Source organism: Phaethon aethereus, assembly GCF_964289735.1.
Source record: "Phaethon aethereus genome assembly, chromosome: 1".
Lineage (NCBI taxonomy): Eukaryota > Metazoa > Chordata > Aves > Phaethontiformes > Phaethontidae > Phaethon > Phaethon aethereus.
The window spans coordinates 45,598,401-45,886,758 of record NC_138575.1 but is presented as its reverse complement, the minus strand read 5'-3'; the positions used below and the strand labels follow the sequence as shown (position 1 = coordinate 45,886,758).

General features: G+C 39.6%; 4 protein-coding genes across 4 annotated transcripts; 1 reads left to right on the top strand and 3 right to left on the bottom strand.

Moving 5' to 3' along the window:
- Positions 1–24,944: 24,944 nt before the first annotated feature.
- On the top strand, positions 24,945–72,933 carry LIN7A (lin-7 homolog A, crumbs cell polarity complex component; the record flags this gene model as incomplete). The annotated part of the gene is made up of 5 exons (XM_082011339.1): positions 24,945–25,621; positions 45,175–45,293; positions 63,530–63,601; positions 65,989–66,198; positions 72,721–72,933. Exons 1-5 carry the CDS (start codon positions 25,342–25,344, stop codon positions 72,931–72,933), a joined length of 894 nt encoding a protein of 297 aa, XP_081867465.1. The 5' UTR covers positions 24,945–25,341.
- Positions 72,934–101,716: 28,783 nt separating this feature from the next.
- On the bottom strand, positions 101,717–103,354 carry MYF5 (myogenic factor 5; the record flags this gene model as incomplete). The annotated part of the gene is made up of 3 exons (XM_082006820.1): positions 101,717–102,154; positions 102,306–102,381; positions 102,848–103,354. 3 exons carry the CDS (start codon positions 103,352–103,354, stop codon positions 101,961–101,963), a joined length of 777 nt encoding a protein of 258 aa, XP_081862946.1. The 3' UTR covers positions 101,717–101,960.
- Positions 103,355–109,168: 5,814 nt separating this feature from the next.
- Positions 109,169–111,747, bottom strand: MYF6 (myogenic factor 6). The gene is made up of 3 exons (XM_082014342.1): positions 110,550–111,747; positions 110,191–110,281; positions 109,169–109,944 (listed from the first exon to the last, which is right to left on the bottom strand). Exons 1-3 carry the CDS (start codon positions 111,066–111,068, stop codon positions 109,826–109,828), a joined length of 729 nt encoding a protein of 242 aa, XP_081870468.1. The 5' UTR covers positions 111,069–111,747; the 3' UTR covers positions 109,169–109,825.
- A 22,214-nt stretch (positions 111,748–133,961) lies between these two features.
- PTPRQ (protein tyrosine phosphatase receptor type Q) lies at positions 133,962–280,319 on the bottom strand (the record flags this gene model as incomplete). Its single annotated transcript, XM_082008794.1, has 63 exons — positions 133,962–133,999; positions 134,286–134,409; positions 138,079–138,214; positions 139,984–140,132; positions 142,375–142,500; positions 142,613–142,747; positions 145,202–145,278; positions 146,693–146,783; positions 151,912–151,993; positions 152,663–152,689; positions 164,136–164,180; positions 165,419–165,547; positions 166,353–166,452; positions 170,500–170,573; positions 170,982–171,204; positions 172,443–172,601; positions 173,191–173,257; positions 173,891–174,135; positions 176,365–176,551; positions 180,322–180,443; positions 186,976–187,308; positions 197,443–197,712; positions 199,940–200,081; positions 201,598–201,749; positions 202,555–202,830; positions 203,112–203,402; positions 203,880–204,045; positions 210,853–210,998; positions 212,578–212,738; positions 216,455–216,575; positions 218,990–219,091; positions 219,789–219,971; positions 222,283–222,564; positions 225,993–226,100; positions 226,887–227,066; positions 227,186–227,338; positions 229,051–229,261; positions 231,660–231,832; positions 233,506–233,652; positions 235,767–235,895; positions 239,674–239,923; positions 241,365–241,564; positions 243,656–243,725; positions 247,164–247,390; positions 248,228–248,339; positions 249,260–249,420; positions 252,116–252,376; positions 253,931–254,093; positions 257,935–258,032; positions 258,521–258,627; positions 259,165–259,315; positions 263,356–263,485; positions 263,666–263,796; positions 265,308–265,568; positions 266,732–267,001; positions 267,660–267,944; positions 269,593–269,877; positions 270,019–270,205; positions 273,547–273,764; positions 274,825–275,079; positions 276,196–276,331; positions 276,931–277,068; positions 280,272–280,319. 63 exons carry the CDS (start codon positions 280,317–280,319, stop codon positions 133,962–133,964), a joined length of 10,206 nt encoding a protein of 3,401 aa, XP_081864920.1.
- Between the last annotated feature and the right edge of the window lie 8,039 nt (positions 280,320–288,358).

The following is a 288,358-nucleotide window of genomic DNA, read 5'->3' as shown; positions in this document are numbered from 1 at the left end:
ATTCAAGACATACCAAAACCAAAATGGCTACTGCAGAATAGCAAGTGATGTATACACGTTCTTTACCTCAGAACTGACCTTCACTGAGATGAAATATTCATTTCACTTTCACACTTTCAAGGTGTTGAGTTCTAGTCGAGGTATGGCAAATGAAAGGAATGTTGCCCATTGCAAAGGGCCAACTTTTCCTACTTTGGGCCTCAAGGGTAGGGAGCACGATGGTGAGAAAGGCTGTAAGGAAACAGCATTTTCTATGGCTAGCCAAGGTAACACCATTTAGTGCAACGAGAGATCACATACTAAACTCTCTCTTACCTGTTCCATGTCAATACAAATGCAGTCAGACCTTGATGACTATTGCAGTGAAAAATAAATAGGTTTGAGACAATATAAAACAGAAGCATAAGTGATACTGTGATAAAGAAGAGACAAGAAAGACATTATAGATGCTGAATTTCAAGAATAAATAAAAAGTAAACAAAGTAATTTTATCTGGATGTTTTCCATGATGAGGATTTTTAAATAACCAGCTAGATTTTAAAATTTAATACTGTGATTTGGAAGTAGAAACCCATAAAAAGAGAGGCTGAATACAAGCAAGATGGGAAAAGACAGCAGAACCCCTTAGCATGTTACGGGAAACGCCTCTGCCTTTCTCCTGAAAGAACAGAAAGCAAGGCTGCTTTCCTACTCCCCTTTATTTAGTTCAGCAGCAGACCAGTGTGTCCAGTATGACCGGGATGGTCTAGGGTCTTATATTAGCATCTGTCCACCTAACATGACTACTAGAAGAAGGTCATTCTATCCTTCCAAACAGGAAGATTAAGCTGCTGTAAAGGGATGTCATTGCTTTTGCCTGTGTGTTTTATTTTTTGTTTTCCTTAGGCTGCTGATCAGGCAGTCACCCAACTTGAGTGCATGACATGGCAATTCACAGTGCTCACAATAGACCATATCCCTGTCTTCCTGACCACGCAGGTTAACAAAAACAATTTGCATGTATAATTACAGTGTCAAAAGCAGCGAGAGGCCTAACCTGTACATAACTCATCATCATATGATTTTTTTTTTCTAGTTTTTCCTTTAGAAACAAAACAAGACACCACAGATAGAAAACTTGACTATCCTGAATACAGAGAGGATGTGTGTCGAAGCAGCACTTTCTGGTGAAGTTTTGCTCCCTATCGTCCTCTTCTACAGTTCACACTTGAAATTTCCAGCTCGAGGTTCTCAGTTAAATTGTTTCAGCTGTTCATCTGAAGAGCCACCCACTCATAAGTAAAAATTCCTACTACAAAAATAAAATCCTGACAGGAAATTAATGAAATTCATAACTCCCAGCACAAAACTACTGCTTTATTTTCAGGAGTAGCTTTTTTTCATTTACTACTTTACTCTTTCTCCATTAAATAAATGGAGATGGTGTTTATCTATACAAGTGGTTCATTCTCTGTTACCTGGAATTTGCAAAGTTATCCCTGTATTTGCAATGAAGAGAAGTGCTTTTAAGCAGAATTGTATTTTTCCATATGACTTAACAGTTGTATAGAACGTAATGAAGCAGGCAGAAATCTGCATGTATTTAATTAATGCTACCAATCTGTCATTCCTACAGCATGCACCTTTAATTATGTTCATTATGTAGTTCAATTGTGTTTGATACTGTTAGGCTTCTAAACTTAGTATGTGCCATAAATAATGTTGCCAATGGCACAGGTCTCCTGTGCAGTATTCGGGTCTCCCTGCAGTACTCAGGTCAGCAGATTTGCAGTTGTCCTGTACCATAAATGAAAAAAGGCATTGAAAACTAACCTTTCTAGTGCATACAATTTTTCTAAATTTGGACATTTATTCAAAAAAGCTGAATGGATATAGCATGATAGTTGTGTCTCATAAGAAATCATCCACATCAAAAAAGTGATAACCTGTACAAAATGTCTTGCTATGTTAAATTCTTTTGGGGGTTAAAAAAACGCAACCAAAAAATGAAGGCACTATTTATTCCAAAGGCTGTTAATGATATTTGCAAAGAGCATTTATGAGTCAGAATGCAAAGTTTGCTCCATGGTGACTTAATCTGCCAGCCAAGAAGTGCTCTCAAGTTCTGCTAATCAAAAGATTGAAATGCAGCCTTTGGGATCAGGTTGACCCTATTATTCAGAAGCTGAAAGAATTTAGTTGAGTTGCCAGACCAACCTCAGAATCTTTCTTCCAAAATACAGTTAGTTTTTACACTTTGCCACTCCAGTAGAGTGAAATCTCAGCACAATGTCAGACAGATTAGACACGCAAATGACTATTAATAATAAAGACAGGTAGGTGTGTGTCTTTCGCAGTTCAGGAAAATTACCATGGTTTCTGAGGGCCTTATGGACTTCAGAAGCCTACTGTGAATATACCGTAGTCTAGTTATTTAAAGGTTAGATGACAAATCAGTGACACAGTTGTATGAAGAATATTTTTTTTTCAAATGGTTGTCTTCTAATGCAATGATTTTATTATCATCTTCTAATATAATGTCTTGTTTTGCCTTTAGAAAGTTAAAAAACATCAGACATCTCTCCTCTTACTTGTTCTCTCATGTAATCATATATAAATGTCCTTCAAAACACTGCTAGTGTATGTATTAAATTACACTGCATCCTCTTCATAAACCATGACTACCAGTTGCAAAGTCTTCCTTTGAAAGCTCTTTGTGTCTTCAACAATGCAAAACTAGTCAAATTGGCATTAGCACAACTATCAACATACTGTGCAGGGGAATACATGTACATTCACAAACAGATATGCACCTATAGCTATGCTTAACTGGTAGAATCACAGACTTGTTGAGGTTGGAAAGGACCTCTGGAGGGGATCTGGTCCAAGGCCCCTGCTCAAGCAGGGACACCTAGAACCAGTCGCCCAGGACCATGTCCAGGTGGCTTTTCAATAGCTCCAAGGATGGAGACTCCACAACCTGTCTGTGCAGTGCACAGCCACCCTCACAGTAAAAAACTTTTTCCTGATGTTCAGAGGGAGCCTCCTGTGTTTCAGTTTGCCTCTGGTCTTGTCACCAAGCACCGCTGAAAAGAGCCTGGCTCCATCTTCTTCACACCCTCCCACCGTGATGAGATCCCCCTGAGTCTCCTTTTCTCCAGTCTGAACAGCTGCAGCCTTTCCCTTACAGCTCCAGTCCCTTCATCATCTTAGTGGCCCTTCTCTGGACTTTCTCTAGTATGTCCATGTCTGTCTTGTACTGGGAAGCCCAGAACTGGGATCAGTACTCCAGGTGTGGCCTCACCAGTACTGAGTAGATAAGAAATGTGCCACTATACAGTATTTCACACTCCAAACATATACCAGCACTTTCTGCAGAGCAGAAGTGGCATAAATAAGAAGTTGGTTTGGTACTTCCAGGTCTCAGGACCAGTATTTCTAAATTTCTTTTTCAATTACTGTACCAGATACACTGACAGCAATTATTTTGATAAAACAGACTGTGTAGTATATTCACCTATTATGTGTAACTCTGTGCGTACGTACACATCTATATTTTTCATACAGGAAAGAGATATTCAGAAGACCCCAGTTATGCTGAATTTAGTATCATTTTGTGCAGTGTCTCAGCTTGCTCTATGTTACCACGGGGTTTAAGTCTTTGTTGAATAATTCAACACTATACTTTTCACTGTTGGAACTTCCATTTATGCTGCTATTAGGTTCTCATCTGACAGCTATAGTCCTTGTAACTCTCTTCTTACCTGGAGAAGTAATTTTATTTTCTTACCCACTGCTCATGCCAACCGCCCATAACATTTCCCTTGTCTCTCCTTCTGTAAAGACATTTTTCCTGACATTTGCCTCTTGGATTTTTTAATTTTAGAGAAGATTCATGCCAATGAGTACTTAAATTATCTTCAGGTATATACATTCTCCAGCAGCTGTTTCTGTTTAACCACGCTTCTTGAACTTCAAGGAATTGTCTAGGAGAGGCCTGTAAGATATTTTTTCTGCTGATCCAGAAAATCGTGTACTTACTTGACTTTGAATATCTTCTCTTTCACACTTGCATAGCCCAGCAGAGGTCTCAGTAATTCCTGGACACAATTTAAAGAGGGTTGCAAGATTGACATGTAAACAAACAAGCAAAATAATATAGGTCTTGCGTACAAAGAAAGCTTAACCCTTTCCACAAACAGCCACCAAAGGAAGCCCTGTGAGTGTTACGCAATTCTCAGGAAGTGATCTGAAAAACAAACAACACTGGGACTCTTTTCTTTGAGAACTGCTGTTAGGCATCTACGTCATTTGGTAAGTGCCCAGGCAAAAGGTCATGATATGCATTTGAATGTAACCATCCTCAAATGATGAATCAGGGTTTCAATATCCTCTTATCCTCCTCTTATCCACTTAAGCTGACAGATTCCTTCAGAACTCTCAATAATGCTTTGCTTATTCTTATCACATTTAGATCACGGAGATAAAACTTTATCAGCGATGCATCAGTAAATATAGCAATGTGTCAAACTGGAATTTTATATATTTCAGATTACATCTGTCAGTGTTTTATGTTTAAATACATACTGCATAAATCCATCTGTGGTGAACTGATGTTTTTTTATTACATCAGTTCTATATGAGATAAATGTTTGATGGAACACAAAATCTGAATATATTCAAGAGACAAGCTTACTAGCAATTTATTCAAATTTATTTCAAGGCCATGCAAACATACATAGGACTCATCCTCTTATCATAACATTCCCTGTTACAGAAGGTTTTCTTCAGATGTTTGCTACTTTGCTTAGATTATATTAATAAAATAACTTTTTTATCGAATAATTTTTAATATTATAATAAATTCTGCCAGGAAATTATCAGGCAGGATCTGAATGTTAAGCAGAGACAACATACAGAGGTTTTATATTACAAGTTCCTTTACTTTCAAAAATTAAATATTTTGGTAATGGAGTAGTTCAATGAAGCATTCATCTGAAATATCCAAGATTAAAAACACCACAATAATTAATACAACTGCTTGTTATGAGGAAATAATACAAATAGGACCAATATGGAGATGACATTTTGCTCCCTCATAACAAGAACTGAATTGCCCATCAGGACATAGAGGGACCTATACTCAATGAATAAAGAAAAGGTAAAGCTACCAAACTTCTATTTCCAGAACTGACAATAAAAGGAAAAGCAGTAACTTCGATCCTAAAAATAAGTCAAATTGAAAGCTGAGGAAAAGTCATCAGGCAGTAAAAATTAAATAGCTCAATATTAACAACATGTTATTAATTTCAATAAATATATATTAATGAAAAAATGACATTGAAAGAAAATTAGAACCCATTCCAGTCTTTTTTACTTTGCTTTACCTCTTCAGAAAGAACACATTAACCTGCACAACCACAACCAATGTACTACTGAACTTCTAGTTTAAACCTCATGCAAGATCCACCTTAAACTATGAAATAATACCCCAATACACTGTGCAAGAGATCCAGTTATTTTATGATCCAGGAATTTTCAAATAGCTATGATTTTTGTTATAAAATACTTCTACAATCAGGGGAAAAGTTTACAAATGGCAAATTAAATGGGACTTAAAACCATGCAGGAATCAGGTACACATATACAATCCTGTAGCATGCAGACAGAGCTATCCATTCAGTCCTCCCCACATCCTAAACTGGATGTTCTCACCTGTCTTTAGCTTGACACCCAATCTGGTAGATATTCTCAAAACTCACATGCAGAACTGGACCCAGGAAAGTGACAGGTCAACCCACACCTGATCTGAGATCCCCCTTGGGTCTCGGGCATGTTCTGAGCAGCTAGGCAGCACCAGCACACATATAGCCATGCTCAGGATAACTAGCAGAGGCTTGGGCACCTGAAAGATTCAACAGAGCTGGGACTTTAAGCATTTCGTGATGCCCAAATACCACTTTTAGCTTCCTGGAGTAACTTATGATTTCCTTGTGGCTCTATTCTCAACCTCTGGGAGCAGATCTGCAGCTTTGTAGCCCATGAAAAATGGGATTCCCCCTGTTGGTGGACCACAGTCATCATGCAAAGCTACCGACACAGACCTCAGGTCTTAGGAGGCCTTGGTCTTGTCCTGGACTGTCTGGAGCCATGTTTTAGTCTTTTTAGCTGTAACAGCAATTATTGAACAACTAGGTGACTACTATTCTTTTAGGTTTTGCTGAGATTTCATAGAATCATAGAATCATTTAGGTTGGAAAAGACCCTTAAGATCATCGAGTCCAACCGTTAACCTAACACTACCAACTCCACCACTAAACCATGTCACCAAGCACCATGTCTACATGTCTTTTAAATACTTCTGGGGACAGTGACTCAACCACTTCCCTGGGCAGCCTGTTCCAGTGCTTGACAACCCTTTCGGTGAAGAAATTTTTCCTAATATCCATTCTAAGCCACCCCTGGCACAACAATTGTACAATTGTGTGGTGAAATACTCTCATATATTTCTCATATATTTCTGTAACTAATAGATGATAATAACAAATAGTTCCTGTAGAGGGTGAACTACTTTTTATAGTCAAATAATGTAGTGTGGAGGAGTACAAGCATGAGATGACAGCAGGGACCTTGAAAGTGTGGGCATAGGATCATACTGGAGGCCGCAGGGCTATAAAAACTCACCAGCAGTCAGCTACTGGTTATTGAAGGAATGCAACCTTGGTGGCTGTGCAAAACCAGTGTTGGGCTTAACAAAACTTACGCATATCCAGCATATGTAAACCACAACGTATACTGCAAACCCAGATTTAATGACACATTGCAGATGAATGAACAAAAAGCAAGGTGTAGCATGGTTAGCAAACATGTGAAAATGAGCCCAGAAGTGAAGAGAAAGAAGCCCTTAACATCAGCATCGTACTCATCCTACGAAAAGGCCTGGGATGCTGACACCTTGGTGATTAGACTGTTAAGACTTCCATTAGATTAACAATAAGTTCTTCTTGGCTTTGCCTATGATGTCATCCCTTTTTCCCATAACACAATTTTGAGTGTAACAATTTCGTGGGACTTCAAGCACCTATTTCACCTAATTAGTCTTGGGGACAGACTTTTTAGCAGGGTCTGTTGTGACAGGACAAGGGGTAATGGTTTTAAACTAAAAGAGGGTAGATGCGGACTACATCTAAGGAAGATATTTTTCACCACAGGGGTGGTGAAACACTGATACAGGTTGCCCAGAGAGGTGGGAGATGCCCCATCCCTGGAAATATTCCAGGTCAGGTTGGACAGGGCTCTGAGCAACCTGATCTAGTTGAAGATGTCCCTGCTTATTGCAGGGGGGTTGGACTAGATGACCTTTAAAGGCCCGTTCCAACCCAAACCATTCTATGATTCTATGATTCAGATGCAACAGTTTGGGAACAGATTGAGACAGTTTGACATTACAAAGGGATGAATGGCTGGAAGAAAGATAAATTGCATCAAAGCATCATCACAGATTAAAACAAAGAAAAGTACAGCTGCCATTTTCAAACTTACAGATATAACTTTTATTACTCATATAAATATATTTTAAAGAAATTCTTATATATATATATATATCTTCCTATATTAAAAGGGAAGACATTGTTATACAGTGTGCCAAAGTAACAAGTACCCCTTCCTTCAAGATCTGGAGAAAAGAAAAACATCAGGCCTAGTAACAACATATAAAACTAAGATATAAATGATGAAGGGGTCTGTAAGAAAGGGAGAGGTGAGAATATAATCTGTGTCATTTTGCTGACGGTCAGCCTCACAGCCTGGTGTGCCAACCACCGAGAGTAGCAGCAGTCACCCAGTAAGGAGAACTGATTACAGGCAGTGAAAGGTAAGGACAAAGAGTTTGTTCCTTTGCTGGGATTCCTGGTTCCTCAAATGCTGAATAATTATGTTAACTTATCACTGCAGTTCACATACTTCAAATGCAATGCATAAATTATTCTGTGTGTTACTGAAAAATAAATGGCATTTTCTTTGTAGTTAGGTATTCTGGACACAATAAGGTAAATTATGGTTAAATAATTGATGTCTCTGTTGCTGTCTTTTCTAACACTGTGAGTGGTTAGTGAGCATGGTGCCTTAAATTTCTAATTACGATGAACCTCTCTTGCCTGTGGAAAACAGATCAGAGCATGAAAAGAAACACACCAATTCACATAGCTGCTATCACAAGCCACATGTAAGATGACATCATCCAGTGCTAAAAGGGTATAAACACAAAATATGTTTTAAAGGTGCGCGTACCCAATCAGTCTGCTATTCCCTGAGCTTATGAGCATATGTGTGTTACTAATAGACACTCCAAAGACAACTAGAGAAATCCCCACAAGCATTTCCTTGCAATTTTTGCTGTAACATGTCACAAGATACTTCTGTTGTTTTTTTTCTTTGAGAGACTTCAGAAATTACTCAGATCCTCTCAGAATGAATCCTGAGTGATCTTTTCACCTCCAAAGCTCTCATCCATGCAGTTTCCTAAGTCTTTGCTCAGCTTTTCCAGAACCAGTCCCACATTTTTGGAACCTTGTCAGACTGCTGACAGGATGAATACATAGCAGTTTGCATAGACGTCCCTTGCTTCTCATAAGCTATGTGAGGACAGCAGTATAATTCATGTTTCTTGATACCTCCCAAAGTCTGACAGTCTCAAATGTTACAGCAGTTGGCTAAAACTGAAGCTCTGCTGTGTTTGGAGAGAAATAAAAGAAAAGGAAATAGTTCTGAAGAATTTGCTTCCTTTGAAACAACCTCCACTATTGATGATCTCTCCTGTCATATTTTAAGTCTGTCTGCACCCAAAAAATCCTTTTGAATTCATTCAGTGTTTCTTGATCCCCAAGTATCAGCCAGGGAGAAAAAAAGAAAGTATGAGTAATCAGAAGGTTGTAATCAAGTGTGATCTATCAATGACACAGTGATACAGACAGTCAGGATAACTGAGCCTCAATCCAGGTAGAAACAAAGGCCCGAAGTAAGCAGATTTCATCTCGGTACAGCTGTCTTACTCCTTCGCTAGTGGTGTGCTGGAGCCCTCTGCAGCAAGGCTTTCCTGTAACTAGAGGGTCATGGCACACTGTGGGATTGCTGAATGACCAAGGATGGATCCTTACAGGAAGCCCTATGAGACTGAAGAGTCATGCTAGATCCAAATATTGCAGGAAAACTCTCAGCAGCTTGAATGTGACCGCTAGGCCTAACACTGACCAGTCCAAAGCAGAAAGCTGATGTTTATAATTTCTGAAATATCTGGCCATCTGTTCTCTAAAGCTTTACAAAATTTATATTCTGCACATGTCTAAGCAACAAGGCCAGCTTTGTAGCTGACTCATAATCCCACTCCCTGAAATGACTTCATTATATTAGGAAAGTAGTCTTAATAAAAATGGGAACCCTTTCCCTTTTAAATTGCTACATCTAACATCTGGAATGTGCCCTTCTTTGTTTATGCTGTTCTATATGACTGAAACCAAATCCCTAATGAATATCGTTTAATGCCTGCAGTGTCCTGACATAGCACTGGTAGAAATATTTAAATTCCCATTTTTGAGATAATTGAAACTTGGCTTAAACAGGCTCCACAACATTCATTTTGGTATGAACAAAACAATCATTTTTCTATTTTTTAAATTCTCATTGATGCAAAGCTAAAATGCCTTCCAGTGCCAGCTACATTTTGTTTTGGGGTTAGTGAAAAATGAAGTAATGCCTTTAAAAAGCCTAACAGAAGGATCATGGAAGTCTCATCCAGGAGATTTTCAACACCTGCAGTTCTGCTTTGCCCTAGAGTATTGACCATCTCTGTATTGAAATATTTACCAACCCCCTGATAAGCAAAGCACATCTTTGCCCCATCTCTTGCACTTCAGTTTGTCTTCTGTCCTTGCAATGCCAATAATCTAATCCATTACTAAGAATATCAACCCTATAAACTAATGAATCCAATTCATCAATTATGTCTCAAAGTGAACTTGCTGTGCTCAGCATAAAGGCTAACTGTTCTTCTTCACTTGTCCACAATGCTGTTTTGTTTAGCTAGCCTGTAAAATAATGACCGTTGTGTTTTCTTTAGCTGCACTCCATGTAATTTGTATTTGCATGGGGGAACAGGAGGAGTGGCTTTGAATAATGCAAGTTCAAAAGCCCAAGAGTTCTCCACAGAAGCATTCCCCTACTGAACTTTCCAGGGAATTAGCGCAGCTCAGTATCTTGCAGCGCTGGATGGTAAAATACCCTTCACACCTCACTGTAATTCATTTGGTGAGTATTCATGTATACAGAGACTCAGTTCCTGCATATATCACTGAAAGTGGTCTTAGACTTCATTTCTCAGGGGTTGAATGCCATAGAAACACAGTTAAAAAGCATTTTCTGCACTTACTATTAACAAAGTCCCTTAGCAGGCCAGCACAAAATCCACCTAAATACTCCGTTGAATACACTGTAGTGGATGTATGGATGTAAATAGTCGTTAGCTTTTATCGGAAATACCAACACAGGCATTAGTAACAGTAGCATTGGGACCTCTAGGTATATCAAACAGGGTTGTTCAAGTGAAGGAGGGGGAGCAAGGAACGATAGCATGACTGGAGGGGGACAGGGAATCAAACTTTCACAGTCTGTCACCAGAGAGACTGTCTTAACTGCAGCAAGTCACCATATCTGACAGAGCTAGCCAAGGGATATTTATTGTGACACAGGAACGGATTAAAAATTTTTATACAAAAGCGTTTGTTTTTAAGCTCTCTTGTTGTTGCACGAGCTTTTGAACCATAGCCACATTCCAGCCTGAAAAATGTTTCAAGGTTTAACACGTACCTGCTTTATCAAATGTTGTATCAGATGCCCAGACCAGCTGTAGACCATCCTGCTCCTCAGCCCAGAAATGTGGTTCAACAGAAAGAGAAGGAGATAGCTAATAGCCCTCTTCCTTCCTGGTGGGAATCCCTGTCAAAGGGGAAGGCCAGTCAACACATGAATTTTGAGCAGTATGGTCTCAGGAAGTGAAAAGGTGTCATCTCGTAGAGCAGAGAGGGTTTTACTGCTTCTTGGGTTCCTCAGCCAGGACCAGCTGGAGGAGCCTCTGTGATCTGTGACACAGAAGTTAAGCTTGCTTCACTACTCCTGTGGGCTCTCCCAATTTTTTTAGGGACATTCTCCTTTAATTTTAGGATGTTCCTAATGGGAAATAAAAGCAAGGGGTCCCACCACAGCTCAGCTCTGCCCCTTGTGCATACAGCCTTATGGTATGACCATGTGCTGGCTATCGTGTTAGCTACATCAAGACATTTCCTTCAATACAGAGCTTGCTCACAGATGAAAAAAAGTCAATTTTGGTGTCTCCTGCCCTCAGCGTTGCAACAGGATTCAGTTTTACAGCACTAGCAGAACAACAGCCACAAAAGTGGAGGGGTTCAGTGCAGGCCTGAGTGGCCAGGAAGGCTTCCAGGGGCTGTGGGTAGGTGATGAGGTCCCACACTTTATTCTTCTACTGAACAAAGGAAGGATCTACCCTGACAGCAAACAGCGTTTTGCCACATAACATAGAGAGGGGCTGTAAGAGCCCTGTCAGGACTGCTGTCTCTTGCTGCACGGCAGTGTTCCCCCGCAAGGAGGGAGCGCTCGCCTTTGGCGTGACCGCGGGGTTCAGGAAGGCAGCCATAGGGCAGCGATACGGCTGTGTGCTGCTCTCTTTATTGTGTTGCCCAAGTTGGTTACGCTTGAAGCCAGCTCTGCTTCTACATTATTGGCCTGGAACATGAGCAGTGTGTTGTGGGAAAAGCTTTTCCTTTAACAGCTACACAGAGTGAAAATGTAAAGCACACATAACTGATGGGGGATGGTATTGCAAGGTCTGGATATAGAGGGGAAAATCCTTCCAGCTTCACACCTTATGGTTCTAATCCCACACCAGCAAATGAATCTGAATCGAGATCCTGCAATCCACTGTTCTTCTGAAATTGTTATCTGTTTATAATAATATCCTTGTTCTCTTGGAAATACCCTGGAGTACAGCCAGGTTCAGCAATTTTACATAAAGACAGTTCTGAAATGCCTCACAAGCTAGGAAAACAGACACAGCCTTTATTTTGCAAGGATACTAAGAATCATAGAATCATAGAATACCAGGTTGGAAGGGACCTCAAGGATCATCTGGTCCAACCTTTTTTGGAAAAAGCACAATCTAGACAAGATGGCCCAGCACCCTGTGCCGCTGAATCTTAAGTGTCCAATGTTGGAGAATCCACCACTTCCCAGGGGAGATTATTCCAATGGCTGATTATTCTCATGGTGAAAAATTTTCCTTGTGTCCAGTCAGAATGCCCCCAGGAGTAAATTGTACCCATTACCCCTTGTCTTTTAAATGTGAGTCCTTGTAAAAAGGGAGTCTCCTTCTTCTTTATAGCTACCCTTTAAATATTGGAACATGGTGATAAGGTCTTCCCTAAGCCTTCTTTTCGCAAGGCTGAACAAACCCAGTTCTCTCAGTCTTTCCTCATATGGCAGGCTTGCCAGTCCTTTGGTCATCTTTGTGGCCTTCTCTGGACCCTCTCCAGCCTGTCCACATCTTTTTTGCATAGCGGGAACCGAAACTGAACACAGTATTCCAGGGGTGGCCTGACAGGTCCTGAGCAGACTGGGAAAATGACTTCTTTATCTCTGCTGGTGATGCCCTTGTTGATGCAGCCCAGTATCCTGTTGGCTTGCTGTGCCCCAGCAGCACACTGTTCACTCCTGTTGAGCTTGTTGTCCACCAGGTCCCCCAGGTCCCTTTCCACAGAGCTGCTCCCCAAGCCAGGTAGATTCCAGCCTGTGCTGCACTCCTGGATTGTGTTTTCCCAGGTGCAAGACCTTACGCTTGTCCTTGTTGAATTTCATAAGGTTCTTGTTAGCCCACTCTTCCAGCCTATCCAGGTCTTCCTGCAGGGTGGCTCTCCCTTCCGAAGTGTCCACTTCCGCACTCAGTTTGGTATCATTGGTGAACTTCATCAGGGTACACTTGATGCCATCATCCAGGTCACTTACGAAGATATTAAACAGTGTTGGGCCCAATATCAATCCCTGAGGGACCCTACTTGTGACAGGTTGCCAGTTTGAAAAGGAGCTATTTACCACCACGTTCTGGGTGCAACCTGTCAGCCAGTTGCCCACCCACCACACAGACCACTTGTCTAGGCTGTAATACATCAGTTTCTTGAGGAGGAGGCTGTGGAAAACCACACTGAAAGCCTTGGAGAAATCCAGGTAGACAATATCCACCTCTCGCCCCACATCAACCGAGCAGGTTACTTTGTCATAGAAGGCAATCAATCAGGTTTGTCAAGCACTATTTGCCCTTGGTGAATCCATGCTGGCTTTTCCCAGTCATGTGCTTCATTTGATAGTCTCTAGGAGGATTCGTTCCGTAACTTTCCCAGGGACTGAAGTAAGACTGAGAGACCTATAATTTCCTTGATCCTCCTTTAAGCCCTTCTTGAAGATGGGGGTGACATTAGCCTTCTTCCAGCCTTCTGGGACACCTCCCTATCTCCATGGCTTCTCAAAGATTATGGAGAGCCATCTCACGATGACATCAGCCAGCTCTCTTAACACCTTTGGGTACATAATGTCAGGGCCCATTGATCTGTAGGGGTCAAGCTCCTGTAACAGTTCACATATGAACTCTTCCTTCACTGATGGTGGGTCTGTGTTTGCATCAACCTGGCTTTTTGTTCCCAAGGCCTGAGGCCCAACAGTGTGGGTAAAGACAGGTATCTCTGGAGCAAAAAAGAAAACAGACTTTAAATCACTGGCCCATCTGTGAGATAAAGAGTTTCCCTTCTTGCTGCTAGAGAACTCAAGCTCAAAATAATCTGTTCAGTCTCACTTCAGGAGGAGAAAAAAATTAATAAACTGCAAAATTGAGACCTTTTACAGTCAGAGAGCAAAAGAAAAAAAATGACGTGTAGCAAATTCCCATCCCACAGCCTGCTGATAGCAGTGCCCTTCTCTTGCTATTGTCCTTGCTTAGTTTCTGGGCTGTCTGGTGTTCTGATAGCCAGTTCTCCCCTCTCTGGAGTCCACTGAGATTGCCTTAGTGATGCATAACCAAGTCAAACCCTGCCCGTGCAGGTAACTCGGACTGTAGGGAAGGTCAGGGGACATTCCCTAGCTGGCATGGCCGAACCAGATCTGGAGACAGGAGGTAGAGCTGCTGAACTCAAACTTACTCTGGTCACCCAGATTTCTCAAGTTCTTCCTTCTCTCCTAGCACCTGAGATATCATTAAGTGATAAGAAGAGCAGCTCACATTACAATAGGAGGAACTGCAGTAATAGGCTATAGCAACAGTATTAGGCTGGTCCAGGTGTCTTGTAGATGCATGTCATTGTATATGGGGCCTCGTCCTGCCATGTTTTCAGCAGTGCAGCTCCAGCACGTACTGTCAGACAGCAGATTAGGTCAATGGGTGTATCTAATGGAGACGATCCTGGACAGGGAAACAAATGTATTCCACTGATGAGATGACTGAAATGCAAGTGTAACTGCACGAAGGGTGCTGGACAAGAGCTAGATATGAAAGGCTTGCTCTTAGGGTATGAAATTTTCCAGCTAAAGAAAAGATGAAAATAAAGATCAGGACCACTTCTGCTTTTCCTCAGATTAATCCTTTTGAGGATTGTGAGGATTCGTTCCCCTACCATATAATCAGTGCTGTTCCTTTGCTGATTTTATTAGCTAATTTTATTAGCTTCGTGGCTGGACCAGCATAAGCAGACTCAGCTATCTTTGCATAATGTAATGTGTAATCAACCACTTAGGGCAGATCCTCAACATATCTGGGGCAATTCAGTACATAAAGTGCATATACTGATGTCATGGTTTAATCCCAGCCAGCAACTGAGCACCCTGTAGCCACTCACTCCCACCTTGGTAGGATTGGGGAGAAAATCAGAAGAGTAAAAGTGAGAAAAGTTGTAAGCTGAGATAAAGACAGTTTAATAAGTAAAGCAAAAGCTGCGCACGCAAGCAAAGCCAAACAAGGAATTAATTCACTACTTCCTATTGGCAGGCAGCTGTTCAGCCGTCTCCAGGAAAGCAGGGCTCCACCACACGTAATGTATCCAACACAACCTCATTAACCATCACCCCACTTCCCATCCTTTGATATAATACACAGATATCATTCCCTTAGTCTATCGACTACTCCTGTGAAATGTCTGTAAAATGTCTACAAATGTCCACTGAGTTCATTTAGTCCATGACTTTGAGCTCCATCTGTTATGATGGTCACTCAGGACAGGAAAAGTGGCGTGTTGGATGGAGTTACTGGGCATCATAGCCAGGTCAGGTTGGGTCACTGCTGCACTTGCACTGCTTCTTGTAAGGCTTGTCCTCCATTGGTTCAGGTGGTACCTGCTATAATAAGTCATATAACAGGCAAATCAAACCATGGGTTACAAGAATTTAAAAGTATTTCCATTACAATATCCACCCGTGGTCCCTTTGGGCCGGGTTAAAGGTTTTAACATTGAAATGAACTCCTCCTCTTTCTCCCAGCCTGGCTAGCAGCAAGGGGTTCTTACTATAGTAACTCCCATAACATGCAACTCAAATCCCAGGTTACAACAATTTAAAGCTATTTCCATTACAGTCTCCACCCCTGGCCCCTTTGGACCAGACCATAGGGTTTAACATTGCAATGAACTGCTCCCCTTGCCCCTGCTCCAGCTTGGACTTATCCACAGACTGCAAACCCTTAGGGGTGTACTTGCTCCAAGTGGACCCTTACCTATGAGCCATGGTCTCTCTAGGGGTATACCTGCTGCACCATAGACTTATCCACAGCCACAGTCACTTTGAGGTGCACCTGTTCCAGTGTGGCCTTCTCCATGGGACACAATGCCCTCAGAGATATACCTGCTCCAGCATGGCCTTACCCATGGCTGCAGTCCCTCCAGGGCTGTACCCGCTCTGTCATGGGCTTACCCATGGCCACATGCTTTGAGGTGCTCCAGCATGACCTCATGCACAGCCTCTCAGCTCACGTTTATACTGGAGTTCCAACCAGTACAGCAGCACAGAAACAGCAGCGATCCCCTGGCCACCTGCATCACCATCACTGTTACCAAAATGCTCCCAGGCACAGCAGAGCCAGATGCTAAGCAGTGCAGCAGCGCGGCAGCAGCAAAAGCAAAAAGCAGCCACTAACGAGCACTAGACTCTAAGATACAGTAAGGCAAGCCAGCCCCATGGCAAGCACAGGAGCCTGCCGATTAATAGCTAAACAGAGATAACAGCTATAAATTCAGTCTAGCACATTCCAGTCAAACCTACCATTATCTCGAACCCTTTGAGCCCCATGTTGGGACCAAAAAGGACTGTTGTGGTTTAACCTCAGCTGGCAACTAAGCACCACACAGCCGCTTGCTCACTTCCCCCACAGTGGGGTGGGGAGAAAATCGAAAGAGGGAAAGTGAGAAAACTCACGGGCTGAGATAAAGACAGTTTAATAGGTAAAGCAAAATCTGCACACACAAGCAAAGCAAAACAAGGAATTCATTCCCTACTTTCCATCAGCAGGCAGGTGTTCAGCCATCTCCAGGAAAGCAGGGCTCCATCATGCGTAACGGTTACTTGGGAAGACAAACATCATAACTCTGAACGTCCCCCCATTCCTTCTTCCCCCAGCTTTACATGCTGAGCATGACATCATATGGTATGGAATATCCCTTTGGTCAGTTGGGGTCAGCTGTCCCAGCTGTGTCCCCTCCCAGCTGCTTGTGCACCCCCAGCCTACTGGTGGGGTGGTGTGAGAAGCAGAAAAGCCTTTGACTCTGTGTAAGCACTGCTCAGCAGTAACTAAAACATCCCTGTTGTTATCAATAGTGTTTTCAGCACAAAACCAAAACACAGCCCCATACTAGCTACTGTGAAGAAAATTAACTCTACCCCTGCCAAAGCCAGCACAACTGGCCAGGGTAAATGTACAGGAGGGCATTGTACAAAAAAAAAGTATTACTTAAGTCAAAGAACAAAGTTGGATTCAGAAAAAATAAGCAGAGCAGAAAAAAGCCAGGACACAATTTCTCTCTGGTAATTTCTCACCCCCATCCTGCCATCTCACCCTCTGGCAAAGCATGCGGCCTTGGTTAAAGATACTCTTACGGTCTCCTTTCCTGTGCAACTGCAGGGAACTGACCACAGGGTAAAGCTAAGTTGGTCCCTATGCCGATGCTTGAGTCCAGTACAATTCCTCAGCTCACATAACGCTCACCAGCTTAGTTAGGAGTGACTACGTACTATATAGGTAGCGTCAGGAATCTAGATTTTCACTGTAGGTCACAGCAGAAGGGCATTACTGGAAAGATGCTAAAGAGGCCTGTGAATCATTGCCAGACTAAGTGTGTTCTTGGGGAAGACACAATGTGCAGCCTGGGGTGCCCTCACATGAATTATCATCAGGAACAAGCTGGCAGCTGTATGGTGGTCACTGTGCACAGAGCCATTGCCTCCAGGAGCTGTCTGTAGGGCACAATTAGCTATATGAGGGGAACTTGCTTGACTAGGTAAAGACATGCAAGAAAAGGTGGCTTCTTGTGCCAACGCAGGGAGATGGCACCATCAAACAGAGGCTCAGTATGAAGCACTTGCAGGCTCGTTGCAGCCACTGACTAGGTGAGATAGTTCTGACCATCACTGCACCAACTAAGATAGACCCGGAGAAAAACTGGAGGCTCCTCATTGTTTGATGATAGCTGTTGATGTGATTGGAGTGGTGCTTCAGTGGACCTTGTTCATCATCAGTGGTTGTGGAGAAAGCAGGTCAGAAGACCCTTGTGACCTGGTGTTAATCCCAGCAGTATTCATCTTATTTAAAGAAAAAGTTAGGTATAAACTGTTGACAGTGCTGCAGCCATTAGACTGGAAAAAAATAAGATTTTTTTCTCTGTCCTGGAATGGAACACAGGTCAACTTGAAGGCAAATTTGATGGCTTTGAATGTGAATCAAGAGCAAATTTACCAGAACGGTGTCATCTGAGGGCTCTGAGCAGATGGACAATAGCGTATGTTGGAGAGTAGTTAGTATAGTGCCAAGAGGAAATGTTCCTCTGTATATAAAAAATAAGTTATCCAAAAAATCAGCCAAGAACTTTAAATCTGTACATTTCAGGCTTTGAAGGCCTCCACAAGGAAAATATTTTATATATCATTTAATGAGATTCTGAACTGACTCGAGCACTTGTTCTCACATTAGTTGACTGCACTGAAGCAAGTCAGTTTGCCATGAGAGCAAAGACAGAGTATGGCCAGATGTTTACAGGATTAGCCTTGCAGACTCTCCAGCTCAGGAACTAAGACTTCAAACTGCCTCTAGACAAACAAGTTTAGTAAAATACTGGGACTACACACACATGTGCGTAGCAGCACCTGTATGCATCTAAAACCCACATGTGCCTTGAAGCTGGTTTTGCCACTGGGATGCACAAGGAAACAGAATAACTTGGCAAGTGAGCATGACTGCATTGCAGTGATCAGCTGTGATTTAATTGTTCACAATGTCACACAGATCAGCCCTGAAGCGATGTTGATTGCAGATGTGGAGATGGCCATTAAACTACTTCTTAGAGCAAGACAACTTAATCACATATCCCCTTGGCGCTCTCTCCTTCTGAAGACAAAGTATTATTCTCAACAACAATTATCAGTAGCCCTGACATCCTGGTCCCCAGTAGTACCTAAGCACTTGTGAGCATGTCACTAAAAAAGCAGAGGAAAGCTTCAGTACAATCATTATGTGTCTTCTGAAAATTAATATTTTCCCTCTTTTTTTAATAAAAAGCAGGACTGAAACAGAAATACTGCTGAGTTTCATTTAGTCATAACACCTTTTCTCCAAGTTGCCAGTTTTTTATTCTTCATTGGTTTGTTGGTGCTTTTTAACCCTCAGATTGACAGCCCTGGTTACCTGTGTAGCTTAATCAGGTAATCAATGATTTCAAATAACACTTAAGTTTAACTTAAACCTTATATGTCTATAAACGCATCAGCTTTGCAAGCAGATTGATCTTCTTCACTTCCCAATTAAAATCTGAAAATGCACTCTAGATCCCAAAAGGGCTTTTTAATCATATTTTGATTTTTATGGATCAAAAAAGTACTTACAAAGTATACTAAAATCAGAGTTAATTACAGTAAGTCCTTGCGATCAATGTCCCACCCATTTTCAGATGCATCTCATGTCATCACTGATCTCACACGAAAATTAACACAGGACTAACAGTTTCAGTAAATACAAGGTTGATAGCCAGTGTTATCTGTTGCACTGTTCACACTCCCAAATTAATTAGCTGTGGCAATTTTATGGAATTGTGGTTTCTCCTTGCACTTTCTTTTCCCTACACCTAGGTACTTGACTATGCACCTCTTTGTAACTATCACTATTAGTTCACCACTGATAATTCTAAAACTCTTTAAAATTATATGCTTTGCTATTTTAACTTCCTTTAAGTGTCTATTTCATGACCACATACTCTTCCTCTGTCATCATTCCTATCATAAAACATAGGATTGTTTTGATGGAAACAATGAGAAACCCAGTCAAGCACAATCAATAAACATATTCCCATGGACAATTCTACTTTTTTTTTTCCCCTCACTCAAAGGGTTCTTGTTAAGGAATCACATTGATCCAAAAATTCTATCCAAAATGTATATTAAGACACTAGGCAAGGAAGGTAAGTGGATAATTCATTGTACCAGTCTATGAGGACAGCAAATCAATGTTTTTGTTTGGTTGTTCAAATAACTAACACCATTGTGTCAATTCAGGCATTATGGGTACGTTAACACTACAGGTACAGTGCTTGCAGACGAAGCCTGAGCTGGCATTAAGCTAGCTAACTGAAGATGTCTGTGGCCTCACAGAGGGTAATCTACACTCTTCTCAAAGATCCTCAGTACTGACCAACTTTGATCTGTAAAACAGTCAAAATAAGTAAGTAATGGTAACAAAGGGAAATTGATTCAAAGTTTCACATTGAATTCAGGATATCCAAAGGTGATAATGGACTGAAGGTCTGATTTGTAACTTTTAACTGCTTTTAAACTGCCATCATGCCTAAAAGAAAGGGTGGACCCTGACCACCAAGGCACAGCCCAGTTCCCGAACCAGAAAATGTAAGCCTACCTGCAACAGGCTTGCTTTTCTTAGCTTTTGCAGTAGTTATTTTTAAAGGCTTATATGGACTATAAGTAGAAACTCAATGGACTGAGTAGACCCTCCCCTGAATTTCAACGTAGCCCAAGAAGAAATTCAGCAACGCTCAATAATGTTCTCCCTGTTGTCAGCTGAAGTTGAACCTTTAACAAAAACAGAAAAAATTTAAGTATTTTTAAAGGGCAAATTGGTTTCAGTGTTTGGGAAAACAATAATTGCACTATCTACAAAAAGCAATCCATTACATCATATTAGAAGGTAAAATGAGTCCCGTAGGAAAGTACGGTCCTGTGGTACAGGGTAGTACAGTGGAAAAGTACTGAACTACACACAGCTGTGCACCTAGGATCTTCCAGCTCACCTGAAATATTATTTGAGATGGCATGGCTCTCCTGGGACAAAATGAACTGTACATGTGAGTAATGCATATAATTCTCAGAAAGCACTAACTAACATTTCTTATGGGAAACTGATGCAGTTCTTTGCCCAATTAAACAAACTGCTGTTAAACCATTAGATGTCTCAAACAGCAAGTTCTGCCATGGAAACTGCCTGGAAATAACCAATGGATTTTAAAAAAGGAAGGATTCTTTCCCTTGTAGATGCAAAATGCCACTCAAAAAGCAAATGTGAATGATGACAAAAATCCTCAGTCTTTTGAGTGAGCCCGTATTACAACACTACTGCAGTTTCTGCTTTTAGTTGTGCTGAAGTGCAAGGCCCAAGTGAAGCCTAATGGTCAGCACAAAAAAGAGAAAAGGTTGAACGTGTGTTCTGGATCAGTCCTAAGCCTAAGGTGTGATCTAGGATCTTGAAAGCTCTCTGTATCTGGAATTTTCTCTGCAATAATTTAGAGTTTCATGCAATGTGCAAACATAATCAAACTGTGTTTGATGGGGGAATGACTGATACAGCTGATCATCCTGTAAATAGAGTGTGCAGCATTCCCCAGAGCCATCAAGTTCATACAAGAGCAGGGGAATAACACATTGCATTTAACAAAAAGGGGCATAAACAAGATATAACTATAGCATATAATATAAATTATCTATTTTGTAGCCCCAGGGTGAAATAAAGCAGCTGCCAAAAAAACTTCCCAATGTAAAGCTGGATGTGGAGAGTCTTGCAGCAAACAAATTTCATGGGAAAGATAGGTAGGAACCCAAATGTAAGTGCCCAAGGTGAAATTTAGCCCTGGTAAGACATTTGGTCCCATGACCAATATCCAGAACTCGGCTAAAAGGCATAAAACAGTGCTGTGTAACCCAAACACAGATTTAGCTGTACCAGTGCGGCATAGCCTCTTGCCACACACCTCTGTAGCCACCAGAAACAGGGCTTCCGCCTCTGTTAGAGGGGGCTCTGGTACTGAAGTGAATAGCTGCATTTTCCACAGTATTCCAGTCACACGGCAACATCTTAGTTAATTATCCCATGCAAAGCTTAGGACAAGGGGAGATTGTGCTCCTCTAGCAGCCAACGAGCGCGTTCTGAGCTGTGCTGGGTTTTTTCACATTGCATTGTGCTGTGCTGTGTAGAAATAATTCTCTGGCCCTTGTAGCACCAATTTTTGAGGGAAGCTAAAGGGTCATAAAAGTCATGAGAGTAATAGATCACAGTCATTATCTCATCTAACCTCCTGAATACCTCGGCCATTCTGTTTTTCTTTAGAAGTTAGATCAAAGCAAGCCTTTTAGAAAAACCTCTGATTTTTGTTAAGATTTCAAGCAACAGTGAGTAATTGGTCCCTATGTTACCCTATTGCTAGAACAGTACATCTTACTCAAGGTTGCATTTGTTAAACTTCCAGTCACAGATCACCTTATGTCATAAGACTATAAATTTAAAGACTATAAATCCCTCTACTATTATTGCCTCTTCCATATACATGGACCTACACACAGTGATTTTACCCTTTTCTTTGATAAGCTTTGACTGAGGTCCTTAAACCTCACGTCAAAGCTGATTTTCCATCCTGAAAGGCAAACACCAGATCTGGACACAGTACTCCAGTCAGTTGCTTTATGGATGCTACGCACACAAGAAAGATAATTTCCGTGTTTCTATTTGCCATTCCTCTTTCTACATATTTAAGGATCACATTAGCCCTTTTGGCAACATCACACTTGATGCTGAGACTGATACATAAGAACATCCCTCCCAAAACCAATCTCCAATCCTGGAAAGTAACCGTTGCATTTTTCATTGCTTCCTTGCAGCGGCATTAAAACACATTATTTTTTAGATGTAACAATGTAGTCCAGCTATTCAGAGAATTCTTACCAGTAATTTGAACAGTTTATTAGAGAACCACAGAATAATACAGGTTGAAAAGGACCTCAAGAATATCCAGTCCAGCCTCTTGTTCAAAGCAAAGCTAACTTACAGTAAGAGCAGGTTACCTGGGTCCTTTCCCAGTCAGATTTGAAAATCTTGAACGATGAAGATTTCACAGCCTCTCTGGACAACTTGTTTCAAGGTTTACCCACTTTCATGGTAACTTTTTTTTATAACCTGAGTTATCTAAGAGCATAGCCACTGAAGCCTCTATACTCACATTTTAGATATTTGAACAAAAATAAATTTTGTTCAAAAATTTAGCCAGAAAAATTTTTCAGGCATCCTATTAGTAATAGCCTTGTTGACTGGCACCTGACCACTGACTACATGTTGAGGATGTGCCAGTTAGCCAGTTTCCAGTCCATCCAATATAAAATCTATTACTTCAGTTTAATTTCATTAGTTCAATAAACATCATGCAATATTGAATTAAAAGCTCCAATACAGCCCAAAGAATCAACAAGAAGACTGGGAGTCAGAACAGTTGCTTCTGTTTGAAGCGTCTGGTCCTTCCTTCCAAGGACCACCTTCCAAGACAGCAGGCTGTCTGGCACTCATTCTCTCTGACTCCTAGCTTTTGCTGCAAGAGTCCACTATTTCTCCTGTGAATCGGGGCTGGAAAACAAGAGTTACTGCACAGCTCCCTGCTTCATTCTGCCCCCTTTCTCCAGTTGCTGAATTCAGCTGGACAACTCCTGAAATTTCCCCAGTTCAGCCACTTAAAAGTATTCCTCAGCTAAGCCTTTAACGTTCTTGAGCATTAACTATGCAGCTATGCTGATTATGAAATGTTTAATTTCAGCAAACGCTGCTTTTCATCCTCTTTGAGTGCTGCTAATACTCCCATTCAAGTCTCTCATCAAAGTGCCAATTAGCCCCTGTGGCAAAGCACACGAAATCTGACCAGCAGTAGATAAAAAAGGATAAATGGAGAATAAGCCCATTGCTTTCCACGGGCATCCTGCTCAACCCCAAACACTGATTTAAGTTATACATTTCTAAAAGTTATATATTTGGCATTAACACTGCATATTTATTGATAGAAAAGCTACTGTTGTAACTATTTTGCTTCAAAATGTTCACAAGATGGCAGTTTAAAACAGCAAGTCTGAGGGCTATTAAGTCCTATATGGAAAGCAACCTGTTTGGTTAATTAACTTGGCACCTTGCTTTTAATATTATTTAAACACACTTTTATATCTGTAATAGATTTTTTCCAAGTGTCGTAACAGTTTGAGAGTTGTCACATTAGGTTGTTATAGGTCCAAATGAGTACTTCTTCTCTGTTCAAGACTATGAATCCAATATACAGTAATGTGACTACTTAAGAGGAGCTGTTACACTTTATGTCAATCCAGCTGCTATGCAAGTACATAAAATCTGCATAATAAAAATTCTTATGTTAATTCTGATTTTAAAAACTGACTGCTTGCCAGGAACTGATTTCTCAACTTTAGTATTTCTGCCAATTGAAACATTTTCTTGTCAAGATACCCAAATGGGTTACTGTTTATTAACTAGAGAAATTTGTGCTGAATTCAGCTATCAGAAGCGGGTAGTTCATATATATTATTTAAACTTCTCTAATTTAAAAATGGCCAAATATATTTTTAATCTGTTCTGAAAAACTTTTAATGGCAAAATTTCCATAGCTTCCCTAATTATCTGTATTAGTGCTTAAACACCCTTGCAACTGAAAGCTTTCACTGATGTGCAACCTCAAACTGCTGCGTTTTCAAGTCCCTTGTGGTGTATCAGATCCCAGTGGGTGAGAAGAGCACCTTCCCCTTTGAAGTGACACTCCACCCTGTCCGAGCGCTCCTCCGGCAAACACAAGACCACAGGTACTACACAGGGCAACAGTCAAAGAGGACACCATTCTTTGCTCAGCCATTCCTGTACACTGTTGTCCTCAGTTAGGGAAGGCAGCAGAAACTCTGTGGGAGTCTCCCACACTGTCACACCTTTCTCGGATGGCAGCTGACCAGGTTCCTTTCACTTCACGTGAAGGACAAGGGTAGACAACCAGAGGGCTGCCGGCAACCCCCCAAGAGCTCCAGTGCTCCATCCACCTTCACAGATTCTCTTCTGCAAAGGCCTCTAAGCTCGCACAAGCTGCAGCTGATCTGCACGAGGCGGCCACCACGTGCCCCTGACCAACCTCTCGCTCTGCAAATGTGCGGATTCAACCCCACGCTGCGGAGATGTGCTGGGTGTGCTTTACGAGAGGACGCTGGGTTTCCTGAGGATGGCCAGGCCGCGTCCCGCAGTTAGGAAAGCGGTGACGGCCGAGCCAAAGGCGAGACCAACAGTCTGGTCTGTCCAAAAGGGCCGCTCTGGGAAACATGCCTTCGGCCGAGGCCCTGCACGGGGGCCTGGTACCTCCTCTCCCGACTTCGCACGCCGAATTTCATCCCCCGCGGCCAGGCCTCGGAGCAGCGCCTCACCCAGACACACCGTCCCCACTTGCCGCGTACTAGGCCCCCAGCCCCGGGACGGGGCGGCGCGGCCCGTCCCACCGCCCCCGGCCCAGGCGAGGCCGGGCCGCCGGATCCGGCCCCCCCCGCCCCCCGTCTTCCCCGCCCCGCGGCGCTGCGGAGCTCTCCGCCGCCGGCTGCTGCGACACCCCGAGGCGGCGGGACCGGCGGCGACCCGCCCCCCACACCCGCGCAGGGCCCGGGCCGCCCTGGCACCTCCGGGTTGCGAGCCCCGCGCCCTGCCCTGAGGCGAGCGCGGTAAGGCGGGGGGCCGCCGCCAGGCCCGGCTCCGGCGGCGCAGCGATGCCGGCAGCCCGCGCCGGGCCGCGCCGGGCCGCCCTGCGCCCGCAGCATCGCGGCGCCCCGTCTGTGGCGAGCCGCCCTCCCCTGGGCACCCTCTCCGCCCCGCTCGCCTCCTCCTCCCACGGAGCCACCCTCCTCCTCCGCCCCCTCTCCTTGCCAGCCTCCTCCCCGCCCTTCCCCGCACTCCACGCCGGTGCCGGAGCCGCGCGTCATTCGGGCTCTAGCCCAGCCGCAGACATGGCGACACTGACAGCGGTCCAGCCGCTCACGCTGGACAGAGGTAAGACGCTCCCGCCCCGCCGCCGCTGCCCGCCCGCGCCGCCTCGGCTACCCCACGGCTCCGCGCCCTGCCCGAGGTGTCCGCCGCGGCGGACAGCGGGGTCTTCCCCCGCAGCCCCAGCGCGGCGGGCGCTGCCGCCGCGGCTCTCCCGGCCCCGCGGTGCGTGGGGCCGGCGCCCCCGGCCGTGGCGGAGGGCGGTGGGGAGGCGCCTCCCCGCGGGGCTCAGGTGGGAGGCAGGAGGAGGGATGAAATGGAGGAAATAAAACTTTGTCCGGCCGGGGGTTAGGGCGAGCATCCCGCTGGCGGGGGATGCGGCTCCGCTCCGCCGGGGACGCTGCTCGGTGCCTCCCCGCCGCCTCCGCCCTGCGGGGCTCCCCCTTGGCCGCTCGGCGCCGAGGGCCCGCGCCGCCGGCCCCGCGGGGGGCTCGGCGGGGCTGCGCCGTGGTGGGGGCAGCGGCTCCGGCTGGCCGTTTCCGGCAGCGGACTGGGAGCTCGCACTTCGCGGGGAGAACGTCGTTTGTTGGCAAAATGCGGCCGTTTTGGGGGGCTGGCGGGGAGCGGGGTGTACGGGGAAGGGAGCAGTGTCCGTTCACTGGCGTTAGTGATGTTATCCTACAAAAGAGCGCTTGTTCCCGTAGACAACTACTTGGTCGGGGTAGGGAGAGCGGTTGGTGTTTTGCTAGCCTTGAGACTGTGTCAGTAACCTTACCGAGGTGATCTAAGAGGGCGCTGAAATCTTCAAGTTACGTTAAAATTCAGCTTTTGCCTCCAGGCTGTAAAAATTGGACCTCTCCCTCGCAGTGCATTTGTTCCTCTAATAAGGCTCAGCAGAAATGTTATTAGATTTCTGCGGGTTACAGAGGAGAGTCACCGTTCTGATTTGTTTTGCTCCTTTGTCTTCATCAATTAGAGAGCAGCTCCTGATACGGCATCCTGAATTGCTGGGGCATCCTTCTTCCTAACTTGCATCCAGAGGCTCCGAGAGGCTCCCAGCACGTATAAATCTTGTACTCTTGAAAGCATGATTGAGGCCAGTGCCTTCGTTTTTTAAATGTTTTTTTCCAGAGGATTAAGATGAGCTTTCGAAGCAAGACAGAGAACTTCTTGCTCTTAAGTCTTGTGCAAAAGAAACCTGATGAACTCAGTTTCAAAATGATAAAGGAGAGGTAGGCACCTTCACTGGAACCCAGCAGAAAGCAAAACAGCCCGCAGAGTACTCTAAATACAGTCTGCTGGATGGCTTAAATTCCAACATTAGTCGAAAAGGAGCACCCAAAGTTATTCTTACTGAAATAACAAAGTGTTAGCATGCACTTTAAATTAAACTGCTCAGAAATCCACTGCCTAATCTACAGTTTCACCCTAATACTGTTTTCAGTAAGCAGGACAAATCTATTTCCTGGCAAAGGGTTGAACAGATGGCAATCCATTAGCAAACCTGGCTTTTCAGAGGAAAGTATTACTATTTAAGAATTACACATTCCTCTTCATTACTAAAACTATGCTTTAAAAAAACACAAAAATGCAAATTAGTCTGTGTCCAGGATATGCCTAACCATTTGGCAGCAGTGCCAACATTACAGTCTCCCTGGTTGTTAGCCAGGGCTGATATTAGTGCGAGGGAGATAAAACATTACAGAATGATAGGATGTGACGTGCAAAAGGAAAATACAGAGAAGAAATACATTTAAATGCTGCACCTGGCCTGCAGATGGCCATTTTGTCAGAGGGATACACTTTGTCACCTATAACATGTTGCTGCTGTGTCGACTGAAGAGGGTGGGGTGAAGCAACCCCAGAAGCCACTAGACCAAGCCCAGTGCTTCCAGGTATTTCCTCTGTAGTCTTTCTTTCACAGCCATGGAAGAAGAAAAGTGCCACATGGTGAGATTTTCCAGATTTCTGTTGCTTTTATCAAAGCAGACACAGCTATGTTTACTGTCACTATGCTTTGCACAGCTCTGCTGTGATCTGGGTGCAGCCCTGAAAAGTTGTGCACTCATATCCACTTTGCCATGTCCCACGAAGAGCTCAGTGCAGCGAGAAAATAGCAAGCACTTCAGGAGAGGCAGCATTAGTAACCTTGCATTGCTGAGGGAATTGCTGCTTGATCTCTGGCCAGGAAGTGTTCCGCATTTCCCCCTGCTGAGGGTCACCAAAACAGTAAAACTTTGTATAGATACATAATCAGGACTCTGAATTATACTCTGCCGTGGTCTCCTCCTGGACGAAACACAGACACTGTATTCTAGTACAGAGGTGGGAGCTTTCTTAAAGCCTGATGTAAATGGAATTCAAAACCTGTATGGTAAAATGAATTACCATTTAAAGGTGAAGGGCATGTTATATGTGAATGATTGAAAGCCAATTACATTCTGGAAGATTACTTCAGTCCAAAGCACAGGAATTAATTTCCTTAATTCCTGTCATCATGTACCTTTCTACCTGCACAAATGTGTGCAAGTTCCATTAGGGCTCTTTAATATGTGAAACAAGTTCACAAAATAATGGAAATTTTAATCACTTACAATTTAATCTCAAAGGCTTTTGCCTGACCTTTGCATGGTGCTCTGCTGGGAGGAGAGGAAGGAATCAGCAACTGTTTCAGGGAGGAAATGTAAAGCAGTGGAGCTACATATGGGTACCACTTAGGGAACTTGGGGAGCGTGGCCCCCGTGTTGGGGAGCTTTGGGAGGACAGAGAGCCTGCCTGCCAGGCATCTTCCAACAGCCAAGTACGTCTTCTCTGTAAAAAAGTGCACCCTTCCTACCTTTATTGCAAATGTCTCATATCCTGAATTGATACCACCCCATCAGTAATCTCCAGTGTCCATCAGAGCTAACTGGGGGAATTTTTTAGGCCAATTCAAAGCTTAAACCCTGAAGGCGTAGGGAACTATACTTTGTTCCAGGTTGATACAAAGTTGCAGTGCTGTCTTTCAAGAAATGATAAAAAAAAGTGAGGTTGGGATTTTTTCTTTTATGTTCAAGGCTATGGATTTTTAAGTACTTTCCCAACTTAATTTACCTCCATTAAAAAAACAAAACGGTCAGTCCAAAACAAAACGAAAATGTTTAAAAACACCTATACAATTATTTTTTACTTCTTCCACAGGTATGTCTTTAGTAAGAACTTGGTTGACACTGATTTTGGTTACAGACCACTCTAGTTGCAGTTAGTTGCCATTTTCCAACAGTATTTCTTTGTATTGGCATACCACTTGTCCCATCTTGCATGTCGTCCTTCACTGTATGGGGATGGGTAGTGCTGCCTTTGCCTCTCCTCTCAATGTCCTTTGTCTTCCACAGAGGCATTGCCTCAGCCTACCCCATGACCAGCAGTTGCTGCCCGCCCCTTTATTATCCAGAGCCCCATGTCTCCCTTGCATGCCATCTTCTGTTGCCTTGCTCTTCCGAAAGCCTCAGTGCAGCAAACTCCATCACTCTGTGCATTGCCCATAACCCTTATCCATTTTCACTGTTCAGCAGCGCAATATCCTCCTCTAATCCTCTGTTCTTCCGCTGTTCCATGACCTTCGGCACCTCACCAGCTTGACGTCTCAAATGCTGCATGCTCATTCAGCAGCAATGTTCTGCTTTTCTCCAAGTGCGGTGTCATCTCCCCCAACCAGCTTAGCCTCCTCACGGTTCTCCGGGGACCTCCTGCGAGTTCCTGTGTGCCACAGGTACACATCGTGAACAGTTAGAAATTAAAGGAAGCTTGTTGTGGGTGGGAGTGCTTAAAGGATGTCTTAGCATGGTCTGATGGAAGCATTTTCTGCAAGCGCCGTTGCACTCCCAGAAATATGTTGGGAGGGAATAGATTTCTGTGCTTCCCTTGGCACTCATTTTAGGAGTGGTCATATGGAGGCCTGCAAATTGAAGCAGACGTCTTTCTAGCTATGCATAATAGATGTTCCACTCTTATCTGAACTTCTTTATTTTGCTAAATGTCTGGCAGATTTTTCATAAAGCTTATCTTACTTAGAATTTTACTTGTGTTCTTCCCTCCAAGATGAAAATCTGCTCTGAAAGAAAACTGACCGTGTATTTGCTCAGATTGCTGCAAAACCTCAGTCCCTGTTCCTCTCTGCATAGGATGATGAAAGTGGCAGCTTTAAAAGGACAATTTTCAAAAGTTCTTCTTGTTTTTGAAGATATTATACAATTAGCCTGTACAAAGACCATCTCATGATTAAGAGCAAGGGGATATCTTTTCATGTGAAGGGGGGCTTTCAACTATCTTTTATTAGTAATGCATGTCCTATTATGTTTCTCCTTATATAGTTACTATTCATGTCACTGATGGTTTCACTTCTTCATGTGAATGAGGATAAAAGAAAAAATTTGAATAGACTGAATATATAGTGCTGATATTTTCATCCCTGTGAAGTTTCATAACAAGGTCATAGCTATTGGCTATTGACAACCAAATTTCTCTTGCTTTCAAATATATCCTTGGAAACTGGAAAGACTTCTTGCTGTTGAGCTGTAACACGTAACTGAGCTCTGTTGTTTTTTTATGAATTCAAACAAATATTTTTCCAGTGGAGCGGCTGTCCCAAAACTTCCTGAAAATCCTTTATAAAGCACAGTGTTCAGTGACGATAATTAAGAATACGAATGGGCACGAATTGGTCAAGCGTTGGAACAGGCTGCCTAGGGAGGTGGTGGAGTCATCATCTCTGGAAGTATTCAAAAAACGTGTGGATGTGGCGCTTCAGGACATGGTTTAGAGGGCATGGTGGCATTGGGTTAACAGTTGGACTTGATGATCTTGAAGGTCCCTTCCAACCTTAATGATTCTGTGAATTGCCAGCAGCTGTTAGAGGTAGTAGACAAGCTTTATCGGATGTGGTACTGGATGGTGCCTGACCATTAATATAGATTTTTATTTGCTAGAGTACTCCTCCTTCTGTCCGCCTCCTCTTCTTGGCGTTTTTCTTCTCATTACATTCTCAGCCTACATAAATGGGGATTTTCCCCGTCTGTGCCCATATATATGTATATAACAGAAATTGTATTGAACATAAGTTGTGTTAGACTGTGTATATATTAGTATAATGTATATTATCTTGGGAAAAAATATATAGCGTACTCATCAGGAAGAGAAAATCAGATTCATAAAGTGTGAAATACAGTCCTTGACAGAGGTGCAGCATAAGGCCAGATCTCTCGCATGGGGTGAAGCCCTGTGGAACAGTGCTAAGTGATGTGCTGCTCCCCGCCTGGCTCCCTGTCTGTCACGGGCATGGCTTCTCTTGCTCTTCAGCCTAACGTGCTAAAATTGAAAAATACTTCTGCAAGTGCCATGCGCTTTAAGTCTAACATTTCTGTTTGGTATGCCAACTGAGGACATATAAATAACCGAATTCATTCTTCCAAGGACAAAAAAAGGCCTGTTGTTTGTAGGAACAGAAAAAAAGTGATAATTCTGGTCACGGACTGAAACGCTTGGGTTTTTTTTTACATCAGTGTGTCAACATTTATTTGATTTTTTTAATGTATTTTTATTAAGGGATGGATTAAGGTAAGCGGATTGAGCTGCTGATTTATGGGTGATGATGGGGGACATTTTGTGAGGAACCGTGCAGCTGAAATGTTTGTTAGTTAGGTGTCCGGTGCAGCCGTGCCTCCTGCAGTGCTGGAGCTGGAGTAGGAGCCGGTACCTACCTACCTGTCATCTTTGTTTTCATGAGCAGCGTAAAATTACATGGTGTGAAAAGCTAAATGCAGCTTAAATGTCTCTGTCAGTACGGGCCTGACCTGAAGAGGTGCTGGGGCACATGGTGGCATGGGAGCCTGGGCGCGCCTGAGAGGGGCCAGGCGCCTGCGGAAGCACACTCCTTCGGCCAGCCTTGCCCTCCCAGAGGGTCTTGTCTTCCAGCCTGGAGCAACTCACGGTGATGCGGAAATTGAGTTTTGTCAGGGCACAGCAGGTGGAAGTGAAGGGAAGCTCATCATATCGTCTTCAGTGTGCGGCAGGTGCTGCAGGACCCTGGTGCTGCCGGTCGTCAGAGCTGCATCTCTACACAGACACATGGAGACATCTTCTACAAAATTCGTGGCATCTTTTAGCATTAAGTCACCTTTGTGGAGTTTAGAGGGGGAGTATCTTAAATTCCCGGTCGTATTTCCCTCAGAAACACGTAACTGATAATAAGGTATATCTCTGCAGAAGCTGGGTGTTCGGTCAGGAAATGTTTGTGAGGCACCCTTGAGAGAGTAACCAGGCTCATGGCTGACCGATGGCTATGCAAGGACCTTGTGTTCCTCCTGCTCTGTCAGGCTGAAAATATTCTTTAGACATGGTGGGAGTGAAGTAATTGTTTAAGTCTCTGTGAATTTATCCTGTGTAGAGCAAAGTGGTAAGCTGAGCTCACCTGTGTGTGTGTCCTCCTTCTGGCCCTGCAGAGGATGTGGATGGAGGCTTTGACAAGCCCCTGCACAAGTACGGGACTCACCATTTGCCACTAGTTGCAAGAGTGTTAATTATTAGAAAACACAAGGGATGCTATTTTTGTATGTAGTAAATGTATACTGTCTATCTACAGATAATGTTGAAAAAGAAGGATTTGTTTTCTAAATAACATCCCTATGCTGCATCCTACAAACTTCAGTTTCACACTGATGTCTGAGAGACATTTGTGTAACTACAGAAAAAGAGGATTAACTTCTTAATGTAATTTTAAGTAAACAAATTGCTTAATTTCATCCTATTGCTCGAGTTGGACCCCTCTGATGATATTATCAGATAGAATCTTTTTTTTTTAAATGTGGGAAATTACTGAAGTCATCATCGTTGTGCAGAGGATAATTGTCCTTTGAGTTCGCTGTTTCAGGACACGTACATGCACATCTCTCCTTAACTCATATATGTGCAAAAAATATAATTGCAAGCTTTTGGCTGACCTGTGTTATTTAGATAAAAAATAATGTTGGTAACACAATAGAGTTTGAAATATGAATTACATAAAACTATTGATTTTAGTTACTCATTAGAAGCACAAATAATGAGAAGTTGAGGATTTAAGAGAAAACAAAGCAAAGGCAGATAGATAGCTTTCTGAGAAGCATGTAACTAATATTTTTAAGTCTGCCTTCCGTCATGCACAGTTAATTTGTTTCACATGATGCATTTTTGACATTTTAAAAGTAATACTTACTAATGTGCTGTAAACTGTACATGTATGTATAAATCCAGGCATTTTCAAAGTTAATCTCAGTCAGCCTAATCTTTTGAGACATTTGCTGGAGAGTCAGCCTCTGAATGAGAAACATTCAATTCTCAATTCTCTATTCAGATGAGAAGATTTGATTCAGAAATGCACATTTACATACTAACAATGTTTTCCTGAGTATGTAAACCACAACCTTAGATCTTAGATACGTTAAATACAGAGGGAGATGTATGTACATATTTGAGTACTTGTTTCACCACAGTACAAAACGGAGTGGTTAAATAAAACCCGAATTTCTCAAATGCAACTCAGCTAAGTTACCAGGAGAGGCATACAGCTTCTCATAATGTGTTGTTACCCTAGTGCTACTTTGCTAATAACTGTGAGAAAAAGAGAGAAAATCTTGATTAGAAAACTGTGTCTCAAGAAGACATCGGAGGAGGATTGTTCTTTGTTATTTAAAAGATGGAACAATGAAGTGTCCATGAATGCACAGAGCATCAAAGCATTGATTTTAATTGTTTCTATATAAACATGGATAATTGTGTAAGAAAGAGTGTTGCCCAAAATAGGCTCTTAGTTTATTTCTTCTGAACCAAAATTACATTTTTAGTGGTTCTTTTCAATAAAAGCTCATGTTTAATCCTTCACAACCACTAACTCTTTAATTTTCTTTTTCAACCATGTTTTCTGAAAAAGATTAAATCTCCTAGACCTTAAGGTATCAGTCCCTCTAGAATCAGTTAAGCATTGGGGAAGAATGTACTTGATGATTGTGGCCATCAGCAGCAGTCTTAGCCCTCAGAAATCTCTCTCTTCACTTTTCAATAGATTTGGCTGCAGGTTTTTGTCAAATGCTATTTACTGAATCAGCACAGGAACAAAAGGATAATATAGCTGTTCTTTGTTATATGGAGCCAGACCAGAGAAGCTTGAAGAGGGTATGATGGCTTTAAAATCTATGAAGCAGTCTTTCGAAAAAGAGGTGGGTATATGTTTGATCCCCTCTGTAGCCTGATAGTCTTGTAATCCAATAGTTACAGCTTTGGAGTTTCTACTAAATTTATACAGCACATTTTGTTTCCTAACAATGCAACCATGTCAAAGTATGCTAGGTATGCTCCCAGTATCTTAGGTAAATACCTTGTGAAATCAGGCTGCAACCCAAGATGAGTTCCAGTTCTCCTGCTCCTATTCTCAGCATTGTTCAACGCGTAGGACTCCAAGCAACAGCACTACAAAGGTGACAGTGAGCTCTCTATTTCTCACAGGGGTTTTCTGTTTCAAAGTTTTGTTTGTAACTTGCAGCAGCAATTCTACATAGTCACAGCTTTCTTCTAAGGTCATATTTGTTTCAAAGTTGGAAGTTGAGTGGTCAGTTGTTGACATTTACCAGCAGCATATCTATACCGCCTAGTTTTGCAGGGATTTATTAACAAAGGATTTTATTTATATTGCTTTCTTGCTTTTGCAGCTTTCACATACAAACTTTCAAAGAACAGGTTTTTTTCCTTTCCTGAGAAATGACTAGTATATAGCCAGCTACCAGAGGAATTCAATCTGCAAAACCCAATATCCTTAAATCCACTAAAATTGAAGAGAGAATCATAGAATAGTTTGGGTTGGAAGGGATCTTTAAAGGTCATCTAGTCCAATATTAACTCTCTTCTTGTTACCTGAGCCTACAGATAAAGTCTCGTTAGGTCTGTGTATGTAACGACTACGTCACAGCCATTGTATTGCACAAATGCCATCTTACCACTGTTGTCTCACCAGAGTCTCAAACCACCTAGAAAAACAGCAGATAAAATCATGATGCTAGACTTCAAGTGACAATTTGTATTGTCACTATGTACAATTGCCAGTAGCCCACAGCCATCTTTCTCATCTTTCTGGTAATAACAGAAAAAGATTTAAGAGTAAGATTAGCTGGAGAGATAAGAACTGAGGAGAGGCAGCAGGAGACTCTAGTAATGACATACAAGGAGAGAAGAAAGTGAGAGTTACAGCTTTGGCTCAAACACAGTGCCTGTTGTGAAGGAGAATTAGCATCCCTAAGTTAACCTTACCTCCCTTTGCGAGACACCTGTTGGGGCCTTTTTTCCCTCTTCCTGTCGTCTTCCCTGCCAACAAAAATCTCTCAGATGCAAACTGAAAACGCACGCTGAAAATACCAGTGTGGGAAAGGCACGAGGTTGCCCATATGGCCAATACTTCTGTTTTGACATGTGTACATAGGACGCATAAATACTTGCTTTTGCTTAGGCAAGGGAGCAAGAGAATGGATTTCAGCTAAGAGAAAAGTGTGTTGGTTTTCATCCTGTTTTTCTTTGTTCAGGCAAGCTCATTCGTTGTAATTATTTCTGGTTTCTGCTTCTCTAGATTAGTCAAATTTCTAATTCCTTCACTGAGTTTAATGTTTTTATCTGTATGCTTGTGGTTTAAAACACAAAAGCAAGCATTCTATTACGTAGGGTCCTTGGGGTATGTTAATGCACCAGCCTTTTTTTCTTTTAATCTGGGATCAGAACCTCTAAAGTGTTCATGTGTGCAGTTTCAGCAAGGTGTCCAGTATGCTTTTGTCTAGTGTTTAAAGCATCTCTGCTCCAACGTGGTGAGCGGTGTCTGCTGAGGTGGAACTGATCCTACAAGATCAAGTGATGTTGTGATCAGGAGACAGATGAGGCTGGTGGAGAGTTATCAAGGCATCTCTTTCCAAGTTATCTATGGCTACAGGAGGCAGTACACAGCTTCCTTGCTTTCACTTAGTTCAACTTGTAGGTACTTAATTCATTAAGGCCAGGTCTAGTTTCCATACTGAATTTCTCAGGGAGTTACAGCTTTCCTTCAAAGGATTTTCTTTTTGTCATTTCATAGTTTCAGGAGGTCAGACAGAATACCATTTTATATGTCCTGTGTAGGCGAATAACTGCTTTAAACACCTGAGATCTCTCTTTAAAAAAAAAAAAATACAGAAAGACTGAGAATTAAAATAAATAACACAAAGTCTGAAACTACAAAATATCCTGCTTCCTGCAGGAAACAAGGGTTATTTTTTTTTATTTAAGGAATGACTATATATATATAGTGTGTGTGTATATATATATATAATGTATATAATATGTATTTATTTGAATACAAACTAAACTTGAAAAAGCATGTTATCTTTTTGTATTATCTTTGTAGCTGACTGTCCCTAGTTAAAAAAATTACAAGAATCATGTCTTATCTGTTCTATTCAGCAGTGAGTGGCTAGCTATAAATCACAGTTGTAATCACAAAGAGCATATATGATTAAACAATATAAAGTCAAAGCTATATACAAAGGAAAAAAAGGGAATTTTACCTTCCCTTTTCTGTACAGCTAATGCGGGGGAAAAATCATGACGCTCTGTTTTAAGTACTGTGTTAGAAAATACCGTAGTTTTCAATGCTCTTCTGTTCTTTGCATTTTCAGCTTTATTTTTTAATCTTTCCTTTTAAAGGATAATTCGGTAACTTGTTTTCACACCGATGCTATGTTCAATGCCTTCTATACCAAAGCAGTGGGTGCTGTCAAATGTGAAGGGTTGGTGTATCTGTAATTTCTTCGTTTCTCACAGATGGCAAAATCTTCTGGTGAAAATTTTAAAACTTGTATTTATGCACCTCCTCATCCTGATTGCTTTGGAAATTCCAGTGAAACTAATGATTTGGAAGAATAAAACTTACATCAGTCCTTAAAAATTATTAGGCTTTAAGGTTAATTTTAAATGCCCATCTTTGGAAATTCTGAATTCTATTATTGCTCTTCAGGCCTCAAATTAAGCCAATGAAACTCATCATATTGAAACAATTCTGAATTACCCGTTAATTCAATCATCATTGTTTTGTGATTTATTTTTATTCTTTTAAAAACCAACAACGGAAATGTGACAGTACCAAGCCACTTTCTCTAAGTATCTGATAAACTCTTCATATTTTTTGAACTCTATAGATTGATCTCTCTCACACACACACACACGCAAGCGAACAAAATCTGAAAATTGCTGACAAAGATGATCCTGTGACTTACATCAGTTATGTGAAGGCTTCAAGGAAGACTGGCTCTGTCTATGTAGAGTAATGAATATTCTGAGAAGATTGACCAAAGTAAAGCAAATCCAGTTCTCCCAGTGGGCTTTCATGGTAGGTTACGGCTATGAAAATGCCTGGCTGAGGAGAACAGATATCATAAGTTAAAACAGGAGACTGGGAATGGGGGGAGATTACTCAAGACATTGTAGGTGTTGTGAGGTTCAGAGGACATAGAAGAGCATATTTTTTCATTTAAGGGAACCTTTTGAATGTTGCATTTGAACAAACCAAGGAGAGTGTTCAGGAGCAATATGCCTGAAACGGCAGTATTTCAGGCAGAATGTCTGAAACCGCAAAAGTGACTGGAATTGCTGAAGAGAGCCCGAAAGGGCGTTTGTGGTGTTGAGGATGCTGAATGGAGGAATCTCCACGCGGTTCACTGTATTTGGATCACAGGTGGAACTGCTTTCCCTGCAAATCATTTGTCCTTTCTAGAAGTAACTTTGCAAAACGTCTCAGACCTTTGCTGTCATATTCAGATGTTCCTGCCAAACCTGGTGGTAAAACTCATGGTATTAACACTGCCTTGGGGTGTGCAACAGCTGGTCGCAGGCTCTGTGTCTGAGAAATGGAGTGAAGCAGAGAACTTGGATGCCTGTGGTGTGCCTGAGAAGCTACAGCCAAACAGAACCTGGGTGCAGCTCAAACATACCGAAACAGAGAGACCAAAACACAGTTCAGTGAGTAGCCAGAGAAAATGAACCTGCCCCAGGCAGTGGGGGAATGTATGTAGAAACCTGTGGGGATATGCCACTAATGTAATTGGGAACAGTCATCTCACATCAGGCAAAATGAGAGAGAGATATACTCAATCATATTTAATGGCTGTTTTTTCTCATACATTAAGAAGAAAAAAATCCATAAAATCACTGGTTAAGGCATTTTTAAAATCTTTAACTAAAAAATGCATTGGCCTGCCTGCTAACAACTGTTGTGAAGTACAGTGTCTCCTGGACCACATGGAGGTAAATTTGCATGGGTCATTCACTATATATCTGGATAGTAAGAGTGGGTTTCATCATACTGATGTAGATGTCTGATACGTAGGATGCGGGCATTTACATCTGAGCTAATCACCTAGTCTCCCTTTATAGTTAACAAAGGGAACAGGCACTCCCAGAGTATGATTCATCTCATCTAAAATACGTCAGATGAATTGCAGCCTCAAAGTGTCTGTTCTCCCATCGTCTGTAACGGCAGTCTAGGGTGAGTCGCTGAGCTGTCAAATGTCTACATCAGACGTGTGGCGAGTTGAAACCCTCACCACAAGATGAATCATGAGAGCTCTGTATGGTTGTGCTTTGTTATATTTATTTGTGCATTCATAGTAATGCTTAACCACAGGAGTGTAAAGTGCCGCTGCAGTAAATCTGTAACTACTACCCATATCATCCAAACTAGAGTATGAAAGCACTGGTATTATTATTCTGGTTGTAATTAATTTGAATAGGTCTCAGAGATACACACTACAAAGCGTTGAATAATACTGCTGTATTCTAACAGCTTAGCTCATTGCTCCCTGCACATCGAGTCTGATCAGCCATGGTGAAGTATACCTTTATGCTTGCTGATTAGCATGGAATTTCGGGCAAGACAAACATACCGACTTAAGTGGGCAAAAAAGGCTGCTCTTCGCCTCAGTTTTTCTGAAGTCTCCAGATTAGATTAAATAAAGATATTAAATTAATGGAAGAGCTGTTGTATTTCAGGAGAGCGCTGTGCTGGTAATAAGCAACCGAAGAGGTGAATGGAAGCATAGTGGGCAGTCAGGTATTTGACACCAGAGTAGGAATCTCCATGTTGTACAACACAGCAACTGACAGCAGAACTCTGCTAATACAGAAAATTTTCAAAAGATACATGCTGAAAATTTTCCAAAGCTGGTGCATTAACCATGAAGTCACATAAATAGTTTGATACAATGTACTAGGGCTACTGGCTATGAATTATGAATGAACTTTGCTAATCACTGTGGAATTCAGATTGCCCAACCATTGATTACCTGCTGTTATTTGATAGTGTTTGAAGAAGATTGCTTAATATAATAAAGGATCACGTGCAGGCTTTGGGTACTACGATAAAAAGTTGACAGAATAACATTAAGAATTCTGGAATGCATTCTCCTGAGCTTAAAGGAATAACAAAACCTGAACAAAAGTATTGGAGGAATGAAAGACTGCTGCAATTATCAGGACCTGTTATGTCATGCAAATTCTTCACCTTCAGCCTGATTAAAGGTCTTCAAGCATGACAGAACAGAGCTTGAAAATTGCCAGGATTATTATTCTGTAATGCCGTGCTGAAGCTAGTGAATATTTCAGAGACTTACTGAGTATCCTTGCTGTCAATTTGTAGTGATGTTCCACCTCTTTAAGGTACCAAAGGGTGATGTTTATGCAGCACATTTATCTTTGCTAGTAACCAACATTCTAATGCAGTGAAGGTCTCCAGAATTAGCATGAATGAGACAGTAGAAAGACCTCAAGTAGATGAGAAACCTGTTCTCTAATGTGTTTGTAATAAACAAGTGATCGCCATATTTTGGCTTTGGGAGCAAACCAACAACATGATTCCAGAATAGTTATCAGAGTACAGAAGTACTGTTTCTGAGTAATTACTGTTTGAACCCAAACTAGTATTACACAACATTATAGCTGCTACTTAATTGCCTAATAGTCTCGTAAGTCAGAGGACAATACATTTATTTTAAGGACTACAGACCAATATTTAACTCGCTCACAGACTAGCACTGGTAGATATATCACAGTTCTCACATTTTGCAGTATAAAGCATGCAAGTACATTCTTCAAGAGTCACTCTAGTACTAAATGGGAAGCATTTAGCATGCTAAAATAATTTGCTACATTTTTCCTGATTATTTTTAACCTGACTAAATTGAAGCAAACATAAACGCTGCACAAAGTCTACCAGAGAGAAACCGCAGACTGGACAACTTTCACAGAATGCTGGAGCCTGGTCTACCCAATTTTAACAGTTATGTGAAAGAGCACCAAGTTCAGACTTCAGGATTCTTTCTGTGGATTCATAATTAGCTTTTGAGTTGTAAAAGCTGAATTGCAAAGTATTGAAAATAGCGTTTACTTTTCAAAACATCCAGCAAATTAAACAGGTCACTCTATGTTGTGCGTTGGTAGCCGTTTGAACAAAAATCAGCAAGCGAAAACAGTATGTAACAGAACAAAGTGATAACTAAGCATGATGACCTTTTTCTTTCAACTGCATTACACTGTATGCCCATGTATACATGTCTCAACTTCATGAAGTATTTCATGGGAATGTTCCACTTGCATCTCAGTATGGTATCTTGCTAGTTCTACGTTCTAGTGATTCCTCTCTTTCTTAGGGTTTGTGTAGTAACCTCCTGCTTGTGTCCTACTAGCAATGCAGATGAAACTTCATTCAAATGAAAATACAGAAATAACACGAGAAATGAGATTTTTTTCTGAGAGTCATGCTTTTCTTTTGATGAGTGCACTTGATAAAATGTGTTCCACCCACCCACAGCCCCCCGCCTTCTCTGTGTTTCACTGATAACATGACCGACCACACTGAAACAGCATTATTTCCTGAAAGGCCGTAGGCAAGCATGATGATGAGAAGACAAAAAGGGAAGTGAATGTTAAACAGAATGGGAGAGAAAGGAATGGTGCATATGTATGAGGATATCAGAAAAAAATGGTAAAAAAATGTGGTTAGAGTTGGATATAATAAGGGGGAAATAAGTGCATATTCTTTTTAAAGTGTGTGCATCACAGAATGCAGAGGAATAATTCTACCTGCATAGTTACAAAAAATTCCCACCAATTTCTGTGGGATATGAATGTGGGAAATGAGGATAGATTTCAATGACATTAGCATGAGTTTAATGTTAGTATAATGAAGTTCATATTTTGGAAAATGTTCGAGAGTAAGCAAAACAATCCTTTTCAGAAGTTGTGTTTAAAAAATATCTTTCCTTAAAGGAAGGAAAAATCAGAACTAAAAAGCAAGGATATTTTATTTACACAGAACTTAACTGTTTTTAACATAACTCTAGGATTTTTTTTTTTACATATATCTATATAAATACACACACACACACTAATTTCATGAATTTGTACTTTCCGCAAATATGTAAGAAAATGGTATTTAAGAACAATTCCTGATCGATAACATTTAAAAGCAAAGCTAGTTACATTTGCAATCAAAGGAGGATTGGGGACAAGAAAAGTATCCCAGCAGAGGAATACCAGTCCTTCTCCAACGTATAACAATACTCTAATTGACTTCAGCAGAGGTGGATTCCCTGCTATATGCTTTTTTTCCCAACATAACTTCGAAATCTTCCTCATTGCCAGTCATAGCACTTCTTTGAGCAAGCACTTACTATAGTTTTAGCTGGAACTCACCTTGAGTGAACCATCAGCAAAAAGTCTATGTATCACCTCAGTATTCATGAACTGATAAATTTCACTTTTTAACCTGTCCTAAAGCAATTTTTCATTCAGGTCTCTCATTCAAAGTTATTAATGGAAGGAAATACAGTCTAATTCATTTTATACACTCATGTTTATACATTTTTAGTCTGCTCAAAATCTTCTGGTTTGTACCAACTGTTACATTTTGCTTCTGACAAGGCATCAGCTGGTAACAAACAGTTTTGTCCCTGAACACTTGCCTCATTTTCATTGTGTAATTTTATCCCATAAAGCTCTTTACTATTCTATATTCTCTGTACCGTGAGCAGTATCCCACAAGTCATTGCCAAATTGAGCAAACTATGGGCCTAATTGTGACAAGAGAAAGAAGGCTGATTACTGTTACAGTAGGTGAGTAATAAATCAAAGCAAGAACTTGGGCAACAGCATTTATGCATTTTAGCATGTTGGATAAATTTGGAAGCATGGAAAATCAGAATGCTCTTGAGATGTTCTGCTTTTTCTTTATCCCAAACCACTGCTTTATCACAAAGTCAGGTAATCTAGCATTGGCAAGCAACAACTTAGTGCCCAGTTTCGCCTGTGAGACAACATACTAAACACCCATGCCGGACTTTTTAACCAGAATATGTCATTTGTATTGTAACACTCATCACTTTAGAAGTGATTAATTATCATCTAGAGTCTGGTCCATGCCCTAGGGAAATGTTTAGACCTGTACTTAACTCTTTTAGGTTGATTGGTGTAACTAAATCCATTTATGTTTCCTTCTGGATCAGAACAGATTTCTCAATCAGTACAGATTTTTCATTGAATATTGTTTAGTTCAGGACCATAGCAAACGTAGGGTGATACACAGAATTTTCAGGTGTGGTGATGAAACTTCTAAGCAACTGCAAAATAGTAACCATTCTGTCATCTGTGGCACTGACCTTCCACAAGTATAGCTGGTGAGAGGGAAAGACAGTTTGAAACTCACCTGAACTGACACTGGAAAAAAAACCCAGTCTGATTTAGAATATCTGAATAGCTATCACGTATCACATGAAATTCAGCAGCCTGATCTGATCTATTATGGTAGGCTGTTGGAAGTGTCTTCAGAATAAATCATCTGACTGCTTTGTGCTGTCTGACAAACCAGTTTGCACCAACTGGTACTAAGAACTGGGGAGCGTGAGTTTAGTATTTAGCTAACTGCAAGTCTTGGGTGGCAGATACTCACTTTAAAAGAAAAATTTCAAGGTAAATGATTCGATAGTTTTGTTAGAAAATCATTGTGGCATTATTATTACTGCGAACAGTAAAAATCATGTTTGTATGTTGCATCATATTTTATTTAATGCATTGCAATTCAAAAGAATGCAAAAGCACTCCATTGAAATGGTTCTTGCTAAAGAGTATACTTACGCCTTCTTAAATCTCAAAACCATCCTCTTTGATATATTAGCTGCCATCAGTCATATTCTTCTTTCTAGAATCTCATTTTTTCGTGGTTTCTATGGCCTTATTATTTCCCAGATCTCCTCTTAGCTTTCTGATTATCACTTCAGTTAGTGCTTTAGAGGGATCTTTCTTGGTACACCTCCACATCGTCTCTTCTCTTTTTATTTGCAAATACAGCTTCAACTGCTGTCTCTACATGCAACTCCCAAGCCTGCTTCGTTAATCCAAACCTTCTCTTTCCCATCACACCAAGGTCTCTGTCTCTCAGATCATCTCTTCTGAATGACATTGGCTATGTCTTTACCAGAAGATAGTGTGGAGTGGAGAAACAGGGGCAGATCAGAAAAACAAAAGAGGTGGTGCTGAGGACCTCACCCCAAATTGTGTGCATTGTGCAGAGAGGTTATTTCAGACTAGCTGTCATCTAGTAATATGGACTGGATGCCTGCTAGAGATTGAAGCACTGCCTGGAGCAAAAACAGAGGTGCAGTCTTTGAACATGGGGTTACGGTTAGTTTAATCTGAAAGTTCATGAGCTCCAAGACTGCTCTGTGATGCAAACTACAGCCCAATAACTGGAAACATCCTTCTGAAAGAAACAGTGCATGCTTTCTGACATGCTTCCTTTCATACTTAGAGCTGTCTTTTGGCAAATGCCTATAAAAAAGCTTGAGAATTATTTGGATGTTAATCTACTGTGGCACAACCTACCATGCTGACCAGTTGCCTGCCTCTTTTAATTAAATTGTCAATTTTTTGAGGTGTCGTCTTCACTTTTCCTAACACTGGTGCAGCTGGATAATAACTATTTTCTTATAAATGCAAATATATGAATATGATTTTATTCCTATTGCAGCTCATCTGCTGTCATGTCTTCTCTATTTCCAGAAAACTTCGCATGGCTTTGTTGTATAAGAGATCCGGTCAGTATAGCTCAGCTGCAAGCCAAGGATTGTAAGAACTGTTTCAATTAGCATAATCTCCCAGTCACAAACAGGACAATCTTTGTCATTGGAAAGGAGAATTATATAAGCTTGCTTCTAGCCATTGTAGTCATTTTGGAGTTGTGTGATTGGGGGGAGGGTGTTTATTTCTTTTTTGTGCAGTTAAAGTGCAGAATTAAAATGCCTTAAATATTGTTTCATCATTTAGTACTACGCATTCATCTCATCACTAGGATACAGACCTATTTTTAGTAGAGTGGTGTAACTTGCCGGTAGTGGCTCTGGTAGCTATGCAAAAGATGCTAGAAGATGTGAGAATGACCACACAGTGAAGACAACACCATTGCCAGTTTCAACTATACCAGCAAATTTACAGGAAAAGCTGCAAGACAGAATTAAATGGCACAGCAGGAGAAAACCCTCTATTTAAGCGCTATCATCCTGAAGACTGACTGGGATATGTATCACTCAGTTCAATCCTGCGTGTAGGTCAGTGTGTCCCTTGCTTGACTAGGCTAGCCTCCATGAGACTGGTCACTATTCCTTGTGTCCCTGTGTCCCCAGCCATAAAGGATTGTTGGGCATCTCATGGGTTGAGTGGGGTTTTTTTGTATGTATCTTAGTAATGAACTAGTATTAAAGAGGCAAAATATTATGAGAGTGAGGGTATGGGCACTGTTCAGCTGGACCAGATTCCTGCTCACCACTCAGTATGGCTACTTACTTAAGCCCTCCAGGCTGCTCTTTAGAGACACTGCGACCTTTCCCTTTGCAATACACAGGTGCTTAAAGGAGAATTCAGGCCACCAAAATATTACTCCATGTATTTCTGTGTGTCGTAGGGGTTTTGTGTGACAGATCAGGTCTTTGGAGACATAGACAAGCCTTACACATTTACGCTTCTCTAGCAGACTTTCTATTCTTACTTGTCTTTAGAAGGCTTTCTTTATCAGTAGTTGATATTTCGATTTAGATTCATGAGAAGAAAAGATCAAATATTTTTCTTAGGTGGTGTCATCCTGGGGATGCGTTCATAAGAACTCAGCTTCATTCTTCCAGACTTTCTGAAAGTAGGCCCCATACTGTTCCTGTGCTACTTTCTTTTATGACGAAAGGAAGAAATACTTTAGGTCTGCTGATATGGTTTAGCTGCTTTGAACTGGTAGCTTTGTTCCAAAGAATGTTTGCAACTAAGACTGTACCTCATTGTGTTTCTGTTGTACGTGTACATGCGTGGTTTGTCCATACTTTGGGATTTGGATGTCTGAACAGCAGTGTTGTTGCCTATCTGAGGCAGGTATAGTATAAGATTAATACAGTATGTGTTGCTAAAGCTGATTTTAAATTTAAAATTACCATCAGTGTGCCCCTATTAGTCACTTAGTAGTCACTGTTTATACTGATTTAGATTCCCTTTTTTTCCCTGCTCAGATGTTGCAAGAGCAATTGAGTTACTGGAGAAACTGCAAGAATCTGGAGAAGTACCAGTACACAAGCTACAGTCCCTAAAGAAGGTGCTGCAGAGTGAGTTTTGTACAGCTATCAGAGAGGTATGAAATTGAGATTTTTAGTTATTTCTAATAACATCCTTCTCCTGAAAAGAAAAGTATATTTGCCTTTCAGTGCTGGAGAAGCAGGAGTACCTTGTATAAAGGATGATGGATGTGAGATATTTTGTAGCTGCCTGCTACCATGCAGAATGCTGAAGTTACTGAAAAGCAGACACAGAACAATTGTGTCAGCAAGGCATCAAGCCTGAGGCAATTAGCCTTGCTAAGGAGAAAGGATGATTAATTAGTACTTTAGTATTCTGCTCATGCTGTTTCAGGGTCTGTGCTAACCTGTACAGTACTGTGCTGGGATATGGGGACATGCTAGGCTGGGTCAGTGCAAGCTTAAATGCCTCTCCTTTGAGCTCGGGTGTGTGATAGGGATGTGCTGATGAAATCAAATTGCAGTGAGAGACAAATGGTGCAAACACTGAAGTTAACTGAAGCCAACAGGAATCTTGCCGTTGAAGTCAATGGTCACGTCCCAGTGGGTCTTGCTCCAAGTGTCAGAAATCCTTGTCAAATTGTTAAGAACTGTGATTATTACCCTGCCAGCTGTGGTCAGGGCCTTCCTAAGCTCTGCCCAACAGTAGATAAATGATGATTGTTTTCTTCTAGTCAAGCTAGAGAAGAAGCACCCCCCTTCCTACATGTGTACAAGCAGTATCTTTAAAGCAGTTAAATTACAAATACTTCTGTTAGAAGCTTCTTAGACAGAAACCATGAATTAATACAACATTGTGTCAGACTTCTTACCTATTAAACTGAGTGCTGTTAGCCTGCCAGTCAGAAGAAGCTCTAAATCACAGAATCATAGAATGGTTTGGGTTGGAAGGGAGTTTAAAGATCATCTACTTCCAACCCCCCTGCCATGGGCAGGGACATCTTCCCCTGATGAGGTTGCTCAAAGCACCATCTAACCTGGCCTTGAATACTTCCAGGGATGAGGCATCCACAACTTCTCTGGAAAACCTGTTCCAGTGCCTCACCATCCTCATAGTGAAGAATTTCTTCCTTATATCTAGTCTAAATTTACCCTCTTTCACTTTAAAGCCATTACCCCTTGTCCTGTCACTACATGCCCTTGTAAAAAGTCTCTCTCCATCTTTCTTATAAGCCCGCTTTATATATTGAAAGGCTGCAGTAAGGTCTCCCTGGAGCTTTCTCTTCTCCAGGCTGAACAATCCCCAACTCTCTTAGTCTGTCTTCATAGGAGAGGTCCTCCAGCCCTCTGATCATCTTTGTGGCCCTCCTCTGAACTTGCTCCAACAAGTCCATATCCTTCTTATGTTGGGGATCCCAGAGCTGGACGCAGGGAGTCCAGGTGGGGTCTCACAAGAGCGGAGGAGAGGTGGAGAATCACCTCCCTCGACCTGCTGGTCCTGCTTCTTTTGATGCAGCCCAGGATGTGGTTGGCTTTCTGGGCTGCAAGCACACATTGCCGGTTCGTGTTGAGCCTCTCATCAACCAACACCCCCAAGTCCTTCTCCTCAGGGCTACTCTCAGTCCATTCTCCACCCAGCCTGTATTTGTGCTTGGGATTTCCCTGACCCATGTGCAGGACCTTGCATTTGGCCTTGTTGAACTTCATGAGGTTTGCACGGGCCCACTTCTCAAGCCTGTCCAGGTCCCGCTGGATGGCATCCCTTCCCTCCAGCACGTTGACTGCACCACACAGCTTGGTATGTCAGCAACTTGCTGAGGGTGCACTCAGTCCCACTGTCCATGTTGCCAACAAAGATGTTAAGCAGTGCTGGTTCCAATACCGACCACTGAGGAACGCCACTTGTCGCTGGTCTCCACTTGGACATTGAGCCATTGACCGCAACTTTTTGAGTGTGATCATCCAGCCAATTCCCTAATGAAGGCAACATCTTTTCAGCAGAAAATCTGTAAGAACTTCTGTTTCAGTTTATCTATCTACTGCCTGGAACTTATCCTGCCTCGCTGAAATCAATGGGGAATCTAATGTTCCCTTGATGGTAGCAGGATTGAACTCCTGATAACTAGGCAACAGCAGCACATTGATTGAGTGGCCTGCTGGGTGGCTGGAAGGAAGGAAGGGAGGAACAGGCATTAGTTTAATAAGAAAAATGTAACACACTCTTTGTTTTATGGAATATATTCTTCAATGTGAGAAACAGAGAGAGGCTTCCACTTAATTCCACTTAACCTTTTCAAGGCTTTTTAAAGGGAATACTGTTCCATGACAATAAATAATGGCACTATGTACCCTGAAAAGCTGATATTCTGACTAGTCCTTTCATTTAACCAAATAAATGTTTCTTTAATTGACCACAGAGCATTGAAAAGTTGTTGGGTGGTTGGTTTTTTTGCAGATAGCAGAGCCTGGTACTCCAGTTGTTAAAGGTAACTTTCAATCTTTGCAGCAGCATCAGTGAAATCTTACCAAATTTATATTAATCTCTGGAAAATAGTCTTAGCAGAAGCAAACACAAAGCTTGTTGAAACAGGTACAGAGCCTAGGAAGTGGGAAAATAGCTTAGACAAATGCACTCTCAGCTCAGTGAACTGAAAGCAGATTTTGACAAAATCATCTCAGTGGCACAAAAGGTCTTTATATAGTGTTGTGTAAAGACAACCTGCACATGACAGACTATCTAATTACTGTTAGAGTCTTACAACCAAATGAAAGTCACTTTAAGAAGGCTGGAGCTAGTTATTACACAAGAATTGAGGGATGATGAATGAGCAGTTAGATCCATTCTACCACCTTTATAAACAAAGATATTTATTTCTTTTTACATAATTAATATATAATAGATATAATATAATCTATCTAATATAGCACTATCAGAGAACAAAATTTCTACACACAAAAAAATTATTAATGCCATTCATCACTGTGTATGTACATTTTTCTTAGAAGAAATCTTCAAATATAAAAGGCCCAGTAACAAATCTTTTCATTTATGGAGAATGGGAGAATTGACCTACATACATTGCTAGTATTACTATGTTGTTCAACATGTGGCTTCTCTTTTCAGTTACTTACGTTAAGCCCTTGGCAAATATTTAGACTGTAACTCTCTTTTTTTCCACCAGTTGAATAATTGTTGGAAAACTGCAGAAAATAATTTCTTCCATTTTAAAAAAAACTAGTAAGAAAAGCATGGAATATTTTTAGACATGTTACATTGTTAGACATCTCCAAGCACTGCAGCAAGGTCTTGGAGGATATCTGAGCTGGGTCTTGCCATTAATCAGGGATGCCCTTCTTGCATGTCCTTCATGTACACTGGAGCTTATGAAAGACTGAGACCTATGTTATTGAACAGCACAGTCTTTTCTGAGCATATTTGAGCTTGAGATAGCTGAGGCTAGACAGAAATCTCCCTGCAAATGCTTCCTCCCATTGTTTATCCTCTCTTATCCTGAGTGCAAGACATGAGAGTGTGGCAACTAGCTTTTAATTCCCTCTGTTACCACCTACATACACTAGAGGAGAAAAGCTGTTGACCTTAAAAGAGAAGGCACGACAGTTAGTTGGAAGTAAGGAGAAAAGTTGGGAGTTGTTTGGAACATAGGAGCCTTCCTGGGGAATGCAGTGAAGCAGACCGGTTATGAGCAGTAGGTAGGAGTAATCGAAATGAGATGAGGAGCAGTGGCAGGCTTTGTATTAGTATGCAGATTCTGGAAGACTCTGCTTATTATATGTATGCAGAAATTCAGATCTGCAGTGTGGTGTGTTCATTGTGTAATGCAAGATCTGAGCCTAACTTTCTTTCATCAGAAAATCCAGTAAAAGGAGTTAAAGCTGACTCCTACAAACTCCATCATGGAGGAGCTTTGGAAAATAAACATTTTCTTTTCTAGTCTAAGAAATCATGGACACTTAACTATCCAGTGAGTTTGATTGTTAAAATATGTCCCAGAGAACCTCAGTACTGGGCTGAGTGCAGGTGAAAGGTTCAAAGATAAAATACAATCCACGCAATACTGATTGAATGTGACTTGCCCCTTCTACAGGTAGGAATTCTTTAACTACAGAAGCAGGAGGTCACTTTTATGATCAATTAGCCTTTAAAAGTATGAGATATTTTATTAGATGACATACATTCCAATCTAATGTGTAGAAATCTATTAAATGGCTGTAATGAATTGTATTTATGGGAACCTACTTAGTAAATCAACACACCAGTTCAAATCTCTGCGCTAATATCCCATAGAAATAAAATCTTTTTAAAGTGACGGGGTGAATGAAATTTAAATAGAAGTACTTTGGCATTTTTCTAGGATGCTATGTCAGGAAATGGTGATTAATGGTTCTCACTTAGCTAAATATAAGTACCACCAACTGAAATACTCTGTCTGGCACTAGGCAAGAATATGTATTAGCTCTGAAAATAATGGAAATAATTGAAGTATGTAATGGCCTCAGTGTTTCCTTTTCACCTGAAGATCCCTAGACCAGAAAACAAGTTAACCAAAGTCTGGTCACATTAAAATTGAGTTTTGAAAAAAAATTTAATTGTATTTCAAAGTTACCTATTTCAAAAGCTCCCTAGCTACACAAAGATTACTTAGCCTTCTATAGTCTTGTCGCTTGGCAAAAGATGCATGAATCTTGTCCATTATACCATTAACTCCTTTACCCTTCCATGTGTTTTTGCTGTGTATTCAAAGGTGTTGCTATGTTACAGTTTTCTGATTCCCAGAGGGTTACGGGAATAGATGACGGGCAAGGCTGCAAAAGTGAATGCATAATTGAACTACTGAAAAGGTATATTCACGTGCAACATAAAACTAGGCAACCTGAATTGATAAAGTGACTTTAATTGTTGTAAGTCAGTAAAAAGGAAGTTATGAGATAACTTATAAGATAAGGTGAACTTCTGGTCTGGCAAGAAACCTTAAAGAGCTGTAGGCACAGAAAATAGAATAAACAGTTGAGCAAAACACAGTGAATCATCAGCAACAAAATGTGGCATACCTTAGCAGATTATGGGAATTTCATTTACTGTAAACATCTGGTAATGGGTACTGAAACGACAGGAGAGTAGCGGTAGAGTTTGATAAACCCATGCATCTCCTGATGAGCGGAAGTTTTCTTCCAGGTTGATTCTCAAGTTTCTATTTCTGTATGTTAAAATTTAGGTGTATCTCGCTTTCCTTCCAGCCTTCCTTCAGTACTCCATTTTCCATTTCAAGATGAAATCTGATGTTTTTCTGTGTGGATACTATTTAAAAGAAAATCTGACTGGTAAATACCTATGGTGAAACATTTATCAATACTTAAAGTAACCAGAACAGAAAGTCTTTATAAAAATGTGGTATGGCAACCAGGACACACAAAAATAACCATTATTTCATTCTGCTATCTTATGACTTACACCAAAATATCAGGTCATCGCAGAAGAGCACTTTTGCAGGACTGGGTTACTGACATTGGTTTCTTAAAAGGAGGAGCAGTCAACACAAAATGCTCTACTGTTTTGTGTGAATTAGTCAGTGGAACAGCATGTTGTCTTTGAAAATAGTTCAGTTTCTACTTCAGTAGTTTAAAACTTTTAAACTTCCTATGAAATTTTCTTGCAGACAGAGCATCATGGACATTTAAAGACCACTGGTGACTTACAGGCAAAAAAATGGCAGTGGCAGAACACTGACCCATTTCTGATGAGGTCTGGATGCCCCCTGATTACTTTAGAGATATATTTTGATTATGTTCTGTAATATAAAAAACACAGCTTCACGATATGCTAGGTAGGATAATTCAATAAGCCTAGTCAGTATATTGGAAAGATTTCTTTTAAGTAATAATTTTCATGTTTGTGTCTTAGCAATCTGAACACCTGGAATCCCAATGCTGCTGATATTGCAATATGTTATTATCTGGTCATTTCCTCAAGCTGCCTACCTGTGCTTTTTGTTTTTAACTCTGATATATGTCTTTGCAAATATTAGGGAACCACAAGAAGGCTGCTGGGTGGTGGAAGCTGAGTCTGATGATACTGTGCTCATTACTTTACTGTGATGCAGTGTGTGCCAGCAGGAGGCTGGCTGGAACCATTAGCTGTTCACTTCAGATATCCCAGTACGGTGTTGTAGTCCATTTTAAAGGGCTGTACTAAACATAACGATCTGGGCATTAGCTGGACTCAGGCAAAATTTCTCATTAATTCTTTTATTAAAATTCCTCATTTAGGATTTTAATGTAGGAGTCATTTAAAGTCCTCGTTTCATTCTGTTTCAAGAATCTCAAGATTTGTTTGTTCAGTTTGCAATATAATGCCCTTCCTCCAGCTCCCAGACCTAGCCACTGAAAGCAGAGTTCCATTGTTTTCTGCCTGATGAATCCCATTCCCTGTAAAATAGAGGTCCACCAAGCCAAACTCTCTTGGTTGGCACTGAGGCAGCCCCAGACTTCAAATCCTGCCCTGAGTTACTTCTTTTCACTGGGAGCTGAATATTTGTTACAGGAGGAGAAATACAACTCCAGTCAGTCTCTCACCTCCACAGGGTGAGCCCATCTTTTGAAGTTTATAAATTAAGATTCAGCTTCGGGGGAAAAAAAAAAAGTGTATCAGGAAGACTTACCGCTATAATTCACAGCCCAGATCTGTGATTAAGGCTCAGTAGGAAGCCTGACATCAAAAGTCCCCTCCTGTCACATTTACCCATGCAAATGGAGGTGATGGTCAGGATTAAGCAAAAGTGGTATGTTGGACTTACTAATAAGGCAATTAGTAAACAAAAGGGCAGTAGGACAACTCATATGAGTAAAACGAGTGAAATTTATCAGCTGAGATTTGTAACTCGGGTCATAAAAGCAGTATGGTTATATTAGCAGGATACCCCATTAGACTGCCTGGGAAGCAAAGTTCTTCTGAGGCTAATCTGATACTTCGCTATACCTTGTTCTGGTATTCCAGATAGTTTACTCAGGATTATTGCACTATTAATTTAACAGCAGCACACATGCAGTAGCAAATACAGAATTGTGCAAATTGACCAGATTCATTCAGATTTTCACATGCTTATGTATGGATTGATTTGTACCTTTTCATTAAAATTTGCATTCCTGGATTCTAATTGTAAAGTTGCAGCATTTTGTCTTTTTTTGGATATTGGGGTAGATTATAATGTCAACTGAAGCAGTCCAGTTTACCTGAATTCTGGGGCTGTGTAGCATTTGCAAGAATCTTTGCTGTACCTTTCCATCCCTTTTCCATTACCATTGTCCCAGCAATGAAAAGCCACATAAAATAATGATAAAAATTTCCACTAAATGAGTACCTCCATCACTGTTTGGAAAGGGCATTACTTAGCTTCATTCAAAGATGATGGTACGACTTACAGAGTTTTGCTTTCCCTCTCCTGGTTACAAGTACTGTACCTATAATGATGAGTTGAGAGAAGCATGTGTAATGTGTGTAAACTAGGGCAGAAAAAAAACAAATTTCAAAAGATGGGCTGTCTGCTTTTGTCTTGCCACCATGCTGTATTAGGCATTTAGAAAGTTCAACAGAAAAGTTTAAGTTAGCAGTAAACACAGAATTATGGGGTTTTTTTATACAATTACCCTACTGTGTTGAAATACGTGCTATTTTTTAGGGTGAATGTAACCAGAAATTATGCAAATTTTGAAAAACAATGATGTTTCCTTTACCGCTTTACCATAAGTGATTGAAGCATTACTTTGTTGTTTTCAAGCCCTGGATGGTATGAATGAGAACTTTTGGAATGATTACCTTGTCACTCAGCAGATGGCCTTCATTAATGGCAATTATATGAATTTACCAAGCTGCCCAAGCATTATCTGAGAGAAGGCATTATCAAGTCTCTGTGCAATTACTAAGTCCCTACGACTTCCATGACTTCACTGCAGGAGATTTAGAACAGCTGCTGTTGTCACTTTTTTTTTTTTAGCTGCCTAGAGCTAAATACATTGATTTCACAGATGTAGTACCCCAGAATCTGGGGCCAGACTGTATCACTGGTCTTTAATCAGTGCTTTCTCCCATTGGTTTTGATTAAAGATCAATTTTCAGAGGCGGCTAATGGCTATATATCTACTCCGATTTGTGCTCTGGTTGCGTAGTTGTGCCTTTCACAAAAGATAAATATTTTAGTGCTGCAAGAGTCCTACAACGTATAGAATCAAAGCAATGGCATATCTTGTTCATATCACAGTTTTTCTGGATTACTGTACCATGTTTACTAAAACTCTGTGGTGAGTGTGGCTCAGGTGATATTCCTAGTTCTGTACACGGCTGCAGCTGCGTGTGCTACACAAGGTGACTCCAGTGGAACATGGGTGATGCACCTCAGCATTTTTTTTTTGTTTTTCTCACATTATCATTCTAGTTTCTTGTTGCAATTATTTGATTACATAAAACCTTTAAGGATAAACAGAATAGCTTCTTGCTGCAGTTCATGGCAAGCCTGCTTCTTCCTCTTGTGAGAAATCAGCAGGCAGGTGAACTACCAAGGAATATTTACGCTGACCAGTTGTTGGAAGCCACTGCGCCAGTGTTTCTGCCTTGATGGAGCCTCAGAATGCGTCTGATTCTGCTTAACTGAAGTCATTGATGAGACTACTGAGAAATGCTCCTCAATCTCCATTTTTTAATTGTGCCTTCAGAAAAGGAAAGAAATTGTAGAACTGTTTAAAAACTCCATGTTAGCTACATTTTTGTTGGTATTTAAAACAAGAAGCACCAGTAGTTTCCCTCCTTCTCCCTGCCTTCTCAGCTCGATAGGAACACTTGAGATGAACTTGCATGAAAGGCTCAGGTTATGTCATGTTTCATTCAGGTGCTGATTTTGGCAAGGTTTTCCCAAATCTGTTAATGTTTGGAATCTGGCTCTTGCATACAGCAGCCCCAACAGCATATATACAGACTTTACTGATAAAGTGGAGGAAATTAGTGTTTCTTAATGCTTGGCATATTTTTGAACTCAAAAGTAACTGGCAGTGAGGTCTAAGAGGGAGCTTTAAATTATGAGCTATGAATTCAAGTGGTCTTATGGGAATTAACTAATCACACATGTTGCTATTTCTTTTGATCCCACTATATTGCTGTAGAAGCAGCAAAAGAAACTTTCAGAACAGTATTTTGCTGAAGTTCAGTGACTGCAAAGCATACAATTTCTGAGATACCTATAGCATTGTCTTCAAAGATGCCAGATCATGGTTGCCATTGACTTAGAGCAGAGTATAGAACAGTGTTTAAGGGACATGAAATAAACTAAATGAGCCAATCGTATTTTTATTGTTCCTCATGTAAGTAATTTTTATTTGCTAATAAAAGTCTATTTTTCAGTATTCATGAGAGGGTGCCCAGCAACTTCCTCTTGACTTTACAGTGTCAGAGTGATGTTTCCAGACTGAATCGACATTGGAGGGAAGAAGTGGGGGTCTTGTGTGTCCTAACAGAAACACCAGGAGTGTTTCAACTGACTCATCCAATATGTGCAGAGGATGTGACAGCATGCATTTCCTGGTACATCTGCTGTGTTCTTCTGCTCGCGCAGAAGGGAGGAAAGAAATTCTGGCCCCAGCCTGTAACCCCTGTTGTGTTGTTTCTTGGACAAGCGCAGCTTCATATGGCAAGAACCAAGGGACCAAAACTTGGTTCAGCTTTCAGACAGCAACACAGATACTGTCAGAGCAGAGTAAGCACCACCCTTTTCCACACAAAAAATGATGGAGCGAGTAATATTTTGGCATTTTAACTGGAGCCTCTATAAAGTATTCCACCCTAAATTGAAATATTACACCCTTATGGTGATTGTACTTAATGTATTTTTAACAGTGTTTCAGGCCTGTGCTGTTTTTTTCCTACTGCCTAAGGACGGCTTAATAATGCATCAAGATTCAGATCATTTTTTTCACTTTGGTAAAACTAACCTAGTTTCCTCCATAACCCCCACCCCCCAAAGAAGGAAACTTTTAAATAAAATATCCTAGATGAAAATGCAAAAGCCAACATTCATAATATTTCTTCCACATGTTCTGAAATTAAAGCTGTCTCATCTCCTCAGGTTCTTAAACGAGACTGAATTTCATTTACAGGTTTGAGCATTTTAACGGGTTAGCATGCCTACTGCATGTGGCAACGTCCATGCAGTGTTACTTCATGGAAAGGGATTGTTATGACAGTTGTGAAAATTACACAGGTGTTTGGTTTTGAAAATATACACCAACAGTTTTCCCAGTACAAACATGTAACTGCTCACAGGATAATGAAAGCTTATCATGTAAAAATATTCAGAATGCCAGCAACCTTGAATGACCATGTTCTGTCAGATATAAATAGCTCATTAATACAGACTAGTTGTCACAAAGCAGCTTTTTCTATGAGTTATCCAAATTCAGTAGCTGCAGGAAATAACTTATGTAATACAGACTTTTTGGTACTTCCAGTAAGCCCTATATCACATGGCTTCCTCTCAAAGGTACTTTTCAACCATTTCAACCTCACTGTACTCACAGGCATCCATCAACTTGTCCTTTTGACATTGACAAAATAAGACCTTTTGTCAGCTTGCTCTCAGGGACAGAATGAAGACGATGTACAGTACACACTGTGAACACGGATGTGAGATTGCCTAACTCCGCTTCTGTCGGGATTAATCAAACACATGGCACAGGCCTGTAACAAAATGGGCCTTTGTGATTCTTTTGCTCAAACAATCTTGATTAAGAAGAATCTAAGCTTATTGCAACCTTGAAATTGTGGTGTGTATACATGGTATCCATGGTGTTCTTCCACAGCCAGTGGTTTTCTGAGGCTGTCAATGTCCTTCGCAAGGACTGCAATTTAGAAAGACAGTCTTCTCAAATTCTCTTTCTCTTCAGTCATCCAGAATAGTCCCTTCCCCATCTTTTTTAATTAACTACCAAAGGTAAAAGTAGCTATTAACACAATGAAAAAGCAATGTTAACTCTTTTTTTTTTTTTTTGAGTCAACTTGATAGAAAAGAAAAAGAGCCTGCTTTCATCTTCTCTGTGGAACTACTGTCTTCTGGACTATGGCATATGACTGTGTTTAGTACAGTATCATAGCTAGAGGTTGTAGGTCTGGGGGAGAAAACATGCTTTTATGATGTAGCCGTGCTTTCCTGAGTATGCTTATCACATGAGATAATTTTAAAAAGGATAACCCAGGCACAAAACCAGAAGCTCCACCTGATATTCAAGCCATACAAAACTAAACACACCATCACTAGAGATTTTCTATTTTCATTGAACTACCATGGGGATTATGTCTGAGTGGAAGCACTCCGCTACCTTGGTTTTGAGCTTGAGTAAGGATACAGAGGTAAAAAGTAATTATAAAAGAGGAAGGGTGGTCTGGTAAGCTGCAATACCTCCACACTGCTTACATACGCTTTTGGTTCTGTTTGACTTGTTTTCCTTCTTTTCTGTCCTCAACTGCTTACACATCCTCTTAAATGGACGATTAGATCATTTTGTGGGTTATTTTGCAGAAGGTATCCAAAATGAGACAAAGACCTACAAATACTTCTGGTGAAGAAGGGAAAATGGCTTATAAGAAAGGTGGGAACAGGCTTTTTAGCAGGGCCTGTTGCAATAGGACAAAGGGGTAATAGTTTTAAACTAAAAGAAGGCAGATTTAGACTAGATGTAAGGAGGAAATTTTTCACAATGAGGGTGGTGAAACACTGGAAGAGGTTGCCCAGAGAGGTGGCAGATGCCCCAACCGTGGAAACATTCCAGGTCAGGTTGGAGGGGGCTCTGAGCAACCTGATCTAGTGGAAGATGTCTCTGCTTATTGCAGGGAGGTTGGATTAGATGACCTTTAAAGGTCCCTTCCTACCAAAACTATTCTATGATTACCGAAAGAGATGAAAAAGACCAAATTGCATCCAACAGTTATAACCTGAAATGGACAAATTTAGCATAGAAATAATCTATTTTTAATGGAAATGCTGTTAACCAGTTGACCAATTTCCTAAACAAGCTGGAGGCTTGAAATTCACAGACCTTTCTAAAGACTCTGTAGTTCAAGCAAAATTTATGATTGGTGCAGAAATTACCAGATGAGATATCATGGTTTATGGTGTACAAGAGGTTAAAGGTGACCAGAGTCCTTCCTGATCTTTGTAGCATTTAAAATGTCCTTGCCCACTGATGTGGTAGAAGAATGATCTGAATTGAGTGCTGAAGTACAGCTCTGGGGGAGCCTGTCCAGGCATACCAACCAATGCACTCCGCTCCACAGACAGAAAGGTATTGGATTAAGAATGGAAAATACAGGCAAGAGGTTGTGGGGAAGGAAAAAAATGCCAAACAGAATGTGAAGACATAAAAATGATGAAAACAAAGTAGAGGGGGGAAAAAAGACACAACTCGTTTGTGCTGCAGGTGGAAGTTTGCCCTCAGAAACAAGGCATTCACAGGCACCACAGCGGAGGTCAGCAGCTCTCCAGTGCACCTTTGCACTGTAACTTCTGCCCATCACAAGAGCAGGTGTCCTCCTGCCCCAAGGACTGGTCCACGCACGCCAAATGAGATGATATGTGGGTCTCATCTCTTAGGTCCAAAGGAGGCTGAGAGTCTGAGAATCAGCTGCAGATTTTGGGAAGAGGGGAGGAGAGAGGCCGGCGCTATGCTGAATAAAGCACATGCATGACATACATGACATACAGACGTGAGCTCTTCTCACCATGGTAAAAGACTGATTGAGATGTTCCTTTCCACTTGACATCTTAGAAGGGAGAAATATTTACTTCATCCTTTCCAACACAACATAGGAAGGTAATAAGGAAGGCAGGGATCAAGCATAGTTGATGGCAGAAGCATCATACTGAGGTGTAAGTAAATAACAATTTCTCTTTTATAGTTTAGCCTCAGTTCTGCAAGGATGCACACATGTATACTGTTCCATTGACATGACTACATAAATGCAATGAAACCAATTATGTCTTCCTTGCACTGGTTATTCTCACGCTAACTTCCTCCTCTGTACTGTCTGTCGGGCTCCTGTCTTCCCTTCCTTGAAAGAGTTCTTCCAAAAATAGATACACAATTCTCTTCTACATTGAAGCAATAAAAAATATGGCAGATGAACTAAAGAAACTAAACCCATATGATGACAATATATGTGATAACCATCATTTATCAATCTCTCTGCAGGTTGCTGCTTCATTCCACCCTTTAACCTGCTTACCTATGGCACTTACTTAGGTTGTGACTTCTTAAAGGAAGAGTTTTATGTCTTTTTATATATTATCATACTGCAGGCACTGTGGAAACACAGCTGATTAATACTTCTTACATATGTTATCTCATGTGCTAAGAAACCCCCAACATTTTCAAAAAGGTTTACTTCCTCACTTACAAATCTCGGAGAAGTTTATCTGTGCCTGCTACTTCACAGATCTGAATTGCAATGTACTCTGTCTTGGGTTTTGTTTGTGGGGTTTTTTTTAACTTGTTCATTGCCATAAAATTATTTCTGCCTCATGCCTGTTCCCATCTGATGTTCAGACCAAGTTGTCCTAAAGTTGGTTGGGCATCATTGTTGTAGATTACCTAATATTTCATCAGGGGATGAAGCACTGAATATCTCTTACAGAAGTTAATGGAACAAAATCTGTTTAATTAAATTGTAACTTCGAGAATTCAGCAGAACAAATGCTGCTTCTAGCCACCTTTATAAAACAGGCTGCTAAGTGCACTGTTTTTCCTGGACCTCCTTCTAAAGCTTCTCATTGACTTAAATAGGCCAGCCCAGTATGTGCTGCTTTTTTATGAGTCCATATGGAGTAGTTTTTGTTAAGAAACTAGCTCCTAAAGTACCTGTAAAGCAGTCCCCCTTCCCGTGCTTCAGTAATGCTAAACCAGCTGCTCTGCCTCCTAGCTGAATGTGTGGGGACAAGGACCATCGTCATAACAATGCTACCTGCTGAATCTGACTCACTGCAGCTCCTGCTGGGAGAAGTAATAAAATGTACATTCCTGTGCCAGCAAGATCTGCCACAATACAGGGAGGATTCACTTCCAAGTTCAGATTTTCTAGTTGTAATTTTCCTCCCTCACTCTTTCTGTATTTTTTGAGTACTGTGGGAGAACTTTAGATTATGGTGTCTGAGGAGACTACCTGCGGAAGCTGAAAAAGTCTGAGATCTATATTCGTGCTTTCAGGAGTATTTCTTGATGGGAGTGTTGTATTCTCTGCACCACAGGAAAGAGAAAACAAGGCCAAGTACATATAGCTCTACAGCACAATTGAGAGCGGTGTGAACAAACCCCTGTCTGCAGCACGCTTTTACCTGATGAACGTTCAGGATACAGACACTGACAGTCTTGGTAGAAATCGCTGTAGGGGAAAATTACCTGAAACATTACCATTTACCTGACAGCTGCAACTTTGCGTCTTGAAACATTGACATTCCATCTGTAATTTAATCTCTGTTATTAATGAATTGTGGAAACAGGGCACTTTCCCTAGACCTTCAGACTGTGTATGGAGTCTGTCAGTGAATAACATCACTAAATACCCATGTAGTCTTTTAGACACTCTAAAAAGAAATAGCTGTACATACAAAAATAGATATGCAGCTCTTTTTCAAATTTGTAACATATAGTAACCGTCTAGATACTATGCTGGGCAACCAGAACTAGGTGGTCCTGCTTGAGCAAGGAGGTTGGACAAGATGACATCCAGAGATCCTTTCCAACCTCAACCAGTTTGTGATTCTGTGGTATGTTAATTGTCTTTCTTTAACTCATTCGTATTACACAATGTCTTTCGAAATCATTCATCTGTCATGGTCAACAAAGGTCACTGTTTTAAAAGACTTCTTTAGTAAATATCCTAAAGGAGCTTTTCAAATAATTATAATTAAATTCTGCACCTTTGTCTTCTTCTGTACTGAGTGATATTTTGTCCAACCCAAACTTTTCTATGATTCTATAAACCTACAGAAGATCTTATAAGGACTTAAGGATGACAGTGTTAGATTCAGGAGAATCGCTGTATATTAAAAATGTAATCAGATGTACAGATAATAGTAGGCACTGAAAGGAAAGATTTTATAAAACTATTTCAATTTCATGTCATGTACAGTGGATTGAACAAAAAGCTCTGTTCCACTCTGTGAGGATTTAAATGCCACCTTATTTAGTTTGAGAATAAAGAGATTTGTTATCTGTTCTGTGTACACAGAAGATGCAGCAGAATGGATTTGCTGCGCACAAATCATGGCTAAGGTGGTGCTGAGAACAGTGTAGATACAGGGGTTAGTATGGCTACAGGCAAACAGTGATTATTTATGGACTTGAGCGTGCTTTTTGTGCATTGCTAGAATGAACAATGATTAGATCTGAACCCTACAAAGAGTTTTAGGGGCTTGGTGGAACAGGTACAGTTAATCTGTGTTTGGTTGCTAAACTGAATTAATAGTAAGAAAGTCATGTAGGTGTGTGTTTTACCCTTCTTTAACTCAAATTACATTAAACATTATGTAACAGTCAAATAGTAGAATTAGATTTACGAATACCTCAAGCAGATATTCAAGACTGGTCGCATCTGTTGCTTATGGAGAGTGAGACATGACATGCAAGACTTCTTTTCCTAAGAACTGTGCTATAGATATTCTGATCACAGATAACTCTTTGCAGAACACGATTTCAAATCTGCTATCTTTGAGAATTTACAAATGAACACGAGGATTATATGACATTATTGATTGTATTTTTCAGAAGTTTTTGAGTCAGTTGATTTTTTCTTAACATATTAATTTAATCACACACTAGTGAATTTGTTCTTTTACCAGTATGCAAATTAATTACCATGATATTGGATATTATGAAGCCTACTAGCTACATACTGGTAGGATGCAGACAGTATGTAGTTACATGACATCAAGCCTAGCCAATAATCACATGAATGTATCATTATCAGCTCACCTTGTGAGATTCCACCTTAGTAATGAATATCTTAAAGAACTTCTAGTAATTTTTCTTATATCTGAAATCTTGTGACCTGTTTTCAAAGCAATTTAATGTCATAATAGTTCAACAATGAAATACATGCTTTTAGACATTATAGCCAGCCACAGCATTTATAGCTGTGCAAGCAAAAACAATATGTACAATCAGCTCTTACACTTTAAAATAAAGGGGAACCTGCAGATACCAAGAAAATACAGCATTATCAGTGGTTCAGTACAGTATGGGGTTTGAAGTAACAAGTATTTAATGATTCATTACTGCAATTACACAGTATTATTCTTAATGTAATGTAGTAGTTGTTATAATTATGTAAGAATATGTCCTATGACATAACACAATAAATGTTGAACTGATCTGTGCAGGATGATGCTGAGTATGTAGACTCAATCCATTTTTATGGTGGTGTCATCCAGTATAAAGACAGAACAAGCCAGAGATCCTTCAGAGGCTATAAAAGTGCTCTTTTTTCCCATATTTTTAAAATTAAGGGCAAAATCCTGGCCTCCACTGAGGTCAACGTCAATTTTACCAAGGGAAGCAAGATTTAATTTCAAATGTAGAAAGCAGGAAACTTTTCAGCGTGCTCCCCTTTGTCTCAGTTTTCTTCACTGGCACAAGTTTTTCTGAATTAAGTCCTAGAATGACTTATGTGCTGACAAATAGTCGAGACAAATAATCTTTTTGCTGTACTTTGAAAGTGTTTAGCTTATTTTAGATCTCTAAAATGGATTGCATTTGTTATCTCCTCTCCTTTTTTGCCTTTCCCCTGTGTATGATATCCATCAAAAAAGTTTGGGGATCAGTCATCCCAAACGTTTACTACTCAAGAGTATTTGATTACCACTACGTCTGCCCACTGAGATCAGAAATGAGCCACACATCTTAATGCCCTTTAGGTGTTTGTAGCAATATGTTCATCAGTCTGTAGGTTTTATAGTAACAAGCTCACTGGGGAGAGATGCATCTTTATGATACTGCATAACAAGTCGTCAGGACAGGGGGATGAGTAACTTTTACCTGTCAGTGGGACAAGCCGTGGTTTATAGATCAGTTAAGTGCAGGATCTGACACCTCTGCCAAAGTAACGTTTACATTACCAAAGAGGGAAGTTTTAGCACTCTTGCTAAAGTATAATCAAATCAGTGAAAGGTAAATATATTTAGGAAAGTGTGATTGAATCTGCACTCCTCAAGGACCCCGAGAAATAGATTGCTATAAAAGCTAACATACTTTACCAGCAAAGGTTCTCTCTGAGGAATGCAACCTGAGACATAAAGCACATGAAAAGACAAAATTCCTGATGAAGTAGGTCAAGCAAATGCCCTGAGTAAACCAGTGGCATATAGGAACATTTTTTTAGGTTTGGTGGTTTTATAAGAAAATTAAGTGAAAGATTTTGGGTTTTTGCACTCACCTTTCTATTTTTAAAAATGTCCATATGTTACATGTAAATATTTTTAATTTTTAAGGTTGATTTTAAAATACCTGGCTCTATAAAGGCTTTTTTTATATTTTTCATCCAAGAGTGTGACAAATCTAGAGAACAAAGGCAATGTGAGAAAGCGTTTTGCTTTCTTCGTACTGAAAATATTTAAAAGGGAGTCAGCCAAGAATGCATACCAGAAAAAACAACAGACAGAAAGTTGTACATATTGGCAATGTTGATTTTATGCCATTTATGTAAATACACAATTCCTTCAAAAAGGATAATCTTACCCATTGTACGTGTCTGACCTACCAGACTGCCAGCCCTTTTCCCCATTCCTAGCTGTGGTTAATGGAAACTAGTACTGTGACCTTTCTCCAAACTTAATTTTCATTTCCATTCTTCAGCATCTGTATGCTGAGCAACTTACTATTTTTTTTAACATCAGCCTCCTAAATCTTTAGTTCATAGGAGAGTTCAAAGAAGCCATCAGTGGAGGCTAAGATACCATTCAAACCAGTTCAGATCATCTGCATTCAAATCAGTTGCAGGGAGACACCAATTTTTTATAACATAGAACCTAACTGTCCTTTGGGAAGTGATGTGCTAGAGGTGGGAAGGGAGTCATTTTGGAAGATGCACAATTAAATTTGCAAAGTGTCATGAGAAACACAGATTAATGTTTTCTGTAAACCTAAGCATGCACAAGTTTAGCAGGCGCCCAACTATGTGCTTGCAAGAATACAGCATTAATGAAATGTAGTCCCATGAGGGAAAGGGACTGTCCTGTCTAGGTTAATATGAAATCTTTGTTTTGCTTCTGTAATTAATTTCATTTTATTTTCATGAACATTTTAGGTGTATCAATACATGCATGAAACCATAACTGTTAATGGCTGCCCCGAATTCCGAGCCAGGGCCACTGCAAAGGTAGGATACGTGCAACTGTTGAAATATGTGTTACCAAAGTGACCTAGTAATTGACTGTGCGCGTGTGTGTTTCAGGTATTCGTGTGTACACTGTAAGAAAATTTAGACATCAGTGGCAGCCCAGAGTCTAGAACCAGTGCTACTTCCCAGGTAACAATCATAATGGAAAATTTCAACCTTTATGCTGCTTCTGTAGCTTAAGAAAAGAGAATGATTTTATGGAAATTGATGCTTTTTGAAAAGTTGCTTTGCAAAAGCAAATCTACTGGTTCATTCTGTAGAAGTCTGCCTGCAACAACCAATATTTTAATGGACTGTTTTCCCATACAGCTCATCCAGAGAGGACACGATTTGGGAGATAGAAACTAAACAGTCAAAATTCCACTTTAACGAATGGGAACTGTAGGTACTGAGCAAGTGGTAAGGATGAACAGTGACAAAAATGGCCTGATCAAGAGACTCCATAGCGAGATGCAAGCCCATTTTTTTTCTGATGCATTACCTGTTTTAATATGTTTTAATAAAACATATTGTCTCTTTGTCCATGTGGACCTGTCTTTCTCATATCCTTAGACCATGACAGCTACATTACTGCTACTATTAAAATGATGGTTAAGGAAATTGACACAACCATGAAAGAACCCATTCTATGTGCCAGTATGAAATATGCTCTGTATTTTCATAACATGCACAAAGAAAGATGCTTCCAAGCAGAGAGGTCCACCATGGCTTTTTTTTCTCCCGTTATCATTTTGTACTCAACACTATCTTCTGGGGCTATGCAAAACAGGTAAACCTGCAAAAGCTGTAAATATTTTTTTGAGATACTTCTTTATGATCCCACTTCTGTGAAGTTAGTGACAGAACTCCCTGAAAACTTAATGGAGTGAAGATCTTACCATTATGTATTTGTGTTCAGAGATTTTCATTTAAAGCTCTATCAGAAGATGAAGGTTGGAAGTGTGTTACAAAATGATTTCTGCAGTATTTTAGAGAAGCAAGCTGGACGGCAGCCAGCAAATAACCTAATATGCACAAAATTGCAGTGTGTTTTTCTTACAAAGTAGAATGTTCCTTTCTGTGGGCTGTTCCTCTGATTTTCACCTTCTTCTAACTGAAAGTTAATGGACAATGTAAATTTTTAAGGTCTATGCTACTCTATAGAGAAGTGTCTATATGAGATGCTGATTTGTCTACACCACAGGTAAACATAGAAATTATTGATGTTGTATAGTAAGTGGGGAGAAATCCAATTAGTGTTTGCCATTCTCATTTCTTATTCATATAGAACAGCAGGGTTACAGAGCAATGTTTCGATATCGCAATATTTCCTGGTTATTTCTGGGCTGTCTGCATTGCATCCTCCTAGTGCATTCATGTCTGACATAAAATGTATGCATGACGACAAGGTCTGCATGTGCAAAAACATGTAACCGAGAATGATCCATTATGTCACATCATCCACTAGCTTCTATTAAGCATAAGCATTATTAGGACGCTCAAAAACATTAGTGTAATGCAGAATTGTTCGAGCAGTTTGGACTACAAACACACATTGAAAAGCATAAAGGATTTTCTTAATGTTTCTTTAACGATTTACTGAGATCTGTAAGTAGGAAAGTGATTGCAATTTGTGATTGAAAAAAGTGATTGAAAAATTAAGTGTAAGATCTAATATTTTTCTGGATGCAAGCTTTAAAGTTTGTTACTTTTTTTTTGCCATAGTAAGATTAACAGTCTAGGATTTTTCTAATTGATTTATAAATCCATTGTCCTAAAATTTAATTTTTCAATAAAAGTTTTAATCCAATTCTACTATAAGAAATGCATATTCCTGTTCCAGGAGTTAGTTCACAAGACTTCATAGAGATTATAAATTAAACTTTTTAAAATAAGAATATCCTTTTAGGATATTTTTCTGTGCCCAAAGAATGAAATAAACAATACTGTACCTCTGACAGCAGAGCAGAAAGTTAATAATTCAGTTCATCCACTTTATTTCAACTAGGAACACAGTAGATGTCACATTATCCTATCCCAGAGTAATAAATTTTCTCCCTGTCAAAGGCAAAGAAGAAATACACTAGTGATCTTAGGTGTTCACCACCAGGCAGTCAGGCTTTCCGATGCCTACTTCTGGCTCTGCTGCTAACTTTCTGCGTTATCTTTGACAGATCACCTAAACTCTCTATTCCTCTGCTTATTCCTTTATTTCAAAAGCATTGGCATGGAACTTAACTTTCTAAAAATGCTTTCAGGTGATCAGAAAAAGTCAGAATAAGATACTGAAATGTTTTCACAGGAATGAATTCTTCCTGCAAACGAACAACAGAGTGTGTATCAGTGTTCTCCCTACATAGCCAAATCACTCGTTTTTTTTCTTCCAGGCAACAGTTGCTGCTTTTGCTGCAAGCGAAGGCCATTCACACCCGCGAGTGGTGGAGCTGCCAAAGACTGATGAAGGCCTGGGTTTTAACGTCATGGGAGGAAAGGAACAAAATTCACCTATTTATATTTCTCGCATCATTCCTGGAGGAGTGGCAGAAAGGCATGGAGGGCTCAAACGGGGGGACCAGCTGCTTTCAGTTAATGGAGTGGTATGTGGAAATTTGATAGAGCTTTCATTTTCATCTGGATTTTCATTTTTCACAGCTGTTCTAATACCGTGATTTAAAATGCAGCCATACGAAACAAAAAGAATTAGCTCTGAATTAGCTTCAGTGTGCATTTGTGGTGCAGTGAGGCAAAGCTGCATCGACAACTTTGTGCCACTGCAATTTCTGTTGTAATGGAGGGTGCTCGAAGAGCTTCCATTTTAAATCCACACCACATGCTTAATCTATAAGGAAGCTATGTCTTTCTTAATTGATAATTCTGCAAATTCCTTTTGCAGTAAAAGTGTAATAACAGGCTTTGTCGTTCTTGCACTTCATAGCCTCTGAGACACACAGCGCTTTCCAAGCACAGTGATGCCTCAGTGGCACTTGTGCAGCCTTGTGACCTTCAGAGCATTTGAACACATAAAATCAAAAGAAATTCGGTAAGCACATTTGGTACTGATTTGCAATGGAAGGTACACTCCAGATGTCTTTCAGTGATGTTCATCCAGCTGTGATATCTTTGTCAGACTAATCAGCTGTACGAACGAACACATACAGGGAGCATGTATTTTCAGTAAAAAGGTATGTTTTTTACATAGTCATTTTTCATGTAAGTCAGTCAGTACTTTAGGGTGGAGTGTTTTGCAGTAGTTTCACTGTGAGTGTCAGTATGGAGGTAAAAATAAAAGGGCTCTTGGAATAGAGAGGAAAAATAAGTCTCTGACTACATGTTATGGGTCAAATTCTGTCTTTCATTTTGCTTTTTGTTCCCTTTTACAAGGGAATGTAAAGTATTGAAAGGGTAAGCATACTCATTCATATAAACCTACACCTCTCAATAAAAACATAATCTTTTTCATGCAAAACCTCCATCTAAACCTCATATTTAAATACACCAAAGGCACATAGGAGCAATTCCTGAATCCAGTCATAAATATAAGACTTTCCAAGTTAAATTTCCTCTTTGTTGCAAGCCCATAAAGAATGAAAAAAAAGCTGTTTTCTACATGCTTTCATGTTGTCATCTGTTTCTCTTAACAATAGCTATTCCCTTTCTCTTGAAACAAAATATCAGTGCAACACTTCAGACAGACTTTTTACGACTTCTTCTATCAACCATCATGTTCTCAAAAGAGAAATGATAGGTCTGGAAGCTTACTTGTCCCTGTACACAATGAGAAAGAAAAGATACAAAACAAAAAAAGAAAACCCATTGAAAAAAATATTTCATCTCAGGGAAAAAGAAATCAACTGAACATTTAATAAGTAAATTGCTGAACTTCACTGATTGGAAGTAGATCAAATTATTTTGTTGTTGTTCAGATCTTCCTTCAACAGGTAAATAAAAAGACAGATTAAAAGGGTTTATAATCACTAATTCATGGATGGCTCTTGAAAAATCCTTTTACTGTTCAACAGTGTCTAGGCAAAGACCAGGGAGGAAAGTGGCGAACCTTCAAATGTCAAGATATATTGAATTTGACTGTTGTCACCTCTATTCCATGATACTCCGTTCAAAAAAATTAATGAATATGCTCTAGAATATATAATAAGCTCATATAGCAAAAAAACCCAAAATCTAAAATTCGCAATTGCATGTAGGCACATTAGAAGGTTGATTCCGGGATGCAACAGAAATATTTTCGCGTTCAGAGTCTAAACAACAGAATTTGAAGTTTGAATTGCAGTTGCATACTTGAAATAATACCTATAAGCGACTGTTCATACAATGATCTTGGGCTGAATTAAGCCCATACAATATAATTCATAAAAGGCAAAAATTACAGAAGTGGTAATTTGTTTGCAGACAGCTTGAGACAGGAGGAAAAAGGTCTAAATTTAACATTGTTCACTGGGACTAGTTCACTCTGTGCTTCTCTCAATTTAGCTGGAGAAAAGCAAATAATATACAGTATGTACAATACAACAGACGGCTCAGCAGTGGAACATGAAATGAAAATGGAATATCTGTAACTTGTTTGTGCTCAGAAGTTGGTGGTTATCCAACTTCATAATTATCAACATAAAATTAGAGCTGTGTGTTCAGAATCCAGATTTGTTATCCCAGCATGACTGGGATGACTGTTCTTTGAGCTGTTTCACCGGATGTTAAAAAAAATGTTTTCTCATTAATGCTGGGGATTTTGTTACATACTTTAGTCCCACACCCCCTAGAAGTAAAAGAAATTTAAAGCAGTAAGCCCTGCAGATGGCTCGGGAAAGGCACTTACTGGTGGCTGTTCATATCTGGAAAGATTCTGCATTTGTCAAGATACCTGGTGTGAGTCAGATACAGAAAGGGATACAAAACAGGTTTATAATGGCTAATTTCTCACCCAAGCATTTGCTTACAAGTATCTAATAGAAATAGTCTTCTCAATTTCTCAACTTGTGGGGTAACAATCAGAGTCTCCTTTTTTTCTGCAAGAGAGTGGGGTTTTTTTCTTTTATGACAAGCCTGTGGGCCTGGATACAGTAATGGTTGGTGTTTTCCCACACATCTGCAGTTCTTTCAATTGTTCTTGCCTCTACAGTATTTTACATCCCTTTTTTTGATGCAGTCTGCCAATGCAATAAGGGAAATACAGACGTAAGTATATATAAATATATGTAACAAAAAATTACATATTAAATAAAGATATACATTTCTAAACAAATTTATTAAATCCCATGTTTGGTGCGTGGTTCTAAAGTAACATGCGTGTCAGATCCTCACAATGTCCCCAACCAGCGTAATCCAGTCAGCGAAATCCTTTGTACAGGCATGACCGATACCAGTAGGAGTCCTTCGGCAGCACAGCCTCAGAGGTTTGCAGAGGTGGAAGAATTCAAACAGCAAAACAACTTCCTTTGTTGGTATAAGCTCTTTTCCCTACTCCAAGGGGCTCCACTATTTAAGTTGTGCAGCTACTGCTGTGCAGGTGAAGCATTTATAATGCCGTGGAAATATGAGTGCAAGCAGCAATGAAGACATTAAGAGCAAGTATAGCAATCATATTAATAGCAGCTGAAAACTGTAGTAGTGAAGACCTACCTGAGTTAGGTAAGTTTGGAGAGTAGGATTCGTATTTAGCTGCACTATCTTTTACTTTGCCTTTGTTGTTTTCCCTTGTTGTTTTCCCCTCTTATGTTATGGTTCAGAGCTTTAGGCTTAATTCTGCATCATTACTATTCAAGTCAATGAGAGTTTTCCATTGACCTGGATAGCAACAAAGTCAAACCCTTCATTTCTAATTAGAAAATACTGGCTGTAAACTGGAAGAACAAGACCAGAGGCAAATGGGAAAGAAAACAGGCAATCATGAATTAAATGCAGTTTACGAAGTTGTACGAAGTATTAAAGTACACCATCTTGTTATTCCCCTACAGAACAGATACAATCAATCACAATTGCTTATTGATGTCAGTTAGAACCATCCAACTCTTTGAAAGCAAATGAGTATTTTAGCTACCTCTTGTAGCTTGGGAGCTTAGAATTTTTGTTCATAGCCCTTTTTAAGTTCATACTGTTCCATAGCAAAACCGATCACACCACCACGGAATACACTGTCATTTCCTCTGAATGTCCATGCCACGTCATACTGACCACGATTCACAAGCAAAAAATGAAATGTAAAACAATGCCACATTTTATACACTTCCTCGTAAGGTGAGAACTGTGTTTACAAAAGCCAGTATCAAAGACCAGTCACAAAGCAATGAGTTATAAAAGATAGCTAGTTACACTGTGTGTTAGTTATGATCACGTCTTCTAACATTGAGCAGTTACGGGGTAGGGGACATGCGGATGAGGTTTTAATTTGTATCTGTGACTTGTTCATTAAAGCAATTTTACACAACACCCTGTGCATCTGTAGCTTTTTATTTTAGCTCTCTTTGGAGCATTAGACACATTCACTGTTTCTTATGCAACAACAATTTCCTCTTTTTCAAATATTTGTAACTCTTTTCTCCCTAAATTACTTTTGGATAGCAGTGCTTGGTCAGCAGATTTGTCCCAATCACAAATCTGGTCAGCACAGATCATGAATTTTCTTGAAGATCTTTGAATAGACCTACTGGAGGAATTTCATGAACATACAGTTCAAAAACATGAAGTCATTTATTTCAACAATCAAATGTATATTTACTTAAGGTTTTCTCTGTTTCTGGTAATCATTTCAGCACCTGAAATGACATTCATTATTTCTCTAAGTTGCATTAATATTTTTGAAGCATCTTAACATTTCTATAGAAACTCTTGAGTCCAGTCAGTAGACACGGACATGAAATAATTATTCATATTAATATGTTGAAGGATATTTAACAGTAGAAGGAAGATAAATAGCAAAGCAATAAGCTTGAATTGTGTTGTTTATATTATTTATGTAGAAGCTAATTGTGTTTGCTTTTTGAAACCCTTAAGTCACTATTTCTAGCTCACAGTGTGCCACAGCAGAAGTAATTCTTATTCACTGTTCATGCACAATGCTACGCAGTCGAATAGGAGACATGAAAATAGAAAGAATCTTCTTCTGACAGTTGCTATAACGATGCTACGTTATTCTTTTAGCATGAATTGAACTTGAAATATATTTAATGCTGCTGCTTCTCTTTGGAAGCCTATGGGTATAGTTTCATTTGAAATAGCATGGTATACGTAAGAGTTTTAAAACACAGCATGTAGTAAACTTTGATTTATTTTATGTGGGAAGAAAATTGCATGTTTTTAAATGGTCTAAAATCCATGTGAAGATCTCAGTTGTGTGGGCTTTTTTTTCTGTGCAGAGATACTTCTGTTTGTTGGAATATATATCCTGCAACACACATGGGCAATCATACACCATTAGAAAATATCTTCCTTTCTCTTAAGGTGTGGAACAATCCACATGCCTGAAAAGCACTCCGGTCAGTCCACTTAATGATAGAAATGAAATACTCTTTACACAGCCAAGTTACCTCCTCCTTTGGGAAATTTACTGTTTCAAACAATGTTAGCATAGAAATCAGAGCTTGAGCTCCTTTGGGAATACTTTTGATTTCACAGCAGATACCATCTTACTATAAAACATTTTCCAGAGAGGGAGGGAAAATATGTATTCCTTCAGCACGAACTTGCAATGTTTCAGTTGTTAGTGTTTGATTGCTTACAGCTAACCAGATAAAGACCAGTTTGTTTCCAATAGAGAACCCGGATCATGTAAACAGTAAACGTGTGAGCAATGCCATTAACTCTCTACGTGGGGGCTGTCCCCGGGAGCAGCGGCCATGCTCCTTCACCTGCAGCTCAGCGGCTGCTTAATCACCACAGCTCGTCCCCTGCGGGATCCAAACAGGGCCAGGGCATAAGGAAGGAATTGCCATTTCAAACTTGCAATTTCTTCCTTTCTTACCAACGTCTTATTTAAGATTTTATTTTTGTACCATGCAAACAGCTTGTTTGGGTTTGTGCTACAGGGTTTGGGGTTTTTTAACATTCTTTTCATTTGCGTAAAGCTTGTAGAGTATTTGCCCTCCTTTTCACACAGATCAGGAATTAGGTTTGTAACGCAGCCTAAAACAGATTTGGGTTATGTAACGCAGCCTAAAACAGATTTGGGTTATTTAAAATATGAAAATGAATACATTCGCAGCAGTGCATAAATCTTACTTAACTCAACACTTCCCCTTAATGGTCACAACCCCACGCAACCTTACCGGCTTGAGGAGGAGTGGCTGGAGAGCTGCCTGGTGGAAAAGGACCTGGGGGTGCTGGTTGACAGCTGGCTGAATGTGAGCTGGCAGCGTGCCCAGGTGGCCAAGAAGGCCAACAGCGTCCTGGCCTGTATCAGAAATAGTGTGGCCAGCAGGAGTAGGGAAGTGATCGTGCCCCTGTACTTGGCACTGGCGAGGCTGCACCTCGAATCCTGTGTTCAGTTTTGGGCCCCTCACTACAAGAAGGACATTGAGTTGCTGGAGCGTGTCCAGAGGAGGACAGTGAAGCTGGTGAGGGGTCTGGAGCACAAGTCTTCTGAGGAGCAACTGAGGGAACTGGGGTTGTTTAGTCTGGAGAAGAGGAGGCTGAGGGGAGACCTTACCACTCTCTACAGCTACCTGGAAGGGGGTTGTGGAGAGGTGGGTGTTGGTCTCTTCTCCCAAGTATCCAGCAATAGGACGAGTGGAAGTGGCCGCAAGTTGCGCCAGGGGAGGTTTAGATCGGATATTAGGAAAAATTTCTTCACTGAGAGGGTGGTCAAGCATTGGAACAGGCTGCCCAGGGAGGTGGTGGAGTCACCATCACTGGAAGTATTCAAAAAAACAGGTAGACATGGAACTTCAGGATATGGTTTAGTGGGCATGGTGGTGTTGGGTTAATGGTTGGACCTGATGATCTTAAAGGTCTTTTCCAACCTTAATGATTCTGTGGTTCCTGAAAAATGTAAAGTGTGGAAACTTCCTAAAACCCCGATGGGTTTTTTTAGCTTTTCTGTATGAAAAAGAGGACAGAGCTCTAGATCAAAGCAGCATTTTCATTATTAAATCTGTTCTCCCTGCTCCCAGAGCGTGGAAGGAGAACACCACGAGAAGGCAGTGGAGCTGCTGAAGGCGGCTAAGGACAGCGTCAAGCTGGTGGTACGCTACACTCCCAAGGTGCTGGAGGAGATGGAGGCTCGCTTCGAAAAACTGAGAACAGCCCGGCGCCGGCAACAGCAGCAATTGCTCATTCAGCAGCAGCAACAGCAGCAAACTACACAGCAAAACCATATGTCGTAGGTGAGAGGTTCATTGGTCTTCCCTAAAGCCCACCGACAGCACCCCGCCTGGGCCAGCAGCTCCCGGGGGTCCAGGGAACCGTCAGGGCAGGGCCTGGCACCAGGGCCTGGCACTAGGGCCCGTCCCAGCCCCAGCCAGGAGCAGGGCAGCCGAGGGGCACCAGGGCAGCCCCAGCCCCCGGCACTTCCCTGGGGACGGGGACCAGCCCAGCTCAGCAGGGCCTGTGGCTGGGCAGGGCAGGGCTGTGGGGAGCTGGAGACCGGCCTTGCTGTGGAGTCACTGGGGCAGGGGCTGACATGGGGTCCTGGGCCAAGGGATCCCAGGGAGGGCTCAGGGCCGGTCAGGGCTGGTGGTGCCCTCGGTGCCCCAGCAAGCACATACTGCAGAGAGGATGATCAGAGCTCATTCTTTGGCACATTTCCACATGGTCTGTCCCAGCGAAAACGCGTTTTGAAAATAGGTGAAAGACCCTAACAAATTCTGGAGCCAGTATCCAACTAATAACCCTGAAATCAATGGCCACTATGCAGCTCTGGCTTATCTGCAAGCAAGACTGCTTAAGAAGTCTATAGTTTCTGGGAACATTTTTGAATTAAAAGCCAGAGCATTTGTGACAAGTACATGGTACCAGGTATAGACACAGTTTAATGTGTTTTGAAATAGTCTGTTACCACTCTGCAACGGAACATCAAGATTTGCTGCTGATACATGAAGAAAAATCTTCCTCGTCCCTTCCCTGCTACAGGAAACCCTAACTTCACTCTCTGGTTCCTCTGCAGGGAACCCACAAGTGCTTACTTCTCATCTCCAGTTCGGTAGGAAGTATTTCATTCACTCTTGACTGACATTCAATATTTCAATAGCTTCCGAGAGGCTTGCAAGTTTCCCAATGTAGTCAAAACACATAGCATGTGAGGTACAAAGATGCTGCATATATGCAGTTTTTCTGAAATCGGTGAGAGTTTCTGACATGAATAGATTTATAGATATGCACCATTTGCCCAATGAAATCAAGTAGGAAGCATATCCGAGTGACTTGCATCCCAGTCCTCCACATCTCATACCAGATGTTCCCAAAACAGGATATTTGTACCAGTAAGGGTCTACAGATGACTCAGAAAGTCCCCAAATGGTCAGAAACTGAAGCTCTCAGCAATGGTTTCATCATTATTAATATTGGCACTGACCTCTGTTAATGTCTAGGGGGAAAAAACAATCTACCTTGCCCATCCCCTATCCTGTCACCACCAGAATTCCAGCTTTGTTGATGCAAACAAAGGCTCCAAGTCAGATCTGAATCCCACCTCAGGGCCTCAACTCAGGCAGGAGGTATAAACATTAGTATTTATGAAGTAAGTTTTGGGTTGCTGTGTAAAATAGGGCCATTGCAGGAGACGAACATGAAAACGGCACAATCTTACATGAATTTTTTCATTTTGTCAGTTACCTAAATCTTTTCATTAGCAAGTAAGGTATTTTTACTGATTTTAAATTTTTCTTTAAACTGAAAGAGAAGAAAGACAGGGAGAGACAGCCAGCAACTTAATTCCTCAGTTCCTTGTGTTTGCTCTGAGAAATGTGTTTCTTTAATTCTAGGTTATTCTCAAGAAAAAAAAAGCCTCGATCAAGAGTTCAGTCATCAAGCAACCAGAGCTGTACTTCAGTATTCCAGAAAAAGGAAACAACTACAGGAACACAAAACACATCTGGAGAACGTGCGGTACAAGAATAATGTAGTTAAGACAGCCATAGGGAAAGTACCTTCATGGTAAGGCTTTTCAGCACATGGCAGTCACAGGTACATAGTATTTCTGTGACTATTCCTAATGAGAACAGCATGGTAGGTAAACCTTATGAAACAGGGAGGTCCAGGGCTTCCAAATAATTCTGTTTGATCTAATCTTGCACTCCTTACTCTGACAAATTGGCCTGTTGGCTTTCTCTAGTTAGTGAAAGTTGGGTTTTTTTTAAGGAGATCAAGATTGGCTGTTTTGGGGGACAGAATCTTTCTCTATAGTTATCTGAAGAAATGAACAACTACATGAGTTCAAAATTTTGCCACAGACATCAAACTAATACATCACGCTTCATAGCCACTTTGTAGTATATATTGTAGAGCTGTTTTAACCTAACTTCCTGTTTATAATTTTCAATTTTCCCTCTGGAAATAGCAATTTACTATATTTATAAAGTATTCCATTTGTAGAAGCAATTGGCTTTTTACTCTTGGTGTTTCCATATATTTTATTATGCATCAACAGAGTGAGAAAGTTTTAGGTCAATTTTAATTTTATTAGTAGTAAAGTTAGGGAATCCTAGAACTGTATTTTTAAACATAGGTATTGCTTGTATCTATTATAGTTACTATTCAGAAATCTATAACTGGATATATTATATATTTATTCCATAAAATATATATTGTCTGAATGTACCTGTTAGAGAAGTAGGGTCTTTGCTTAGCATGTATTGCAAATGTAGTAAGCTAATGTTAGCAAAAGACCAAGCTTTGTTTGGCAGATATTACTGTGATAGCATAATCTCAGCTTTTCTGTATTCTTTAATTTATTTTCCAGACTAATGTTAATATATTTTAGAGAGGAGGAAGCGTAAGTTGTTTCTTTTAAGAATCGCACTTTATCATTTCAATCAATTTGAAGCGAGAGTTCTGACTTTTTTTTTTTTTTATCAAACCAAATTGGAATGTGCAAACAAAACATATAACTAAGTTCTTAAGTTTATATGTCTGCTATTCCAAAGAAAATAGTCAAGGCTGGAAGGGTACAAATGTCATCTATGTTCAAGAAAAATAAGAAAATGTAACCCCCAAATTCTAAAAAATTATAATTTTCAGCATGCCTTCTATGCTTCATTAGAAAAGACTGGAAGAGAAAAGGAGATTAGGGGAGAACCCTACAGTCCTTGCATGTTGAAAATGCCAGCTGATGTCAGTGAAGATTTAGTAACATGAGGAATGTAGAAGTGGTCCGAACCAGTGTTCTGGTTGTGAACTTGGAACAAAGTCAGAAATAATTGATATTTTGAAGGATCTATTCTCAAACAGCGAGAGCCAAAGCAAAACAGGGGAAATTGGCAGTATCATAGCATATGTTAGAAACCAAATGCAGGCTAGCCAACAGTCTTGACAGTGTTTGATTACTGTAAGTAGCCATTGAAAGGAAATTACTGTATTTTTAAAACCAAACAGCATGAATTCATCCAGAGAAGCCTCATTTTATACAGAGAAGTAATTCTATCCAGTGGTCATTGGTGACAATATCAATTAAGACAGCAGAGTTTGAGAACTACCAGAATTAAAGATTAAATATATTGTATTGTGCTCTCCACAGTGTCTTTTTATACTTAATAAAATTGTACATACGTATTTTAAAATGGTATTCTCAAACAGACACTGCTATTAATATTGACAGTATATAAATTGTTACTACGACTGCATATAACTGTTCTGTATCTCAGCAGTATGATTTGAGTTACACAGATATCTGCATTTTCAGAGACCAAGTATTCAGATTTAGTCAGCCCACTGTACTGCATTTTTCCAAACTGCCTCTCCACCTCTGCCCCTCCTCTTCCTCAAAAAATTTAGGTTTGATGAAGTGGAATGTGCTGATTAATAAATTTCAATAATAGAATGTCATGCATATGGAGAAGCATATCAAATTCATTTTCATTTTATTATTATTCAATAAATTATTTGTACACACTAAAATTAACATTCTAGTCTTTGCCAACATTTAACAATAAGGTGTAAGAAAAATACAAGTAAAATACAACTGTCAATGAATTTGAAGCGGAAGCAGGAAGGAGTAACTTTTTAAGGGTCACTTTTCATGCCCCTTACTGATCGATAAAACATATAGCCACTTAATCACAGAATAATCTGTGTCTCTAAACGTATCATCTGCATTGACAGTCTTGTCTTCTGTGATTTTTAAATGTCTGTGATCCTGATGCAGTAAGGCACTTCCACACACGCATTGCTGAATTAGGACCTGAAAGAAGTTCAGGGAGAAGAGCGCTTTCCACATGCCGGTCTGCATGTACTTGCACATCATATTTCAACTGATTGGTCTCCTGGCATTTGCTCTTTTACCACACCGAATTGATATGCCTTCAGTCAACTTAGTGAGTTTTATTCCTCCTATTTACCCTTGGGGATCCCTCACATTTCTCCGCACTGACAGCAAACAGGTAGGAGATCCAAAATTTTCCTCTTTTCCTTCAACGGTGACAAATCATAGATGAAAGGTCAATGAATGCCCAATGAGTGGAATAAATGACAAAAATCTACCTGCAGTTCCCTGGTGAATAATACTGCAGAACTCTTAGTCCTATACATCACACCTTTTGTATCCATTTACCACAGCCAAGCTTCAAATCTGACTTAGGCACCTTTGGGAACTCTTACAGGAGGCACAAAATTATGTGCCACATTTGCAGAAGAAACTGTTTATTCACCTACTAATTTTAGGGATTTTAGAGTCCTAAATGAAATTAAGATCTCATGACCAATTAAAAAAAATGCTAAACAAGAAGGGTGGGTTTGCCTGTGTTTGAAATAATACAGGACTTTAAGCATAATTTCAGAATTTAAGATAGTTATTATGCTCATAGAAGATGTATTTCATCACAGGAATGAAACTTCCTTGTTTTAGGAAGTACTTCCTTGTTTTAGGAAGTAGCAATTATCTCTGAATCTTTCTGGAAACGGGATGATAAAACTGACCAAACAATCTCCTAATGCCGAACTGTTTCTAGAAGGGCTAAGGGGATCCTTGCCTATGTAAGCAGAGGATTTTCAGCTAGAAGTAGTACTGACCCTGCATAAGCATTAGTGAGACCATTTCAGTATCCAGCATTCAATAAAGCACAACAAGTTTCAAACTCAGGGAGTATTCTGGGACAATTTGCAAGAATGTGCTGCCGGCTGTGATACATGTCTGATGAGAAATACAGCCCATCATGCTTATCCATGAGCAGGTCAGGACAAATTAGGAATGTGTTCAGTCTTACAAGCAGACACAAGCTTGCCCTGCTTGCCCATGAAGCAAATGCAGTCTTGCATTCTGAATTAGCAAAAAGATTTAGATATATGTTTGGTGGATTCATTACCTCTACCTTCAGCTGTCTAAAAGCAAGCTGCCGAGCTTACACTGATTGTTTCCATGGTCAACAGGAAGTTAGAGGCATCCTTAGAATGCAATTTATTCCACCTGTCTCTGACATCTATCATAAAACAGGATAAGGCATCCCATAAAAGGGTTTATAAGCAGAACCACTGACTAAACAGCCTGAATTACTAGCTTCAAGTAAGTAATGTCTTTTCAGTTTTTTTGCTGCTTCACTCATACACAGCCTCCTAATGAATAAATAAGTATTCAGCCACCAGTGTTTGAATTCCCTACTCCAAAACCTCTCCCCGCATAGCTCAGATAAGTGATAACGCCTTACGCATGATGCACTTTGCAAGGCGGTTCCTGTTGCTACAGCTGTCTGTCCTGAAGCATTCTAAGAAATTTAAGAGCTCAGCACAGGTATCGTTAGCAAAATGCTTTGGTTGTGCTGTATGCAGGAGGAGACTACAACAAGCTTCTGTCTGTGAATGCTAATAGCAGAAGTCTGTACTGTCACCTATAACACTGGGCTAGTGTGTGTGCATGTTAACAGTAGCTGCAACCAAAAAGATGAACAGTTGCTTTTGACTTTTGGTGACAGAGATGCACAAAACTGAAAGCCATCAAACTTCCAATGCAGGAATTTGTGATGTGAAGAATCATAGCAAAACTTGACCAGTTCTGAAATCTAGAAGCCTGCAGCTATCTAGGATTAAGTAAAAGGATTACAAAAGCAGAAGACGTCTATAAGGAGCAGACAAAATCTAAGAGGAAAAAGAAAAAAATCCCATAGGGATTTAATCTCTGATCTGCTTTTAATTTCATAGAATCATAGAATCTTTGGGTTGGAAGGGACCTTTAAAGGTCATCTAGTCCAACCCCCCTGCCATGATCAGGGACACCTGCAACTACATCAGGTTGCCCAGAGCCCCCTCCAACCTGACCTGGAATGTTTCCAGGGATGGGGCAGGAAGGACAAGGACCTATTGGAGAGGGTCCAGAGGAGGGCCACTAAAATGATCAGAGGGATGGAACACCTCTCCTATGAAGAAAGGCTGAGAAAGTTGGGGTGGTTCAGCCTGGAGAAGAGAAGGCTCCGGGGAGACCTTATTGCAGCCTTTCAGTACTTAAAGGGGTCTTATAAGAAAGATGGGGACAGACTTTTTAGCAGGGCCTGTAGTGATAGGACAAGGGGTAATGGTTTTAAATTAAAAGAGGGCAGGTTTAGACTATATCTAAGGAGGAATTTTTTTTCCAATGAGGGTGGTGAGACACTGGCACAGGTTGCCCAGAGAGGTGGTTGATGCCCCATCCCTGGAAACATTCCAGGTCAGGTTGGACGGTCTCTGGGCAACCTGATGTAGTTGCAGGTGTCCCTGATCATGGCAGGGGGGTTGGACTAGATGACCTTTAAAGGTCCCTTCCAACCCAAAGATTCTATGAGTCTATGACAAGCCACTTTTCTGGTAGCGGGTTTTGGTAATAAGACAAGATGCATAGCTGAAATGAGAAACAGCCTGGGAAGAATCCTGTGTATGTTAAGGTAGCCATGAACAATTTGGTGCATAAGGGTGAGTCCACCTCTGAGTAACTCTCAGAGATAGTGCTCCCACTGATCTTCTCTTTCCTATCCCAAGCCTACTCCCGCCACTTTTTTGCCCTGACCAACTCCCTTTGACTAGAGCCCAAGTATCACCACAAAGCTTTTCCAACTCTACTGCTGCAGTATTCCCCTCCCCTTCCTTCATGCGGGTTTTCTCTTAGCTCAGCAGTGACACTTCTTGTCCACATGCAGCCTCCTCAGCACGCTATGGCATTTAGGCTTTGCCAGGTCCACTTCCTGGAGTGCTCTTCTACTTCACTTGCACTCTGTATCCATGAGCTGCCCTCTGATGGCCACCCTAGTCAGCTGTCTTGCTTCCCATACACAAAATAATTTAACCTTCCATGAGGAATACATGGGGAAAAAATAAATTGAGAGGGTAAAAAAATGATAGTCAGTTCTTGAAAAAAATTTTGTCAGGATATACCAAGAATATCCCCTTTCCTGAGTCCGCTCCTTTTCATCAGGTGGTGATTTTCACCTTCATTCAGTTCCCTGCTGACAAAGCACTATGTGCGGTGACACTGATTGTGGAACAGTCATACGCGCTCCTCTGTCTGGCTGAAACAACAGCTCTTTGTCTGAAACTGATGGACGCATAGACCTGCTTGAAGGCACTGCACAGTGAATTCACACACGTGCCATAGGTCAGTTACCATGCGCACACTGGCTGTGTGAGCGGTACGGATGAAGAAGATCCAGCATATCTGGCATGCAGACCCATGTCTGTCTGGGATTCCAGAGGTGGAAATACAGAACCAGCCCCTGGAAATAGCCTAACACAGAGTTAGAGCCTTCATCCATCCAGTCTGGAAACATTTGTATTATGAAAAGACATCCAGGAACCAATGTTTAATTGGTTTCAAAATTCTATTTGAAGGTAAGTTTTCAACAATAAGCAGTGAGAAGCCAAGCATCTTCCTTAAACTGTTAAGGACCAAACATGCAGAAGACTATTAATTTCTCTAATAGCTTTATGCTTCAAGTGCAGAACTTAACGTGCCAGCACCACCTTTCCAGCCTTTTGTGCATGTTGTGCCTGTCTGTAGTGTTGACAGAAAGAAGTTAAACTATTCACCATGGGGTCTTAGTACCCCTGAAGGAAAACATAAACTTGGCTGCTTGCAGGGAGGGGGTTAAAGCATCAATTAACTCAGATTTAAATGTAGGTGCTGACGAGATCTTTTGTAGCAATATTTGTCTCCATTGTTTTGTATCGCACTGAATAAACAATTTCAAGAATTTGTTCCAAAACGCATTGGATGTGTTTCCTCTGTATACATAGCGAGTTTACAGCTCTGTTGTACGAATATATCGCGCTGTCCTTACCTGTGTGGGGCCATGTTCCCCTGGAACGCTCGCAGCTGAATAAACGGGCGAAGGGAGACGCCTAGTGCATGAGGATGCCGGCAGCACCTTCAGCCGCCCCTTCCAGCATCCTTGCTGTGGACTTCTTTTTCTACTAGCATTAAAAAGCAGATAGGCACCGGTGTAGGCAACATCCATTGGGCGTATTTCCACACATTCGACAGTAAATGGACAGTTAAAAAAAAAAAAAGCTCTGTTTAAACACATGCAATAATACCACGTGAGCGAATTCTTTGCGTACTCAGAACGGCGAATGGCAATAGGATAGCGGCACAATAAAAGCAATATTCTTAGCTGGGTAAGAATTCTATGGTTCATGTAAATATTGCTTAATATGATTAGTGGAGTGCACGCGGTCAGGGTTTGATCATACCACACCTGCTGCTGCTGCTGAAGTTCATACGTGTGCTGGTGAAAAAATCCCACAAAGCACCGTTAGGCAGGTGTATCGCCCGCACTGAAGTAAATGAAACATGAAGCACGTGGCTTCGTGCGGCGCTGAGGGAGCCATGTGAGCCAGGTGCAGTAACAGTCTGATGCGAGTCATGAATCTCACACTGCAGCAGCTGCTCTGCGCTCAGGGGGGGACTTGCCAAAGATAGTCATCAAATTGGGCTTCCCTTCTTGCTGTCATTTTCTTGAAGATGCTAACAGTCTGTCCCACTGCCTGGCACCACCTTCCTCAGAGTGGCAGCCAAACAGGCCCAGATCATTAGATCCGGGTGTATCTATGGCCTAGCTGTAGAGGCCTTTTATTTCTCCCCCTCTAGATACTCTATAGTTTTTTTTCCTCTTCCTCCCCAAACTCTAACCAAGGCTTTGATATTTAGCTTAAGTATTCAGCTATTTGAAAGTTTTCCTTTTTTTCAGTAGGCGAAACAAACTAGGAGCTATAGTTTGTACACCACAGCTTATCTTCTGAGGCAGCTGCCTCTCTGAAAGATCTGGGAGAAGGCAATACCCAAGAAGTACCAGTTTGACAAATACAGGAAGCCTCTGGCATCAGTGTTTGAAAGAGAAAAGGACATCGCCAGAGGAAGGCAGCAAGGTGATAGAACAGTCGTACCTTCATCAAGCTCCAGTGGTAAAGCCCAGACACCAACAAGCATCACATTTTTTTCCATTAAATGTAAGGTGCACCTGGGAGGGAGACAAGGGCCAAATTCTCCAGTTCTGTTAAAAAGACACTTAGTCTGATAAAGGATTGTGGTCCTGGACAAAGCAGGGTGAAAACGAGACCTGTGCTCATCCTGGAATTGGCCAGTGTGACTGCATAACTGTTTGCCAAATTTTAAGTCAAAGACCCTAAGGCTAAGTAAGGCCAAAAACATATTTTGACAAAATGTATGTTGATTGCTTGAACACTTCAAAAAATAACATGCTCATACCTGTAACCTTCCACTGCACCTGGTTTCTTCCCTGTGTCCCTGGCTAAGTCTAGGGTGATTAGCTTAAATCTGAATGGAGCAAGGATGTGAGAAATAAATCATTGGCTCAAATGCAAGTGCAGGTAATTTTCATGCAATACTGAAGAGTTTCCAGCCAGATTATTTGCTGAAAAAATGAACCTTTGGCAGCTACCTGCGTAACAGTACACCTCTGAAGCATGATTTAGAAGCGGTCATCTTGCCTGTAGTAAATTGATCAGCTCAACTGCTCAGGATTAATACTGATCTTTCTTACTAAGGAGATGAGTGCAATCTTAAAGCAAATTTGCTCTGCAAGCCAAGAGTCAAAGAATGACAATCTTCAAAGCTGGAGAAAAAATAAGAGGAAAAAAAGAATACTTCCAAATGTCAAATCAGATTAAGACTTGACAGATTTCCCTGACTGTAAAAGTAACTGTTGAAGTGGCTGAAGTGACTCAGGAGTCAGTCAGAACACCTGACATTATTTTTTTCAGAGGCCAGTGTCAGCGAAGGTGCGATTCATTGCAGCTAACGTCGCTCTAAAATAGAGGTTTCTGATCTAAACCAAACATGAGCCTCTGCAGTTAAGGGAGGGAACAATCGTCTCCAAGGGGTGATTCACCTCGTCTGTGTAAGTGTTACTGACACAATATAATACTTTTTTTTTTTCCAGTGAAGACAGCAGAAGAATTTTCTAATCATCCTGCGTCATCCCTCTCCCCTCTGCATTGCCAGTCTTTATTCCCACACCAGCTTTTACAGGTTTCTGCTTCATCCATTCAAACAGCATAAAACCTTTCTCTCACCTACACCATTGAAAGTAGTGTGGTTTCTTGGTTTGTCTGTAGAAACACCCTATTCACAACTGGTCACTGCAGAAAATATGTTGGGTAATTACATCTCTCCCATCTTAGAATACTGTTAATGGGAAATGCCTCTTTTTCTTCATTCACTACAGAGGGAACATAGATGAATAGATCAAATAGGAAGGCTAAATTTTAGATGTTTCCTAATGCAACAATCTAGCTGACGAGCACAAAAACATTTATCACCAGGGCAGTAACTGCCAACGATTAGTGCACAGAAGACAAGCAAACTGACTGTATGAAGTGAATGGGCAATAACTGAGACAAAGAACTATGTCTGCACATCGTCTGTAGCACACGGACGATATTGAATCAACAACTGTTAGGGTGTAATTCTAGGAAATTGCATGCTACTTGGCTATAAAACCATCTGGTCATATGTCTTTTGTTGGTTTCAAGAGAACAGAACACTAAAGATCAGCTGAAATCAGGGCTAGGAGCCTTGTAATCCACCTCCAAAGAGTGGAAGGTGGGGCAAGGATTGCAGTGAGCTCCCTCCCCATAATTGTCTTCCAGCTTCCAGCAACTTGGAGCTTCCTCAGAAGCTTCTTGAACCAAAACCAGGTGTCATTGTGTTTAGTAGTCCTTGACAAATTTCTCTTTACATGAGTTTTTCTAGGGTTTTTTTGAAGACAGTGTTTTCAGCAACCACCCATCCTGCAGGTGAGTTTCACAGTTTACTTACACATTGTTCAAAGAACCACTTCCTTTTGTTTTGAACGTACTTTTTTTTTTTTTTTAATTAATTTGGTGTCCTCTGGTTGTTCTACTGGGACAGGCATTAAACAATCATTCCTTCTCTGCCTTCCCATGCCACTCATGGGCCTTTATCACACCCTTACGTTTTATCCAGGTCTTTTAATATAGAACTGCATCCTCGTTGAGTCACCGCTCCTATGATGTTAGATAAAAGGTAAGAATTAAAAATAAAACAAAAGTCCGAGGTTACTCTGTAACCTACATTCCTGGTAGAGAAGCCATTTGGGAATCTTTGATCACATGTGTTGCCATGCCATGAATCTTTTTACTTAAGTGTAAAGATTAACTAGTACTAGAGTACTAGTAGGTGCCTACTAGTAGGGAGTACTAGAGGTGCCTATATAGTCTGAGGGCACACTGAGATTTGTATAACAGCATAATGATATTTTCTGATGGTTCAGTATCTCTTTCTCTACAATACCTAATACCAATTATTATGTAACTCTCAGATCTCTTCCCTGAGTGGCAATTGGGCAGACAACCCATGATTTTATACATGAGGTTAGCAATGGTTTTCCCCGCGTGCATCATTTTCGCTTATCAAAACTGACTTTAATCTGCCATTTTAACAGTCCCATGAAGTCCTTCTGCAATTCTTATAGACAGTCCCAATTTATTATTTATTATTTACTACCCTGATTTTTTAGCATCAATGAACTTTTTCGCCTTGCCAGTCACGTCTTTTTTCCATGAATATGTTACACAGTGGAGATCCCTGCAGGACTCCACTCGTGATTCCACTGTGAAAACTAACATTTTACTTCTGCCTCTTCTTTCCTAACTTTTCTCCAAATGTTTATCCAAGCAAAAGGAATTACAGGATTTCTATACTATTTTTGATGACTTTTAGAAAGTGTTACACTTTTAAAAGAAATTAATTATTTATTCAACTATCTTAAATTCCTAAAAAGCAATTTCTGATTATAGTAGAATTTGAGGGTTTTATATTAAAAGGTTGTGGGGTTTTATTTTACCTTTTGCCTCCTCCAGGTAGGTTTCACATCACCCCTCAAATTTGAGAGCTGCTGGTAGAGGGGGTTCAGATGATCCACTCAAGGATGTTGCTACTTACAGCTCTCAAGACTGAGTTTTCTGTGGGCATGCATAAGATGGTGCTTGGAGAGCTCTGCTAGGGAGAAGGTAGCCACAAGGACTTTAGGAATCACCAGGATTAGGCAAGGGTTGAAGTGGGCTTTGAGAATCAAAGTTGCAGGTTTCATGCTTTGGTATTTAAATCCCATGTTACATACTTGCACCTTCTGTGGTTCTCGTCCTGTGGTCTTGCTTAGTTAAATATGTAAGTTATTAAATCAGAGAGTCCAGATCACTTCTGAAAACAGGGGTCAGGCTGATGCATTATGTTATAGGTGCTTTTTAAGATAAGTGTGGTGCTGTGACATTTGTAGAGAATGGGAAAAAAAGCAGAGTGCGGATAACAAAATAATACTTACCAGTCACTCTGGCAGCCAGAGATCTGAAAGCACTGAGACTGCATGTCACATACTGCCCCGCTGTTTGTTCTGACAACTGCAACGGTTTGGGGGGCTTTTTCAGGCTTACTCAGACATATTAAAAAACGAAAAAAAAGAAAAAAAGAGAAAGAGATATAAGAGCTTCCAGAGGCACCAAGGCTTAGTTGAAGACCTGGACACGCCAGGACATGCACAGGACACTGAACATCTCTCACTTTTGTGTAGGGAGTGGCTGGTGCCTACCAACGTGGCTATTTCCATCTCGCTCTGCTTCAGGTTGGAGGTTGGACTTCAGTTTCCAATTCCTAAATAATATGACTGTTGCTTAGCATCAAATTAATTTTGTGTCTTCCCTATTTCTATTTTTTGAAAAAGCTGGCGAAATACTTTCTTTGCTCACTTACCAGGCAGAGCAATTCCTTTGCCCTAGCAGCATGATGTGTCTCGCACAGACATGACAGCCTCAGGAGGGATCTGCCACTCCTTGCCACTGCAGTCCTCTCCTTTTTAAGGAGACCCTTTCCTGCACCCGAGTTACCTTATAGCTTCCCAAGCCATATGGAAAGGAAGATTTTTTTAAAACAAAGGCAAATAATGTAGTAAACAAAATAGCTCCCTGTATTTTACGTACATTTTGTTTTCTGTAATGGGCATTTCCCTCTTTTTTTTTTTATTTACAAAGCAACACTAACAACAAAACCCCAACAAGCACAGCTTAGTCTTACTAATAGACTGAAAGGGACATATGGCCAAAAAACCTAAGAATTTTTTTCTTTAAAACTTGAGAAAAACAAAAGTTTATATTGCCAAAAAAAAGGATTTAATTTACTTTAATGGCTTGCCTGTTGCCTCTTAACAACTGCTTTGAGAAGAACTAATAGGAATATCAAAAATCCACAACCACCACATTTACCACGTAAGACTGTTACACACTGTTAGCAACCTGCGACTGTGCCCGCTTGCTGCACACATGCTCCCCCTCCCTACGCAGATTGTACTGGGTTTGCGTGGCAAGGTTTCGGTAGCGGGGGGGCTGCACGGGTGGCGTCTGTGAGAAGTTCTAAAAGCTTCCCCTATGTCCGACAGAGCCGGTGCCAGCCGGCTTCAAGAAGGACCCGCCGCTGGCCAAGGCCGAGCCCGTCAGCGACGGCAGTAGCGCCGCTGGGGGAACAGAGTTAAGAAGAGGAAGAAAAATGGCACGGAGCAACTACAGCCAGAGAGGGGAGTGAGAATATGTGAAACAGCCCTGCAGACCCCAAGGTCAGAGCAGAAGGAGGGGCAGGAGGGGCTCCAGGTGCCGGAGCAGAGGTTGTCCACCTGCAGCCCCTGGAGGCGAGGCCGTCTGTGCCCCTGCAGCCCATGGAGCTCCACGCTGGGGCAGATCTCCACCTGCAGCCCACAGAGGACCCCACACCAGAGCAGGGGGATGCCTGAAGGAGGCTGTGACCCTGTGGGAAGCTTGTGCTGGAGCAGGCTCCTGGCAGGACCTGTGGACTCATGGAGAGAGGAGCCCGTGTGCTGGAGCAGGTTTGCTGGCAGGACTTGTGACCCCGTGGGGGACCCAGGCTGGAGCAGTCTGTTCCTGAAGGATGGTACCCGTGGGGGGACCCAGGCTGGAGCAGTTCGTGAAGAACCGCAGCCTGTGAGAAGGACTCACGTGGGAGAAGCTCATGGAGGACTGTCTCCCATGGGAGGGACCCCACGCTGGAGCAGGGGAGGAGTGTGAGGAGTCCTGCCCCTGAGGAGGAAGGAGCAGCAGAGACAACATGTGATGAACTGACCCCAACCCCCATTCCCCATCCCCCTGCGCTGCTCGGGGGGAGGAGGGAGAGAAATTGGGAGCGAAGTTAAGCCCAGTAAGAAGGGAGGGGTGCGGGGAGGGTGTTTTAAGATTTGGTTTTATTTCTCATTATCCTCCTCTGATTTCGTTGGTAATAAATTAAATTAATTTCCCCACGTTTAGGCTGTTTTGCCCGTGACAATAACTGCTGACTGATCTCCCCCGTCCTTGTCTCAACCCACGAGCTTCTCATTATTCTTCCTCTCCCCTGCCCAGCTGAGGAGGGGAGTGACACAGCGGCTTTGGTGGGCACCTGGCGCCGAGTCAAGGTCAACCCACGACAGCCTTATATGTGCTGCCCTATACGGCTACAATGTTCATACAAAGTTTAAATTCTCACTTCTATCCCATATACTTGCCCTGTGGCCAAACACTGCCCGTTTTTCTGTAGAGCTGCAGTCACTCTATTTTATATCTTTAAGCTAAAGAATTTGTGATGCTTTGAAGAAAATCAAAAGCAAGTGAGCAGGATCTGTGTCTGGATAACTATTTGCTCTTGAAATAGCAATCCAATGCTGTATTTTACAACTAGAACCCCAAACCCTCTAAAAAGACAAATCCAAACTTTGTCTGAGATCCATTCCCTGAGTGTTTGAAGCTCCACCTACCTCTTGCTAAAAGAAAATACTCCAGAAACCAGTTTCACACTGAAAATGTTAACCATATCTAGGCAGGATATATTAATTTTACCAAAATTCGTAGCAGATGGCACATAACATCATAAATCATTCCACAGAAAGTTTACGGGTATAAAACTAGATACAATAGCAAATTATCACAGAAACCCTTCATCTACAAATTTTAAGATACTATAAAAAAAGGTGTCAAAATTATACTTATGCAATCATCATATCATCATATGACTAACTGTGCTTTTTTAGCACTTTTAAAGTGCTGTTATTTATTAGGTACTGATTATCTCTTAAAGGTACAATCGCAGACGAAAACTTCACTGCAATGTATGGTACTAAACAAACGGAATAAATGATTGCCATCTACAGCCCAAGGCACACAGCCACACGAGGATTTACAATGCATGCCCCTGGCTTCACCAGGGAGTCCATGCCATCATAAGCTGGCCATGCACCGAAATACCCTATTGAATTGAGGTCTTACAGGCAGATTTTCTAAGATATTCAGAGGCCTATAAGTAGAGGTAAGATCCAAGCACTAGATCCCAAAGGCTTCATGGGAACTAGCAAAAACCTTCCTTTAACCATTTAAGACCAAAAATGAGATTTTTCAGGATAATGCCTCAGATATCAATAACCCCGAGGGTACCAACGATTACCAGTGCTTCGGTTCCCACAAGGACTTTTCTGGAAGCCTGCTCTTCCTGACAGCACCCTTTCTCATCTCACCTTGTTTCACCCTCCCTGGTGACCCTGAATCCCAACCAGAGAAACTCCCACATCACCTACTTCCCCAGAAGAGGCAAGTGGCCACTGCAGTCCCATGTTCATAGCCACTTCATGTGGCCCTTTACACCTTGCGTGACTGGAGTTGTAGATGTGGTATGATTTACTACTATTACCCAGCCCAGCAAATAGGTGGTTGGGTCAAAAAACTCCTCCTAGTTAAGGATTTCTGCTGTGGACAACTACTCTATATGTTACAAAGATGTCTAGTAGCCTGACGCTCAATCAGTAAATGCAAAGGGGATGGGAACAGGCCAAAGTTGGATGATGAAAGTTTGGGTGCAAAGTCAGGTTGGGGATAACAATTGCAGGAGAGCTGACCACAGCTTTATCAATGCCATGAATCAAGTTACAAACAGGGATTCTTAAATGGATAAATTAGAATTTAATGGGGTGCAGCAAGCAAGTGGTCAGGACAGTCTGGGTCATCTCCCAGAGTGGGGTTTGACACTCTATGCCCTTTAATTTGCCACTTTTTAAAAGATTTGTGTGCCTTTCTGTAGTTGCCCGCAAAGTGTCCGTTATTAACCGATTTCCTGTTCACAGTTTTAAAACACATTCTAAACAGCCAGGTTGGGGGGCTGGTTTTTTTGTTTTAAATATTCCTATCATCCATGGGGTTGATTTTGACTGGTAAGTTCTTTGTAGATGCAGATATTTCCTAGCTAGAGTGAAGCCATATAATGAACTTAGTTCTGCCCATCTTTACCTAATTCCTAATACTTGCAGAACAAAGTCCTGGACAATGTGAGAATGAGATTAAAGGACAGTTTAAATTCATGAAGTCCAAAATTTCAAAATAGGACTGTGGAGGGAACCAGCATTTGAAGAGACGGTACCATTTGGTGTATTAGCATTATTTATAACTGAGAAGATTTGGAAGCAGCAGAAAAATGGGCTCAGTTTAAACACGAGGAGAGCATCCGCATTCATTAATCCATTTCCCCAGTGACTCAGATGGAAAATTGTTTTGTGCATTTTGCTGCCACTCCACATCACAACAACTTCTGAAAAGTATAAGCAGCAGCCTGGCTCTTTGTCATGCATTAGTAATAGCAGATGGATTTATTAAGGCAGTGTACACTTTTCAAATAGTTTTTCCTTTTGGGGAAGAGATAAGCGGTGCAAGGAGGATAAGCAGCTAGAACCATCCTGCGTACTGTGAGACAGACCTTGCTGCTTTAGCATCCTTAAAAGTGCAAAAATCCCGGGAATCTGACAGGGGCGACTGCAACCACTTTAAGTCACTTCTTCATGGGATTTTAAAGGATACAGGTTAAAAAAAAAAAAAAAAAGGTGACAAATGGTGGTGCCAGAAAAGTACAGGCATGTAGGGAATCATGCCAAATTACACTGCCTATGGTACAGAGAGAGGACAAAAAAAATCTGCCTGGACATTGCTGTATCCTTCAGCATTACCCCATGAGTGACTGCCCCCACACACGTTCATTCTGAAGGTATTCAAGCCAGCAATTACTTCAACATTGGAAAAAAAGACCACTACGTGCTGTACTGTGCTGCAGGACCCCAGGGTTCTCCCCAGCCCTCACAGTGCGTCCCAGCAACGCTGCACTTGGCAACTGAATTTGCTCAGTAATGTAACAGACATAACACAACAACACGCCCCAGCAGATGTGCCTGAGCTAACTGCTGATGCCATTTCACCCTCAGTTCATTAACCTGCCCCCCATATAGTCATCATTCCATTCAACAACAGAGATTACCCGTAGGTGACACAGATTTCTCTTTCTCCATTTCTCATTCAGTGGTCTGGGTTGCTGCAGCAGCTACTATGTGTAATAAGCAAACCTGTTCATCTTTCTTGGACATGACTATTCAAAGTACATGGTCAATATTGGAAAGAGACCTCTTCCAATACTTGAGAAAGGCAGAGGTTAAGTTATTATACATTGCTGCTCTGGTATATACAGTTGATATTTATCAGAAGCCTTGCTGCAATAACCCTAGAGCTCCAGCTTGCCCCAAGAGGATCAGGGTCGGCAAGGAGACCTCCTTTAGAAAGCAAGAAGGTCTAGAAATATTTACCCAAGTCACTCAGCAAACAGTTGTGGCGGATTAAGACCTCCCTGTCATGACTGCTCACCCTCCCTCCCAGGCCACAGCAGAGTCAATGGCCATTCCTGCCGCAGGGGCTCCAGTTTGCAGCCCAGCATCCAAGTGAAGATCCACCTTCTGCAGCAGCCCAGTGGTTGCAAAGCTCTTGGTCCAGGACTTCCATGCAGCCTGGCAAGGAGGCTTTTGTGGAGTGTAAGTCCTAACCCTGCCTATTCTCCACAATGGGAAGTATGCCTCCTTTCTGACCAAAATACATGTCTCATCACACAAGGGACACACATGAAAGTCAGGATGAGCAGATTGCTCCCGTCACATGCCCAAGCATACACAAGTGGTCTTGTCACAGGACTGGATGTGCTCTCACTGCAGGATGGATAACACCAGCAGTTTAGCCATTTACTAGCTGTACTTCCAGCCACATGACCAAAAAGATCCCGCAGAGCCCTTTAGAAAAAGGGGATCATATGCCACACAATTCATCCATCCCACAACCTGGGGAAAAGGGAAGTGTGAAGCTGATTTAGGGGCAAATTAAATGTCCAAGAAGCCAAAGTCATCCTGTGAGCTGCAGGAAGGACAATCTGGTTTAGTCCATGCAGTGGAGTGACTCAAATATGCACTGAAGCCACCGTGTCCCAAAACACCCTCTTCTCTCCTAATCAAAGCGTTCCCTTGATGCAGGCAGAAAAGGGCAGTGACTTGTTTTGAGTGAGGGCTGGAAGTGATAACCTCTTTAATCAAAGGGAAATCGCTTCACACTCCCCTCCTATGCTGTAAACGAAGTGTTTATTCCTGCTTATGAAATGCAGGGCTCAGGCATATGAAAGAAAGAAAAATCTTGACTGGGGGAAGACACTATATTCCAATCCAATTAAGACATTTAAGTAAGGCATGTTCTTCATCAAGTTCTTTTTGCTGTTTATTCAGAGCCCTGCTTTGCCTAATGTATTCCCAGACATTACAGAGGGACCCGGGTGCCTCTGCGTGTTGTGAATTTCCCGTATTTATAGCGTTCTGTAAAGTTAGGCAATGCACATGGCACTGGCAATCCCTAACCCCCCCTTGTGGCTCTGCAGTCTGATTCTCAAATATATTCAAACACCTAAACCCACTGGAGAATTTGAGCCTTTGCCTGCCGTAGGATTTTGGAAAGTGCTTAACTCCTATGGATTTCAATGCTCTAAATAGTACAGTTGATTTTTTTAAAGTCATATATTTAAAATTCTGCACCGCAACATTTCAGAGAAACAGGATTTTTTTAAAAATCCTACATTATTTAGAAAATCTCTCTCTTAAATTTCAGAACTTTGGGGGGGGGGGGGCAGACCTCATCCTGCACTTCCTAAATTTTTATTCAGACAAGAAAGATTTTTGCCATGATTAGAACTACTACTGGGCCCAAAATAGATTTACCATTTCCAAATACTCCCCAGTGACAGCTGAGTAGCATAATGATGCTTTATCCCATGTAAGTGACAAAATAAATTGCTTTTCCAGCACACACACAGGGCTTTATAAAAAGAATAATCCCACTGGAAAAAGAGTTCTTCAGCTTTGAATTCCTGCACCCAGGAGGGCCTCAGCTGCAGCAGCCTCCTCTGGAGAAGCCAGGAGGAGTGAAACCTCACACAAGTGTAGGGCATCACTTGAAGGTAGGCACCTCTATTCAGACCAAAAGAAAACAGATCATAGCACTCTTATATCCAAGTGCTTGCTGAATTATTTCTAATTTCGTAAGCATTGGTGCGTTATACTTCCTGCTGGATCAGTGTTATGCTTATAAATTCCAATTTTCAGGCTACAGCTATTTGAGTCACATTTGGCCGGGATGTACAACATATGCTTTCAATATGGATTGGAATTTTTTTCCCATTCTCTTACCAATTGCTTCATTTTGTTTAATTGCAGTGGGAGAATTACAAGTGTCAAGATTGATCCAGAAGCTCTTCTCCCCACTTCCAGCTCTAGATTAGAGCCCAGGTCTGCCAGTCTGCTATGCAGAACTGCACCAATGTCAGCTCAGGACCTGGCCGAGTCCTGCCTGAGTGTGCATGTCATCAGAAAGTTTTGAATTATGGGGGCAGAAAACCCCACTGCATGTAGTCCTTGGAGAGGAGCGCACCTGTTTGGGACTGCACTGACCCATGGGATTTAAGGAAGAAATTTTTCACAGTGAAGGTGGTGAAACACTGGCACAGGTTGCCCAGAGAGGTGGTAGAGGCCCCATCCCTGGAAACATTCCAGGTCAGGTTGGACGGGGCTCTGAGCAACCTGATCTAGTGGAAGATGTCCCTGCTCACTGCAGCGGGGTTGGACTCGATGACCTTCAAGGGTCCTTTCCAGCCCAAACTATTCTATGATTCTACACAATGTATTGGGTGTTGCAGGTCCCCTGGGATATTTTAAAAGGCAGCACAGGCATGTTCCAAGCAGATTGAAATGCTACGGTTTGAAATGCCGGTCCCAGGTGTGCATTGACTACAGGGTGACAACAGGGAAGACTGTTGTGTGGAGCAGCTCAGCAAGTTCATGTTGTATGTGACAGAAGGCTCGGCCAAGCCCCAAGACTGTTCAACATTAGAGCAATGCTTATTTGCTGCTCTAATTTTGACAATGCAGACAGCTCTCAGATAATCCATATTTTTAAGCGGGTCATACACTGCTTTTCTCTTTTTTCCTAAAAGAAACGGGAACCTAAATGCATTCATAAAATTCACAAAATATTTTCCAGGTACATTTCTTTCTGGAATTAAAGGAAGAAGAATTGTAGGTGTTGCTCACAACTTTTGACTAAGCGACCTTCAAGATCGTAATCGAAATCGAACAGAGCTCTTCACATCCATAAAACATGCAGAACCTCACCCTTGCAAAGCTACCGTCTGCCATGAGCCTCTACATTCTCTAGTGAAGCTCCTGGGCTTTCCAAAACAGTTGCCTACAGCAATATGATAATAAAACTATTGTGGAAAGCTTTGCCAGAGACACTATGGACATTTACACCCAATGTGTCAAGATTATTTATAATAAAAATTAATTGGGGGTTGAAGAGTCAGTCAAGCATAAGATGACCGATCTCCAGACAAAGTTGGCCTATGTCAGCTTACATAAATATTCTGGTAATACTTACATACTGTTTCTCTTTCTTCCCCCAAATCACTATAATCATAAAGAAGGAAGGAACTCCTTGCCTCTATTTTTAAGCCTTGAACTTCCCAAAACTTACATATGTAAGTATGCCTGTACATAGGTATTTCCACTGGTGCAATCGGATGTAAAAATAAACTTGGTTACATCTTACTCTAAGATCTTATACACAGTGATTTCTTTTTATCTATTCTAAAATTTGTTTTTAAAAAGTGAATGGTTTTATCATATGTTCAGCAAAATGTTCTCTCTGACTATACTTTATTTTTAGTTATACAGATGGGCAAATTTAAAAAAACACATTAGGCTCCACAGCAAGAGATTTTCAGTAATTCCTTGCACTTACTACCTATCCTGGTATCAGTAAGAGCTGGTTGGCATTCAAGACTGTCAAAAAATCGCTGGAGTTATTGTGAGTGTAATTTCAAGCTCCTACTTCTGGAAATCATGGCCAAATAAAACAGAAAACATGATTGTACTTGATATTCCATAGTGTGTGAACAGAGTGTGGGCCCTGGCTCTCAAGCATGCTGCAAGCTGTGTGAACCACTGTATCCATTATAATCGCAATAAAAAGCAATTTTCCACAGCACTTTCCATTTAAAGAAAAATTCCTCTCAAAAAGGGGGTTTTGGGGAGTGGTGCAGCAAATCTCCCAAGGATTTCTGAGCTGAAAGGGTCAACCCACGAAGCTTCTGCCACAGGAGCAGGAAGGCAGAGCTGGTGGGGAGGGCAACGGGCAGCCCTCAGGGCTGGGGCAGCACCTTAGACCCAGGCTCCCTGCAGTTAAGCCTCAGTATTAGCTAGGCTAGTCCTTACTTAAGCTTGAGTACTGAAGCTGTGCCCCTGCCCTTGTTTACCCTCAGCAGCGGTATACCCCTCCTTTTGAAAGGAAAGGAACAGTTTCGGATACCAGAGGATTTGGAGCAGAGGATCTGGATATTTTAATGTTGTTCAGGCTTCAGTCATCATGAATATCACTTTACAGCTTGGCGCATAAACAGTCCATTTCTGAGGCATGAGAAAATGAATATATTGTAACTATATTCTAGCCCTTCTGGCCCAAATCTGTTCCTGGTGAAACTCCAGGGGTTTCAGTGGAGCTGCAGCAAGAATAAACTTAGCTGTCTAGCTATACTTTATAATACATTATTTCTGATTAAAAGAGAGTTTACATGGAGATAAAGATTTGTTTCCATACATATTAAACCAAAATGGCATTCAAACTTATTCATGTAAGCAAGTGCATCGTTTATAAACAATAAAACTTTTTATAGATGGAAAAAAACGGAGAATAAAAAACAGTAATAAAAATAGGACTGTTCATTTTATAAATAGGAATGTAAGGAAGTATTGTATTGCTGAAATGATGTATTCAAGCAAGACTACACACCAAAATACGTACTTTTTTCTCATAGACCTTATCTTCCACAGAAAAGTGAAAGGTGGGGACACGGGCTGTGGGAAGGAGACATGGTCAGGAGACCCCTCAGAGCAGACCACTTCTGCTTGAGAAGACTAATTTCACAAGCGCTTTTCTAAAAGGAGCTTTCGCTGTCCTGCTTATTAGGAAGTTTAGAAATAACAAGTTTCACATTTCAAAGTTCAGTCATTTTTGTATTTCACCCAGGCGACAAACATGTGAGAAATCTGTACCCTGTGAAAAATGTGCATTTCAGGCACTGGTAGGATACAGCTGTCTCGCCCCTTGTTTACTTGGTTTCTCCTCTACTTCATGCTCAGCATGGGGGATTTTAGAGTTATTAAACTTTTTCCCAGTTGCCCAGATTCACCATCCTCTTACTCCACACCGAGCAGACGTGTATACAACCGTGTGACAGCAACTGCCCTCCCAGCTTTCGGTGTTTACCTCTCCGGCTTCAGCAGGAGCCCTTTTTCCTTTCACCAGGTGCATCTTCCACAGGGAATTCCAAATTTATGAGACAGTAACTTTTCCTAGGATGGGATATTAAAGCCACCCACCTTTCCAGCAATAAAACAGCTTCAGACTAACAAGATGTCCCCTTACCAGCATGGGCTGTGTCTTCCTTGGCCAAGCCTCATGACAGGAATGAACTCCTACAGTACTCTGAGACTAGGCAGATGGTCTCAGAAGAGTTTGCAAGGAAGATGAGCGTGGATGTTTAAACTCAGGATGAGGCCCAAAAAAATCCTCATTAAATCAGGCAGGGATTATGAGCTCAAATCTTACTATTTTAGGTGCTCCTCAAGTCTTAACTACTGAGGTCCTGCAGATGCCTAGGAGATTTCTCATCCATTTACAGCAGCTTTGCAGCTAAGCAATTCACCTACACGTTTGGGAGCTCACAGCATCGTATATACCTGAGAAGAAGAGGCCTGAAGGACTCCCAGCTGCTTATTTTGAACATCGTTTTAATGAAACATAGGATTCATAGGGCCAGAACGACAGTCTCTGATAGGTGTACACACAGGTGAGAAGGGAGTTTGGTGGTCTGCTCCTAATAACAAGTTGATGCTATTCAGTGAAGAAACACCAGCAGTGTGGACCGGAGCAAAGACCCCAACCTCCCAGCTGTCTGCCTGACTCTACTCCAGCCACTTCTTAGGGGCTTTAAGGTTTTCAAAGCTACTTTTTCAAGTTGCTGAGATAACTCAGTTAAGTCCAAGAAAGAATTTTTGCTGTGATATCTATTGTCTGTAAAGCTGTTTACCACAAGTCCACACGTAAGCCTTAACTGTAGGGAAGGGATTTCAGGTATATACTTCACATACATCTTCATCATGGCCAGCAGAGACATTTCCTCCTCTGCTTTTCAAGGCACTCAGGCAGTGAGTTTCAGAACTGCACTGTTAGCTCAATTTGTAGATGCTCCAAAACAGCAGCTGTAGAAATAAATACTTTTCAAAATTGCAATACTGTTTGTCTTTCTGTTTCTTCAAAGCGTTACAAAGCGGACAAGTTAAAAACCCAAACCTTTTATTTTCTCATGCTAGTAAAAAAAAAAAAAAAAAAGAAACACCTTGCATATATGATTACTTAAAACATAGAAATGAAGGGAACAGCACTGTTTTTCAGCAGATTCAAATACCTCCATTTACAAAAAAATTAACCTCTTGCTGGAGCAGTGGTGCATTTGCTAATGAGGTCTTTACTGTGAGCTATACACAGGTGTAACTGAAGTTATAGTCATTGTTTGCTCACCATTAATTAAGGAGTTAGTGATTTATTAATTTAATAAATTCTGTGGAATCAAACAAAGGCAATGGGCTGAATTCAGACTTGACTTAATCCACATTTTGGCTCCCTATAATGTATAACAGGCACACCAGCTTGATTTTATATTCCTGCCAGACCTTTTCTGGGTTCCTGAGTCCCTCTGCAAGCAGCAGGATCTGGCACTCTAAAAACAAACAAACAAACAAACAAAAACAGAACAAAAGCTTTTAGATCTTCTTTGTAGGATTTAATTTTTGCTTAGCATAGATGTTACATGGATTTTTAAAACAGAAAATATTATCAGTTCAAAAGCATATATTCATAGAAAATCAGAGAAATAAAGAGAAAACCCGCACATTTATTCCTCTGCTGCTACTCCAGCTTTGAAGGTCTCTCAGAGAGTATCCGATTCAAATGCACTTGATTTAATGCAGACACTGAACTACCTTTCTGATCTCTCACTGGGCTTGCTGACCCTCATATATCATGACCACTATCACCTTCTTCAAGCACAGCTGAGCAATGCCTTTGGCACCAGAGGCACCAACGTCTTCCAGCAGATTGCCAGGCAGTCCATAAATGTTACTAATGCTCAAAATGAAAGCGGACTCCAGGACTGGATGGTGCCTATCAGCTGGTCTGGGGAGCAGAAAGCAGAAGACCTTTGAGAAGGTAGCCGGACTCTGCAGTACGGTGGGTTTGGCATGAGGTCCATGAGCATGCAGGATGCACAACCTGCTGCAGGAAGGCAAGCGGGGCACCTGCTGAGTGAAGAGAAAATGTATCACGCTGTGTTTGGGAAGAGAATAACTCCCTCAATCCAGCCCTGGTCTGGTGGATGGGTTTATCTCTTGGACTGAGTGGAGAGAACAGCATGAGACGTAGTGAGGGTAAAGGCGAGTGAAGCCTAAGATAATACTCAACAGAAAGCGAAGCCTAAGCTTCAAATAAAGTGAAGCCTACTATGCAAATGAAACACAAACAGAACAACTCTGCAGTCTCTTTTTCACTCAGCCCACTGATCCGGTTGGCTGCAGCAGGAGCCTGGCCCTGATGTGCTGGGGCAGCACGTGGACAGATGCACTGCTTGCCCCCTCCACGTTTGGGGGTGAACTCCTCCATCCCTCACACAGGGTCAAATTAGCCAGTGGGATCCTGGCCCAGCCTCCAGCTGGCCAAGCTCATTAGGCCTTTAGTTGCCAGGAAGGCAGTTGTGGCCAGCTGTAAGGCTGATACCCCGTGCGGAGCCTGCCAAAGGTCAGCAGTCATCGGCTGGCCAGCTGCGGGTCCTCCTGCGGGACCCCAGGGTCCAGCTGAGAGGAGCAAGGAGAAGTGATGAGCGAGTCAAGGGCTCTGCAGAGGAGGAGGAGGAGGGGAGGGAGCGGGTCTGGTAAGGAGACGCCAGAATGCAGCCATGAATTTGGGGCGTTCCTAGGCATATTTTGACAAACGGTATGTTTTTCTTCCTCCAAGACCTAATTACTAAAAGTTTAGCACTTTTAAGCCTTACCACAGGAGAAGAAAGAGGTTGATCTTTTCCTATGGGGAAAACGAGTGTTTTTCCACACAAGAAACTCAGAAATACAAAGATAAAGCAAGCAGGATTTTTCCTGGAGACAACACACAAACTCAAATGATTTGCATTATAAAAACGCATAAGTGACTAAAAACGTTTTGATTAAATTTGTTTTGCAAACTGTACTCCTACTTCCTTCAGTCAAAATTTTCCTGATGTTATATTTAAGAGATCTTTGCTAGGTTCCTATGTTAGTTTTGTAGTGTAGCCTTTTGATCTGTGTTTAAAATACGTATTTCACTGAAGATCCCTGCTTGGTTTCTTAAAGAAAGGTAAAAGATACAAGAAGCTCTTTACACACACACAAAAAATAGCCCAGTTGCCTCCCTCAGAATATAAGCCAAGAAAGCATAATTTTCAGAAGTAAAATTCAAGTAAATTAATTTTCTTTTTAAAATTGCACAGAATTATCCCCTTCCTTGCAGTGAGTGATAGTCACAAAATGTGCAGCTTCTCTATTACCTTATTCTGACGCTATGAGGCATCCCTTCACCCGCCCGCCTGCCTGCGAGATCACCGCACGCCATCCCCGAGGCTGCAGCACTCGGGCAGGGAGTAGGAGTCGAGAGAGATGGAGCTCAGGTTTTCTAGACCATCGTCTTCTCATCTATTTGTGAGCGCAGCCTTCGTTAAATGACTGTGTTTTGCATAGAATACAAATCTTTCTTTTCAGTTGTTATTATTATTATTAATAATAATAATAATAATAAATATGCAAAATCTGACCACAACAGCGTATCTCCCAAGGCAGCAGCCTTCTACACATTGTTCTTCCAAGCCACAGACTAAAGGTGGTTTCAGGGTGCTAACTTCCACTCCTTCAGGGATTACAGCACAATTCAGTTCACAGGAGCTTTGTTTATAGATGTCCTGTAATTAAGAGTTTGTTTTCTTGGTGTGTAGAACAAAACCCTCAGATTGTAATCTAGTCTAGTAGGACCGAGGAGGCTGTGGACAAACACCCCACAGACAGGATACTTCTCCTCACTCTCTGAAAAGCTACTTCTCAGAAGTATTGACCTTTTTGCAACTCTTAAAATGTCTGCCGGCCAAAGAGAGGTGTACATTACCAACATGTGATTCGCTAGTGTTACTCCGCATACTTCACGGGAGATCGCTTGCCAAGGTCAGCACAGTGCAGAATGAAATGCTGAAAGTTCTCCAGCTTAGCTCATTTTAAACCATCATTTAAAATGATCTGCACCGTATTAGACCCTGGCCACCAGCAGCATCCTTGGGGTGGTATTTCGGTTGAGAGGAGGGAGCACTGCAGTGCTGCAGCAGCGTGTGAGAAATCACAAGTAAAACCAGTGACGTTCACGGCCTTGCATAAAGATTTCTGTGAGCAGAAGGCTCAGGAAGCCATCGCCCGTAACCAAGAAAGACGGTGTTTGAGTTAAGGCACTTTCATATTCCTGAAGCGTCTGTATTGACAAGTGTGCGCAAATACCTTGTTTCTCCCTCTGCACAACCTCAGTCCAGGGTTTCCAAAGCACTTATTCTACCCGATGATTATTTGGGACCTGTCTATACACATGGAAAGCCCATTCTGGAAAAAGCTCCTCCTGAATTACATCGCAGGAAAGAAAACACTTACCTCAAGGTTACACAGCAAGGGCAGAAAGTGATTTTGAGGGAAGCCGCGCCGGAGGGGGCAGGCTGGCCTTGCCCCGTGTCAGAGGCAGAGCTGCCTGGCTGCCTAGCCGAGCGGCTCGGGCAGGTAAGTGCCGCCTCGCTTTCTCTGCAGCCCTTTGGGAGGGACACGTGGCCCCTCGGTGTGCTGCGAGGACGGGGCCATCCCTAAGCTACGCTTCCTTCATCCTCAGTTCAGAGACGCTGCCAAAGAGCAGTCAGGTGGGAACTTTTGAGGCCATAACTAAGCTGGGCTGGGTTCAAGTGAAAGATTTATCAGAGGTGAAATGCCACTTCCAGGCCCCTTGGCCACCCATCGCTGACAACATAAACACAAATGGCAAATACGTCCTTATCCCACACTACTGAGGTGTATACCCCTTCCCCCTCAGAGTGCTTATCGTAGGAGACATTTCTGGGTGCACCGAAGGAGCCCATCTCTCCATCTCTATCTCTATCTTTTTTGTGGGGTTTAGAAAAGTTTTGGATTACGACTAGAGAAGAGCAAAGGGCTAGAAAATGTTCATGGTAGAAAGAGTTAGATTTAGTGCCTGGAAGGAAACAATTTTTAACTCTGAAACTCATGAAGACTTGACCTGGCTATTTCTAGACCCATGCAAAGAGAGTAATGAATTTTCATCCTGGCTGGAGGGACCAAAGGCATTAGGAGCAAACAGATCTATACAGCTTTCTGAAGATTGTGAAATGTACCTTGTGGACTGTGAAAGAGATACTTGTGGTTTGTTCTTACTTTACTAAATCTGTCTCTGCCAGAGGACTGAGAATGACTGAGAGTAAAGTTCCCTGACAGGGTATCAGAGCTAGATCATGCAGTTGTTTTACAGATGAGAGTCACCATGCAATTTTAGGGCCAAATCCTGAAATAGGAGTTCAGCCTTCATACCCAGGGAAACAAGCAAGGGCTGGGGGTAGGAGGTGGGGGGAAGACAACTATGAAATATTTTTACTCTTGCAGAAAATAAAGGAAACTCTGCCCGTAGCAGGAGAGGAATGGAGGGAGAATTGACCCTCTGCATTTTTGTTCCTCCATGAACCGTCCCAGAATAATACCCACTGGTGATGAGAGAAACAGGCCTCCAGGCCCCAGCCCAACAAGATGCTCCATCTCCCGGCCCAGGACAGCCGTGACAAGGCAGGTCCTCACGCAGGTAGGAGGCGGGGGTGACCGAGTCTGGGCTGGGGCTGGGGCACCCCACAGGCGGGTCTCGCTGCCCTTCCCAATACCAGGGAATGCAGTTAAAAGAACCAGCAGGCCAGACAGCTCTCTTACAGCACGTTTTATTTGCAGCGGGAGTTCCAGGGTAGCGCCTGCGTCCCGATCTCCAGGCTCCATCTGCCCCGGAGGCACCCCGGACCGGGGCGCCTTGCCCCCGGCCCCGGGGGGCGGTGGGGGGCCAGGCGGCGCCGGGCTGTCCCTCTCGCCCGAGAAGGGCTTGCAGGAGGCGGCCGGGCGAGGGGGGCGGCCCCGGGGGGAGGTGGCGGCAGGCGCGGGGTGCCGGCCCCCCCGGTCCCTCATAGCGCCTGGTAGGTCCGTCGGGGCGGCGGCGTCCCAGGCGTCCCCGGCCCCGAGTCGGTGCTGGCGCTGGGCGAGAGGGAGTGGGCGTCGCGGAGGGGCAGCCCCGGCTCCTCCGCAGGCGAGAGGCGGTCCACGATGCTGGAGAGGCAGTCCAGGCTGGACAGGGAGCTGCCCGGCTCGGCGGCATACCCTGCGGCCGGGGAGTGGGGAACGGGGCGGCAGCGCGTTACAACGGTGTCCCGCGCTGCCCGCCCCAAGTACCGCGGGGAAGCGGGAGGGGACGGGACAGTGGTCCCCGCCTCGACCCCCCGCGTCCGCGGCAGCCGGCGGGTCGGGCTTACCGTGGGCCATCTCGGAACAGAAGACGGCGTCAAAGCTGCTGCCTCTCGCCGACCAGACGGGGCTGCCGCAGTCGGCCTGCAAGACAGCGAGGGGGGAAAGCGCCTTAAAGGCCGGCGGGGAGGGAGCCCCGGCGCCCGCGGGGAGCGGGGCAGCAGCTCCCCGGGCAGGCTGCCGCTGGGCAGCGCCTTCCCCGTCTCCCCCCGCCCCACGCCTTGCCCCTCTGCTGCGCCCCGCTAAGCTGGGGGGGAGGAGTGGTGTTAGGGGACACAAAGACGAGCCCCCGGGAGCTCGGGCGCTTGCTGGGTGCCCTCTGGCAGCGTTCCCGTCCCCCCATGCATCCCGGAAAGCCGATGTGCATGCTCGGCGTTACATATGAGAAGGGGCCTGTTTTAACCCAAACCGTCCGCCTTTCCCTGACGTCCGGCTGCATTCGGCTCGTCCCAAACCTCTGGGACTGGCCCCACGACTCTGGGCCGAGGGACACCTGCCCGCGGGCCTTCCTTGGGTCCCCACAGCCCCATCGCTCCTGCCCCTCTCTTACCATCCCATCGGAGCAGCTGGAAGTGGGGCTCGTCGGTTCGGAGCAGCTCTGTCCCGGCAGGTGATAGTAGTTTTCTACCTGTTCCCTCAAGAGTTCCTGGAGGCTTTCGATGTACCTGATGGCGTTTCTCAGAATCTCTACTTTGGGGAGTCTTTGGTTGGGGTTGGCAGTGGTACACCTCTTCAGGGTCTCAAAAGCCTGGTTCACTTTCTTCAGCCTCCTCCTCTCCCTCATGGTGGCCGCCTTCCGCCGGTCCATCGTGGTGGATTTTCTCTTGCAGGCTTTGCAAGCCCACATGAGGCAGTGGCCGGCCTGGTGATGGCCGGTGGGAGCTCGGACATGCTCCTCTTCCTCGGAGCAGGCGGGCTCGGGAGGCTCGGGGCCGCCGAAGGGAGGCAGGTCCCTGGGCTCGAAATCCTCGGGGAATTCGCCCTCCGGTGAGGAGAGGCAGGAGCTGTCGTAGAAGAGCTCGGAAGGGGAAAACTGGCAGCTGTCCATCACCTCCATCCCTGCAGCGGAGGCGTCAGCGTGGGGCGGCAGCCACCGGCTCTCGGCGAGGCGCTCCGCAGCGCGCCGGGGCAATTTCCTCAGTAATTAGCGGCCTGAGACGAAGTGTCCTTTGGCTGATGCGGGGGGCCCTTATATATACATGTAAAGGGAGGCTGGTCCGCGGCGGCCAGTCTTTATTAGCATATCCCACCACATCCCCCGCCGGGGGCTGTCTGGGCAAGCCCCCTTCGGTCCCCAGGAGACGATTTGCCCCGCACCGCTCCTTTGGAGAGCGGTGAGCTGGGCACGTCTCTAATGCACGGCCTCCCCAGAGGTGGCATCTCCGAAGTTTAAACCAAGCCTGGGAATTTGCAATTTTTTGCTATGAAAGGAGAAAGAGGGGCAGTGGCCGCCCATATTTCCTACAGAGCCGTTCCTCGTCCCTGTGTTCCCATCTCCCATCACACGCTGCAGCGGGAGGGACACCGGCTCTCCCCCCGGGGGAACTAACGTGGAGCCCCCTCTACCAGCACCTACAGTGTCTGCCTGGGTGTCTTTATTCCCCGCAGGCCGTGGTCCAGGTCTAACCTGAAACAATTTACCCCTCTTTTCAGACCTAAGGTTTGCACATTGATCTTGGGGAGCGCCTTGTCCTGTAATTAAAGCTGTGTCAGCAACCGTTTTAAATTTACAAGCCGGAGGACAAAAATGCACACCTACGTGCGGCAGGGAGAGACGAGGCGGGGGAAAACGCAGATTTTAGCGCTGTCGTATCGGATCACAGGGAAAGGTACTCACAAAAGAGAAGTGTACGTGTTTGCTCCCAGACAAATCCCCTTCCCATTCCTTCTCTTACTCGTGTGACCTGGTGCTGCTAAGAGACACAACAGTCGAGCAGCGCCTTGGGCTTGCTGATTTTCTGCTTTCAGGCAAACTTGTACCGTTACAGATGCGTCCCAGCTGCCAGTGCAACAAACCCCTCCTGGAAGTGTAAAATTTCTAACTCCGCAATCCCTAAGTAACTTTACACAAGTGGGGGACAAAAGCCTTGCAGAGCTCCAGCCGCAGCAGTAGCTGAGCGGAGCGGTGCAGGGGTCATTAGAGCGGTAATGAAGCCATTTAACAGGCATTTGCTAACGCTCAGGAATCCTTTGGTTTCATCCAGGTGGCTTTTGTAGTTGAGGAAAATATTATGAGAAGGCCAAAGGGAAACCTTCCCTACCTGGGAATAAAATTATGTGACCTAGGTTAATGCAAACGGAGAGCAAGTCACCCAGCAGCGGTTCAAACGCTCCCGAGGCGGTCTGTGCGCCCAGGAAAAAAAAAAACAAAACACACACAAAAAAAAAAAAAAAAAAAAAACACAACCCAAACAAACAAAACCCCCAAAACCCAAAAACCAAGGCGTCTTCAAGTAGCCTCTCTTCAGGAAGAGCTAATGCGGAGGGCACGGTGATCCCGTTGTCTCAAGGAGCCGCTCTTCAAGACGGGTAGAGAGGACCTCCTCAGAGACATGCCTTGCACAAGGGCACACCGCTGGAAAACCTTCCCGGGAGAGGCCGGCAGCTGCGGCTGGGGCTGGAGAGTCTCCATCTGCTCCTTGTCGTCCCGTCAACCCCTCCCCAAAAAAAGCCAAAAGGCAGATTTCTACTCTTAGGGGAAAACCTTTGCTAAAAAAAAACCCAACCAACCAAACAAAAAAAAACCCCAACCTAACATGTACACACCCTTCTTCCTACGAGCAGATGCATAATTATCTAAAGGTTGGGGAAGGCTACATCTGCACTGCTTCGGTTTATTTGGGGCCATAAACGAGGGGAGCCCCCTTTGAAATGAATACTGTAGGAAAAGCAGAGCGTTGATAAAGGAGTAAAGTTACAGAGAGGGGAAAAGCTCAGAACTGCAGGCCTCTGCCGCTCCGAGGTGCAGGTTGCTGTTTAGTTGGGCCACATCCGAAACGGGGCAGTTCCCCGTTGTTTTCCTAAGGAGCCGTCCGTCGGGAGCGCTTCTGCTCGGCAGTAACTTGAACTCTTCACGGGGCCGTGGCGTGCCCACACACACACACAATTTGATTTACCACGTTTGCCCCGGCTAAAATAGACCTGTTTACAGATTTATGCTTTGTGCACAAATAAACTAACTTGATCTTTAAAGTGCCCGTTGCGGTTCTGATCACCTTTCAGGGGTTTTATCTCCACGTCTCCCGGTGCACAGTGCCAACCCTCCGGGTCCCGCTCTCCTGGCTTGCAGAGCTTTAGCTCGCAGCTTTATCTCCTAATCCAGCGGGGCTGGGGGTGTTAAGAAACGTGCCTTTTCTCAAAAGTCTTTGAGGAGCTAGGAAAAGTTGTTTCCTTTTCCCTTGAATATTTTGGGGGAAGGGGAAGAAAGGATGGAGCAGCCTGTCACTCGGGAAGAAAAAAAAAAAAATCTGTAATTAGTAGCCCTTAAGAGCCTCCGGCTCCTCTGGTAAAATGATCTCAAAACAAATTTGCAAAAGTGCAGTAGGCGAGTGGAACTAAAGAAAGGGGAGAGAAAACACAAACTACAAGGCTGGCTAATGAGGCTGCTGGGGGAGGCGGGAGGGGCGGGGGGGGGGGGGGTAGTGCTGCATTTCGAGAGGCTCAATTCCGGAAAGCAGGAACAGCCTGAGCACCAAGGCACCGTCTGCTCCTGAGGAAGGGCAGGGAGAAAATGGTGAGCGTCTCAGGACGTTTTTAAGCGGTGTTCCTCACCCCAGCCCTCCCCGCTCCGCAGCAATCCCCGTACCGCACCTATTTCTGGGGGGGTTCAATCCCACGGAGGGACACAGACCCCATTTCCAGGGCGTGTCAATCTTTTTTCCAAGACCCACACCTTTCTATTTAAGCATAGAAAATCCGACCGAGACCGTAAGTCACCGTCCAGAAGGGATGAGAGGTGTTTGGGGCCCACCTGAGCTCGCGCCCGCCCCCGGGGCACCCTCAGCCGCGCCCCCCCGCACCCCACCAGCCCGTCGGCCTCGCCGGAGTGAAGACTGCAACAGCGGCGAGAGCGTTATTTAGGGGTGCCTTGTATTTAACGGTGCTTTGTGGGGACGGCGACGGCCGAATTCCCTTCCCTCCCGCCGTCGGTGGTGCCGATGCCGGTGGTGGGGTCTCCTCCGCGCCGCCCCGCCAGCCAAAACTGTTTGCCAGTTGGGCCGCGGTGGCCGGGCCGCTTCCAGCCGTGTGAGAAACGTTTGGTTCCCTCCAGCGCTGGGAACCGTGCACACCTAAGTAAACACATCAGTACCTGCCAGAGGGGTTTGGATAGGAGACAGCTGAAGAAGGCATTGGCCTCTGCTGGCACCCTGGGACTCCCAGGAGAGATCAAAGGGACACGGGGGGGCGGGGTGTGTGTGTGTAGCAGCCTTGAGACCGGGAACAGGCGCTGGTTCCTGCGTTCGGGGGGACGCCCCAGAGAGCACATGGCTCAGTTATTCAGCCGCCTTCCTCCCCTGCCCCCCACTCCCGTCCCCCCGCTCATTCGCCACAGAAGGGTGGCAGCTCTGGAAAAATCGTCCGGGTTCCCCAAGACAGCGGCGATCCAAGCAGGAATTCCACCCCGCCCCCCGCCGTGGAAATAGCTGCTGGGTCGATGCCCGCTCGCCTTGCCTTCGCCCTCAGAAAATAAAGCCCGCTGCCGGCTGCTCGCCTCTCTCTCCGGGCTGCGGGCGTTCTTACGGAGGAAAATAAAATAAACACAATAATAAAAAAAAAAAAACAACAAGCTTTAAACACTCTGTGGCGTCACTTCAGAGGAGAGCGGTGACAAGGCAGCGGCACAGCAAGACACCCCGTCTCCTCCGACCCATCGCTTCCCCGGCACAGCGGGGCGATCCCGGCCCCGGGACCGGGCCGGGCAGCCCGCACCGCCGGTGCTCCCGCAGCCCTCCGCTCCTGAGGGAGCGGACAGGTGGCTTCCCGGCGGAGTGGAGACGGTGTTCTTGTAAAAACTTCGATGGCTTTGTGCGTGGTCCCTCCGGCGAAAAAAAAAAAAAAAAAAAAGACCTGATTAAATGACAAACCTCCTGTCCTTACCCGGTTATTACCCTTTGGTTTTGTGATTCCAGGGCCCTGTTTGCTTTGGCTGGGGACTTAGGTAAAGATTATCGTTATTAATATCAAACACAAACATTTTAATTGCAAACACACTGAGGACCTTCACTGGGAAGCCCGGCATGTCAGCCGCAGCCGCGGGGGTCACGGAAAGTCTCTTTGGGAGGTATTTTCTTTATTTAATGAAAGAAAAAAACCCCACAACCCTCCTTTAGACAAACTTATTCCAAACAATCGCTCAGGTTACCCTGCTGCCGTGGGGGTCTTACCGGCCGGCCGGGCCAGCGCGTTGAGGTTAATGCTGGGCTGAGGGCAAATCTGCGCGTGGGCTGGGGGGGTTTGGCGTGACACTGTTGTTTCGGGGGTGCTTCAGCACCGCTCCTGCCCTGTTGCGGGCAGCGCGTGCTGCGGGCATCGTGCCCGGGCGGCGGGAGCTGCGGGCAGCCCTTCTGTCTCGCCCGGAGGGATCGGAACAAAATTCTTAATGAAGGCGAGATGCTGCTAACCCGGTCTGACACACTCTGCCGCTGAGCGAGTCCCTTCGCTCCAGAAGCAAACTCCGACATCTTCTCTCTCTCGCCAAAACGCCGAGACTGCGTGCAAGACGCCGCGTTCCCCCGATGCGCCTCTTTCTGAAGCGCCCGAGAGCTCTCCCGAGGCAAAGGCGTTTATTTGAGACGAGAAAAAGGGGCAAAGCGCCGTAAAAAGGGGCAAAGCGCCGTACCGCTGCGTGCCCACCGCACTGTGCCGCCGAGATCGCTCCGTGCGAGGGAACGTCTCAGCAGGGAGTAGCTAGAGCGGAGTACTTAACTGCTTTAAAAACTGGGCTGGCCAGGGTGGCACAAAAAGGGTGAGACCTTCCAGAAACGTGGCTGTGACCTTTCAAAAAAACCCCACAAAACCAAGAACCAAAGGTTAAAGCAGCCGACGAGAGCGCCCGCGGGCAGAGTTGAAGTGGCGTCCCTAGGCTCCTGTCAGCTCTCTGGCCAAAGCAGGCTGGCCCCCGGTGGTCGCGCCTTCCCCGGCATAAAGGGTCTGTGACAAACCGTAACGCCCGGACTGCGAGCAGCTCCGCTCCGCGGTCCTCAGAAAGGCTGTGGGGTTGGTTTTTTTTTACATCACTGAGTGAAAGGCTCCGTATGTTGTTACCCCCCACCTCCCCCGCCCCAACCCCTTTTCGGCCGCTTAACTCTTTCCTCCCTGAAGGACCCCAATCTCTTCTCCCCCGGCCTCAAGGGGAGTTACCTTTCCCGGGACGCAATCACAGCCCCCAAGGGAGCGGGCTCCCGCCGCAGCCGGTTGCCGCCCCATAAGGGTAGCAGGCCCATCCATTTTGCCGCAGGCGAGGCCCAGAGTTCAAGTCCCCCGGTGCCGAGAGAAAAAGGGGAGACGCGCTGAGCCTCTCGCTTCTCAGGGACGGGAGGGTCTCTTCGTGCTTCCCCTTTCGCAGCTCACCCACCAGCCGCAGGACAGGGCCGAGGACTACTCCCTGCCTGGCGAGCTGGGCAAGCCGCACCGCCCGATATTTTAGGGGAGCAGCACCGCTTTGCCGGGGCGGACGCGCGTTCCCCAAGGACCGCGAGAAAACGGGATGCGGGCACCCCGAAAGGCCGCGGGGTCCCGCCCGGGCACGCACCGGCTGCCCCTGGGAGCCAACGGGGGAGGCGGGTAATGAACACGGGGGGTTCGGCCCTAAATAAGGAGAGACGCTCCTTAGGGGAGAAAACGAAGGAAAAATTAAATGTCGCGAGTACTGCCCGCAGTCACACGGGTCGTGTCGCGGCTATACATCTCTGATCCCTCAGGGCTTGATCCCGCAGAAGTCAGTGGCGGGTTTTAACTCCGGGACCGGGTTATTCTTTAATTATGGGGGGGAACACTGTAACACAAAGAGCTTTATTTTACAGTCCAAGAAATCCGTCTGTTCTTATATACAGTATCACATTCCACCATTTAAATATATATTTGTTATGTTTACAAAAGAAAAGACAGTACTAAAATTATTTACAGGAAGGAAACCAGACGGGAACTCCTTAAATACGACTAACACGAAATGCAACCAACGGCTTCACTCAGACAGGAATGAACTTTCCGGTGAGTCTCAGACAAAGCGGATCACCGGTACACAGGTAAGTATCTTAAATTAAAAAAAAAAAAAAAAGAGGAGAGGTGGTCTATGCAACACAACTTTAAGAAAACAAAACTCGGGGAAAAAAAAGGAGGAAAGAAAAAGGGGGAAAGTCTTTGTGGCTCGAGTCAGTGAGAGCCATTTTCTTCGGGGTAGGTGTACCTTGACTCGACCTTAAGGCCCCTGCCTGGGCTTTCCACTGTGTTAATTTGCTTCATTACTTAGTTTAGAGGGAAGGGGGTGGGGGCTCCATCTCCGTCAAATATACTACCAGAGCAACCGGATTTATTTCTCCACCACTTCCTCCACGCTGGGCAGTTTGGGCTCGTCGGAAGAAATACTGTCCACTATAGAAGAGAGACAGCGAAGGCTGCTGGAGGCCGACGACTCGACGATGGAGCCTCCTGCTCAACGAGAGAAAAGGGATTAAAGAGCAAAGCCTTCCTCCACGCCGGGGCCTGCGGCGCAGGGCTCGCAGCAGGCGGAGGGCCCGGGCACCGGAGGGTGAGAGACCGTTGGGGGCCGCGACCGTTGGGGCCGGCGACCGTTGAGGCAAGGGAAGGGCGCGGGGCCGAGGCGGGTGAGCACGGCCCGGCGGCGGCGGCCGCTCCGCCGCGCACACGGAGGACGGCGGCCGCGGTGCGAGTTACCTTCCTTGGGGCTGACTCCTAGGGCCCGGGAATGGTCAGAAACGCTTTGCCAGTCGGAGCTGCAGGTGCTCAGGAAGTCTGAACTGGGGACCTGCGGCACACACGCGGGGGCGCGAGGGGGGAGACACGGGGAGGGGACGGGTATCAGCCAGGAGGGCCGCGGCGCCCCGGGGCGCGCCGGCTGCCCGCTGGAGGCCCCAGGAACTCGCACGTTCCTCCGGGAGCCCCCTCCGCGCTCGCCAGCCTGCCCGGCCGCCCGGGCCGCCGCAGAGGCTGTGCCGAGGAGGAGGAGGGGACGGGCGCGGAGGTCTCGCCGCTGGACGCCGGGGCAGCGGGAGGAATCAAGCGGCAGTGCTTACATTTCCCTGCTTGGGGCTGAAGCTGAAGGGGTCCCCCCCGATCTCCTGCATTTTCTCCTGCTGATCCAGCCTGTGCAAGAGGTCCTGCAGCCTCTCGATGTAACTGATGGCGCTCCTCAGGATCTCCACCTTGGGCAGCCTCTGGTTGGGGTTTGCCACAGTCCGCCTTTTCAGAGCCTCAAAGGCTTCGTTGATCTTCTTCAGCCTCCGCCTCTCTCTCAGGGTGGCTGCTTTCCGTCTGTCCGTGGGGGCCGACTTTCTCTTGCAAGTTTTACAAGCCCAGATCAAACACTGGCCGGGGCAGTGAGGGGGTTGTAGTCCCGGGGGTGCCAGCACATGCTCCTCTCCGCTGCTGTCACTGCCGGCCTCCGGCGGCATTTGGTCCTGACAGGGGGACAAGGTGCCATCGCTGCCTGGGTACAGTGGAGATCCCTCGGCCATCTCCAGCTGCTGCAGGGCTCCATTCTCCCCGTCCAAGTAGAAGAAATAGGAGCCAGTTTCAAAAAGGTCCATCATCATGCTGTCCCTCGGCCTCTCTGCCTGCTTGAGTTGGGTGGCAGGCTCAAAAACACCCCGAGGAACAACCCTGATGGAATTTAATTAGTGCAGTGACATAAGTCCCCTCTGCTTTATATAGGAGCAGCTGAAACCCTATCCAACTTTTAGCTGTCGCGGTGCATCACCCTCCAAAACTGATTCCAGCCAGTCTCCTGGGCGCTGTCCTGAGAACATCTCCTATTTAGAAAGGGGAGGGCAAGAGGAGACAGAGGCAAATTAAAAAAAAGGGGGAAACAAACAAAAAATAAAATTACAACCCAAATTTCCACCCCCCCCCCCAAAATCGTGGGAGCTCAGGGTGCAGCGAAAGGACGCGAAGTGGGGGCTCAGGAGCCACATCCAGGCATGGTGGACAGCCCCATCCCCGCTGCCGAGCCTGCGGGGGTACAGCTGGAGGGCAAAGGCACAGGGCTTCACAGGGAGCCCTCCCGCAGCCCACCCCTCAGGCTCCCCAGCGCACTCTCCTTGCCTCGCTGCTAAGTATAGATCTATAAGGATTGTTTCAAAGGCAGCCATCACTCTCCAAATAGACGGGTTAATATTTTCAGAAGAAGTCCCTGCTATTCCCCCTGCCACCCCCCTTGAAGCATGCCATTCCTGTGACCCAAGCCACCCGGGCCAGCCCAAGGTTAGGAGCCAAGCTCACTGTCCCTCCACACACAGCGGGAAGGTTGCCAAGGCAGAGCCTTGCTGCGGTGCTGGAGCACCCGTGGTTTATTGCACCTCGGTTTAGTCTTTAAATCTGAACTTTCCCCCATTGCCCATGAGGTGACAGGAGTGATTCCAGGTGACTGGGTTACAGTCTGATGGGGCTCTCAAGCCCCTGTCCTTGACGGTGTTTAGCGCAAGCAAAGCCCAGGCATCTGGTGTAACTGCAGTTTAATCCCTCAAGCCTGGCAAGGTATATAGAGCTTCCAGAAATAGAGCTTGTGATTGCTCTCTCTTAGTGTATACTGTAATGTCACATCATGTCTAGGCATCTCTTACATCAAGAAAGAGGAAGTATGGGAAAATGGCCTGTTTGCCTCTTTCCCTGGACTGCCTCGTGTTCCTTGAACCCCATGTAATTTCTCTCTGCTTATGTAAATATATATGTGTATATGCATATATGTCTCTATATGGATAGGCACACATGTGTATGTATATTTATGTGGATAAGTATGTTTCTCTGTGTATACATGTGTATACTCGCATACAGGTATACACTTTTTCATAGAAACTCACAATAACATATGAAGAGTGGGTGAAGTCCTTGGGATACCGTGATATCTCTCAGATGTAGCTTCTAACTTCATTCTTTCTGAAGGGAATGGTGACATTTTTGTTCAGTTCTCAAAAGCTACAATGAAATTGATCATTAACTTGACTGTTTCTCCAAAACTGATTGCAAACCAATTTTTTGGAGTACTGAATTCTGAAAGGGTAGTTGTAATTTTGTTTTGACCAAATCAGTGTTGTTGGAATGGATCTCATTTCTGCTTTAATAAGGCAGAACAATATCCAGTTTTGGATGAGAGAGAGAAATTCAGACTGTTCTCAGCGAGACTAATTTTGATATTCATATTCCAGCACTGAGGTTTTTTTCCTCTTCACATTAAAGACAGGGTAGTCTTGCAGTCAAGGAGCTGAACATAAGACACAGTTTCTCAGTTTCCATGCTCTGCAACTTGCTTTCTGTTTGACCTTTGACCAGTCACTTAATTTCCCTGTGATTTAATTTTCTACCTTTAAAAAGGGATATAATGTTGACCTCTACCCCATCCCTTGTGTTTCTCATTTAATTTGCTGACTATCCAGGGAGGAGCCACCCCTTGGCGTCACATGCTTTGGAGTTCCACAGGATGTTTGTCCCATACCATTAGTGATGGTAGTAATAATAGTAATAAAAAAAATCGTAAGTCTGCTGATTATTTAAAACATTTTCACATTTACGACAGTAATTTTTTCTTTTAATCTCTAGTTTATTCACTACTGCTCTGGAATATTTGGACAAGACAGAGACGAGATCAAGCTATGGGTAAGGTGCACAAACGAAAACTTAGTTTAAGGGAGAAAGATCATTACCAAATTGCTCTTGTCCTTTCAAGACTTTTAACTGCACTTAGGGAGTTGGGAAACTGGAATTTTAGGAGCCAGATGCTCCTTCTGCTGTCAACAGATTTTTTTCTCTTCAAACAGGAAACAAAATAAGAAGTTCTTTCTTTCCAGTACTTAGTGGTTACTTAAACGGATTTGATTCCTCATAGTAACATGGGCACAGCCATAGTTATCCCACTGAAGAAGTATTTCAGAAGTCAGTCAGTGGGTGGTAAGTTCAGTAAGTGGTCAGGATGACCCAAACCCAGAAAAGATACACTGCATTTTAAATCACAGCTGGTCTCCAATTCCTTCAATTTCACTTTTCCACGTAAACTTCTGTATAATTACAATTGAATAATGAGCCTGTAACTGCCCAGGTCACTCTTGACACCTTATGATTTAAGCAGAAGTTCAGAATTACAGAGAAATATTTTGTCATCTAGGACCCACTGCATACCACTCCAAAGACCTCCTTTTTCTCCTTCACTCTCCTCAAGATTCTTCCGGCCACAGGCATTGTGTATTGTTCATCTTTGATCGCTTCGACACTTCTTTGTAGCGTCATCGGTAATCAGTGGGGATCAGGCATCTCCGCTCCTGTTTGGCACTCTGAAAGGTCACGTCAGTGAAGGTGAAATTTTCAGTCTGTCCTTGTTAGAGCCCTATTCTACTTGTACAATATTCCCCTTGATTTGAGAGGTGGTTAGATACCTTGACTACCAGGTAACAGTTCTTTAGTAATTTCTTGCAGATGTCTGAAGTGCAGGTTATCAGCGTAGGCCCAGCTGTGGGCATACTGGGGTTCTCAGAGTTTCTTTGCATTTCAGATATGGAAATTTTTCTGTTCACATTCCCATTCTCCTTTTTTCCTTTGACACTCATGTTCAGCAGCATCTTTCTTAGCAGAAACTTTCCCTTTCAACATATTTTATTGTTAATATACAATGATATACTTCCACCTTTATTTCTGTATTTCTCAAATAGTTTATATTCTTCAAAATTTATGTTTCACCAAGTTTCTGAAATACCTCTGACATTTGACTTGATGTCTTCTGCTGATATTTCTAACATGTCATTTTTTTTCCTCAGGAAAAATAACACCTCCTTTTTAAATTTTAGCATTTTTCATCTAATTTCTCAACAGAAAAAAAGTTATACACTGTCCTCATAGTCTCAAGACATCCACTTAAAGTACCTCTTTGCTACAAAGTCTAGGCTCTTACTCCTGTCCTGTTCTCTGTCAATTCCAATTCACAGAGAAGACCTTCTCACCTGAGTTTGGTAGTGTATTCAGGTAAAGGTAGGTGGCATGTCTGGGGATATATGTTAACATCCGTGTTTTGTTGTCACTTGTAGCCTATATGGTACATAGTTAGGACACCAGTCTAAGCTATGAGAGGGTTAATTGTCTGCCATTCCTTCTGTTGTGTCAAGAGATCCACTCAAATACTCACCCAGGATGTGTTTACATTCACATTTCAGTTTGTCGGGAATGCCTGCATGGAGCAAATCTCTGAATAGCCCCCACTTACTGCACTTTTGATACTTTTGATACAGGGTGCTCTCGGAGTGTGTCATCTGGGTTCTGTTCAAGTGAAACTAAGCTGGAAGGCACCCTGGAGTGTGAAGTGGATGCTAGGTCTTCTGCACTGCCGGTTTCTACAGATCTGCTCCTGGTGCACCTGTGTTATCTCCTAATGTATTCATAGTCACAGCTCATTGAGAAGAACTAGAGAAAACGTTGACATGTTCCTGCACTCTGAGATTTGCTGCTGAAATAGTATATTCACTATTCATGCCAAGGATTGCAAAAGCTAAGGGGGATGAAACACTTCATCTCTCCTTTCCCTTCAGAAGGAAATTTTAGGGAGATGGGAAGGATTGAGATATTTTTACTTTTTAAAGATGTTTGAAATGACTGGGAGATGTGGAGACTGGAAAGAACATGTATCTGTCTCTGAATTTACAATTTACTACAGAAATGTTTGGTGAACAGAGATTAGAGATTTTCCATGAATTTTTTTGGAAGTCTGGGCAGTGGAGACTCTAGGGAGGACCATCATTTCTTATGCTGACAATGACCTATGGGAAATTTAAGCAAAAGAACTTTACTGACATTCATGGAAGCATAATTCCTGCTACTGGAACAGAGCATATGGAACTTCATGGCTTGTGGTATCTAGGAGCACTTCTTGGCTGAACATCATGAGCTCTTCTTGCCTTAAAATGTCTGAATTTTACAGAGGTCTGCAGGGGTAGCACAGACCAAATTCTTGATTTTCATTTATATGTGTTGTTAGACTATCAGTTGAATTTTGCTTACCTTGACTCTGCTGTTTACTTGTCCCTATTCAAATTCTGCCTGTCCAAGGAAATGATATTATTCGCATACCCACGGTGTCACGTGCACTGTTACTGGAGATTTAGGCACTGATTAGAGGAGGTGCGTGTACTGTGTGTGCCACTGCTTGTGTATAAGTATGTGCCATTTCAGAGAATTTAAAAGCATGTGGGAGCAACCATCCCTCAAATGCAAGTTTGGCAAGTGGAGTAGTGAATGGTACAGTATACGTTCTGGAGCTGAGATGCCAGAAATGTAGAAACCTGTAAAAGACAACTTTGTATAATTTTATGGCCTTTGTAGGGAAAGATTTAAAAATTCTTATTCACAGAGGTCTTGGCTGTATAGCTGTTCCAAATTATTGCTGTTTTCCTTTGATTGGATATGGACTTTAGTGTTCATATCAGTTACAGTCCTGTTAGTATCTGAGAGGTGCAACCTTGCTAACTAAACAGACTCCTCTAGTTCAATATGGTAAGGTAGGATTTCATTACAGCTCTCAAGTTGGTCAGTTATGAGACACAGTTCTAAATGGCAGATGCTTTAATGCCTGTGTCAGGGTCTACAGTGACAAATAGTCACCACTGCACAAACACATTTATTTTACTACAAGACGTTTTCCTGGGGAGGAGGGAGTGCCAATCAGAAGCTGGAGGCCCGTTGCACTGTTGCTGGCTGGGACAAGCATTTTCCATGGTTCTATCCACAAGCAGGCATTCCTTGCAGGAAGAAAGGTAGTAATAATGACAGATGTCTTCTACTTGTGAGTAGGCAAAAAATGGGGGACCTGAAATGTGACACAAGTACAAGACATATCATGAGATACACAATCATGATTTTACCATCACATTTTTTGTGATTACATGAAAGGCCATTTTTACAGTCATATACTTATTTGTCTGTTTATGCTACAAACTGTTGGAAGCATAGAGTGCATTTTCACACTATGTAGTTTCAGAACATGATGACTGTGACATCTAAACCTAATCTCAGTCGAAAGGGCAATAGTTAAACCGTAGTTGCTACTACTAACTAAAATAAATATTCATTTTAATTCTGCAAGTGAAAGGAAGGAAAGGGTGTGTGGAGAGCTAGTTTCTGCATCCAGCGCTTGGGCTAATCACATCCCTGCTGTCTATGGACAGAAAGAGAGCTTAGTGCTCAGACTGTGGAAAAATGACAGCTTACTTTTCTGGGCCTCACAAGGGATTTTTGCAGAGACATGGAGCTTCATGGAAAACTGGGATAATAGTGGCTTGGAAGTAGAAGCTGTGAAGATACTGTGAAGGCAATGGATGTAGACAACTCCCTCCTCAGCAATAATACGGGGATTGATTAAAACAGTGCATCACAAAACCATGAACTGATTATGCATAATGATCACTTTTTATACATAAATTGTATTCAACTGCTTCATCATCCATTGCCAAATATTCTTTTGGTTTCCTGGTGTAAGCTTTCTGACATTCGGGTGTGCCAGTTTAATGAGCCATATGATTATAGATACATAGCACTGGGTGATTAAGATAAAGTTAATAAGCTGTAGTCAAATGCAGGCATTACTGGGTCTTGACTTATTTCCTGGTGCTGCATTAATTCAGTCCTCAATTATTCTATGCACATATGGGTTTAAAATGCAGAAACAACTGAAATGGGAATCTCTTGAGATACTACTGTTGTCAAAGTGTAACTGCAGTATTGGAAGTAATGCAATCATGTCATAGCCCTATAGAATTCCTGTTCCTCATGAGATTTTATGTATTTTCTCTGTTGTCTATAATTTCAAATTTTGTTCATTATATTTTCAGTATTCTTCTGCCTTTGTGGACAATCAATTCAGCTCATAATTTTGAAGAAGTGTCGATTTCACCATGATTTGTACTTTGTACCTTTTACATGATTTGTACTTCAAGGTCTTTTTCTCCATGTGTCATCATTACCTTTTGCTTTCCACATCCTACATTGCTTTTCAAATAAAGTTTGTGTCATGTACTTCGTTATGACTTGCTTGTGGCATGCCGTCAATCTTTTATAGTGTATGGTAAATACAGAATATTGGTTTTGCTGTCCTGTCACATTTTCTTGTGAAAATCCTTGGGCTTTACTGAAAAAAGAAAAAAAAATAAAGAGTTTGTATATTAATTCTTAACAACATTTCCTATTTTCTTCCTCTTTTTCTGCGTTAATATATGTGAAAATATATTTTCACAGATACATCTTTCTTTATCCCTTAAGAATACACTGATCTTCAAACATTTTCATTATTCAGTGTAACTTCTTCTTACCATTTCCACTTGATTTGGGCTGGTACACTAGTTGGTGTATTTTGGGGCCCTTTTGCATCACTTGCAGTCTCCTGCATCTGCTGGTATCTTCTAATCATTGAAAGACAAAAATGTACTTCTGTCCCTTCCTGGTGATAACCTAGTTAGTTGTCCACCTGGAAAATACCTCGAAAGTCCTTAAAGTTTTATCTCCCATCACATATAGAGATGAAGTGCTCAAGCTGCCAGAAATTATTTGCCACACTGCTGTCCACCAAATCTGTCATCTGTATTTTCTGAGAAAGGCCAATATCAGACGCTTTAGTGGAAGATACAGGGTGCTCTGAAGAGGCTTCAATAGAGAAGTTTTTTCTTAATCCCTTCAGTTACAGTGGTGTGAGCCCTCAAACATGACAGCCTGTATCACCTCCAAACTTTAAAAATAAATTCTGTATAGTGCACCTGGGACAAGAGAAAATGTTAATACAGAATACCCAGGTATGTTATCTACACGGCCTTTCCGAAGGGAGATAGCTGCTGCTTTTGCAAAATAGAAGCCATTGAGAGAAAGGCTTCCGGAAAGAAATTTGCTCTGTATTAAATAGCAATAATGACCTTGAATCCAACATATATTGTATCATGTTGTTATCGGAACATGTTGCACAGCTGCAAAACTGTTTTAGGCTGTGAAGGTCATTCGGTTACTTGGCTGTGTGTCATTTAAGGTACACGCTTATAATCAAGGTTGGTTACCTGTGATCTGTCAGTGCAAGAAATACAGCAGTCTGTCTTGTACTCCTTTACCTCTCTGTTCTGTTCATTTCACATAATTTTACTTCATAACTTCTGCATGTTTATATACTAGGATTTCACTTGCTTTTTGATTCTTGGAGACTCAAAACGTGTTCTTTAAAGTACGCTGGAATCTAGATTTGTAACATGGTCTTTTGAACATGCCATGGGTATGTGGCACGAAGAAAATCCACAAATTTGTTGTTTGAGATTTTTGAAATATGTAAATAGCTCTCACCACTAGTTCTGTACCATATTAAAACACCCGTGTGATGTTCCAAAAGTACAAAGTCATCTGCAAACACTGAAAACTCAACCACATTAACATTCACTGGACAATACAAAATCATCCAAATTTCTGCTTTGGCTGTGGAGGACAGCATCAGTGGGTTTTGTATCAATTTAAAGATTCTGAGTGGTGTTCCTACAAAGTCAGTTGAGCCCACTCAACAGTATGAAACTAGCAAAGATTCTCATCTGCAAGTATCAAACAAGTATTTAACAACAGGATAAAGAAACTTTGCCATATTTGGAAGATACAGAATGAGGAATATAAAGGCTCTGAAATGTTTACAAGAATAATCATTAGCAGTGACATGGGGAAGAGAGTTGTCTCTGATGCTGATTGTCCCTGAAGATTTAATCTTTTATCACCTTTCAAGCTGCAAAGTCCATCCTGCACAATCTAATAACCTTCAAGGACATTATGGTAACTAACTTAGATGAACTATTTCTACATTTCTTTCCAAGGAAATCACTGCATTATTACAAGAGAATTAGAAATCAGCATCCAAAATGTCCATGTCATTAGTGAAGAATTGCCAAGAAAGATTGCCAACTAATTAATTGAAATTTCTTTTGGAGAAGAGAGTCCTCTGAAGGCTCTGGATCATCAGTGTTGCTCCACTTGGGTCCAAAAGTCATGTCAATTTACAGAAAAACTTGGTGTGTGTGTGTATATATCTCTCTTTTGTCTGGAGTCAGCTGATGCTAGGCCTGAGTATTTCATGGAACAAGGAGTTACTAAATGATCACACAATTGGCACCATCTTTACAAACTGTATTATTCATCATACAGGCTGGAAGGTAGTGTGTGAGCACACACACTCACAAGCAGCATCAATGCCTCGTGGCTGCTTAAATTTAGCTGTCTTTTCAGGTAGAGGATGTATCTGCAGAATTTGATTTAACACAGGCAGCAGCAACAGTTTATAAACAATAAAGAGTCTGCAGATGCTCAGATTATCACCTCTCATTGGGGAGCTTTCTCAGTCAAGCATCTCAAATTTGACGTATCCATGGTTCCAGGAATTTTGTAACACTTCTCATAAACTATTCTCCAGAATTCCAACTGTTCAGTACTGTGATTATATCCTGATGCTGGGTTCAGTTAGCAATGAACTTGCTTAGTGTTTTGGGGAAGTTTTAAGTTGCTCCTAAAGTCATGTATCTGAAGTAAGAGGAGAAAATATGAGACTGGAAAAAAGCAATGTCACTTTCTAGAGATGTATGACATTCTCTGACAGATGATAAATGTGTGCTAACAGTATCCCTGAACTGAAATTCAAGCAACAATTTGATGATCAATAGAGAAATTGCCTGAAGTGATCAAACGATTTTTTCCTCACCAACATGAATTATCTAATAAAAAAGAAATTTTAACTGTGTTTTTATTTGTGAAAAAAGTCAGTGAATCATCTTAGTTACACACAGTGCATTCAAGAACTGCATGCATGCACAGACCAACAGTCATGCCTGTAACTCAAACTGACACCAGGATATAGAGAGTTGTAAGTAAGTCTAAAGTTAGTCAAAGTACTTAATGTGACTTTTCAAGAGCCCCAAAATTTCCCGGTAAACCATGATCTAGAATGGTCTTATCAACTGTACTAGACCCTTGCAAGGAATTACCTTTCTGACTGTGACAGCTTTTGGTATGAAATACCTTGAGATTATTTTCGTCACAAATACCTGAGGTAGTAACATGAAATCTTCATCACCTATTTGCAGCTTAGTAGTATCAGACAGCGGAATTTATATGTGTCTGAGGAGTCCAAGTTATACCAAAGGCTTTTTCATTTGATCTGTCATTGCACACTGCTGATCCCAATGAGCAGTCATACCGAACTATGGTGAAGACAATCAGAAATGCACTACCGATATTCTGGAAAGAAATTGCATGATAAGGCTTGTCAAGTTCTCATTGTCCTGCATGGCACTCCTTGTCCAGTTTACTAGCATCAGTTCAGCAAGATGGCCTCTTAGTTTAGATCTTTATGATCTTGACTCTGTTGTACCTGGGGCAATGCAGTACTAGCAGGAACAGATTGGGTTAATCTCATCCATCCTTACATTCCTTTTTGCCATAAGAATTCATATGTGATAAAAACTGTTGAGCTGAAGCAAATGGCTTCAACAATTATTGGTGTCATCAGAGCTGTCCTATATATAGCCTATGTACATCATCCACGTACTTGTTCTTTGACACAGTAAGCTTACAGAAGTAATTAATGGATTAGTGTAAGTGACTCTTTTAACTTCTAGTACAATGGAAAAAAATAAGTCACATATAAGAAATATATAATATGTGACACATTCCCTGCTGGGTCAGCCCATCTAGCAGAATATTCTGACTATTTAGAAAGTGCATATGAGTGTGGCTGCTTCTGGTCATCCATTCTGTATTTACTTCCCCAGTATCAAGAACTGTCTAATCAGGGATGTTATAGGGCACATCCCTGCCTAGTTCTGTTAGTATCTGTTTACGGACATGTTGCCCATGAATGCATCTAATCCCTTTCTGAACATCTCAATAGTGTCTCACCTCCCAAAGTATTTTTTGTAATTACTTACATCTGATAGTGCTTGCAGGATCAGGTCCCAAAGGACAGGCCAGTGAAGGGAAACCTAGATAGATAATCCTTCTCGGACTAACCATGAGAAGGGTCTCAAGAGCTGCCAAGTGACATCAGGAAATGCCAATTAGCAGTAACGCCACCAAGGGCCTGATTCCACATGGGACTTATGCGCCTGTGCACCACTTTGGGTGCCTAAATTTACAATGTAGATATTCAGGCCTTGCTGCAAAACCATAGAGATGTCTGAAAAGTATATGCACCATGTTTTTCTTCAGGAAATTTCCAGAGGTATCTAAACATCATTTTATGGACATATGCAGAAATCTCTCACTGTTGGCACAGCAGAGCAGCTAAGTGCATTGCTTTTAATGTGCCTCTGCCTGGCATATTGACAGGACCTAGAACAGATCTACCCAGAATACACTTTCTAGATTGGACCTTGAACACAGCTTAGCCAGAGGCTTTTTATGTAGCAGTTCGGGACTTACCAGAATGTCATTCTTCTTGACGAGACTGTACCTACCTCTTAGTGAAACCACAAGTGGTGATCCTGACAAAACAAGACCCTGATCAAACTTTGAAGTTGGCTCTGGGCTAGATGACCTCCACAGGTCCTTTCCAGCCTCAATTATTCTGATATTCTGCTCTAAAGCTGAGGAAAAGCAGTCACGAACAAGATAAGGGGGAAAAAAAGAAGACAGAACTAAGGCTAGATACTAAGAAAGAACTAAGAAAGGAGAGCATAGACATGTTAGGACAAAATCAGAAAGGCAAAGGACAAAGCAAGAAATCACTATCAAAAGACATAAGAAGTCAGAAGAAACTTTCATTAAGTATTGCAATAGCAATAGTAAGAGAACTAAGGGACCCTGAATGGACAGAAAGCCATTAACAGATGATGCTGTGCTTAATGCCGCTGTCAATTCAAAATACAACGAAAAGATTAAGTGCATTTGGCTGGTTAACACAATTATTAGCACTAGTAACAAAAGGAGAAAGGGTCAGGACGAGGCAGGAAAACCAAGAGGTAAAATAATTAAATTAACTTACATGTTAAAACTGGTCTGGCCTCAGTGTACTTACGGAATTGGCTGAACTGGTCTTGGTGCCATTTCCTGATATCTTTGAGAACTTGTGGAGGATGAGTGAGATTGCAGAAGAATGTAGATTGGAAATACATGCTTATTCTTAAACAGAAGGAAAGAGGGTCTTGTAGATGAGGAGTTCAACGTAATTTTCTGTAAAAATACTGGAAAATGATACAATATTTACCTGCACCTGGAAGAATATAAAGAGGTAAATAATGCCATCATGGAGTATTCTTCCTGTCAAAAAATCTTCAAGACTAAGCTGTGCCAAATCAATTTATTGTCCTGCCATAATACAAGAACAATTCTTGTGGTTATGGGATAAGCAGAAGTCACTTACTTGATTTTAATGAAGCTTTTTTTATACGCTTCACATGACATTTTCATATGAAGATGAGGAAAATGAAACTCCTACGGAAACTCATCAAAGAAGTCTCAAAAGGGACTTTCTGGGATTCTGCTGTGGGAACTTATGTTTTAATTACTAACTTGGATGATGGAATAGAGAATATGCTCATCAAGTTTGCAGATATCACAGAGATGGTATGAATTATCAGCCTGTTGGAGGACATGCTTAGATTTTAAACTGATTGTGATGAATCAGAAATATAGTCTTTAATAGGTTTCAGTTTGATGACAAGGGCACAAATGAGCACTTAGGCAAGTCAGCCGGATCACTGCAGCAATACAGACTGAGTAACCAGGTAGGTGGTAATTCTACAAAAGAAAGAAACAGATGGTTACAGTGAATCGTAAGATGAACATACGTCATGCTGTTGAGAAAAAACCCCACACATCCCACTAGGACATACAAACGGGAAGGAGGCACATGAGGTTGTCCTTCTGTACTGCTCTAGGCTGGTAAGACCTCAGCTGTAATTCTGTGCCCATTTTCAGGGACTGCACTGCATCTCAAAACAGACACAGCTGGTACAACTAGAGAAAACACTGAATGCTAACAAGAATGGTGTGAGGCTTGGAAACATTGTCAAAGTAAATGTTGAATGAATGTGGTGGTATAGACTAGAGAACAGACACTGCTTTGCTGGCAGTGATCAAGCAAACAGTTAACAATTGCTGCAAAGAGGTGCAGAGTAAAGTGATGCTGGTGATTATGTGGATAGAAAAAAATATATGCAATTAGTTATAACAAGGCAGATTTAGGTAAGTCTCCTGATGGAAGGAAAAACAGCAGACTGGCTTAGCTGCAAAGCAGCAGCTATACAAACCTCTGCCAGGAGTGATGTAGCCTTCAAGGAAAATAAGACAGACTATGGGACTTCCTAAGATTTTTTTTGCCTTATTTTGCTATGAACATTGCTGTCATTGTTCCCTATTAGCAAGAATTCTACTTTGTTTGAGATAACTGAGGAGAATTAAGGATGGAAAAAAGAAAAGTGGTCTAGGTATCGGGGCACTTGCAGGCAGGGAGAAGATCCAGCCAGGCTCTTGTAATTTTTTAAAATATTGTACTTGTGTGTTTGAACAGCTGCCTTCCACATTTCATGTGAGAGCCTGCCCCCCTCAGGCTACATCCCTTTCTGAATGAATATTTGAATATTCTTGAAAGTGGCACTACTGGAGCAAGACAGGTAGTGCACATGTAATTCATCAGCAGCCTTAGCCCAGGGATCAGCATATTTGCCTGAGATGTGATAAAAAAGAATAAACGGATCCTTGTTCTGAATCAAGCAGAGGGTGGAAATAATTCAATGTCTCCTATGTATTATTTGAGGGTTTAAAATACAAGCCTAGAGATTCACTCCTGGAGTCTTTTTAGAAAGGGAAATCAGAATTGGCAATTCCAATTGAGTTAGACAACAATTAAGTGATAATTAGATGATGATTCCCTAACAAGAGGGTGCAACAATCGTAGAGCTTTGTGGGCATATACACTTTGCCACGTTTTAGCTGCGTTATCAGTCCTTTTTGTCTCCTAAGTCCCATTCATAATTTCTGAGAGTGCCTTTCTGAAGTGGCTGGTTTTTTCTACGTGTCGAATTTGGGCACCTGTCAGCTAAGGATTCTGCTGAACAGCAGTATGTTCAGGAGTTAGGCACTGTAACACTTAAAAGTCCTTGAAAATCTCTAGCACAGGCCAACCTCTATTTTATGTCATTATTCCTGTCTCAATACCTCTCTCTCTCACCTTCAGACAAAAAAAAAAAAAAAAAAAAGAAGCAAAAAAAAAGAGAACTTGAGACACAGAAGAGCTCCATGGAATATGTAGTGGATTGTAATCTGTCTGGGCTGTACACTGGAAATTTCCTGTGCCCAAGAGTCACAAGTGTTTCTAGCACACAGACAATCAAGAGAAGAGCATACGTGTGGACAGGCTCGCATGCAGGAGATGGCGTTGATTGCCCTGTGATCTCACTGCTCCATTGTGAAACAGGCCTGGGCTGAGTGTCTGAGCTATTTTGATGATGTTGGCCTCAACAGCTTCCACTGGCTCACTTCCTCCCAAAGTCAGGGGTTTGGATTACCCAGCAATGCCAGCAGACCCTCATTGCCAGTCATGTGATACTTCTTTGGCATGGAACCATTATTTGAATTGTGTGTAAGCTGTGTGCAAGACAAGACTAGCCTCTGCTGAAATATAAAGCCTAAAATTATTTTTGCAGTCCTCTCTAAGAGAAGAACTATACATAGTTCTTCTACAGTATCTACTCTCTTGATTTCATAAATGCGATTGAAAATACTCCGTATAGATCATAAAGAATTATTTTAAAATAATAATAGAAAATCTTGTTTCATTTGATTCATAATCTCTTAGAAATAAACCCATAAGGGCTTTCTCACAGATTTGCTTCTTTGGAAAGATGAACTGTTTACCAAAGTTCATCAAAATACTGAACTCTGACTTACATTTGGAATTTCATTCTCAGGAAAAAGGAAAACACATCATATGATGTTAAGTATCAGTGGAAGATAGTATTTCTATGTTTAATTAATACACTGTTCCTTCCTCCTAAGCATTTTAATACATGCTGTGTCAAACACATTGTTTACAATGGTTTTTTGTTAAGTACAAAGTTCTTTTCATACAGATATTGGCTCTATTAACATGGTTTCTTCAAGCTCATGTCTAAGTTTTAAATTCTGGAATTGACACTTGTTTATTATCTTTCTCTCAATGGAAGCATTCTCCTTCTTTCAGCTGTTGTAGCAATTTTATATTTCACAAAGTCTCCTTACAAGACCCTGCTGAATATTTTTCCTGGTTTTGGAGAACCGGATGATATGACAGCCCAAAGTATTTCACAGTTCCATTAGAACAACTTGCCTCTTGTTGCAGTGCATATTCACAAAAGGAAAGCTTCAGTCTGGCCCCTTGCAAATTCTTCTTTTTAAAAGCAGAATCCATTACCTCTGTAGATCAAGACTTAATGACAACTATTAACCCAAGTCATGCTTTCCTTTGTTAACCTGAAGCAAACTAGTCACACCTGTTCTGACTGATTTAGATGTTCCTTTACTTTCAAGAGCTTGAGTATCTGCTTCTACATGCATGTGTGATAAAGGATGCATGGTATATCATAACAGTGATCACAAGTTAGAAAAAATGTTGGCATCTCAAATAAGTTCATTCTTGTCATTTTTCTATTATTCCAGACACAGAGCTGAGAGATTTTTTGCCTAAAGACTGAATAAGAAGCAATATGCCTTTGTGACAAGTATCTGCTGTGCTTCTGGGGCGCTTATTGGAACCTTTCCATAAAGATGAAGTTAGCTCTCTCTAAATGCTCTTCTAGCTAATGCCCTCCTTATTGAGAGCCACTGCCTACCGCTAGTTCTTTTTTGTCAAGATGAGAGAAGGATGATGAAGGCAAAGCGAAGCATGAGCACTATGTGGCAGTGATGCTGTCCATAGTGGCTCTTGACAATCTACTGGCCATTTGTTTGTTTTGGGATGACATTGATAGGAGAACGAACTTATTACTTTGACAGTATTTTTAGTTGTGATAGCAGGTGTGCAAAGACATTTTGGGAGAAACTGCTTTCACTGCAGAGCTTCCCAATATAAATTGACAGGACACATAACCGTTAGGAAAAAAGTTTTAATACACTTTTTTTTTTTTGGCATAAGGAGTTGAGATACAGAGAAGTGATTTGTTTCAGTCACACAAAGTTTGCAAAAACTTGGAACTAAGCACAGATTTTCTCCCATGCTAGCACAAGACCATCTTTCTCTGACTGCCAGTTGGCTCTGGTAGTGATATCAGGGATCCCTTCTGGTTTCAGAGAGAGCACACCAGTATGCAGGAGAGGAATGTTTGTCTCATTAAGTTTTGTACATCATTAGTATATCTGACACAATTAATCTCCATTAACCAGCAACCTGATATGTCCCCAAACCTGCTTAGGAGTGCCAGTATCACAGAATCACAGAATCACTAAGGTTGGAAAGGACCTTCAAGATCACCAAGTCCAACCATTAATCCAGCGCCACCATGTCCCCTAAACCATGTCTTGAAGCGCCACATCCGCACGTTTTTTGAACACTTCCAGAGATGGCGACTCCACCACCTCCCTGGGCAGCCTGTTCCAATGCCTGACCACCCTCTCAGTGAAGAAATTTTTCCTAATATCCAATCTAAACCTCCCCTGGCGCAACTTGCGGCCATTTCCTCTTGTCCTATTGCTGGTTACTTGGGAGAAGAGGCCAACAACCTTGTTGCCACAACCCCCTTTCAGGTAGTTGTAGAGAGCGATAAGGTCTCCCCTCAGCCTCCTCTTCTCCAGACTAAACAACCCCAGTTCTCTCAGCTGCTCCTCATAAGACTTGTGCTCCAGACCCCTCACCAGCTTTGTTGCCCTTCTCTGGACACACTCCAGCACCTCAGCATCCTTCTTGTAGTGAGGGGCCCAAAACTGAACACAGGATTCAAGGTGCGGCCTCACCAGTGCCAAGTACAGGGGTGATAAACTCTCCTCTTTTCCCTGAGTCCCAGCAAAATCTCCCTGTTCAGCCAGGCCGGTCGACTTCCCCACCAGCTCTTCTTACGGCACATGGGGACCGCCTGCTCCTGCGCCTTTAAGATTTCCTTCTTGGAGACTGTCCAGCCAGTAAAGACTAAGAAGAATTGGAAGGGCAGAAAGAATGGGAAAATCAAGAAGTGATAGATGTATCTGCCTTATTGAGCATTCAGTCACATTCTTAGTGTACAGTAAATTTAGTAGATATGTTCTTACAATAATGGCTACCCCACAGGAAGTAGGTATATTTTTGAGGAATTGCGATAATATGGCCTTTATTATAAAATATTTTTTATCAAAGCATCCTCTTTATGGCTGTTTTATCAGGACAGCTCATTATTTTCCTAAGACAATGTGTAACTATTCAAAAGTCAGTATTTCCAAATTCCCATTCTGAAAGAGAAAAAAAAAGATATAAACGAAAGAAATTGTCAAACTTTAAATGCGAACCATGAAGACGACAACATGTCTTTGTAAGTTTAAGGCACTATTAATACCAATTAAATGAGAGGTTTTGCTTCTCAGTGTCCTAAGCATCAAAGATGAGTTGCTGACAATGATAACAATGCTAGCTCTGAATTTTCTTGTTTATCCCTAGCAGAGAAAGGTTTGGATTAAAATCCTACATATAAATATCAGTCACCTTTGGGAACATTTTTTGGACTCCCTGACTGGGACCGTGCCTTGTCAGATAACTACCCTGTTCTCAAAAGGGAGTAAGATTACACACTAGGCAGCCAGTCTCCGGTCAATTCCTTGCCCATGCCTGGAGTACAGTATTGAGTTATTGCAGATTATTTAAGAATTCTGTGCACAATATGCAAGCTCAGATTCACACTACCTGTATTGTCTCTGTAATACTGATGAAGAATTAGTAGAATTCTGTAAGAAAAATAGAGTTGTTGTGAATCCCAACAGAAGACTGATAAATGAAAAGGCACAGTTCTGTAACTGTTATATGCTGGATTCTGAGAAAGAGATCACCAATATATTAATCAAATTAAAAATGAATAAATTTTATTTATCTGCAGTTATCCCCCACTGGTGAGCACAGGCAGATAGCAGACTGAGGGAGAGAGAGGGACATACAGGTTTAATTACTTTTCTGTTTATGCCTCCATTAGTGGAAGAAAATCCTCTTCTCTGTCTCTACACTGTCTGCCCATGTTCTGCAATTGTCACGCCAAAATATTTGTTTATATATTTAAGATTACTGAGATAATTGACTAAATAGAGTCCTTTGGTTGCTAACACTTAACTTGAATCATAAAGGTTGTTACCAGCTGTCATAATAGGTGTTTCCCGTATTTGTGTTTTTCAGGTGAGCCAGGGACATTTTACAGTAAAGATTATTTAAGTGCTTCCCTGCATGGATGGCAAGAGTGCCCTATATCTTGCAGTACTCAGCTTAAAGGTTGTGTTACGTTGTCCCAAATATGCTCTGTGTGTTCTAGGACACACCTCCTGCTCAGCAGGCTTCATGGAATGCAACTGTGACTGGTAGAGCTTTAGTTGTGTATTAGGTTTCCAGTATTCAAGTATTCTTTTTATATCATTCAGAACTCCATCTCCTGCAAAATATTTTAGGAACATCCTTGTAAAACTTCCTTCAGCTCATTATTGACTGTAAAGAGTACTGGAAGGGTTTATTCATGATTACAGTGGATAGCTGGGTGCAGCTGTCATCCTACAAAAAGATCACCCTGGTAACACCAATCAACAAGCACAGTAAGATGATCCAAATATAACTGAAACCTTCTAAATGTTGTCTTTCAACTGAAATGTAGAGGCACAGCTTCATCCCAGATTTTGCCGGTTGAAGTGGGATCCATGAAATGGACCATAGACATTGTTATTCAGCGCTGAAAAGCCAAAGATTTTCAGTTTTCTTTACATAGTGGAATCTGAGAAAGGGCCTACATAAGGGAGCTGTGAGAATAAATAATTAAAATAATTAGTTCAGCATAATTTGGGAAAAATTATTGGGAAAAGAGAATCACCATGCAAAATATCAAACATTGGATCCATCTTGCTGTCTTCGTCTGACACTGAACAATGACCAGTGCTAAAATTCATACCAGAATTTATTATAGTGGTAGGGGGAACTTCTGGATCGGAAGCCAGTTTATCCTTACAATTGTATACACTGCCTATGCTGCAAAGACATACAACTGATACCACCATTCACTCCGAGACCAGCATAAAAGTAGGTTTGCACTTGGCTCGTACCTCGTAACCACAAGCCACATAGAGGACAGGGCAGAAAATGTATTCTGGGCAGGAGCCAGTGCAAAAATGCAGCTGATATTCCGTGATGTCATCTGCAAATCAACTCACAGGGAAAGGGATAGACAGAAGGTTTGAAGTAAGACCCCTACACACCTTACTTGAGAATGATGTATGCCTGTAGATCATGCCTGCAGCGTTTGAATTAAGATGATCCATATTGCTGCTTACAATTCCTTCTAATACAGTCACACACAGATGAGCAATACAGCAGTAGAAAAAAAACAAAACATGAAGAGCAAAGTTGGGGGGACTTGTCTTTTCAGCCCCATACACAGAGTGGTGATACAAGAGTCAGGCAAAAGTGGTGAAACAGTGGATCACTTTTCAGTTATTTTCTCTGCCTCAGTTCCTTAAAATCAAAACCAACAAAGATATGTCCAACACTATGTGTCAATGGTTTCCAGTTACAGTCTACTGCACTCAGTGCATTGCAGGTTTTGCAGCACTGAATGGGCATGTAGCTTAATTATAAACCAGCCCTGAATTCATTATTACCATATGTATATCCCCTAAAACAGAGAGCTAATTGGATACTATACAAAGTTCTTAAAAGAAAAAATAATTTGGATCTGTCTATTTCTATTAATTTCCATGGATAGAAAATGATCTTGTGTAATGCTTAATATACATGTAAAACATACTCTGAAACGGGTACTTTTCAAGATTTATTCTAACTTGCTGTCAAAATATTTTCAGAAAAAAATCTCTTCTTCCCACATACCTCACAGGACATTGTGTCCTGAATCTCTGCAAATTCATGTCCACATATAAGAGGCTTTGTGATTTCTGTATGCAACCAGGAAAGCTTACTGTCATATTACCTTTGTATGAAATATGATTGATTCATTGCTCTTTGCTGCTTTGTCTTAGTAGCTGCATATGAGCATACTTTGCATTGCAGCAGTACACAGATGGTATTACACAGATTAATACACATTCTTAATCTTTCACATAATGTTATGAAATTAAATTACTGAATAGCTCCATGTATGCAGTAAAAGCACAAGTTTGAATGCACAATTATTTTTATCAACTCCTTTAACAGTGTAAAAAGGTGCTTTAAATTCAACATGAATGCGTTGTTCTGCTGTCCTTCTGTTACTTTTCTAAATAGCACAGATCAGTTTTTGAGGGCACTGACAGTAGCCTGTTCTAAGGATATCCAACAGAACTGGCTATAAATATGTATATAAATAGTGTTTCTTCTATGTGTGGAGATATAGCAGTCTCTATAGAAATTGCCCAAATAATTTAACACACTATGACCTAATTTCAATACAATTGTAATAATCCTATAGAATTTGTGTATTCCGTTTTTATTCATCCAGTTTCTAATTTTGATAGAGTATATTCTTGCTGTGTTAGTAAAACTAAGAATCTGTAGAAAAATGAGTGGCAAAATGAAAAATTAAAATTCTGTGCCTCTTTATTTATATATTCTTAAAATAGTAATTGGACAAATTCTGCTTGCCACCAGCTCTCCAGTTCTGTCAGTAGCACCACCATAGGTGTCATTCCATAAGGGAGGGAGTGCTGGAAGACAAGAGAACTTGTGGAAGTGTTTTCTTCATGATTGAACAGAGGTCTGGGAGATCTCCTGCTATGTAGATCCTCCCCTATCCCTGTAAATCATTGGCGGGTACATGGGAGGGTCAGTGAACTACTGCTGTATTTATACCGAAAACCAGTTCTTGGAGAGAATTGCTTGGAGATATTTCTTTCCCTGGCCATGTATCTTATGAGTTGTGGCCAGTTTACACTGAATCTTACCTAAAGCCAATGCAAAATACATCAAGGTAGCATGTATCAGATTGCTTACATCAAATTGTACAATAAACTACTTGAATTACTTTCTGTTTTTTCACTTTGCCTCTACAGAAAAGAGAGTCACATTTTCTAGTATCTTACTAAGTTTGCAGACAAGCATGCTACTGAATGTAGTGTTTGACCACAGGCAGGTCCCCTAAAGGAGGATGTAGGAATCTTCATCATTAAGTATTTTATAAAATAGAACACACTTAAGCACATTTGGAGCTTCTGGAGTTCATCTGTAAGTTGCATAAGGCTTCTTAGCTTTCTCCTCCAATCGAAAGAGGAATGACACACACACAGATATTCCACCACTGTGGATATAAGATTATACAAGATTATGACTCTGTAATGTCAATTTAACAGAGTCCTGCATGTACTGCTACTGAGCACAAATACAAATCATGAAAAACATCTGTAAGTCCCTATAAGCAATTTGTCAGAATACTTTAAAGTACATGTATAATAAATGAAGAACACATGTTTCATAGGAACCAAATGAAACTAGAGCTGTACCGAATGCTTTGCCAGAGACTTGAACAGCTGTGGACATCACCTCTCTCTCCCTCTATCCAGCTTTAAAAGGCATTGTTTTCTTTTTAGCTTGACAGGTGATGTTTACAATACCGTCAGTCTTCCTGAAAGACAGATTGCCCAAAATACCCCTGCAGACCATTTTCCATCTCCTTAGATGCTGTCTTTTGATTTTCATTTTAGATATTTGGCACTTTCTACTAAATTACAAAGAGTCCTCACTGTGCCATCCTTGCCAGCTTCTAAAAAGACATCAAACACCTACTATCATTTACTTATGAAAAAATGTCAGGTTACATACTGTATAGTATTTTCTGTCTGGTAGCTACAGTTAAGAGATGGAAAGTTTTGTTCATTTACTATTCTGTTAGAGGGTGTGCACACAAACACACCCACACGGATACATCTTTCAAGGTTCTAGAGAGGTTTGTCTGACTTCCCTGAGCTTGATGCTTCAACAAGGCTATGGATTTCTTCTGTCTGAACAGAATGTAAGATGGTAACTCCAAAGTCTCTTTGCTATTATGTTTTGCATCTCAGACTAAGGTCACAGCTTTAGTATTATTCAGAATGGTTAATTTCTTTACACAGAAGAAAACTTAGCAATCAACTCTTCCCACCAATAATATAAATTTAATATTGTCACTTCCATGTAACACCTGGGCACACAGTTTAATTATGTCTCCATAGTCTTCTATTCTACCAGTTTTTGCTTTGCTTGTCAGATAAGAATTTCCTGCTTCTCTCATTCCTGTTTCAGATTTATTTCCAATAATGATAATCAGTGGGAATGGAAGACATTTTCTTTTATTAAATGTCCAAATATTGGTTCCCATACTTTTCAGTGTCTACAGTGATTTGCCAAACCTGAGGAAGGAGCAACAGCTTTTTTACTTGACAAATCTGTGTTACAAAATATATTGTTATTAAATTTTGTAACCTTTCAAAATACTGAACAGTGTTGTATTCAAGAAATGTGAATGAATTATAAACATTCTATTGCTTAAGTCAATCTAACATGCATTATAATGTATAATAAATTTATAGTTTTACCTTGTTTTATCTGCTTTGAAAAGTAGCAGGAATGTAAAATATTTTCTTCAGCACTGCACATATGCAATCACCATTGTATATTTAAAAAAACAACCCACTGATTATAAGATAGCTTAAATAGCCCCAAGTGTCCCTGAAGAGCTACTGTGTGCTGTGTAAAAGCTCAATAATCCTCCCCATGTCAGAAGGTGACTCTTCAGCTGTTCAGGATCATGAGCTGATATGCTACCTCTCATAAAAAAAGACTCAAAACACAAGAACATACATTTAGGTAAAGATCACTGTGATGGTATTGGAATTAATCTGCAAGAGCTGACAATATTGAAACCAATCTAGCAAGAACGATTCAAGGAACTGTAGCTTTTACTTAAAACCAAAACACAAAGAACACAGCAAATTCACCCCAAAATAAGCTCAAAGGGAATATGAATTTTTTACATAGTATTTGGCTCATTTTTCTTCTTTACAAAGATAACTGGAAAAAAGGCAATATGTTCAAACACACTTTCTATTTAAATACATACAGAATGCAGTATTCATATAACATCAGAAGTGCAGTCTGTGCAAAAGTTCTCCAAATCATTATTGCTCAGTGATTTGAATAAAATAACATATTTATGAAGGCACTTTGATAGGAGAAGAGCTGTTACGATCGTCTGTGTTTGTTTTAATCATCAAAATAGGGGAATTCACTTTGGCCCCTGTGCTTAGAAAAATATGACCTTAACTTTCAAAATCTCAATATCTTTAACAGTTAGTCTTAGTATTTACATGGTAGTTTCTTCCCATTCAAGCTCCACATCACCTACAAAAGAAACAGATACATTATATTAATCTACCTTTGTAAACAAATAGTAACTAATGGCAGATAACTGTTTTGGCTGTATTTAAAAGGTCTTGCAGGGAAAATGTGTAAATATTGAGCAATGGCTATTACCACGAGGGAGACTAAAGGGCAGCAAAATGCAAGAAAATTACACTTCTGAAGCCAAAAAATGGTTGTCAGAGTATTTGCTTCTGCTTCTTAGTCTGGACAAGTCAATGCACCTGCTATGAAAAAATAATATTTGAGACAATCTGCGTCTCCTTACCTTCCATGGCATCCAGAGAGTCCATCTTTTGCAGTGCTGAATAATTTACAAAACATACAGGCTGACTACTTCCCTTGCTTGTCAACAGATCCAATACACATTGATGCAAAAATATATATTGTGCCTGTAAAGTGTGAGTTTAAAGATGCTTGATTAGAAGAAAAATGTACCTCTAACAGCAAAAAACTTCAATTTTTATATAACATTTAGATGTTCTCAAAGTAACAGCAGTTTAACTCATCAATCTCAATACATCAATGATACCATATATGCCTGATCTGATTTCATTCATTATGAGGCATAATGCGTTAAAATTTGTTGAAACATGTTTGTTCTTATGCCCAGTAAGATATATGAAATTAGACTAATCATATCTGAGACTAATGGGCTGTTCCACAATTTTCTGTAAATGTTTCTTCTATGAAAAGTTGTTTGATTACTTTTTCCCACTTTTTCCCACTGGATTCAGACTGAAGAAACTGAACCACATGAATATAGTATTTAGATAAGAACTTTTTCCTCTTTCTAGCATAGAGAAAACCAGCAGGGTGCACTCAAATGCAAAAGTTCAAGTAAATCTACATGTTCTAGGAGCATGCACCATTGCTAAAAGCAAAGAACCACATTAATTTTAGTGATACTTCTTAGACTGTAGCATCGTTTTTAACAGACTATAATGCAAAGAGTGAGCAGCTGAAGTTAATCTGACACTTCCAAGGACATAAAGTAACTCTGGGTAATGATTGCTGAAAAGAGAAAAATTTAAAAAAAAGGCAATGTAAGAATGAAATAAAAGAATGAAAACACATAGAAAGAAAAGAAACGGATTAAGAGTATCTTCTCATAGGAGAAGTATTGTGTATGTAGATGCAGAAAATGAGCCATATCACAGTATCACAGACTCGTTGTGGTTAGAAGGGACCTCTTGAGATAACCCAGTGCAAGTGCCATGCTCAAGCTGGTTCAGTTAAAGCACATTGCCCAGGACCTTGTCCAGATGGGTTTTGAACATCTCTGCAGATGGAGATGAACAAAATAACTTTAACTTCCTTGACTTCGGCATGGGTAAATACAGTAGTGTAATTTTTCTGCACAATAATTGTTATTTTGTTTCAGAACCGCCATCAATTTTCAATTCAAGTGTCTCAGATTTGTAAGAGAAAATTGTTTACATGGATACGTTTTGGGGTCACAGTTCACAGCCATGGGTAATTAAAACAGAGTTTCACAGGCCCCTGAAGTACACAGTACCAGTAGGCTTTTCAATAGCTTGCTTACTGAAGCAATAGCATGGCATGACTTCAAACTAGCTTTTGCACTTGACTTGGCAAGATGACAAACTTTAACAGATCCACTGGGCAAATATGGATTTCTAGAATGAAGGTCTTAAGTTTCAGTGGAGTTTAGACTGGTTATTCCAATTCAGAAGGCAGACTCTGAAAGCTCCATAATCTCTTGCATTCATACAGCTACCTGAGAGCGTGTAGCAATGAAAATCTTTCTGGGAAATGTATGTGTGACAAATTATATTCCCAGTTACACTTAATGACATTCTTAAATATGTGAAAGTCTTTTTTATCGTTGGAAGTAGGAGAGAGAATGAAAAAGTTCACTAAAGATTACGGTACGCACTTTACCTGTAGTCCAAGGTCAGGCGTTGGTAACGTACAGGCCACCAGGCAGAGTACCAGGATATTGAAATTATATATACATTAGGGAATTAAGCAGTGCCGGGGTACATCACCAGCCAGTGGAACTTGATGATCCAAAGTACTTCATATTGTTCGGATAGTCCCTTGCATAGTTTTGATCCACGTGAACCAGCATGATCTCAAATAATTCCCATGTGTTTCAGGAGTTACTGCAGACTATGGGTGATTCCCTACAGAAAGCTTGGATGCAGCTATTTTTTGTGAAGAGAGTGGTAACTGCAGAGGTATTTAACTGCACAGATGTGGCCATTCTGTGCCCACTGGCTACAGTAACAGAGAGTGTCTCTGTTGGTAAAAGGAAAACTATTTTGAAGCTATAATCGAGCAAAAAAAAGGCCTCAGAGCAACCAGTTTTTATTTATTTTACTCATAGATCTTACAGACAGTTTGACCGAGGGATCTCTAAACTTAGTTCTGGAAAGGAATTGCTCCTCTCTTCATATCTTCTGTGCTGATCACATAAAATATGAATTATAGACTACTAAACAGTGTTTTATAACAGAACTGTCAGAATAGCTTGACTACTGAATCCGCCATAAAACTCTACAAGATTTGGTTCTCTTTGGGCAAGTTTTAGTGCTGATCTGAATTTTGTAGTCTTGCAAACATGAGCTAGAAATGGCCTGGACAAAGAACAACCTGCCTCAGGATTTTGGAGCTAGCATACAGATCAATACTTGACCTGTTTGGAAATCAGAACTATGAGACCATTGTCTTCTATTGCATTTTGGAACATTTTTTCCTAGCCTCTGCCAAAATATGCAAATGAAGAGGTATGCAAAAATAATACATATTTTAAAAATGTACACTGATCTTATCAAATGTCTGTTTTTATTTTGGGAGGCCTCCCATTAAACTGTCTTCCAGCCTTTGTCTTAATTTCAGATGATTCTATTTCTAGTCAAAAGTGTAAAACAACAACCAAAAAAAGTATTCACAGAATTCATCATCACAGGAAAGCCCTGGCAATTGTTTAGCTGCATCAAGACTTCAGAAGGAAAAATTGAAAGCAGTTGGTAATAAGACAGCACCTTATAAGAAACAGCATGAGACATTATCACCAGAAGGTCTCATAAAATCTTCTGAAGTGCAGTTGCTGAAGAAAGGTTAACCTTTCTTTGTATATTCTGACACACTTTTCATATATTCTGGCATGATATAGAACAGCAGAATTGCATTCCTGATGGAACAAGTCTTTGTGCATTAAAATCAGTTTAAATCCATCAGTCATGTGGAAGGTCATCCTGAAACTGCTCACCCATATTGAGAAGTTGGTAAATCATGTTGTAGACTCAAAGGCTTCAGGCAGCAGCTTTGGCTTAGATCTGGCCTGCAGGAGACTTATGGCCAGAAGACTTTTGCAAATACAGCTGGATTTCCATTCCACTGGCCATTTAGCATCAGCTTTAAAATCTGCTATTACTCCTTTACAAATACCCGGATCTCCAGGTACAGCAGAGGTCTTCTTTACTAGCACGTCATCACTAACTTATATCTGTACTCAGGAAGTCTGCCAGAAATGCTCTTTTTTAGACCCAAACACCACCATTGCCTTGATTTTGCCAATTCTGAAGTCTGTGCTTAATTCTATCCATATATGTTATTTTATCTGAAGAAATTTAAAAAATAATCAAGGAATCATTAATGAGGTCAAAGATAAATGAATATTTAAAAGTTTGGAGGACTGTGCTACGTATACACACGCCAAAAAATACAGTTAGGTAGTAAATAAAGTCAAATTAGTGCGTGAGCAAATCCATTTTTTATTTAGCAACTGTTCTTCACCCAAAACTTGAAATGAACTTTCCCAAAGTGTGAGAAATTATGATTTAGGTTCTAAAAACTAAATGACTCAGCATTCTTTTCAGCACTTGTCAAGACTTTGCTGGCCAAATATACATAGATAGAAAGAAAACATTTGCACAATGCTTGAAATCCAAATAGAAGCAGGCTTTCGTAGAAAATGTATTAGGTGGCTGATTGTTATGAGCTTTCTAGTCTTGTTTTGTAGGAGGTCAGATGTTAAGATGACTAACTTTTTAAGAACAGGAAAACAGAATAAATGAATATATAAATCTTACCAGATTCTGTACCATACACATTCTTTCACTTCTTAACTCAGCTACAAGTCCATAGATATCGACAAAATCATGGTCATTTATGTGTTGGGTTAAATGGTCAAGTGCAATATAAACACCTGTTCTTCCAACACCAGCACTGCAAACATAATACACAAGATAAAATAAAATTTTTATGCTATTTTTTTAACTACAAAATATTTTCTTAGAATACTCTGGTTAAATTAAGTTTATTGTGAAAAGAAAATTTCAGAAAAAAATCAGACCTTTTTCACTTACTTTTACTTACTTGTGTGTGTGTGTGTGTATATGTCTCTGTGCTGAATGGGATCAAGTGAGATCTGGATTTGAGCCATGTTCTGATTTTGATTTTACAAGGGGTTGCATCAAATAAGATATAACCAAACCAAGCCTGTATAATTGGAAAAAAGGTCCTACAGCTTTTCTGTGAATTTGCTATTTCAAAGCTCACTAATTCAAAGAAAACAAATCACTAGATTTTGTGAAATCACACCTGGATTCTGTGATGCTTTTGGTATTTGAGACAAAACCACATGGGATCTAGCAAAACATTTAAAAATACTTTTAAAAGGAGGATGAGTGTGCAAGACATGCTGGTAGCTAAAGGTTAAAAGGTTTGAAAATGAGAAGGGTTTTCTCAACCAGTATCAGACTTCTCTGCAATTGGTCTAACAAATGCAGAGTATATCACTGCAGATAATCAATAAATGTATAGCAAATCACTCTTGAACCTGTAAGATCTAATGAGCAGAAAGTAATGAATGAGTTTTCTGGATATAAGAACATGTAATGCTGCTTTATAACCATCAGGAATTTGAGCATAGGTGGAATATCTGGCCCATGCTGACCCTTTTACGTATCTGTATTGTGAAAATGGGATAGGATTCATTGCAGAGGGGCCCCAGAGCATGTAAGTGTCCTCAAAATAAGAATACTGTGTAGTTCTCTCCTGTAACAGTCTCTCTGGCCCCTGCAGTAGAGGGATATGTCAAACTGTCAGTGGCAACGATATAAAATAAGAGGCTTTATCACTCATTGTGGATGCCACCTGTAGGACACTGAGGACAAACAAAAAGAACTCCCATGCATGGTAAACTGGACAGTTAGGGAGGAGATTTGTGGCACCAAATCCAGCTTTTCCTTCCACATATTTCCAGACTCACAACTGAGAATGAGGCAAAGAATCAGTCATAGACCTCTGAGTCCAAATCACTGTTTTGGAGAGTGCCCACTCATTTGGTGGGAACACTGACCGGCATATAAAATGCAGACACACTCACCACCTTCCTGAAGACTTGGGCTTCCCCACACACTTACTCTTTGAAATAGCAGTTTAAGGGTGTTGAGTATGTAATCAATGGGAACTATGACAGCTGACCATTTATTTAAGAGCCTAAATACAGATTTTAGCTGTTTATTGCATCCAAGCTTGAAATCTGGCATATGCAAACCTTTATTCCTATTTGGCATTCTCTGTGGCTTCCACATAGTTTCTTCCTCTTGATATGTGACATGTACATTTTAAATACAATTTTTAATACTTATTTCTTAAGAAGAGCTATAATTATAATAGAAGTAATTAAAACCAACATGTCAGTTACTATTCCTCTTCTTATGGCAAAAAGGAAAATTGAGATAATCCCAGCAGTACCTTATGGCAATTGTTAAAGTAACTGTTTTACTGACATCGCCTCAATGGGTTTTCCATGAATGGAATAACAGACACACTTTGGCATTTTATCTCCTAGAAAGGACTAAGGAGCACTGCTAGAGAAACCTTCACTGCTGCCCATACTAGAACCGTATCTGTGCACTTTCATTGTTCTTCTTCCGACAACTTCTCTGAAGATATAAGATATTAAATGATGATTTAGTGAATATGCTTACCTGCAGTGAACCACCATTGGTGTATTATCATGTGCTCGACTTGCACGGATAAGTTTTACAAAATGGATAATAGGTGCAGTAGTTTCAGGGACTCCATGTTCTGGCCAAGAAGTAAAGTTACACTGCCGCACCATCATGCAGTCTCCATGCTGAAAAATATAAAATAAGGCGTTTTTTACAGAAGAAAGGTGACAGAAGATCCAGTAAGCTACATGTAACCTTATCAGTAATTGAATGTAAGAAAGTAAATCAGAATAGCATAATGGTTATAAGATGTACTTGCATCAAAGGATAATTTGTTGTACACAGACCTTATGGCAGGTTTTTTGAGAGATGGCATCAAGTCCATCTTTCAGGAAGTATTAATGACTTCAGCAGTCACTCTCCATTTGACTTCAGTTTCTATATCAGTGTAATTTGTAGATTACAGGCTGACATTTCTATAGCTTGTTTAGAAGTTTAGTGAGCTAGGACGACAAATTTATTTAGGGAGAAGCAACCATTCTAGGACTGGTAAAGGCAAACACACATACGTTGGTAAACACAGATATATTTTCTAAGCGTTTGATGCCCTCCCCATCAGGGCAGCAGCAATAGAAACTCAAAGAAAAGAGCTGGTTATGATCTGATATCTAAATTAACTATTGAAGGACATAAGAATAAAAGTGTTATGCCAAAGGTCTGTCTAGACCAACATTCTGTTTCCAACAGTAGTCAAGGAAAAATCTTAGGGAAAATTATAAAACATGACAACAATGTATCTGTAGTTTCACAGAATATCCTTTCCATTCCTAATAGTTTGTGACTTGTGAACTGCCTCAGTCAGAGTTGGTATCTTGAAATTGAATAGCACTTGTCATAATTTTCTTCTCCTAATTTCTCCAGGTTTTATAAAGCTCTGTAAGTTTTTAGCATTCACAAAATCCTGCAGCAAGGACTACCACAGTTTAATCAACTGTTGTTTAATGAACCAGTTCCTTTTTTTAATTTATTTTGAACCAACCACTTGCTCTTTTCATATTGCAAGAAACACTGAACAACTGTGAACAATTATGCATAGCAACTACTTTGGGTCTATATTTTTAAAATTGATTAACATAAAAACAAAAGAGAGGTGACTTTAGATGTAATATGGCAATAATTGTGAATGATTTGCCTCACATACGCTTTTCACCTTCACTGGAAGATCATCCAGAATCCATCCATTTGTGAATGGACGATGAAGTACAATCTTAAAGCCAGTAATATGGCACATTTAATGACATGCTTATAAAGGATGTATTATCTTGTGCAGGGTAGCTCAGCTATAATAAATGGATCACTTAATTCAGGTTATGTTTTTTTTTCTTTTCAGCCTCACCCTGGTTAACACAGGTGACCGCATTTTGCTGGCATGCATTTTTACTCTAAATAGTCCCTTTTACTAAAGGGACTAAAAGTCCCTTTACTAAACAAGTCCAGTCTTGTTTACTTTATGTATTATTTTAGCTGAAAAAAAGTTTATCTTCTCTCACACATTTTAAAATGTTCAACTGTCCTATACTACGTGCACAACATATCCTTATGGGGTGACCACTGAGACAGTCCCCTACCTGCTGTGTTCCTTTTGTCACGTGCACATGCCACAGGATGGTAATGCGTGTATTTGGATAGCTGAGTTCAGGTCCTAGGATCTGGCTGCACTACATACAATACAGGTCAATGCTGGGAGTGCAAAAGAAGGCTGACTTCATCTTGGGTCATTATACTCAGACTGCTTTCTGAGCCCACCTACTAGTCTGACTTAATGCTGGGTGCTAATTTTTCCAAAGAGTGGAAACTCTAGTTGTGGATCGTGACAAAGATGAACATCTATGTTGTACCCCCCACCCGCCTTCCCAGAACAAAGAGTAGGAGTAATACTGATGATTCCCATTTAATATTGGGTGAATCTCCTGGGGGTGGAGGCCAATATGGCTAGTGGTACAATGCAAAACAGCTGCGCTGCACCAGAGAATCTTGCCCTTTAATCTGAGAGGGATACATTCAAAGGGATTTCTCTGATCCCAGAATGCTTAGGATTACTCCTTTCTACAAGAGACAACTGAGGTGTCCAAATAGAAACTTCACCTCCCACCAGACCAGAGGTTCAGTAACCTTGATAGGCCCTTCATAGCATGTTAGCCACATATCTGAGCTCTTTGTGACTGGAGAAAATTCCCAGCGAAAAAAACCAAAACAAAAACCAACCAGGAATTAAAACAAAATTCAGGAAAACCAGGCGGTACAGTGCATATGCATTAAAAGATTAAAAGAATAATACTGAGGGATATTTGGGTGAGATGGAGCACATCTGGTGTTCTTTAAGGCGTTGGATGGATTTTATTAAATCAGCTTCCAGTTCTGGCTTACCCTTTCAATTTTTAGATCTCTGATGGTCCAGTCTATTTGAATATCTTCCATTAGCTTAGTAATCACTATATCCCCAAACACAGTCACTGGTTTATTATCTTCTGGCCAGTACTGATGACATCTTATCTGCAGGGAGATGATTACTAATTAACAATGATCATATGATAATCTTGACAGAAACTACATACAGAATTTCCAGTTATATCAAATGCTGTTAATTGGTACACTGGTAACTTACCCGTCCTTTTTCAAAACATTGTGTAAGCATCACAAGTGTTTTTGCTCTTGTCTCCCACACCATTCTCCAGAAATCACCCACTGTTCCTGGCAATGGTCCCTGGGTTGCAATAAACTCATTTGGACATAAATAACCCTAAGAAAAAGAAATTATTTAATACATAATGGTTGGAAAGTAGAAAGAGTTTGCATGTGACTCATAGTTGTGCTTAAGGCTAGAGGCTTGTCAGATGTACTAAATGAACTGGCACGGGCCTGGTTAATTGTTACATGGCAGATGTCCTTGGAAAACTGAGGAAGTAACAGTATTTTTTCCACCATGTAGATCAGTTATGAACCAACGCTCTAATAAATTTTGGGAAATGCTGTCCTAATAGAAATGCGTTTAGAAGAGAAATTACAGGGTCATCAGGTCAGTAATTGCCATTAAAAAGTATCTAATCCTTCATATTAGCCTTACTGCAGATCCAGCCAGAGGCCACCAAAAACTGTGTCAGGAGGAGGCCAAAGTAGAATTAAATAGTGCCAAGGAGCCTGGGACCAAGGAAACAACTGAGTGGTCTGAGAGCTAGTACAAGCTACACACCACACTCATGACCTTGTCCTTCCAGTGATAATCAGGGATCTGCTGTAACTTAGGGATGGAGCTTACTCAAACAAATGATCTCTGATAAAAGGTCTTCAAGAAACCTACTGCAGGGGTTGGCTTTTATTTTAGTGTTGGCTTCTGCTGTTTAATTCATTTATAAATTGATGTAAAACTTGGGGAAAAGGAAGTTTGTTGAAAAAAGTCTTTGTCAATACTGTCAGTGCATGGGTTCTTATGGACCTGTTTCCTCAAAGAGACTAAGCATCTACAGGAGCTCTAACATGCTACAGAAAGTCTAAAATAACAACAATAGCAATAATAGCAATACATTTATATGTAAGAGCTAGCAGTCTACAACATCACAGAGTTCTGCTTATTGCTCAAAACAACTGACAGAGTGGTTTATAGCACCACCGAAGCTCCTTGTTGGAATTATAGCCCTATAATTCACAGCTGCCTGTTACTTACTCCATCTATAATATACAGAACAGGTGGCAGTGAGAAACTATGTTAATCTTCCCTAGTTTAAGAGTGAGGTGAGAAACTAGAATTCAGGGATGCGAAGCTCACAGTTCGGTTACAGACTTTTTCTTGTTTAACCAATGAAAATAAAAGTAGCAGCCAAGTTCCCATTTGTTAAAACTATATACAGGACCTCTTTTTCCCTCTCTTTATACACGTCCATATGTATACACACCTAGGTAAATAGGTATGTAAATTCACACACACACATTGTATATTTACAGCTATATGCATTTATATATTTACATATCCACAAATATGGAAAGTGAGAGCATATAAAGGGCAAAGCTTTAGCCCCGAGAAATGGTAACACTACAGTTGTCTATTCACTGATGAACAGTGACCTAAAGTGAGATGCCCATATGCAGTAAAGACATTCAAAATCTCAGCAGGGAACACTCTCTGCAGTTGGCTTTTGCTGCAACTTTTGGGAAGTTGCTGTTAGTGTTCCCTGCTTAAACCTTGGCATGTCAATTAGTGACGGGAAAGGTAAAGGCTAGACCATGCTCCAAGATGTCTGGTCTCCTCAGTGGCTCTATGCATAGTCCCAGCATCAAGTAACAATGTGGCATGGCTCTTCCTATCTGCTGTCAGAACTAGGACATTCCATACAAAGGGAATAAATAGCTTTTGCTAATAAGAGAGGAAGATGCTCTCAGCGTTATGGCTTATTCTCTGTGAATGTCTCTTAGCTACCTGGGAGTAATTATTTCTACTTGCCACTGTGTTATCTGTTCAGACTACAGCCTGCATGTCTCACTATGTGTTTGAATAACGCTTAGGGCAAATCAAGTCTTGAGCTCATATGAGACCACCAGCCACTGCTCCAATGAATTAAACGCGTAATTATAAGTCACACTTTGAACTTCAACAGGACAAAAATGAGATAAAAGTACAGATGGAGAACTTACTGAGAACACAATTAGAAAATTGAAGGTCTAGAAAGCAAGCTGAGGATGAGAAATATAATACAAGTTTCTTCTTCAAGGAGCCTATTTGCATTTTCTTCCATCATAACTTTCACAAAATAATAAGAGGCATACCAATCCCGCTCACCAAAATTATTAGCCATTTCTATGAAACTTTTCAATCAGTTATTTTTACATTGTCCTGTTCATATACAGCAGCTCCAACTCCTGAACCATGAGACCAAATAACGCCTATCTAAACAATTGACCTCAGTGCGAATTTCACTATTATCTTTAATGACAATGGTAAGAGACGATTTATAGAAAGTAATTTGCTGGACACAGTTTTGATTATTACTGAAAATCATTGCTTAGCAATGAATATGCGATAATTTATATTTTTAACTAGTCTTGTTCATCGCCACAGGATTCACTTGCACAATGCCATGGCAGCAGTAGCTGTAGTGAATGAAAGAAAAATGAGAATCCTGTTCTTCTTGCAAGTTATTTTTTGACTCTCTCTTCTACCAGAAAACAAATATAGTAGAAATGTGAGAGACTTTCTACTTACAGACATGTAGCTGGCATTAATGTAGTCAGATCCAGGAATACCAGCATCAGGCATCAGCTTTACTCTGTTGTTGTTATCTATCATGGAAATGAAGTCTAGTTAACTAAAAGATTTGTTCAAAAACCATAGACGCATGTAACCAGTGTTCCTAGAGTGCTAAGAAATCAAAAATACTGTTATTGTTGTTAATCTAACAATACTTGATATAGTAGAACATTAATTACAAAGGGAATTTAACCAATTTCCATTACTGTATGGTCATCCTTTAGTATTCTAGATATATTTTAATACAATACTTTTAAAACTAAAATGGTGAATGTGCCAAAACCTCCAATTTGATGTATGTATGTATGGGAGGATCCTCTGCCTAAAGGTAGTCTGTGTACTTTAAGCCATGCTGTTCTAGCACAGACAACCTCTGTGTGAATCAGACGGCAGGGTCAGGGGTCTGACAGTCTCTCTTATATACTTGCTGCCCAGGTCACAGATTTGAGCCAGATCCTGGCACTTTTACATACTTTTAATTCTTTTACATAAGGTAAGCTCATTATTACAGAGAAAAAAAAAAGATTGAGCGTTTCCGCTTTGGGCCTGCGGTACGTATGCAGAAATGACAAAAAAACAGGAAAGATGTCATATGTGAATAAGTAAATGCTGAAACCAAACATTGCAAATTTTGATGTTTGGTCCTCAACTTAGTAAACAAAATTAGAATACAAAGTTAAAGATTTATGCAACTTATCTGTTTATATTTCATTGTGTGTCATGAATATCAATTTTTAGTGGCTGTAACTTAGAGTATGTCTTGAACAAAGCAGTGGATAGCAAGAACAGCTGCTCTGAAAAGTTAATAGCACAGAATATAGCATTATTAACCAAGGAATGCCATGCTCCCCATCTCACATCACAGCTAATGCCTAAAATAATAATGACATTTCTTGTCTTATTAACTGAAAAATGAAGCAGTGTTGAGTACAGAGAGACAGACTCCTGTCTCCTGTGATAAAATCTAGCCTTGGCTTATAAGTTATCATACAGTCACTCTGATCTTCTGTGGAACCTTTGCAGTACATGTACACATATTCACAAGAAAGCATACCCAGGCTCCTGAGGTAGCTGAATGCACAAACATGTGGGTTTTATATGTTTAAAAAAATTACTTCTCACTAACGGAAAGAAAACCCCCGAGGAAGAATGTTAAAGAGTTTTCTACATGGCTTGAATTACAAAGCTAAGAAACTATTGAGGCTACAGTTTCTTGCACCTGCATATTAAAGCTTGAGAGAGCAAGTTGAAAGCTACTTGCAAATAAAACTGTCTTTAAAGAAAAAACAATGAAAAGACAGATTATTTGTCAGAAAATTATTTCATAATGTGGACATGATTGTACTGCCATTTCAAGGGCAAATCAAACAAAAATACAGTTGCATTCCAAATATATGCTGCACTATCAAAGGTAGAGGACAAAATGGAAGAGATGAACACACATACATGGCTTTATGTTTGAGAAACGGTTCTTAGACCTGTTCCAAGGCAGATCAGCATCAGTTGAAGCAAGGTCTTCAAGAAACTTGGGAAGTTCCTGTGGAGAAATAAATATTTGTTGGCAAATGTTTGCATTTCACGTTCAATGAATATAAAAACGACACAATCACTCCAGTAAGAGGAAGAATTCTTTAGTTCTGCAACAGAGTGCATTTCTAGGAACAACTGGAAGCATTACAGAGCATTCCACCTCACTGTCAACCCCAGTCACACCAGCAACATTAGATGCAGCACTGCAGACAATGCTGTCACATTGAACAATTAAAGCTTACATGAACCTTCACCTTTACGAGTCTGGATAAATTCAGCCTATCACCTTTTTGTAGTTCTTTTCTGTCTTTTCATGAAGTTACATGCTTGGTTACCATGCCCTACTGACTCAGCCTTAGTCTTGAATAATGCCTTTTCCTGACTCCTGTAGCTTGGGAGACTTCTTACCACAGCATGAGAACTGATGAGAATTTAATTAAGTTGAGACAACTGGCAATTAGCTATTGTTCATGGGACTGTTTGTGAAAGGCGTGGGAAGAGTTATTTTGGGTTGTACTGCAGTTTCATAACTGGTCAGTAGTTCTATTACTGAAGGGCAGAGATGGATAAATCATTCATATTGAGGAACTTATTTGATGGGAGTGTTTGTGTACATAAATAGGTATAATTTCCAAAGCTAAGTAAAAGAGTGGAGAGAACTTCATAACTTGTTAATGGAGAAAACCTATAAAGGTGACAATTTCGTAGTGGTGATAAGAGAATAGGAAACTCTTAGAAAAGCCAGAATTCAGCCATAATTTCTAAGTTAATAACTACATCAACTGTAATAGATTTTCCCTTGGTTTGACAAATGTTATATGCAAGTCTATTTCAACATCTAACTAGGATACAAATGAAGAGATCTACCTATTTCTTTGAACAAGTACAATACAAAATTTTGCAGCTTGTGTTGAGTAATCCTTTCAAATTTGTCTTTTAGTATTAACAGTTACTCTCTGTATGGGCTACTTCCAAAAGTGGAGCAGATAACCCTGCTATTAGATTCAGTGTTAATTATTTTCAGGTGCTCTTTTGCCCAGGTATTTGAGACAGTTTGTCTTCTATAAATAAAATTTAATGGGCACTATTAGCAAATAAGTACATAAATAAATGAAAAAAGTAATGAAAAATGGAAAAAGCAGGAGTGTTTTTATTCCAGTGTTTTTCTTTCATTGCTAATTCAGACATTTTGTCAGCCTTATTTGATGGGTTCAGATATTAAGAATAATTTAATATGAGCATTAGCAAAATGGTATAATTTAAAAACTGATGTAATAAACCTAGTCAATAATCTAATCAGATATTCTACTTTGTTCAATGGACAATGTTTGACATACAAAAGACAGCTCAAAACCCCTGAACTGTATTATATGCAACATTATCCCATGATAAATTTGTTTCTTTCACCTTCTGACAAAAATCCTATGGCCTGAAGCATGAGGACTACTTCACTTCTATAATTATATCCTTGATAATATAACTGCAGGTGCTTCTGAACAGAAGGGGCAAGATGGTTTCATGGTGAAAGTAAAGGAGTTTCAGACAAGGGACTTGGCTTCTCTTCCTAGCTCTGACACATATTTCTTTCTTTGGAGAAAAAATTAGGGGAAGAATTGGAGAGAACAACTAGATGTTCATCTCCATTTGGAAATTAACAATGGGACTAGATCCCATCCATGCCTTTCAAAAACTCTCTAAATATCTATGTTTCCTAGGGATGAAAAGTCTATGATTATGTCCTGTCCAAAAAGAAAGTTTCTGACTTAAAATTATGTTATAAAGAATGGCTGGCTTTACATTTATATCTGTATGTTAATAAATTAAAAAAACATGGTTAACAGACATGAAGTAAATACAAAACTAAATGAAGGACTGTTACATACTGTAGAAAAATATCTTCAAAGGCACTCATTATTTTAAAATCTTGTCTTTGAATCAACCTCTGCCATACTTAAGGCACATTTCTTTTACCTGTTCAGTTGCTTCTGCCTTTTGCTTCAATAATCCATTAGAGAAGTAAAGCCCCAATACTACAGGTGAACCTAGAGAGAGATCCCTATTCTCAGACAGAGTAGAGTGACTTCTGTGTATTTCTGTCAGGATTTGATAACAGTAAAACACAGCTAAGGGTCGAGATGTTAAAATTCCTCTCATTCAGAAAGCTGAAACTCTCCCACAAAATTTCTGTCATTGAATTTGGCATGAAGGAAGAACATAGAGGAAATACCTACGGCATTTTGCAGGTGTTATGTGCCATGGGATCCCATATCATGTGCATGTCATGTGAGCTTTACCTTGCCTCATTTACCTCATTCCTCTGAGTCTTAGCTTGCCAGTGAACTAGTATAGAAGTAGCACTGCTGTACAGTACTTTGTAGTACAGAGGAACTAGAGAAGCAGATTATGTTATTTTTATAATGATGAACAAGTGCTCAAAAACCTTGTACCAATTCTCTGCATCAGTATGGATTTCAGTCTAAATGATTACTTCCAGAATTTGGAAAAAACTGTTTGGATTCCCAGATTCAATAACAATTTGTCACAGAAACCATATTTCTTTACAGACTCATAAAAAGTTGAAATAATTAATTTGCACTTCATTTACTGTAGTACTTTCATGGTACTGTTGGTGACATTCAGAGGTATTTCACTTTTTTATTCCTGAACAGAACCTTTCATAAAACCTGATTGCTGTTTCAGTGATTTGCCAGTTACTAGAAAAATGATTTCTCAAAGGTATTGAGAGACACATGAATCATCTGCAAAGCTGGAAGTTTGAATATCAGCTAGGTGGTGCCCACCATCAGTTACTGTGGTCCCCTATGATTTCTTTAAAATTGTCTTTTCTGACAAGACATGGTTCCAGATCCATTCTGAGGTCCAGATTCTCTTCTCATCATGTTTACACACATGCCATGTTCACATGTGGACTGAAATTGAACCCTGGAGATCTCCAGGCACAGCAGCTTGGTCAATCCAGCAAATTAGATGAGACCAGGAATGTCCATGGATTCTGAGACTAAGTGAAATTGGAAAGAGCCACATTTATGCTAGAAAATTCCAAAGCATGTTTGTTCTCTACAAAGTGCCTATTGTAAATGGTCCCTAGACTACTTTGCCTACCAAAAACATGTCTTGGAATTGTCCAGGAAGACTGCTAGCTGAAACAGTCCAAATTCAAGGCAGGGAATACACTCACAGTTTATTAGTGCAAATTATCACATTCTCATGTCCAGTTCCTGGTATACTTGAATTTATTAGTACAGAGACAGCCAGAGAGCCCAAGCAAGCTCGGCACCATGCTTTGAGTTATGTGCTTCAGATATAATGGTCCATGGGTTTATATCTTGAGTTCATCTCTCCTACACACATTTTAGGAGCCTTCAGTCATTTATGTGAAACTAAAATGATGAATGTGGATGGAAACAATGCAGGTCATGAGGTCTGCTTGTTTGTTGTGTGGATTGCTTGTTTCTGTGCATTGTCATTCCTGATGTCATTTCAAGCACATTGTCAATTCTATTGTTCATCTGATAAGACAGGTGCTAGAGATACTATAGATACACTCTCAGTTAGGGACTGGACCTACCCTGCAATTCTGCCTGCCCTTGGACAAGTCATCTGAGAAGATATCACTACGCTCTGAAATATGGAAGCTGAAGCTCAGAGAGAAAAAAAAAAGGAAGCCCAAATGACGTATAAAACTATTGATTATAAATTGACTATATAATTCAGTTGAATGAGGCCTCAGCTGCTGGTATTTCTCTAAATTTGAAATGGATTGCCAAGATTGTGATTTGATAAAATGCTACTGTTTAAGTTTTAAGACATTACAATGCTGTAAGGCTTTCCCAATGTGGGTCACACCTCAAGAAAGTAATACTAGAAACTTTCCAGTGATGAACGTTAATATGTGAAAATGTTATTGCTAGTAAAACTTTTCATCTGTTCAGTCATGCATAATATAACTATAATCACTCTTGTTCAAGTGAAATAACACTTCAGCTCTTGGAAAAAATGTTCTACTTACTTTATTGCTCAGAGAATTTTATGGTGCTTTTTATTATTAAATCCAGACCAATTTTACCTAAGGAGCATAACAAAAAAGCTGTAGGAAATACCATTAATCTTTTCACACTTTTGTTGGTTTTCCCTCAGAGACTGAAATATTATAATCTAGCAGAAGAAAAGCCAATTGTTGAGTCTTCATTTTTGTTAATCCAACTGGTAAGTAATTCATGGTAAATCTATAAAACCAAAATAATAAAGTCACTGGAGACTGACAAATTATTTTTGTGAGGGCAAATGACTGTATGTGTTAAAAATTATGATAAAGATTCTGAAATAACAAGAAGAGAAGATATGGTTCAGAAAAAAAATATGATAACCATAAAAATGTTACTCAATGAAAATAGTGAAAACTTTCAGTTTTAAATGTGAAAATATATATGCATTATATGTAATGTATATTTTGAAAGCTGGTCTCTTTTCAGAAAGAAAGACAGGCTTGCTGAGTTCATCTACTCACAAAAGGAGATGGAGGCTATTCACATGGAGGCTATTCTCAAGAGCATGACAAGTATGACCTATTAGTTGTAAAGGAACAAAAAGGAAAGTACCATGCACAAACTTTTTACTTACTGCACTGAAACCTATGAAAGGAAAACATTTATGAGTTCCATGGCAGTGTGACTGGGGCCTGAACATTTCACAGAATAAATGTCAGCTGTGTTTTTGGGGTCATCATCTCTCAGGAAAATGAACTTATTTAAAGCAGTTAAATATACCTGTATATATGTTAGGAAGCTATTTCTAAATAAACTGTTCTCTATTAAAAAATATATGCATCACTACCTATGTAAGATCATAAGTATTATGGTGTTCTTGCAAAGATCAGAGTCTAAAGAAGATCATCTTTTGCTGACACTTAGGTGAATAATTCTGATCAGGTTGCAGTATAGACTGCAGAATCCAAATCAGTGTAATATTACTTTCTAAACAATCAACCTGGTAATTGGGTATTGATTATCAAGGCCAGAGTCCTTCACGGCCTTGTCTGCTTAAAATGGACATGAAATGTGACACATGAAACGACTGAAGGTCTTGCGATGTTGTGACAACTGCTAGCAACATACCGAAAATTCTTCCTGAAACTTTAGGTTGTTGTTTGTGCAAAGCTCTTCAACATGTTGTAGGAAGGATTTCTTGTTTATTGGCCTGAAAGTAATGACAGAAGAATTAGACACCTATAGGGAATGGCTTTGTCATTCTTTTTGTTCTTATTTAACTGCAGTTTATTAATAAACAGTGTTCTTTCAGTTCAATAGACACTAATACTTATAGACAGAAAATTATAAATTGCTTACGATATGCTTGTTTGGTTTGTTTTCAGTCACTTAGAAGCATTTTCTTCCCTTTGTTATTCCCCCTCAACAGATTTTTAATGTGGCTAATGTTAACAGCACTGTAGGGCGGCATTGTTTTTATAGGTAACAGCATTCCAAAGCAAGGTTTTGACATTAAGGGAAGTTTGTAAAGTTATCATTGTATTCTAAAGTACATAATACTTCTTTTTCGCACAGAAAACATTTTATACATTGCAAGGTTTTAGACATATAAAATATTGCAGTGATCTCATTCTCATAATGACATGGTTTTTAAACCCTGAGGAGTTTAAATAACCCTGTATTACTTCCCAAGCTAAAACACAGACATGCAGGCTTCACCCCAGAGAGAGAGAAAGCATTTCTCCAGTTACCATGCAATTAGTCATGCTTTTATGATTTATACGCAGCTTGGAGGTTTTTTTTCTAATAAACATAGAGGAAGGAACCACACATCGAGACTCACCAATGACCACAATATAAAAATCTTTAATCAACTTACTTGATAGATTTTCTATAACTAAGTAACCTGCAACAGAGATTTTTGTTAAATGTAGCAAGCTGAGAGTTAACCAATATTGTGCATGTTAATAGGTTTTAGATTAAATACTCGAGTAACTAAAGAACCAGATTTATTTCTCTCATTTCAAATACTATTATATGTCAGATATCTTGGGTGATTGCCTTGCTTAGTTTTTATCTCAGGTATTGGCAGATATAGATATGGTAGTTACAGTTTCTATCATTCTCTTCAGATCATTTTACAGTGCTCTGGGCTCATATGGCCCTGGGAAATACACACTTCCAGCACACCACTTCATATACATTGACAAGCTTCATTTTACACTATATACTCAGTATCATTCTTCTAAGAGCCATTTCAGAGCATAAGGATAGCATTCATCTGACCGAATACAGACACCTATTTCTGAGCTAGTCTCTCTAGATTCCTTTTATAATTAGTGAAGAGAAATAGGTGTGATTTCATCTCATTTTAGGCAGATATCTAAAATAAGTCACAGATGAATCACGCTATTGGTGTGCCTTGACAGGAACCAAACAGCTATGGCTGTTTTTCTAAAGGTTTTAAAAATAAGTGCCTGCTTTCATGCTAATTTTTACATGTTCACTGCTGTTTCTGATGCATGGCAATTTTAAAAACTGTGCTGCATATTAAATCTTTAACTTGATCCCCAAGGAGGTTTCATGAAGGTGTTACATGAGCATCTATACTCAGGGGATTTTCAGATGGCCTTGAAATTTGGTCATCATCATTGCCTCTGAACCCATTTTAAGAATGTCACGCCATTATGGATTTAGAAGTCAAACTTTGGGCCCTCAGACTCACAAAGCTTGTATAGAAGATCAAGCCAAAAAGTCTGGAGTAATACAGTTTAAAAAATTACTTGCCTTTTCAAAAAATCTCTAAGTGTACCTTTTATGTGTCTGTCTCTCAAAAAATTATATGTCCTTACATACAAATATTACAAAAACTATTTTCTAATACAAATATAAATGTCTACTGCTTCCATAATTTTCGTAGAAAAGAAAACAGTTTGCTTTAAAAATACTTTGGTTTATGAAGTTACTCTTGAATACTTAGACTTTAAATTAGATAATAAAATGAGATTAATAGAATTGTTGAATCATTAATTATCAAGCATCAGAGAAGTTAATTTCAAGGCTACTAAAGATGCCTTTGTGGTACATATACTTTTATGACAATTCTCTCCAAACAAAGCAAACTGGCTATGAAAGAGTTGGGTCAGTCTCACTGGAGTAAAAAGAAGTATAAGAATTCCTAGAAAAAGGCTCAAAATCGATGTGCTTACTAGGACAACTGAAGGAGAGCTTTAGAATGAAAAAGAAGGCAGCAAGACTACCTAACATTAAGCATGCAACTCTACTTATTCAGAATGTTTATATATCTAGCTAGAGCTTATTGTATCACTTATGTTGTTTGCGTTACGTGGCAGATGAAACTACCTTTTAGTAATATTGGCAACATTATAGAGCTAAAGTTTCCTGACGAAAAAGTATTCTTAACAGCTGTGCCAATGTACTGCACTCAAATATCTTTGAGCAGAAAGTAAACTTTCTTTAAGGTTCTTTTCAGGACAAGATTATTAGCAATCTCTGCAAAGAAATTACATTTGTTTTTCCTTTGAATTCACCTATCTATCTTTACCATAGAGCAACAGAAAAATGTCACTTCCCAATTGACACCCCAGTAATCTTGTTGGCTTTCCTCCTCTTGAACTAATAGCAATTAGGCACTTACTGCACCTACTTTGCAGTAAAAAAATGCAGTTTGGTCATTAGATAATAAAAATGACATCTACGCTGTACATAAGCAACCTGGGTATGTCATTTAGTGCTTCAGTGCTTGAAGGTACATGAATCCAACAGCAAAGAACATAGGAGACACGCAACACACAACCTTACTCAACAATATTTCCTTTTCTTAATTTCACTCAAAAAAGGGAAGTAAAGCACTGAAATAGCACATGAAATGAACTAAACAATGTTACATATGCAGCTTTCTAGTTAATTTTTAATATTAACAAGAGGTGATTCTTTTTAAGTCATAATTGTATGTTAACTTTCACAAGCACTAAACATTTTTAAAGAAATAAGGCACCTACAGTTTGATATTTTAACCTATCTGTGGGCATTTAAGTGACGAACTTGAGTTTTAGAACTACTGAACACTCGCACTGCTTTTGGTAGCAAGTGCACATTGCAGTGGCTTGGCAGCTCAGAAAATAAGATAATTTAAATGCTTATACGAGAATTAATGTCTAACCTGAAGACTGTGGCAAAGATGATGGCTTTGTTGTATAAGACTCATAAATCATATAATCATAGAATGGTTTGGGTTGGAAGGCACCTTAAAGATCATATTGTTCCATGGGCAGGGACACCTTCCACTACACCAGGTTGCTCAAAGCCCCATCCAACCTGGCCTTGAAAAATTGCAGGGATGAGGCATCCAGAATGTCTCTGGGCAACCTGATCCAGTGCCTCATCACCCTCATAGTGAAGAATTTCTTCCTTATATCTAATCCAAATTTACCCTCTTTCAGTTTAAAGCCATTATGCCTTGTCTTATCACTACATGCCCTTGTAAAAAGTCTCTCTCAATCCTTCTTATAAGCCCTTAAAGAGAGCTTATAAGAAATAATTGAAATTATTAATTAATAATTGAAATAATAAAAGAAATTACATTGAAAGGCTGCAATAAGGTCTCCCTGGAGCATTCTCTTCTCCAGGCTGAACAATCCCCAACTCTCCCAGCCTGTCTTCATAGGAGAGGTCCTCCAGCCCCCTGATCATCTTTGTGGACCTCCTCTGGACTCGCTCCAACAGGTCCATGTCCTTCTTATGTTGGGGGTCCCAGAGATGAATGCAGTACCCCAGGTGGGGTCTCACGAGAGCTGGGGAGAGGTGGAGAATAATGTCCCTCGACCTCCTGGTCACACTTCTTTTGATGCAGCCTGGGATATGTTTGGCTTTCTGGGCTGCAAGCACGCATTGCCGGTTCGTGTTGAGCTTCTCGTCAACCAACATCCCCAAGTCCTTCTCAGGGCTGCTCTCAATCCATTCTCTGCCCCAGTCTGTATTTGTGCTTGGGATTGCCCTGGCTAATGTGCAGGACCTTGCATTTGGCCTTGTTGACTTCATGAGGTTTGCACAGGCCCACCTCTCAAGTCTGTCCAGGTCCCTCTGGATGGCATCCCTTTCCTCCAGCGTGTTGACTGCACCACACAGCTTGGTATTGTCAGCAACTTGCTGAAGGTGCACTCAGTCACACTGTCCATGTCACCCACAAAGATGTTAAACAGCGCCGGTCCCAATACTGACCGTTGAGGAACACCACTTGTCACTGGTCTCCACTTGGACATCAAGCTGTGGACCGCAACTCTTTCAGTGTGACCATCCAGCCAATTCTGTGGTCCCACTGAGTGGTCCCTCCATCAGATCCATGTCTCTCCAATTTAGAGACAAGGATGTTATGTCAGACAGTGTCAAATGCTTCGCACAAGTTGATGTAGATGACATCAGTTGCTCTTCCCTTATCTGTCACTGCTGTAACCCCACCGTAGAAGGCCACCAAATTTGTCAAGCATGATTTGCTCTTAATGAAGCCATGCTGGCTGTCACCAGTCACCTCCTTATTTTTGAGGTACCTTAGCATAGTTTCCAGGAGGATATGCTCCATGACCTTGCCAGGCACAGAGGTGAGACTGACAGGTCTGTAGTTACTTGGGTCTTCCTTTTTTCCCTTTTTAAAAATGAGGGTTATGTTTCCCCTTTTCCAGTCAGTGGGAACTTCACTAGACTGCTATGACTTCTCAAATGTGATAGATAGTGGCTTAGCAACTTCATCTGCCAGTTCCCTCAGGACCTGCAAATGCATCTTATCAGGTCCCATGGACTTCTGCACCTTCAGGTTCCTTAGATGGTCTTAAACCTGATCATCTCCTATAGTGGGCGGTTCTTCATTCAGTCCCTGCCTTTGCCTTCTGTGACTTGGGTGGTGTGGCTTGAGCACTTGCCAGTGAAGACTGAGGCAAAAAAGTCATTAAGTACTTCAGCCTTCTCCATATCCTGGGTAACCAAGTGTCCCGTTTCCTTCTGGAGAGGGCCCACATTTTCCCTAGTCTTCCTTTTATCACCGATGTACCTATAGAAGCTTTTCTTGTTGCCCTTGATATCCCTGGCCAGATTTAATTCTATCAGGGCTTTAGCTTCCATAACCTGATCCCTGGTTGCTTGGACAATTTCTCTGTATTCCTCCCAGGCTACCTGTCCTTGCTTCCACCCTCTGCAGGCTTCCTTTTTGTGTTTGAGTTTGTCCCGAAGCTCCTTGTTCATCCATGCAGGCCTCCTGGCATTTTTGTCTGACTTCCTGTTTGTTGGGATGCACTGCTCCTGAGCCTGGAGGAGGTGATCTTCAGAAGGGATGAATTTTGTGTACTCACTGCAGACCTCCAGCTATGCTCAGTTTCAGCATCCTCAGGCTTCAAAAATTAGTATGTTTTCCAAGTCTCTTGACTTGGAATATGTAATAATAATCTTACAGTATTTCATCAATGAACAACTAGTTGTCTACCTGTAATCTTGTTCTCCACATTTCCCAGTCTTTTGTATAAAACATAACAATATAGATATCACTAGATCTTGATGAGCACAATCAAAACCATGAAGTTGCAAATTTCCCTATTTCAGCTGGACAATTTCAGATTCCCACTTGTCTGACTTTGAAACTAGGAAAGAAAAACATTCTCTAAGATAAAGAACACTTTATTGCCTTAAATCTGATTTTCTTTTAAAACAGTGTATTGTTTCATGTGTGGGATTTTTTTGAAGTCTATCAAAAATCTGAATCCCACTCAGATTACTTATGATAGAGCTAGAAAGAAGCCATTTATTTGTGTTGGCAGTGGTAACTGAAGACCATATTGTCACACAGACTCGGCTTTCTCTCTGGGTCAATCATCTGAAATCCACAGGGAATTAAAACTTTGTCCAAAGAGAAAACAACAGAAATGAGTATGTAGGCAAAAGGCTTAACTCATAAGCACCATTGACACTTCCTAGGAACAACGGAGGAACTAATTTTTAGCAAGTTAATTGAAAGCAATATGGAGCTTAACCCCTCCTAAATATTAAAGGCCTGAGCAAAGAGAACACATGCTCATTTCTTCCATTGTACCAGGACAAGTACATTCATAAACCTTGTATTCCTGGGACACAAAGCTCAGAAAGCCTATTTTTGATAATTGATTACTAAAGGGAAACTTGTAGAAAAAGGCAAGGCAGGAGCCATGCCTATTCCCACTCAAAGAAAGAAGAAACAGGCTGGTCTAAGGAAAGTAATATATGTGCAAAAGAGTTGCCTTGAATATAGACACCTACTGAATGCACAATATATAGGAAAGATGAGACTAGACAAGAATTTTATATACAATACTTTTCCATAGAGTTCTAATTGCCTGGTATTCGCACGGGTTACAGTGTCTGTAATTCAGAAATATTTCTTGGACAGTGAAATTGTAAGTGATCCGCTGTACGAGCTGAATGTTCACAAGTTCATGGCCCGATGGGATTCATCACAGAGGACTGAAGGAGCTAGTGGATGTCATGGCATGATTTGCCACCACTCTCAATCATCTACCAAAGGTCTTGGGAGCCTGGGGAGGTCCCTGCTGACTGGAAGCTAGCCAGTGTTATTCCAATCCACAAAAACGGTGTGAGGGTGTACTGGGTTTGTGTGGCAAGGTTTTGGTAGCTGTGGGTAGCAGAGGTGGCTTCTGCGAGAAGTTGCTAGAAGCTTCCCCTATGTCCAATAGAGCCAATGCCAGCCGGCTCCAAGACGGACCTGCCACTGGCCAAGGCCGGGCCCATCAGCAACAGTTGTAGTGCCTCTGTGACAACATGTTTAAGAAGGGGTAAAAAAAAATGGCACGCAGCATTTGTAGCCAGAGAGAGGAGTGAGAATACGTGAGAGAAACAACCCTGCAGACCCCAAGGTCAGTGACGAAGGAGCGGCAGGAGGTGCTCCAGGCACCAGAGCAGAGATTCCCCTGCAGCCTGTGGTGAAGACCATGGTGAGGCAGGCTGTGCCCCTACAGCCCATGGAGCTCCACGGTGGAGCAGATCTCCACTTGCAGCCCTAGAGGACCCCATGCTGGAGTAGGTGGATGCCCAAAGGAGGCTGGGACCCTGTGGGAAGCCTGTGCTGGAGTAAGCTCCTTGCAGGACCTGTGGACTCATGCAGAGAGAGAAGCCCATGCAGGTTTGCTGGCAGGACTTGTGATCCCTTAGGTCTGTTCCTGAAGGATGGCAGCCTGTGGAAGGGACCCTGGCTGGAGCAGTTTGTGAAGAACCGCAGCCTGTCGGAAGGACTCATGTTGGAGAATTTCATGGAGGACTATCTCCTGTGGGAGGGACTCTGTGCTGGAGCAGGAGAAGAGTGTGAGGAGTCCTCCCTCAGGAGGAAGGAGCGGCAGAGACAACGTGTGATGACCACAAATCCCATACTCGGTTCCCTTGCACCGCTCGGAGGGGAGGAGGTAGAGAAATTGGGAGAAAAGTTGAGCCCAAGAAGAAGGAAGGGGTGGGGGGAAGGTGTTTTAAGATTTGGGGTTTTTTTCTCATTATCCTGCTCTGATTTTGATTGGCAATACATTAATTTAATTTTCCCCAAGTTGAGTCTGCTTTTCCCATGATGGTAGTTGCTGAATGATCTCTCCCTGTCCTTACCTTGGCCCACAAGCATCTCGTTATATTTTCTCTCCCCTGTCCAGCTGAGGAGGAGGAGAGACAGAGCAGCTTTGGTGGGCACCTGGCATCCAGCCAAGGTCAGCCCACCACCCAGGGAACTACAGACTTGTTAGTCTAACCTCAGTTCCTGGAAAAACTATGGGAGAAGATTATACTGGGTACTGTTGAAAGGCATTTCAAGACTAATGCAATCATCAGGCCCAGTCAGCGTGGGTTCACAAAGGGCAAGTCCTGTTTAACTGGTTTGACATCCTTCTATGATAAGGTCACCCACCTAGTGGATGAAGGCAAGGCAGTGGATGGAGCTTTTCTGGATTTTAGTAAGGCTTATGATACTGTAACTCACAGCATCCTTCTAGACAAGTTGTCCAACTGTGGGATGAGTTGATTCACGGTGTGCTGGGTGAAACACTGGCTGAATGTCAGAGCTCAAAGGGCTGTAGTGAATGGGGCTATATCTGGCTGGCAACTGGTCACCAGCAGCATTCCTCAGGGTTCAATTCTAGGGCCAGTTCTGTTCAATATATTTATCAACGTTCTGGATGCAGCAGTTGAATGCACCATTAGCAAGTTTGCTCATGATACCAAACTGGGAGGTGCTGGGGGGGTGCTCTGGAGGGACGAGAGCCCTTGCAGAGGGATCTGAAGAGATTGGAGCACTGGGCAATGATTAATGGGATGAAATTTAACAGGATCAAATGCTGAATTCTACACCTAGAACAGAGTAACGCCAGGCACAAGTATAAATTGGGAAAGGAGTGGCTGGAGAGCAGCCCTGCAGAAAAGGGTGTGGGGGTGCTGGTCGGCAGCAGGCTCCATGTGAGCCAGCAGCGTGCCTTGGCAGCCAGGAGGGCAAACCGCACCCTGGGGTGCCTCAAACACGGGATAACCAGCTGGTCAAAAGAGGTGATTACCCCGCTGTATTCAGCATTGGTGCAGCTCACCTTGAGTACTGTGTGCAGTTCTGGGCCCCACAATTTAAGAAGGATGTTAAGGTACTTGAATGTGTCCAGAGAAGGGCAACAAAGCTGGTGAAAGGGCTGGAAGGCATGTCCTGTGAGGAGCAGTGAAAGGACTTTGGGTTTGTCTTTGTAAAAAAGAAGCCTGAGGGGTGATGTCATTGCTCTCTGCAGCTTCCTGAGGTGAGGAAGTGGAGAGGGAGGTGCTGATCTCTTCTCCCTGGTATCCAGTGATAGGACTCGTGTGAATGGTTCAAAGCTGCGCCAGGGGAGGTTTAGGCTGGACATGAGGAAACATTTCTTTAGAGAGAGTGTGGTCAAACACTGGAACAGGATTCCTAGAGACGTGGTTGATGCCCCAAGCCTGTCAGTGTTTAAGAGGCATTTGAACAATGCCCTTAATAACATGCTTTAATTCTTGGTCAGCCTTGAAGTGGTCAGGCAGTTGGACTAGATAATTGTTGTAGGTCCCTTCCAACTGAAATCTCCTCTCCTCTCCTCTCCTCTCCTCTCCTCTCCTCTCCTCTCCTCTCCTCTCCTCTCCTCTCCTCTCCTCTCCTCTCCTCTCCTCTCCTCTCCTCTCCTCTCCTCTCCTCTCCTCTCCTCTCCTCTCCTCTCCTCTCCTCTCCTCTCCTCTCCTCTCCTCTCCTCTCCTCTCCTCTCCTCTCCTCTCCTCTCCTCTCCTCTCCTCCTGAATATGTACCCCATTTGCTTGAAAAGCTGCCACACATGGAATGAAACAAAAGCCTCAAGTATCCACCACAAGGTGCAACTTCTCAAGGAAAGACTTTAACAAACAGGAACCTACATACCTATCCTTGCTGCAGAAACCACTGCAAAAGTAGGGTGCCAGAGAAGTTCTTTCCCAGGTAAGCACCTGGAACAGGGAAGAATTACTTGTCTCTTGCCAAACCCAGTGGGCCCTGAAAATTTATTGATAGAGTCTATTCACAGCAGAATGTATGCTTTGAAAAGTGACCTGGCAAACCCTACGGACATGTTGCAAAAAGTAAGCGATGAGGAGCCCCAGTATATGTATATTCAGTGTGATTAATGAACCAATATTTAATCCAGTTTAGACTGATGGGCTATATATGTTTTAAACAAGGGTTATTTTTTTTCTGTTATTATCTGTCTCACACTATTTCCACAATAATGGAGATCAATGCATGTCCCAAGCATTCAAAATTAGCATTTTTGGCTTCATAAAGTGTATCTCATTTTCCACTTAATTCAGTAGGACATAATTCCCTGCATGCTCTCAGAAGCTACATCCCATTAATTAATTGCCTAACAAAGACTCGCTGAGAGATGATATATATGTATCAGCCAGTATTAATAATTTTCAGACACTGAAGTTTTTCAAGGTTTTTTTTTTTCTGATGACCATTATGTCAAAAAATTACTACTGGGAACTGGGATTTGCCATGAATTTCTTCATTTGAAAAAAATGTTGACCAAAAAAAAGTTTCAAAATTGGCAAAATGGGATGTTTGGTACTTTTAAATTTGATGGTTTTTTGTATTTAAGATGACTTCTGTAACACAAAATAATTCCCTATAAAAAGGTTATTAAAAAGCGTGAAATAAAATGTTTTGATTAATCTATACTGAAAATTTGCTGAGTTCTGGTTCATTAAACTTTTCAAGCTTTTGAATTTTTGATCTGCTGAGAATGATAAAAAGTATTTCCAGACATATTCTTACAGAACAGGGAAACTTTTTTCTACCTCTTTTTGTTTCTTATGTGATACCAGCTGCACAGAGTTTCTGAGAATATGAGCCAAGATCATAGGCCACAATCCACTAAATATGAGAGAATGTCTGAAGAAACAACGCATGAGAGACAGTCAAGAGGGATATCATGGAGCAGGCTAGAGTATTTTGATTCTGTGGATGAACTGTGTCAGCTGCAAGTCCATGCCTTTACTGATTTATAGTAGCTAACATGATAAATAATATACTGGCTGGGAACTGACAAAACACTTGGTTTTCAAAGCATCTCCTTCAAATGAACACTGAATGGGATGATTAGTAGGTACAGAAAAAATCTATACTGCTCTTTTATCACCTAACATTTTCACATAACCTCCCCATCACCCTTTCAGAGTAGAAAGTATACTTAACTGGACCAGATTTCAGCTGATTTACTGCTATCCAAGAAATACAAACAAGCCAGCCTGGTAAAGAAGCCTGCTCACCTATGTTTTCCTCATAAAATTACAAGATGCCATGAACTGAAACCAGCATTCTGCAACACAGCAAGCTTTGCAAACACAGCTGAGACAGCTGACTAAATGCATCCGAAGTACGGACATAGGTTATGAAGTTGCAGAGATGGTAAGGACAACACAAGAGCTGGAACTGTGATTGACTTCTCCATAGCTATTCCCCAAAGGCAACACGTACAAAAGTTCTTTCATGGCATAACTGTGGAAGTCTGAAAACAGGCAGCAAAAATATTTTAGACATTAGGTTTTGCAGTAAGCTGCCTTGGTGCATGCTGCCATGCTTCTGCCAGCTTCTTGATATAGCTCCTCATTAGCAGGAAGGATGTATCTATATGAAAGACAGCATTAGCGATACCTAAAGTCTCTCTTTTGGTCACTGACATTACCCAGAACAGAATCTTACACACACCAAAACATTCTTTAAAGCTTAAAAAAAAGCCATAATAAACTAAAAAGTTTTGAGCAGATAAAGACTATCCAGCCCCTCATTACTATAGGTATGTTATCTAGCAGGGTCCCACAGTATGTTTACTGACTTCCAGTTGAAAATATGGCATGAATCCTGTCCTGAGGAACCCTCAGTTAGTACCTGCACTTCAAAGTTCCACAATTTGCTGTCATGTCCAACAAAGGACCTGGGCAAGGAGCCTGCTGTAGCTTCAGTGCAGCTACTGTTTGAAAAATAATAATCCAAAATTTAACAGCTGCATCCTGTAGCTTACACGAATGGTTGAAGAGCAGAGTCTTTGCTTTTGGCCATTAAAGGAATGGGGAAGGAGGAAAGCGAAAAAAGAAGATGGAAGGACATGACAAACTGCAAACCAAAATGTGAGACTGGGTCATTAAAATAAGGGGTGATGTAACTAAAACTGCTGAAGTACTCTTCACTAAAGGTCTTGCTGTGCATAAGTCACATAATGAAGTGCACATAAGTATGAAATATAATTTGCAATTATCCTGTAGAGTCTGAGACTGTATGAAGCCAAACTGCACATAATTTACACAGAAAAGTGGCAGAATAGTACTCCACAAACTGATAGAGGATTTGACTGCGTGAATACGTTGCTGAGGTTGTAGTGGCACAGTACAAAGCAGCTGCAGTGTGAGTAGAAAAGGCAGTTTAGAAAGAAAATAGAACCTCTTTTAACTACTTACTTAAGACTATTGTGCCAAAGGAAAGAAACAGCATGTTTCTTATATCACATTTGCACTATATTTGCTTCAAGAATAGATTGTGTAATAACATGTTACAATTTCTATGTAAAAATTGCCCTGATTTATTTCAAAATAGTTGTTGAACTGTTGTACCTTAACATTAGGGACTAAAAATAAACAGGATTTCATGATGACAAATACCACTGTTTGTCATCAGTATAGCTGTGAAGACTGACATTTCATTGTGATTAACTATATCATTCAATACAGTACGGTAGCACACAGGTTAAGAGAACAGAATGGAAAACACACCGTGCTGCTTCAATAATACAAAAACTTACTGGATGACAAATATCTCCTTGCGTCTAAAGAAAAGTGAAGAGTATCTGGAAGTAAAACCCATTAACACTTTAGTATATAAACAAAATTAATACTATTCTCATTCAGCTAACAGTTTGGAAACAAGGCCATTTCGAAGATCCATCAAGATCATTTATATGATTGACAGTTATCACAGTGCATTGACAATGGTTCTGTCTCCAGACAATATTTTCTACTGTTATGAGCAGGTACTAAGCAATGCTATCTGAATGACATGTGCCCCACACAGAACATACCACATCCATTATGTCGACGATTCCCCGTTGATTCATAGTATGGTTTTTTTCATCTGTTAGAAGCAGCCATTCCTGTGTGCACTATTTTGAACAGTTTTGTACATGCAATCAAGTTACTCTGTACCACCCACAGAGACATATACACACTCAAACAAAACAGGCCAGCAGCTACAACCTTTCATCTTCCAGCTATTCCTAGTCTGCAACAGTAGGATGCCTGACTGCTAGGGCAAGACTATTTTAGGCTTCTCATCTTTAAGGAGACTGCCTACCACAGTGTTTCATCTGGCACAGCAGGGAAAATACAGGTAGGTAAAGAATGTTCACCAAACATTTATAATTCAGTTGGATGTCGTATATCATTGAAAATCATCATTATATTTATTTGGTGAATAATATCCATATTTCTGGCAGTAAAAAAGAGCAGTTTTCCTTCTGATAAGTATCTGTGACAAGATTCTTTGTTGGACAGAAAATATGAATAGCTTGGAATTGCTGCATATACCTTAAAGGAGTAGCTGTCAGGATAGCCGGTGTGCTGAGCTCCACAGAAACCCAGATGTTATGTAAATCCCTTTGTGAAAAAACGCTTTCTAAATGTCAATTAAACAATGACAGATTTGTTCTTGAATTAGCTGACTGGGACTTCTGGGAGTTTAACTCTTTCAAAATGCTTATGTAGGTTTGCAGTCTACACAAAACACTGGGCCATCAAAAACACTCAGAAATTCTACATGTTTAAAAATATGTAGCCCTTTTTTTTGCTAACAAAATTAAACAATTATTTGCACTTAGATCTTTATCTTGTTGTAAAAAGAGCTGAAGATTAAGTGATTTTCTAAAAGCTAGTGAGAAGAGTCTTGAGGATGGAGGTCATTCTTTGAAAGAGGATCTCAGTGACCTGTGTAAATAGGAACACCACAAACACTTCCAAACAAGCAAAGGTCAGAAAGGGGTCATGGCTACAGCCCCTTTGGACTACTGTTTTGCCTACGGAGTACGCTTACCGTGTAAATCTCTCATCCTTCAGCTCCAGGTCTGCCACCGTGATCAACTGATCCAGTTTAAACTTAGTGTCAATAATTTCAGCATCTCGTGGGGAGTATGTGCCTCCCTCTTTTTGCTTTTGCCGAATTCTAAACAGAAAATAATAGTGAAAAATAAACATGCAAAAGATTTAAGGACACATATGTCAACACTTTGATTAGACCGGATGAAACTGAAAAGTGGTTGCCAGAAATTCTTCTTTCGCCTTTATTCTGCTCTCCCTTCCAACGGTGTAATTTAGTCAAATCCAATAGTTATGTTGCCTAAAATGAATATGGAAAGAATCTAGCCTGTATATTCTTTTAGTTTTCCTGCATAAATTCTTTGGCAATGCCTAAATGATGCATCTGAGGAAGCACAGATCTTCTGGTGAATGAGCAAACTAACGTCGTGTATGCAGTACCCAGCCTGTTTCTTTACATGGGCATTTTGTTCGCAATTTGAATGTGAGGTCAAATTCTCTTTCACATGTAATACTTCAATGTATGTAATCAATAACTTTATTAATAAGAGAGAAAACAAAATTCAGAGTATTTACTTCATATCAAGCTGTCAGTAGGTCTGGCCATCATGCTAACCTCAGCCAACTGACACTGATTTGTATCCTCATCTCAAGTCAACAGAGAAGTGGCTCTGAAAGGTTAAGATAGGATACTGCTCTTGTTTGCCCTCTGGAGAAGCTTGTTTTTCTCCTTCTATGGAGGTTAGCCCCACCAGATTAAGTTAGTCTTTGTGAGTCCCTCCCTAAGTCTCTACATTAAAGAAAAAAAAAAAAGAAAATACAATACATTTTGAAATGACAGATTGGTTCCACTTATAGGACTGTTTCAACTCTTCTTTAAAACATTTTTGAGGGTTTGCAAACATGGTATGGCAAGGATACATAAATCTCACCTTGCAAAAGCATATACTGCGGCCACCAAAAGAACAACTGAAAGTATACACAAAGTAACAGCAAGGATAACTTCTACAGATCTTCCTGTCAGTCCTTCACCTGCAACAGAAAGTGGAAATCTAATATTTCATAGATTCATTATAATTTTTACATTTCTGGCAGGGTGAAATCAGGGAGCAATGTGAGACAGGCACTTTCATCACAAGACAACTGCATCGATTATTTGTCAGTCAAAGAGCTGCTCAGGAAAGAAAGACATAACAAAATGAGAAACGATTTATTTAAAGGTTCCAAAGCATTGCTGAGCTATGTAATACATAATGCTAATAGCATATGCCTACAGCTGTATGTGCAGCCATCTACTTGTGCTTTTCAGGTTTACCTGCTAAGCAGGTTAAGGTAGGTCTGCACTGCAGTAACATCAGTCTGAACACTGGCCTGAGCTGAACTCCTGCTTCAGCCTCTGTGCAGCCAAGAACAGACACACTGCTCCATTGGCTAGAAATAATCAAACTCCAGAAGTGGAAAAGGAAGACCCACAACTCTAAAGCTATGAGGTTTGCAGCCATCACTCACAGGCAAAAAATAAAAGATGCTTTTTGGAGATACTCTCCTCAGGGTGCTGAAAGAACCCACCTAATGACCGACTCTGAACTGTCTGGATTACTCTGCCTTACTCATCATTAACTCATGCTCTTTATTTATGTAGAAATTGGTGATATTGTTAGGAATAACCACCAGCAAGTAAAAAGTTATCATAAAGGCCTTTGTGATAAAAAGGTAAAGGTGCTGGTATTCTCATCAGTCCTTCCAGGTGAGAACAAAGGCTCATTCAATCTTTCTGTGAGATTACTGTAGACCACAAACAACATAAATAAGCAATATCATACCTATATGAAAAGATAGAAATAATCTTGTGATACACAGAATTTAGTTTCCAAAACACCTGAAATAATTCTTCCACTGCATTAGTAAAGTCTCAGGTGCAACACTGGATCATCCAAGGTCAGAACCACTTAGGTCAAGAGAAGACAACAGAGAAGAAAAGCAAGTATATAGAAAACTGTTACAAAGAGAAAAGGAATTAACAAGTCCCTGCCACTCACTGATTTCTGTGATAATCTTAGTAATGTAGAAGAACAGAAGAATCTCCAGTGGAACCTTTACAACAGTTCTATTTATTTTCCACTAAACAGTGAAGTCAACAGTTAACAGGTTAACCCTACAGTTAACCAGGCCAAGCATTGCCAATGTTATTAAACAAAACAGTGCTGGCAGAATACCCACCAAGAATAAAAAAAACACGTTTTCTCCTACTTCTTCACAACAGAGAAGGAATACATGTCTGTAGAGATGATCATGGGCAAAGGGAAGGAGACAAAACAGAAGATTTGGCATTGTAGGAAAAATAGATATTATGCAACTAGCACGCAGTCTGACATCATGTTGTGTAATTCTGAGGAGCTGCCACTCAATACATGACAATAACAAATTGCAACGACAGAATATCATTCGGTAGGTTTCTATGCAAAAGGCAGTGTCAGGAAAATCCATTTTGATTATTTTCTGTCTCACTGGCTTTGTATTTCACATGGAGAATGGCTACACTTAGACAGGACTACCAGCTGCCCCACAATGATTTGCTGGACTAGCTATCAGAGCTTATGAAAAGGTTATAAGCTGCCTTGATGTATTAGAAGTTTAAACAGGATTTGCCACCACATCTTAATTATCTCATGGAAAAATCCTGACCTTTCATTGCAGTATAGACATTACTTTTGCCATGTCATCAGTCATGAGTTATGAGGAAGAAACTCCACTTCTCCAGCTCGAGAGAGCTGTGGTACTCCAAGTATTGTTGAGTGGGAGGGCCATATTAAAATGTATCCTTTACTATAATTAAAAAAATCATTATTGCAGCTGTGTATTCAAATAGTTTCTGCTTTAGTGTTCCTCCCTAGCAAAATTCCTATTGTTTAACAAGGGCATCTGATGTTTGTCACAGAGAACTCTCTCATAGGTTTTCCTTTTTTTTTCCTGCTTCAGACATATTTAACATGCAGTATTAAATTGCAGATACAGGGTTAACTTTCTGCTTTTTCAGATCAAAGACCTACCTATACTATAAGTAAATGTAGAAACTAAATAAATCTAGTCATGAAGACCTCTGCCAAAATTCACATCAGTCTTTTATCTACTAAAATGAAAGTTTCATGTTGGAAAAGCATAATGATTATCACAAAAGAAGATCATTACTTTAAAAGGAAATTGCAATTCTGATTTCAGGTAGCGTAGATTTCCTTTGAAAAGATACTGTTGTTACAAGTGGAACAGAAGTCATTAGTCACCAAGATACCTAACAGCTATTGATCTTTCTGGTATGCTTTCTGAGTTATGCTTCCAGATTAAGTCTGAAGTTCATATAACCAAAGCACGTTGTATAAGGAAACACTTGGGCAAGGTTCCTCAGGTTATGTGTCTCAAAAGAAAATGTGCCTGAGAAAGTCTACCTTCCTTTATTCACTTAATATGACATCGGTAATGGCATTGTCAGTGCTGTATCTTCAAAGCCACTCAACTGCAGTACCTGCATCACTTGTGATATATCAATTTGACGTTGATTTCACAACACTTTTGTAAGAAAGCATAGAAAATTAAGTTCCACTTAAGTTTTGTTTCTTGTTGGATAGGCTCTGAAACTTAAAAGTTAAGGCCAGTCAAGAGTTTGCTGTAGTGCTCATTTTAAAAGCAGTGCTTGATGTTAAACTTTAGCATGGAAGGCACTGGAATATGTGTATCAGAAGCCATGGATATCTGAGGAATTTATCAGGGCTATTTTTGTTTCCTATTGCATTTTATTCAGCATACAAACAGATCTTGCTTCTTTATGATCTACATCAAAGGAGAAAGTGTCACAAGTTTTCAGTAACAGTACAGAAGCAAATTAATTACACTATCTGCCTGCCACAAGCATAATTTCTATTATTTTTTTTTCTTTATGATTTCTTTGAGGATTGCAGAGTTTTCTGTTAAAAAGGAGAAAGCTGCCCAGAGAACTGGATACAGACTCATTTTTGGTAAACTCATTTCCCCCAATCTTCCCGCGACAGAAAACATAGTCTCTCTCTTACTGGGCAAGCTATTTGCTTCATTGGCTTAGAACATTTAAACTCAGAACATAATAAAGACAACTTTTGTGTTGCACTTTCCAAACATTCAGGGCTATAGAGAAATAGTGCCAGATCCTTTCAGAATATTCAGGTAGTGAATTAGCATTTCAAGATCTTCAGTATCAGATCATGTAACAAATTTCTAACATGGATTAAATGAATAAGGGAGCTCATATCACAGAAGATGAATGCCAAATGAAAACTATGTGCCCACTAAAATTCTTCTGAGTACTCATCCAGTTGTCTTGGGATCCCTTTTCAGAAAGTCAGGGCTAATGCTTAGCTAAGTAAGTTTTGGCTTACCAATATATTAAAAGAACTTACAGATCTTGTTGCGATCTGCTACAACAGTCTTCATTCCCAATTTTGGGGATAGATCCACTCTGCCATGGGGGAATTTATGCTGGATTTGAGACCCCACAACAGCTGGCCTATTGGCCAGTGACATCAGAACCACAGGAGTTCTATTAGACAATATTCATTTATTAATTAATAAAGAGCTTTGTCTATATCTAAAGCATGAAGGACTAAAAGGTCATGTGCTCAGACGAGCTGCCACTAGAAGGAACGATCTGCAGCTGAGAGGTTTCCTACACTAGGCTCAGTGGAATAGCCCTACATCCAACAGAGAAGGAAACTGCACAAACAGTACAGCTTCTGGCAGTTCACCAGTTAAGATGAGCTATCCTGGCAAAATGGTATTTTCATTGTTATAACTGAATCTCTGCTAACAAACTTTGTCAACTGCTTTTTCATTTAACAGTCCAGGCTGAGGTAAGACCACTTGACATCTTCAAAAGGACATACAAGGGAATGGATGTGTTTCCTCACCAGGCATCAACCATTCTGGTTAGGCTAGGTCCAACAAAAATAGAGATTATTTACCTCAGGGAAACCAGTCTACTAAAAATAAACATGGAATTGTCTAGATTCTTTTGAAATAGAGAAATACTTTAATAAATTACACTCTCCTTACCTAAAGTTTTGACAGGGTCAGAATAGTCAGAATCTGTAAACTGTCCTTTAACGTTAGTTGCTCTGAACTTAAATCTGTAAAATAAACCCAAGAAAACTAATGAAATAAAAGTTTATGTTAATTTCCTTAAATAGTATTTCATTTAGAAACTAAAACCTATTTTTCAGTTTTAGTATAAGATAAACATTATTCACCTGCAAAAGTGACATCAAGGACTCAATCAAACTATATGAATTATTTATGTTGAATTTGGGCTTATTTAATTTAGGAACTCAGTAAGCATATTTTGTTACCTGAAACATTTAAAAAAATTTATTGTCTCACATATTTATGCTTGAGCCAAAAAATTTAAAATTAAGACATATGAAGATCATTTCAATCCCCACCTTTTTATAGTTGAACTACTTTTTTTGTATGTTTGTATAAAAGTATATTTCATGTAAATCTTTCTCTTGGATAAACATAGAGACAAACGTACTTACAGGTATTGCTTTCTTGGTTTCAGTGGGCCATTACATATTTTGTCCTGACTGCCTGGTATCATACATGTAGTATCAGCACCTATGACATATATCTCTTCTTTGCCACTCAGATCTTCTTTTCCTTCTATACATGGTGGATTTGGAAAGCCTTCATTTGTAAAATATGGCCTAGGTCTGTTGAAGTAGGCATCATACCACTTAGTAACATTCCCATCATGCTGAGCTATTGTCAAGAAAAGAAATAATCAGAAACAATTTACATTCTAAGCACACTGTAATTAAAGAAGTTAAATAGGAAACTATTTTTTTTTAGGAGCTTAGCATGGTATCGGTGCCATTTACACAACTAAGTCTAGAACTGTACTTGCACTTGGACCCAAATTTCCTTATTATCCACACTGTGCATATTTTGCTAACTCAAAGTGAACTGAATCACAACTAGAAAATTGCAGGGGCAGTCTTGCACATGAGCTCTGCCTGCAGAGGGTATCACTTGTGCAAGCCACTTGGCTTTGAAACTGAGCGTGGCTAGCAAAGACAGTAGAAAGTGTTTTCGCTGAAGACAGTAAAGACTGTTTCATAAATGAAAGTACTAGATTTCCATAGGTGGTCAATACCCAGCAAATCAGGAGAAAAATCTTCAAAATGTTGCTTAACACGGTATTTGCATATCTACTGCAGTAGATATGAAGTAAATGTCTGTAGGATTAGTGCTAAAATGCAAAATTCAGAAGAAGGTGAGAGATAATGTGCATTCATTTAATGTGAATGCTCTACTTCTATACTTTCAAAACAAGCAAAACAAAGGAATTAAATTCCTGGAACTTGTCCTTCTTAGGTAAAGTAAGCCTGACTATATGATGTCCTATCATGAAACTCCCATTCACATTGGCAGGCAATTACTCAAAAGAGCATCATGGCACAGCTCATATAAGTAAATGTTCATCAGTCCATACAAGGGAATACACATTCTAACCCACAGTCTACAGAAGGGATTTATATAAATCCCTCTGCCCCCATTATGAAATGGAAATATCAACTGCACATGACTGCACTCTTTCACAGGCAACACTAATAGCAACAGAAGAAAAATCTTGGGAAAAAAAGTGTCATATTTATTTACTTTTCAAAAATGTTCAAAGGTATTATTCTTCAAGGAAATGGTAAATAAAGAAAATGTAATGATAACAATAGGGCCAAAATAATATTGGTGACTTCAAACAGCATGGATCGCTCTTCATTGGCAAGTGTTCCCAAAATCCAGTACCCAGCCCACAGGTACTGTGAAAGATACTTTGCTGTTAGTACTGTTGCCACAGCTAAAGTGACTTTGTTAGCTGTTTTCTAATGTGAAATTACTGAGACCCAAGAAAAGAAATAAAAGAGAAAAGATGAACAGCCTGAAAATAAAGCAGTAAAAGACCCTGAAAACAATTTTCAAGAGAACTTAGAAAATTCTACCTCCAGCTTCCACAACAAGAACTTGTATCTTCTTGATAGGACCATGATCATCACTGTAATAACATATTGGCATTCTGATCGTAATTGTTGTAGCTGTGACGAGTAACGCCCCATTGGAATCATAAACTGGTGTTGGTTTCTTTTTAGGTCGTGGTGGCTCTGTTTTTTCAAAAAAGATATACCACAGAGTTTTGTTTTAAAATGTTTCCACTACAAATATTTTGTTCAGGCACATAACTCTGGTATGCAAGATATATCTTCAGTGTATTTTCAGGGACAACTTAATGTTCTATTTAATTCCTTAAGACTCTAAAAACTTTATTCTGATAAATGCATCTGCATATCAGTTTTCAATTAAAAGAGAAAACAATAAAAAGAGCGAGTCTTAGTTTTTCAATGAGTTTCAATCAATTATTGTATTTATTTCCACAACTGCGATACTGTATACTTAGCTATACCTCTGTGATATCCTTCTAAGCTGCTCACTAATGGCAACTAAAATGCTGAAGATACTTCACTGAGTCTGCACATGGTTTACAATGTCCTTCAGATATGAATAGCAAATGATCAGTGATATGCAGCAAAATTGAGCACTGCAATTCAAGGCTATCAGTTATGTGTTCCAGTTCCTACGTTATGCAGCCTCTAAATAATAGACAATGGCACCCAGCTGTGTACTCACAGGTAGAACAGCGATTTCATCAGCATTTATAGAGATTTCAGCTAAAGGGCACTTTATGAGACATACCTTTGATATCCATGGTTATTTTCAATTGAATTTTTGGCCCTGCACCAGCACCATTAATTGCATACACCTTAAAAAAACAAACACTTGTTTTAATGAGCATTTGTAATAGCTTCAAATTGGCCAAATCTGGATATATTTGAATCAACAATGAATGCTGAAACACTCCTTTTGCCATTCACACTTTGATAGAACTTACTTCATATTTCTTTACAATCCTAAGTACAGTAACACTTTATCGTTTGTAATGTAGCTCTTAGAAAAAGGAGGAAAACAAGCTCACTTAAACAGTTATGTCACCTCCTCTCATGTTCTAGTCTCTGACTATTTGAAAGGACTTCATGCACATACTTCTAGCAGGCTTCCCTTGCAGAACTGGACCTTTCATCTGAGCCAAATGAACAACGCAAGTGGGGGAACTAAGAGAGATTTAGTCTTGTACCTGTGACGATGTGTTACAGGCTGCTTTGCTTTATATTCTGTGGTCCAGAATATAAAGCTAACCACTAGTGATGTGTCCTGCTCCCACTCACCCCACCCTCTTCATTTCTCTCCTCATTCCTCAGACATATCTCTCTTCACACCCCAGCTAACATCCTTGTCATGAAAATCTCATATTGAGCCTTAGGTTTATGTTCCCTGTTCAGACTAATCTCTCACTCGCATCAAAGAAAAAATCCAAAGAAAAAGTATCAGTTCTTACGCTGACATTATAGGTATGTCCTCCTTTTAGTCCTTCTATCATGGCAGTGACTGACTGATCTGTTTTATCAATGACACTAAGGTTGTGGATCTGGATGGCAGCAGGGTCATCTTCATTGTACACCATAGCTTGATACACTTGAATATTTCCATTTGGTTCGGATGGCGGCACAAATGTTACTTGGAACTTCGTTACTTCGTCTGGTATCTTCTGAAACGTTATGTTGTTAGGTGGGTCTTCAGGCACTGAAATAAATATTTCAGTGATCCATTTAACCAGTTTACTACTATTGCTATTAGAGTAAAACCTGAAAAATTACAAACTATATTTTTGCACATCAGTATTATTTGATTGGTATTTTCTTTTTTTAGTAAAAACATCTCAAATACTTATTGCATACATAAATATTTATAAAGAAAATAAAAAGTTAAATATTTACTGCAATACTAAAAGATAGCACTTAATGCTACAAATATTAGAAATAATTATTAGATAACCCTCAGTAGTTTCTACTCAGAAAAGTTTCTTCCAATCTTCTACTCAGAAAGCCTGAGGGCATCATTATACCTTGAAATACATCCGGTGTAAACAAATTCTTGCATGGGCTGACAAGCAAGAAGCAAGTGTTAGTCTTGAGTATCCCTTTCTGAAAGCCCTCTGCCAAGAGCACGCTCCCTCCCAACATATAAACAAGCCACCATGCTCCTAAGAGTCTCTGCTTATCACAGCTAACGCTTTAGGAGAAAACTTTGAACTAGCCGATGCACAGACACAAACAAAACACACATTTTTCCCAAAGATGTTTTTTTGCCAAACGCTTATTCCAGTAGCTTATTCTCAAAACGGCGAAGGTATAAATCATTTTCCCAATATCCCTAGCCAAAAGAAAAGGCTGTAACATTCTTTCCAGGCAGCTAAATATTTATTGCTCTACCTGTGCAGGCAAGTGTGTAGCGTGACCTCTAAATAGTGAAATCAAGCAACTGAAGGTAAACACATTTCCTCAGCCAAGGATTTAGATGCAGTTGTCATACCTTCTGGTTTTTTTTACACCAGCCAACAAATGCTTACCCAGGCTTCTCTGGAGTAAGTCTGTGTAAATTGGGCCTAAGTCAGCCATATGCTAGACTGTACAAAGCAGATGAGACAAGATGAGGTGGAAAAAAATAACTTTCTTCTCTAGGGTTACTGCACCTTCTAATGTATCAAATTTTTACGTAAGAGAAAGGGCTACCAAAAAAGATAGCTCACAGGCTAGATCCAGCTACCACCTAATTTAATCTTCATTCATTTTTCCACAATAAAAGACTATATCAGCCTCCAGGGATATAAACAGGTCATGAAAACATTAGAATTTAATGTATTAAAGGCATTAGAAGGATATATACACACTTATACTCTATGATATCATATCATTAGGGACATTGGATTTTCATACATCAAAAGAAAGATAAATGATAAATACAATCACTGTGTAGTGTGTCTAAACCTGAAATCAACCTGAGTATTGAGTATATAGCTAAAACAGCTGACTGGCAGTTAACCTCACTAGAGGTAAAGCAATTGTAGTTTACACACAATTGATAATTAGTTTGAATGAGACAAAATGTCAGTATCTTTTCAGAAAATATTTTTTTGTTGTTTGTTTGTTTAAATATGCGTAGTGAACAATTCAAACAAGCAAAGATAGTAGAGCATAACCAGGAACTACGTATGTAAATCTAGGACTATATCTTCCTCATATACATCTGTTTATATTTTCCTAAGCAAATGCTATCTACTTTTCTGTAACATAGCCTCTCGGTGTCATGAGGTCCTCATACAGTCCCTTACTCTCGCCTCTCAGCTTTATTTATCCGGGTAACTTAATAGCATCAGCAAATTTTTTCACCTTAGTATATACCTCATTCTCCAGATTGTTTTGAATCTGTGGAGCTGACTCAAGCACAGATCCCTGTGGGCCTTCACTAGCAACCTCCTTCCACTCAGAATACCCAGATTTTGTCCTCAACTCAGTACAGATACTATTTGTAAATGGTGGGATTCACTTCACTTATTTTTTATGTTTAAATTTGCATCAAGACCAAGGATGTTGTATAGAGTTTTCAATAGTCCCTTAAGGGAAACAGGCACCTCCATAAGGGAGAGTCGTCCCTTCCTAAGACAGATAACTTAGATGCTAATATAGATAGGACTTCTCTTTATTGACTACGGAAGTAATCTAGATGTCTGTGTTTCACACATCCAGATTTTTCATGAAGCAAGTTAAGATCTCTTCATTACTAAAGGTAAATCCTAATATTTATCACCATCACTTTTTTTTTGTTGCCTGCCATGTTTTTAAATATTAAAGAAAAAATATTTTGAGAACAAATTTGCATTGTGTGCACCATGTGTTCAAAATTCTCATTTATTTGTTAGATGAAAGAAAAAATGCAAAGTTTGATCTATATAAAGTAGAGAAAAATACAAACCTGCTTCAAAAGTGGAGACAATTACTGGAGAACTAGCCTTGCCTTCAATGAGTGCAGCATTAACATCGCCCGTAAAGGCAATGATTACAACAGAATACCTTGTAAATGCTTTTAAATCACAAATTTCTAAGACTTTACCCTCATCATTTGTCTTCAGAAACTGAGCTTTGTAATTGTCATTATCTACCTGTAAAATAATAATAATAATAATAAATTATTACAAGACTTGAAACAGCCAAAAGCAGGACATTATTATTTGAACACCTTATTTAACTTTCACCTTTCCACTTTTCTTAACTATTTACATAAAAGGGTTCACAAGAAGTCTCTAGCTACCAAGACTAGAAAGCTGCACAGGGGAATATGCTCTTATCTCACCCATGTGTTGCCTCTTTAGCACATCATGTAACATGGGATTAAGAAAATGGGCTGTTTGCTTGGTGCTGTCTTCCACCAAGCAAACATGAACTGATTGGTAGACCCTGGGCCAGGGGAGCTGTAGTGACCTGAAACGGGAATCAAACTAGGCAGAGTTCCAGAAGATGAGCGGCTATATAGGAGTAAATTGTTTGGAATACAAGAAGAAAATTGAGCAGCAATATATAATCTTGATGACACTGCAGAAAGTGCAGCTCCTCTTGGGATACATTAATAGAAGCACTACTTATAAGACAGTGGGGAGGGAGTAATTCTCTCACTAGAAAAGCTGGAAAGCAGAAATAACTGGGGTTCGATCTGGAAAAGGGACGATGGTGGAAGACATAATAATAACTTCAAAATATAAAAAAGGACATTACTAAATTGAAGATAATCCATTGTTTCTAGTGTTCATGAAAACATAAATTTTATTTGTACCAGAAAAAGACTAGAATTAAAAACTGTAAAAAATGCAATGATAAATATGTAACTAAAACTATGACTGTAAGTTTAGTTTAAACTAGAACAATCTATCAAGGGTTGCTGAGCAATTTTCAGCGCTGGCCATTTTTAAGAACAGGATAATGAATCGTTTGTGAAGAAGATTTTAGGTACACTTGTTTCTGTGTTAGAGCAGGATATGGACTAGATTACACCTTGGGATCCCTATCATCCCTACATCTCAAATAATCTGTAGTTCTCTAGAAAGATCTACAGAACTGGGCTTTATATCCAATTAATCACTTCTAAAGTTAGATTAAAAAAGGAGAAAAAGGAAAAAATTGGGAGCTTTTCTAGTGTTTGATCAAGTACCATTTAGAAAATCCTCTTTATGTCTATTCCCACTACTTCAGTTAATGATGTTTTCATTATTGTTTCTTCAGTGTGTAATTTGAAAAGAGGATTAGGTAGCTGTACAGTAGTTTTCCCACTGGATGAAATCTGTATTAAATGCAGCTGCTAAAACATTAGAATATTTCAAGCATACCTTTTATTTGACAGATATGCATCTATTCCCACTGAGAATTAACCTGAACTAAACTTTCTGATGCACTAAACAGACATTCATTTCCTGGGATAGCCATCAAGAGCTGAAACACTTTTTCCTATCTGACTATCAAAAATCTGGCATATAAATATTTACACAAGAGCTAAAATACTGTATGATTAAAATTATTTCTATTCTTTCTGAAGTTTAATGGTTCATTTCCATCTTCCTTATTCATTTTCAGTAATGTTTTATTCAGGACTACTTCTAATTATAGTAGGCAACAAGACAAACTAAAATATGACTTGGAGAAATAATAATGAGGGAGTACTTTTTAGGTTTTCTGATCTATAAAACTGCAAGGAACATCCTAGCAATTTAAACAGAACCCTAATACAGTCACTAATGAATACTAATGACTACCTTTTAAGAACAAAGACAACATAGAGTAGAAATCTGAAATTATTCTGTTCTGTGAGCCTACTTTTATAAATTCTTAAAGATACTCAGTTGAGAACTAAAATGAGTGAAGTTATACATACAGCCAGTTTGTGGAATTTGGAGTCTTCATAAAAATTTTCCCACTGGGACAATAAAATATATACTCAAATTTTCACTGAAAAAGGTTGTGACAGCTTTATTGGCCTCTAAGAAGGAATAGATTTGTCTACAAAGATGATTATCTACAGAACTGACACTTCCAGTTACTGATCATTAGACAGACACCACTGATTACAAGGAATCCCTAACCATAAAGCTAGATATCTGAAATACATTTGAAAAAAACCCCACTTTGTAAAAACAAAACCAAAGCCCTCCAAATGGAACATTTAAAACAGGTTTTTAAGTTCCTTCCAAATGCTGGCAGGCTCGTATGAAACATTCCGTAGTTCAGCTAACTTTAGGAATTTTACTATAGCTTATATTGATAAGGTATTTATAACATTTTCATAGTGTAGAATGAGATGACACCCTGTTTACAATTTAGGAATTATCAGACAGAGAAGAAATTGTTTAAATATTAATTAAATATTACACACAAAAAATCAAGCTCTGAAAATTAAATTTGGAAGTTTTATCAAAAGCATGAAAATAATTTTTTCTGTTGATGCACAATAATGCAGTTTAGTCAAAAGTGACAGGAACTTTTCACGAGGAAAAAGGCTTCTCTATCTTCAATAAAGGAGAAATAAAAATTCTTATGTAGTTTCTAGTGACCTACCCAACAGGCCCAGGAACCATTCCTTCCCTGTTAGCATTCCCCTTATTATTCTATGTCCTCCATCCTGTCATACTACTTCTGTGGTAAGTGTATTCAGAACTGAACAGATTGCACTCTACATATTGTACAATGAAGTTAGAGGAAGAGAAAATGGCAGGACTACACATTACTCTGTCTTGTAACTTTACTGAGGAGCTTAAAAATAATTGGCCTTTTTTTACTAATCTCCTTAGAAATTTTGATTGCACAAAAATCTCAGCATTAATATTTTAGCATATCTGTAATTCTTATGACCGATTCCGAAACATTGAAGATATACACATATCAATAGCCTGACTCGCGTCTCAGAAAATTGAAAGAACTTTCTATTTAAAGTCTTCAGATAGTTTGAAGTAGTCTGTAATTTTTTTTCATATTATCTAACAGATTGATTCAGGATTTTTGAAGCTGCAAACAGCAAGTATTCCTGTAAATAAAGGAATTTACACATATAAATACAGGAATTTACAATATATAGGAAGTCTGGTAAACGGCTTCCCATTTTCACTGGCAGTCCTGTTTGTATAATTTCCGGAAGAACAGGGAACCTATATCCTACTTAAAACTTCTCATGTGCTCGAACTTAGAAAGTTTCATATCTTGCCACCGGGCAGGAAATGAGGTTTATTAATGGTTGTTTTAAGGAGTATTATAAGGGTAGTAGAGGATAAAGAAGAGAAAGGCCACTAGAGCTTTTCTCTCATGTCAGCCTTTTTTTGCTTATAAAGATCAAGAAGAAAGAAGTATTATTGCTGTGCTACCAAAATACAGCTAATCTGATGGACAGAGCACAAGTGGAAAGTGGGAAATCTAGTTTGACTTTAAAGTTTGCCCTCTGATATGCCCTGTAGCTTTGTACAAGTCACTTCCTTTTGCGAGGCTCTCCACTCTGTGGTTTATAAAATCATGACAATGAACTTTTCCTTCCTTTGAAGAAAAAAAAAGTCATTATTATTTTTACTGGTAAACAGCATCATTATTGTTAGAAAGAAGTACCCCCCTGTGAAGCTCAGCTACTGTTTTTCTGTATGCATTTATACCTACACTTCTTTTTCTCCAAGACCTCTTATTAGCACACATTTTTTAGTAGCAAGTAATTAATTTACGTCCCATTAAGAAATTTGTAAATGTACAATTAATTCTTATGTGGAGTTTATGTGGAAATAGACACAGTCATATTGTTTTTCAATCCAGTTTATACTGCCCTGTAATTTCTTTAAGAACTTCTGCTGTGGTATTTATATCACCAAACTTCTGTGTTACTACCGACAATAAACCAGAGTTGCCTTACTGAGGTAATGTCTATGAGGTAGCATGTTGGTCCAGTAATGATGATGGGTTCACTCCAGCTGATATTAATACTGTGAGAAGATGTAGCTAAAACAGTCACATTTTCTGGAGGACCATCTGGAGCTGTAGAAAAAAATATGCATGTGAATCATGACCAAAGAAGTTCACAACAAATAACCCAGTAATTTTAGTAGCGAGTAGAGATTATTTTAACTTAAAAAAAAAGCCCAAACTTTTTCATACATGTACCATTATACACTGCTTAAATAATTATAACATTTTTTCTTTCTTATTTATAAAGCATACAGTGGGATTTAGAAACACATCTTTCATTGCAATTACTACAAATTTTCTAGAGTATGAACTGCCTACAACTTCATCTTAAATTGAAATTATAGAGTTTTTTAATTACAAGTTATTTTGTATGTACTCTACATGACACAAGCAAAATATATATACAACTTTTTAGACAAATAGGCAAGCGTAATATATTAATTTATGCTAAATGAATCATTGAAAGAACAAGAAATTGTGAAAATGTAGGTCTTCTGCAGGCTAGAAAAAATTTCCAGCAGTGTTGGAAAGTACTAGTACAAAGAATTTTATACAGAAAATAAATATTTTCTAGTTTCATTTCAACTTACTATTAACATGTTGAGAAACTCTGGAAAACACACAGGAAAAAGTGATAGGAATTGTAAGCGGGCCAGAACGTTCGTATTAAGAAATGGAATTTTCCTAAAACTTCCTTTTGTCAAGGTGAATTAACCTAGTTATTTCTTATTAATGAATAAAAAAAATCATGAAAACATAATAACAACACAGCAGTTCTTAGTAAGTGGCATTACTTTTTCATAATGACCATGGTAAATTTAAAGAAAATAAAATTTGGAATAGTAGTGACAACAGATTTGTAGGTAAGGCCAGAACTTGGCTGCATAGTGCGTTTGTTTTTTGTCTACTACAACAGGCAACTGTGATACATACCAGTAAACAGCCTGTTATAGAAGCAACAACAGATTTGTTTCACATTTCCAGAATTTGGCTTCATAGTGCCTTTTTTTAATCTACCACAAAAAAATACAACTATGATTAATGCGTATCAGTGAACAGTCTGTTACAAAAAACAATAAAAGTGATCATATCTAGCCTAATCAGAAGATGCAGTCTCTTTTCTCAAACATGATTAATGATTATGCATTTTTTCACCATCAATCATTAGGTAAGAGGGGTTAATGAGGAAAATTGGAGTGTGTACAAGGCTACTTAGTTTTTCAGGTAGAAAACAGGTTAGGAAAAGGAAAAATAACATGGAAGGAGGTATTAGTGAGGAAAAATAATAGAATTTTGCACTTTGAAGGTGAAAATTTTGCATGATGGTTGCAGAATAAAACAGGAAGATTTGGGAGTTGATAAAGTGCTATGAAGAGTTTAGGGTATTGGACAGAGAAGGTAGTTTGCTGTGCTGGGATTAGCAGGAATATAGTAGACTTTGTAGGCAGAATCAAATGCAGCCATTGGAAGCAGTCCCCCAAAAAACTGAATAGCATGGAACAACTGAATGAAGAACATACGTAACAATGAGTTATGAAAGTACATGAGGGAAGTTGAAAGGAGACTGCTCAGAGAAGGCTATTGAGTGGGGTGCTAGAACAGATACAACAAAATATATGTTCCCTAAATACTAGAATTAGTGCAAATTAAGCTTATTTTGCAGGTAATGCATGTCAGACTTGTTGCTCAAAGAGTGTCTTTGAGCGTCAACAATGCTTTCTGTAACTATGGCAGTGGTATTAACTTTAATGTCAGCTGAAATTTCTGAAAAACAGTATAACAGTATATATATATAGCTTCTTCAGTCTTGGTTTCCGAAAAAACAAAGTTTCCAAAGACAATTTTCCATTCCTTTTTAATAGCATTAACGGAGCATTTAGTCTCTCAATAGTTTTTTTTTCAGAAGCCAATTTATGTTTACGCAATAGACAACGCTGGTGTGAAATAATTTTAAAGTATAATCTAATCTACAAATTATCCAACTTGAAGTTATTTATATGGATAATTTCCATATACAGTTTATTTGATACATTTTTAGATCTTTGCAAGAAAATTCTAACTGAGTATGCCTTATTTAAGATACTTATCTAAAATACATCTAAGCGTTAATACCTGGTTTATTTTCATCATCAAAAGCACGATATCAGACATTAACTGAATGATACTGAAATTTAGGAATATTTTCTGAAATAACCTGTATAATTAGAAAGAAAACTAGAAAATAAAATGTGTCTAACATGTCTCGTGTCTTACAAAACACATCTCTTTAAAAACTGTGTTTGCTTCAGCGGGTAACTGCCACATTCTGATTTAGGTTTGTTTGTGAAATGAATCTAGTCAATACGAGGCCATGATATCACTATACCCCTTCTCTTATAAATCACAGCAATTTACTCAGTAGAAATGACCTAGTCTTATTCTCTCATTCCCCCATAATCCAATCACTTCCTCTCATAAGCACTTTTCTCCTGGTTTTCACAATAATGCATTTTCTGTAACTAATAACCATCATTTCCTGATTATCATGCTTCTATCCTTGCACAGGAATGTGGGTCTTATGGAGGTCAGGGTCATCTTTCCCATCCATCTGTGTCCCGATGCTAAGGCAGCAGTTAAGTGTGTTAGCTTGAAGATAAGTCTGGATAGCCCATCATTTAGCATAATCCTCAAAAATAAGACTGAATACTTCAGTCTTCTGACAGAAATTCATGTTTGCCAGTTTGGTTAAGACCAGCCCTTTTTTCTTTTTCCCAAACAAACATTAAGTGTGAGGTTCAGTTACTTCATTTTATAATCACCTAGGTTACTTTTACCTATATTTAAATATTTGTATCTTATATTAGGCCATATTTACTTTCCAATGTTTAGTTCTGAGAGAATAAAAGGAACAAAAACCCCCAAGATCTCTCAGGTAAAAATCTGCCAGAAGAAAGGGAATACGACAAAAGATGTAATCTCATTGCTTTTCATCATACAGAAACATTTCTTTAAGTATACCAAGCAACTGGTTTTCAGCAGGGATTGGGAAAGAAGGTGCTGAAAAGAGAAGCACAACCCTCTGCCCCATGCATCTATGTCTTAGCCTTCATGGGACATTCAAACATCTGGGATTTTCCTCTGTATCTCTGTATATCCTGGCATTAGGAGACTTGGCAGTGCACCAAAAAGCCTTGCACTGTGTAACTGCACGAGATCCAACGTGAGGTCAGTGATCTCACTGCCATTCATTTTCCACCTAACACTGACCCTCCAAAGTGATTTTTCTCATCGAAAGCACAAGTTTGACCCATCTTTTTCTCCTTATAAATGTAAAAGGGAAATATGGGGTACGTGCAGGTGTGAGGGAACAAAGTTTCCCCAGCTATGGAAAACATTTCTTGCCCTTTCCCTTACTGTGACACAGCTCTGTGATCTTCTGTACTGGTAACTACGTAAATCTAGGTTATGTTGAGAATATTTCATCTTGCAGAGTAGATTTGGCTCTTGGGTAATCCATCAGCTAAGCAATAACAGTGCCATCAAACTACTTTATGAGACAGTAGGACAATTCCTGTGAGAATAATCTGCAAGACAGAAGGCTGAATAGTTTATCTGTGTGATGTGAGAACCAGGCTGTATTGAAAAACCTGTAACATTTTCCATGGAGTAATGCTATAACCACTTTCAGTACAGAGTACAGCCGTTTTTTGTTTGAAATTTGCAAATGAGTTAAAGAATCTTAAAAGAAATTCCTGTAGCCTTAAATTTACTTTCATTATGAACAACTGAAATAAATAAGATCCTTGCCTTAGTAACTAGATATTCAGAATTGTTAGGTATTTCTGCTTTAGCACAACAGTCAAATACTCAGCATTTGTAAAGAATATTTAGTGTTCCTGTTATGTAATTTTTACTGTTGTTGAAGTTTCATCTCTTTATTTTCTAGGAACTGAGTCTAACAGTTTTCAGCCTAAATGCAGTAGCTTCCTGAATATATGTATAAAAACTAGAGTATTTTCCTTAGGATTGAGAGAAACAAAAATTTCTGAGAACCCAATTATTTCTGAAGAGAAATCATTTGACAATTATTTCACAACCAAGGTAACTTTGCTTTTCTCAGAAGCAATGTCTTACAGAGGCTTTTCTTGAAAATCAGAAACAGGGGCTAATTTCTGCCCTCAAATCTGCAAACACAACTCCCATTGATTTTATGGGCTAAGTACTCGGGCTATTTGACATAGCAGCTAAGCACCCTTAAGCCCTAACAGACCCTGTATATTGGCTGTGTACCAGCAGGCTAATCCAGAGGATGCTTGGCCCAGTCCACGAGGGAAAGGAGAGGGGGATCAACACCTGTTCTCTGGATACACTCCGCGAGGCTGCCCAGAGTGCTGGGTCAGGTATTTGTGCATCCTGAATTCCTCTTCCCTGCAACAGGCAGGACCCTTTGCAAAAGAAAGAGAGGAACTAAGGTTCTTCAGTCTGTCTGACAATATTTCTAAAGACTAGTCTTTGGAAAGTATGAGGTCAGGTAGCTAGAGACCTGCCCTTGCTAAAGCTCAGCCGCTGCTCAGGGATGCTCCCAGCGCTGCTGAAGCGTGCTGGAGCTGCCAGCTGGCTACCCAGCTGTGACATGTCGCGTTCCTCTTTTCTTCCTCCTCAGCTGATTGCCATTACCCCAGGAAAAAGACCGGTGCCCAGCCATGATATCTGGAATAGTGCCCATGCTTCTTTGAGTCACAGCAGTGTATTTTATAGGCAGCTCATCTCTTGATGTGTCACTGATTTAGCTCACAGAAAATTTGTCACTGCCCACTTCCCTCACCACCGACACGGCCCAGCAGCCCCAGACACTCGGGCTGGAAGAACTGGTGAAACTTTTTTAACTTTTTTACCCCACCATCATTTGTTAAACTAGCTAATAGAGCACGCAGAGGACCTACTGCTGAGAACAACGCTGTATTAGCACGGAAAGGGCTTGTGCGATCCAATGAGATTTTTATACTTTTAACTACCATCCCCTCAGTGGGACTGAGAGGAAACTAGTTCTCTCCTAAACTAAATTATCACTCTCCAGAGAGGGCATCGTAAAGAGGATCCTACCTTCATGTGATTATATGTGTTTTGTTTATCTGCCTCTCTGTCCAGTTTAAATCCCTAACTTCCCTAAACTTAGCAACAATTTTTGGACGATAAGTATTTGCATATGTCAGCAGCTGAGATCTATCCATGTAATAGTAAGAAACCTCCCCAGAGCTGTTGTCTCAAGAGTTGCACAAATTCTGTTAGCTATTTTCTGCTCCACCTGAGGTTATATGCTTTTTTGATGATTTTTTTTTTCCACTTTCATTTAAAACATTGCATTAATTTCTAGGCATAGTATCCCCATACGAACCACTGGGCAAAGAAGTAAGTGCATGTGAGAATGACTCTGCAGCTGATTCTATTACCTCTCAGTCCGAAGGGCTGCTTCTATGCTTTATGTGAAAAATGGTCTATTCTCTGATGTTCACTATCGTGGTGTCCAATTCTCTTTGCCCTTTGGGGCTTAGACAATTTCTCATCTGCAAATGAAGACGACACTATTTCCTTACCTAGTAGAAAGATTATGAGGTATTTGAGAACAGATGGCTGTATTACTGTACAGAGAGTGCATAGATACTATGAGGATCATTATATAAAAGCCTCCTGGACTCATATCACATGACTGTACAAACATGAATGGAACAAAGTAAGTATGTCGACTATTGAATAGTCCTTAGTACACAGCTGTTTACATCCTTGGTATCCCTATTATGATTACTTTGGAAGGGGAAAGGAGTGAAGGAGCTGTGATTTAGTCAGGTCACTCATGGTGGTTCTCAGTTGTTCTACATGGGTCAGAGGCTGGATCTCAGATGTGCTCTGAACTAGGCTGGCTATGGACTGGGAGGGAAGGTCATATGTCAACATGGCAACTTCCTAAATAATTTATGCTTCATGTCCCCTTCTCTCAAATATCTAGTGATGACTTATCTGTGATAACTAACTCTTCTCTTACTTGGAAACCGAAATCCTCAGCTGAGGCATGACAGTCCCAATATGTGTCATGACAGTGCTGTATGCCTACTCTGATTTGTAATCTCTTTAGCTGGATATATTATTGGAAAGAAATCTGAATCCCTCTGAAACAATTGCTTAAATTCTATTACCAGGAATGTACCGCAGAATTTCAGAAAGTGTTATGACACTAGGGAACAGACTTTTAGTCAAAGAATTAAAAAAAGGACTGCTTTTCATTGACACATCCCACATGTGGAGATGGATTGAAAATGGTGTATCAACCCAAAGTAGCCAAAATTCAGACTTACCAATTCTAGATGCAGAGTAGAGCTGAGGAATGAAATTGCTGTTGGGTAAGCAGGAAACATACTAGAGCATCCAAAAGGCATTAAAATCTGAAGTAGTGTCAAGTATGCATACCAACCACATGATTTATATAATGATATTTCACACATGAAGAGTTGCAATAAATCCTTATTGACTTCATTAATATTATAGGTCTATGAAGAAATAACTTCTACCAGGTGTTCTTGCTTATTTAGGCAAACATCACATTGTTACAGAAAACATTCTTACTTACAGCCAGGAAGTGTTTGCGTAGAGATCCAAGGTGAAGAATTGCCGTAACCAACATTGGTACTGGCAGCAACTGCAAATCTGTACCATCTGTATTTTTTCAGTCCATACACTGTCTCTTCTATCCAGTCATCCATCACATTTTCATATAAATATTGATGTATCTCATATTCAATACATTCCTTAGTTTCCCAGTCACTGCAGTGGATGGACTGTAGCTGTGTGGTAATCTTGTAGTTTTGAAAGTAGCCAAGGATAGATTTCGGTGATCTCCAATTCAAGGTCACACTTGTTGATTGCACATTGGAAAAAACAATATCCCTGGGAGCACTAGGAACTACAAATTAAAACACTTGTAAGATATCTTCATTTGAATGAAAAGTGATTGCGACTATAACCCTTTTATCCAGTGTTGAAAAAGTATTTTAATAAGCATGTCTAAAGACCAAGATTCAATTTCTTATGGTTAACAGGGAGTAATTCCATTGGTGTAAATCACACCATACATATATAGGTGGTGTACATGTACTATAGTTTTTGAAATAAAGAAAAATACTTTTAGCTGTGGCATGCAGGGCCAGCTTTGAGAGGTGTGACATTGCTGTTGCCACATTTGGGGCTATGTCTCAACTGGGGGAGGGAGTATCAGCAAAGTTATTTTTGGCCTACCCATAGCATCTTTTACTGCTGTTGCTAACTGGGATTCCTCACCTCTCACTTAGAAATACTCATTTGTCTCCTTCTCTCTTGGTAACATATGAAATCCTCAAGCAACACCTCAAGGTTGCATAAGTGTCCTGTTTCACCTTCTGAATGGAAAGTACCAATACATTCAATGTGTTTGTCTATCTTTATATAGGTGCTTTACAAGCTGTTCATTAAACAACAAATTAAAAGAATGCCAACAGGAAGAGCTAAATAGTATGGCAATACAAAGCAAAAAAAAGAAACTTTTCATAAACTTTGCTGCCATGTATTTATATACATACATATACGTGGGTATACACAGGTTATATTCATGTGCCTGGAGACAGAAGTAGTGCGTGGATGTACATACATACACACACACATGCAAACACATTTATCCATATCTATATTAAGCCAACAGTATACTCCCAGCTCTTGCAGACTGGATGCAACATATGGTTTTGTGCTATATCACATAGTCATACAGTAAGCTAATATTATCTCTAAGACTCTGTAAGATAATACTAATACTCTCTGTGGCAAAAACTGTGCAGAGAAATCAGGTCAGAAATCATTTTGTGCACTTAGCTTTAAAGAGTGCTTTAGAGTCTTTGGGGGAAGAAGTACCGCTGGTAAAAGAAAAACACATGATACATCCTCAAACTGAAACTGAAGAGGCCCCAAGGCTTACATAAAGAATAAAAGGATCCCAAACCAACGTTACTGGGGAAGAAAGAGAAAGCCCTCTGGTTTTTTTTCAGCCTCGTGGGAATATCTGATCTCTGCTTTCAACTGCAACAATTTGTTTATAAAAATCATCACAATATAATGAGCTGAAGCCTCTCCACTAAATATGAATATTTAACAAGAAATGTAAATTCTGAGTGAAACCAAGCTGTGACGATAAAAAGGCTGAGAAATTCAAATCCCTTCAAATGACCCCAAAGCAGGTGGAGCCTGCAGGAAAGGGGTCAGCCACAGGAACCGTGCGTGGGCACTTCTCCTGTCCTTCCACTCCGCTCTCACTCACGCATACACAATATCACAGCATGCAATAGTCCCAAATGCTCCCACCCTGCTACCCATTAAGTAGACACAGAACAAGAGCAAACTGTCTAAGAAAAATGTCTTTGCTAGAGCCAACTTTCAGTGTCGTACTCCATACTATCAAAATTAAAGTTGTTTTGCTCTGTTGTTATTAGCATTAAGAGAAATACAGGAAGAAGTAAATAAAAACAAAACAGGCAATAACCTTCTTGCTTGATCACAGTTTTGGAGATGCAATACTCAGTTTGTCTATTTTCAAAAAAATAAACACTGCAATATTTTCATATAAGCTCTATAAACTATACTTTCTACTTGAGTAAATTACAGGAAAGGGCTTAGTTTGACCATTAGTTAAAGGAAAATAAAGGTAGAGAAATGTTCAATGGTTACTATAAAAAAATCTCTATTTTTCTTTAAAAAATACTCTATTGTAATAGAAGCTATTAATATCTGTTAAGATACTGCAAAGAATATTAATCTTACATGCTCAATGATGATGATGATAATAAAATGTGGGATAGAATGGATAAAGCTATTTAAGTGAAATAAAAGTCACCCAGTCTCACTCTGAACTTGAATTAAAGTGTTTTTAAGACCCAATATTTTATATTTCAGAAATTTAAAAATTAAGAGTCAATTCCAAAGACATCATAACAGATCAAAATTAAAGGAATTTAAAAAAATTCAATCCTCCTCACTTACAGGAGATGACTCTTTTTTTCTTAAGGAATATGACCTCACCTTCCCAGGCACACAACTTGGGAACTTTTGCTGTGATAAGAACAGCTAGCATTGGCCAGTTATTGGCAGGAATAAAAGTGTGAAAGTATGTAACATGGCGATGGAAACAACTGGCTCTGATGCCTCTTAGTCTACCATTACTAACTTTCATCTGCTGAAAACTGACTATTGGACTATACTGCCATTTAAAGGAAAGACTGGACTAAATACTGAAACAGTGGCTTGGAATAAAGCAGATAGATAGATAGTAACAGGTTGCTTGATGGGTGCCAAGAAGAAGGTGGAAATATGTACCTTCACTTGCTCAAACGTGCACGTGGTTGAGCCATGGCTGGCACAACTGCAATCTCAGCACCGAAAACAAGGTAGGTTAAAGAGGCTAGTCACAGGCAGAAAGAGCAATTGCCCATGTTCTAGCCACCACGGTGGGCTTTCCTTCTCAAGGAGAATACACTGGTCCCTCAGCTTAAAGATGGATGATGCCATCAAAAAGAATTGAGAGCTAGAAATGCGGCAATAAAGATGGAAAAGATGCTTGGCAATTTCACAAAGCTAGAAATTATATCAGGGAAGATAATAGTGGCTCAGATTTGTGGGCTCTCACTCAGACCAACAAAAGTCTAATGAAGCCAGCCTCCATGAGCTCTCCTTGTATTTGGTAGAAAGAGACAAACCCCCGAGAGCAGGGAAAGAATGGGGTGCGGGAAAATGATGTGTCTCTTTACGTCTGTCCCCTAGAAAAGCGTCCTTTTTCTCACTGACTACAGATGGAGCCCATACAAATTACTCTCACAAGGCTGAAGACAGTCTCTGTGATTATCCCGGCAAGTGATACTACATCAAAACCACCATTTTGAAATAGAAGCTTGCAGGTGTCAAGATAACAGACAGACTAGACAAGTACTTCTTCTTCTTTCATACAAAAACTTTTATTTCTATTTTACGTTGTCAGTTTTCCAGTTTACTAAGACCCATATATGCATAATATTTCTAGCCTATGAAAGAAAGGGTCAGTTGGCAGAAGTCATAGGAAAATTTTCTCCGCCAGGGCCTAGACATCTTTAAAATGGAATCAGAGCCTTAAACATTAGTCAGTTTAAAATCTAGTTCATTTCACGCCATTTCTTACATAAAGAAATGAAATAAAAATGGTATCCCTCCTTAGAACAAATTAAATGATATGATCTGAATCCAGAGCAAATCAGAGGTTTGCTCCGAGGGCCAGAGTGAGGAGCAGTGACACCCAGTGGCACAGTGTCCCTTGCATTTGATGATTGTGTTCAATGAGACAATTTCTAGACACTATGCTATTGGGTTACAGATACAAAGAGGATTACAATTACTCTAGCATGGAGAATCAGATTTCCATTCCTTAAGAATTACTAAAATTCCCCCAACTTTTTCTGTCCACAGATGGTACTGATTTGAACAAACCATTCCATGCTTCCTAGAGTAATCATGCAGCTTGTTTAAATTTTCTAAACATGACTCGACGACGATGAAGTGATCACCATTCACACTAAAAGCAATTAAAGCCAAAAATTGCATCTTCGTGAATTATTCTTTCAGATTAAATTGGAACTGTAACAAAGACATGTGTCTGCTCTTATACACTGCTGCTTTGACATGTGCCTAACAGGAACTTTATTATTATTCCTGGCTTCCAGAAAGGTGTACGTAAAGAAAAGGCATGAAAAGGCTGTGATTGTGGCGGTGTAGGACACTAACTGTCTAGGACTGTGCCTGATTAGCTAGGTGAAATTCTAGTGCTAATCCCATAGTTAATTTCCCAGGCATCACAGGTAGGACCCCCTAAGTCTCATCATCATATATCTGACAGTCTTTCCCTATTCAATTATGTTGCATTTGCTATAATTCAGCTAGCTCCGGCAGTAGGGAGTTTTTCAAAGTCTGAAATTTTTGGTGCAATGCACTCTAACATTTTCCATTTAATAGCTTTTAATTCAGCTTCTGAAAGCCAGCCAGGGAGCTGGCAGAGAGGCTGTCTGTGAAATGCTGGTGAATTCAGTTTCTGGACTGGAGGAGGAATGAGGTATTTTCAAGTTCATCCACCATTGTTCACAGGATGGCCAAACTCCAACAAAAAGTGCCTGAAGCCAGATCCGCATGGGATTTTAAGCTCCTAAAACCTATTTACGTGCCTGAACTCCCACTAGTTGACAGGAAGCTAAGCACCTAAATAGAAGTTACTTTCACAGAGCTTGGCCCCAGTTCCCTACGCTCATCTGGTTGCAATGCTAATCAGCCTTACAGCGCTGGTGGACTGCTCTGAGATTAAGTTTTTATTTGAGAACCTAAATGAAAGGAAATTCTGGTAGAAAAAGCACCAGGACTGTGCAAAGACTCAGATCAAGTTGAACTGGGCCAGTGGAACTGGTTTAAACCAACAGAAATAGTCAGTAGAAAAAATCTTATTCACAATGCAAAGATAACCTAAGGGCAGCAAAGGACACACATGCAAAAAAATCCACTGGAAAAGAGAGAAGTTACAGCTTTCTGTAAAGACTTCTGTGGACAGCAATGACTACAGCTGCGCGGGCCAGGAACAGAAGACAGTAATATGATACGGCATAGTTCCTAACGAAGTTAATAAAAAAAAGTCTGCCTACAGAACAGCTGCTTGTAGCTGGAGTTTGGATTAAAAGAACAGCGGCAGCCTAGAAGTCTGTTGGGTGGTATTAAGAGCATCAATAGGAAGAAAGTGAAGCACAAAGTAGAACAGATAGCAGTGGGCACACAACAAAAGAATCTTCAGAAAGTGGAGGTATCTGAAAAGAAAATGAACGTTCTGTATTGATTATCTCTATTAATTTTTGAAAGCTTAGTTACCTGAAGGAGTTCCCTGGGTTAAGCTGATATCCCTGATCATAGTAAATAGTACTCTAGTATAGACTGCTAATTTCAGAGGGACTCATCATGACATAAAGTCCAGCTCCATATGAACAAGGACATCACAAATAGGTCCCAAATGATTTTACTAACATAAAAATGTAAAAAACTGTAGACTATTTTTCCCATGACTTGGGACTGATACTATCAGACATGCTTTAAAGGAAATTGCACAGTTGAGAACATGTCTTAAAAAAGCCTCTCTGGACTGTGTTTCTTAGTCCTTAGCACATTAGAAAATTCAGTTTCTAACTGTGGGAGCTAAGCTCTGAAAAATCAAATCCTACAAATCTGAGAAATGCACACCTTCAAGCTAAGCTTAGAAAAGTAGTGAAAAGCTGTCAGTACTTGAGTCTTAAATAAGAATGCTCAGCTTTCCGACAAACTGGACCACTGTCTACTTTTCAGCAAACAATTTATTTGACCTGTAAATGCTTTCAGTGTCATCTTTGTATGTATAGGTCACCACCATTTCTTATACATTAATCTAGAGTTGACCTAATCCTTAAAAAAAATTATTTCATCCTACATTATATGATTCTTCTATTTTTATCTATCTGCTTATAAAAATAACATCAATGCAATTTCACTGGCAGCAATGAAGTAATCATTGCACTTGTCTGGTGAAGATTTGCCATAAACATCAATCAAAGCCATTAACTTACATTGGGACATACCAACTAATCAGAAAATCTAAAAAAAAAAAAAAATCGACATTACATTAAGAAAATAGAAGTCTGTTAGAAAATCATTTCGGTCATCTTGGAAAGAAGTGTTTCAAAGATTCTTAGCCACGATTCACTCTGAAATTTTTGGATGCTTTTACTTTAATAAAGTTTGGAAACATGAACTTGCAGCATGGATTGCACATGTGAAACACAATGCTTTTTTCTGTAGTGGTGACAGGGGACACCAAAGCTCTTCCACTTCCAGTGCTGTGGCCCTGCAGTAGGCTGATCCCTCTGAACAACCAGGCCAACACACTGCACTGCACGCTGCACTGCACCTCCTGCTTGGGGCCCTAAGGACCACTTTAAGGTACAGGCTTAAATGATTCTTCCAGTGCATTATGGTCTTCTATAGTTCTTTTCACAAGTTAATGAAGAAATTTGTGTAACTCCAACTCATAGAGCTGCCATGAGCTGCCACACCCTAACAAAAGGATTTATGGTGAAGGAAACAGACCATTTCCTTGGATATGAAGAAGCCTTTAAGCCCATGCTACATTTTGTGTTCCTCACGGGCCTGGATGAAAAGGTGGCCCACATTTTCCAGTGGTAACCTCCACCCTGGAGGTGCAAACCCAGAATCTTTAAAGGTGTCCCTGTGCAGAGAGTAAAGACATTTTGCGCACAAGTAACAACACATTACATTAATTTGCCACCTCCACACCAAAAGGTCTAAGAAATTTTCCCATTACCAATCCTTTAAGGCACTACTCTCTTATACAAGGCATGCTTCTGGGCATAGCCACAAGTTAGTATTGACCAGCAAAATTAAGCACAAATTAAATTCAGATATGTTTCCTGGACAAATTCCTAGCCATATTTCTTTTAAATGTAAGTTATGAATTAATCTCTGTTTAGTAGAAAACAAATGGTAAGGACTGTCACCGTAGTACAATGGGGTCTCAACCTGTTCCAAAGCTCTGTGGTCAGTTATAATATTAAGTAGGACTAGCAGTAAGGAAAGAAAAATTACTCTGCATGTCTTACTACTATAATCAATATGATTAATATTTTCAGAAAAGAATAAAAAGTCTATGAAGAAAAACCTAAATTAAAAAAAAAATTAAAGTAGCAGCAGTTTTCTTTTGATCATTCATACTTTGAACCCCCAAGTGGCTTTTTAATTTTTGTTTTTATTCTTAACTGAATGACTATTACACTTGTCCCAGACTTGTGACTTAACTGAATCTTCACAGCTTTAGTGTGCCTTTGGAGAAGTTTCCTACCATTTTATGGCTCTTTCTCCCACCTAAAAGCTCACTCAACCTTAATGAAATTTAATTTTAATATGTGCATTTTCTTACAGTAATCCAAGGACAGCTATTCAGTCATAAAATCCTAACTCATTTATGCATGTGTACTTGCTATATTATCCTTCATGCCCTGTATAATATATTTAAACACAAAGTAGTATTACCACTACAAAGTCAACAATTTTTATAACATACTGCAGCCTGGCAGAGGTGGTTTACCGTGACAATGGAGCTAGATTAGACACAAAACACTACTAATCTCCTCATAAATTTAATCTTCATGATTCATGTTTAATTGTACCCAGATACGAATAAAATTTACCTCAAAAAAAGGCAAATAATCTTGCTAAGAATGTAAAGGTCAAACACCATGCAGTGAGACACTGAGCCAAATTCGATTTCACTTTATGTCAGAAATAAATGCATTGTCAGTGACTCAGTGCTGGCTACATATTCTGTGACTAATCTTAGACCACCATAAATAAGAAGCTGACAACAGCTATAAAACTGTTTCCATTCCCAACCATGAATCTCCAATTCCTAGTACCCAGTCACCACAAAACAATGCATTGCAAACACACAGTTAAGGAAATGTCCTAATAATAACTAGTTTGTTGTAAATATGACTAAGCAACGAGATGTAAGCCAATGCTAAAAGAGCAGGATAGGGTGTGCACAGTGTATGTGGCAAAAAATGCATATATTGTAGTATAAAACCTTTGCTTTGAAAAACTCCCAGTGATAAGACACATAAGCCACATGTTGTTACAAGCTAAGGTATTGGTTTTTTCTCCTGCTAGTACAACTCTATGTAATGTAGACAACTAGCAGACTGTGTCTCAAGCCCAGGTTTAATACCGCATCCAGAGCTTCTCCAGGCTTTCCTCAAGCACTAAGTAATAGCCAACCCCAAATTTCTCAGAAATCCCAACAATTAACTTTCCTAGGTGCCAGGCTTCTTCAACACTACTAGAAGCCTTTCCCCCATCCTCCAAGAAGGGAGGTACCTAAGAAGCCTCCTGGTCTTCTCTGTACCAGAGGGTAACATGCCTCCAATAAGACCATCTCCAAAACTTTTGGGTTTTGGAAAAGTTCAGTTTTAATCAGGCATTGTCCCACCTGTCTGCATACCCATCCCCAGTTTCAGTCTTGAGCTCTGAGTCAGGGTTGGCTGTCCAGCAGCCCTGCTTTAAAAGAAAGGGTGGAGGGTTACAACTGCAGTTGAGAAATGTACTTAGGTGCATGCTCGCATGCATCCACGTTCAGCACAGTTAAACTCATTACAGTATTTCCAGACAATGCTGTAAGATAGAAGTATACTCATCTCCAACACTTAAACAATGCGTCCTTCAAAAGATGATTTTGGGTGCTGTTGATGGACAGAAGTTTCTGAGCAAACAAGAGGGCAGATGACCCAGGCAGAAGTCTTAAGTAGCCAAGGAGCCAGACAGGAGGGGATCAGCAGGGATCAGAAAACAGCAGAATTTTGGGGGGGCTGTTGTTGATGAGTAAGTCAACTTAGAGAGAAAATTTTTATCAGAAACAGGTACGAATGTGCCACCTCATTGTTGAAATAGGGGATGTGGCCAGGATCTGGTGGGATGGACCATATTATGAGGAAGGGCAGTCATCAAAGTACAACCGGCTATTTTCACAATGTCGGCCACGTTATGCCAGCAAGGGGCTTGCTTTGCTTGTCCTCATTTAGAGCTCAGCCATTTCATCTGTAACCAAAGCAGCAGTAGTTCAGCTGATGATACAAACATGGTCTAGATTCATTCAGATGTGCACATGCACAAGCCTCATTTTAAGAAATGTGGAAATCAAAGCTCAGGGTGGGGCACTAAGGCTTTGTGAATAGGAGAGATCCAAAGGCTGAACCTAAAGAGGTGCATGCCGCTTGGGAAGCTACCAACAGGAAGTCTAAGTGTAAGGGTAAGTCTGGTCTCCGCCAAGTTTAGATCTCTGATTCAAGTCTGCATATTACAGCTGCTCCCCTCCACTTGTTACCCAGAACCTAAAACCCGTCACTGACATAGACTCTTCTATAATTTAACAGGACTGAGCAGAACTCACTCTTTCAGTTGAAATATATATGTGAAAAAATGCTGCCACTCATCTTTTAAGTTATTCGATAACTTAGTAATTAAATTAATATGAAAATTAGGTTTGGTTCCTAAACACCAGGGGATAGAGTTGTGCCCTCCCTATCCCACCCCCAAGTTTCCTAATGATCCAGCTGTTCTGAACTAAAAGACCTCCTCAACTCCACCGCATGAATTGATGTCACTGAAGAGGAAACAGCAATAGGAACTAAATGCAGTAATTGCTCCTGTAATTCAGTGCCAAGGTGAACGCTTGCTCTGTATCCTACTTGCTGAACATTATTTTTTATTGTTATACTGAACTATCACTAAAGAAGAAAAAACCAAGAGAAATAATCCCAAGTGTAGAAATGGCCCCTAACTGGGGAAGAGAACTGAAAAAGGCATTTACTTCCTGGACTGGGCATCGGGCTCCTCTCCACTTCCAGTTTAAAAGCTAGGCACACAGCTATTTATACAGAAGCAACACGATATTTTGAACAGAATTCATCTCCAAGTGCACAAGGAAGTTTCAGGTGCCAAACGAAAGCACAGCCAGGATTAGGTGAAGTGTGAAGTGTCCATAGAGAGAGAAAGGAAGACAGATTTTGGGTGACAATTCTTTACTCCAATGCCAAAAAAAAAGGCCTACATTCTTCTTTGGATTTAGCTCACAATTTTCTTTGTTGCTAAAAAATCCTATTTATCAAGAGTTCTGATGAAAGTCTGCTTGGAGAAGTTAAGGGCTTCTTAATTGCACAAATTCTGAACAGCTTTATTGTTTTCAGCACATAAAAAGGTACTCTGTGCTTTTTTAAATGGCAATTAATTCCATTCTCATTACCAAGTGTATTCTAAAACAGGAGAAAGAGGAAGCCCTGTTTCTCCTCATCCACTATTAGTATGAAATTTAAACAACAGAAGGATTTAGCTGCCTGAATTGAAGCAGGTATTTCAGGCCTACTTGCTTCATAGTCATCATTTAAATCAAACAAAAGAATTAACTTCAATAAAGTGTTACCTTTTTCTGGAAGTGTACTGGTATTGCATATCTGTTCTTCACCATCACCAGCAGATGTTGCAGCTTTTATTTTAAATTGGTAAGTAATATTGGAAAGCAGATTTCTAAAAGTATGCAACGTATCATAAGGTGAAAAATTTGTAGAATTTCCTTCAACTGTTACAATGTAATGAGTAATTACACCATTGGATGAAGCAGGAGGGTCCCAATGTACTAGGATCGATTGCCAACTCGTTGCAATACAATGAACGTTCTGGACAGCATCTGGTACTTAAAAGAGACACATGCACCAAAGATTAACTTTCCCACACAATTAAAATCATAATCACAGATCAATATAGTCAGAGAAGCAGAGCCAGCCTTCATAGCAAGGGTCAAATACTCCAGTGGCAAAAAAAATTGATATTGTAAAAGAAATACATTGAGAGATCAAAAATATGTCTTTGTCCTCATTAGATGGTTCCTTTCCAACTACTATAAACATGACTGATGCTAGTACTTGAAACAGAAGAGGCTGTCTATCTGGCTTTTTCCTAGTTATGTGCTCCAATTTTATTTTCCCATCTGCTCGTATTTTCCCCACGATTTTTTAATCCAAGTGTAGTAAAATATGCACAGTAGTGTGAAACACATACACATACTCCACAACAGTATCAACAGCAGAAGTTCCTTATTTATGTTAGCTTTGTTTCTTTTAAGCACTGTACCACAGCTCTGTCCTTTCAGCAGAGGCACGACCTTCACAGAAGTCACAGGACAGGTTTCAAAGCTGTCATAGCAATGCTATTACTTTACTCTTCCCCACCTCCTTGCTGGTTCCAGCAGGAGAAATTTTTTTAACGCTCATAAAAATTTAATAAAAGGTAGCAAATGTCATACTAATGCTGAAACTAGAGCAATTATCCATGAACAATTGTTTAAACAGAACAATGAATTAAAGTATCTCAGAAAGGGCTAACGTGCTGGCTGTACCAGCTAAGGGAACATTAATACATGGTGAGGGGTGCCCCAGTCTACTTCCTCTATTGAAACATGTCCAGGAATCCATGAGGTAGTGAAAAGACTGTCAGTGAGGTACCGGAAATAGAGGGAAATGCTCATTATCACTGCACAGAGGTAAATTAATCTCTTTAAAACAATGAATTTTTTTTTCACAGTTCAAAGAACAATCTTTTTTAAAAAGCAGTATCTGCAGAAGAAAGATTAACTGGCACTTTTAATACAGACTAGAGACAGAATCCTTAGATGAACTCAGTGAGGAACTGATCCAGCAATTGCCCAAAATCTGGGTTGGAGGGAAAGTAAATAATGCTGCAACTAGCTGAGCATAAAATCTGAGAAAAAGCTGTAAAATAACTAGACCATGCTCCTGTGGGCAATGGTCTCTCCAGCACTTCTGAAGAAAGTACCATGAGTATGGAATGTCAGTGATGAAATGAGACAACTGATGGATGACCATGGCTCTTCGGCAGGACAACCTCCGGCTGCACGGATCCAACAGCCAACCTGAACCAGTTCAGTGATGGTTCAGATTTCTCATGGTGGTGTAACTGCTGGGTACAATAAACAGCATAATTTTTCCCAGAACCCCTGTTTTATGAGCTCTGGAAAGAATATTTCATTGGAAGTGTGGTCTTGAAAAACTGTAGTCACCATATGGGATCTTTTGATACTTCATCTGCTCCCTTCGCTGTCCCAGAACCTGAAAGTTCAGACACAGCCTCCTAACCCATGCTAGTCCCCTGGCACTGACAGACCTTATGAAGTACATGAGCCTGAGCTCTGACCTGGCAAAGGAGCTACAGTTTTGCACAAAGGCCAGTTTCACAAACCCACAGAGCTCCTGCGCTCTCTTTAGTGAATGTTGAGTATTCACTTTCACATGATACAATTTTTCATTTTGCAACAACCTGCAACTTCAAAAGACATGTAGAAGGCACAAGCCAAAACTGCACATAATTAATTAAGCCAACTGTATTGCATAGTCCTCCCCAGTTGTCAGGAAGAATAAGATCTAATAAATTAGGATATTTAATTAGTGGCTAGCTTCCCTTCCTAAAATAAATTATAAAAATGTTAAAAATTTGTATTTCTTTAATACAGTTTCCAGTTCATTTGCCAATCTTTTGTCCAGCTGCTTTTGATGCTGCTAAAGTTTCAGTTATTTTCACAGGGATCTGAATTATTGCTTTGATCTGCAAAGGCTGATATCTATCTAATTTTCCTCCCTTTATCTGTGATGCTATTAAAAGATTTATAGTCACCATATAAGCCTCTTATTTCAGATGAGGACATTTCTAATTCTACACTTCCGACATCAAACTTCAAACTCAGCCTATCCGGTACAGTAGGAATGTGAATCTGCGTTACACAGGCAGAAGACAATGAGATAGTGTTATGTTACGTTTTCTTTGGAGAGAAGAGGAAGACTGTTGTTCAGCCATACAAGGAAAATATATATAAACAGAACTGCAGCTTACAAAAAGTCACGTCTAACCTGATTCCATCGTTGTAAACTGGACAGCATTACTGAACTGATTGCCATTCCCAAGCTTGGTAAATGCAGAGACACTGATAAAATAGAGACTGAATGGTTCCAATCCAACAAGGCTTGCCTCATGGTTTGAACCTGAAATGTTCTTAAGGAAGGAAGAATTAATAGTATGCAATTAACCTGTGTAAACATTGTGGGCCTCACCTTGAACCACTGAAATGAACAGAAGATTTAGAAACCATAGTTTTGCCTCTTCTACTCTGAGTAGCTTTCAGTTAAAGTAGTCCCTGAGCTCAACAAAAAAGAATGCAGGGTCAAATTCTTCCTTTCCTTTCTCCTCTCCTTGTTTCACTGTGGCTTGTGAGGAAGATATGCCGAAGGTTGGTATCATAATTACCATAGCATTGTTAGAACACATTAACTCCATATATGCCTTTTTTTACCAATACTGAAAACTCTTGTTACCTCCACACCACCACATCAACCCCCTCTCACCTTCTACTTCCTTATTACACCTCTGAAGTGGAAGAGGTCATGGAAGAGGTCAACATTACAAAACATGAAGAAACACAGGGCATAGCAGATGCAGGGAAGTGCTCTGGCCAGTTTCTGTATTCTAACTGGATTTGAGACTGCCTCAGATGGACAATGGAGAATAATCTTTGGTGGCCTCCATGAGCACCCAAAGAATGATCTACAGCCAGGCAGTTGGCTGTAGAAACCACTGTGCCACTTCTGTATGTGCACTGTGATCTCCCTCTTCCAAGGATTATGGAAGGAACTGGGGCGATGCCAGCACTTCATTCCACAAAGGGGAATAACAGCATACAGGCTAGCACAGTAGGCCACCCCATGGGGACCGATTTCCACAATGCATGCACTTGACAACAGCAAAAGCACTTCCCTTGCAGGCTAAGACTCTGCAATCAGGGCTCCAGTGCTGAGGGAGTTGGAGTAGTTAAGCTCCTCACAGTTCCACACATACCTTACACTGCATGTCTTAAACTCATATCTCACTGCAGCAATGTCTTTTCCCTGCACCTTTTACAAGTGTCTCGGGTGAACAGAAGTCACTATATAGTTTCTAAGCCTGAGATGCAATTCTGGCCTCAGCTTGCTGCCTTTACAGTTCATGGCACATTTCTTGATGCCATCCAATTTTTGTATATAACTTTATAGCATCCATTTAAGTTAAAATTTATTCAGTTATTCTTATTCTGCAAAAATAAAACAATGCAAACCTCCAAACAGTTTTTAACCATTTTTCAAGATGACCAGGAATGTCTGTCTTTTTTTTTGAAAGTCCACAGATGCTAGATAGCTAAACAAAAGTAGCCACAAAACAAGTAACTTCTGTAATTTTCTAACATCAAGCTTAGATGGAAATATGAGCTAAAGATTAATAAAGCTCATCATTAATGAAATATCAGAAGCTCAAAGCAAATTAAAATCTAACAAATTTTTTCTATCTAATTTGAAAATCTGAATTACTGGCATGGTGGGAGGGTAAGTAAATTGTCTTAACAAATAGGAATTTAGAGGAGCTTCATAATTCTAGGAGCATAACAGACATTTAAAATATTTCTCATATATTTTGTTCCTAAAGAATGAAAAAAGTATTTATCTGCCAAAAAATATTAAACACTTAATTATAAACATACCTGATAAAATAGTTTTTCACTGTTGTTTTGATAAATCTTAAAATTGTATCTCATAATAACACCATTAGGCTGAGGACTTGGATCCCATTTTAGCCACACAGAATCTGCAGTGTAGTTTGTAATGGTCAAATTCTGGGGTGGAGCTAATGGCACTGCAAAAGAGAAATGCTCTTGAGTTCCAAATTACAAATAATCCAGGCAAAACCAAACTCTTTGGAGAAGCAGGAGAACATATATGTTTGTTACAATTTGTATCTGAACTCAGCAAAACAGTACTTCGTTTCTATTTCAATCTTTTTCTTTCTTTTTGGTATGAAACAAATTCCATTAATCAGGAATACATGTTTAGTCAGCAAGGGATCTTCTTAGAGATCTAAGAAATCTATTAATTACTTAAATATTCCCATTGTCAGAACTAAGGAATTTAACAAAAGTCGTATTACATACATTACTGGCATGTGATATACTTCGTTTCCTACATCATATATTGAGCACAACTCAATATATATTTACAAGATATTTATATATATACATATTTACCATGCAGGTCAGAGGAGGTCCGTGTAAAGGAGACCTGTAAGAATGTGTTAGAAATATTTCCCTGTTTAATCATTTTTCAATCACGTGGGGGCGATGAAAAGAAAGGTACTGTTGCTTGTTTCAAAGTCCCCGAGACTTGGCAAACTATAACACATTCCAAAGGCAAAAGACATTTCTCCTTGGAGTTCTTTTTGTAATCCTATGCAGAATGTGACCTCCTCTTGCACACTGTGGTGGGAGGAAGAGAACTCAGAAAAGACTTCCTTTGTAGTGTTTTCTTCTTCTGAAAGCTCTTCACACACAGACCAATGGAAAACGAATCCTTCACATCAACTCTTTCCAGGTCTGATGTTCAAATCTAAGATGCAGTAACACGGGGCAAATATTTCAAAGTTTGTTACAATTGAATTTGCTTACCTGACTCATCTGCGTAGAACTGAAGCACGGCAGATGGACCAGATCCTTTTATTGTTCTTGCAGCTACATAAATGTTGTATAATGTGAATGGTAGAAGGTCTTCCAATATGATAAAATTATTGGTGGTAGAGAATGAGTTATTTATTTCTGGACCAAATAAATTTAAATCATAACTTATTATAATACCACTTGGCTTAACAGGAGGATCCCATGAAAGCATAACTGAGGTAGTTGAGAGATTTGAAAACTTTTTTATAATAGGTGCTGATTCTGGGACTACATGAAGAAATAAGAAAGAGAAAAACAAGGATAACCTCAGAAAACTACGAATTACAATGAAAAATGTCTTTTAGCTATCAGTTAAAGTTGTGCTCTGAGTGGGAAATTCTATTTCATGGTCTCAACACAGAAACGTGTAGTAGCTGCTTGTGTCATTGTATAACAAAAAAGCTTTAAGTAGGATGAGAAAAATAATCAATAATCTTTTTTTCTTTTAGAAAGCTATTTGGGTTTTTTTCTACATTTCCTTAGGAATGAATAAAATATACTTCTCTTACCATCTTCGTCAGTTCTTATATGTAGACTTAGAGCATGCAGTTCAGAAGATCCTTTATCAGTTGCTGGTGTGATTTTCAGAATGTAATCAGTATATTTCTCCAGATTGTCAAAAATGATGCTTGTGTTGTAAGTAAGGAAAGACAATATCTTATTGGTTCCCAGTTGCAATAAACTTAGAGAAACATGAAAGAAGACTAAGCCATTTGGCTGGGATGGTGGAAGCCAGCTTACATTTACAGAAGATGAGGAAATGTTTTGATAGACCAGATTTTCCACAGAACCATCTGGGACTATGAGAGAAAATAAGCAAAAAAATAAATGCATGGATTACAGTAATAAAGCATACAAAACCAAAACAGAAATAAGACCAAAGTATGATTAGTCTGTAAATCTCATTTGTAACCATTTGTACAACTTTTAACAATCATTTATGTTTCACTATCAAAAGCAAAATATTTTGAAGGCATATGTGAATAATCATCTATTTAAATTTGTTTAACAAGACAATTAATGATGGTTTAAGACAATATTTTTATTGCTCGTATCCAAAAAGGAAGCTTGTGAACTATGTGCTTAGTATTACAAAGCAAAAACTTAGAACAAAAAGTCTTCCTTGCAAAGAAAGATACTGCAGTGTTGAAAAACAGTACTCACTGGGTTTTTTTTTAACTTCACCATCATAACAGTAAAATAATTTTAAAGTTAGAGACTATTTAATAAATGGAAGCACTGATATACACTGAGCATTAAAAAAGTTATTAACTTACTATCCTGATCTGTACACACGTCTACTATTTCACTGGTTTTGTTTCCATCTCCAAAAGCTGTGCTTGCAGTTAACCATAGAGTATAATGGCTGTATTTTGCCAAGTCATCCAGAACTGCAGACTGGGATATACTGACATCGCTGTCATTACCATAACTTGTGAAATTCTAAAGGAAAAAAAAAGTGTTGCCATTAAAATTGTTATGTATTCACTGATTTCTCTTTCTAGTTACCCATTTAGCTATCACCATCACCAACAGATATGATTCATCATAGTGTTCAGGAGACATTAACCTACACTTTGACTCCTAATGAGTCCTGATTTTTATGGAACTACTCAAGCAATTTGTTGTATGTTATCTATCGCTACTCCTTGTAAGCACTACAGAGTACCTAATTGACTCTTCGTGTTGTTTGTAATTGTTGAATGACAATCCACCTTTTTTTGAAACACATTGTGTGTAATAGTGCAATGTGTTTACCCATATTGTATCGAGAAAATGACAAAAAAAAGTATCATCATAGATTACGTGATCACACCTGCGACTGCCTTGCCTGATCTGCATGAAGCGAATCAAAGGACTTCTATCACTTTATTTCATTTTTATGAGAGTATATCTTACAGAAAATTGTCTGATTTTGTATTTAAAACTTCCAGTGGCAGAGAGCTCACTGCAACGCTTGATAAACTGTTTCTTTTGTTAGTTGTTCTTTCCGTTAAAAACACGCCATTATTTCTAATGCGAACGTCTATACCCAGTGGATTGTATTAAACTGAAGGAACTGACAGAATTTCTTTTCTTTGTGCGGTTACTTGCTAACAAAAGGACTGCACCAGAACCAAGTCCCACTTTCTTTTGAACTATATAAAAAATTCCACTAAAACTGTGACTGTAGCAATAGGTTGGTGCTCTAGATCAGCCCCTCTGAGGAGGCTATTCCTGTTTGGAATGAACCATTTTGGAAACTGAAAAGAAAAAATATAGATCAGATTATTTATGTAAGGTCAGCCATACCACATAACTGAATGTGTCAAATCACCCACTGCTTTACAGGAACCTGACTTAGATGATCCAAAGCAGTTTGGTTCATGATCTGAAAACTATTGAGAGGTCATGTACCCCATAAGCAAATCAGCTCCAGCACTGGGTAGGAAGTGAAAACTTTGCTCCTCATTCGAAGAGTCAGTATCATTCCTCTCCAGCAGACACATTGGCCTGTTGAGCAGATGGCACGGGCAGCACTTCTTAGGATCAAAGAAGTCCTCCTAATTTTTCAACATAGCAACATTTTCATGGTAAGCTGGATTTTGCCTGACCCCCTGATGAATTGCCTAGTACACGTTCCAGTTATTTGGCTTGCCTGCTAGTTTCATTGTCACGTCTTATTTGCACCCTCCATCTCCTTAAAATCAAAGCTCGCTCTAAATTAAATGCTTTCCTAAAAAAGAGAGGCTGTGATAGCAGACTTACTAAAACAGGAGGAAGGTGACTGTAGTGTTTGCTTATTTAAATTCAGAAATACCACATATAAACACAGGCATACTAAAAACACATGCTAAAAATGTGTTATATTTCTCTTGAGGAAAGTTCCTGTTGAAGAAGTCACTGTGAAACACTCTACCAAACAGTTGAGTCAGTACTGTGGAAACTGATACTTCAGTATACAGCCTTGATGTCTGTCACCAATACATACCAGTTCGTATATCTAACATAATCACCAATTTTTTTGTACAGGCAAAATTATTTTATTTCTGCAGAAAACAATAGGTGATACACTCATTCATGTCTCTGAGATTTTTATACCAGTATCTGAAGACCTAGTTTTGCCTACAGTCACTGGTACTCACATAACATAAACAGGTCAACAGTTTGTTTGGCAATGAAAATGTAAGCTTTTGTTTTGAATACAGTACAAAACCTGCACAAACTGGCGGTATAAATCGCTATATCCACTCCTATTAACAGACTTAAAGCACACTGTTAGGTTTGTCTGAAAGATTAGGTTAAGCCAACATCAGTCAAAATACTAAGAAATTCCACCTTAATATATGACTTTTTTCTAAACAGAGATGGAAGCTCACACTATCTTCACATAAGTAACTGAAAAAGTCTGAGAAAAGTGTTGCTTTACACTTGGGTAGGGTAAAATCCAGGAAACAGAGGATCGAATTCTAAGGTATTTAATTAAAATTTCTGATGCTCAAGCAGAGTACGACAGAAAATACCTTCTGACACTAACGCCTCATTCTACTACTCTCCTGTTGTTATTATTATTATTATTGTAATTATTAATAATTAGCAAGTGATAATATAATAAGATAAAAAAAGGACCTTAAATAATTTGAGTTAAATAATGAGTTTTCAAGGTAAAAATATCAAAGGACCACATCAAGTTTTGATTCTAGATTTAATGGGAATTTATTGCTATGAACAGCTGAAAATCCAACTCTTCGTTTAAAAAGCATACTTTCACAATTTAGTCAGCTGTCTGCCAGCTAAGTACACAGTGAACCATCATGAACACTGTAACAATAGGCTTTCTGGTGGTTCAACACAAACTGTGTTAAGAGGTAGTTCCCTTACTAAGAGGAGCCTCAGGACTGATAGCTGGGGACTACCTCAAACTTCTGATATGACAAAATATTAGAAAAGAATGAACACATGATTAAGAGTAAGGGTGAGCAGGAAGAACTGTGTGGGTACTGAGAAAAGATGAAACTTGCCCTAATTGTACCCTGGGGATAGAACACTATAGGAAGTTTTACAATTAACTGTGGCTGCAGATGAAAGCAAACAGCTTAGGATCTTTGGCTACAGCTGAAGAAATTCTTCCTTCTGTCCCCTTCTTCATCCATACATGAAAGAAGTTTTGACATAGCAAAGTATCAGATTATTAAAAGCAGCTAAGTGTAAGCAATACACACAGGCCATGAAAGTGTCAGCAGAAAGTAGTATCTTCTTCACCCCAGGAAGCGGCAGAAATTTCCAGTGGCATAAAGCTGTAATTAGTTGTATACAGACAACACAGTGCTGCTGTTCACGGTTAACCCTTTTCCCCTGTTCTGATGTATTACACTGCGTTTTCAGTTAGAGTATCACATACTTGACTCTGGCAATCAGGTGAGAGTGGTGACACTGTGAGGGCTAATCCAAGCCATCCCTCAAGGAGTGTAATGCACACTGCCACAGTACCAACCTAAGCGAAGATATTTGCTTTCTGTTTGCCGTACCATTCTGAGGCCATCTTTTAAAAAATTTGCAGTGTATTTTAGGGAAGTTCCCCCTTTATCCCTATTTTGGTCATATTGGTGATAGAAAAGGTTTGATTGTTAAGTTAATATAGCACATTGCTTGCATCCTTTGTTTGCATCCCAAGGGCAGACCGAGATGAATTTTACTCTGAACTGTAACCAGTCACGTTCACTTAGTTTGGCTTGAAGTAGGGAGTTGGATGATTTGGGGTCTAATGCTCAGTCTCTAGAAGGGCAGTGGGCTTTTTTTCTCTGTTTAGCTCCTGGTTCCCCTGTCTGGTTTGGCAGAGCAGGATAGCTGTCGTCTCTACTGAAATTCCTACACTGGAGAATTTTCTCTAAGCAGAAATTTATATTTGTAATTAGCACCTTTACCACTTTCTTGCTAATCAAAACACAAGTATAGAGATATTGAAGAAAAGTGTTTATTCAAGTCAATGGTATCTCTTACAGATCAGTATTTAGCAATGAGACAATTACTTCCACAGGTTATGCGACTTCTTTCCTCAATAAGACTGGGAATGTGGGCAGTATGATTGTTTCAAGCACCGTGCAAGGAACCAGGGAGCAAAACTTGCAAAACTGGTATTGCAAACAGTGAAAGCTTGAACTGTAGGAATCCAGCAGTGTCACAGAGAAGTGATGTGAACAAGAGGTATAGTGCCATGTCATCTGTGTAGGAAGTGCCCTTCATCAGAATAGATGCCATATCTTTACTGCACTGGGGCAAAGCAGTGAACATAAACCAAAAAGTAGCATTTTCCCTAGACCTATGGCAGCAAAAAATGAAAGATAAAGCTGAACTTGAACCTAGTCTAGTTCAAGCAATGGTTTCTTCTAATTGGCTACTAGTCATTCCTCCCTCTCTGACACTTATTCTTTTACAACCTGTCAGCATCCCCATAGAAACAGCCCACTCATCTACCAAAATCCTCAAATCTAATCTCCATCACTAAATTCTTCCTTCGGCTGTTCTGGTTCTGAATCCTAGGTCTGAGCATCCCAGGCCTTCTGATCAGACAGCCGCAGTGTGATACTTCATGTAGATCTGTAAAGCAAAGAAACTATACATTATTTTTCTGCCCTATGAAGGTATGTAGGTTTTTTTCTTTTTAAAGGAAAACTATTTTTCATGCAAGTTTCTGCATCATGCCAAGGAGTAAACTGCATCCTTTATCTCAGGTCTTTTGTCTCCTGCCCCTCCCCAGACAAAATGCTTTGCTCTAAAGCTACTAATTTCCTCTTTTTAACATAGTCATAATCAGTGCTTTATTTTAATTAGGTTTTAATATGCCTGAGGAGTTTGAGAACATGTGAGGACAAGTGAGAAGTTGAGACAACAGAATAGCACTGGTTTTATCATGAATTTTATATCTATTTCAGATTATGACAACATTGGAAAATGTCAAATTTCTTGATATTCTTCAGCTGGGATGTTTTTTCAGGCATCTAGAAGATACACTTTAAAACTTGGACCTCTGTTGTTATGTCCTGATAAAGAAGCAGATGAAAGACTGGCAAAGAATGGGCTGCCTACAGCAGCGTGTCTGAGAAGGTGGGGTTCCTAGAAATGTGAAAAGATTATCTACTTTTTTCATTCTCCTGTATCATTTCCCAAACTGAAAATACAGTTTGGATAAACATAAGCAGAGTGGTCACCTAGATGCAGTGTATTTCAACTAAGGATTATTTCTTTCCAAATATGTGCAATACAAAATTTACCAACAGACCCTGCAACTACATGGTTATACTTCTAAGTTACAGATAGTTGTAAGCTGTATGTGTGCATACACTCATACAGCTTACCACTCTCTGCATGTGTCATATATATATATAATATATATAGATGCATATCAGGCTGGCTTTCACAAATGCATTTCTCTGTTGTAAAAAGAGTAGTATAAAATATCTGACAGAAACGAGCAGGGGAGAGTTGGTTTTTTTTCCTGCTTGAAATCTGTCTTGCACCCACAGGAATGCTGAAGTACAGAATAGCAGTGCAACGTAGACATGGTAGTTGCCATGCCGAACAGTGAACAGAGAGGCATGTGAAGGGCAGAGGGAGTTAAAGGGGAGCAGACAGATTAGGAGTGGATCATGATTTCAGAGATTAATGATCTCCCATGGCCCGTAAGAGACAGATGCAACAGCAGCTGAAACCTATCTTCTGATGGCAGAGGGATGGGTTAAAAATCAAAGCTGAAAGGGTGAAAACGGTAGTTTCCACACCTAGAAGTGAAGCTACTGTGAGTGCTTTTCTGCCATCTACCACATGATATGCCAAAGCAGCAGTAAGTTCTACCCATTCCACTATCCTTTCCTTGCCCAGCTACATCCCACAATAATGAAACTGGACCCTCACCTTGCTGGGCCAGTGCTACTGTGCTCCATCTTCCCTCTCTTGCTGCTTCATTTCCAGAGGGGTTTTAGCTCTCAGTGTATCAGTTTCACTTTACCCATTCACCTCAGAGTTCCACCTTCCTGAAGGCAGGAGTAGCCTAAGTCCGCAGTCCTCCTCTAAAATCCCTTGAGTTGTCCAAGGATTAGATAAATGTAGACACTCTTCATAGGCTGGGCTAGTTCAGGTAACGCACTGCTGTAAAGGTTTCTCCAGGGATTTGTTAAGCTAAGAAAAATGCTGTTGGTATAGCAGTGTGTGCAAGTAGAGTCTGAAGCTCTCAACTGTAGCCCTGATTTTAATCTCATCAGAACGTGAATTCATGGCACACTCCTGCTTGCATGTGAAACTATGCAGACAGAGCCTGGCACCCACACAGCCTCACAGAAGTCAGAGAAGTGTATTCATTGAAGTATGTCAGCAATTATTCAGTCACAGGCATTTGTAAAATTTGTGATTTTTTTTTCTAGTTATTCTCAAACACATGCATACCTCACACTAGACATATCTTGAGCATAAAGTAATTCAGTAGATGTAATTTTTCATGCATTATTTTCTTCATGAATTTGTATTTCTTTCTTTTCTTCCACATGTGTAAAGCTTGTGACCAAAAACCTGTAAAGGAAGCTTATTTCTTCTTATTATATTTCTGTATCATAATATATTCTTAGAAAGGAGAACAGAAAAATTATATATACAATTAATAAATGTGGTACATAATTAAGGATGAAAGTAGCAACAAAAAAAACTTACATGGAAATGTGCGGATCACCAAAAAATTATAATAACATTTGTCTTTTATGCTTTAACTTAAGAATCTCAATATCTTTATTTCTACATACTAAACAGTATGAAAAATATGAAATAATGATTTATTCACAACTGACATTATCTTCTTATTTTCAGTACTATATAAGCATGCATTAAAAAGTAAAACCAGAACTGTTACAGATTAGACTAAAATAAACAGTCTTAAAGATGTGCAATGAATGTAATGGGTCTTGTGTCTATATATCTATATATATTGTGCATATATATGTATTAGATGTATGTGTGTGTATATACATGTACATACAAACTTTTCGATACGGAATATTACACAAAATGTGTTTGCTTTAATGCTTAATGAAATTGAAGTCCAATGAGATACACGACACAAAACATGTTTAAAAGACGTGCTTCTATCTTTGTAAGTTAAAAAACTGCCTTGTGATAAAGGAAATATGAAAAAATATTGATAACTATAAAATTGAATGAATGTTTAATGAATTATTAGAACTCTTTATTGAACTCTACAAAAGAATAATATAAAAGTAAGCTTACCTGTATGAATACTCCTGAATCGTTTTTTAAATAAACTGAGTAGTACAGTATATTTCCATTAGGCTTTTGAGGAGGAGACCAGGATAGCATTATTGATGTGGAAGTGAGGTTTCTGTACACAACATCTTTTGGTGGATCACTTGGTGCTGGAAAAATGTTAAGTTTTAGCATACCTATCTCAAGGTTTTGTACATTTCAGTGCCCAAGAAACACCCACTATAGATTTGACAACATCCTATGTCAAATCAAATGTATTTCTGATTATGGTATAAAAACTGCTTCTGGAAGTGATGAAATAAAATAGTAGATGTAAATAAATTTTTAACACACTATTTCTTCAGGCACATTTGTATTTAGCTGCATTTCTAAACAGATACTCTTTTCTTACGGAATTTGTCCTGTACTTACTGCTTTGGGCACATGGAAAGTCTAATTTGCAGACATGGAAGTTGACTGACTTAGGCCTCTACGCTCCACACATAGTTAACAGGGAAAAAAAAGATTTGTTTCAGAAGACCTAAATTAAAAGCCTTGCTCTCGCTTTGCTGATTATAAACAAAATTTAGACTCCCAGCTCATGTAGGTAAACTAGATACTTGAGCTTGGACAGTATGATCATTTCTGTTTTTTCCTCTTTCCTCAGCCTATTAAATGTGCAGAAAGGACTCTGTAAGTCTTCTTCAATTAGCCTCTCCTCCTATCCTGTAAAGAATAGCAGCATATAGTCCTTCTCAGTAGCACAGTGATGTGATATAGGAACTCAAATTCAGTTCCGTAAGTCTGCTTAAGATAATTTAAATCCACATTTCTCACTATCCAAGAAAGTGCTCTACACAACAAGCAGCAGAGTACTGAACACTGGAAGTTATCCTATCCCTCTTGCTTTGTGCTGTTCTAGTTCATAGAAAATACTAAAATATTAATTGAAGAGGCAACTCAAGGATCAGTTCCTAAAAACCCTGCCCTAAAAAGTCAGTTCATGTTTCTGTAACAGCTTCAATAGCAACGACTGGGAATACCTGCAACCTGATGATTTAGACAGTCTTTTGAGGGATGGCTTGGATAGACGCTAATCATCCCAGTGATTGTGTGTTGGGAAATCAGTTTATCTATGCAGGATGATTCTAAAATATGTCTGCATACTATCCATTTTGGAACAGATCGTAGCAATGCAATTGACGGGAAAACCAGAAACAACAATTAAACTAAATAACTTTAAAAGCACAGTACCTAGTGTGATCATTTATAAAAGTTATCCACCATGTTACAAGTATAAAAATCATTACAATATAATAAACAAATCAACGTATGCTTACAGATTTCATTTTCAAATTAAAACCATTTCAGACTTGTGAGACTCTAAAGAGTATTTTCCTTATCAGAAGTTGTGTCACAGCAAGATAAAGCAAAGAACTATGAAGATACATTATAAAATTAATTTTATTTATTTCAACATTTAAAATTAAATTATTTTAATCTTACCCATCTTGAAGGGAACTGCAAAGTTTTGCTCAGTAATTAAACAGAAATACACATCATAATTTTATAGAGCCATAGGTACGTGCACTCACAACGAGACTGGGACAGACACACAGAGACAGGTAGCATGACTCTTCTTAACCAGTCAAATGCCACTTCTACTTTAGTAGCTTTATTAACCTAAATAAAGTTAACAGAAATTTAAGGCTGAATCAAATTAAAGATTCTTACTATATATAAGCTTACCTCCTTCAGAAGTTCTGAATGTTATAGTATCACTTTTTATGTTGCCATCTCCAAATCTTGTACTTGCTGTTAAGTAAACACTGTACTCATAATTATTTTCCAAGTCTGTGAACTGCAATGATGTTTCTGTTACATTAACACTCCTTTTTGACATTTTATTCCTAAAGAAAAAGTATTTTATTAATTATATATACCCACCATTTCTGTATGTATACAACTGTGGCATATGATATAAAATTGAAAAATGCAACATTGTGGTAAATACAAATATTTTAGGCTTCAAAAAAAGACTGGGATAACTTTTGTCTTTTACGTTGAAAAGCTCACTTTCGTACTGTTGCATCACAATAGGGCTCTTAATTTTGCTTTAAAAAAAAACCAAACACAAAAACCCCACAGAAATATATTTGTAAATTACATCAGCAAAGACAATGATTATAGGGAATATCAAGAAGGAACATGTCCATCTAGTAATTGCTACCAAATGGTTATGTGGTACCCTTGGGAAGGACACAGTAGGGCATAACTAAACTGTCTCCCTGGACAGGAATAGCGAAATATAAAAAGATTATAGCAGGGACCATGCCCTACTGTGACTCTGTGAAATTGGTCAGAAGGCTGAAGTTATAAATGGAATAATAGAAGATGATATGGAACAGGAATTAGCTGGTGCTGAGTTAATTCTGGTGGAATGTAGCAGGGGATCAGAAAGGAACTCTAGTCAGGTCAAAACCCGCGTAGAAAGACTGTAAGATGTAACATTAATAAAACACTGGTATTAGCATAGGTATGAAATGATTATCAGAAAGTAAAATAAGATACAGAAATAGCTAACTTGAATTCAAAAAGTCTGCTATTCCTCATTAAATTAACTTAATCTTTTATGAAAAAAATAGCACAAAAAAAAGCTAGCTAGCGCTCCATTCCTGCAAAGATTTCTGTACGAGTGGGTGCCCTGTGTCTTTAATAGGATTTCATACAGGGATGATAATTTGCTAAGTAAAACCAAATATCTTGCTCCAGGAGTCACTGTCGAGCTCTTCACAAACAAGAGAATTACTTCTAATTCTAAAAAAAAAAAAAAAAAAAAAGGAAAGGCTGATTCAAAATTATTAGATGGGCTGATTTTCATCCTTTGATACATAAATGAATGTCCCATTAGGAAAGATCACCATCTGATACTCCTGAAATAAAGTTACATTAACAAACAATTGCAATGAGTAAATTTTCTCTATCCCTTTCAGATTTTGAGTGGAATGTCTCTCAGCGTGGGAAACGCTCTTGGTAACAGAAAGAGTTAACAACACTTACATTCTTCCCAAACATGACACTTTAATAGTCAGTAGAGATACAAAAGGTTGCAGCTGCATTTATCAAATTCTATACAAAGAAAAGACATCTTTTCTTGGACCTTTGCCCAATATATTCTTAGTATGGAAAAACGGAGCTGGTTATAATTTAAGAAGAAAACCCAGAGCTTAGTGCTCTAAGCATTTCTGCTCTGATTAATTGCATTCTTATAACATCTTATTTGCCAACAAAACCCCATTTCTACAATCAGACACAGTAAGGAAGAAGAACAAAGCTCGGCGTGTTTCAGGAAAAGTTGATTTTCTGTTTAGAAAAAACAGAGATTGCAGTCAAAATAATAAGAAAACACTGATCAAAGAGAGTGAGAAAGAAAGTACCTAGCAGATTAAGCTAAGCCAAGGAATTTTAATGCAGAACAATAATATTAAGTTTTAAATGAGATCTTTCAGAAAGCCAGACAGAAGAGGTTCTAAGAAGTTGCATACTTTTGCTTGACAAATACAGGTACCATATTTTCTTAAAAATACGTACCTCAAAGTAGATCTAGTCAGTAATTATCTCAGAAAATATTTGCCGAATAGGATAATGCCAAAAGACAATAGTTATATGCAAGTTTTGTTAAAATGCCTTTTGCAGACTTGGGGAGTACGAGTTTATAGACTAAAGGCCTGCAGAATGTTGCTTTGCTACCTGCTAGCACCCAAAACGACCATGTCCTGTGACAAATTCCATGAAAGATAATAGCAATGAAAACATTACAGATATTACCCTTTCTATTCTAGTAGTTGTGGATTCTTGTTCCCCATCCATTAAAGAAAGGTTACCAAATTCTCTATAACTGTTGCAATATATTTAAGAGAAGGAACATTTATTTAACATCTGTACTAACCTTCCTCATTCTGCTTTATTGAGAAGCTCTGGGATTAACAGTCTCCCCCAAAATATATTTAATGTCTCCCAAAAGCAGGCACTATGGCATGGCAGTTTGCCTTGTCTAATCTCACCCTGCAATGCATTTTATTAAATTGTATAGACAACTCTGTTAAATACTTAAAATTCCTTTCCTTCCCCACCACCCCAAAAAAAACCTCTCCAAAGGAGGAGTGAAATTGTGGGTCCTTTGAAGGCAACAGGAGTTTTTCTCCAATGTCCTTGCCTCAAGATGATACCTAATGCCTCTCTAATTTTAGATACCACACAGTAAGGACAGATAAGACAGAGCAAGGAAGATATGGCAGGAAAAAGGACAAGGCTCACTGCAAAAAATCATGTGGTTGTTTAATTGAAATTTTTGGAAAGATGGATCAATTAACAGTTTTTAAAAAAAATCATTCTTACTAACTCCTTTGTCACAGTAACAAAAGCCGTAAGCTTTAAGGCAATATAAGGATGAAAAGTTGTATAACCTCAAGTCTTTGAACATAATCTGTATCAAAACCATAATCCTTATCGTGAAGTAGCTCCTTCCTAGTTAGAAGATAGTCTTTAATTTAATGTTTTTTGTGGTTAAAGAGCACCAGACTTTGCTAATACAGTACAAGTAACAAGATAAGCCAAATTTAATATTTCTGGAAAGAAGAGTTCATTCCTGTTCACTTTTTCACTAGCTTAACTAGAAGCTATAATTTAAAAAAAAAATCAGTAGGAACTGAGGCCAAACCCTACCCCAAAACTGTCAAGTAACATTAAAATAATAAATCTAAGCTCAATAATAGTGTGTTTATGATGACTGCTGATTTGCACATCAGGTTCACATCTCATAAAGTGCATGTTAGCATTTGCTTTCTGGACCTTAGTAGTGACAATAAAATGGTACAGCACAAATGCTCTGTATTAAACGTGATCAATTATACAATCTTTCACTCCCAGTAGAAGTTATACATAGATTGTTGAAGAGATGCCACATCACTAGAACAAATGATGTTATGCAGAGAATAGGACAGAAGCTGCAAGTTTTAAAGTGACAAAACTCCTTTTCAAAAGTGAAAAACGATCCCAGGAGGGATAACAGAAAAAAAAAAAAACCCACTAGGGAAAAAGAACAGATAGAAAAAAACCACATAGTAAATGACAAATATCTGTTAAAAAATACTCATTTGCTATAAATACAATAAATACAAAATATAAGAGTAGACATAGCTGATAGCACACACAAAGATTCTTAACATTGCTCTTACACACTTTCTATAAAAGAAGCAATATTTCTCTATTTTAAGCCTATTTCAAAGCTCCTTGACAAGTTAGCATAGGCTTGTGCCTTGCCTTACAATAGGCCTATCAGAATATAATGAAAATAGCCACCATGCTCTAATTTAAATTTGAATTCATTTACCATAACATAACCTTTAGAAAAATGTTGAAAATGCTTACAAAATATTTAACACCCCAGTTTTCAGCTACTACATTATATCTGGATTTGTATATACAAAAGGCTAGTATTTTAAGTGCTGGATGAATATTCATTCTCCAAAAACGTGTAATCAACAGATTGTGTAAGAAAAACCTAACATTCCTGATAGGTTACAGATTAATATTTATCCTCAGAACTACTTCCAGAAAATCTTACCAGACGTAAACTGTGTAATAGAGGATAATTCCATTTGGCTCCAGCGGAGGTTTCCATGACAACTTCACAGTGACACCCGACAACTGTTTTACGGAGAGGGATTCTGGAGGAGAACTTGGAGCTATAAAATAAATGAGAGAACAGGACACAACATCTTGTTAAACAGCTAAGATCGATGGGATACGCAGCATCCTTAAATAGGTTTTTAATTATTTGTGATGGAAAGTGAACTTTGTACTACACCGGTACAGTATCCATCGACTAATTTTAAGGCGCAGCTTCTTTTCCTTTTTCTGACAGATGATAAAAGAAGATTTTGCATGGTGGTGTTAGAACATCTGTTTCTGTGATTCAATGGAAAAAGTACTTCATGAGAAAACAGAGCAACGGGTAGGTCACAGTGATTCACCTACTGTCCGAGTACATTGCTGTAATTTTTTTTTTCCCTTCTAATAAAAGCAAGAGCTTTATAGGTATGAACACATGTAAAATATGGCAAAATAGTTCCCCTGAGGAAAAAGAGGTGCTGTAAAGAATTATACAAAGCAACAAAAGGTGGAAAAATGTATAAGCATGGCATTGAGGGATTATAAAAATCTGGGATACTAGGCAGCGGTAAAATCTATTCACTCCATCAAATAAGGACCACATTCATACATTTAACATGTCACAAGGGCGATATAAAGATAGGTATTGACTGAAACCTTTAAAATTCATTTTAAAATGCACTCTACATGACAACATATCACAACTGTGTAGAGAAGCAACGTAAGTCAATTAAAACATTAGAACATGTTTTATTTAATTCTGAAGTTCATGTAAATACTGCTGAGGAAAAATTGACCCATGTATGCATAAGTCATACTGCTCTGTATTAGCACGTTATTGAGAAGTAAATATTTTTCTTCATCTTGATTCATGGATATATGTATCACTATGAAGTAATATTAGAATGACTTTTGTTTTTCTCAAATTAAACCAAAGAGCATCATGCACTAAAAATTCAGGTCATAGCTGTAGTCATGCATGAAAATTGAGAATATGAGCATAGCTATTAGCAAATCTATGAAACATTTGGTCTGAACATCGGAACACTGTGTTCCTGTGTATAAAGAACATGTGGTGTATTATAAATATTGTTGTTTTTCAGTTGTTTTTCTTCCTTTCACTATCTCAAAAGTTGGCATAAAGGTTTTAGAACTGTGTACATTTAAGAAAAAAATATTTTTCATTAAAAAAGGACCACTGAATTCAGTGAATGTCTGTATTTACTAGAGAAAAATGGTGACAGCTGTATTTAGTGTTTTACTTGTTATATTATCCTCAGTGGCTATATAGTAAAAGATCTGTCATACTGTGAATGTCATGTCTTTTTGGCATGTCTAGTTCATTCTACAGTTCTTATTCAGAGGATATTTTTTGCTGAGGAATAGAATCTACATTGCTCTAAATAAAAATACTCTATGCAAAAGATTAATTTATCCAAATTAGCTGCTCTCAGTGTGCTCCAGCAACATTACTTTTGAGCAAAGGCTTATTACCGACAGTGTGAATGTAAACCCATCAACATCCTGGAGGTTTGCAAAGTTCTGTTATCATCAAAAGGTGGATGTTAGGCAAGTCGGTGCTCCCTGAAGACCTGAAAACAGACTTAATTTGGGAGTGGCTGGTGGAATGTTTGTGTCAATGCTCCTTTAATCTAGGTTCCCAGAGAATTCCTCCCTAAGCAGTGGAGAGGGACAACCACAGGTTCCTCGAAGCTGTGATTCACAGCCCCTAAGTTAAGATTCTGCCTTGAATTTTTTTCAGGATTCCCCCTCCAGACACTATAGAGAGGAGCAATGATAACTTCCTACAACTAAATTGTGTACAAATATAACTTTAGGGTTCCTCTGCTGATTTGTGACCTACTTTACTAATTAGCAGGGGATGCAATGACTGTGTTCTACCTTCAGCCTGCAGTGCAGAACACTACCCTGCTCAATTTGGAAGTCCAGTACTACAGATGATGGACTTTGAGCATTTTCATAATATTAATAATTTTCCATCTATATATGTGTATTTGTACATGCGTATGTTCAGAAGAATCAAAAAAATCTCCAAACAGAAGAACCAAAAATGTCCCTGGACCATCCAAGCTGCCTTTTGGTGGTTTTCCCTTCCTCCAGCTCTCACATGTCTGCAGAACGAAACACAATTTTTAATTCTACCATATGGACTATTAGATTAAAATAATATTAGTAAATTAAGATTCTTCAAATTCATAAGATATTGGTAAGATCAAATGTCCATGCACAGCAATTGTGACATTTCACATAGCTTGTACTGATAAATATACTAAATAACAGGTAGGTAGGTAGGTTGGTAGGTAGATAGATAGGTAGTTGTGTATGTTTGTGTGTAGATAGATACAGATATCAATACAGAGATATAATTCCCCAAAAAGTATATAAAATCTACATGTCTGACATGAAGTGTAAGATTAATTTAAGACTACAGAGATAATGATACATTGCAATGTCTGTTCGGACTTACCATCTTCATCAGTCAGTATATGCAAAGGTGCACTACGAAGGCCCTCCCCCATTGTGGTACTAGCAGACACTTCTACAGTATATTCTGTATATTTCTTTAAATCTAAATAAAGAAGAAGAATTCAGTAAACCAACCATTCAGTGGGACAAATTAGTTTTTTTAATGGACCATAAGTAGTTTTGAAGTGCCTGAATAGGCCCACCGTTTACACCGATCTTTGTCTTTAGAGACTGAAATAAGCATTAGGAAAACTTGAACACAAAGTATTCTTCATGAACAAAAGAAGGGGCAAAGCCCAGTTTATCCTTCATATTCCTAGAATGCTTTACAGTTTGTCCTTGGTTGTACTCTGAAATTTACTGATTAAGGTACGGAGCTCCCAGCATTAGCTGCTGTGTTATGCCTCAGTAATAATGACAGAACACAGAAAAAGGTGCAAAGGTGAATAAAAAGGAAGTATTTATTTTTATCCAGAAAAATAAGAACAGAAAGATAGGTAGGTGACTTCAGTGTTTACTTTGTTACAATGATAGATATGTAAAGAAATCTATTGAGGTTCCTTGTACTTTAAACATCTAAAATATAATGAGGTATATGTTGGACTATACCAATCATGGCACATTCCACCACGTTACTGCAGGACACAACAGGCTGCTTCTCAGGACAGGTAGCATGTAACTTTATGTGAGGACAAGCAGGATCATGTCCAACCAATGTACTAATTGATCTGCATCAGTCTGCTGACCCCTTCTCAGGACAATTTACAGTTGCCGTAAGTTCCACGTCATTATATACTGGCCTGTAATACGTAGTGTCACAAGAGTAGTGTTTATGACTCTTTGCTCAGTTCCATTAGTCCTCTTGAGATATATTGTGTAGATCTGTATGATTCCATTGGGAATGGATGGTGGAAAAAATGATAATTCAATTTCCATGGATGAGATGTTCCTATAGGTTATGTTTTCTGGTGCAGAATCAGGAACTAGAAGACAAAATTTAGACTCATAGAAGATTCCAGTCAGTTTCATTCATTTGTTAAGCATTTTCTTAAACTGGTTTAAACAAAACACATTTTAAACATTTTGATTTTGATCTTATTTTTTGTACAAAATAAATTTTAAGAGGCTGAATTGGAAGATCAAAAACATGTCACAGACACACACTATAACAAGGTACGGGTAATCTTAAAAAAAAAAAATAAATTGATGGAAATCACCTTAACATGCCAGATAAAAACAATCTGGAGCATGACACTACACTTCCCTTCTAACACCCCATAACTATCACTGCAATCCTCCAAGTCAGCTATTAGGAGATTTTCCATGTTGTACTGCCATAATTTACACTCTGTATAAGCAACCTGCGTTTTCTTCCCTTTCCCTGGGTGATCTATACAAAATTTATGAATACTTGTATGGAAAAGCAAGGGGATCCTATCATATTGCTGTAAGGGCCCTGAGAGCATCCCCCCTTCTGCAGGTTTGGCTGCCGGGGCTCAGGGCCAGCTTAGCAATAGCGTAGCTGAGGGCTGCCTCCTCCTCACTGGCGACACGCTCCCAGGCATCGCTGCCGTGAGGCTGTAGCCAGGGTTGGCCACTGGCCTCTGGGAGCTGCTTTCAGCTGGGGCTCTCGTAGCTCAGACAGGGACAAAGCACATCTCCTGCTGCATCGCTGCCATGGCTGTGCTTGGCCATGGACCCACACTGATCTAGTCCCCAGCCTGACGCCACAGCCTGACCTCAGCTTGGCCCCCTCACTACAGACCTGCCCAGCTGTCACTGGGCTGTGCCTGACTCGGTTAGTGTCGCTGAACCTGCTAACTCACTTTCCTGGCTCAACCTCGGACCTGCCTCATCATCGCAGAGTGTGTGTCAGTCTGGATTCCAGGCTGCCCCTGGCTGACAGCCCCAGACCTGCACTGCTGCCTTCACTGGGGGTTGGTGGGACAAGTCCTGGCTAGTGAGGCCTGTGCCCTGCTGGCCCAGGGACCCCCTCAGTTCTTGGGTCCCCAGCCCTTATGGAGCAGCTGGCCCTTGCTGTGTTATGACAACTGGTTTTTGTGTGCATGTGTCTGTCTGTCCCCAAACAAATAGACAAGTATGTTTTCCATTATCCAAAATTGGTCTGATAGCATAATATATCTTATTCCAGAAAATCATAATCATACAATGACAGCACAATTTGCCCACAAGGTCGAGTAAGGCATGGGTATGCTTTAGGATGCCCTAAACATTCTTATAAATGTACTGACATTTGATGAAACTCCACATTCAAAAGTATAAATTTCTGCTTAAGCAATATCCAGAAGGGGAATAAATGCCATGAAAGGCAGTGAAATCAGCCCACAATTCTGCCTAATTTCATGGTAGAATGGTAACAGAGAACTCCCAAGAGCTCTTCAAACACACCAGCCCATTAATAGGTTGTGTTTCACTCAAAATGCTCTATCCTCCAGATCCTGCCTTGTTTTTATTCTTCTCATCTCAGAAGATGTTTTTGCAGCTTCTCATCTCTATCACAGGCAGCTGGAATTCAAATTTTTGTTCTAAGCATCTGGGGAGTTAGGCACTGAGAAAGAACTAACTAACTGCCTTAAAATACAACTTAGACAAAACATGGATGTCTAAATTAAAGAGAGCAATAAAAAAGGTTATCTCTAAGGACATTGTATCAGTTGGGCAGGTGCCTACATATCTATAGTATATGACCAAAAAAAAAATTCTCAAAAGTAGAACAATGTCATAGCAGAGCTAGTTTGGCGCTTCTATTACGACTACTTTTTCATGAGATCTAAAAACTATGTGTTTGTGTCCCCGTTCCTTAAGTGCTTGACTCGTTAGGCAGCCCCTGGATCACAACTACTTCACACAGGAAAAATCAAAGTTCATTTCAGAAATAAGGAGGAGGAGCTCATAGAGATTCCACTGTGTCTTAACAATCAAGAAGCCAGAGCACCTCCCTGGCCCTTCTGAGAGATGGGTATGTGTTTGTGCATGGCTTTCCTTACTGAGAAAAATGTGATAAAAAGAGCATGCTTAGCTCCAGGGCTAGCTCTAGGTATAAATAAAGTAAGCAGTTGTCTAAGGTAGTAAATTGGGGAAGATGGCAAAAGATCGCTGAAAAAGGATGATCATCATACCAGTTTTGCTTTGTATATAAATGAGAAAACAAGGTTCAAACTTCCTGCTTTGTAAAGCAAACATACTTTTAAAATTAATTAAACTGATCTCCCAGGCATCAAATGTCACTGTAAAGTAGCTGATTGTGGAAAAAAATTATATTGTTATACTCACCAGTTTCAGAAGTTCTCACCAAAAATGGGAAAGATGACTGATTCCCATGGCCAAGTCTGGTGAATGCCCTTACAGAGATGTTGTAGAAAGTATATGGCTTCATTTCACCTAGTGATATACTTGTAGATGAGGCATTTTTGATAAAGAAATCATTGGTATCACTGTACAGAACTTCATAGTGAGTTATGAGACCATTAGGCTGCTCAGGTGGTAACCAACTCAGGTTTATTTCTGTCGCAGTTACATTTATTAACTCTACATTTTGGGGTGGGGAGTCTGGTTCTGCAATACAGAAATCAAAGAGCAGAAAAAACCCTCTGAGACTTTCAATTAATTGAATATAGGACTGATCTCATAAACCTATTGGACCCTAACATTTAGATATCCTGAAGGTTACAGAAGCAGTATGCATAGCTAACTGTACCAAAAGGGCTACACTCACTCTCCTTCTCAAAGCTTACCACTTTTCATCTCAGTTAATTTCTGTATTTCTTCTTTTTCACTAATAAAACTTAGCAACTTTTTGCATCCCAGACACTATTTTTTCTAGAATTTCTTTTCTCATGCACTTATAAATCTATCCAAAACTGCATTTATGAAGAAAAAAATCTCTTCAGCCTACTGCTCTCATGCAGACTCATCCTTCAAATCCTTTCACTGTCTTCCTCAAATTCAAGTTCTTTAAATTTAGCTGAATGCATCTTACTGCTTTCTTCTTAAATAATCACCCACCTTATTTCATTCAACCAACCACTGAACCAAGACAGGGACTGTCTGCACTGTAACTAAATTCACTTTAGTTTACTGATACAGCTGCTAATTGATGGCCATGAAGACCCCAGTGTTAATCTTGCATGCACTGGTGTGAAGGCCACGCACAAAACAAGCCCAGGTCCAGGATAGTGCATTGGCTAAATCTACTGGCAAGGTATGAGTTCATGGGAATCCAGCAAGCTATTAATGCACAGAAGTGTTGAAGGAGTGAGTGGGCTGCAATTATGAATAAAATCAGCTCTGAATGCGAACTTTGATTCCTCTGAAGGCTTCATCACTTCACCCCTGAAATAACCTGCCTGTAAAATTTAAAAAAAATGTAGTAAGAACCCAGGATTGTGTGATGTAGTTTGTGTACAAATACCTATAGCCAGATATTTCAGAATTTATCTTTTTGGGTTTTTTGTACTAAAGGTCTCACAAACCACTTACTTTCTGGATTTCTGAGCCCATGAATGAAAAGTGGTATCTGTAGGAGAACACTATTCTCTGGATGACAAGACTACCCACAGGGATATCTCCCATGTGAAGAAGTTTAATTTTCAATTGAATCATTTAGGTTGGAAAAGAACATTAAGACCATCAGGTCCATTGACCTAGCACAGACAAGCCCACCTCTAAACCATGTCCCTAAGCACCACATCCACACATCTTTTAAATACCTCCAGGGATAGTGACTCAACCACTTCCCTGGGCAGCCTGTTCCAATGCTTGACAACCCTTTTGGCGAAGAAATTTTTCCTAATATCCAATCCAAACCTCCCCTGGCACAATTTGAGGCCGTTTCCTCTTGTCCTATCACTTGTTAATTTGGAGGAGAGACCGATACCCACCTCGCTAGGACCCCCTTTCAGGTAGCTGTAAAGAGCGATAAGGCCTCCTCTCAGCCTCCTCTTCTCCAGGATAAACAACCCCAGTTCCCCCAGCTGCTCCTCATAAGTCTTGCTCTCCAGACCCCTCATCAGCTTTGTTGCCCTCCTCTGGACATGCTCCAACACAACAACGTTCTTCTTGTAGTGAGGGGCCCAAAACTGAACACAGTATTTGAAGTGCGGTCTCACCAGTGCTGAGTACAGGGGCACAATCACTTCCCTACTCCTGCTGGCCACACTATTTCTGATACAGACCAGGATGCTGTGGGCCTTTTTGGCCACTTGGGCACACTGCTGACTCATATTCAGCCAGCTGTTGACCAACACCCCCAGGTACTTTTCCGCCACACAGCTCTCCAGCCACTCTTCCCCAAGACTGTAGCGTTGCATGGGGTTGTTGTGACCCAAGTGCGGGACTCGGCACTTGGCCTTGTTGCATCTCATACAATTGGCATCAGCCCATCAATCCAGCCTATCCAGATCCCTCTGTAGAGCCTTCCTGCCCTCCAACAGATCAACACTCCCACTCAGCTTGGTGTTGTCTGTGAACATTGTGGTTACACTCGATCCCCTCATCCAGATTGTTCATGAAGATATTAACCAGAACTGGCCCCGATACTAAGCCCTGGGGAACGCTGCTTGTGACCGGCCGCCAGCTGGATTTAACTCCATTCACCACAATCCTTTGGGCCCAGCCATCCAGCCAGTTTTCTACCCAGCAAAGAGTATGCCCATGCAAGCCATGAGCAGCCAGTTTCTCCAGGAGAACACTGTGGGAAGTGATGTCAAAGGCTTTACTAAAGTCTAGGTAGACAACACCCAGAGCCTTTCGCTTATTCAATAGGCATGTCACCTGGTCATAGAAGGAGATCAGGTTGATCAAGCAAGACCTGCATTTCATAAACCCATGCTGACTGGGCCTGACCACCTGGTTGTCCTGTATGTGCCACATCCCTGGCATGGCAAAATATTTAAATGCAACAGTCTAGTATCTTTCATCCTAACATAAGTTATCTAAGAAATATAAGACAAAAATCTAAGACTCTGCAAAATAATAACAGCATAGATACCTGCAACCTTTAAAAAAAAATTTACAAACACTATAAGTTTCACTGTTCAATTTGATGTTTTGGTTGATTGCTTATTCAAATCATCTAAGCTTTGTAAATCCCCATGATTTTTTATCCTGTAATCCTTTGCTTGCTTTTATTCCCACTTAATTATTCTTCCTATATTGTAGCATATTTGTCAGTGAGAGATAAATGACAACTGGACAATTACCTTCTTTATTACTTTGATAAAAACTGGAAATAACTTTCCTGAAACCAGTGAAAATATAAACATGATATAAATGAGAAAAGATTAAGGTTTAATACTCATGACTCTGCTCGGTAAATCAAATTGCTGTGTTCTTTTTGCAGAGGCCAGTGGCAACTCCAGCTACTGCCCCTGTGCATTCATGGGTGGAAACTGCCTCGTAAGCAAGCAAGGAAGATCCAGAGATCTCCATAAGGTAGTATTATACCCTACATTAAAGCATTGATCAGTCTTAAAATTAATAAAGCCCCAAACCTGTACAAAAACAATTGCATATAATATCATTCAGTATAAAAAAACCCTCACTTTACCAGCAGCTCTGATTATAGACAGCAATATAGCCTTTGAATTGCAGAAAGCTGCCATTTTCAGATGCTTCAAAACCAACCTAATTTCCATATGATAACATTAAAAAAAAGGTAAGCTTGAGTCCCAAAGATAAGTGATTATGATTTAGATAGGGTTTAGGGACACACTGTTTTCAATGAAGGGACCCCAGTTCTGCAGCCTTCTTCCCATTTGTCCATCAGAGCTGAAATTAGTTGATTGCTGGTCATGCTGCAGCTTTCAGCATTATTTCTAGCGCTCACCTAAAAATGGACTAATATTATTAGAAGACTAATAATTTCAAAAAACACTGATTTTGTTTGTATACTTTCATCCCCTCCTTATGTACGTGCCCCGTCTTCTGAAGAAGCACAAACTTCAGCACAGGAATCAAACCATCACTGCAAACAATACACTTACCATCTTCAAGGGTTCTCACGAAAACATCATTCTCTTCAGACAAAGCACTTTCTCCAATTGTGGTAGAGGCTGCGACTCTCATTTTATAATTCGTGTACTTTTTTAAACCTAAAAAGATTAAGCAAAAAAATCTTGACCATTGACTTCTTAAACATATTTTTTCCCTTGTAGCTACTTATAAAACTATAAAAATGGTTATTGTTCTAAGAGGTTTTGATACACAGTTATCCATATTCTGTCTTTTAGGTGACAACACCATTTATTTGGGGAGAACCAGATAAGCACCCAGACAAATCAAAAGACTTTTAAATAAGTCTTAAATAGCTTTAAGAATTTATTTGTCAAAACAAAGGATATGTATGAGTACATCCAAATACGTGTTTTTATTCTATAGGCATTACTCTGATTAGCATAAATAAATGCCTGAAACCCCATGAGGAATGCATTTTCTTCAATTACTATCAAAAATTATCACCTTTAAATAAGAAAATTATTATTAATGTCAAATACTGTGAAAAAATTCAAGTCTGAAAAAAAATTGACAATTTAGGAACATTTTCCTATGTGGAAAGAAGAGGCTGAGGAAAAAATTCCAGGGAGAAAACCATTTCACAAATTACTACTTGGCACATTTCACGAATTAGTACTCATCTTTACCTAGTCCTCTCCTCCCATCTCACATTCCCTACATACCCCTCCACAGTAGACAAGTCTGTGAGTAGTGTCCCAACCTTGGTTTTACATGCAGTGGCGTTGTGTGTGTGGATGTATGTGGATGGGGGAGATATGGTCCACTTACCTTGTAAATGGCTACATTACACAGAGTTGGAAAAAATAATTTTGTAAAATGTATTTGCAATTTTAATTTTTTTTTTTAATCAAATGACACTGTACCTGTCATGAGTAAACTGTTGTTTGAAGTTGTTGTGTGGAATGCTCTTTTTGTATCCAGTTCCATTGCATAAACAGTATAATGAATGATTTTCCCATTGGGATTTGCTGGAGGATCCCAATACAGCAAAACAGAGGAGGAGCTAATATTCTTGTAAGATATATTTTGTACTGAGCTTGGAACTTAAATGAAAATAGAAAAATATAACAGTAAGTAAATTAATTATTTAAAAAAAATTAAATGTTCAGTGAAAGAAGTCATGTATGTTAACTTTGATAACACCAGAATTACAAAATTCTACCTTGTTCGTGTGTCCTGACCATAAGAACTGATGGTGGTCCTTCTCCAACAGCAGTGAAAGCAGAGACACTGATTGTGTAGTCTGTGAAAGGTACGAGGCCCTTTATAACATATGACAGATCTTCAGCCAAAATGTTAATGGTATGCTGATTATCTGTGATTAAATGCAGATAAATAGTTGCTTACTCATAAACTCTTTTTTTTTTCTTTTGCATTCTAAACTCATTTTGACACAGTGACCTGGAACTATTTTATTGCAAAAGAATCAATTTTCATGGCAATTACAAAAATATAAAGAAAAGTTTACACTCCACCTCTTAACTCAATCAAGGAGAGGCTATTATAGGACCACCTTCCTGTGTACAATAAATAGATTGACCTAGGTGAAAGAATGGACAGGCAAAAACTAAAACCATGAGGTTTATACTGATAGCTATCTCCAAAAAAATTTGAGAGAAATCTCCTAGGAACTAGGAAAAGGCATACTTGTAGATGGCCTAGTCTCTCCAGTGTCTTCAGAACCATGGCTCCTAAGTTGTTGGAGTTTTTAGTTTTGTTTTTAATTTTTTTAACTGAGAAATACAGATTCCTTCTTCCTTGCCCTCCCAATGGTGCTATAGTAACTATATTTGAAATGGCTCCCCTCACAGATCCCTTCACACCAGTATTTTTAGCATACAAGTTGTGGTCAGCTGAATGAAGAAGTCATACATGCCCACAAAGAGGTTTTGGTGCATCTGCAATAAAGTTCGAAGTCGGCCACAACCCAACAGTCAAAATCATCTGTTATAAAGCAGCCATTATACCACTGCCAGATGAAAAAGTGTGGGTGCTTCACAAATCTGAGTATCAGGTTCAGTGATTTGCAAGACCAGCATTAAAATGGAGGAATCTAGAAATCAGCAGACCCCGTTGAAAACTTGGCTGTCAACACTTTTAACTACTACAATAACTACTATAAAATAATATTAGTATGCTAGATTACAACAGATGCTGTCTGAAATAAATTTTTCAGCAACAAAGACATTTTTTAGCAACTCAATGCCTCGAGCTGAATGAGGGTCTAAAAAGAAGATTCACATTTAAAGCTCTGTACATTTTTTCTATGTGATAAAGAAGATTCTTCAGGATTAATAGAGTACAGAAAAGAAGCACTGTAGTTTAAACTAATGGATTTAATTCTGGCTTTAGATACTGATGTATATGGAGGAATTTTGTGACTTTAATTTAAAAAAAATCAGAAAATAAAAACTTGACTTTCTGCCTACTGTTTAAAACTCACTGTAAAAATTTAGAGTGGTATTTTAAGTCCCTGCCTGTCAACTGAAGCCTGCTTAATGATTTGTAAATATCCATACTTGGTAAAGAAACACTGGTCCATTGATAATACAGAACAAGTGTACACACTAATGACATCACCATGTCATGGGGTCATCTCCACCTGTTTGTCACCCATATAGCAAAGTTGTAACTTTTTGACCTATTTACCTTCACTGACATTTGAAAACCTATTAGTCAAAAGGCTTAGAGAAATCAAGGTCTCTGAAGGGCTTGGAGATATGTTAATCCCTGACAATCACACCTGCTTTGGCAACTGTAATAACTGATTGTCTATGCAGCTTGGCTGATGGCTTTTGGGTGCTCCTTTCACTAGGAAGAAGGTCAGCTGGGTGACAAGGGGCTAGTTCCTGCCTGTGTGGCATTCCCATTTGCTTCAGAAGGCTATTTGGTAGTAAAAAAATCTGACTCCAGCAAATGACCCATTCATAATTTGCTTGAACCATGTGCTAAAGATCATTTCTGGGACAGTGATGGGGGTCCTTCAGAAAAAAGGAACAGGTAGAAAAATAGCTTAAAATATCTTACCCAAAGCAGAATGTAATTCTGCAGCTCCATTTATAGCAGGCAAATTATCACCAGATACACTTGTAAATATTACTGGGGAAGCTGTCTGAACACTGGAAAACATTTCAGCTGAACCTTCATATAATTCATTGGCTGTTTCCACTGAATTCCAAGTGGGAGAAGGTTTGATTTTTTCATTTATCATGTATGGTTCCAAAGAATCAATCAAATACTAAAAATTAGATATATAAAAATAAATCACAAACCGTGTCATCACTAAATTATTTAATTAAATTTATATCTAATCTATAAAAAGTGTTTGCATATCTGCACATATATAAACACGCACTATATAAATGTTGCCATACAAACATTATCTTTCATTACAACGATTAACTTTGCAAAATGCAGTATTTCTCATTAAAAAGCTCATCTGCCAGTAGTTTACAACCTTCTATTCATTTTTATTTTTAAAAAACCACCACATTCTTTTTTTTTTTATTTCTTAAAACATGGGGTTTATAGTAAAGTGGCAATTTTAGAGCAATGCCTTTAACTTTAATGCTATATCCTTGGAGATATATTGAATAAACATGTTAGAGCTTGGGAAATTACATTTGTACTAAGCATGTTCTGAAACAAGGTTGCAGGCACTGAAAACAAGAGGGCTGCAGATGCCCCTACTAGGCCCTAAAGAAAAGGAATAAAAGGTTGACTAGATTGCTGAGAGGGGTTAAGGGGAGAGAGAAAAAAACAGAAGCTAGTGAAATAAAGGGAAAAGGGAAAATAAAGCAGTATATATGTGTAAAGGGAGGGTGAGAGCGAGGTAAGGGATGTAGAGGTCCATAGGACAGCAGGGGCAAAAGACAGATGTTGGAGAGGGATGGCAGTAGATATAAGGGGAGCAAGAACTACCAAGAGAGGAACAACAAAAGCAGAAGAGACAAGAGATTGAGGCTAGAGTATAGGTACAAAATGGTGTGTAAGCACTAGATCATTATGCCCCTTCAGAATCTGGGACTGAATCCAGGACTCCAGTGTCTCTAAATTGTTCTGCTGTCATCTGTGAACACTCCCCACTCACACATATGGCACATTTCACTGCCAGAAAGAGATGCTTTTACAGTGATGTAACTAATACACATTAGCTCTCTCCGTACAGACTGAGGCAGAGAGAGGGCAAAGCAGATTTTTCATTGCTGTAACTACGCGGGACTAACCACAGGCAGAGATACAGCATCAATCTCACCTAAGTACCAACAGGTAAAAGCTATATACGCCTCATCTTCACCAACACCAAAATAGTAACCCGTGTGGAAATACTTTTTCCTTCTGAGGCTTTTCCACTTATAACAACCTTTCATGGCTACTAGTTATTGAGTACTGTTAGCGCTGTGGATCTGAGAGGTCAAATCCAAATGCTGTAAGCTTGGGTCAATCAAGTTCTAAATAAAGTAAGGTTTGTTATGATTTGTTTTGGTTTTTAATTAGAAAATTACATTCAATACACTATAATAAAGCAGCAATGATGCTAAACTAAGAACTCAAAAATTAGGAAATCCCATCATTAAAACATGTCTGTGCAGACAATTTTTATTTTGCCTGTATCTGCACTATGATACAATCTTTAATTATAGAGTTATATACTTTCATTTTCCAAGGATGTCTGCTTGTTTTAATGAATGGGTCCTTACCCTCATTTTTTCCCCCTTACTCCTTATTTAATGTTTGGCTCCAGGGCTCTATTTAATATATATCATTCAACTTGAAAGCAAACTCCTTCATTGAGCTCTACATCAAAAAATTAGATTCTGTATCAGATCTCGAGAAAGACATCATTGTCTAAAAAAGGAAATACTCAAACTTTGGGCTCCTATGTTCAAAATTAAGACCACAAAGCCCTACCTGAGAAAGCACTCAATCCCGATCTCAACGTTTGCTAGGGGTCTACAGTTCTGTGTTGCATGTTCAGAGCTGCCCCGTCTAACTATACAGAGTGCATCATCACCCAAAATCCAGAAGCTAGACTGACTGACAGCATAAGTCTCTCTAAAGATTTGATCTGGTAGATGTGTGCAGGTATCCTTAGTATACAACCATAGCACGGAGTTCAGCACGTAGTATCAGACATGTAAATTCAAGGACACATATGGGGGCAGAAAGTCTAGGGGTGTTTGCCTTGCAAGCAGAGCACTTGACGAGCCTTCTGAGACTTATATTGAATTCAGTTCTCCACAGGATTCATACCCACATGTTCTATGAGTTTGCCTGAGCAGCTATATATTGATCTTGGCACCTAAATCTGTATTCTTACTGTTAGGTCACTTTATGCTTCAAATAACTCAAAGGCTAGAAAGGGTAAGACTGTGGGCTATGGCTTCCTGCCTTCAGTAACTAAGAAAGTTTGGATCATTCCCCCACAATTATTTGTTGTTTTCATGTTGTGGACACAGCATTATTGGAATGTCTTTAAAAGCCAGCCAGAGAAAGAGGGTGGGGTGAGGAAGGTGGCTTTTAAAAGCATTGACAATTCATGTGTGGTCACTAATTCCATATTCTGTATGTATCAGATAAGGCAGAGAAGCAAATTTAATCTAGCAAAGCAATCCATATTAAAAAAAAATGAACACCTTATTTTTTCCTTTGAGAATACTGTTTTCCAGAGTCACCTCTGTTTCCTGCACATGTACTTTAACCCTATACTGGGTAATGATTCCATTTGGTTGTCGTGGCTTCCTCCAAACAATTTTTATAAATGTGGCTTCCACTTCTGCTACATGTAAGTCTGATACAGCACCTGGGACTAAATATTGAAGAAGAAACTTGATTTAGTTAAACACCTCTGATTGTTACAAGCTTTTTCAGCTCTGCGTGCAAAGTACAAAGGCATTTAATAAAATTTCACATCCTTATCTTTTGAGTTGCTCCTGTGCAGGTAGAGAGTTACTTCACAAGTTTTTTTAGCAAACAAGTTACAGTTCTAAAAATATGCACAGTTTTTTGACATATATGACACATACAAATGTGGTCAAATCCTAAGATTTGAAATCAGGACAGCTCTACTGAAGTCAGTGCACTGGAAGAAAGAAGACCTTTGCTAGCTTACTATATGAAACCTTAAGTATATTGAAAATGAAAGCTTAATTCTAAACTCATCAAAATCATACAAGAATGAAGCAACAAGCTGGAAAAAAAAAGAGAACATGATAGATCTTTTTCATTTCACTTTTATAACAGGTTTTTGTTCAATTTCTCCTTTAACTACACAGTAATAATGATACTGTACTTTACATAGGACTGCCAAAAAGATCAGAAGCGTTTATATTCAATAGAATGCTATTCAGATTTGCTATGAAACATGTTTTTTTCCTAATATACCACAGAAAAAGACAAACTTGAAAGTACCTGTATAATGAAGGTTTGTAGATTTGGCATTAAAATGAAACATTCTATGTCACTCTAAAAAACAAAAACCAACCAAACAAAAAACCAAACCAGCAAAATCCCGTTTGGCTTCTGATGGTGAGTTTAGACAGAAGATGAGCATGGCCGTACTGAGGCAGGCCATCTCTGCAAATTGTCTCCGAGAAATAACAAAAGTAGATACTTTGGATACTTCTGGAAAGAATATAATAAATAAGCATAGGTGTTCCTCCTGTTGTTACACCTTGACAGCAAGCATTGCAGCAATCGCTGATTGAGAGGTTTTCTAAATTTGTGTTGTGTGACATATACACAAAAATAACCATCTTGAAACTGCCTGCTTATTACACACCGATTCTCAAATTTTTCTGGTTATTCTCAGCTGTAGACCAATAATCCTGCACAATCTCACATACGTGTAAGATAAAACTGCATTTCTATAGAGCAAAGGACTCATTTGGTGAGTGACTATTGGGAGCCAAAACTCCCGAACGACAGAGTAGATGGCTCAGGGGCAGAACTAAACACTTGATTGCCCCAGGACAAGATCTTGATGTTGGGTCTGCCTCAGAGCTCTGGTCCCTAGTAAAGGTGGCTCTATTCGAAACTGGTATGGGGCCTTCGATTTGGTGAAAATGAGTCAAACAAGATGTTTAATAAGAAACATTGAGGCCGAACAAACCAATCGCGGGGGAATCCTGCAGTGTTCTTTCTCTTCCACTTGCTGCCATCTAACGGGTAAGCGGGGGACCTGCAGCTTAATTACTGTACCTAAAAACAACTTTCATTCAGGCAGAAACTGTTTCACAATCACTGAAGGCTTCTGATCGCAAGTAAATTTAGCGACAGTGTATGAGCTCGAAAAAAAAGAGAGAGAAATAAACCTACATAATAATTTTTCAGCTAATTTCTTTCATTACCTTATTATCCATCTCTTAAGACTTACAGCACACTCATTCTTTCCTTTACAAAGTACATAAAAGGCTTTGAAAGGAAAACTGAAACCAATTATCATGTACAGGTCATTTACTTCATTTCTTTATGTTTACTTACCATCTGAAGGAGTGAAAACTGTAAAGTGAGTCTTCGGTCCCACCCCAGCACTTGTCTCAGCACTGACGTATATGTCGTATGTTGTAAACGGCACAAGGTTACTAAATACAAACTTATGATCTTTTGTGCTGTTATCCAGAATATGACCTGGAATGAAAAATGAAGAGATTCTAGCTCAAAAATAAACACTGTCCATTATTTGCTCACACTATATATAGCTACTTTCCAGGATGATGAACAATGAAAAGCCAAATTTATTTCTGCAAGAGCTAGCTTGGCATCAACCTCACTGGAAATAATACTGAATGTCTGAGAACATCCCCAAAAACCATCTCAATGGGTTTTAAGAGGTGGGGATTTTTTAATTATAAATTTGTTTCTATTGCTTTTCCTGTGTGGTACCATAAAAAACCATTAGTATACAGCTCATTTACTTCTTACTTAACTACACGCAGTTATAGAACTCTTTAAACATAAGTGTCAGAGTTAAAAAAAATTACAAAAAACAGAAAAAGAGACTTATACAATTGACTGTATACTATATAGGGATGGAAATCCTCCAGAAATCTTCAACAGAAAGACAAAAAGGTAAAGGTAAGGTAAAGAATGATTTGGATATATAAGCACCCTAATTCACCTGTGAGCTTAGCCTGTCATCTCTCTAAAAGAGTGAGGAAAGCTGATTTCCCCCATTAAGAATATCTGATGTGAATTTCATTGTTTATTCTTCCTCATGAAGTGACTTTAAAACTATTAAAAAGTCTAATAATGAAAAGTATACATAACATTGCTTTCACATATTCATTCTTGACTGGCAGGGACACTAGGAAATCAAGTGTAAGCAAGTAATCACAAAACTAAAAAAGGAATCATAGAATCATTTAGGTTGGAAAAGAACTTAAAGATCATCGAGTCCAACCATTAACCTACCACTGCCAAGCCCACCACTAAACCATGTCCCTAAGCACCACATCTACATGTCTTTTAAATACCTCCAGGGATGGTGACTCAACCACTTCCCTGGGCAGCCTGTTCCAGTGCTTGACAACCCTTTTGGCGAAGAAATTTTTCCTAATATCCAATCCAAACCTCCCCTGGCGCAATTTGAGGCTGTTTCTTCTGTCGCTAGTTACTTTGAGAGAAGAGACCGACACCTACCTCGCTAGGACCCCCTTTCAGGTAGCTGTAAAGAGCGATAAGGCCTCCTCTCAGCCTCCTCTTCTCCAGGATAAACAACTCCAGTTCCCTTAGCTGCTCCTCAAAAGACTTGTGCTCCAGACCCCTCACCAGCTTCGTTGCCCTTCTCTGGACACGCTCCAGCACCTCAATGTTCTTCTTGTAGTGAGGGGCCCAAAACTGAACACAGTATTTGAGGTGCGGTCTCACCAGTGCCAAGTACAGGGGCACGATCACTTCCCTACTCCTGCTGGCCACACTATTTCTGATACAGGCCAGGATGCTGTGGGCCTTTTTGGCCACCTGGGCACACTGCTGGCTCATATTCAGCCAGCTGTTGACCAACACCCCCAGGTCGTTTTCCGCCACACAGCTCTCCAGCCGCTCCTCCCCAAGACTGTAGCGTTGCATGGGGTTGTTGTGACCCAAGTACGGGACTCGGCACTTGGCCTTGTTGCATCTCATACAATTGGCATCAGCCCATCAATCCAGCCTGTCCAGATCCCTCTGTAGAGCCCTCCTGCACTCCAGCAGATCAACACTCCTGCCCAACGTGGTGTTGTCTGCAAACTTATTGACATTGCACTTGATCCCCTCGTCCAGATCATTCATGAAGATAACCAGAACTGGCCCCAATACTGAGCCCTGGGGAACGCTGCTTGTGACCGGCCGCCAGCTGGATTTAACTCCATTCACCACAACTCTCTGGGCCCAGCCATCCAGCCAGTTTTCTACCCAGCAAAGAGTATGCCCATGCAAGCCATGAGCAGCCAGTTTCTCCAGGAGAACGGCAGTGATGTCAAAGGCTTTACTAAAGTTTAGGTAGACAACACCCAGAGCCTTTCGCTTATTCAATAGGCATGTCACCTGGTCATAGAAGGAGATCAGGTTGGTCAAGCATGACCTGCCTTTCATAAACCCATGCTGACTGGGCCTGACCACCTGATTGTCCTGTACATACCACGTGATGGCACTCAAGACAGTCTGCTCCATAACCTTCCCCAGCACCAAGGTCAGACTGACAGGCTTGTAGTTATAATAAAAATAGTAACATCAATTGAATAAAAACATCAATTCAAACTTACCAGATGGTCCATAGAGCTCAACTCTGTAACTAAACTTTCCTGTTACTATGGTTGGTGGGTCCCACATCACTGAGAAAGACTTTGCTGTAATGTTGTTTTTGGCCAAATTTTGTGGTGGGTCTTCTGGAACTTAAACAATATTGGAAAAAGTCTTTGAACATAAAATTTATATGAGGATTTCCAAGAACCACATATCAGACAAATAATTTGAAATATAAACATTATATATTCTGAAGGGAAGCTACATTAAAAGCACATCTCATTATACTGACTTATTTTTATTTCATTTCTTTTTTAAGGTAATGCTCATAACAGGTATCAAAAGACCCTGTAGTATGCAAATAATCCTTAAAAGACAAAGATGGCAGGTATTCTACTAAGTTTAGCATGGACTTCATCATGATATAGATTACATACAGAAGATGCTCAAATACAGTTGTGATGCTCAGCAATACTGAGCTCATATTGAGTATGTTTTTCTTCCTTGAAGAGGTTCTTTTTTCATATAGACAATACTTCATATTGAAGAATTCTGTCTGCACTAATGATATACATTACTATCCAAAAAAGGTAAACCTGGAACCAACTAAGCTTGTAAAAACATTGCATACTTGAATAATTTTCTGTTTTCATGAAATTGTTCACATAAATGAAATGAAACCCATACTCAAGCGATTATGGAATCCACTCCCTGTCCTTTCTAAAGTATATCTTGCTATCTTGGTAAGTTAATGAGAAATTACTATTGAGATGAAAATCTGAATCCAAAGACAACTAAAGGAGGTGGAATTTTTTACATCCATATAGAGTAAAAACAAACCTGATTTTCAAAGATGTAAACTTACAGAAACTGCTTGGTATAATTTTCTACAAAAATCAGCTCTTAATATGTCATGTGTGAGATTTAAGCCAATATGGAAATATAGACTGATCCTATAAACAAATACGCTAGCCAAGTACATACTATTCTTAAAAAGTACTATCGTCTTTTGTAAAAATTAATACACAAATTAAAGAAATTTTAAATCCTGTAATTCCTAAAAGATATGCTATAGATTGGTCAGTAGTGACTACTTAATCATTCTTAGTTACACAAATTGCATCAGCTACAATTGCACATAATTCTGAAGCATCATCTTAAGAGTACACCTTTTTTTTTTTTTCCCCCCAAGGTCTAAATCTTTTTCTCTTTGTAGAAGTATCCTCCCCTTGACAGCCATCCCAGCAAAGGAAATATTTGCATGGTAAGTTTTCAAAAAAAATATTCAGAGTGAAGCATTTTAAAATACTTTAAAGAAGTGGCCTCTTTTTCAAAAATCCAAGTGAGGAAAATATAATCTTTGTCAGGAACACAGGAGAGCTTCAGCATGGCTCTGAAAATTATGGTTGGAGGGGACAGAAGTAATTTTCAGCATTTTAAAATGGAACATCAGTGAGCTATACAGTAGGGACATAGATCACCTTCACTTGCGTGGTGAAACGGGCCTGAAAAACAACTCCTTGTCATGCTCTCGTGTGAGCAGGAATGTGATATTTGAAATAACATGCTCTCCATCCTCCCACCTGCTATCACAAACTATATTCTATCAATTCCCCTCCCTCAAGCCTCATCTCAGACACTCCAGTGGAGGACCGAAATGTGAAGTTTTGGTCATACAAGAAACTGGTAACTTGGAGGACGTGGCTAGTGTGACACCAAAGAGATTCTTGTGAGTAGCAAACATTTGGAGAAGGGAAGTGGATTTCAGTAATTACAGAGAAACTGGATGATGGTGCTTGATACTGGAGGGGGGACCTGTTACAATAATTGCAAAGAAATGCTCCTAAATCATGATTTTGCTATATAAATAAGTACAAACATTAGCATGTAAAAACATCTTTCCCACCGAAGCAAATGAAAGGTAAGAAAATAAGGAGGCAAAATGTCTCTTAACTCATAATGCCTTCCTAACGACTCACCAACCAACTCTACAGCCAGCCAGGTTCCGTGGCATGCAGGATTCACAGGGGAGCACTTTAACAAGCACTGGAATGCTCATAAGGTGAAGATCTAATAGAGGTGGACCCAGAAGCTTGGGTGGGTCAGTGTGCTGCTAAGAGGAAGGACTTGCTGCGGCCATGAGGGTGACTGTGGATGTGCTGGTGGTTCTGGGCACACCACACATGCACCCACACAAACCAGTAAGGCAACCTCCCTTTTCTCACACCATGCTTTAATTGGATGAACCCTGGCTGTACAGGCACCCGGCAGGCAAGGACTGAAGATCTTATCTTTCAAATAGCTGACATCTTTCTATGTATTTGGCAGAACTAAATCCCATTGCATAAGCTTTTAATCACTTTCCAGGGTTTTCTTATTACCAGTGCACCTACCCTAGGATGTTAACAGGATGAAAATTAAACTGGAAATGAGCTCTGAGATCATTAGAACAGAAACTATGCAACATTTCATTAACCCTAGACAGAACAGCAAACTAAGGAAATTTTAATTCTAGTAAAGCATGAACAGTGCTAGGAGAGAATTAAATTTCTTTTCATCCTAAGAGTGCTATGAGTTTGGGATGTGTGAAAGGGGAACCCAGTTAGCATCAAACTGTGTGTCATGGTTTAACCTGGCATGTAGCTAAAACAACCACACAGCCGTTCGCTCACCCTCCCCGCCCCCAGCTGGATGGGGGACAGAATCAGAAAAAAAAAAAGGTAGAACTTGTGGGTTGAGACAAAGACAGTTTAATAGGACAGGAAAAAATAAAAAAGAATAATAATGATGATGAAAGAATATACAAAACAAGTGATGCACAGCACAACTGCTCACCACCTGCTGACCAAAGCCCAGTTAGTTCCTGAGCCGCGGCACCTCCCCAGCCAACTCCCCCAGTTTATACACTGAGCATGATGTCGTATGGTATGGACTATCCCTTTGGCCAGTTTGGGCCACCTGTCTTGGCTGTGTCTCCTCCCAGCTTCCCGTGCACCCCTCGTCTTCTCGCTGGCAGGCCAGAGCATGGGAAGCTGAACAGTCCTGGACTTCTCAGCAACAACTAAATTGAGCCGATAATGTACTAAATGTATCATTTAGTACATTATCAGTATATTATCAGCGTTATTTTCATCCCAAATCCAAAACACAGCACCATACCAGCTATCAGGAAGAAAATTAACTCCTTCACAGCTGAAACCAGGACACTGTGTCAGGCGAAAGAATGATGTACTAGCAAACAGGAAGCCAGAATATAATTCCTCTAGAACACTTTTTTGGTATGGCTCTATTAATAATGTTGCCCACGACCTACCAAAGCTATTATAAATCTCCTGCTCCTGGACAACCTTCGTTTCCAATGGTAACTTCTCAGTGCATTGCAGATAATCCAAAATCAACTTTCCTAGTGTTTAAAGATTTCTTCAGCACTGAACAACTTTCTGCAGTAGGTCGAGATTGAGGAACCATGGGACAAGAGTTTTCTTTACACTTCTTATGTTTTCACAAAGGCAAAGAAGATTTAAGTGCATTGCTATGCACACAATACACATACTGTTTGAATACCATACCTGACACCTTTTTTCTTTGTCTGTACTTCTAATTCTCCTTCCACTGTGCCATTATTTGCAGTTCTTAAATTATCCTCAGTTTTTCATAAAATTTGATCTGTCCTGAGCATCCTTTGGTGTCTTTGACTTTCAATAATAACTGAACTCCCATTCATTGTACATTATTAGATATATTAACAGTTATATACACTTTCAGTTGATTCCATTAGGTAAAATTAAGTAATCATGTAAATACAAGAGCGTGATACAGATAAAGACAGATTCGGACTGAAGTACCTTGCAAAATAACTTCAAACTGGTATTTTGAAGTTTCCATATAAATCTGAGAACTTTGTTTCCATTTGAAAGCAGTATATACCTGATTCTGGTGTCCGGACAATTGCACTGTCAATGTAACCTGCTTCAGTGGTAACTGCAGAGACTTCAAAAAGATAGGTGGTATATGGCCTGAGGTTAGTTATAACAAAACTAATTGGCTCATTCCAAACAGAGGTCATTTGACTTGGTCTGTCTTTACTTGGTGTAACTGTAGCCCGTGAAGGAATTGTGGATTTGCCAAAAGTAGCTGAAGGAGTGGTAGTACTCCACAAAAATGATTCACTGTTATCCTACAAAGATAAAATATGACATATGATAAGCTGCATCTATAACCTATAATTGTAAACATATGTACATCAAAAAAGGCAGACCACCTTTGAAACAAAATCATCCAAAATTGGTTCCCCTTTTTATACTTCAATCTTCAAATTTACGTTATAATTTCATTGGTTGACATTGCTAGTACATCTTGTTAGTGAGAGTTTTAGAGTTTCCTGCCTTATCCCAAAAGTTCTCCAATCTGACTGAACAGAAGCAACTCTCTAGGATTCATTTAATTATTCCCAGATTTCATTTTAGGCATTCAGTCTCTCTGTTAAAAAGTCGTCCCCTGTGAGGTCCTTCCACATCAGATGTATGTTATATGTATGTATACATATATAGCATTCATATATCCATAGATAACAGATAAGACCAGACAGGGGTTTCCTAATATATACTGACAGGAGACACCTCTGAAAAACTGCTGGACATTACATTAACCAATGCTTATGATTCAGTAGGTGGCAGTCTCTCTTCTCAGTTCTGAATTAAATCAGCCTGGTGTTGGGAACCTTCGCAGTGCCTAAGATATCTTCCAAATAAAATCTGAAACCAAAGTCCTGATAATTGTTATAATTTAAAATTGCACTTTTCATTAAGTACTAAGCCTAGCATCTGGGGGAAAAAAAAAAAAAAGAAAAGAAAGGGAAAAACAGTTGGGCAACTTGACGTCCAAGTAATCACAACACTGCTCAGAATAAAGAGGAAAAGGAGAAAAAACACTAGAAAAGTGTTCTAGAAACACTAGAAAATAGAATTTTTTTCAAGAAATTCTGAAAGATGTACATTGGTTACAGGTTTGAATTCAATGAACAGTCAAAATTCAGAAACTTTTCAATGAATGCTTATTTTAAGAACAACTCAGACTACAAACATTTTTTTAAAAACCACTCTGCCAATAGTGGGTCTTTTTATTTTGTTATAAAAAGTACTTAAATAATGTTGAAATGTGATACACAGAATAAAGCATATGTTTAAAATAGAAAAAGTTTTATCACACTATATCTAAAAATAAGATATTAACATTACACTATGTCTGCACTGACAAAAATATTCTTGCCTTTTCTAATTGAATGCTGTAAAAAACACAAATAAAAAAATGAAAGCTGAAAAAAACTCTAAATTATCCATTTCATAATTTTCTGTTAAAAGGACATTAAATGGACCCTTTCTTAACATTTTTACTTTGATTAAACTTAGCTTTTCAAGGAAAAATATTCCATTTAAACTATTTTGTACAAGAAAGGTTTTTCTTCAACCATTATATCCTGCCTTGGGCCTAAGTTTGTAAAGTATTTGGGATTTTTCTGAAAAGCAAGTGTCCAAATTTTTCATGTCTCAAAATTCAAATGTAAAACTATAGTCTGCGGCTTAAGTCTATTTCTAATTGAAAAGGTGTATAGCACTTACATTACATTCTGGTAACCTCCCAGACAGAAGGTCTTCTACTTTAACCAAGACATCTTTCACTACAATTCCACTTCTTGCATGTTTCACACTAATCTTGAAACTAGTTATCTTTCCATTTGGTTGCCGAGGGAGAAACCAGATCAGGTTTACAGCTGAGTAATTTAAGGCTTCAACTGTGAGATTCACTACTTTACCTGGAGCTTGAAAACAAAACAAACAAAAGCAATAAGATATACTTTTCTTCTCAGCACTGGAAAAAAAAACAACTTCCTTTTTTTTTTGTTTGTAATGCCATTTCTAGCTTCCAAACCCTGAAAGAAAGAAATAACAACCATTCACAAACACATGTAAAGTAGCCGATATGCAATGAGCTCTTTTCCATTCTAGTTTAAATGAGAAATATAATTATTTCAGTCTCATAATAATATAGTAATTGTTTTGGTCAACTTAAAAATATTCTCACTAGAAGCAACTCATCTACTCTGTCAGGAGTAGCAAATTTTGCCCTCTTTTGTTTGTTTAAGAGCACATGACAGCACTGGGTGTTTTATTTCATTACCTGCATCGTCTTTTCAGCTAGATATAGATTTTCAGTATCTTTAAATAGCTCAATTTAATTTGAATATTCACTATTACTACAGAAACAGTGTTCTTTGTATCAGTGACAGTTTCCAGGTCCTTTTCTCAAAGCACCTGTATTAATCACAGCACAAAGGAATGGGATGCAGAATCTAAATGAGATTTTACAAGCTATATGAACTTTCCTGACAATTAGAGCACTGTAGCTCTCTCTTAGTCCTGTCTGCATGGTACGGGCAGTAGAATTTCCTGCGATAGCTAGCCTTAGTACTAAGAAAAGTGTTATGCTGCCTTAAAAATGTACACATATACAAATGTCCACAATTACAGATCTTCCACAGCTGAATTGAGACAGATCCTCCAAGACTCATATTCAGCTGTTGCTTAGGCTCTGCTGAAGATTTGCAGACCTCTCACCCTCTGCCCCCTCCTCCCAAACTACAGCCTTTATATTTAAATAATTATATCTTCTGGCTAACTGTCCTACTTTAAACTGTACCTCTTCATCTTCATCAAGATGTTGGGGTTTCTTTAACCACCAAAGCAGGAGTTAAAAAAAACAAAGTTGAGAAGGTAAAAGTATAAATGTAGTATCAGAACTCTCACCTAGAATATGAAGAAACCTTCCAATTATATTTATAACAAGGGATTTTCACTTTAATAAAATGTAAGCAAAAATGCATCAAAAGTAAAAGGCTAATAATTTCCTCGTATGGAGAAACGCTGATGACTCTGTGAAACATGAGTAAATAAAGCTCCTGGAACTAAAGTTTTCTACCAACAATAACATACAAAAAAAAAATAGTTAAAACCAATGATTTTCATAGCTCCACATGGCAAGTTTACTAGCCCTTCTCATATTTGCTTTCATTGGGTTATCTGATGCAGAGTGACAATTTCCTGACACTAACTGAGATGTGGCACTCTGCGGTTTGCACAGCTACAGAAACCAACCAGGCGTCAGAAACCAACACAGAGGGATGATCCCTGCCATGGCAGCACAAATTCTATATTCCACTAAGGCTTGTTCACTCTACTATAACTGGTCTGGTGCCAGCTCTTCAGCCAAGGCTCAACTGCTCCTGGAGTGTGAGCAAGTCTACAAACACTAAATTAATAAAGATTATGCAAATTCAAGCTATAATTATAATTTCTTAATCTTCAAAACCATCAAGTCAAATTTTCATTTCAGCCATGTATTATAGTTTGTTTGTTGGGGGGATTTTTTGCTTCAGAATTAAGAAGTAAAAAAATCAGTAAAATACATTCTGTGCTGGGCTTTGTAGAGAAGGCACTTGAGACTAGCACTAAGTATGGCTTGACATAAGTAGGCAGTACCAGAGCTGATCCCACAACAAAGTCTGTCTCCTAGTACCACTGCAGGCAACAGCAGATGGGTCCACTTGATAGGTAGCTCTGCTGTCCTGTGACCTTGCTTTCTGGAAGCAGCCTACCTAGAAACTGGCATAGGAAAACCCCAAAAGATACAGACTTTGCATATAAGAAACCCCAGTATGTGCACACCCTAAATGCTGTTGCTAGCAAATAGGACAAAATGCACCTTTTCCACTCAGTGAGACAATAAGAAAAGAATTAGGATTTTGTTCTAAATGCATCAGAATTTGTTCAAGTATAAAAAGTGCCATGGATACTTTATTTAAACAAATTAGAGCAGTATTAATTAAAATAATTAGCAGCTTTATTAAAATTACCACTTTCTGCAGTCTGAAAAAGAAAAGGATTGCTAAATACTCCAACACCAGCACTGTTCTCAGCAGCAACCTACAGGAAAAAAAAAAGCCACATTAGAGAATCTATAGGTTATATAGTTCCAGGGACTATGAAAATCTTAAGGATACACAAAGATTCACCTTCTAGCTTTTAAACTATAAATATACAAATAAACATGACTTTTATAGCTATATTGTTTAATTTATACTCAACATTTACATGTGAAAAAATAAAATGGGAAAATTATGAAACAATTGGGAAACTGAGAAAACCATGTCTGAATATTCATACTTCAAAAGCGCTTAGTCCCTATTTTATGCTAAAGTCAACAGCAAGAATAACATCAATAACACTCCTTTTCCTTACCACAACTCACTTAAGCCAGCTTCCCCATTCCTATTTTACTTGTAGTATATCTTAAAAGAGTAAAAAGGAAAATAAGTTCTCTTTTATTTCTTGAACTCCTGAAGGATAGCAAAAGCAGGTCAACCTCCCTTAGAGAGAAACCCAAGGAAAGCATGTCTTTTGTCAGAAAGGCAACAGCTCAGGGAACTATGGATGCGTTCTATGGTGGATGTGTGTCAATGCTCATGATCATAGCAGAGTCTTCCCATGGAAGGGCGGTACATTGAGGCTTTGGTAGAATTTATGGACATAGATAAACACAACAATGATGTTATTTGATCTTCAATATAGGATTTACTGACAATTCAACTCAGTGGTGGACCATGGCATGCAATACTTACAAAGAAAGAGGAATGAAATCTGACTTCTTATTTTGAAAAGTGACAAAGACACCAAAAGGTAAAACAGGAGTAAAATTCCAACAGTGATGGTGAGAGGTGTGTGAAAGAAAAAAGCTCTCTAGCAAGGTTAAAGCTGGCAGAGCCAGTGCTAGGGAACAAAGGTAAGGCAGTGGTGCTGAGGGAGCTGACTGCAGACTGTGGGGAAAGCAGGGGGAGAAGGAGGAGACGTGCAAAACTATGTGTGGGTCATAGTAGCAGTGACAGACAACACGCAGGGGATAAGAAAGGGCAAAGAGAGTGGAAGGAGCCAGCAGGTCAGAAAGGAAAACTGTTCTAACCACTTCTCAGGACTAAACTGTGCATCTTTCAGAAGACTGTAAAGCTATTTAAACAAAAGCACTAAGCCACACCAGACAAACTAACAGCACAGAAATACCAGGTAACACAGAAGACTTAATCTAGGATATAAAGGGATGCATATGCCTACAACCACTTCCGAGTGCAGCGCATGCTCTGCTTCGTGAAGGAGAATCTGTATCACTGGCCAGCTCCTTCCTAAGCCATACAAACACCCCTATCTGTGCACACACACCTTATGACTCCAGCCAACCCTACCTACTTCTGTGTCTTAGAGAGAATGAATTGAAACATCCTTAAGCATCGATGAATTCTACAGTAATTGCAACAGCTGAGGAAAATCTTCAGGGGGTTGAAAATTCTGATAGTATTAAAATTATATTATATAAATCTAAAGGTATGTCCTCACCTGAACACTGATTTTTTTTGTCATCTCATCTCAAAGTAGGTATTGTAGAAAGGGTCCAGAAAGGACAACTAGCATTAAGGCAGGCATGGAAACTCCTGTTTTGCGTGTGTAGTTTCAAAAGAACTCAAAGTTACTAAGATGTAAGTATGCAAAATTTTGCATGGCAAAGGTGACCGCTACATGCACCAACTAGCTTTGAAGAGAAATCGGAGTAAATGCTTACACAACATACTGTTAGCTTCTAGAGATCACTGCCACAAAGAGACATTATAGAAAAATACTTGGGAATATTTTAAAAGGACAAGTTTACTATGCAGATAACAAAGTACTATCCAAAGTTCAAGTAGTTGCAGTTCACATTTGGAAGGAGTATTAATTTTTATGCTTTGAAATATAATGTTGCTACTAATTATAAAGTTTAGAAAAAAATCTCAAGTGCATTTTTTACAAAATTATCAATTATCAGGTGTCCAAAAATCATCCATAGCTTTCCAACATTTAACAAATTTTCACTTGTAACTACTGTTTCTTTAAAAATGTTTTGGGGTTTTTTTTCATTAGATGTAAAGAAAGTAAGACTGGGCTGTTAAAAACAGATTGGAAACCCATATTCAAAGCTTACAAGTTTTGTTGAACTGTACCATCACAGTATTTACTAGAAAGAATTTAACAACAGGACTTAGCCAGGTACCCTAAAACAATACAGTATTTCCACCTATGCAAAAATCAAGAGCTACTTATAAGTGACACAACAGATTCCAAAAATTAACCACAGGAAAGAAACTCAAAAAGAACCACAGGAAATTGCTCAAGTGAAGGAAAACATGGAATGTTTCTTTTTGGCCACATCTGTGAGGTAGAAAAATTGTTTGCACCTGCATCATTATTGAATCCATGAGGTTGCTTGTGGGTCAGGTAGTCAGGGTGCCCACCAAAGCAGTAGGTAATATAACAGCCCTCAGCTTGCCAACAGACTTTTATTGACTCATGAGAAAAGCCATGTGGTCCCTGCTAGACAGAGGCTATTGAGTCACAAGTCACTTTCCTAAGATCAATGTTTCAGGCACCAGCAACAGGAAGGATTGCCTCCCATATATACCAATAAAAGGCAAATCATTGCTAAGTAAAACAAATTATTTAACATGCCCCACAATTTTCCCATGGAAGACGCATATATGGAGCAAAGAATAGAACTTGCCAAACCTTTAATAGTGAATCCCACACAAGTGCTACTGAGGTACTCAGAATTACAAACTGAATTCTCTTAATAAATTAATTTATCTGAAGAGATTAATCCGTTTAGAGTTTAAGTAAACAAATTCCACCTATAAAAGTCATGAAAATACATGTACCGATTTTGGCAGTAGATATTCACTGTGAATACCTAGTCAATAAAATTTATGGGAAGGGAATGGAAACATATGACATTTTTGTATTTCAAGACATAACTCTAGGTAAAACTCCCAGGCTTAGGGAAACCAGGCTAAAATGTTTACAGGCTACATCTAAACAGATATTCAGGCAAGAGAAGTCCTTCTTAAACTAATAAAGTTTAAAATCAAAGAAAGAATTATGTACCTACATGCTTTTCTGGATCTGGCTGAGACAATTTAGAAATCTACGTGTGATATCCAAAATGCACCAATGATTTGAAAGGTTAAATCTCAATGAAGATGAAGGATTTAGATGTTTTTGAAAATTCTACCCTTTGCTTTTTACTTTCTACCACATAATGCCATGTGTCAGTAAGAATATCAATAGAAGAAACTACAGTTTAGTACAATTTTGGTTGGAAATTATTTAATGTAGATTTAAAAACCACTACTGTAAAAAAATACATGGCTAATACATTTTGTTATATGGCAACAGTAATTAATCAAGCTCCTTCAGAAAACACTATATGCACCCACCATAAACTCACACAATATACAATAAATCAGAATTCAAAATACTGAAAGGCATTTGTAAAGTTTTTACCGTAATTTCGTAAGTCGTTCCAGGGTTAAGACTGGTAAGAAGAACTTCCAAACTATCTGGCTTTGTTCTGACCTGGGTGTAAGCTGTTTGCATCCACGGGCAGACCTCTTTATATTTAACAATATAGGAGAGAATTCTCCCATTTGGATGCAGTGGCATATTCCATGACAGCAGAATCCCAGCAGAGCCCACTCTTTCACCTGCAAGGAACACGGGGGGCCCAGGATCTAAAAAAAAAAAAAAAAAAAAGTAACTGTTTTTTTTATATATATATGTATATAAACATACACACACAAATACACACATATAAAACAGTTGTTAATTAAGTTTGCAGATAATGGAGACACCTTCACAGGTTCTATAAAGAAATTAAATCATCTGCCAGCATAAACCAGTAAAACTACTGAAAACTAATGTACTGTTGAATAAAAAGCTTTTTTTTTGCCTAGAGTCCTGTTACAAAAATGATTAAATGAATTTTGGAACACTGGGAATGTAAAAAAAAAAAATGTAAAAAATGTAAAGCTCAAGATCTTAATAGAAAAAACAGAGTTTAATGCCAATTTAATACTTGAGATATTCTAGTGTGCTTAATTTCAGTTCCTTTCCCTAAAACCATTCAAAACCAAACTGTACTCTCTTACAAAACATGTCTGATTTTTCTGAAATGTCTCCAAAGTCTACCAGTATACATATAAAATGGGGTACGGATATTGCTATATGACACAACAGAAATGTTTCAAAAGCTTATAAATTGTTTCCCTTTATAGCTTTTTTTTTTGGTGTGTTTTTGTGGGTTTTTTTTTTAAATAGTCAAGCTAATGGATGAATACAACTACAGCTCACATCCCGGGCTGCTGCTTAAAAATATCTGAGAGAGAAACTCTTGTGCTCTTATAGAACATCTCAGATTCAGTGTATCTTTTATGGTTACAGAAGATAAAAAATTCTAATGACTGTTCAGAACTGATTATAATTTCTCAGATACTACTGTGCCTACAATAAATACAAAAAAGCATCATTTAAAAAAATCAACAAAAATTCATCAGTCATAATTAACTCACTTGTCACATTTGTTGTCACTGATCTACTTGCAGGTGAACTGTAGAGTGAAGAAGAAACTGCAGAAACTGTAACATTGTATGTTGTTCCAGGAATGGTATTAGAAAAATGAGCCTGAAATAAGACATAGATTTAAGTCTTTTATGAAGCATCATGAAATGAAAAAAAACAACAACCAAACCCCAAAAGTTTAAGCACTGTATTACTAAAAGTGATCTGTTTATAAGCCTTTAGAAATGCAACAGTATTTACAGCATTACGTTAGCTATAGTATTTTACCATCTTATTTAACTACCCTCCATAAGATTTGTATAACATTCAATATTAAAGAACAACAAAATTAACTATTAATTTTATCACCGAATCACCTATCAACGTATCTATAGAGGTTTTTCTGTATCATCACCGTTATCAAAGTACATATGAAGCATTATAAAATTCCCTTTTGAAAGAATAAACACAAAAGCAGCCTGAAAAACTTACAAGTTTCTGACCCTTAAGCTAGCCCATCCTTCGAAATAGACATAATTAACAACTTCTTAGCAAGCATTTATATAAAATACCTGTATCTTTGCAGTTCCAATAAAAAACAAAATCAAACCAAACAGAACAACCATTATTTCTGCTAATAGTATTATACTTTCCAGAGAGCAGAATCAAAAAGTGCTCCTCTTTCTTTTTGATGGCTTAGCAGTGAAATGTTGCCTGCATTAATGATTTAAGCACAGATCTTCCTGGCAAGTACACAATTAATGAGTCTGTATTACTCAATAGCTCTGCCCTTCCTTTATTAAACTATTCATGAACCCTTGGCTGACTGGCTGTATCCTTCTAGCAGACTTTAAAAAAAGTAAATTCACTACCTGTGGTTAGGTAACAAACTCTGGATGCTGAAATTTGCTCTCAACAATTTTTCCTTAATACTTTAATTTTCATATTTGCATTAAATAGCTATGGAGGCAAGCTTGAACTCCTCATCAGCACAGTGCATAAGGAAAAGTTGGCCATGCAAGTCCTGTAATAAAAGCACATACTTGATACTCCCTAACTCCAAGATCTAGGATAACAACAGAACCATGATCAGGAATAAGATCCACGTGAAATCTGTCTACATGTCCATACGGTAGTCTCCAATACAGTGAAAAAGAATATGATGAAACATTAAAGAATTTAAGTGCTTCTGGCTTTGCAGGTTCTGAAAGAGAATTGTGAAATAAAAGACATTAACTTAAATGTTCCACTTTGCAAATACATTAATAGTTACAACTGAATATAAAAGCATCCAAGAACAGTTTACTTCCTACATGAAAGATAATTGCTAATTAGCCCGGATACAGCAGTATATCATACTATAGCTGTTATACTATCTCTGAGACTTGGTTGATAATCTCCAAGCTATGCTGTACAGGCATCCCCATCCGCACAGAGCAAGCTCAAGTATCTCTGCCCACTGTTCAGTTAAGAAAGAATCTCTGCACAGTCCTGGTGCTTCTGCTGTCCTCAACCTTAAAGCTAGCACTACTGCTGTCCTAACTAGTGCAATTGTTAAAATTCAAGATATGCTTGTACTGTTGCTAGCCACAGGGTAGTTAACTCTTTATGACTTTTCCTGTATTTGGAATCCCAGTAATTCCATGAAATCTAGAGAGTTAAGACCCCCAAATTTGGATGTTTTACTCCTTTTATTACAGGCAAGTTTTCACCCTACCTCTGTCAAACCATCTCACTTTCTTCTGCCTTTAAACACAGCTTTAAATCTGTATCATCCACTCAAAGCCTAATAATGAACAAGATTTTAGCTCCTTCAATAACTCATTAAAACATTATCTACCTTTAATATTGTATAATCTTCTAGTATTGTTTATACACTAATATGACATTCAGACTGTATAGTATGATATCACTTCTATTCTCAAAGAGCTCCACTCCTTTCATATTTACTATTAATCTGCTTAGATTATGTATCTTTCATGAACTCTTTACACTGACTATCCAAAGTTGCAGCATCATCTCAGATTACTGCAGTTTTGCCATCAAATAATCTATCTGAAATATCAATATATCCAAACATTACCTTTAGATTTTATATTCAGTCTGTATTTGTCTTATATGTATGATTTTTAACTTGTCGCTTAATTTTAATACTAACAGAAAAAAATTAATAATACATGTGGAGGTGTGCAAGTGTAACTGAGAGCATGATTTCTTCCTTTTAATATACTTTTATAAATTTTAAGTCCTATTGTTATCATCAATACTATTATTTCCATGGATGTCAACATCCTTTAAAGCTGGATTTTATGCTTATAAAGGTCTTTTTATACAGACCCATGATCAATCTCCAAGTGTACAGTTATCACAATACTTAAGTCATCTCTTTACCTCAGTTGAATTACTTCTGACTCGGCAGCAGAAGATGGAAGAGACATAAAAATGTCCTCATGGAAAGAGAAATTTAGTCCCACGAAGCTAATGCTCTTCCTACTATTATCCCATGACTAAGAATTACCCTTCCCACTGATGCTGCAAAAAAGCCTCAGTTCTACTCTTCTGCAGTTTTAACAACATCACCAGGGAATGGGTATGTGAGTGGGGTTCACTCGAGCCTCATTGCACCTGCTCTTCTACAGTCCTCCTCTCTGTTTCATGCACATGCACACACATTTCTTACCAGCAGTGGTCAGCATATTTGTATGTACATAGCCAGTACATTTATGTAAAGCGTAATCAGAACGATTTGCTGTAAATTTCACAATTTCACCTACAAAAATACTACTTAATGTCTGCAATATATATTCTGAGTGAGTGGATTGTGGAGCACAAATAAAACAACATGTTAATTTTTCCAAAAATTAACCATTTTATATAAACCAGCAGGCTCAGCATGGCAATGTAATCTCAATACATTTAAGTAAAAAGGAAGCACAATTAGGTCAACCAAACGGACTTGAATCTCCTCTGTATTAGAAAAAAATACTAATTGCAATTAAAGTGTTATAGCATTGTGGTCCTACTTTAAACTTTAAAAGAAATACAAAAATTTTTTTCCTATTAATTTTACCCTCAAGTCGTTACCTCAAAACAAATGCAAGGATTTTCACCCCTATGTCACTTTTTCTAAAGGCTCTCTTTGACCTCTTGCTTCAGTCCCCCTGACTATGGCAGAAGCAGCAACAGTTGGTCAAGCACTGACCCCAAAAGCAGACATACAAATGTCACGAAATTTGGTCAAAGCAGTCAATCAATGACAACATCCAACACTTTTCAGGTCTCTCTCACACCACCATGTCATTGCCAGAAAAAACCCTATAAAAAGTAGTATAAGAAAGTAGTAAAATAAATTGGTTGAGGCAGCGCTGGTACATCTTTTTGCTCTTTAAGTTTCATCTGTATTTTACATTATTACATTACAGTAAACTGCAGACACATGTGCCAAAATTGAGATTTTAACCCACTAAGTTTTAATGACAAATATAAAAGGAAACAGTCCTTGAATAAAATAGTTTCCAATCTAAAGCCTTAACTCTACAAACATTTGTAAACCTGTTTACCTTCACTCCCTGCAAAAAAACTACTGAAATCACATAAGGTAAAATTCAGCTCATGCATAAGTCTTCACATAGTAAGACCTGAAAAATAATGAAAATACTAAAAATGGTCAAAAGAAATGCAACACAGCTAAAGAAATTATGTTTCTGGTAGCGTATCATTAGATGCATATAGCATAGGGTATAAATAATGTATGTCCACAATTGCAGCAAACTATTATATGCAAGATCTCTTGAAAATCCAATGTTATTCCACAAAGTGAGATGTACAAAGCTAAACGTACACTGTTATTGACAGTTACCATTCACAGGCAAGACGAGAAAGCAAGAAACCATACAGACCTGTTACAATTTCAATGAAAGCAGAAGCTCCTTCAATATTTCCCCTTAGTCTTTGCAGTGTGAAATTATAAATGCCCCCAGCAGTCAGGTCTGTAACACTGAAGTCAGTCTGTGCTCCTGGAATCCTGAACTCGTTTATAAAGGTGTTGTTTGATAAAGATGCTTTATAAGAAGTGAAGTTTGTTTTGGTTGGATTCCACATTAAAGTTGCAGAGGAAGTATTTACCATTTTTAATGCCAAACCACATATCCCAGCTGGTTCTATGGTAAAAATTATTCAGATTAAAAAAGAAAAAATTAATGCATAGTCCTCAAAATATAAGAAAAGTACCATCTTTTACAAATAAATGAATTTTATATAAATGATCTGAGGGTTCACAATATCATGAAATATTCATACAAATTTTAGAAGTATGTTTGTATGGATATATAGTAAACAGTGCCATTATGCTGCACAGGGTAAAACCTGGGAAGTACCTCCTGTGTGCACTGTAATTTATAGAAGAGAATTCCAGACTTATCAAGTCTTCTGTAAGAACAGTAACATTGCTCACTGGTGAGACAGAATAAGAATTGAACACTTTGTAAACAGGAGTAGAGACTTTATTCAGTTAAAAGTTTTCTAAAATACATCATTGGCCATATAATTTTAGAAAACTGTTCATCTGTTCACTAAAGGATACACTAAATCGCACAGTCTCAGTGATTATCCCTTTATTCCTTTTGGTTTTATTAAGATTCTTAAAATCACAGAAAATTATTTACAAATAGCACCTCCACTAATCTGTGCAGCACAGCTGTGGTTAGAAAAGAAAAATGTTTGCAGTACTCCTAAAAAATGAATCTTCCAGATTATTGATTTATCTTGCTTTATGAAAAATACTAATTAGCATAACCCCATTAAAGGCTGGGAAAAAATCCTAAAGTTTTGCCATTAAAATTATAATCTCTCCATAATCTAGCCATTTACTGGCTGCATCTACAATACTCTTGAAAATATTTGCTTGAGGATAAAAAGCACCTTCAGGAGCATGATGATGATTACTCCACTGCACTTGTCATTAGAAAGAATCTGCAGGACTAGATCTTTTTTTTTTTTTCAGACATCCACTCACCTTTGAATAACTAAGTGTGAAGTTCCTTGACTATTAACTGGGTTAAGGAGTTAGAGACCAAACAAACCACAGAAAATCCATCAAAGAAGGGAGGAGGCCTACGACATGCATGTGTTTAAATCTGGAAATTCATTTATTTTCTGATTACATTTAGCTGCTCTTTATCTGCTTTGGCAGTCCAGAATCCAATATAAATCTATGCCTTCAAATCTCTGCCACAAACAAACTAACTCTCCTCTTTTTATGCTGTATCCCAGGAGCACTGGAAATTCCTCTTACTCTTTTAAGAGTTCTGTGACTATGTACAGGAGCAATCCTCCAATTTTAGACCATGGCCTTGTAAGAATTTAAGAGATGCAGAAACAATTTTAAACAAAATGTAAGGTAATTCTTAAAGTATAGAACACTATTCTGGCAAGACCTTATTTTGCTAGAGCTGGAAGAATTTTGTGAGTCCACCTCTTTTTTCAAACAGGTATCTGCAACTATGTCTAGACTTCTCAACTTCAACTCAGTGAGTTACATACAAGGCTCCTTTTTAAACAACTGTCACAAGAGAAAGCAGAACTTGCTCCCTCAAGTTAAATTTTCATTTTGAACTGTGTGAACCTTTTCAGTCACTTACATACCAGGATTTAAATGTCTCTGAATATTTATTGTTTTTTAAATAGAAAAAAGACGTTATAAGGTATTTCCTTACTTGTGATGACTTTTTTCTCCACAACCATAGAGGAATCCAAGCCTTTAATTGTCCTTAACTGAAACAAGTATTCTGTCCCAGAGGCCAGATTTTTCACTACAGCTCTGCTATCATAAACTGTTCTGATAAGCAGCTTTTCGTTATTCATCAAACAATATGAAAGCTATGGAAAAAAAGTAATTTCTTATATCAGACTATTTCATTTAATAAAATTAATGTTCAGAGTCTCAAACTACTTGTTTTTATAAAAATATTTACAATACCCCCCACATTTGAAAGAAAAAAAAATCAAGAATATGGCTTAAGTCATATCATGTTCCACAAGGTTGATCCACTACTCACTCTAAGATTCCTTAATAGCCCAGTGGTGAAAGCAGTGACTTTAATCTTTAAAAGTAGATGGAGGAAGCGAGGTTAAGTCATGGCTTACATGTTTTTGGAGGAACAACAATAAAGGGTACTCTGACTGCTCAGTCACACAGCTGTGCTGACGAGCTGTACAATTAACTACAAGATAGAAAGTATAGGAATAGCCAAGGGGTAGAAGAGCAGTCTAAGGATTAATCAACAGGATAATTATTTTTTTTTTTTATTCTAAAATGGAGACATCTCTGTACCTTTCTGGAAAAAAATAAAAACAAAACCAAAACAAAACCCCAAACAAAATCAAATAAAACCAACCAACCAAAAAACACCCAGGCACTGTTCAGAGCTGAGATTCTGAAGAGTCCCAAAGCAACCCAGCCACTCAACTCTACTCACTGGTATACCTTGAAAACACACCGGTTTAGAGCCACTGCAGAGAATAAAAGTGCTGGAGATACTAAATAATTGAAATTTGGGCACTTAACTCCCAGAGGCTCTGAGGACTCCTTCTGACCTCCCAGACAACTCTAAGGTGAAAAAACAAATTCCTGTGATAGCCTTTTCTGTGGACACAGAAAACCGTTACTGCAGACTGTTTCATATCTGCACTAGTGAAAGGCAAGATGCACAGTGTGTCTGCCCTGCAGAGGAATGCTCTAGACAAGCATCTCCAGTACACACACATTGGTTTCTCAGGCATGGCAGTTAGTACGAAGACATCAAGAAGGTTTGCAACTGCCTACATCAGTGTGTCCTGTCCTGCCACCCGTTATTTCCTCCAACTGAAGAGGAACATTCTACACATGGCAGTGACCCGAAAGCATTTTGGTTCAGCTGCTATTCATTTGGGGAGGAACGATCCAATTCCCCTCTGTATATTTTGCCAGCACAGTATGTGTAAACACACACTGAATATTGGAGACTGTCATCACCTTATTAGAATTACAGCACTTCAAAATGTTAGAAGCAAAGCTATAGATTAAAGATTTACATCTAGTATAAACAAGTTAGGAAAGTACCTTTTGTGCACTCTTCACTTTACAAACTACAATATATTACAAGTTGTTGAGCTGGGATAATTAATTTTAAATGATTAGTAAAACGATCCTTTTTATGCAAGTGCACCTTACTAAGCAACCAGTCTACTGAAGCCGTTCTCATTAAAGATTTAAAGATAAGTTCATTTATTCAGACAAAGCACTGTCTAATGTGGCTGCTTGCTCTATGAGATGCTGAACAATAATACTGGGCCATAAAGATCAATATTACAGATTACAATTACTTTCCACAGGATGGTAAAAATAACCTGACCACATATACAAGTATATCTGAACTGATTCAAAACATGGACAAGAGAACTGAATTTAATTTTAAAATTCAAATCCAGGCTACATCAGCAAATTGTGCTGTGGTAGGTTAACTGGCTACTCTTATTCATTCAGATCAATGCAGCTTTACACTAATGAAGAAAGAAGAAAAGTCAAGAAACTATACTAACAATACTCAGATTTCAAGTTTTAGGTAAGGATATAATCAAAGTCATGGGGAAGGGGGAGGAAAAGAATTGGACACTGTAATATTGGGGTATAAACTGTGTAAGACCATTAAAGCAACGTGCTTTGCCTCATGGTAGTGCTACATACATTAAAGAATAACCTAGTCAAGTAGGTTAACCACCCAAGACTATACCTTGAAATCTTTATTGATTCAAATGACATGTTTAAAGAACAGTTTACTATCACAAAATTTTGTTGACCGCAGGACTGTGTTCGTGCAGTGACTGTAAAATGCAAAGGATAATACAAGATGGACTGCAGAAGACAGGATACAAAAGAGAGACTGGTTGAATGTTGCAGTGAAACATGATCCGCAGATGAAGTATTTAGATGCCATAGTGGATTGTTTCTGACCAGAGAACTGAAAGAACAGAAATAACTCTAGATTTTGTGCTGTGTTGCAAAGGATATGGTTCAAAACACAAATGCTGAAGAGCCACTCTGTAATACCAACCATGACATATTAGAACGCAGCTTCTTTGTAAGAATAAAAATAAAAAGTCCAGCATAGTGACATTTAATTAGGAAAGGAGAAACACTTAAAAATGATCATGCAAATTAAAAGGAAATTATGAGGGGACCCAAAAGTGTCATGGTATGAAAAACATTGAAATGCGACTTTAATACATAATACAACACTCAAAAAGTTTGTAGAAAGAATGTAGAAATAACAAAACCATTTGAATAGTAAAGAGGATTACTGTAAGAAAAGATATCCTTAAAAACTGGCGATCATGTCAGAACAAGAAAAATAAAAACTATAAACTTGTCTAATTCATGCAAGCTAATTTAAAAAGCACAGGAAAGCAGGGCAGAGCAGAAACATGGGTCAGCAGGCCAAAAGAGACTGAAGAGCAAAAAAAATGGTATAACTAATGAAAACAATAAGTTAAACATATGATAAGCTTATCTGGGTGCTGCGGAGGCCACTAGCTGACCAAAGTACAAAGGAAGCATTCGGTATAGACAAACCCATATGAGAAACAGTAACTGAATTATTTGTTTCAATGGTCAAGGATGTTCCCACACCGGAATCGTTATTAATGAACTATGAATTTTGAGTCAAATGGAGTTGTCTCAAATTGAGAAGTCCACAGAAGAGGTCTTTAAAGAAGTCTGACAGTAGTCAGAAAGGTAGACAGCATGTTTTTGCCTAGGAAAGGAATAGGAAGCAAAACAGAAAACACTATTAACCTTTTGATAACTCTATTATGCACCCAATCTCAAGAAGGCTATCAAAGGCTTAGAAAAATTAAAGAAAAAAATACTAAGAGTTGTAGAATAGCTTCCACATAAGAATGCTGCACAAAAGACAAGTGAGAAATTAAAACTTATAAAATCATGAAAGGTATGGGTATGGTGAATAGGGAAGTACTAGCTATTTCTAATATCACAAGAACCTAAAGAATATCAGATTTAAAATTTAAAAAGTGTACACTTTCGAACAGAACATAACAAAATTGTGAAGTATAAAGGATTAAACAATTCAGGAAAAACAAGTCACTTTTTTTCTTACATATGTCCGGTTTCAACCTATCACTCAAGACATGCCTAAACTACTTAGTGCCCAAGGCCAGGAGGGCATGGGAGGTATCAAATGTTCCCAGTTTTGTCTTGAAAATTGCTACATTTAAAAAAAAAAAAGAAGTTTTATTCTGGAACTTTCTAAACAAAACATGTAGATCCTTCTATACAGAATGACTTTTTTATTTTGCAGTTTAATGAAATTAATCTGTATTACAAATTTAGAAATCTAAGAAATAAAGATTACATTGCAGTTGCATTCAACCTTTGACCAATAATCTTCTTTTTTCTTGCATGCTACCTGAAAAATCAGTTTTTGAAAGCTTTTAAAAGCATAATTCTATAAACTTGTTTTAAAATGTTATGTAATATGAAGTATCTATTTAGTTGATCTTCTCCCGTAGCAGTATTTCCCTCCCATACTTATGTGGGTTATAAAGACAAATATTTACTGCTGGGTTTGCTGTACATACAGGATGATAATTTCATTGAGAAATTTTAAAAAAAAAATATATCTATCAAAAGGATTGCATTGGTTTCTTCCCATTCTTATCTCACCTGAAACAGATCAAATCCTCCTCTTGGTAGTTTCCAAGAAAAATAGACTGCATTTTCTTCTTGCCCAAACACCTGTAAATCTGATGGTGGATCGGGATCTAAGGTAAATACAGGAGTGGATGCAAAATTTAATATCAAAATAATTATATTAATTTGAAGAAAATTAGCATCTCCAGAAGACACTGCTGTAATTTATTATTTTATGGTTCAGTGTAGAAACAGATTTCATTTTGTACTTAAGAATATAAAATAAATCAAATTCACCTCTACGTACTAGCAATACAATCAGAAATAAAATTAATGTTTCTAAATTTTTATGGAAAAGTTGTATCATCTTAATATTACTGCTGATTCAGTTACTGGCAGAATCCCATTAACTACAGAGGAAACTGTGTTTTAAAAGCTTTTATTTACTTAGTAACTTTCAAGGATGTTTTGATTGAAAAGACAGACATACATACATTAATCCAGCCACTGTTAAAATGCATTGATTTAATAAGGAATAGTTTTCTTCGACAATACCTTAAAATGTAACAACCCCAATTATCTGAAATCATGAAAAGTTATTAATTAACTGTGAACCTACAGGTGCTAATCTTGAGGATGGTTGGGTGACTTCTTTTTAATCCATTGGTTGTCACAATACTGATTAAGAAATCAGTGCCTGGCAGAAGACTCTCAAATTTGTACATTCTACAAAGATTAAAAAAAGAAATTGTGCTCTTTAGGATTTTCAAAATGCATGTATCTTTATATGTTAATTCTTTGTAATGTTATGGATATTATTTACACATGATGTGTGCATACATATGTATATGCTGTCAGTCAAAAACTATTTTAGTATGATAAAATCTTAAATAGGGTGCATCACACTATGGTTCATAAGAAGTTCAAGCACAAGAAAGTCTTAAAAGATTAGATTAAACATCCAGAATGACACACAGGTTCTACTGGTGCTCACTCCAGTGCAGTAGTTTGTTTGCTCTTCTTTGCATAAACACATCATATAAGATTTGTAATTTGTTAAAAAATACAATTCTTAAAATAATCTTTTTTCACGAGTATATAATGTAAAACATCAAATACATACCACATATAAGTAACACTGCAGGCTACTTATAAATACATTACAAATGTATACAAATGTATATACAGGCTACTTACAAACACTAAGTACAGAGTGAAACATTTGTTTTGAGTTCATGCCAGTTATTTTTTAAATCCTCATACCTTATCCTGGAAGACAACATTTTCTCCTCCTTGAAGACCTTACTGTTTATTAAAATAACATATCCATCAAACATATTTTGGGCTGGTGGCCAGGTAACAGTTATTGATTCAGAGTCTCTGCTATAGTTCAAATATTTAACTGCACTTGGTACTGTGTGACAATAAGAAAAAATGCATTACTTAAAAAATATATTTTAAATACATTACTTTATGACAGGACTCATGTCATCAGAATGCAATTAAAACTCCACAAAAACTGTGTCATGTTCTTGCTTATTTCAAGGACACACAGACTAATACCACTGCGGTAATGTGTATAGGGTCTTCCGTTATCCACGAGATCCAGAGACAAACTGCTTGCTTGCTTGCTCTGTAAATGCTACTTAGTGCAGTTCTGACATCACTGATATAGAGTTCCTCCAAAATGAACACCTCAAGAAAAGAAATGTCAGTATAAGAGGAAACATACTGGTAACATACTGTCCCCACTAGCACAGCATCTTGTATTCAACAATGGCCAAAAGCGTATCTCTACAGAAAAGCAAGACTTGCATAGAGTGATAATCCCCTTCAGTAATCTCCCAGACTGCAGTGTGCAGCCCAAGGACTTTCTGAGCCAAAGGTGATTTCTGTGAATTTAGTAAACCTCAGCAGATTTCTCTTTTATGAATGTCTTCAGTCTCCACTTGAACTTATGACCACAATGATCATGTGGCCAGAAGTTCTGTAACTTACCTATAAATTTAAAACCCAAACATTTCCTTTTGCTTATTTTCTATTGCTCTCTTCTAGTTTCAAGTCTTTAGTTCTTGTAAAGGAAACATCAGTGAATTATCATTTCTTACTTGCTCCATAACTACCTCTCCATGACTTATCCTCTCACAAATGATTTTACATCATTGTTCCTGTATCAGTTTTAGCTCAGTGGTTCCTTAAATGCAAAACATTACATTTCTTTGATCACATTTGCTGCCCTCCTAAGAACCTTTCTTGATCTCACCTACTATGTTTTACTTTTTCACATTAAGGACCTGTTAGAGGAAAATATAACATGCCAGATCCAAGAGCCTGAGAGGCGATGTCCTCAGGTCCAACCAGCAGCAAGGCTGAAGCTGTATTCCCAGCAGGCACGCACACGCAGAGCACACATACACACCACACATACACACGCATGTGTCAGCCACACAGATCACAGCGAGACACTCAGAGCACTTGCACGAACACAGCACCAATGGCCTCATCCTGCTGCACTCTCTGGCTGAGAGAACAGAGGTCCACTTGTGGATCTCCTCAGCAGCTGGGCTCAGGCACTCAGTCTGCCCAGTAGACACCCCTGGATCCCAGTGTCCCCAGTTCTGGCCCCTGGACATACAAGCCTCTGAGGTCACATGCCCACTCCAGTTGCTGAATCATGCACACACACAGAGCTGGCCAGGACTTCCCAGGTCCCAACAGGCAACCTCCTTGTGCTCTGGCCCTTAGAGATACACAGATGCTCTCACATCCAGCGAATCATTTACATGTGATGAGTCTTTTTTATCCCCTTAGCCCTCTATTTTCCCACACTTGTTCTTCCCCAAATCATCTAATCCCCTCCCTTTTCCTGCCTTTGGTTCCTTCCTTAAGCATCCCATAATAAGTCTGGTGCAATCCCAAACTGCTTTTCCCTGGGATCCCATAGTGTGTCCTACTGAGGCAGCACTTAAGCAGCAACTCCCCTTTGTCTGAAAGGTGATCCAGAGAGCTCCTCTTGATGACCTGTCTTGATGGTCTCCACGCCTGGACACAGGGGCTGAGGCTCTCCTGAGAGCCCTGGGAAGGATCCGAACAGAGTGTTCGTGCCTCAGGAGTCTGTAATTTGTGTTCCTGCCTGCCACTGTGTTCCTCTGGGCTTGTGGAGATTGGCCTTTGAGCAGCTGATGGCCCCTGTGATGGGCTTTGGAATAGCCTGGCAGAGTATTATTTGGGCTCCCTTTCTTGCCATTGCCTCTCTGGGCTCCTCTGTGGGTGTGCAGATGAACTGTTATCACACAACATAACAGGACCAGAACTGCATGCTGTATTCAAGGCAAGAGTACCTGCATTTCTATAGACAATACAGTGATGTATTCTGTTTTGTCCTATAATCTTTCTTAACATGCCAGTTACTTTTTACTCTGCTGCTGAGCTATGTGATGATTTTTTTAAGGAATTATCCATCATATTCTCAAGATATCGCCCCAGAAATAGAACAGTCATCTCAGAGCTGACCACATTATGTGTGAGGTTTGAGTTGCTTTTGCCTTGTCTATCACTTTATGCTTATCTACACTGAATTGCATCTGACATTTTAACATCCAACCACTGAGGCAACCTACGGTCTTTCCACAGTTACTCTGCTAATTCTTATCCTCACTACCCTGAGTAACTTTACATCAGCAAACTCTGTCACGTCTGTATAGGTTTACTTTTCTAGATCATTGATGAACATGTTGGACAGAACACGTCCCAGAAGTCATCTGACAACCTCCCTCCACTGTGAAAACTACTTTTCTATTCCTTGTTGTTAGGTCAGTTTAAAAGGCTGGCTGCTTTTTTAAGAGCCATGGTGAGGGACTCTCGCTAACAGGTTTTTTGAAATCCAGCATATATCAATTGCATCTCCCTTAGCACATGCTTGATGACTCCTTGAAAGAATCCAAAGATGGGTTTGAGGCATACTTCCCGTATATTAGTAAGATCCTTCCTTCTTCTACCTCTGAACTATAAGATACTATGTAGTTTGCTATTAACTATAAATCTTCAATCAAAAAGCAGTGCAACAGTGGATGTACCCCTGGAGTGAAGACAGCATCAGAGTCACTGCTGAGTTACTCTGCTAGCCAAGAACAGTGACATTGCTTGTCCGGTACAGGTTTTATCTAGAGCTAATGACCAAAACTATTTTCTCTCCGCCCCATGAATCCCTACACCCAAGATGAAGGTACTGTTTTCCATTGGAGCAGGATATCTCAGTATCTATGGCACTGTACACTACTGGAGACAGAGAGCAGCTCAGAGACTCTACTATCTTTTAATGTAGTTTCACTAGAATAAGAACACCGTGCTTATTGAAAAAAGAAGCAACAGTGAATGGATACGACTCTGAAATTATTATCTCAAGACAGTATGTGACGGTTACTGGCCAGAGTACTTTCTGGAAATATCTGAATAGACTTATTCACAGTGCCACCAAAAAGAAGCAACCCAATTGTGTTACAATTGATGTGGACAGAGAGGAGAAACATCATTTCAAAAATGAGAAAACCCTTCAGAATGAACATACTTGCTGGAGTGAGAAAAAGCAGCAGAAAAATCTGCCTTCAAGGGATCTTAATTTAGAAAAGAAAAAAGTAACAATGAAAGAATGGTTTCTAAAGGTATAATGAAGGAAGCTACTAGCACCTAGGAGAACTACAACAGAACAGAACTATGCTGCTGAGAATAAAATGTCCCAACCCAAAGTAAAATTACATGTAGAAAACCCCCAATTTAGTCCTGATGTAAGGGGAGGCCAATGAGAGAACGTCATAAAAGTAATTTAGTTCTGAACACTTAAGTGTATTCAAACTCAGCACTTAGATGAAAAATTAAACATTAAAGAGAAGTCTAAGAAAACAGATTTTGTTTTCTGCAATGTTGGTAGCCAGACAGCGTGCGAGTATCAGTTACTGGAGTGTACACCTGTTTGAGTTATTATGAAGTTAAATGTACACCGTAACATATTCAAATTCAGACTTTTAAAGGACAGAAGCAGTCAAAGAATAAGGAAAATATCAATGAAAGAGGATGAGAAAATTATGAAGATGACTGAGTTACTTTTCACAGAATCACAGAATCACTAGGTTGGAAAGGACCTTCAAGAGCATCAAGTCCAACCATTAATCCAGCGCCACCATGCTCCCTAAACCATGTCTTGAAGCGCCACATCCACACCTTTTTTGAACACTTCCAGAGATGGCGACTCCACCACCTCCCTGGGCAACCTGTTCCAATGCCTGACCACCCTCTTGGTGAAGAAATTTTTCCTAATATCCAATCTAAACCTCCCCTGGCGCAACTTGAGGCCATTTTCTTTATTTGAGATAAAAATAAAATTCAAGAAACAGTAGAAGAAAGCAAGACATATTACAGAGCAAAACAAATGCTGAATTTAACACATTGTGGTCTCACCTGTCTCTATTTCCCTTGTCACAAAAATGCTGTCTCTGAAACCTTCCTTTTCTGTTCGAATTGTAAAGTTGTACAGCGTACCAGGAGTAAGGTTGGAAAACGTTGCTGTTTCTTGCTTGACCTTCTGGACCTAGAAAACCAAATACAGCTTTCACAGAACTGCTTGCAAAATTTATTTATATTATGTAAATGGTACCTTCATCTATTCTAATAGGAGACATAGCTTTTAATTTCACTTCAGATTACTTAATAGACGATTTAAAAAAATAACTGCATTGCCTATAGACAAATGGTCTTTTAAAAAACATACCCTGAAAGCACTTGCACAATTTACACATGTGACTTCGTATTGATAAAAATCTCCATCAGCACGGTCCCAACCAAACTGTATTGAAGTGTCTGTAACGTTATCTTCTCGTACATTGTGTGGAGCTGCCAGACCTACAGAAGAACATAAAACACATTACTGTTCAATCGAAGACTTTGTTCAATCCAACACTTTTTATATTTCCTGTGGAGACATAAAAGTGAAGACAATCAGCAACAGATTCAAACAAATAGAGGGCAAAATCTCATCTCAGGCATGCAGACACACAGACATTCCAAAATAGGAAAATGGAGAAAGAACAAATAGATAATATTGCCACTATTCAAAGAAAATGTCTTGCTTGCTCACTTATGTTAAAATCACATGGGACTGAACATGCATTTTTCCCTGAGGATAGAGCTGCCACTCCTAGGAAGAAAAATCCTCCAGAATGAAGTTAATCACTCCAATAACACCAGCATACTGCTGAGAATGTACCTAAATTTTGTCAAACAGCTCAGCAAAACTGGGTAGACCAGGCAAGACAAATACATTTTATCCTTAATTAGTATGGCCTTGTATGATACAATTCAGATCACATTACAGAGGACCTTCCATTCTCCTCTGCATCTCTTTCATCCCCACTACAGCTGTTTCTGGCTGGAATGTACCAAAATTTACACTTTTTCTAAGAAAAACTATATACATGTGAGGGGTCAGTATTTTTTTTTTTCTTCCAAGTCGGGGCCCCGCAGGAGGCAGAAAAGTTTTCTAAGGCAGTTTCATGATAAGTTTAGGAAATTCTTTCATAATATCAATCAAAACCCAAGTTTTTATTAAAACTATAGTTAAAGAAAAATCAGCTTTCAAGCTTTTCACTATTTGGGGAATTTTTTTTCTGTCTTGCTCTCATTCTCTTCTTCTTTCTTCCTTGCTTCTTTTTATCCTTTCTTAACTTTTCTTTTTATGCCATTTCTGCTCAGAGAGAAACCAAGTAGAAACAAATTTCAAAGGAAAATGCTAAAATAGGAAAAGAAAAACTTCTGGAAGTATAATTATCATAAAAAACAGGAAAGTCAAAACATAGAATTTCAGCAGGTATTTTTAAACAGTTTTTAAGTTCTTACTAAAACTCCTTTTTTAAAGGCCTTGCTAGAAGGAGTTCCCCTCCCCTAATACTTTTAAAAATGTCTTTGTTACTGAATTTATCCTGAAAAATGGGAACATCAATGCTTTTATTATTTGCTTAAAGATGCACCAGGAAAAATAAACTTGCTAATTTCAAGACGCAGAAATTATTCCATTGATACTCATCTTCTTGACTAAATTAAAATCGTAAAAACATGTCTTGTTTCCCACAAGGACAACAATTTAATACAGCCTAAATTCCTGAAATACTTGCTAGACAGTTTTATAGACTTGATATAAAAAAACACAGTTTTAGAAAGTTTAGAAATTATATGGGACAGTTACACTCTTGTTTAAAAACCAGCTAGTGTTAGTATAAGTATTAATTGATACACAGATCTATAAAGGTCATTTTTAAATAGCCTGTCTTTTCTACAGCACTGAAATAAAATTAGGTTAAAAGAGTATACAAATTTAATATGGTGCAATTTCATAGGAATAAACTTAAAATACTCACATGTTTTTACACCTGTTAAATGGTAAAAGGAGCTCAACATTTTTCCACTTTTTGTGGAGATGAAGAAATCATATTCTGTTCCTGCAGTAAGGTTTTCAACTGTTATTTTACCATCACTTTTTAGAATGAATGTTTCATTAGGTCCTCCTTTACTTGCAACATATATGCCATCAAATACTCCAGTATCAGGCATGCGAACAAATAATACCACAGCATTGCTATAAAGCGCATAAGGAACTACAATTTGAACAGGCTTGGGCTCTGAAAGAAGAAAAAAAAAAATTGCCACATGTTAAATCAGTTGAAAATAAATTCAGTGAAAACCACATAATTAATCTGCAACTGTGATATGCAACTGCCCTGTGAAATATGCTTGCCCAGTGCAAATGAATAGCTACCATAATAAAACATGTCATTGCTCAGAAAAATAAACAACCTGATCTTTTTAGGTGTTTAGTACTCAAATCCTAAAAGCATTTGACAAATGACTTCAGGATCAAAGCAAGTTAGCCTTCCAAAGGTATCAGTGAATTACCTTTTCAACCACAACCACACCAAGAAGGTAAGTCAGGATAGCTGAAAAAATATACAGAAAGGTACATGTGGACAGGAAGATGAGCATGGAGAATGAGAAACGTTTGATGGATGTGATATTGACATGTTTCATTTTCTTCCCTTGCAGCTGGCTCTGACAGCTGTGAAAAAACCCATCTAGAATTTTGTCATCTGTGTTTTGAATCTAATCCTATATAAAAAATTCCAAAAAAGACTAAGCCTGCTACCCTCCAAAATACCATAATCATTTAGAAAAAATGACAACACAGATTTCATAGATCTATAACCTGACAGCTGCAGCCTTTATATAACCACATGTATGATTCCTGACCATTCCTTTCACATATGTAAAACATGTAAACTATGACTAACAGAAAAGATCCTTTGATAAACAATGTAAAGCTTTTATCTTTCAGCTACTACTACTTCTAATTCTTAAAATCTTTTCCCAGCGCCCTCTCACCAATAGCAGGCTAATTTCTCTCTCACGGTTCACAGAACATCTAACACACCTCCAAAAACAGTCTGTTTCAACCATGCCATTATTTCTTTATTTCACTGCAAATCAATGATTCACCCAATTTCTTCTGTCAGTGGGAACAAGATTCCCTGCTACGGTCTTCATCACAGTTAAACAACATTCAGTACTACCAACGTGTTTCCCAAGGCTGCACCTCTTTGAAAGTTAAGGGATTTGCTTTGCTGTTAACAAATAGGATTGGATCGGTACATTTCACACCTTAGTTTTGATACCTGGCTATTAAGAAAATCGACTTGATCTACCAAATCTGTTAGACGATAGTACTGATACTGAGACTGATGTTGTGTGTATTATAGTCTGTAGTTTCCACCGTTCAAAGATATCTTACTTAAAGTGCATTGAATGGTCTTCAGTTCACTCATATTTCCATTATCCACACTTGCCACTGCTATTTCATAAGGCATTCCAGGAATTAGGAGATCAATCTTTAATTCTTCTGTATTGTTTACTAAAAACTTCATAGTGTCCCCTATGTCTGCATTAGGTTTCACTTGAATGTAGGATTCCCGACCCTTTTGTGGCAGCTTCCAGTGAAGGATTACACTCTCTTCTTGTATATCCTCTGGGTGAATATAAACAGCTGTAGGTGGGCTGACAGCTTGATCAAAGAAAAAGATGTCAGTATAAAACCACAGATGAAACTTACTATCAATTAACAACCACTTCCCAATGATGCCTTTTGGTTTATTTTTCTTCTAAAAACTTCTTGATTTTAAACCTACTAATTCATTTAATTATTTCTTAAAATAGTTTGCAGATAACTACCTGTTTACAGAACAGATTCTGCTGTTTTCTCACAACAAACAGGGACTTATTTCACAAGTATATTCTGTTCCATTGGATATATACAGAGCAACAAAGATGACTCAGTCCGAGTCACAGTATCTAGATTAGAAAAATAAATTAATCTGTCTTCACCTACATAATCTGAGACATTATGGTAATGTTTCTACTTTCCTAAAATGAAATATACAAACTATAAACATTCATCAAATATGATGTCACTTCTTTAGCACATACAAATGTGCTGTAAGTAAGCAAGTGAATAAATAAAGGAATAATTATGCTCACTCTTTTGGAAAGTTCTGAAGGTTAGACTCAGTAAACAGAGAATATAGAAGAGAATTCCCCCAACTTTCCCCAACACATCCCAACAAACCACAATCTGTATATGGCCTGAAAAATACTTTTGTGCTTTGTATTTCAATTTAAACCCTGCCTAGTGAAATAAAACCTCCAGAAAATTGATACGTCACCTGTTGTGATTAAAATAGGCTTCTCATGGCAGCTTAGAGTTCCTTTTTCTGCTACATTCTGTAAATACACCTGATACTGATGATAAGGTTTTACATTTCCTATTACTATTGAAGTCTCGCTTTTTTCAGCTGGTAACTGTTCCCAAATGTTGGCTTCAGTGTCCAAAACATTGATGAGGTAGTAATGAAAAACAGCATTGGATGAATGCTCTGGAGGCTTCCACTTTAAATGTATTTCTGAAGATGAAACATATGTAGCCTCTAACTGTGGGGAGTGCAATGGTCCTATTGAATAAGATTAGGAATAGAAATAGGATAACAGCTTCTGATATCTTTTTTCAATAACTTTTTTTCCAAATACAGCCTGAAAAGCTAACAGTACACATTTATAAGTGCTAAATAGCATTAGAGCAAATCAAGCCAAGCAACTTTGACTATATATCTAATATTGATATGCACGGGAATATTTTCACTAATTAAGGTTTTCTGAATCCCACAGCTCTTTATGTAGAATTCAGTCTCGTCACTTGGGTGCTCTCTCTTATACTTCAATCAGATCAGAAACATCATCTAAGACAACGGTATGAATAACGCATGTTGGTTAAAACCTGGTCCTAACGTATTAAATGGCAAAATCTACCGAATTTCATTAAGTGTAAGAGTTCAATGCACACTATTTTTATAAATCACTTTAAAACAGTTCTTCATTATGTCTCCTACACCTCTTCCAACAACTCACTCACCAGTCTAATAATTAGTAAATCATCTTATTTTTCCTTGCCTGGACAATCATGTTTCTGTAGATAGCAATGTTGCAGCTGAAAAGCTGATTTCTGAGGTAGAACACATTTGCTTCTCTTAGGAGAAAACAGAAATATCTTTCCTCCGTTATAGAGGTAACTTGCATTACAAGGTCTTATATACAGAAAACTAACCATCAGATTAGGGAGCAGAGAAACTGGTAGGCACAGGAGATAGGACTCTCAAGTGCACTAAAGCAGCTCAGGCGAAAAAGTGAACTGTACAAAATGTACTTGCTGGAGAAAAGGAACAGTTTTTTCCCCTCAGAAAAAAATCTATTTTTGTTCTGACTTTAAGAAAATGGACTTCTATCTCATATTTGGACTGCCTTGACGGAATTGGTAAAAATGTTAGGGCTGTATGTTTTCTTTAACTTTTGCAAATCTGAGTATTTTCCCGCTACCACAGAAGCAGGAACCTGAAGAAAAGCCACACCTAAAATTGTGTCCATTAAGTACTTTTTCCTTGAGGACATGTCCATTTGATCACCTTTAGATGCAAAAGCATTTTTCATCTCTACCAACTGGCAGGTTTCACTTGCCTTCATTCAGCTAGATTTTACTAGAACACAAGTTAATTGGTTCATTGATTTTTCTTATGCGCATCATGCAGTGGGTCAAAACACATGGTATTTTTAAACCATGAAGCTTGTCTTAATCTTTACTGCAGATATGTAGGAGTATCTCTGTTTAGTCCAACAAAATCTTTTACTTCAGATTGGAATGTATGCTTCTGCATTTCATCAGCATGGCCAAAAAATACCTCAACTTCTACTCTGACATCCAGTTTTCCTGTTGGACATCAGTAGGAATTCTGCGAGCAAAATTATGGTAAGAATAAGCTTTTAAAATACACTTTACAGAAACAGAAATTGTAGCTGGCTTTCTGCTTGTGGCCACTGAAAACTCCCGAGTTTTTCCTCATCAATCTCAAAAAAGCGTTTCAGCACAAAAGCAAAATGAAGATGTGGGAATCCACTATACCAACTGGTCAATCCTGGATTCAGAATTCATGTTCAGAATTATTTATACTTTCAGACAAAATATCAACAAAAGACATAGCGTAATTAAAGGAAAAATATAAAAAGTGCATGACTATCTGGTTATTATTGCTACTTATTTTTGTAACTTACTTGTTTCTACTTTCAGAATTGGACTTAAGATAGTCTGTGCCCCTTCTGGGTTTCTTGCTGCTAATAAAAAACTATAGCAAAGGCCAGGAGACAACTGCACAATTTTTGTTTGAGTCGTATTCACAGGCAAGCTCAGAATGTACGGTTTCCACTGATCAAAATAGTACTTAAGTATAGGTGCAAAGCCTGACTTAAACCATATCTCCATATCACTCCACTTAAATACAGCTTCAGTTGTCTTGACATCATGCACACTAAACGTGAAGTTTTCTGGTACCTGAGGTACTGAAAAAGAACACCAAAAATGAAAAAATCATTAAAAATCATGAACAACATTTTCTTATTGTATTTATATCTTCAGAGATAAACATAATCGGGGGAAGGCTTTTAAAAATAAATGCAGAAGATTTAAAGAAATATAGTTACATTCATATTCACAAATATATGGTAGCTGTATATAGCAGAAAAATCCTGTGAAGAAATAGTCTGGACCAGTGGGATCTCTCTGAAGGGCATAGCAGTCAGTTTCATTTTCTGGTATCATCGACAAAGTTGAGATACCAGCCTTTAGAAGATAAGGAGATCCATCTGTCCACAAGAGCTGACCTTCTTCCTATATTGAAAAAAATGAAATAAAAACTCCATGTATTTTTACATTATATTGATGAATTATTAAGGCTTTTGTCATTGCAAGCATCTCCTAAACATCCAAAATTTACATACTTCATTTAAACAAATTAATTATATAGGAAAATTTTGAATGAAGTAAATATTTAATTGTAAAATTCTATCCCTTCTATTACAATAGATGACAAGGTTATAATATAATATAATATAAGCCACATAAAACTAATGTAGAGTGCTTGATCATTACAAACAATCCTTTAAAAATCACTATTAGTCAAATAATCTAACAATCATGGATGGATAATTTTCTAAAAATGTTATTCACTTAAAAAAAAAATCATTCACTCAAAAATACTCATAAATTCATCCGCAAAGCAAAAACAGTTTGGCTGAAAAAACCCCAGGCCTAGATTGACAATCACATGAGGTGCTGTCTTTTCCCCTTTCTCCCTTTGGCTGGTAACTCAGCCGTTAGGACACTCACTCTCACCCAGCTCCAGGTTTCTAACCATTGAGGTACTTTCAGTTTCTCCAGCAGAACCCTACAAATACTAGACTGGGGCAACATGATATTTTGAAGGAAAAATGCTTGTAGAACATGCTCACAGCATTACAATACAGTCCCCTCTAGTGGGAGACAGGTTTCAGTCTGCACTGCACTAACATATACTACTATCTACAGGGGATTAATAAAAAACCCAACACATTTATGCGTCACATGGGAGCACTCTCAGGAGCTACACTAGCACAAGTGCTTTCAGGCATAGCAAGTCTGTGGTCCTACAATCTTAAGTAAATGCTTTAAGTACTGTAAAGGAGAAAAGTTGAGGTACCACCATAATTTTAAGACTTCCACTGCTTTTCCATTTTGTTGAAGATATGCAGAATGGAGGAGGGGAAGGAGAAAAAATATTCTTTGCATTTCTCTGAGAAAACAACAAAAAGTCATGTTTGTTGAGACTATGCTTATTTTTTAAGTCATCTGTTGAATTAAAAAAAAAATACTGTGATGTCTTTCATTTTCCCAACAGAGCAAAGCAGATTTTCAATGGTAGGATATAATTCGACTTTCAGGAGGACTTGTGTGTCTAGCCTGCCATTTCAAAAATACTATGTAGATCAACACATATCTTGCATATCTTTTTCTCATACTGGTCTTCCTGGGCACCAGAGTTAACTGCAAGCACAGGAGGCCACAAGATACTACTACGATACAAACCTCTGTAGCAGAGCTTGTAAGAGAAGCCTTGGTAAACAGTCTTTGGCTACCTTTTCCACTTCCTAACTCTGAAGAACTGCACAGAGTGTCAGGACAGACGCGAGGGTATCACCAAAGCACTCCGTTTATTCCTACCCAGCGCACTGACCTATATCTCCAGGGTCCCTGTTGTCTTTGACAAGAATGCTCACCCTTGTTAGAAAGGGTTGGGTTTTTGGTTTTTGTTTAATTTTTAAACTCTGATTGCACCGAAAAGAATTAATTGCCAGTTTGGAATTTGACTGTTAGTCAACTGTTTAATCATTACATGCATTTTTATGTTTGTGGGAGTCTAGTCAGTTAAATGAACTAGATGAGTACCTTGTTTTAGGAGTAACAGAGTATAATAATAAAATACTTCTTTTTCAAGCACTTCTTTCCTAAATATTTGTATTTAATTAGTGTGTTCAAGTACTGCATGAACATGTTACAGTCCTAAGTGTCATTGTTGTCATATTTGTTATCTCAGGTTTTAAACAAGTCTTGCAATTCCTAGTCTATGTCCCATGATCTTTGAACTGCTGGGGTAAGTACAATTCGATGTAAGTACAATTTGGAGTTCTCATGAGAACAAATGACAACAATGACACTTAGGACTGTAACATGTTCATGCAGTACTTGAACACACTAATTAAATACAAATATTTAGGAAAGAAGTGCTTGAAAAAGAAGTATTTTATTATTATACTCTGTTACTCCTAAAACAAGGTACTCATCTAGTTCATTTAACTGACTAGACTCCCACAAACATAAAAATGCATGTAATGATTAAACAGTTGACTAACAGTCAAATTCCAAACTGGCAATTAATTCTTTTCGGTGCAATCAGAGTTTAAAAATTAAACAAAAACCAAAAACCCAACCCTTTCTAACACTCTTTCCAACATGCAAAAATAGTATGCTTTCATGGAACATCTATTTCTGGCAAATTCTTACAAATTCTACCTTATTTCTAAAATACCAAGTTGGTTACAATTTATATCACTACGGTGTAAAAATTAGAGCAATTCTAAAATCTCATGCATAAAAAATATTACATGTAAAATGCATATATTACTGGTGCTTTACTAACCAGGAAGGTTAGAGTGCTTCTCTAACCGCAAACCTAGACAGGCTTGTGTTTCCTCAGTTCATCTTACCCCACTCTAACTTGTTTATGTAGCCCCACTAAGTTAAACAGAGTTTGCAAAAAAGAAATTTTCTGTCTATGACATGTTTACCACTTACCTCCTCACCTTACAGACTTGACTTTGCTTTTACTGTTTTTCACAGCATTTCTTTTAAAATTAATTTGACCAAACCAACATTAAAATTAAACTTCAGAGTGTCGATTTTCCAAACCAAAAAATAGTGGCTTCCTCCCAACCTTCTGATACTTATCACAAAAGTTTTCACTAGGCCTAATCACAGGAAGACTGGATCCCACATTTCTGGCAGAGAGAGTGCCTCCATCTTTCTGAGAGCTTTCCCAATACTTTTACTTATCTCCATAGCTGTTCCCAAATTACACACCACACCACTGTGAGCCATTTAATAACAGCAGAGCTGGCATCAAGAAGCCTCATATCCCAAATATGAGGAACAGGAAACATTTTACAAGAAACATCTTGCTCCAAACCTTTCTTTCACTAGGCTGTCCATCATCCATCCATACTCTACAGATCTTCCTAAGCTCAACACTCAACATGTCAGACCTGCATCAAAACTGAGAAAGCCAACCCCAGACTTTGATATCCATAGTAACATACAGATAGAATAAGATTTAAAATCTGATAATGCAGCACCACCTACAGGCAAAACAATAACCCTGTGAAGTACTCACAAAAAAGAAAGAACATGTTATGTATAAACTATTTTATATGTATAAATTTTTCCCCAGCTATGGCCTGCTAAATATTTTCAGTATTTCTAAATATGAAGAAATAGTGATTCTTCTTATAACTACTAACAACTATACAAAAAAACAACCGATTTACTGCGTAGCGTTTTTTATTCCAAAGAATTGAGCTCTATATTTCAAAATTCTCCTGCTTCCATATACGTAGTAGCAAAGAATAAAATATACTGACCTTGAGGTCATTAAGACCCGTCCATAACATGATTATTTGACTAAACATCTGGAGATGAGACAAAATAAAACCATGTTCTTCTTCATTCCCTATGTCAAGAAGATGCGCCCCTCGTGAAGATGTTTCACAGATTTGTTGTGCCACCTTCCACGGCTTGCTCTCCTTACTCATTCGATAGCAGCTGCTTTGGAATGCCACCCAACCCTGGGTACAGCTGCCTACAGGTGAACAAGGACAGGATTTTAAAGATACTCCATACCATTTATGGCAGTGGCACAGTGTTAGATTTTTTATGATTACACAAATATTTTGATGATGATAGCATTTAATTAATTCACAATTGCAACCCCCCAAGAATTATCAAAGAATGATAGAATAGTTTGGGTTGGAAGGGACCTTTAAAGGTCATCTAGTCCAGCCCCCAAATTCAGTAACTATGAAACAACTCTCCTTCAAAACCCTGAGTGTCTTAAAAAATCTGATTGACTTAATTAAAAGAGTACAACCAGTGGGGTTGTAACCCACTGAAGAAAAAAAAAAAGAGATCTATTAATTTTTATCCTACTCTATGAAAAAATTCATTCTTTAAGCTTAGTTTCTGATAGTTCAGTTTTAAAATTTTAAAATGGAAGCTAACAGTTTATTTGTTTTTAATAGTTTCCTGAGTTTAGGAAAATAATTATTTTGTTGAATTTGAGCCTGTATCATCCCTTCTTTTGTGTTCCTAATTTTAAAGATTTTATGTTGCATTATCAGAGTAGCACATTTAAAGGAATGAAGTTACACAATCAAGCCATAACATCCTCAGAATCCTGCCTCCTTCAAAACACCTAACAAAACAGTGTAGCTAGGTTAGCCACTCAGCAGTACAAACCCATCACTTTGAATGCTGGCAAAAAGTGTTCCAAATCCTTACCAAATTCAGGATCTTCCCCGCCTTTTCATTGAAACTGTAGAGCAAATTCAATCCATACACTCAAATAATTACAATGCCAAACCTCAACATTCACTTGACTCTATTTGAGACTGCAAAAAATGTAGGTAGCTTCAAACATTTGCACATAAATATTTGAATTCTTACTCCTAAAATATTAAGAAATATTAATTAGAAATAACCAATGTCATTAACATTCCATTTCTTTCAGCTTTGAATGAAATGAAACAATCCCCATCTATTTAAAATTGTAAAATGGAATACAAGCTTACAATGGTCTCTTAACTCTTCTAGCAAATATGCAGTGCTTCCTTGCATTCATTGACAAGAACAAACTCATATACCTGTTTCAGCTTGAATATCCAGTGATTGAGACACATTTATAAATTCCGGATGTAATTGTTCAAATATAAACTTAAATGTATATACGGTGGCAGGTGTCAAATTATTCCATACAGAGAATCCACTGGGGTTTTTTATAATCTGAGAAGTATCATTCAGTGAAACTGAACCTGAAAATTCTTTAGTCATCGTACTCCAATTAAAAGACACTGTAGTAGCTGTCACAAATGTTTTGATGTCATTTTCTGAAATTCCACCTAGTAGATCAAGAAAAAACAAATACTGTCTTTACCACAACAGAATAATTAGCTGACAGCTTTATTGCATTAATTATTCTTTTTCTTTTAAGAAGTGATGAGGGATACACACAGTAGGGAAAGAAAGGTAGTGTGAAAACAGAAAATGTTTTACTGAAAAAGAAAGTCATGCTCTTTTTTGTCATCATGGTATGTAAACTTATGTCTGAAGCAACAAGAAATAAAAGTTAAGTGCACAGTTTAAGGAGCGTTTAACTGTAAAACTACATCCTTTGCTAGAAAATCAGTTAAGTAATAGATGTCAAGTACAGTAACACATTAGTAGCATAACCATGAATTATTTCCTGTAGCTTGCTAAATGTACTAACTTTCAGCCGAGTCAATGGCTGCTGCAATGTTTTCAACTTACTATGTATTTTTCTCAATGATGATGTTTGTATTCAGATCCTAGACTGTATTCCAAAGCTAGTAGGAGCTTGAAATGTGTACAAAGGTAATGCTACAAACTATTTTAAAGCAATTACAAAATTAAGATTAGAATTCCCCTTCATTCTAGTAATCAGTGGGATTTGTGGTCCTGAACAGATTTACAGCTATAAATGATATTTTTATAAGTTCAATGGCTAGACTCTCAAATTCTTATACTAAAAGTCTGCCCCATTTAGTCACAACACTGAGATCTTCAAGCGACCCATTAACCCTTGTTAAACAGGGACTGTCATAAAGTGGAAACAAAAATATTTCATATTTAACCAATGTATTTAACTTACATAAGACAAACAATCACAACTGCACGTTGATATGAAATTGCCAGGCTGCAAGTAACCTTCTCAGTGGTCCTCTTTTATAAATCTCTTCTCCTAGAATTACTGTAGTATAGCAAGTAACATTTACAAATCTCCCAAACTTTTACATCAGTCCCATATTGCAGAATTGTTAGACTAACCAAACAAGTTATATAAAATTATTCCTTCTACTCTTCACGTTTGAAAACATACATTGATGCAACGTTTCTAAATATGTGAGTAATCTCAGGATTTCGATCCCTACTTCTTCAACCTTCAGTATTAGACTAACTATAATGATACCAAAATATTTTTGTGTTACACTACTTACATGTCTTAAATGATTTTACACTTATGATTCGGCCATTTTTTAGGGATTCTATTGTAATATCATACTTCCTGTTTTCCTCAAGCAGAATTGTAGTACTGACAGGTTTCTGTTCAACTTTAGAAATGTTTCTTACATTCTGCAAATTAAAAGAAATTCTGGATATAGTGAAAGTACAAAAATACAATTCATAAATGATCTATAAAGTTTTTAAAAGGGTACCTTATATTGCAGCACGTCAAACTTAAGGCTGCAGTTAACTGCAGAATACCCAATGCATTTAAAACAAAACGTTTTTGAAATCAAACTATTAACAAACACCTTCATATAAAATCCCCATATTTTCTTTACAGTCCAGAACATCCTGTGCTCAGAATAAGAACAAGGCCCTCCCACAGAGATCTGGACATAGCGTCTGTGCCTCTCCTGGAGATGTTAGACGACTCTTTCAAACCACAGTACCTTGAAGAACTTGCATATTCTTAACTTTGAACATATGTCTATCTACCCTTATTCAATCAGGATACCCAAGGGTCTTTTAAGTACCACTGGCTTCAACAGGACTCTAAGATGACATGAATGGCAGAATTCAGTACAATTTTTCCAAACTTTCTCTTTATTTGCTATTTTACAGAACAATGTTTTTCAAACACACACACACGCAATGTTATTAGCTACTGGTACGTACAACTTAGATACATTTGGAACTACTTATTCGCTTAGACTGACGAAATTTACTTTTTGACTGAAAGCATCTGCTTGCTGGTATGTTACAATATAATAGTCTGGATCCTCTCCTTTGGGCAATTCAGTCCACTCCAGCAAAACTACTCTAGCGGGCTTTTTCACTTGGTCACAGTCTAGACTCTCTGAACCCTGTAACAGAAACAGACATGAATGCAACTTAGTAGAAAATGCAGAAAAGTATCTTTAACTTTTTAACTACCTTTACATAGAACTTGTTGGTAAAAGTTCTAGGTAAATAGCTAGCAACAATTTTTGTATGGACCAGTATCACCAGCCCTAATGTGTGACACACACAGGTTTCATATTTTTTCTGCGGGTACACATTCAGTTTTCCTTTCTCGCTCCAGAGGTGGCCAAACCATGTCAGTTGACCCAAATATGCCCAACTAGGAAAAGAGAAAATCATCATAATTTTAGAAATTAGGTCAGAGATTTCACTTGCAATGTTCATATTGCAATCACAGCTAGCAGTCAGTCAGGAGTTGGCGGTCTCAGTCCTATTCTCACATTACATGGTAAAGACTTTGGCGGCATCACTTTCACAACTTCTGAGTATCTCAGAGTAAGAAACAGCAACCTTCAAGAGGTAAATAATTTATTAAACACCTTCCTACCAATCCAATTTAGACATGGCAGCATAAACTTTGTTCAACGTTTCAACTTGTTACAGAGGTCAACTCATTCTAGACACAAGTCTTCTGTATTTTTGACACTCCCTTTTTAATAATTTAACCTGCCTTGAAGGACTTCAGCTTAGCTCTTTAGAGAAGCAAGTTCATCTGTGTTTGCATTTCATTTGGAACCAGAAACATATGGGTTGCTTCCATCTAACAGGATATAAGCCTGAATGACACCTCTAAAATTCAGAGAAATTTGGGCATGTGATGCCAATTCCTATCACATAACATTTATTAGAAGATTGCAGTTCTCTCTTTTAAGTTCCATTTTTACTTTCTTTATGAATTGGGGTGACAAATATATGCCATCATTTAGCAATGAACTAAAAATGTAGCCAAAAAAAACCAAAATAAAACAAAAATCAAATAGGAACCCCAGTACACTAAAATAGAAGTTTGGATTTTTATTATTATATTACTTTGTGTTGTCCTGTAAATCAATCGACCACGCACACACACAAAAAAACATAAAAAGCAAAAACACTCAGCTCTTTTCTATTCTTTAATACAACATACTCTGTAACTCAGTTTGGTTTAAGATTACTTCCTTTAAGTAATGACAAACTAACATAACTATAAATCTATCAAGATCTTAATGTTCAGAGTTTAGATCATACTTTTTAAAATATAAACTTTATGAAGTTTATAAAGCCTTTAATCCCTACTAACCCTTTTAAGAGGGTACATACCACCTCTTGGGAGCCCCTGAATTGACATACTAGACTAATATTGATGGCATACACAAAAGTGCTTAAGGATACTAAGGAAAAGTACCAGGAAAAGTTTCCAGGAAAAGTACTAGGCTTTTAATTGATTGGTGTATAGCTGGCTTGCACTCCCTGAAAACAATCTAATTGAGACAATCCAAAGAGTAGGAAAATCTGCTTTTAAAAATAATTAAGAAATATGTATTTGCCAATAATTGAATTAACCATTTTTAACCATTTTCTGCTATCAGCAATATTGTAGGACATTTCACTGTACGTAAATACATACTCCTAGACCTAAAACAAGAATTAAATTTGCACGTGTACACAGAAATTTTACCATACTTCTATCTGACGAGAGGGATTTAGAATGTCCCTTTTTGTTGCCAGCACCTTGTCAGTACTTTTTAGGCCCTTACACAAAGTCTGCAGAAACTTAAAAAAAAAAAATTAAGGTTCAAATCTATCTTCAGGCTAGCTACATATCAGTTAGGAGACGTAAACAACAAACACTTAATTGATTTCTGCCATCGACTACTTCTCAATATATGACTCAAGAAGGCTTCTCAGTCTCAAAAAAGAGGGACTTGATGGGAAATACCACAGAGGTCTACAAAATCTTAATTAGCCAGAAGAAGTGAGCGGAGATTGATTTTTCATTTTCTCTTCAAATACAAGAACATGAATTTTCTCTTCAAGTGCAAGAACTTCATTCATGAAGAACAAAACATAGCCGGCAGGCTCCAGATTCAAAGCAAAGAAAGAGGCAGTCCTTCACAAAATAGACACTTAATCCAGCAAAGCTTAAAACGAGTACTAAAAGTTTCTGTGGACTTCAGAGAAGACGGGACAAGTTTCTAGAAGAGAACTACTCTGAAGCTCACAAAATGCACTGCCGCTACTACATCTGTCTCAAGAAGTCCTTAAGCTGCAAATGGTGGGAAACTAACACAGTACAAGTAATGCTCATATTATGCTAGTCTTACAGTCTCCCCAAGGATCTGCTTTTTGCCATTGCTAGAGATAAAATACTGAACTCACTGAAGTTTTTATTTCACCCCATACCACCATCCTTGAGAGTCAGGTACTCTCAACTACTCTGCAACGGTCAAGAAACTTCCCTGACTAAGGTAGGTCACAGACTGCTACACTATAGCTTCCATGGAAAACACCAGTTCTTACGCTCAAAATTGGCCAGCGCAACCGGACGCTATCTGGATATTCCCAAGGAATTTACCGGTCGGCTGGGTACCGCAGCAACATTTCACCTGGCTCTCTTCTCCGAAAGAAGGGAGTGGTATTTGTACCAGTAATTGACAGAGCTTTGAAATCACCTTTTCTGCAAAACATGTTAGGCTAAATGTAAAATAAACATTACACATACAAACTCTAAATATGGATAAATATGGACAACATTATTGCAAAGTATACTAGAAAATTTAGCAGAAAGGTACATGTGGTTCCTATGTATGTGGTTCTTTTAGTAACACTCATATTAAACCCAAAGGGCTAATCCACAAATGACAGTTTTGGATCAGAAAGCAAAGTACCTCTTGCAGAAGTACACTTCCTAAAGACATAGCCAGAGTATACCCCTGCGTACCAGAACAATCCTGAATTTCCATCATCACAGCACATGCCTCCACAGCGTCCAAAAGCTGACAATTTACACAGCAGTATCAGCTACCTTAGGACTTAATGATGCTGACACCTCCTACTTCTTCTGGGGAACAACATTAAACAAGAAGCAGCAGGCAATAAAGCAGATTAAGGATCCCAAGAGAGCTTCCAACAATTTAAACGGAAGATTATGATGCTCAGTAACAATAACAGAGAGCTCCCTGTGACTGCTAGAACAACAAAGCAGCAGCTCAAATCACGAACCATCAGTTTTCAACATTCACTTAGTGTATTTATGCACCTTAAAAAAAGGGAATATTTTTCTTACCTTAAATAAATATTTTAATAAAAACAGGAGAAGAATTGCTTGATCCATAGAGAAAGAAATCTTACAGCCCCAGTATCTATTATGTTTGAATCACAACAGCTTCAAAACAAAATTGTGATAAAATTTCTAAGACGTAAGAAGAGAAAAGCTAATACATGTTTTTATACTTCACATAGGTACAGCAGCAGCCAATGGTCTACCCAAGATCTGCATCTTGCCCCGGCCCTGCCTCTTCCCAGGCCTCATATAAAGCCTCCCAACATCAGCAGAAGGTTGTCCTCCTTTAACTTCACTGAGCTATGGATGGGCCTGTTGCTCATTAGTCCATAAAAAATCCTGTGTAAAAAAACCTCAGTTTTTTAAAGTTTTACTAGCGATCACTGTATTGAAATTCATTGAAATCAGCGTAACCCCTTGCACTTTCTTCAAGAGACTCCAGTTATTTTCCACAGTACAAATTTCTAGAAAGTTGCTGCGTTGTCAGTGTTCAAAATAAGCCTTGAAACAGTTTTCTGAGGAAGTACTAAGCACACCTGCAGAACCCATGGATGTGTCTTTCTAGGGTGTCCAAGAACAATAAATATAAAGAGGAATAAACAGTGTAAGAGCAATGAACACTGCGAGTTTATGTGAATTTCTGTTAAATTCGCTCATCAAAAAGACAGGTGCGCACCACTTACGGCACCTGGAGCTGCAAGAGCAAGTCTAACTTCGCTTACGGAGCATACAAAATCCTACATCTCAAAATAAAAGCAGAGTCTATAAAGTCCCTAACTCGCACACAATCTACTTATGAGAGGACTTCTTAAGTTCCTAGACAGTAACTATAGTTCGCAATTCCCGGGAGACATCTTTACGGCACCAGGAAGCCCCGTGCATTCAACAGCAGAACGAAGAGCCGCCGCTACTCTCGCCAGAGAGCTCCCCGCCGCGGCAGACGCCCACCATGACGGCGGCCGCAGACATTTGCAAGCACCCCGTCCCGGCCACGGCCCTTCAGGCGGGCGGCGCTGGGGAAGCGCTCTGCTGCGGAGCCCAGAGACGAGCCGGCGGCAGCGGGGCGGCCGCCCCCACTCGCTGCCGCTCCACGGGCGACGGCCGGGAGGGGAGACGGCGCTCCCCTTCCCTCACGGAGCGAGAGAGGAGGGATGGCGGCGGCGGCGGCGGCTGCCGCTGCACAGACAGCCGACCTGCGGCCGCGCAGGCCCTCCGCTCCGGCTCTGGCCGCTTTCCTCTCCCCCTCCTCGCCTTCTCTGCCCCCACCCTGCACCCCGCCGTGCTCTGGCCTCTCCTGCCCTTTCCCCGGCTGCCGGGCGGCGGAGGGAGGATCGTGGAGCTGCCGGCTCTCGGGTCCCGTCACGCCCAGCGGAGCCGGCGCGGACCTTCAAACCCGAAGCTTCTCACGTATTTCCCGCTCGCTGAGGAGAAGCCGGTCCGCTCCCCGCGGCTGAGAGGCCGCTCCGAGGCCCGTGCCTCCACCGGCAGCGGGACGGGCCCGCGTGAGGGGAGGTGGCGGCGGCGCGGCCCGGCCCCCTCCCGCCGCCCGCGGTGAGGCCGCGCCGCGGAGCCACCGAGAGCCCAGCACCGCGAAGACTTCGTTAAAATTAAAAATTGCTGGAATGTTGAGTGAGGTCTGTATGCATATAGGAAGTCAGAGTCGAACTATTCCTGGAAAACGACCGGGCTGAAAGGAAACCTCACTACAAGGACGCTGAGGTGCTGGAGCGTGTCCAGAGGAGGGCAGCGAAGCTGGTGAGGGGTCTGGAGCACAAGTCTTATGGGGAGTGGCTGAGGGAACTGAGGTTGTTTAGTCTGGAGAAGAGGAGGCTGAGGGGAGACCTTATCGCACTCTGCCTGGAAGGGGGTTGTGGTGGGGTGGGTGTTGGTCTCTTCTCCGAAGTAACTAGTGATAGAATGAGAGAAAATGGCCTCAAGTTGCGCCAGGGGAGGTTTAGACTGGATATTAGGAAAAATTTCTTTATGGAGAGAGTAGTCAAGTGTTGGAACAGGCTGCCCAGGAATGTGGTGGAGTCACCATCACTGGAAGTGTTCAAAAAACATGTAGACATGGCACTTCAGGATATGGTTTAGGGGGCATAGTGCTGTTGGGTAGATGGTTGGACTTGATCTTAAAGGTCTTTTCCAACCTTAATGATTCTATGAAACGCTAGCCGGCAAATGGGGTGTTTCAGGAGCTGGGTGCTGCAGGCTGTGTGTTTGTGTGAGGGGCTACTGTGCTCTGAGGTTGCAGCCCCCGCCGGCCAGCACCCTTCCCCGCTGATGCTGTTCTGCTACCCATCTACTCTGGGATATGGACCCATCTTAAATTCACTACAGGCAGATGTTTCTCAACTCTTGGTACGTGTAATAGCTGTGTCTCTGGGGCTTTACAGATAAATCTGTGGAAAATATAAAAGTTGCTCCCAGCAGTACCGGCTTTAATGTGCTTTGAGAAAATGCTTTCCAGTTAGGCATTACAGTGTTTCGGAGTACATCTGTGGGAAGTATGAGTTACAAATACAGTGAAAACAACTAGCATGGACTACTGTCTTGTATCCTTTTAACTAGCTAGACTCTTAACAGACATTTTTGCATTCAAGATTTTACACGTAAAGGGTTAAATCAGACTGCTTAGGAATAAAGCTGGTCTCAGAACTAAAGTTGTTCTCAGAACCCATAGAATTGCTCCCCAGTGTGACACCAGTTTCCTCACCAGTGAGTATCCCTATTGTAAAACACAGAGATTAGCCCCGGAGTAGAAACAGGCACTGACGTTGTCTCACTGCTAGAGTCGCTATAGAGAGAGATCTTCATCTACCTCCTTGGGGCAGGATTTCTTACTCTCCTGATCAAGCTGTTGGCCTCTGTACAGAGGGCCCACACAAAGTTACCAGTGCCAGCATCCATAAACAAAGAAGAGACAAGAATACAACAGCAGGACCACTGGTTTATTCCCCAAAGGCTACTGAACAAGAACTCGACTCAGACAAAAACACTGGGTGACATCTGCCTTTGCCCAGATTTGAAGCAGTGAATTCAGAGGTAAACTTACCTCATTGTAATTCCCAGTGCCCTAACCTTACGGAAATTAACCTTTTTAATAGAAAATTAGTTTTCCACCATGCTCTTTGAAATTAAATCAGTTTTATAAGCTGACAAGGATTGTTTACCAATTATTTCCAGACAAAGTAATTATATATGTACCATAAAAATGAGCAACAGTCATGTTATTTACTGTGTATTTTCTTAGGTGCTATCCTCACGTAATATATATCCTATGATTCTGTGATTCACAGAGTATGTCCTATGATTCTACAATTCTATTATTTTATTTCTGTCTTGAGATAGAATCTTGTACTTCATTGGGTTGTTCTTCATTTTTCCTAAAACCTGTAGCCAACTGAATGTTGAATCGTGAAATAAGGAATACACTTCTTTAGAGCTTTATTAAGAACTTCTAGTAAACAAGGCAGGCTTAATCTCACCAGAAAAATACCATTTTGGAGTTTTTATGTTACCCAGGCTTAAAGACAGATGTAGTAAATCAAAAGCTCCTGCAACCCCTGATCCCGAAACAATGAATTGGTCTCTCTCTGAGAAACACACACGTGCAGAGCGTACATGGGTGTATCACCTGAATGCTATTTTAGCTATAAATGCCAGCTGCCTATTCGGCTGTTTTACAGAGCAGACATACTCGTTTTTTTTCCAGAGCACTTTGTAATCACCAAGCACAAAGGGAGGCTTTATTAATGGGGCGATTTTCAAGACAACAGCAGGAGCCCTCTCTTTTTTTAACCTCATTAAATTAAGTGTGGATGGCACATTCCACCTTAATCAAAAGAACACTCCCCAAAAAATAACCACTTTCTGTTTATTCAGCATTTCTAGAGATTAAGTTTTAACATCATTCTCTATTGGTTTCCTCCAGAATGCCACATCAGTACAGAAGCAGCTCTTTAAGTTCCCCCATTCTTCATACAAAAACTACCTGGAAAAGGAGAAACTACATGTATAAGATGTTTTTTCAGACTGTTTCCTTTGAGTGAGATTCTCAAATCTCTGATCTTAGGGAATCTTTTACCACTGATTTTTATAGACGTATGACCACCTTATTCGTCTATAGGTAGAATTCTTTTTCAAAATAGGCAAAAAAAGAAGTTCTAAAATGGTCAGTATGTGGCTGTCAAGAACTAGTCAAGCCTCTCACAGAAGCCACCGCTGTAGCCCCCCTGCTACCAAAACCTTGTCATGCAAACCCAACATGGAATCATATTTGCAGTTGCTAGAGTTCCTGGCTCTTTAGCTCTGAATATGCCCTTCTGCCCTAAACTTTGGTGACTTGTTAATGATAATGGCTAGATAGTTTTTCAAGTTTCCTTTTTCTATAGGCAGCTTGCACATTCAGCTCGGCATTTAAAGAAAGGTTAGAGAAAATTTAGTGTACAATGTTACATACAGACTCTCTCCATCATAACCTTTCCTCAATAAAAGCCTTTTTTCTTTTGCATTAATGTTAAGTGCTGAAGTCTATTCCTCAAAAGATCTTTTACGTTCACCTCATGAATGCTTTTTGAAAGTATATTTCCCATAATGCTTGAGAGTGTGAAAGCTAACCTAATCTAGGAAATATAGTACCAATATCCCACTGTAACTATAAAAAAATTCTATATTGCTATTTCTAGAGTTTCTATAGAGTTTCTATTTCAATATTGCTATGGTTATGTGTTACATTTATGTTTTGTCTCCTGTATTAGAACACACATCTATGGGATTTTTCCATACGCACATACATGATTACACCAGCAGCATAACCTTGCGGTAACCGCTGGAAAAGGATTTGATGGCACAGAACTTGAAAAAATTAGTTCAAGTCAATGTTTCTCACTGCCACAGTATTCCTAATTGGTACCTACACATTTATTCGGCAGGAAGTTTCTACACAAAGGTGAACCTCTGTAATGTTTAGAAATTCAGTTTGTTGTTTAAATTCTTATAAAAGGAGAGATGGAAGAAAAAGAGATGGAAAGAGAACCAATATACAGAACCAATGCATAATAATTAAAAAAAAAATTATAAAACAAAAAATATCCCGGTTCTGTAAGCTAAGTTTATCAGCAGTGCAGAAAGTCAAGAGAAAAAAAATTGAATTTGCATCAGGAAAAACAGAGTGCAAAAGAATGAGGAAAAGCACCACATCTGAATGAGCATTTTGTGACTGCTTAAGCACTATGAACGCACATAGTGTGTTCAGCACAGTGCCCATGTGTCGTCCTGGAGTGTCTTCTTGTAAATGCCTCCACCTTTAGTATATTATGTGGCTTGTAACTATGCTCAAAGGTTATATTCTTCAGGTCTGATCCTGCTTTCCAAAGAAACTAGTAGCAAAGACCTAAGTGCAAGTAGCTTTTTCACTAATACGCAGATATAAGTATTTGGGAAGATGGCTGCTTGCAATGAGGAAAAGTAATAAATCATGCAAATGTATTACGTTTTACTTTTGATATTTAGAATACAGATTTGGCTAGCTAAAAATGAGGATATTAGCTGCCTGTGTATCTATACTTTAGGTCTTGGATTTTATTAATGAAAACACATAGTAAGTGGCGTAAACACAGTATTGAAAACTGTGCTTCAAATTCTAATTGCATATTGGGGCAAGAAGTGGTCTTAACAAATGACCTGGTAATAAGGCGATGGAATTAGAAAGGTCAAATACTATAAGTAATACGGCCAAAGCCTTACTATTTTATAGAGGCATAGTCAGCTACAATCTGATCCCTACTATAGAGATACATTTACATTAACCCCTTTAAAAAAAAATCTGTGTAGTTTCATGGGTAGGCCTTTGTATGTTGGAATTCCTTTAGCAAGCACAAGTAGGAGAACAGAGTGGTGGAAATGTAGGAGTGAAGGAGAGGTGCAACCAGCTACGAATGGGGGAAATGGCAGGGCACGCAGGACTGCAGGGTAAGGCGTGCGCTCGGTCATGCACACGGCTTTTCTCCGGTTCCTTGCGTTTTCCGGTGGCAACGTGGGAGTTTGAGAGAGGTGAGTGTTCCCAGCCTTTCCTTTAGGGGAGTAGAAATTATTCAAGTCTTAGTTGCAGAGAGCGTAGGAGGGAGGGAACTCTGTGGGTATTAAAGCTCTTTTAGTCCATGGTAAACAAAGTAATTAATTTTGGTATTTAACTAGGTTAGGTTTGAGTTGGAGCAGCTTTCCAAACCAGCTCACAAGACGCCTGCACAAACAGGGTTGGGCATAATTCGAGGCTGGGGGTTGAGGCAGGAATGCAAAGCTGAAGAGAGATGAGGAAACCGAGACAGGACCATGAACTGCATCTCCATTTATATTTAAGTTACAGATGGAGGAAATACTTGGAGCAGAGCAGTCCTCCCACACTGCAGGCTCATTCAAACCCTCTATGCATTGCAAAGCCTGCAAGGGCTAGTTGCTGTTACATAAAACATACCACATTATGGCAGTGTCACCTTCGTGGAGGTAGTGGTGGTGGGATGGCTGTCCAGAAAATGGTTCACAAGTTTTAATAGATGTTCACTTTCTGACCAGGCCAAAACAGTCTCAATTTGAAGTTTTAATTGTAAAATCTTTTAATACCATTTATTCTGTTATGGGTTATCATGGAGTTAATTTTAACCATAACTGCTGTTATTTTCCAGGTTTGTCTAAGATTTTGCATTATCATTCATCTTTAGGGGCACAGGTAAATTAATTGCATCAACAGTGATTTATTAGCATTCTGCAAAACAATGTTTATTAATTTCTCTTTAATTACAAATACAGTTCTGAACCTTACAAAAGCACATTGCTTATAAAAAGCACAGCTGTTCAGTCAAATCACATCAAATGTTCAGTCATTATACGGTAAAATGCTATCGTGTAGGAGCTTCCTTAATTAATTTATCAAATGCTAAATTCATTAAGAAGTTTTGGGCCAAACTCTTGATGGAAATGTAGCATTCCTATCTCTGTGTTAATAAATCAAAAGGCCCTAAGGATGTATTTTTCTTTCAAAAGTAGTCCTTTTAATTTGCTGCATGAGTACACGAACTTTACGGCTATGACTATGATTTAATTTCCATTTCTGGCCTGCATGAAAAGTTTCTGTACACAAATCCCGACAGCAATATCGGAGAATAATTTGGTTCTAGGCCCTAGTATATACCAACTTGAAATATCTGCCATACAAATCATAAAAACGTGCAAACGAAGCATATGCTTTCTCAGAACAGCACTTTATTTTGATCACTGAGTGATCGCTATTTCTTTGTACAAGTTAAATATTTTACTGATAATACAATGGATTGTTCTTTAATTTTTAAACCAAGTTACTAATTTTAAGGAGACGGATGAGTAGATGACATTCTTGTTAGTAAAGACAGATTTTACTGTATACACTATTTTTCTTTATAAGCCATCAAAATGAATGCAGCAAAAGTTTAAAGATTTGTCACACAAAGTAGCAAAATAGCCTTGGATTTTAAGTTTTTTAAATTTTATATTGCTTATTTTTCATTATATAGACCAGTGTGATAATCCAACCTTTTTGTAATTAATTTATGACAGCTTGAAATAAAAACTGATTGTCAAAAAGTTTTCAGACTTTTAGACAAGATTTTTAGTTCTGAAACAATTTCCATGATAAGGAAAATGCTGGCCACATTGAGGTCAATGGTCACAATTTAAACCAGTTTCATTCAGTGAGTTTATAAAGCAGAGTAATATTTTAAAAACAAGCCTAAAATTGTATCCTTCATTTTTAAGATAAGATTATGTAGTATGTTTAATAAAAGGGAAAGCATATTCAGCGTAAGGTGCTGAATCATGGACATTCACAGCCTGATTGAACATGAATAGCTCACCTAAGCCCTTTGAAACATATATTTTACCTAGAATTTTTTTTTTTCCAGGACTCAACAATTATGAATGTTAAATTCAGTCAGTAGTCCAAAAAAGTCTTTTTTAAAAAAACAGGTTTTATATATTTTATAAAAATATATTGAACACAGATCTTCAAACTGGAAAACAAAGGAAGAAGCCGATTATGAATAGTTAAAATGTGCAGT

Coding starts and splice junctions, on each gene's coding strand:
- MYF6 (XM_082014342.1), bottom strand. CDS start 111,068: ATGATGATGGACCTTTTTGAAACTGGCTCCTATTTCTTCTACTTGGAC. Junction 110,282..110,549: donor TCAGCCCCAAGCAGGGAAAT/GTAAGCACTGCC, acceptor TGTGTGCCGCAG/GTCCCCAGTTCAGACTTCCT. Junction 109,945..110,190: donor AGGAGTCAGCCCCAAGGAAG/GTAACTCGCACC, acceptor CTCGTTGAGCAG/GAGGCTCCATCGTCGAGTCG.